We start from the raw sequence: 288,358 nt of genomic DNA, 5'->3' as shown, positions 1-288,358 counted from the left end.
CGAACCCACTATCTCCCGTATGCAAACTCACAGCTGCGCGCCCCTAACCGCACGACCAACACGCCCGGTCTTTTCAATATCTCATTGAATCATCTTTCTGTATTTGTTTTACTTCCCAATAAGTATCTCTACGGTTATTGAAAACGTCAGTGTGCCGGGAATTTTGTTCCGCAGGAGTTCCTTTATTATCCGGTGAATGTATCGACGCGAGGCTGGCGTGTTTAAGCGACTTCAATTATATCAGGCTGAGCCGGGATCGAACCCAGCAACTTGAGCTCAGAAAGCCAGCCCTCTACTGTTTGAGCCACTCGGTTCGGCGAGCACATTGTTAAAAAGACAGGGTAGGGAAATAAACGCTGTACCGCGTGCTTCAGAACGATACATCTTAGTAGGTTAGGTGGCCGTAAGTACTAACTCTCGACGTACAGGCAACCTCTCTGCCTCATCTGTGCAGCGGAACAGTCTACTCTAACTAAAGATGAACGCTGCATGATTAGGAGCAAGGATGTCCTTTTGCGGCAAACTAGTGCATATCTACCCCTCAGTCCCGATTCCTGATACAGGGTCAGGGATGAGGTAAGATGAAATTATATTATGGCATGTTTCTACGGATGAATATCCTTTCTTACACCAATCTTAGTTGGGGAGCCGATAAAGGTGAAATGAATGATGGTGAATGAAAATGGATAAGGAGGTGAAAGGAATCGACTGTGGGGTTCGAACCCACCGTCTCCCGAATGTAAAGCTTGAATCCATAGCAGTAGTGTTAACGCACGCAACAATTCCGATCGGTCTATCTACGGTCCACTGGATGGAGGCTAAAGCATTCTGAATGAGGGAAGGAATATTTGTTGACGTTATGACTTCACTTATAGCAGAGTATACGCGGCACAGGACTCCTGAAGCTGTTAATGCAGTTAAAACAGTACTGGAGCAGTAGCAAGAGCCTTCAATTTGTATCTTCCTGAGATCTGTAGAATTCATCAGTGGGATCTTGAGTGGCATCCATTTAAGAGTTGCACAAAGCAGAAACTACAACCTGGTGAGAACGGCCGTCGTGCGGCAGTTTTAAACGCCCAGATGTTATCGAGGCTTCCCCAGTATCTCGATTCTTTTTATGAGTTACAATTTCTTTCTGAACTTTTTCAACTGTGGATGGTGAATATTTTTCATTTTCATTCATTTATGAAAATTCTAATTTACGGTTTGGCTCTGGGCAGTTTTAAAGTTGATCAAGGTGTTTTGCGAGTATTTCAAAGTTCTCAATATTCTTCAAGGCACTTTTATTTCTAAAGCAGGCACTAGGAGCTTGATAGCCTTTCAATTTACTCTGTATCCTGTATACTATCCTGCATTTCAATAAGCTGTGACTTTTCAAGTCTCTTAACTCCTATTATTCTTGAGGTGTCCTTTATTTGTTGTTTGAATCGTTCGGAGTGGTCGTTTCTTCTATAGAATGTCCACTTTTAACATTGTTTTGTTGATGCTACTAATGAATTCTCACGTATTTTGTTCCACAATGGTTTCTTTTTAGTTTTAAATGAGCCAAATGATTTCTAGGCTACCTTTTTGATTTCTTTAGGAAAATCTTGCCAGTTACGACGTTGAGGTTGTTTATTATTGTACTGGGAGGTACACCCCAAAGCCGCGCATTCAAATTCAGACCTAAAAGAACTCCTCTATTGGTAAAACAGTGAAGCCGAAACTACACCAACTTAGAACTTTATTCAGAAGATGTCACCACAAAAATATTGAGTAATTTTGTTATTGTGCAGTTGCCTAACCTGAGTGAATTTCTACTTGTTTTATTCGACATTCATCAAGAAGTTTGGACATTTTTTCACAGAGGGCACCACTAAAAACAAACTATGATCAAGCACCCTGGTGCGGCTAGTAAGAAGTTATAATTTAAAGAAGTTTTGTTTTTCTAGGTTTTTGTAACTGAATGATGTTCATTTACTTTTGGGTTGGTAATATTTTCTGTTTCCTTCTGCCAGTTTTGAATCTAGCCAATCCCTAATTTCCGTATTTAATTTTTAACCTATCACAGGTTCTTGTTAGATTTTAAGTGTAACTTTTGAATTTATCCAATAAAATTGAGAAGGTGTGGCTAGTTTAATCTTGAATGATCTCGAACCTTCCCTGAGTGTTTATAAACTGCAGCTTTTCTAGTTTCTTGGCCAATTGATCGTCATCTTACTGAGTGTGTGTGTCAAAGCAGGAGGCAGCGGCCTCTTTCATCGGTGAACAGGTCTACCAGGCAATGGCCACATAACTCCTTTCTTTCTTGCTACCTCCGCAGTTTAACCCGAGGGAAAGGTTCGACTCTTTAGTTATGTAACCAGCTTTTCTAAAATGTAACGTCTTCCGGCTAATGTAATAAATTCATAAAATCTTTAACTGTAAATCGGGGATAGAGAGTGATGTACCCTCTCGAGTTCCCCTTCATCTTGGTTTGAGGTGGCTATGTTTTTATAACTGTTTTTCAATCTGTAATATGGTAAAGTAATTTCTATACGAGTCAACTCCGTAGTTTGAGAATAGGCCCTGTTTCATCGGCCTAGAGCCCCTTAGGTTGTTTTAGTGTTCATATCTAGGAGTGCAAGTATACGCCTCCGTTCAGTTTGTGTTTCGGGCCATTTACTTAACGTGTTCTTTTCCGCAAAGGCCCTGTAGTTTGGGTACAAAATTGCCCTGTTTCAAATTTGTAAGTCGGGCCATGGAAGGCCAGAGAGTGTACGATTATTGGTATTGCCTCGAGGAGGCTGAAAGGAAACGGAGAGCTGGTTAGATCTTTCTCAAATTTTGTAATTGTGAAATGTTCCTCTGGGAGGCTAGATATTGCAAATTTAAGAGCAAGTGCTCTTTGAATTAGGGGATTTCTGCCCTTTACTAAAGTTGTCCTTTTTTGAATTGTAAATTTAAGTTGGGAGCTCAAGAATTGTAAAGCGAGGGGATTGAAGCCCAGGACCTGTCGAATTCACTAATATTGTATTTTCCTTGACTTGTTCCAAAATTGCTAATTGTACCTGTTGTATTGTTATTTGTTGATTTTTGAAATTCTAAAGAAATATAACCTTTTTTAAAGTTTTAAATTAATTTTGAGACTGTAGTTAGACCCATTCAAGCCCGCACCTTCTTTAACCTCTTTCTGCTCCACGGGTATCCCCGTAACAATTATTATTATTATTATTATTATTATTATTATTATTATTATTATTATTATTATTATTATTATTATTATTATTATCCTGGTGTTATGATTTCTGGTCACAAGGGGTTACTTTTAATGTGAGAAAAATATGGTTCATTTAATAATATTTATTATACATTGTTTTATGTTTCATAAAAAGAGAGTAATTGAAACATTTAAGTGAAGGATCGCAAAACATATAACTCCTTCTATCCCCTCCACCTTGCATACTCCACTGGGATAAAGACATTTGTAGTATTACTGGCGTTTACTAGCAGAGAACAGCCCAAAACCGTTCCACCTGCGAGAAATTTGGCAGTAATGTCTTGAATATTTACGACTTGAAGGGTCCAAATCATTTTGATTGATCTAGATGATGATGATGATGATATGTAGACAAGGGGAGAAACTTTCTTCTATTTTATCCTGGAAATATAGACCAGGTTTTGCAGTACGTCTAATGCTATTGAATCATATATAAGCTATTTAAATCAACACAAAGCACATTTTCTACACAATCTTCAATCCCGTGTGCTTTCAAAGCGACGTTTTTGTTGAGTGTAGAAAGCTTTTGTAACTTGAGCAGGTGCCCAGTGTGTCAGATTTTATCTAGAACATGTTCCTCGTCCAATGCAGCGGGGAGCTCAATCGTCCTCATAACTGAGAATTCTGGTTTTGTTATTGAGGGGTGTTTGTTTTGATTTCCAGAAATATTATCCCGGAAACATCTCTAGTCCTTTACCTTTATAGAAATACTAGCATGTGCCCGCGGCTTGGCCAACGTTTATTAATTCAACTGTTAGATGTTTCTAAACTATTTATTTAAAAGTTCCGAGAAATACTACTTCGCCCGCGGCATGCCAAGTCATGATGGTGGTTTCAATAATATTCGTCATCAGTTTCAGAGTCGTGTTCATTGCAGAGGGAAGGGTAATCGGTGCCACAATCGTCCACTCCAAGATGTTTGAGGGTATTCCAGGTGAATCCAAATTGTTCAAAATCTCTGTCGTGTAGTTGACAGCCTCATCTGTATGACATGCCGTGTCGATAGACATTTCAATTTATAGAAAACCGGATAATTCTTGTGAATGTTGCTTGTTGATGACATTGACAGCTTCATGTCTTGGTGCAGGAATTGTTCTTAGACACAGCCATGCGTCTTAGGTAAAAACCTGTGCCCACCTATGACAAACATTTCAGATCTTTGTTTGCCGTAGATTTGGCTGGGCATCACAGACAGACAGACAGACAGACAGACAGACAGACAGACAGACAGACAGACAGACAGACAGACAGACAGACAGACAGACAGACAGACAGACAGACAGACAGACAGACAGACAGACAGACAGACAGACAGACAGACAGACAGACAGACAGACAGACAGACAGACAGACAGACAGACAGACAGACAGACAGACAGACAGACAGACAGACAGACAGACAGACATCATGGACTAAAAGAAATTAGCTTCCTATTCCACGGATTTAAAAGGGCACCTTCACTGATATATGTATTAGTCCTTGTTTATTATTATGGTCTATCTTGTGTCCTATATGTTTCCTCTAAATGTATACATGTCCAACCCTTGTCCCCTTTCTCTACGGGTTTTGGGTATGAAGTGAGATGAATCTTCGTAGCGAGTTTTTACGACCGGATGACTTTCATGACGTCAACCTAATCAGATGCGTTAATGAGATGAAATGAATGTATGATCGTAAGAATGAAGAGGATGAAACCCGGCGCCGGCACATAGCCCACTCCTCTGGAATAGCTCAAGACATTACGTCCCCATACGATGGACGAATCACCATCAACAGCGTCACATGCCTTCACACCATATAAGTATAAAAACGGGTTCCTACGCAATGGATGTAAAATGGATCCTTGAATTGTGTTCTCTACCTATCTTACGTACGTTTCCTAGCGACAGTGACCCCATGCATTTAATCTTGGTGACAGCACGTTTGATTGTCATATCCCAATACATGTTTTGTGATTGTTTTTCGTTAATAATAATAATAATAATAATAATAATAATAATAATAATAATAATAATAATAATAATAATAATAATAATAATAATAATAATAATAATAATAATTTCGTGTGGCTATTTCTAACAGAGTGCAGCCCTCGTAAGGCATATCTTCCGATGAGGTTGGGCGGCATCTGCCATGCGTAGGTAAGTGCGTGTTATTGTGGTGGAGGATAGTGTTATGTGTGACTTGCAGGGATATTGGGGACAGCACAAACACCCAGCCCCCGAGCCATTGGAATTAACCAATGAAGGTTAAAATCCCTGACCCGGCCGGGAATCGAACCCGGGGCCCTCTGAACCGAAGGCCAGTACGCTGACCATTCAGCCAACGAGTCGGACATTTTTTTTCGTTCATAACTCACCAACGAAAGCGAAAATGAAACTTCCGGCTTCGAGGTGCATTCGGACCTCCTTCCATCTATCTATTTTCAAAATTTCATATCTCTGCGTGCTGTAGTTTTTGCTGGGAATCGCGCACACGCAAACATACACAAACAGACAAACACTTACTTTTATTATTATAGATATTTATATATTGGTAAACAGCAGTTACTAATGGGTAAACAGAAAAAAAAACAAGCTGAAGGTAATGATTATTGAAGCGTCCAACAAAAATTCAAGCTAAATTGTGAGGTAACAAAACTGTAAAGACAGGGAATAGTTGTGTAATAGGAGAATCATTCAATAATAATAATAATAATAATAATAATAATAATAATAATAATAATAATAATAATAATCATTGTATCATTCCCCGGCTACTTAAACTGCGTGCCTTCTCTACGGCCATCTATGCCAGCGGGCATGAACCTTTAAAATTTCAAAAAAATTCTTCTTCGACTGTTAGATGGCTTTACCATCGGTTCGTCAGAACAATCTCATGGCTAGACACAAACTAATTGCCAGAGAAATGTTCGTTTGGGAGTTGGTGCAACTTTTTTAATGGTTTGTTTCTTTAATGTACCGAAGTCGTCAACACTTCAGCTGCTCCTCCTCTGTTATAACCTACCTATCATATGCTCTAGCCAATTAAACCGGCAGTGTGTGTGGAAATTAAGCCTATCAGCATATTGTAGTTTAATTTAATCTGGAACTTCCCTTACGAAATTATATAAGGAGGGAACTTTAGGGCCGTCTTGTCTGAATTGCTGCAGTACTTTAGAGTGCGACTTGATGGAGGCCAGTGAGGGCTAGGGAGGCAGGGGTGCGGCCTGCTTGAAGAAGATCCAGCGATACAAGATAATGGCAGAATTTACCTAAAGATGTGATCGTGCCAGTGGATAGTTCGAGAGGAAGATTTCAGCCGTTTCTTAATTTTATTTTGTCTTTTGGTATTTGAAATATAGGACCTTATGCGCAGTCTTCGGGCTCTAGTTTTATTCCCTATTGGGAAATATTTAATGTAAGGGAACACGAGTTGTGACCCTCAGTTATCTCCCCTTTTACGTTGAGTTGGGTCGTTAAAGATTTCAACCTCTAAATTTTTAAAATCTTATCTCGGCTTTAAATGTTCCTCCTTTAGTCACAACTTTTAGTATGGGATTAGCCTCTGTGTTATTGGGCCTTAAGTCCACTTAAGTTCTCGTCCTTCCAGACGTTTCTATCAGGAGTACTGTTGTTTCGCCCCCTTGCCTTTTGTTGATGGCCTGTTACGTGTAACTTATTTTTTAATACTAAAGGCATTTGCCTGGTGTGAAAATGGGAAACCACGGAAAACCATTTTCAGGGCGGCCCACTGTCGGCAGCCCTGAAAATGGTTTACCGTGGTTTCCCATTTTCACACCAGGCAAATGCTGGGGCTGTACCTTAATTAAGGCCACGGCCGCTTCCTTCCCACTCCTGGCCCTTCCCTGTCCCATCGTCGCCATAAGACCTATCTGTGTCGGTGCGACGTAAAGCAACTAGCAAAAATACTAAAGGCCTTATAGTATGGGTAATTATGCCCATGTATATTCTGTATTATACTTTTGGTAACAGCGTCTTAATTTTTTCCTTTGGGAGCAGGAATTAAACTTATTGTGGAGCATTGAATTTGATAAGCCCACCATGGAGCAACTGTATATGTGAACACTTTGAAGTGGACTCACACTATGGGTTGCCTAGTGCAATTAAGTGTGTCAAAAGCAAGTGATTGTCTTTTAAAGCTAGACTCTTATAATTTGGAGATGAGACTCATATAGAGTGTACCTCTTTTGGAGCAAACTATGCTCTTCCACAATATTGTACCTGTCAAGAGCTCTTTCGTTTGTAATTTAGCGACTGCGACGTCCTTCCAAATTAATTTGTACCTTATTTAGGACTTCTAAGTCCAAGGCATTGTTAGAGCTGACGAGCTTGTAACATTTTCAATTGTTCTTTGTTATACTAGTAAATTTTCTATCTTTCAATTTTAAGAAAGGAAAGATAAAATTTCCGAAGTTGTTATACTAAAAGTTGCACTAATTAATCACTTGACCAGTTATTCAACCCAGGCGCTTCCTATTCCTCTGTGAGCCACTAAAACGGAATAATAATAATAATAATAATAATAATAATAATAATAATATTAATAATAATAATAATAAGCAGAAGGAGAATGTCCGGTTCTTTGGCTGAATAGTCAGTGTATTGACCTCCGGTTCGGAGAATCCCGTGTTCGATTCCAGGCAGGGTTAGCTTTTAACTGCATCTGGTTGATTTCCCTGACTCGGGGACTGGTTATTTGTGTTGTTCGAAACATGCTTCTTCATATGTGAACAACATACCACGTTACCTGCCACCGCGAAAACAGGCATTAGTGAGCACATGCCTCCACGTAGGACTGGCACCAAGACGGGCATCAGGGCGTAGAACCGGGCCAAATTCACATGAATTGTCGACGTAATAAATAGTATACATTCCGTGAATAATAATGGTAAGTATTAATAAAAAATGTCTTCAATTTTTCTGTCGGTCATCCTATATGTACTGTATATATAAAAAAATGAATTCCCAGTAATTTATTCGTAGACAAGTGGTGGGGGTGGGAAGAAAAGGTGAATGGGCTGCTAGAGAGAAGGGGAGTGAGAGATTGCTGGGGTAGAGGAAATCGGTACGAGGAAAAGTTTCTGGGTAAGAAGGTAATGGCAAGAATTAGAGATATTAAGAAATATGATGTCAGAATGTAAGAATAAAATAAAATCACTAGAATTGTACGAAATATGCTAAAGGATGACAGTAAAAGAAAAGAAAGAATTGCAAACAGAGAAGGTAGCGGTGTAGGTCTCCTATACAGTGTCAACTCGAATGACCTGCATGAAACCACGTGATTATATCCCTTCTCACATGATTGGCATCAGGAAGAGCATTTGGTAGTAAATGTGCTACAAATCCACACACGTGCCGACCCAAAGAAATTGGCTGAAAGGTCAGGAGGAAAAGAAATCTTCAATAAATCTAAATGTGTACTCGTAGAAAACATAAATCATTTAAGCTTACCTTCCTCCACGCAATAAGTGTCATTGATCAAGTTCTCTACCACCATATCACGTAGCTATGTATCACCTAAAATTTTCCAAAGAACCTACTGATGTTGGCAGTTACATGGTCAGCGTAACGACTCTTCTGCTACATTGCATGAGTGTCATTGATCAAGTTCTCTACCACCATATCAGGCAAGTACTTATTCCATCTCGTGAGGTGAATCAACCCCGTCCCAATCCATGATCAGGTTCCTTAGAGAAGTCAAGGAAAGGAAACAAAATGGGGCCTCCGTATGAGTGCCATGGACGCCACTCCAACCCTCCGGGATTTGAACTCTCTTGGAATACAGATGAGACAAATAGAATGAAGAGGAAAAGACGAAGGTTCCGAGGTGAATTATACATTTCTTACACTTTCTTCCGACCCTCCAACCTTTTGCTGTAAAAAGGCACTACTATTTACTTTTCACCTCTCATGATATAACGTCAAGGATTCTGATAGCTCGATGACAACGGTAGGGTTGGTATTCCACGTAAAACCATAGCTGTCATTGGTTATAAATGCACGATTAACAGCCATATAAAAGATCACTCGTAATTCGGTTTGTTTCTTTATGAATAACGGAGATCTAGAGTCCTAAATACGTTTCTTTGTATTCCCTCAGTCTATATTTAGAGGGTTCACGATTTCCATTTATTTTGTTTCTGCACATAAAAGGTGTAGTGTACATTTATGGTAGTCTACCTCAGATCTGTCATAAAGGCCAGAGTTTCGAAAAGTGGACTTTATATGCTTGAACTCTGTAAGTTTATCCTCACGTAGTTTCGAATAACATAATAATTCAGCCCCTTTTCACTCCCCTTATCTCTCTCATAACTTATTTAACTATAATATGTTCATAGTTTCACTTTTGGCATTTTGTTGTTGATGCACTGTAATTTTAATATATTTGCTTCCACCGTGTGATTTTTTATTGCAATTGTTTTATACTGGTGCAAGCGGGAAGGCATGATTAGTGCAGTTGTTTAGCTGCTGACGTCCACTTCAGTAGACAGAGTTCAAATTTTAGCGGATTCTAGGTTGTAATTTTCATCTGAAAAGAATTACGCGACGTAAGTAAGACCATCAGGCCACAAATTTCCGACCAGGAATTAATGTTCCTACTTAAGAAGTCGAAAAACAAGCACATTAACATAACATTTAGATGTCCCTTTCCGGCTTATGGTTGCATTCAGGAGGTAGTGGGTTCGAACCCCACTGTCGGCAGCCCTGAAGTTGCTTTTCCGTGGTTTGGAAATTCTAAGTTCCCATGGAGGGAATTCGATATTTTTCCACCAAAAGAGCACCTGATCTGTTTTTTCCGTGGTTTCCTATTTTCTCACCAGAAAAAGCTGGGGCTGTACCTTATTTAAGGGCACGGACGCTTTCTTTCCACTCCAAACCTTTTCCTATCCCACCGTCACCATAAGACCTATCTGTATCGGTGCAACGTAAACCAAATTGTAAAAAAAAAAAAGAAGTAACGAAAAGGGAAAATTGACTTGTATATGGAAAATGAATTTTTAATGAAGTCTTGTGTCAGGTTAGGTAACGTATACACTTGCGTGAGGAGTACAACCTGAATCTCACGTTTGGTCTCGTTTCGACGCGTGTTGAAAGGAACATTTTGAAATGTTAAAGATAATATAGATTAAAATATTAAATAAATACAATAAGTATTTTCGGATCTTCCACATAACCCACAGTATCGTTCTGTGACAGTTTTAACATACAAGAAGCTCTTAAAGTTACTTTTTTTTTCATTTTCAGGTGAGGTATTACAACCTATTTACCGACGCGATGAAATTGACAGAATAGAAATATCTTGGGAGCATATCAACGCATTACCTATACTGTGCATACAGCATTTCCTGTATATATTAACTTGTACTGTCGAATTTTCCGTTAATATTTACAAAATATTTAGGTAAAGCCAGAAGGAAAGTCCGCAGGTATACTTGACGGTTGATACCGGTGGTCATAGCTAAAATACACATTCTACATGGAAAATTAATTTACATTAAAAACTCCCACATGGATTGATGGGGATTCAATCCGCGGACTTTTTGGTGAGAAATGGATAACAATTCCACTCCTTAGTCAGACACCAGTGATAAGAAGTCGTTAGTTGAAAGGATTTCGCTGTGCTGAGTAACTTAGACGGAAGAGCACTGATCTTCTGAACCGAAGTTTAGGGGTGGCGATCCAAGTAAAATCTGGTATACTTGAAGGTGCTCAAATATACCAGCCACGTATTGTTCCATTTACTGGCACGTTACAAGAACTCCTGCGGGACAAAAATGCAGCACCTTCGTGTATAAAATACAGTACAAGTAATTTTATTTTATTTTATTTTATTCAATGGTTATCGTGTAATTGCAAGTTTTTAAAGTGTTACGTTATGAATCTCGCTATCAGTCGCCATAGATCTGCATTTAGGCTTGTCGCCCAGGAGGCAGATTTCCTATCAATTGTTTGACTAGTTTTTCCTTAAATGACTTGAACGTAGTAGGGACTATTCTGCTTGGTAAATTATTCCTATCCTTAATTTCTCTTCGTATAAAAGAATAAACGAATATATGCTCCAATTTTTCTCCTTTAATTCAAATTTATCTTCAGATTACGGTATTTTATACTTTAAAAACTCCACTTATGAATGATGTCATTGTACACCATCTCACCACTGACAGCTCGGAACATACCGCTTAGTCGAGCGACTCGTCTCCTTTCTTCCAAATCTTTCCAGCTAAATTGTTGAAACATTTTCGGAACTCTATTCTTTTGTCGGAAATCACCCAGTAAAAACTGTACTGTGATCGAATCAAATAACCCTGGTGAATGTCCTATGCACTAGAATCATGCTCTAACTGGGGTCTTACCAGAGGCTTACATGGACTCTCCTTTACATCCTTACTACAACCCCAAATACCCTCGTAGATGGTCGATAGCAAATATTTACATCAAGTGTTAGTTGTTCAACTTGGGAGATCGAGATTCGATTCCTGGTATTAAAAACAATTTTATTTGCTTCCAGTTTCCGAACAGCCCCTGGTCGATTCAAACTGCTGTCATACGAGTACCATAATGAGCGGATTCTCTTTCGGATTGTACTCCAGTAGGGATTCTAGAAGGATATGCACAGGTATTTTAAGGAATAAATATGTTCCAGAAAGAACATTTCAGGGATCACTACTGGACAAGGGGAGTGTATATACGAGGGCATACAGAAGGCGAAAGTATTGTCAGCAGTGTGTAAGGGTAATAGGATATCAAGAACATCCAAGTAGAGGAAGCGACTTGCACTGGCGAATTACTGAAATTTAACCATGTTGATAAAGACATTTACAGAAAGGTAAATATTTGTGGACTAGAAAAGGAGTTGGGATTGATAAGATTTCTGAAAATATACTCAAGGCAATGGGTTAGGGTATAGTTACGTAGGCTATATGAAATATATATATTTGATTACTGTTTGCATGAAGGAGCGATATCAATGAATGGAGAGTTGAAATAATAGCCCCAATGTAAAAGGGAAAGGGTAATATACATTAAGCGAATAATTACAGGGCAGTCAGCTTGACATGTGTTGTTTGCAAGCTCCGGTAAAGCATTAAATGTCATTAAATTAGACACGTTTGCGAAATGAATGACGGGTTTGATAAAGCACAGGTTGGATTAGGAAAGGTATAGCAGATTAATGAACGTAGGTTTTCGTGGCTCATTGAAAACCTACAACCTGTTTTCCAGTCATTGACCGGGTCAGGGATGTAATAAATGAAGCATATATAGGCTGTTATTACAATGGGGTCGCCACTCCCAAGGTGATTTATTAATGAGTGATAAATGCTATGAAATGATAATGGAGAGTGTTGCTGGAGTGAAAGATGACAGGGAAAACCGGAGTACCCGGAGAAAAACCTGTCCCGCCTCCGCTTTGTCCAGCACCAATCTCACTTGGAGTGACCGGGATTTGAACCACGGTATCCAGCGGTGAGAGGCCGACGCGCTGCCGTCTGAGCCACGGGGGGTCTTCGTGGCTCATTATCTATACAGGGTGTTAGGTGTATACGTGCAGATATTAAGCTAGTCGGCAAAGAAAAAGACATCTCACAATATATGCTATGTACTTTTTATCTTGTCCTATTAATTTGCCCATAACTGAGCCAAATATTTCAGGACCTAATGTGTTTTGAACGGCCGTAGCAGGATATACCGGTTACGTCATTCTGTCCACGCGTAGTGGAAGTACAGTAGCAGAGTCTAGGGCTTGTTGAACCTGTTTCTTATCGCAGGCCAACACATGTTGTTGTGCACTTCCCCTAAAGGCTTGGCAAGTAGGCGAGGATGACTCACGTGCCAGGCCACTTGCTGTACTCGAAAACCGGTCTAGGGTACTCTGTGTGAAATGTACACAGGATCCTTACAGTGACCTCGAAGATACGCACCAGCACATACGTACGAATAAAGTATTGTGTAGTTGTGTGTGATTTATAAGACGTCAATGGCATTACTCAGTGATCCAACCTGACAAAATGAAAGGAAATAGTTAATAAGTAAATGAAAAATGAGCGTATTGCGACAGTCTACGATGAATTTCTGACAATAGACAATGCGAGTTGTCTATGCTTATTCATAAACTTTTCAGGTCAATGAAAGGACGGTGGACACTGAAAGAAAAGGCTGTAAGTATTCAGTCATATTGTTATTAATGAGACAGATTTCAAAAACCGTAGTTGCAACCATGCGTGAACATTGCTCGAAGGAACAATAGCTACTGTGGATTTCTTTTGCTAGATGCTTTACGTCGCACCGACACAAATAGGTCTTATGGCGACGATGGGACAGGAAAGGGCTAGGAGTGGGAAGGAAGCGGCCGTGGCCTTAATTAAGGTACAGCCCCAGCATTTGCCTGGTGTGAAAATGGGAAAACACGGAAAATCATCTTCAGGGCCGCCGACAGTGGGGTTCGAACCTGCTATCTCCCGAATACTGGATACTGGCCGCAGTTAAGCAACTGCAGCTATCGAGCTCGGTCTACTATGGAATTGCCGCCGGGCATTTCTAATAGAAGGCTTATTCTTCTTTTTCCTAATCTGTTTACCTTCCAGGGTTGGTTTTCCCTCGGACTCAGCGAGGGATCCCACCTCTACCGCGTGAAGGGCAGTGTCCTGGAGCGTGAGACACTGGGTCGGGGGATACAACTGGGGTGAATGACCAGTACCACGCCCAGGCGGCCTCACCTTCTATGCTGAACAGGGGTCTTGTGTAGGCCTTGCGGGGGAATGGGGAGATTGGAAGGGATAGACAAGGAAGAGGGAAGGAAGCGGCCGTGGCCTTAAGTTAGGTACCATCCCGGCATTTGCCTGGAGAAGTGCGAAACCACGGGAAACCACTTTCAGGATGGCTGAGGTGGGAATCGAACCAACTCTACCCATTTGACCTCCCGAGGCTTAGTGGAACCCGTTCCAGCCCTCGTACCACTTTTCAAATTTCGTGGCGTAGCTGGGAATGGAACACGGGCCTACGGGGGTTGGCAGCTAATCACACTAACCACTATACCACAGAGGTGGACAGAAGGCTAATTACCGGACAGTAAGTGCCGATAGGTAATGTAACGGACCCGTTTAATTAAAACGTCCGTAATAATAATGTTCCTACTACTACTACTACTAATACTACTACTACTACTACTACTACTATCTTTACGTTCCACTAACTAATTTTCACGGTTTTCGAAGACGCTGAAGTGCCAGAATTTTGTAAAGCAGTACTTTTTTAAATGCAAGTAAATCCACAGACACGAGACTGGCGTATTTCAGCACCTTCAAATACCACCGAACTGAGCCGCCTTCGAACCTGCCAAGGTGGGATCAGAAGACCAGCGCTCTATCGTCCGAGCTACGCAGACCGGCAATGGGGCTTAGAGTAAGTTGATCGTGCGGTTAGGGGCGCGCAGCTGTGAGCTTGTATTCTGGTGATAGTGGGTTCGAACTCCACTGTCGGTACCCGGGAAGATGGTTTTCCGTAGTTTCCCATTTTCACATCAGGGAAATGTTGGAACTGTACCTTTATTAGACTTCGAACGCTTCCTTCCCACTTGTATCCCTTTTCTCTCCCACTGTCGCCGTAAGACCTATTTGTGTCGGTGCGACGTAAAACAATTTGTAAGTACATGCTTCGGTAATTTCTGAGACATGTCTGCAATTATATTATTAATAATAATTCGGACCTGTTAAAAGTTCACAATTTTCTTTAGTGTTTTCTGACAGATGACGAGCTACGAAGTTTGAGTGGGGCGATTAACTTTTATTTTCATAATAGTCAGTAATAATAGACTAACACAGTTTGTATAATAATATTGTTAGTTGCTTTTCGACGGATGCAAGCTCATCGCACGGCCAACTCGCCCAATAATAATAATAATAATAATAATAATAATAATAATAATAATAATAATAATAAATCTTCACGTGCCAATGGAGACGCGCGGTGTCGGAATTTTGCCCACTGGTATTCTTTAACGTGCCCGTAAATCTACCGATCAGAAGCGGTCGTATTTGAGCACCTTCAAATACCAGCGGACTGAGCCAGGATCGAGCCTGCTAAGTTCATGAAACCAGTGCTTGAACCGTCTGAGCCACTCAGCCTGGCAACGTTTATTTTGATACGTTGAATAGGCACTGCAAAATCAGCAGTAAGCTAGAAGGTTCTCATTTACATTTAAATATGTTCTCTTCGGTTGGAAGGACGAAAGGAAGGTACGTTTAATTAATTTATGTTTATAACATGTCCCTTACTTTATGAAGTAAAACGTTCGATGTGTTTTGACATTTCAATCCCGATACTACTCACTTTGAAATTCTATCCCATGCATTCTTTCGTTGACGTAATAAACTTTATTTACGTACACGTCAACACGGGTTGTTTCTGCATACGGCGAGTTGGACTCCCAAAAGACCATGATATTGAAATCGCACTGTGGGAGAATATTCCACGTAAGCAGTTCGACAAAAGCACTAGACCTGTCACATGCCGGTTGTCTGCTGTTCTTAGCGACGGAGATGTCGCTGGACGGGTTCCCCACCCCTACATGAAACCGGTCTGTCTGACCTTGACCTGAATAACAGCTGTCAGAGATGCGAACTATTCCTCCGTACTAGTACGCGAGTTACTTCGTAGAAGTAGCATCAGTAGTAGTATTTGAATAATGCCAGTGTATGAATACCACGAATACCATTATATGCTGCTAGTGTATCGTGTGGCAGAACAGAACACGGGTCGCCCTTCATGAATCTATCGGGAAAGGCTTCCAGCAATTTATATTATATTTCTTATTCCCTACGAGTTAAAACAGAGGACACTTTGCGTTTTAAGGGCCGATGACATTAAGGCAGCAATCATCATCATCATCATCGTCGTCGTCGTCACGTATAAATATTCAATAAAATAATCGTTTTATATTCATCATTACTGAAATAGGAACTATAAGTTAACATTTAACTTAAGAAGATTGCCTAGAGTGTTTTGTTAATTTACAAAAGAAAGTTTAACATTTCTTTTAATGCAATCTGTATGTTTTTGTTTTTTAAACTGTTGTACTGTAATGTTTAACATAGGTACATTATGTTGTTCACAGGCGTTTTCGTGTACGTTCGTAAATCCGTACTTTTCTATTCGAGATAGTCTTGTTACCGTCCACCTGGAATTACGGAGCCCGTACTGTATATTAGTTCATTATTTTTCTACAACAGAGTGTTACGAATGCGACTGTAGTTCCCGCGACCACGCCACTCTTATGTCTGTGTCACTAATGTGCACTTTGTTCAGCTGTGTGCTGCTTGACTATGTGGCTCTCGTTACCTTCTTCTTCCTCTTCTTCTACTGCAGCCTTATGTCTTAACAGGTATACTGTATTCTACCGACATCATCTCAACACGCTGTAGCGTAATCTGCTGCGATTTACCGAGCTCGATAGCTGCAGTCGCTTAAGTCCGGCTCCATGGCTAAATGGTTAGCGTGCTGGCCTTTGGTCACAGGGGTACCGTGTTCGATTCCCGGGAGGGTCGGAAATTTAACCTTAATTGGTTAAATTTCCTGGCACGGGAACTGGGTGTATGTACCATCTTCATCATCATTTCATCCTCATCAGGACGCGCAGGTCGCCTACGGGAGTCAAATCAAAAGACCTGCATCTGGCGAGCCGAACTTATCCTCGGACACTCCCGGCACTAAAAGCCATACGACATTTCATTTCAGTGTGGCCAGTATCCATTATTCGGGAGATAGTGGGTTCGAACCCCACTCTCGGCAGCCCAAAAGATGTTTTTCCGTGGTTTCCCATTCTCACATCAGGCAAATGCTGGTGCTGTACCTTAATTAAGGCCACGGCCGCTTCCTTCCCTGTCCTAGCCCGTTCCAGTCCCATCGTCGCCATAAGGCCTATCTGTGTAGGTGCGACGTAAAGCCAATAGCTGCTGCGATTTGTTATTAGCACCATCATAGTAAAATGTAATATAGTTGTGGCGGAATCTTCTTAGATAAGTTCGACATCTGTAGATTGTGTATAATTTGATAACTCATCTGTACTCATGAAAGCGACCGTCGGCCTGGCGTTCGGGTTAATAGCTACATGTCTCTAACGTGTAACCTTGTTTATGTTTCTTATATTTATTGATGTGTATGTTTGATGTTTATACACAATACGAGATTACAGCTGACTCATCCCCACGAGCTTGACCTGGTTCTCGTTTTACGCATAGTAATCTCTAGGTAACTACTGCGAACGATGCTAACTCACGTGACATACATTTCATCTTGTTTCCTCTTAAACCACGCATATTTTACTATTTTCTTCCACGTATTTCAGCTTTTAATGACCTAATAATAATAATAATAATAATAATAATAATAATAATAATAATAATAATAATAATAACGTTAAGTGCTTTACGTCCCACTAACTACTTCTACGGTTTTCTGAGACGCTGAGGTGCCCGAATTTAGTCCCGCACGAGTTCTTTTTATGTACCAGAAAATCTGCCGACACGAGGCTGACCTACAGTATTTGAGCACCTTCAAATACCACCGGACTGGGCCAGGTCCGAACCTGTAAAGTTGGAATCAAAAGGCCTGCACCTCAACCGTCTGAGCAACTCAGCTCGGAAGGAGGCACGAAATGTAGGTACGTTTAATTTATTTAGTTGTATAACATGTCCAATATTCCTTTGAAACTAAACGTTCGATGTGTTTCGATAATTCGATTCCGATCCTACTCATTTGGGCATCCCATAACTGCTTTCCTTGGCGTAAGGACCTGCCATCTTTCTTGTACCTTTACGCAATGCACAACGGGGATCTACTGTATTTCACGTCCCGGCGCGCCTATACCAACCAATAATTATATCACACGCTCGTACAGGTCCCTCACCGATTCAGGTTTTCAGGTCATTTCCATACTCACTAGACCACGGGGCTGATGACCACACGTATCCCAATCCCTTAAAGGACATAACAGCAAATGAACCAGTATTAACACTGAGAATTCGGTACATCCAGGGTCCGAAACCGATGACCAGGGTTGTCTGAAGCCCCTAAGACGGAAACTGAATACTGACAACTACGAAACCAGTCTGGCGAGAATGTAACGTAACAAGGCATACGCTACTGTAGTAGCCACCTTCAGCTGTTATCGTAGCTCAGTTGCTCTTAAACATAAAACCAGTTTGACAAGGATGTTACGTAACATCTCGTGGTAGCGTTCAGCTGTTGTACGTAAACATAAACAGAAACCAGTTTGGCACGCATGGCGCGTGACTCGCCTGTTCTCAAAGGGAAGCTATTCATTCACAAGAACAAGGCATACTACCTATTCTAAAAACATCGTATCTCTTTGCTCTCGAAAATAACTTCCGAGAATTACTAAAAGTTTGATATGTAGTGGTTCGTCACATCGTTCTCTATTGCTAGAAGAAATATCTGCAGGTTTACACCTAACACCCTGTATATATAAAATAACTTGTCCTGACTGACTGACTGATTCATCATCGCCGAGCCAAAACTACTGGACGTAAAGAAATGAAATTTTGGGGATATATTCATATTAAGATATAGGTGCTTGCTAAGAGAGGATTTTTGGATATTCCATCACTAAGGGGGTAAAAAGGGGGGTGAAATTTTAAAATTAGTGTGTCTATATCTCAAAACTTTAAAAGTTTACAGATGTGAAAATTGGTATTTAGAATCTTCTTTAAAAATAAGGAAATACGTATTTTTTGTTTTCAGACAATCCCAATAGGAGGGGTGAAAAAGGGTGCAAAAGGGGTTGAATGCCTTTAATCAGGATACCGGTACTTATATCTCAGAAACTGAAGATATTACAGACCTAAAAATTGGAACTTTTGATCGCTTTCAAAAATAAAGAAACACAATTTTTTTTGTTTTTGGAAAATCCAATTTATGCGGGGTTGAAAAGGGGGTGAATTTTTAAAATGAGTGCATCTATATCTCAAAAGTTTTAAAGTTTAGAGATGTAAAAATTGGTATTTAGAATCTTCATTAAAAATAAAGGAACACGTATTTTTTGTTTTCTGAAAATCCAATTAATGGTGGGGGTAAAAGGGGGGTGATTTTTTAATATGAGTGTATCTATACCTCAAAACTTTTAAGGTTTTAAAGTTTATAGGTGTAAAAATTGGTATTTAGAATGTCCTTTAAAAATAAAGAAATACCCTTTTTTGTTTTCGGAAAATCCTAATACGAAGGGTGGAAAAGGGTGAAAAACAGGTTGAATGCCTCTAATGTGGCTACTTTTATTTCAGAACCTGAAGATATTACAGACCTGAAAATTGGTATTTGGGATCTACTTTAAAAATAAAGAATTTTTTTCGTTTTTGGAAAATCCATATATGGGGGTGAAAAAGGGGGTGAATTTTTAAAATGAGTGTATCTACATCTTAAAACTTGAAAAATTTACAGATGTAAAATTTGGTATTTAAAACCTCCTTTAAAAGTAAAGAAACATGTATTTTTTTGTTTTCGGAAAATCCCAATAGGAGGGGTGTAAAAGAGTGAATAATGGGTTGAATGCCATTATTTTAATTAAGCTACTGCTATCTCAAAAATGAGGATGTTACAGACGTGAAATTTGATATTTGGATTCTGCTTTAAAGTAAAGAAACACGTATTCTCGAAAAATCCAATCAAGGGGGGGGGGGGGTGAAAGAATTGAAAAATTAATTGACTTAATTGTATGAGAATACTTACGTCTAATAAAAACTAAAGTTGTTACAGACGTGAATATTGGTATTTGGATCTCCTTTAGAAACAAAGAAAAACGCGGGTTTTTTTGGGGGGGGGGAATCATCTTGAGAGGCGGGATTGAAAAGGAGTTGAATTCCTTTCATGAGGTCACACAAATCAAAAACTGAGGAAGTTGTGATAATTGGTATTTAGAAGATCCTTTACTATTAAAGAAACAAGGTTTTTGCCGGAATATTCAATTGGGGGGGGGGGCAGGAGTGTGAAAGGAAGTGAAAAAAGTGAATTATTTTTATGGGGATACTTATATCTCAAAACTGAAGGTAATAGACGTAAACATTGGTGTTTGGAATCTCCTTTAAACATAAAGAAACATGCCTTTCTGTTATTTTTTGTGTGTGTGTGTGGGGGGGGGGGGTAAATATACTTAATGGCGGTGGGGTGTAAAAGGAGGTGAGAATAGTTGATTTTACTGTTCATAATGTACTTATAAGGACCCTCCATTGCTCAGGTGGCAGCGCGCCTGTCTCTCACAGCTGGGTTATGTGGTTCAAATCTCAGTCACTCCATGAGACATTCGTGCTGGCCAAATAGAGGCGGGACAGGGTTTTCTCCGGATACTCCGGTTTTCCCTGTCATCATTCATTCCAGCAACACTGTCCAATATCTTTTCATTTCTATTGTCATTCATTATCCATTGCCTCCGAGGAGTGCGACAGGCTTCGACAGCCGGCACAATTCCTATTGCCGCCGCCAGATGGGGGCTTTATTCATTCCATTCCTGACCCTGTTGAATGACTGGAAACAGGCTGTAGATTTTCGATGTACTTATTCTGATCATAAACTGATCATTTTTTATCTTTCCTGGGTTCGTTTTCAAGAACCATCTTTTTATTCGGAGAACGTTCTTAGATTACAGTAGGTTCTCCTGGCACATAAAAAAAAATTTAAACACCTTTGAAATAAACGATAGGAATGAGATTGACCGTCCAATTGTTCACCTCTATAATAAGGTCAACAATGCACGGAATATGTCATTCGTATCACCAGAAATCCCGCACACTTGGCTACGCGCGACAATGGTGCTGGTCACATTGTTAACAATGACAGTGGCAGCAGATGTAATTTACCACCAGGTAGCGGTCTTGCATCTTGCTATGGGGTCCAGAACATCTATAATAATAATAATAATAATAATAATAATAATAATAATAATAATAATAATAATAATAATAATAATAATAATAATAATAATATTCTGGACCATCGTCAAATGTGCAGACTGCGCTGGAAATGGGTCCTGGGCGGGTAATGACTAAGAATGCAGTCCAGCCGTGGCTTCAGTACTGCCAAGGCACCCAAGAGGACACCACGCCGGATCTCCTGAAGGATTTGATCCATAATAAAAATTCTTATAGGAAGAGATGGCAAAGATTTAGGGACCCAACTGACCGGGTGGAATACCTGGACCTAGCCCGGGATGTACGAAATCAATTGATGGAAAGAAAGATTGAAAAATGGGAGGAAACTTGCCGTAATCTATTAGAAAACGAGTCAGATCGCGAATTTTGGCGGAATCTCTCAGATAACCAGTCAGATCGCGAATTTCAGCGGATTATATATAAAACAATAAGCATTCAATTATAAATTTCAGTATAATACCGTAGCGAAGCACGGGTATCTTGCTAGTATTAACATAAAGATATAAATGAACTGGATTAAAGCCGATATATTCACTAGCAAGATACCCATTCTTCGCTACGGTTTTAACACTCCAGTGGTCGCGCGGATCACAATAGTGATCCAGCCGTTTAGTTCATGTCGCTCCAGTTTTTTGGAATGACTGTTGACCTTGAACATCTGTGTACCTTCCTCGCACCCCATTCCTTCTCTGATAATGCAGTAGTCTGCTAATCTTGACTGATTGTTGTTGCGTTATAAAGCAATTTATTCTTGTGGATCACAACTGTGATCCGTGCGACCACTAACGTGACTTTTTTTTACTTTGTTTGTTTTCTTATTATGGTGTCTAATCTCAGTTCATGTGCATATATCTACTCCGTGTTATGAGTTTATATTAATTATTGGTATATAAGTACAAAATGGATGACTATGAGGATATAAATCGATGGCTGAATGAACCAGACAGTGAGATACCTTATGGTGGGAGTAAGTTATACAAATTGCAATGTCCGGTAATTTTCAGGTATTTCTTATAAATGCATACATAATTATTATATTGTGCACAAAATAAAGTTCTGTTCACAATGCATAATCATATTCGTTGAATAAATAGCATAGGTAAAGGTAAGGGTTATTCTGCCCGAAGGCAGGTCCGAACCTCCGCAGACATGTTCCCGAGCCGGAGTTTACGTGCGGTAGGGTGGCCAGTTCCTTTCCGTTCCTCCATTCCCTTACCCCCACCAACAGCGCGTGGCAACCCATCCAACTCCTGACCACGCCCAATGTTGCTTAACTTCGGAGATCTCACGGGATCCGGTGTTTCAACACGGCTACGGCCGCTGGCAGTAGCATAGAATAGCCTTATATTACAAAGAATGTATGGATTACAATTGTGATCCGCGCGACCACTGACGTGAATTTTCTTTGCGCGACCACTGGAGTGTTAAAATGAAAATTATTATTCAAAATTTTACATTTCGGAGATTCCACTGTCAACCGAGCCTGCAAAATACGCCTTCAGTTCGTACGTGAAACGGTTTTGGAAGAATGATTGCTTATTTTCTGATCTAAAACTCATTTGAACTCCATACGGAGGAATTTGAATATTTTAAACTCTATCTTCAGTGGCGGCTCGTGAAAAAATCATCCTACGTGCTACAAAAAACAAGCTAAATACGCTGTTTTAAATCTGCATATTGCCATGATGAACAACGCATACTTCAAACTTCGTAATACTACTATACTACTACTACTACTACTACTACTACTACTACTAATAATAATAATAATAATAATACAACTTTTCTCACAATTTATAACTCAGAACAAACAAAAACAACATTAATTTGGAAGCAGATGAATTCTTCGACAACTGTCTACGAGATAAATAATTCATTGGAGAAATATTGTTTTTACTAACCTAATGGCGCAACTTACATCAGTGCAAATAGAATCGTGGGAATATAGATCCCCACTAAGAACACTAATTTAATTTCACTTTATATACACTGCAGTGGATAAATAATTTGATAAATCTTCGTATAAACTTTAGCACTAACACAATGACAGAAAAAACACGCACCAGTAATATAACCGCGAGATTAAAAACCGCACAAAGCAACTGAAAGAGCTGCCAACTGATTCATTGAGACCTCCCCTATTACCAGAGTAAATGTCCGGCTCCATGGCTAAATGGTTAGCGCGCTGGCCTTTGGTCACAGGGATCCCGGGTTCGATTCCCGGCAGGGTCTGGAATTTTAACCACCATTGGGTGTACGTGTTGTCGTCATCATCATTTCATCCTCATCACGACTCGCAGGTCGCCTATGGGAGTCAAATCAAAAGATCTGCATCTAGCGAGTCGAACATGTCCTCGGATACTTCCGGCACTAAACGTCATACGCTATTTCATTTCACCAGAGTAAATTACATTATAATGCGGGATAACATTTAGGGTCAGTCAAAGATTCTTTGACTCACCTACGAATTCCTTATTTTTGACACAAAAGGAAGATGGATATTTTAATAAGCATGCGTGAGATAGATTACCTCCACTTACTCTTTACTTTCCAACCCAGACGATGCTACTCTCTAGTGGCAGATTCGCTTACCACGTTCAACATAAGCACGGCCAACTGGATCCCTCGCTGCGCTCCGGGTAGCAGGAGACATCGAGTAGTTCTACCCCCTTGCGGGAGAGGAAGTAACTATAAACGGGATCAGTGAAAGTTGATCCCGGTTTACGGTATACTCCGCCGGCTAGGGGGAGTGTTGCAAGCTTGGCTGCGCCTGCGTATTGCTTCCTTCAGGCTACAGGCAAGGGCTCACTTCACATGAGCACGAGCCTTGTTCCCCGGGAGAACGGCGCTAGGTGTTCGACAGATCTCGTCCTGATTTTCACAAAACACAAATTCATATCGTACTCAAAACACGAAAAGGCACCAGGATAATTGTACTGTACATAAATAATATTCCTTACAGTTCCAAGCTACGTGCTGGAGCCCGGTAGCACGTACTGACCGGCCGCCACTGTCTATCTTATTTAAAATTTAGGATATAAAAGCGAGCAACCTGTGAAAAATTGATTTTGTACGTCGAACAGCAATGGAGGAATGAATACTTTTTTAAGGGGTGAATGTTTTAAAATTTTACCGGGTGGTACACCTCCATGCCGCTAATTCAAACTTTGCGCCAGTTGAAATTCCTCTACTGGAGGAAGTCTGAACTTTATCTACTGCGTAAATTTTCAAGTTTCTCAGAAGATGTCACTACTTGTAAATTTTGAAGTTTCTGAACTGGGTCGTTTTCGATATATTTTTGTTTTGCCTGTAGTAAGAATTGTGGACATTCTCTTCCAGATGGCACTACTGAAGAAATACAATTATGCACCCTAGTGCGAAGTGAAAGAACTATGTGTTTGAAGAAATTTTGAGTTTATAAGTTTGTTCTTTGTTAAATTTCTTTCAGTTATTGTTTATGTTGGCAATATTAACCCCTTCCTTCCGCCAGGTTTGAATTTAGCCAATCCCGAATTTCTTTAATTAAGTTATGACCAATCAGGTGTATCTTCTTCAACTTGGATATGTTGCTTAACCCTAACCAATAAAATTCTTGTGGGAGGGTGTTCTCATTCTTGAAACGCCTCGAACTTTCCGCGAGAGTATATAAACTGCTGATTTTCGGGTCTCCGCGCCACTTCAGTAACATCTTTCAGTGTGTAAAGTACGTAGCAGGGGGCGGGAAGCGCCTCTTTCTTCGGGCAGCAGTTCAACCACAAGGTAATGGCCTTTTAATAACTTCTTTTCTTGCTAGCTCAGCAGTTTAACTCTCGGGGCAGGTCCGAAGCCTTTTCCATGTAACTTTCCTTTAAAATGTAAAGACACTCGGTATCAATTCTTTCTGTTTTAACTACAAATTGGGATAGAGAGTGCTTAACCCTCTCGAGCTCCCACTAATTTTGCTTCGAGGTGAACTTATTTTCTCAACCGTTTCTTCCTGTCTAGCGTAATGTAAATTGTCTTCTCATATAAGTCACCTCCTTAGTATGGGATTAGCCCTTGCATTAACGGCCTAGTGCCAAGTAGGTTTTAAACAAAATGTATTAGGAGTGCAGCTTCGCCTCCTCTCAAATTGGTATTGTCGAGGCCATGTAATATTTCTGTTTCTTCACTTAATAGGCCTCAGTAGGTTGGGTATCTTTTACCCCTGTGTCTATGTCCTTGGAGGACAGCTTGAAAGTTGAGTTTGGTGTGGCCTTTGTTAGGCTTAAACTTTGAGAGCGGATCGCTCTTTTGAAATTGATTTTGGGTGCCTCGAGGAGGCTTTACCTTGTAATTGGGAGCAAGTGCTTCTGAACATGATTGGGGTCTTCTGCCCCTTTGTCGAATCTTGTTTTTTGGGTAAAGTTGGGCTAATTGCTCAAGAATGTGTGAGTCCGGGGCTCGAAGCCCAAATCCTGTGAATACTGTAATTGTACATTTGTTACCTTGCTACTCTGTACCTGCCATTCTTGTTATTTCTTGATTTTGCTAAGAAAATATAACCTTGTTAAATTTTATCTTACCGGGCGAGTTGGCCGTGCGCGTAGAGGCGCGCGGCTGTGAGCTTGCATCCGGGAGATAGTAGGTTCGAATCCCACTATCGGCAGCCCTAAAGATGGTTTTCCGTGGTTTCCCATTTTCACACCAGGCAAATGCTGGGGCTGTACCTTAATTAAGGCCACGGCCGCTTCCTTCCAACTCCTAGGCCTTTCCTATCCCATCGTCGCCATAAGAACTATCTGTGTCGGTGCGACGTAAAACCCCTAGCAAAAAAAAATTATCTTAACTTTAATTTCGTATTCTGAGACCTGTTCACCCCCGCACCTTCTTTCACCTCTGCTGTTCCACAGATACCTCGGAACAAAAATATTTATTAACATCTAGAATATAGAAGACCACCCTTCATAAAAAATAAGTTAGTGCCTCAAACGGTTTAGGAAGAATGGATTATTATTATTATTATTATTATTATTATTATTATTATTATTATTATTATTATTATTATTATTACTATTATATACTCTCTTCATGCTCCACTACATGCACTTAACTAATCGTACGTATTTGTGTGAAAAACATTGATTACGTTTAGCATGCATATTTGGTGATGGCTATTATTTTTAACTCTTTCCCAATGCTTGAAAGTTTAAAGAGTTCACAAATTTTGCAAGTGGTTTTGAATACTTTTTGATTAGGACAGACTTTTGCATAGGTCTTTATGACTTTGAACAGTATCCAAGTTGAAACAATAGTTAACAAAATTTGTCCACAAGGCTCATGCTGTGGTCCGGGGTACTGGAATATTCAGTATAATAAGCTACTCAATCTAGATTATGGGAAGAACACCAAAGCCATAGCATTCGCTGACGACCTCATAATTGCAGTTAGAGCTGAAACTGAAACTGAAGTAGAAAACTTCATGAACATGGATTTACCAAAGTTACAAATTGGTCGAGTGGCAACAATAATAATATCAAGGAGACGGAAAGCAAGGAAGGCAATTGACATGTATATGAATCGGAAACGTCTTGAAGAAGTTGAAAAGATGGATTATTAAGGAATAACCATTGACTCCCGCTTAACGTTCAACTGCCACATCAACAAAGTTAGTAAAAATTGTAATAAATTAATAAATGCTTTATCAAAATCAGCCAGAATAGGATGGGGTCTAAAGCACCAGGCTTTGGAAATAATCTATAAAGGAGCAACATTACCACTGTTATATGCTGCACCAGTCTGGATAGAATCCCGGGAAAAGAAATGCAACATAATTAAATACCTGAGAGTGCAAAGTCTTTTCCTCACAAAGCCTACCGAACTATATCTCACGAGGCACTGTGCGTCATTTCAGGAATTACTCCCATAGACATAACGACAAGAGAGGTGGTTGCTCTATATAATATAAAAACAGGCAAGACAACTGCAGATTACGTAATACATTACCCAGAAAAAACAGCAAGATGGCTTCACCCGGCTGTGTTTCTAGGCATAGGAGACCAAAAAAAAATTGAAGGGAATGAAAGTACCTGATGGCAAATCTATACGGATGGAATGAAAAGCGACGATGGAGTGGGAACAGGAGTAGCTATATACACTGACTGACAGAGCAAATGCAACACCAAGAAGGAGTGGTTCGAAAGGGATGAAAGTTTGGAAAAAAACAGAGACGGCACGGACGAATAATTGATGTTTATTTCAAACTGATATGCAGGTTACACAATGCGCACGGCATCGACTCAGTAGGATGTAGGACCACCGCGAGCGGCGATGCACGCAGAAACACGTCGAGGTACAGAGTCAATAAGAGTGCGGATGGTGTCCTGAGGGATGGTTCTCCATTCTCTGTCAACCATTTGCCACAGTTGGTCGTCCGTACGAGGCTGGGGCAGAGTTTGCAAACGGCGTCCAATGAGATCCCACACGTGTTCGATTGGTGAGAGATCCGGAGAGTACGCTGGCCACGGAAGCATCTGTACACCTCGTAGAGCCTGTTGGAAGATGCGATCAGTGTGTGGGCGGGTATTATCCTGCTGAAACAGAGCATTGGGCAGCCCCTGAAGGTACGGGAGTGCCACCGGCCGCAGCACATGCTGCACGTAGCGGTGGGCATTTAACGTGCCTTGAATACGCACTAGAGGTGACGTGGAATCATACGCAGTAGCGCCCCAAACCATGATGCCGCGTTGTCTAGCGGTAGGGCGCTCCACAGTTACTGCCGGATTTGACCTTTCTCCACGCCGACGCCACACTCGTTTGCGGTGACTATCACTGACAGAACAGAAGCGTGACTCATCGGAGAACACGACGTTCCGCCATTCCCTCATCCAAGTCGCTCTAGCCCGGCACCATGCCAGGCGTGCACGTCTATGCTGTAGAGTCAATGGTAGTCTTCTGAGCGGACGCCGGGAGTGCAGGCCTCCTTCAACCAATCGACGGGAAATTGTTCTGGTCGATATTGGAACAGCCAGGGTGTCTTGCACATGCTGAAGAATGGCGGTTGACGTGGCGTGCGGGGCTGCCACCGCTTGGCGACGGATGCGCCGATCCTCGCGTGCTGACGTCACTCGGGCTGCGCCTGGACCCCTCGCACGTGCCACATGTCCCTGCGCCAACCATCTTCGCCACAGGCGCTGCACCGTGGACACATCCCTATGGGTATCGGCTGCGATTTGACGAAGCGACCAACCTGCCCTTCTCAGCCCGATCACCATACCCCTCGTAAAGTCGTCTGTCTGCTGGAAATGCCTCCGTTGACGGCGGCCTGGCATTCTTAGCTATACACGTGTCCTGTGGCACACTACAACACGTTCTACAAGGACTGTCGGCTGAGAAATCACGGTACGAAGTGGGCCATTCGCCAACGCCGTGTCCCATTTATCGTTCGCTACGTGCGCAGCACAGCAGCGCATTTCACATCATGAGCATACCTCAGTGACGTCAGTCTACCCTGCAATTGGCATAAAGTTCTGACCACACCTTCTTGGTGTTGCATTTGCTCTGTCAGTCAGTGTACAAATCAAATCAGTTAATATACCAACTCAAATTTAAACTCCACGATAGATGTTTGAATTATCAGGCGGAGCAATTCGCCATAATAAAAGCTTTGGAATCCTTAGAAATGACACGTGTAGAAGATGATGTAGATAAAAGAAGCAACTATACACACGGACAGTAGAATAACAGTTGACTCCAAAGTGGATTAAGATGACCATAACCACCTAATTGAGAAAATAAGGAAAACTATAGCAACACTTAAAAGAAATAATTGGAGCATACAACTGAAATGGGTTAAGGCACATATGGGTGTACAAGGCAATGAGCTGGCTGATAAACTAGCAAAGGAATCAGTAAAATTAAACGAAACAAGTTATGACAAATTATCCATCAACACAGTTAAGAGTAACCTCAGCAGAGAGTATATTAACGAATGGCAGCGAAAATAGGAAGAAACTTCAAAAGGTACAATTACAAAGGAATTATTTCCAACAGTTTAAGGTAGACTAACAACCAAAATCAACCAAACGCCAAATATGACAATAATAGTAACCGGCCATGGAAACATCGCATCGTATTTGCATAGGCTTAGGATTGTACGCAGTCCCGAGTGTTCCTACCACAGCGGACCCCAAACAGTAGACCACTTAATATTTCGAGTGTAGTGAAGTAAAAAGTGAGAGAGAAATGTTTGTAAACAGTGTTAGTATAGTAGGAAGAATGGATATTGTGTTTTTGAGAGTCAACCACAATCTAAATCTCTTAAGGGGGAAATATTTGCAAGTATACGATATATATACACCTAGGACATAAAAGAATACCCTTCTCGTAAAATTGCATCTTTGTACGTCAAACGGGTTTGGAGGGATGAATCTATATATATATATATATAAAATAACATGTACTGACTGACTGACTTACTGACTGACTGATTCATCATCGCCGAGCCAAAACTGCCTGATATAAAGAAATTATATTTTGGGGAAACGTTTATATTACAATGTAGGTGCTCAGTAAGGGAGGATTTTTGGATATTCCGTTGCTAACGGGGTGAAAAGGGGGGTGAATTTTTAAAATGAGTATCTATATCTCAAAAACTTAACAGTTTAAAGACGTGAAAATTGGTATTTAGAATCTCCTTTAAAAATAAGGATACAAGTATTTTTTGTTTCCCGAAAATCCTCATAAGGGGTGAAAAAAGGTGAAGAAAGGGCTGAATACCTCTTAAGAAGATACTTATATCTCAGACACTGAAGATGTTACAGTCATGAAAATTGATATTTGGAGTCTTAAGAGGGGGAAAACAGTAGTGACAAATGGGGTAGATTTTTAAAATTAGTATATCTACAATACATCTCAAAAACGTAACATGTTACAGACGTGAAAACGTGTATTTGGAATCTCTTGCAAAAGGAAAGGAACACGCATATTTTGTTTTCTGAAAATCCACTTAAGGGGAAGTGTTAAAGGGGGCGAATTTTCAATGGGAGCATATCTATGGTATATCTCAAAAACTTAACATATTACAGAAGTGAAAATTGGTATTTTGAATTTTTAAAAAGTAATACGTAATTTTTGTTTTCGTAAAAAAGCTTGGGTGTGTGTGTGTGTGTAAATTTACTGAAAAAGGGTTTGAATTATTTTGATTAGGATGCTGGTATCTCAGAAACTGAAGATGTTACAGACGTGAAAATTGGTATTTGGAATCTCCTTTAAAAATCAAGAAACACATATTTTTGTTTTAGGAAAATCCACCTAAGAGGGTTGTAAAAAGAACTGAAAAGGGGTTGTATTCTCTTCTTTATATGTGTATCCTCAAAATATTATTTCTTTTTGTCCAACAATTTTGGCTTGGCGATGATCAGTCAGTCAGTCAGTCAGTCAGTCAGGACATGTTATTTTATATTTATAGATTTGTATTATTGTAGTAAATTCAATTTTAAATTTCATTGTAACTAACAGATATCACACCTTGAATATGTTGGATATTTTTATGTCTTGAATATAATGCATATGTCCTATATATACAGCCCCTTAAAGTGAGCTATGTTCGTTGGGGCCTTTCGTGAATAAATGAATAAATAAATAAATAAATAAATAGGATAGAATGGTTTAAGTTGAATGGTGGTTGTGACCTCGACCCTGGGAGATGAAGTTCAGACGAGATATGGAAAGCTATGTGGTGCTGTCGTGGGATACTGGGAATGGGAGCACATCGTCCACCGGCCCGTGGGATGGGAGAGTGTACATGTAACGCTACACCGTCTGAGCAGCAAGAATGTTTATATAGCAGCAACATGAGAAACTTCTTTCATGTGTTGGCCCTTAAAATTGTGAAGGCTTGGTAATACAGTTTTGAGACAATATCCAGAATATACGACATTTATTGCACTCCTTTCCTCTACTTGTTTACTACGAATCTACACTAAATTAAAACCATTACTATATTATAAATCAATATTCCAAAGGCTGATGACTTGTCGATGTAAGCACTCTTTTCTTTCATTGACTGCTGATTTCAGTTCCATGTAATTGTCACAACCTAACCTCTTCTTGATGTCGTCCAAATACTTCATCCTAGATCTTCCTCTTCCTTTCTTTCCCAGCACTTTTCCTTCAAGAATGTTACTGATGAAAGTGTTGTCAGATAACATGACCAATAAATGTTAGTTTACTGTCTTCCATTTCCTTTAATAACCTTCTCACTTCTTTAACTTCCCTTAAGACTTCCAGGCAGCTTCAAATCGATTCTTTTCTAATTTAACCAGGATTTTCTGACATCTATATTGATGTGTGTGTTGGTTAAAATATTTTTATTAGTCATAAATGCCTGTTTTGCCAGTGCTATTCTTCTCTTTACTTCCAGGAAGCATCTATTATCCTCTGTTATCCTACTACCAAGACAACAAAATTGTTTCACCTGATCAATTCTGACGTCATGAATTTTTATATTTGTTTTAATTTCTTCCTTATTTTACTGCCATTACTTTCCTTTTCCGTTCCTTTACTTTTAATTTCCATAGTTTAAGAGTGTCTCAGAGGACTTAAAGCATTCTATCCATTTCTTTTACTGAGTCTCCAATTAATACGATGTCTTATGCAAATCTGATACAATGTATCCTTTCGTCATTGACTTTTATTCCCTTTGGCTTCTCCTCCATGATCTGAACAGCTTCCTCAATGAACATTTTAAATAAATACGGTGATAGGGGACAACATTGTCTAACGCCTGTTCTAATCCTGGCCTTTTCTTCTAAAATATGTTGAAATTAAAATACATGCTTTGTTGAAGAACAGACTATACGAGTATATCGAAGGGCTTTATGTAACTATTGAATTTCCCGTCGGTACCAGAATTGCTAGCGGGTCATCAGCACATGTTCATATATCCAGAAATGTGCAACTGAGCGTACAGAAAAATTTTCACGTGACATGTAATTTACGAGCAAACCAGTAAAATACGTTAAGTATGTAGAAAAATCGAGAAAACCGGAAAATTAAAAGAAATCATGGTTTTCTATGTTTATTTGTTATATAAATACACAGGTCTTTGAAATAGCTTTTCTTTCGAATTTTTATGAGCTCTTTTTTGGAATTTGTAGAACTGGCATATTCAGTCCGACTCAATGGCTGAATGATCAGCGTTGAGGCCTTCGGTTCAGAGGGTTCCGGGTTCGATTCAGGGCCGGGTCGGGGATTTTAATCGTCTCTGATTAATTCTCCTGACTCGGGAACTGGGTGTTTGTCCCAACACTTTCCTCTTCATATTCAGACAAGACACTACACTACCAACCACCACAGAAACACGCAATAGTGATTACATCCCTCCATATAGGGTTAGCGTCAGGAAGGGCATCCGGCCGTGAAACAGGGTCAAATCCCCATGTACGACACAGTTCGCACCCGCGACCCCACAGGTGTAGGAAAAGAGGTAGAAAAAAGGATGAAACTGCCATATTCACACCATAATTTTATGTTATATTTATTCGTCATAAGTCTGTACAGAGTTCTCGTGCACATTCAACAGACACTATGCATGAATTGAAAAAATGAATGTCTGTAGGAATGAATAAACAATTCTCTCCCAGTCACGGATAACCACCAACTGGGGAGAGAACATTCATAATTGAATGAGTCGATGAATGAATGCATGAATAGATGAATTAAATGCACTCGTCCTATAGCTACGAAGCACCTGCAGCTACGGTGAGACTAGCCCATTCAGAATGAATGAATGAATGAATGAATGAATGAATGAATGAATGAATTATTGAACGGAATTCATGCATGCATGAAAAGCAAAGGAAACTCTTCACTCCCAGTATTGGATAACCAGTAACTGCAAAGAGAGCACTCATTATTGAATGAATGTTCTCATCCTACAGCTACGGAATACCAGCAACTGAGGAAGAAACATTCCATCTGTTGGACCCTGATCCATTACATGCAATTTAACAATTAATTAGATTATACAGTACTAACAACGACAATACAATGATACTAACACTCACTGCACTAATTACCGTAATTGACAGATTCTTGACTAAGAGATTCATAGCTCAAATATCTATCTATCCGTAGTCTGCAGTACCCGCACTACAGAATGTTGAAACTTTCTTCTATATGAATTTCTAATTACAATTAATTACTTACTGATATTACTAGGTTTATACCATTCTTTGCATATCATCAAAATAATTCTATAGCCATGAATGCATGAATAGATCAATTAAATGCACTCTGCCTATAGTTACGAAGCACCTGCAGGTACGGTGAGACTATCCTATTCAGAATGAATGAATGAATGAAGGAATGGAATTCATGCATGCATGAAAAGCAAAGGAAAGTCTTCACTCCCGGTCGTTCATTGCTATTAAAAAATGTCGCTCTAAGCACTATGGTTTCTTCACAGGATTTCAGCATGTGAAATTCTTCTTTATGTTCACACCATAATTGGCCTACGTAATTACAGCGATTCGCGGTCATGTACCTATCATGATTTAAAATATTTGAATTGTATAAAAAATTAAAATATAATAATTACTAAGTATTCTCTAATGATGTTTTCAGAGTTGGAAGCAAAATTAGCTTAATGTAACTGTTCTCTTCTGTCTAAACATAATTCTTATAGTATAACATTGCTGGAACGATCTAGTGTTTACAGTGCGCGGTGTCCTCTGGTATGGGCTAGAACAAATTTGCTACTTTAATTTTCCTGTGTCACTCTCAACCTTAGTTTTGACTATATGAAAGTCACTAAGGTATGATCTATCCTGGTAATGCCATTCCTTATGCAGCCGGTCCGTGATAAGAATGGTGGTGAAAATGTCGTTCAATCGGTTGGTGTGTGTACATTTTAGTGGGCTTGGCAGACTGATATGTAGTAACAGAATTGGACTCCTGGCTTCGAGACCCTTGCTTTGCTATATTGTATTCCTAGGTTTAAGACCCTTGTGAAGTTTTCTAAATGGAATCACTGGGTTCAATCCCCACCACTGTAAATATTATCAGAAACTACGGCTTCTTTTTCGAATGTTATTTACACACATTAGCAAAACTGTACAAGTAATTTACTCCTTATATTTCAGCGTATATAAAGTTAAACACTTGATGAGTAGTAAGATATGTGAGGTTCTATGCTTATGTGAGGTTCTGTGCTCATAGAAATAAATCTCTCTAAACTGTTCAGATATTTTTTGTAAGTGATCTCTGAGCCTTTGAGCTTACCTTGTTGGAGATCCGACGAGCTGACTATACGGGTTTAAGTTACTCAGGTTTTGTAAATTTTCTGAGCCATGGGCTCTACTTATTGTTGCCTGAGCTTTTTCTTTTTCACGGTTGTGTATTAAGCTGTAATTTTTTGCTGGGATCATAAAGAAAATACAAATTTTCTCAAATTTTAACACATTTTCCTGAACTTTAAATTGTGCTTTGTTCACCCATTAACTCCTCACCCTTCTACCCCTATATGCTTTATAATAATAATAATAATAATAATAATAATAATAATAATAATAATAATAATAATAATCGTCGCCATAAGACCTATCTGTGTCGGCGCGACGTAAAGCCCCTAGCAAAAAATAATAGTAATAATAATATTAATAATAATAATAATAATAATAATAAGTGCCGTTAGGGTCACGCAGCTGTGAGCTTACATTCGGAAGATGCTGGGTTCGCAACCCACCGTCGGTAGTCCTAAAGATGATTTTCCGTGGTTTCCCATTTTCACACCAGGCAAATGCTGGGACTGTACATTAATTAACGCCATGGCCGCTACCATCCAGATCCTGGCCCTTTTAACCTTAAATACAACGTACATAATTACGTAGGAGTACGTAAATACGTCATAGAACAGCGTTCCTATAGTACGGTACAGTAAATTTCATTTTCGTTTACACATGAGCACAGGAAAACGAACTCAACGAAAATTGTTGTGACGGACTGCACATTAATATGTGGTTGGAAGGCGTGACCCGTCTTAAGGGAAATAATGGATAGGAACAGTATTGTCAAATACGCGGTATTAGAACTTGGGATTGCCGGGCTGAGTGGCTCAGACGCTTAAAGCGCTGACCTTCTGACCCCAACGTGGCAGGTTCGATCCTGGCTCAGGCCGGTGGTATTTGAAGGTGCTCAAATACGTCAGCCTCGTGTCGGTAGATTTACTGGCACGTAAAAGAACTCCCGCGGGACTAAATTCCGGCACTTTGGCGTCTCCGAAGACCGAAAAAGTAGTTAGTGGGACGTAAAGCAAATAACATTAATTATTATTAATTAGAACTAGGCCGTCGATATATAATTCGTTTTTTCCATCACATCCGGTTTATTTGATTTATTTCAGGGCCTAGAATTGTCTGCAATACAGAATATCGCGATCCCAATTTAGTAACAAGAACTTTCTTTTTGCTAGTAGTTTTACATCGCACCGACTCAGATAGGTCTTATGGCGAGGATGGGATAGGAAAGGCCTAGGAGTTGGAAGGACGCGGCCGTGGCCTTAATTAAGGTACAGCACCAGCATTTTCCTGGTGTTAAAATGGGAAACCACGGAAGCCATCTTCAGGGCTGCCGACAGTGGGATTCGAACCCACTATCTCCCGGATGCAAGCTCACGGCCGCGCGCCTCTAACCGCACGGCCAACTCCCCCGGTAGTAACAAGAACTGTGATGACATCTATCATTCTTATCACACTACGCCTAGTCTAACTTTATTTCCTTTACGTCTCACTAACTACATTTTACGGTTTTCGGAGACGCCGAAGTACCGAAATGTAGTCCCGTAGGAGTTCTAACGTGCCAGTAAATCTACCGACACGAGTTTGACGAATTTGAACACCTTCAAATACCACCTGACTGAGCCAGGATCAAACCTGTCAACTTAGTACCAGAAGGTCAGTGCCTCAACCGTCTGAGCCACTCTGCCCGCTACGCCTTGTCTTCTAAGCAAAAAAAAAAAAAAAAAGTGCAGCTCTCGATTGGTAAGACGAGAGCACTTTGTTTTGCTACAGTCTCACCGGTAAACCTTTGTACTCTGTTTGCTTTATATTATGGATGTAAGTGAGCCATAGTAACAATGCAATATCTACGTGCAGCTCACGTTGACCATGTACGGGGTGGGGGGACACGTTATTGGGGTCAGGTCCACGTGACTGAAAGTGTAGGCTGGCCTCACTTTCTTACTGCGGTATAACCGTGACTGTCAAAAGTGTTTACGGTGGGACGTGTCAGTCTCCAGGGTCACGTCTACGAACTGTCGTCGAGTTTTAACGCAGAACTCGCAACTCTACATGGAACTGGACCATATCAGATCAGATCCACACACATATGTGAGGCTAAATGGCTAAATGATGAATGTACTTGGCGAGTCGGCCATGCGGTTAGGGGCGCGCAGCTGTGAACTTGCATCCGGGAGATAGTGGGTTCGAACCCCACTGTCGGCAGCGCAGAAAATGGTTTTCAGTGGTTTCCCATTTTCACACCAGGCAAATGCTGGAAGTCAAAGTCACCTCCGTACAGGCCATGAAGTCCCTTGGAGGAGTGGAAGGTAAAGGCTTCCACCATTGTTAACCTCGGCGCGTGATGGGGTAGAGTGGTTAAGTCTACGCCCGGCCGCCATTGCCCCCAGGAATTAACCTGGTACTCATTTTTGCTGTAGGCTGAGTGAACCTCAGGGCCATATGCACCTCCCGAAGTTTGAAATCTCGTTTCTTAAATTTTACGACTTCCTGACGGGGATTCGAACCCACGTCCTTCCGGGCGAACCAAGCACGCCTTTATCGCCTGCTGGAGCTGTACCTTAATTAAGGCCACGACCGCTTCCTTCCCGTTCCTAGGCCTTTCCTATTCCATTGTCGCCGTAACACCTCTCTGTGTCAGTGCGACGTAAAGCAAAAAAGCAAAAAAGAAAAAATTATGAGTGTGATGGCCTTTGATCGAAGGAGAGCCGGGTTCAATTCTAAGTCAAGTCGGAGATTTTAACCTTCATTGATAATTCCTCTGGCTCAGAGATTAGTTGTGTGTGCCGTCTTCAACATTAGAATGTCCGGCTCAATGGCTAAATGGTTAGCGTGGTGGCCTTTGGTCACAGGGGTCCTGGGTTCGATTCCAGGCGCTAAAAGTCATACGCCATGTCAACATCATCATATGAAGGGCCCTATCCTCACAAATGCGCAGGTCACAAAGCCGCGTCAGTCAGACCTGCACCAGAAGCAGCATTAAAACAAATGACTATAAACTTCCTTTTTTCTTCTTCATCTACCGCTTACCCACACCTGTGGGGTCGCGGGTGCGGAGTGTATACCACATGTGGATTAGGCCCAGTTTTACGGCCGGATGCCCTTCCTGACACCAACCCTATATGCAGGCCTGTAATCACTATTGCGTGTGTCTGCGGTGGTTGGTAGCGTAGTGTCTTGTCTGGATGTGAAGAAGAAAGTTGTGGGACACACCCGAACTCCTAGTCCCCGAGCCAGAAGTATTAATCGGGAATCGAACCCTGTTCACTCTGAACCAAAGGCCTCAACGCTAACCATTCAGCCAATGAGTCGAAGAAAATAAATTACTATAATAATAATAATAATAATAATAATAATAATAATAATATCCGCCTCTGTGGTGTAGTGGTTAGCGTGATTAGCTGCCACCCCCGGAGGTCCGGGTTCGATTCCCACTTCAGCCATCCTGGAAGTGGTTTTCCGTGGTTTCCCACTTCTCCTCCAGGCAAATGCCGGGATGGCACCTAACATAAGGCCACGGCAGTTTCCTTCCCTCTTCCTTGCCTGTCCCATCCAATCTTCCCATCCCTCCACAAGGCCCCTGTTCAGCATAGCAGGTGAGGCCACCTGGTTGAGTTACTGGTCATTCTCCCTAGTTGTATCTCCCGACCCAGAGTCAGAAGCTCCAGGACACTGCCCTTGAGGCGGTAGAGGTGGGATCCCTCGCTGAGTCCGAGGGAAAAACCGACCCTGGAGGGTAAACAGATTAATAATAATAATAATAATAATAATAATAATAATAATAATAATAATAATAATAATAATAAAGTAAGGTTAACCTTTCCCCGCATATATCTTTCGACTGTTATCAACCATGCGCTCGTAATTATCCAGCCAATTCCAGCGTAATAAAATTTCAAATTTCACTGAAAGTACTTCACTATAATTCACTTATTCTTATAATTTTATTGTGATACTTTTCAAAATATTCTCTAGGATGAAGTTCTAGGTTCGGGGAACATGTTTGATAATAGTAAACGGTTTCCCATTTTCCTTGAAGTTACTGTCACTCAAACAAAATACAGCCCTTCATGATTCTCTTCTAATTAGCTCATGAAATTAAGATTCCGATTTGAAACTGATGGTCTTGCTGATTCCAAACATCCACAACATACACAACCAACTGTTTCAGCACGGTGACTGACAGCAGTTTTCTGTATCTTCTTTTAATCTGCTGGTCAATGCCGTATGGAATACAACCGATTTTTGCTTCCATGTTGTAAACAAACACAGTTACTATACATGAATTCTGAATCAATGGCCCGGCCGGGTCGGGGCTTTTAATCGTGTTTGGTTAATTCTTCTGGCTTGGGGACTGGGTTTTCGTGTTTGTTGCAACACTTACCTCTTCATATGAAGACAACACACTACACTACCAACCACCACAAAAACACGCAATAGTGATTACTAGAGCCCGGATTTTTATGCATTAATAGGCTAGAATGCAAAGTTACTGAAGCGAGTAGCAAGTATAGTCTACCTTCACAACGTTTGTGCTATGGGGTTTGCATAAACATTAGGAGTACGGCCCATCAGAACCCCTATAATTTATGTTACTCTTGCTACATTATGGATGAGCGGGTGGCCGACATTTCCTACTAACCAAATTAGTTTGCAGTCTAACCTGCTACTGCATAAAAATCCGGGCTTTAGTGATTACATCCCTCCATATAGAGTTGGCGTCAGGAAGGGCATCCGGGCGTAAAACAGGGCCAAATCCACATGTGCCGCACATTTCGTACCTGCGACCCTACAGGTGTGGGAAAAGCGATGGGAGGAGAAGAAGAAAAAGAAATTGTGAATCTAAGGAAAGCCTAGCAATGTTGTCCATTAGATTCGATCCATCGCTGTTCTCCGTCATTTCACCCTTAGCATCCTCAAATCTCTTGCTACAACTTCCAAGCATTGCGTTTTGAGTTTTCCTTTTCCTTTCTGCCCATCGGTTCACCTTGAAGATTTTCTAATTTCTATTATCTTTACGCTTTTCGGAGAAGCCGGAATGTTGTCCCGCAGGAGTTCTTTATGTGCTGTAAACCCAACGACCCCGGAATGATGTATTTGAGCACCTTCAAATACCAACGGACTGAGCTGGGATCGAACCCTCCATCTTGAGCTCTAAAGGCCAGAGTTCTACCGCGTGAGCAACCCAGATCCGTGGAAATACATCTCTTAGCACGCCAGGTGATCATGATCAAGTCTATATGGTCTGACACCGTAGTTATCCGGTTCGAGTCACATTGGTGATATAAAGAAAAAGTATGCACCAGATTGCTGGTTGGCAAGCCGAGAGGTTTTGGTGTACAATTTCCAGTCAGACTGCGTCCCAAAAGTCTTGATTGAATTCCAAACCCCTCTGCAATATTCGTGTGGAGTGGGGGTGATTGCTGCTCTTGATAGTGATTCGCTCGTCAGCTGGGGACGTAAAGCCTTAAACAGACACTTTGGTGTTATTCGGCTGGAGTAGGCTATGTTCTGATACCAGGTTTCACCCTCTCCTTACCTCATTTTGCGCTTTACCTCACACCCAGGCACGCAGGTCGCCCATGGGTCTCAAACAAAAAGTCCTACACCAGGAGAGCCGAACATGTTCTCGGACACTCCAGGCACTAAAAGCCGTACGTAACGTAAAATAAGTACATCTCTTGATCACTCTCTTGTCAGTTTCGCGTTTTCATACAGTAGATGACGAAGTTTTGCCTCCTTAGGTTTCTTCCACCTACCATCGAACTGATATTTTGACGTTCATATGCAGGTTAAATCTTTAAATTATTCTCCTAAGAGTTGTGTGGAGATACTGCAACTTTCTCGAGCACAGAGCTTCTCGTATGCGCCCTGTAGGTCAAGGTGCAAATCAGTGTGCCTTTCTCCAAACTCGCTCATTGTTTCGAGTGTGGCCTTGAAAGTGGGTTCAAGTGGCACATTCAAGGTTAATGCATTGTGCTGTACAAGTACAGGGTTCTTATCTTGATATCTGCCGATGATGTGAAAAGAAACAAGGTTAGTATGGAATTTCCCAGCGGAATGAACTACCTAGCAGCGCGAATGAGATCGTATGGCAGAGGCTTCAGAACAGTAGTACAGGTAATATGACCCCATTCAGCTAATTTCTACAGTATATGGCTTCACAGAAAAAAAAAAAAAAACTCGGGCATATGCGTACAATTCTAGGGGTAATGAATTGATATACAGTAAAACTTAAGTACACCCATTGCCTTTCGTTCCTGTCGATCCCAACAATGTAGAACCATTATAGAAATGTAATACGGAAAAGCTGCACTATATATATATATATTAGCATTCAGAGTGAATAATAATAATAATAATAATAATACTAATAATAATAATAATAATACAATATTATTAATTTACCTTATGGTACAAATTAAGCTGTGCACAAATTGAGTAATATTATGAAAAACAACACATATTTTACAAAACAGAATAAATACAAGAAGTAAAAGTAGAATGGAGACAGATATGTGGAATACAGAAAAATAGAAAGAAAGAAAATTAACATGATTTGCCAAGAAAAAAAAGGCTAGGAGGCTAAACACTTGTACTCCTTCTAGAATATTTTAAAACTATAATTGGGCCTATGGCCCAAAGATACAGAGGCTAAGCCTATTCTAAGCCGGGGTGACTAAATGAGAAACATTAAATTCCAAAAGTGTGTTAAGAATTTTAGATGATTAGAAACTTTAGTCACCCCATACCACCGCGCGTCGGCCTCTAATCGCTGGGTTCCTTGGTGAAATCCCGGTCAATGCATGTGAGATTTGTGCTGGACAAAACGGAAGCGGAACAGGTTTTTCTCCGGGTACTCCGGTTTTCCCTGTCATCTTTCATTCCAGCAACACTCTCCACTATCATTTCATTTCATCTGTCGATCATTAATCATTGCCCCAGAGAAGTGCGACAGGCTTCGGCAGCCGGTACAATTCCTAAAATTCCACAAGATGGTTAATTAATTAATTCATTCATTTATTTCATCCCTGACCTGGTCACTGACTGGAAAACAGGTTGTAGGTTTTTATTTTCAATCACCCCTTATCAAGTTGAATGGGAATCAACAGAGGGTAATCACTCTTTATTCCTGTACATTACATATTTCCCAATATGGCAGAGGTCCTAAAGCGCCCAGCTTTTATAGTATTTCGAGGGGAAGTTTCCAGAACTCTTTACAGATAGGCTGGATTTCAGTACAAACCCCACCCATTTTAATTGGCTATCGAAAATATTTACACATTCATGTTTGGTTGATAGCTATTGAGGAAGGAAGCGGCACAAGTGTAGACAACTTTGGTACATGAACAAAACAATCTTCAAAAACTAAGGTTAGCCAGTGATGAAAATCAATTTTCCCTTAAGAATTAATTATCGTTGATCCCGCCAGAGGGGGCACTCGGACCGATGGTAGAGACATCTAACAGTTAAAAACCCAAGTATATTGCATAACATCAGTTCATGTTAGATAACCTTGATGACCTTGTAGAACGTGCGCAATTTAAAAGGCCGGAGAAGGTGTACCCGCGGTACATTATTATTATTATTATTATTATTATTATTATTATTATTATTATTATTATTATTATTATTATTATTATTATTATTATTACTTTATTGTCATCTATTTATTTATTCATTCACTCACTTTACATTTTGTTTCATTGGAAGTCGCGAAATAATAATTACTCAATTGTGGTGCGAGAATTATTATTAACTTAATATCATCTTTTTAATTTAAATCTGTTTGGAAATGCTACCTTTTATTTTAAGGTTAAATTAAATAAGCCTCTACAAGAGTCCTTTTAAAGGAATACAAATATATATCTACTGAACCACTCTACCCTTGAGCTTGGTGACACAAACCACTTTTACGGTTTTCGGAGTCATCGGGCACCAGATTACCACCGCAATTACCACCGGACTAAGCCAGGTTCGAACTCGCCCACTTGGCCTTAGAATGCCAGCGCTCTATCGCATAAGCTACTCAGTCCCGTAACAAACATGCAAACAAATAAGCAGGAAGACAAAACAAGATTGTTCTAAAACTGGTGTAGACTTAGTAATCCTAGGCGAAAACGAAGTAGAAGTACTAAAATTTAAAGTGTGCAGACTAAATTGTAATTTTAAATTTATGATATATAACCTAGAACGATAGCCAAATTTGAATTTCATTCATTCATTCATTCATTCATTCATTCATTCATTCATTCATTCATTCATTCATTCATTCATTCATTCATTCATTCATTCATTCATTCATTCATTTCCTTCGTTTCTTTCAACGAATAAGTGCTTTCACTACTTTCTGTGCTGCATACGACGCTCTTATAGGTTAAGTGATATTTGATGCCACTCTCTCTCCGTTGACGAGTTTACAACTCTCTCGTGAGATCACATACCCTAGCAGGAGAGTAATACAGTATCTCACGCCTTGCTCCGATACAGGACGAGTTTTTGTTCCAAGTCCTTCTAAAGATCTTCTCACACCTTGTCTTCACTTTCTTTGCTAAATTCTTCGATTATTCCGTATACGTCATGAAATGAAATGAAATGAAATGAAATGAAATGAAATGGCGTATGGCTTTTAGTGTTGGGAATGTCCGAGGACAAGTTCGGCTCGTCAGATGCAGTTTTTTGATTTGACACTCGTAGGCGACCTGTGCGTCGTGATGAGGATGAAATGATGAAGAAGACGACACATACACCCAGCCTCTCTGCCAGCGAAATTAACCAATTAAGGTTAAAATTCCCGACCTTGCCGGGAATCGAATCCGGGACCCCTGTGACCAAAGGCCAGCACGCTAACCATTTAGCCATGGAGCCGGACTACATCACAAAAGATCTGTTGGAACGAGTTTGCTGGAGCACATAGTAAATAAGAAATATTGAGTACACTCTGTACAATTTCACGTTAATATATGTAAGTCTACGACCCTACTACGCTGGCGTAGCAGGGGGAGAGGTGATACTACCACGTGGCGCGTTCCAGGTGACGGATAGGAGGGTCCTAACCGGCTTGCCGGCGGACTTGAGGGAAATAAAATACACACTAACCCCCGCGGGTGGGGGACGCACATGTAGAATACACCCGCGGTATGCCCTGCCTGTCCTAAGAGGCGACTAAAAGGGGCGACCAAAGGATGATGAAATTAGAACCATGAGACTACTTGTAATTAGTACTATCACGCTGGGAACACCATGGGTCGCATTTACTTGCGCGTAGTACCACTATATTACGTACCAAATAGGTTTGTGGTCAGTAGCAAATGAGAGCGCGATGGCTTTTACAGTACCTGTGATTAGTAGCACTATATGAGCGACACCATGGGATGACGGAACTCATGGTTCTGGCTTGCCAGGAACACCAAGGGATAGTACGAGTCCCTGTGGTTAGTACACTTAGGTGATCAACACCATAGGTTTGCGTTGCCTGTCAATGGCGCCGCAATGTGCGAAACACCGTAGGTCTGTAATAAATGTGCGAATTTCATTATCTGTGAGTAGTACCATAATGTATGGAATACCGCGAGTCTACGCTACTCTTGATTAGTACCCCAACATGACAAATACCATGGTTCTACTTTTCTAGCGATAAGTACTATTATGAGGGGCCGAATACTTGAATTTTGGACTCCTTTCGACATCAATCAATCAATCAATCAATCAATCAATCAATCAATCAATCAATCAATCAATCAATCAATCAATCAATCAATCAATCAATCAATCAATCAATCAATCAATCAATCAATCAATCAATCAATCAATCAATCAATCAATCAATCAATCAATCAATCAATCAATCAATCAATCAATCAATCAATCAATCAATCAATCAATCAATCAATCAATCAATCAATCAATCAATCAATCAATCAATCAATCAATCAATCAATCAATCAATCAATCAATCAATCAATCAATCAATCAATCAATCAATCAATCAATCAATCAATCAATCAATCAATCAATCAATCAATCAATCAATCAATCAATCAATCAATCAATCAATCAATCAATCAATCAATCAATCAATCAATCAATCAATCAATCAATCAATCAATCAATCAATCAATCAATCAATCAATCAATCAATCAATCAATCATGCTATAGAAGCTGTCCCTTGGTCAGTAATAATATTTTGCGCTAGCTTCTGTGCATGTGAGGCACTGTGGGTCGGTTCCACTGATCGTTTTAAATTCATATCCCATCCCATCCCATCCCATCCTATCCCATCCCATCCCATCCCATCCCATCCCATCCCATCCCATCCCATCCCATCCCATCCCATCCCATCCCATCCCATCCCATCCCATCCCATCCCATCCCATCCCATCCCATCCCATCCCATCCCATCCCATCCTCACGTTTTGAATTGTGGTCAGTGGAGGATCTTGGTTTTTAATTTGTCATTTAATTTCGGCTCATTTCGTACCATTAGGGGCCAATGTCCTAGATGTTAGGCCCCTTTAAACAACAAGCATCAATACACGTAGGTTGCTCTTGAGGGAAGACGATGCACCCGTGATTGTAGTATTCTCGACAAGACCATGTTCTTTGAAGAAAAGTAATATTTTATAGTATCTTGTCTTAAATTATGAATTAAAAATTATTATTATGGCTTGTGAGACAACTCTAACTAGACAAGGAGATGTGTTCAAATCCAGGCGGGCAAGTCAGAGCGTTTAAAAACTAAAAGCGTAACCCAATAATGTAGTTGTTATCCCCACTCTATTTCGTTATATTGATGGCTGAAGTAGTCAAAGGTGTGAAACTTCCTTGTATGGAACAATGGTAGAGTGTCAGTCGCCAGATCCGAAAATTGCTGGTACAAACCAGGCGTAAGTAATCGGATTTTTTAAAGTTGGGAAATGACTTACCTAGTCTTTTCTCAGCGATTTCAAAAATTTGGGTAATTTATCGACAATTTCCCTTTGTAAACAATTCCAGTCTCTAATTCAACTTTCTATAAACGAATATTTGCTCCAATTTGTTCTCTTGAATTTCAACTTTATCTTCATGTTATTACCTGTCTTTCTTCTAAACACGTCATTTAAGCTGAGGCCATTCCACGCCATTTCTCCACCGAAAGCTTTGAACACACCGCTTCGTTGAGTAGCTCGTCTCCTTACTCCAACATCTTCCCCAGTCCAATGATTGTAACATATTCATAACACTACTCTCTTGTCGGGAATCGCTTAGAACAAATCGTTTACTCGCCAAATTGAATTAATTTTTACAATGTGAGGTCATAGTTATGGGGCTCAACAATTTCTTTCAAATTCACCGAGCTCGATAGCTGTAGTCGCTTAAGTGCGGCCAGTATCCAGTTTCCCATGGTTTCTCATTTTCTCACCAGGCAAATGCTGGGACTGTACCTAAATTAAGGCCACGGCCGCTTCCTTCACACTCCTAGCCCTTTCTTGTCCAATCGTCGCCATAAAACCTATTTCTGTCGGTGTGATGTAAAACAATTTGTGACTTTCAAATTTAGGAAGGTTGAACTTCATTGCCGGGCCTGCGGTATAGGGGTAAGCGTGCCTGCCTCTTACCTAGAGGCTCCAGGTTCTATTTCCGGCCAGGTCAGGGATATTTACGTTGACCTGTGGGCTGGGTCGAGGTCCACTCAGCCTACGTGATTACGATTAAGGAGCTATCTGATGGTGAGATAGCGTCCCGGGTCTAGAAATCTAATAATAGCGGCCGAAAGGATTCGTCCTGCCATGTCGACCACACGATACCTCGTAATCTGGAAGCCTTCGGGTTGAGCAGCGGTCGCTTGGTAGGTCATGGCCATTCGGAGCTGCTGCGCCATGGGGTTAGGTTTGGTTTGGTTTGACCTTCATTAGGAACAAAGATATAAGTACCCAAGGGTTTCTGCCATTGGCTCTTATTTAACCAGAAAGTAAACCTTAAAATTCAACAGCCCGTGCATATGTTGGCAATGTCGTTGATGTGATTTATACTGCCACTGCTGTAGTGGTCAGTGTTGATGGCTTCTACGCGAGCGTCTCGCGTTCGAAGCACGCCAGCGCCTCATTTTTTTAAACTTTTCTTCGCCCTGTTTCTTTTCGTTTACATTTTACTTTGTTTTTGTCATGTGAACTAGAACATGCTTATGTTAAGTATAAGGTATTGAACCGTATAGTTTCATGGTGATATAGCTTATTATTTAACGTATCACGAACGCAGTACCGGAAGTCGAAACTGGAAAGGCGCGAAAGGAAGCTTGGAGCTCGGAGGGTGGCAAAGCGAGCTGGACCGGGCGTGGCAAAATGTGTGAGAGAGCGAAGAAGCCAGGGAAAAGGACAGAACAACTCGAATACTGTCTGAGGATTCACATATTCCACACTTATATAAAGAAACGCGGGATGGAAACAGGCCTGGCAGTGTATGAAAACATGATGATACTTACTCGTGTGAACGAATTTCTGCAAAGTTAAAATAACAGGAAATTTTGAAATAATTTACTGAGTGTCTCGAGCTGATCCGTTGTACTAAGTGTAATTGCCTTTCTTAGTATGATTTGAGTGGGATGAGCGTGGGAACCTAGCTTTAGTTTTCAAAGAGTACAAGTGTATCTTCGTTCTTTTCCGAGCGTGGCGTCTCTTTCGAGAACATATAAAGAAGCTTTCAGAAACGACGGGGTGCTTTTGAAAGACTGACGGTTAGAAAGAGTGCGTCGCAAGGTTGCAGCAGTTAAGCAAAGCAAGCGGTATAATAGACTGTGTTGGTCAGCTTCATTTTCTGTAGCTTGTGAACTATAGTATTTACACATTGTTAGGAAGAACATTTGAATAAATTTTGATTGAGGAATTAGTGCGCAGATTTGTGTAGCAGTTCGTAATAAATAACTTCTTCATGTGAGGGTAACTTACCAGTAATTGGGAGCTATACGGGATGGACTGCAAGCCTGGATAGAGGAAATACTCAATATATTTCGGAGTCATAACACGCGAGATATTCAACTGGGAGCGACGGGGTGCGCAAACAGTAATATTAATTTGTGAGTGTAAATTGCAATTACCGGCTGTACGCGAATCTAACGACAAGAGCTGATTAGGCACAAGTCCTTCTTACAAGTACCAGTACGGGCAGGCGATCCGCTTTACAAATGAGACCTTCCTACAAGTACCAGTACGGGCAGGCGATCAGCTTTACAAACGAGACCTTCCTGCAAGTACAAGTACGGCAGGCGATCAGCTTTACAAACGAGACCGTCCTACAAGTACCAGTACGGGCAGGCGACCAGCTTTACAAACGAGACCTTCCCACAAGTACCAGTACGGGCAGGCGACCAGCTTTACAAACGAGACCTTCCCACAAGTACCAGTACGGGCAGGCGACCAGCTTTACAAACGAGACCTTCCCACAAGTACCAGTACGGGCAGGCGACCAGCTTTACAAACGAGACCTTCCCACAAGTACCAGTACGAGCAGGCGATCAGCTTTACAAACGAGACCTTCCTACAAGTACCAGTACGGGCAGGCGACCAGCTTTACAAACGAGACCTTCCCACAAGTACCAGTACGGGCAGGCGATCAGCTTTACAAACGAGACCTTCCTACAAGTACCAGTACGGGCAGGCGACCAGCTTTACAAACGAGACCTTCCTGCAAGTACCAGTACGGGCAGGCGATTAGCTTTACAAACGAGACCTTCCTACAAGTACCAGTACGGGCAGGCGACCGGCTTTACAAGCGAGACCTTCCTGCAAGTACCAGTACGGGCAGGCGACCAGCTTTACAAACGAGGCCTTCCCACAAGTACCAGTACGGGCAGGCGACCAGCTTTACAAACGAGACCTTCCTACAAGTACCAGTACGGGCAGGCGATAAGCTTTACAAACGAGACCTTCCCACAAGTACCAGTACGGGCAGGCGATCAGCTTTACAAACGAGACCTTCCCACAAGTACCAGTACGAGCAGGCGACCAGCTTTACAAACGAGACCTTCCTACAAGTACCAGTACGGGCAGGCGACCAGCTTTACAAACGAGACCTTCCCACAAGCACCAGTACGGGCAGGCGATCAGCTTTACAAACGAGACCTTCCTACAAGTACCAGTACGGGCAGGCGACCAGCTTTACAAACGAGACCTTCCTGCAAGTACCAGTACGGGCAGGCGATTAGCTTTACAAACGAGACCTTCCTACAAGTACCAGTACGGGCAGGCGACCAGCTTTACAAACGAGACCTTCCTGCAAGTACCAGTACGGGCAGGCGACCAGCTTTACAAACGAGGCCTTCCCACAAGTACCAGTACGGGCAGGCGACCAGCTTTACAAACGAGACCTTCCTACAAGTACCAGTACGGGCAGGCGATAAGCTTTACAAACGAGACCTTCCCACAAGTACCAGTACGGGCAGGCGATCAGCTTTACAAACGAGACCTTCCTACAAGTACCAGTACGGGCAAGCGACCAGCTTTACAAACGAGACCTTCCCACAAGTACCAGTACGGGCAGGCGACCAGCTTTACAAACGAGACCTTCCTACAAGTACCAGTACGGGCAGGCGACCAGCTTTACAAACGAGACCTTCCCACAAGTACCAGTACGGGCAGGCGACCAGCTTTACAAACGAGACCTTCCTGCAAGTACAAGTACGGGCAGGCGATCAGCCTTACAAACGAGACCTTCCTACAAGTACAAGTACGGGCAGGCGATCAGCCTTACAAACGAGACCTTCCTACAAGTACAAGTACGGGCAGGCGATCAGCCTTACAAACGAGACCTTCCCACAAGTACAAGTACGGGCAGGCGATCAGCCTTACAAACGAGACCTTCCTGCAAGTACAAGTACAGCAGGCGATCAGCTTTACAAACGAGACCGTCCTACAAACCAGGTGACCAAGTAGACGGCATCACAATGGACCATACCAGAGAGCTCAACCGCGAACCCGCCTGACATAGACGCCGTTAGCACAAGAATGTGCTAAGTCCATTTAACCAGTCCACATGGAGGAGCCATGAAGTCTGCATACATGTTTTTCTTAGCGTGAGAGGGGAATAGGCAACTTCGTTTTGTTTCATTGTATATAAATCTTTGACATGCTTAAAGAGTGGTAGTGTAAATACACTGACTGACAGAGCAAATGCAACACCAAGAAGGAGTGGTCAGAACTTTATGCCAATTGCAGGGTAGACTGACGTCACTGAGGTATGCTCATGATGTGAAATGCGCCGCTGTTCTGCGCACGTAGCGAACGATAAATGGGACACGGCGTTGGCGAATGGCCCACTTCGTACCGTGATTTCTCAGCCGACAGTCATTGTAGAACGTGTTGTCGTGTGCCACAGGACACGTGTATAGCTAAGAATGCCAGGCCGCTGTCAACGGAGGCATTTCCAGCAGACAGACGACTTTACGAGGGGTATGGTGATCGGGCTGAGAAGGGCAGGTTGGTCGCTTCGTCAAATCGCAGCCGATACCCATAGGGATGTGTCCACGGTGCAGCGCCTGTGGCGAAAATGGTTGGCACAGGGACATGTGGCACGTGCAACGGGCCCAGGCGCAGCCCGAGTGACGTCAGCACGCGAGGATCGGCACATCCGCCGCCAAGCGGTGGCAGCCCCGCACGCCACGTTAAGCGCCATTCTTTAGCATGTGCAAGACACCCTGGCTGTTCCAATTTCGACCAGAACAATTTCCCGTCGATTGGTTGAAGGAGGCCTGCACTCCCGGCGTCCGCTCAGAAGACTACCATTGACTCCACAGCATAGACGACTTGGATGAGGGAATGGCGGAACGTCGTGTTCTCCGATGAGTCACGCTTCTGTTCTGTCAGTGATAGTCACCGCAGACGAGTGTGGCGTCGGCGTGGAGAAAGGTCAAATCCGGCAGTAACTGTGGAGCGCCCTACCGCTAGACAACGCGGCATCATGGTTTGGGGCGCTATTGCGTATGATTCCACGTCACCTCTAGTGCGTATTCAAGGCACGTTAAATGCCCACCGCTACGTGCAGCATGTGCTGCGGCCGATGGCACTCCCGTACCTTCAGGAGCTGCCCAATGCTCTGTTTCAGCAGGATAATGCCCGCCCACACACTGCTCGCATCTCCCAACAGGCTCTACGAGGTGTACAGATGCTTCTGTGGCCAGCGTACTCTCCGGATCTCTCACCAATCGAACACGTGTGGGATCTCATTGGACGCCGTTTGCAAACTCTGCCCCAGCCTCGTACGGACGACCAACTGTGGCAAATGGTTGACAGAGAATGGAGAACCATCCCTCAGGACACCATCCGCACTCTTATTAACTCTGTACCTCGAGGTGTTTCTGCGTGCATCGCCGCTCGCGGTGGTCCTACATCCTATTGAGTCGATGCCGTGCGCATTGTGTAACCTGCATATCGGTTTGAAATAAACATCAATTATTCGTCCGTGCCGTCTCTGTTTTTTCCCCAACTTTCATCCCTTTCGAACCACTCCTTCTTGGTGTTGCATTTGCTCTGTCAGTCAGTGTAAGTTAGGACCATGCATGTGTTCTACAGTGGTATTACCTCTGTGCGAATTTATGGGATCACGAGGATAAAATATTCGATTAGGGTTTTTAATGTTACATCATGCTGTGATAAGCTTGTCTGAGTGTGATGTGAGGTAATTTTGAGAACATGAAGGACGGCAGTACCTTCTAGGACGTCGAACGGGAAGTTTTTACTATGAGATAGTGGCAACATAAGGAATAAGTTTGCATGGAATGTTAGGATAAGGCATGTAAATTTCAGCTTCGCAGTGAGGCAATGATGATTCTACTCAACGTTGCAATTATAAGGGTTTTCAAAGTAATTTCGGCAAGCTAACACAGACCTGAGCACGAGGCACGAACCTGGACCTATGGCATATTGATATGAGAGGCGAGAATGATAATCATGATACTCGATGTGTGAATGAAAATCGATGATTATTTATGAAAGTACGAGTCTGGGAATCATTAGACCAGGCGCAATGTATATAGTAACGAGTGATTTTTCTCTCTGAAAAAGTGAGCCCGTATGAAAGGTTATCTCCACGAGTAAAAGGGGGAGAGTTTATGTTTGTGTGCCCAGCTGAGCGTGGTCATGAGTTATGTCAACCAGACAGGGTTCTGCGTAACAAGAGAAATGTGCCAGACTTGTGAAGCTTAGCCGTGCAATAGCGAAGAGTGGAATGTTTTGTTTTGTACAAGCAATCAGAAGGCGTCCTAGCCTTTCCTGCCGGCGTAGGGACATCATTGACGTCGGTGGGGCCAGCTGGTCGAGGGCTCGAAACCATCTCTCATTACTCAAGACCAGTGTTTATTATGTCCGACTCGTTGGTTGAATGGTCAGCGTACTGGCCTTCGGTTCAGAGAGTTCCGGGTTCGATTCCTGACCGGGTCGAGGTTTTTAACCTCAATTGCTTAGTTCCAATGGCTGGGGGGCTGGGTGTGTGTGACGTATTCAGCATTAGAAATCATCCCAGGTAGGGCCCTCATCTTCACAGACATGCAGGTCACCTAATAGGCCGTGTACTAGAAAAAGACCTGTATCAGGTCCCTCCGGAGGCCATACGCCAATCATTTTAGTGTTTATTATGTGTTTATCTTCAGGTCCCGTTGGATATTACTGTATGTGAATATGTTATTGATGTTGTTTTCGGTGTTTGTTTTTTGTTGGTCATTGTTGTCATTGTTGTCGATTGCACATGGGACGAAGCCCGAAAGCTTCTAGGGTAAGAGAGGATTTATTCCTCATCTGTGCTTATAGGACGGCTCCCATAGTAGATACAGTGAACTTTTGGGGGGTAAAAGAAAGGTCCTAAGCAATCCCATAGTGTATATTTGTCTCCCTAATGATTTGGTAAATAATTTCGCTGCGAGCGAGTTTAGTGGTGTCTGAGAGTCCAGTGAGTAGGTGGGCTGGAGACGACGAACGGTACGGAATACTGTGTACTACCTGAGAGTACTGTGTGTTCGTGTATTTCTGTGTGCTGAGGATCGCCGTGAGTCAGCGAGAGGAGCCACTATCGTGAGTGTGAGGGCTAAATGGACCTGTGTTAATATTTGCTGTTGTGAGTATCGTCCTGCTGAATACTGTTGAGCTCTTGCTGTTTAGTAGTTCACTGCATGTGACTGTGTGAATTACTGGACTGTCTGTGGAGTCGAACCAAGGAATAGTCATCTGGGTTTGTAGTCCGTAGCCCTAAGTTAAAATCCAGCGGTATACATAGAGCTGCAGTATGAGGCGACTGGCTTGGGGAAGTGAAATCAAGGATTAGCTGTCCACAGGCAATAGCAACAGCGTGGACCGCCAGCTGTGTCATAAGGAAGAGAGATTCTAAATGGACAGCAATCAGTAATTGTGTATATGAGTGTGTACATTTATTGGGCCATCCTGAAATAAATTAGAGTAATAAAGCAGACGCTGTTTCATTCGTAACAATATGTTTTAAGAATTCACAGCCTGAAAGCTGATTGGATCTCCAATATTTCCACCATAAGCGTTCATAGGAAGTCGGTGTTACTAGAAAGTCTTACTGAGAGGGAGATGACCAGGTTGGATTCACAACCTTGAAACTATGATGTGAAATGACCATCATGTAGCGGGCGGAGTTCTATTCGTTGTATGTTTTAATACCAAAAATGCACTCTGTCTCAACTAATCAACTTACATCATGGTATGGTCAAGCTCTTGCACTGGCATTTCGTATTAAGACCTAAAAATGTCCGGCTGTGTATTGTTGGCATTAGAACACAGCAGGAAATACAGACAGGTAGTGCGCCGGCTATATGGCAGTCGCTTCACGTCATAGTTTCAACGCCGTGAATCCAGTCTGGTCATCCCCATACTAGCGAAATCAGGTAGTTACCCGCTGTTTTACCAGGGCTATGCTTTTGGGCTGGGGGCAGTAGCGTAGCCAGGATAGGCCGAAATGGGGGGGGGGGGGGTTATGGTTAAGTTTACAAAATTATGATAAAACACAATGGAGGTGCTTGTGCGTGTGTTCTGCAGGCATGCATGACTTGTCTTTATAAAGACACCGATACAAGAGAATTACGTTGATATTCAGATCGCAGTTCAGTACAAAATATTACATTAAAATACAAAACAGGAACAATACGATCATGGTTAGCAGTTTTACAGCGAATGGTATGTTGAATTTACAATCTAAAATGCAACATTCGAGGCTTCTTAGAAAATACATTCAACACATGTGTTGATCCTACAATGGTGCCTCTGAATAGTAATTTAGCTTATTGCTTGTTGCCAGATCTGTTTATTTTTTTTGTAAAAATTCATTTGGGGAGGGGGTGGTTCTAACCCCCCCAGAACCCCTCTTCCTCCCAGCTACGCCCCTGGGGGGGGGGTGTTTGTACCAGGAATTAGCATCATCAATTTCCCGACACCATTGTAACCATGTCAACCACTGTTCTTCTATATGTATACTAAGTCAGTAACGTCTTCTCACTGTGTACTTCCTTCATTTAACTAAGAGCTTGAGAAAATTTCATATAAAGTGAACATGTTGTGCTCCTCAGTCCAGAAAAAAAATACTTTAACAGGCCGGAAAACAAACCTAGGGCCTATAAGTAAGAAAGAGGTACGCTACCTCTACACCACAGGGCTGGCAAATAATAATAATAATAATAATAATAATAATAATAATAATAATAATAATAATAATAATAATATTAGTATCCGCCTCTGTAGAGTAGTGGTTCGTGTGATTAGGTACCAACCTCGGAGGCCCGGGTTCGTTTCCCGGCTCTGCCACGAAATTTCAAAAGTGATACGAGGGCTGGAGCGGGGTCGACTCAGACTGGGGTGGTTAACTGAGTAGAGCGGGGTTCGATTCTTATTTCACCCATCCTCGAATTGGTTTTCCGTGGTCTCCCACTTCTCCTCCAGGCAAATGCCTGGATTGCACCTAACTTAAGGCCACGGGCGCTTCTTTCCCTCTTCCTTGTCTATCCCTTCCAAACTTCTCACCCCCCTACAAGACCCCTGTTCAGCATAGCAGGCGAGGCCACCTGGACATGGTATCAGTCCTACTCCCCAGTTTTATCTCCGATCCAAAGTCTCACTATCCAGAACCATGCCCTTGAGGCGGTAGAGATGGGATCCTTCGCTGAGTCCTAGGGAAAAGCCAATCCTGATGGTAAAAGGATTGAGAAAGAAAGAAATAATACTTATATTATATTTACGAGATTTAGATTGTCTTTCATTTTCTCACAATTCTTTTGACGATACACTTTCTTCTTTCGATTTATTGGAAATCTTTCTTTCGCGTGTGGGTGGAGTCGAAGGACGCATTATCTGTAACTCCTGCATTTCGTAAGAGTCTACTAAGAGGGAAGCAACCAAACAATCATACTTTCTCGTTTTCTACGCCCCAAAACAGATCCATGATTCCATGCTTTTCCGTGTAACGGAGAAAATGTACTCGTGCGACTTTCTTCCCACACTGAGCTACACATACCACCAACCGACGTTACAAACAAGGCTACCTCACAATGTTGTGTAATACTAACGATATTGGTTTTACGTCCCACTACTTACTTTGCCAGATACAGCGAGGTGGGTGTAATTTCATTCTATTTATGTATTATCGTCTGTTTGTACATAGCGAAGCTCAAGTTATGAAGCTTGCTATTATGCTATACCATATAATTATACACCTGTACTAACTGAATATAATCTGCATTATAGTTACTTAAAATTAGAACAAAATGTAATTTCGTTTGAAATTCACATACAATGTAATTTAATTGAAGTTTGAATTAACATAAGTAATTTTGAAATTATTAAAATGAATATAGTTACTATGGTTAAAAATCTCCAGACAGAAAATTTTAATGTGTAATATTAATGAAACTTTCATTTACATAATATTCCTCTAACAGTCTAGCTTTTCAGTATGTATCGTACTGGGAGATTTAAAAAAATGTTTAAGTACAGGACCAGCATTCGTTATAAATAGCTCAGCTAACTCGTCTTGATATGACTGTCGTAGTGATATTGATTTTCCTGCTCTTTTCGATAGTTTTATGAACATTTCATTCCAGTACATAATAAATGATTCATTCATAATGTAGTTTATAACACTTCTTTCCGTACCGGGCGAGTTGGCCGTGCGCCTAGAGGCGCGCGGCTGTGAGCTTGCATCCGGGAGATAGTAGGTTCGAATCCCACTATCGGCAGCCCTGAAAATGGTTTTCCGTGGTTTCCCATTTTCACACCAGGCAAATGCTGGGGCTGTACCTTAATTAAGGCCACGGCCGCTTCCTTCCAACTCCTAGGCCTTTCCCATCCCATCGTCGCCATAAGACCTATCTGTGTCGGTGCGACGTAAAGCCCCTAGCAAAAAAAAAAAAAAACTTCTTTCCGTACAATATTCACTGTGCTTCAACCATTCGGACGTATCTGGATCTGAACATTTTCAAACCTTCTTGACCGATATGGTGCAACATTCAATTGGTGAGTAGACTCCCACTTTTTCAGAAGTGTACCCTGCGGTTTATTAATAGTCGTGCAGAAGGCTCGTCGACCTGATAAGTTACTTCCCGTCTGTGCGTACGTCGACTGTTTTCACTTAGCTGCAGGTATGTTGTTAGGAACGTTGTGCCATCTGTTGAGTATATTTAGAAGCTGGGGAAGGTCAGTGAATCGGAGTATCTAGCATAGAATAGTATTGTTCTAACAGGTAGTAATTAAACATGGTTGCATGCAATCATATTACTAATGATGAAAAACAGACATATCTTATAAATAAAGTTGTAGGGAGTCTGCTGTCTGTAATTTCGTTTGTTTTGCCAATTTTTCAGATATTTATCCGTTTTAGGTCAACTCAAGACCGAATCGGTGGTTTTTACTTTTCGTGTCTGTTTGTTTGTTTGTTTGTTTGTTTGTTCCACCATTACGGCAAAACGGCTGGATAGATCTCAACCAAACTTCATATTTGGAGTATGCTCACCCCAAAGAAGGTTTCTATATGCATTTCATTTTAAAATCTTTCATTAGACGGGAGGTTTATAAGAAAACCAGAACGGTTTTCCTCCATTTTCTCTTATACTATTGATTTCCTGTAAACTCCATGGACCGTATGTGAAACGTCTCTTCATTATAAACAACTTTCGTTATCTTCATAATTTACCTTACTATTCAAATGACGGAGAAATTTACTATTTTCTGCGGGTATCATCGTCTGCGTGTGTGACCGACAGACCGACAACGAACCTACAGGTTACCATGGCAACGTCTCTGACTGCTTGCCAGCAGAGAAGTAACGTATTGCGATTTTCCTCATCATACCTTTAAATTCATGGTTGTTTCTTGGGTAGAAGGCAAGAGAGGGCGTCAATCGGCTATTCTGCGGGATATTGGCGGAATATCGTTGGAGTTTATAACCGTCCTCGAATAGCTTAAGTAATAACACCATTAATCATCGTATCCGTTGACCTAAGAATGCCTGCGCCTAAATTTCTCCTCTGTTACCTCTTTCTTATATCCACAACTCACACCAGCATAATTTATTGAGGGGCATTTGATTTTCCAATACATTCACTTGGTATTTACATATTTGTCGTCATCCGGATGTCCTAAGTTTTAATCCATTTTCTATTAATTTCAACTTTCTTTACTGAATTATTTTGTTCCTTAATTACACCGTATGTATGCGAATGCTAATCCCGAAAGATTGACACTCTTTCCTTTGAGGAAATATTCTAAGCTATGCAAATGTATAACTTTCGGCCCCGGAAAATATCGAAATATGTTTGCAATTTTAACGACGGTGCACACCTTCGTTTCGGGATAATTGGTGGCTAATCGGTAAGTCTTATCACAAATCAGAAAGCACAATCACCTTTCATTTTGTAGATATATACAACTTTGGTCCTATGACTTTTTATCGTATTTCTATTCCTTATACGTTAAATAGAGCTGTATTTCTCGATTTCAAGTTAATTTTGTACTTTCATACGTACATGTTAACATTAATTTGGCACACTTATAGGAAAGATAGAATCATGACATTCGGCAAGCACATTGGCATGACCAGTGGCAATATGATAGCCAAATTTTATGATTCTATCTGTCACATAAGTATCACAAATAAAAAGTAGTATGCGAAAACTGTACAAAATTTCACACCCAATGATTCTACCTCAATCTAACCCATAATATAGGATATACGAGAAGTTGTCATGGGACCAACCATGTAGAACACTTAAAGAGGCGTCTGATGGTGAGGTCCGTTTGCAGATATGTCGCAGAGTTTCAAAGCAGTAACTCTCGAAATAAAGGTCTGCACTTCTAGAATGTGTCTCTACATTTATTTTGGCGACATTTCTGTACAGTTATCCGTTTCAGGTGTAATAATGACCATCTGCATATTTTTAGCTTTGGTGTCTGTTTTTCTGTTTGTCTGTTTGTCTATAACTTGGAAACTACTGGATATATTTCCACCAAAATTCATATTTAGAATCCACCTGTCCTTGGGTAGGTTTCAGGGCAAAAATTGTTGCTAAATCCGTGAAATGACTGGGGGGTTTATACGAAACCGAAACCGTGATTTTGCACGCCCACAAAATATACACAACCAAACTTAATAGAAATCTCTACCTGCCTTAATGGAAATTAATTTTTAAACATTTTTTCTCATGTGCATAATTTCGGTAAGAGGATTTATAAGGGAGATGTCATTAACCGGACTTAACTTAAGAACGGGCGCGTGTTGAGCGTATTTCTTACAATTTGAAAACTATTGAAATATTTGAACCAAACTTTATATTTAGCATCCACCTTTACAAAGGTAGATTTTAAAGGTCAATGACATTTCCTGTTCCTGGAATGGACTGGCGGTTTGTAGGGAACCGAAATGGTGAATTTACTCTTCCACAATATATACAGTACATGACCAACCTGACTGGAAATCGACCAAATTTGTAGGAAATCCATTTCTAAAACTTTTTTCATGTGTATTTTTTCGACAGAAAGATTAATAAGAGAGATATAATGAATGGTCGGTTTAGCAGGGTAAGTCCAGCAGACATAGACCAAAAGGTGTTGTACGTGGAGCCGATTCCTTATCTATCTATATAAGTAAAATCCTAACGACTGTGTGTGCCTGTACATTGACTATTTTGGTGAAATGTTCGCACAGCTACGCGTTTAAGGGGTAATAATAACAACCATCTGCAATTATAATGAAAACTTCCCAACTCGATTGTGAATGGCAGTAGGCAAGTAAGCCTACCGTTATCATCACAAATCCGTAACAAGCACTTTACATTGGAAACACCGTATTGGGAACCTCCCTATGCTGTTTCTCGGATAACGCTAAGAGACATGCCATTTTAAAATAATCTTATTTACTGTATGTAGGCTACAGTATTTACTTCGATATTCGAATAAAATGTAGAATACCGTAGTGAAGCACGGGTACATTTGCTAAGATCAGAATATTAATGAAAGTGTTAGTTGCTTAGCAACCCACTCAATGTATTGCGGGTACGATAAGCCTTCGCCTGCAATTATTGGAGTGGTCATTTAGTTAGTTGATTTTAGTATTACTCAGTGTGGACTGAACTTACAGTTTTATCAATGTCTGGCGGAGAAAATAAAAACAGAATGAAGCAAATCTGTCCAGTAGAAGGACCGGACGGCTGTATTTAGTAAACTTTCTTAAAATACAGATGTAGATACAACTTCCAGCACTTTCTTTTGAACAGCTTTTTGTCACTTACGTCTGTAATTTCCGCCGGGATAGAATCCCGGGTGCTATAAATGCCTTGTACATATTGCTGTGATGAGTGGGGATGGACAGTGAGGATCTTTCGTGAGAGAGAGTCCTTTTATGTGCCGACAAATCTCCGGACATAAGGCGGAATAATAATAATAATAATAATAATAATAATAATAATAATAATAATAATAATAATAATAACAATGATTTGACGGGGTTCGATTTTCCACCTCAGCCATACTCGAAGTGGTTATCCGTATTTTCCCACTCCTTCCCCAGGCAAATGCCGGGATAGTAGGCCTACATATCTTAATGCCACGGCCGCTTCCTTCCCTCTTCCTTGACTATCTCTTCCAATCTTCCCCGCCGGGCTGAGTGGTTCAGACGGTTGAGGCGCTGTCCTTCTGACCCCAGCCTGACAGGTTCGATCCTGGCTAAGTTCGGTGGTATTTAAAGGTGCTAAAATACGTCAGCCTCGTGTCGGTAGATTTACTGGCACGTAAAAGAACTCCTGCAGGATTACATTCCGGTACCTCGGCGTCTCCGAATACCGTAAAATTTGTCAGAGGGACGTAAAGGCAATATTATTATTATTATTATTATTATTATTATTATTATTATTATTGATATTATTATTATTATTATTATTCCGTCTCATGTCCGCAGATTTATAATTTTTTGCTAGTGGCTTTACGATGCACCTACACAGATAACTCTAATGGCGACGATTGAATAGGAAATGCATAGGATTTGGAAAGAAGCGACCGTGGCTTTAATTAAGGTACTGCCCTAGCATTTACCTGGTGTGAAAATGGGAAACCACGGAAAACCATCTTCAGAGCTGCCGACAGTGGTATTCGAACCCACAATCTCCCGGATGCAAGCTTACGACCACGTGCCCTTAACCGAACGGCCACCTCTCACGGTATTATTATTATTGTTACGGGGTTACCCGTGGACCAGCATAGGTGAAAGAAGGTGCCAGGGTGAATGGGTCTAACTACTATGTCAAGAAAGAATTTAAACTGAAATGGATGGTTATATTTTCTAAAAAACCACAAGTTAACAAATTCTCACTTAGTGAGATAACAATCACATAGCAATTTAGAAACAAGACTTAGAAAAATCCAAGATTTCAAAACTTTAACACACTTGGGCTACAAGCCCCTAGTTTTACAATTTTTGAGTTTCCAGCTCAAACTTTACAGAAGGGCATAAATTTACAAAAGTGCAGAAATCCCCAAAATACCAGGAGCGGTTTCTCCCAACACACAATATGAAGCCTCCCAGAGGCACTTTTACAACACTAGAAAAGAGCAGACGTGCTCTCAGTTTTTTTAAGCCTATGCAAGGCGATATCAGAAAATTACAATTACTTGCCATCAAGGCACAACTTACAAATTTGAAACAGGGGTATCTAGTACCCAACCTCTCGGGCCGTTGCGGAAAAACAGGTTAAATAAATGGCCCGAAACACAAATTGAATGGAGGCGAGTACTTGCACTCCTAAAAATGCATTCTAGAAACCTAAGGGATACTAGGCCGATGAAACAGGAGCCATTCCCAAACTATGGAGATGACTCGTATAAGAAAGAAATTTAAAACATTACAGAGAGGAAGAAACCAGTTACAAAACGTAGTCAGCTTAAACCAATACGAAGGGGAGCTCGAGAAAGTACCTCACTATCCATCCCCGCTTTACAGTTAAAGATATTATGAATTTTTTGCATAAGCCGGCAGAAATTACATTTTCAGAAAGATAGGTTACATAGTTAAAGTTTCGGACCTCCCCCTCGGGTTAAACCGCAGAGCTAGCAAGAAATAAAGATGTTAATAGGCCATTACCTTGCTGAAGAACTGCTGCATGATTAAAGAGGCGCCTCCTGCTTCACACACACACTTAGCTGGATGTTGATCAAATGGCAAAGAGACGTGAAAATCCGCAGTTTATAAACCCTCGGGGAACGTTCGAGACCTTTCATGAATAAACCTGCCACACCCTCTCACTTTTATTGGTTGACATCAAAAATGACACTCAGAATCGAGGAAGAAGGCTGTGATAGGCTGAAAATTAATTACAGAAATTCATGATTGGCTAAATTCAAAACTGGCGGAAGGAAAAGATCAATATTGCCAACCCAAAAATGAATGAACATAATTTAGTAAAAAAATAACTTATGAATACAAAACTTCTTCGAAAAGGGTACTTCTACTTCGCACCAGGGTGCATGATCATAGTTTATAAGCAGTGACATTTGTTGAAAAAGGTCCAAACTTCTTGATGACTGGTAAACAAAACAAGTAGAATTTCATATCGTACACGAAACTTCACAATAAGGAAATTACATCCAATTACTGTAGTGACATCTTCTGAGTAAAAGTTGAAGTAGGACTAGTTTCAAGTTTACGATTTCTCCAGTAGAGGAGTTCTTTAGGCGCAAGATTTAAATGTACGGCGTAGAGGTGTACCTCCCGGTACAATTCTTCTTCTTCTTCTTCTTCTTCTTCTTCTTCTTCTTTTTCTTCTTCTTTCGAATGGGCCACCAGAGGACCACGTGCCAATTTCAATTCCTTCTTCTTTGTTCTTTCCTTTTCTTCCAGTACGCTTTCATCTGTTCACTATGCTTCTTCTTTCTGTTTTCAGACCACTTTGAACCAGTCTTCTTTACTTTCCTACCTTGGAATCCTTCTATTTTCAATACTTTTTCCCGAAAGCCTTCTCTATTATTTATTTCTTCTGTTATATTGTTTTTTTCTAAATCCTTTCTTACTTCATTGACCCAGCTTGTCGTTGATTTCATACCCCACAAATATCTGAAAATCTTACTGGTTAATCTACTATCTTGCATTCGATATAAATGTCCAAAAAACATAGGTCTCCTTTTCCTCATTACATCTGATATATTTTCTATTTTTTGATATATTTCAGCATTACTTCGTAATTTCCAACCTTCTGCTGTGTTTTGTGGGCCTAATATTTTCCTCACGATTCGCCTTTTTAGTATTTCTAGTTTATCTAAATTATAGTTTAATGCCAGACATTCGCTTGCATATAGGCATTCTGGCTTCACTACTGTGTTGTAATGCCTTATTTTTGCATTTTTGGATAGGCATCTTTTATTGTAGATATCTTTGGTGACACCATAAGCTCTCTCCATTTTATGTACCCTCTCTTCTACTGCAGATTTTTCTAAACCATTTTCTTGGATTATTTCCCCTAGATATTTGATTTTTTTTACCCTCTCTATTTGGTCAATATCTGTTTTCAGAAATTTTGGTGCATCCCAAATATTTGTAAATTTTTTTTCTGCAGAAAGTCTTAAGCCAGTTCTGCTGGCGATTCTTTCCAAGACATTTACTTGGGTTATAGCAGATGTCACATTTTCAGAAAGTATTGCAAAGTCATCTGCAAATGCAAGACAATTTATTTCGATCCTTTTGTTTCGTCTTCCTAACCTTATCGGTGAAATGTTGAGTTCAATAAGTTTTTCGTTCCAAATTCTCACTATTTTCTCTAGGACACAATTAAAAAGAATTGGGGATAGTGCGTCGCCTTGTTGTACACCAGTTTTTATTTTATTTTATTATTATTATCATTATTATTATTATTATTATTATTATTATTATTATTATTATTATTATTACTTATCTTCCTATCCACCATAGCATAGCATGTGAGGCAACCTGGGCGACGTACTGATCCTCCTCCGCTGTTTATACCCGTTCCAAAGTCTCATGCACCAGGACACTGCCCTTGAGGCGGTAGAGGTGGGATCACGCGCTGAGTCCCAGGGAAAATAACAAATCCTGCAGTGTAGAAAGTAAACGGATTGAGAAAGAAAGAAATAATAATAATAATAATAATAATAATAATAATAATAATAATAATACATTGATGGTTTTCGGAGGGGCTGACAAGCCGGAATTTCTTCTTGCAATAATTTCACGAGCTGGTAAATATACCGGAACGAGACTGGTGTATTTGATCACTTTCAAATACGATGTTACCTTCTTTCTAGCCCTTTCCTATTCTATCGTCGCCATAGAACCTTTCTGTGGCGGTGTGACGTAAAGTAAGTTATAAAATAAATATATATACTATCACAATACCCGTGCTTCCTTACGGTTTCATCTGCAAGTTTTATTCGAAGTTTTACTTCTTTTTGTGTGCTCGCTGCCGTCTGAGGCTGTGATATACACTCTCAGTTTGTAAGTCAAACAGTTTTGGAAGAATAATTATTTATTTTCTGACCTAACACTTATTTGGAAACAGTACAGTAGAATTGGAATGTTAAAAACCCTATCTTATTTAATATCTAGGACGTTAAAGAGACCAACCTGTGAAATTTTGATTTTGTAAGCCAAACAGTAATGGAGGAATGAATGCTTCTTTTTTGGGGGGGGGGGGTTGAAGGATTTTAAAATTTACTAACATCTAGGGTATAGGAGACCACAATTCATGTAAAATTTTAAGTTATTGCCGGAAACGGTTTCGGAGGAATGAATATTGTGTTTCTGAGAGTCAGCCACTATCTAAACCCCGTAGTGGAGATATATTTTGAACTATGCGATATTTTACGCCTAGGACATAAGAGAAGACATGTGTCGTAAAATTACAACTTTTTACGTCAAAACTGTTTTGGAGGGATGAATAATGTCGTTTCCGGAGCTAACCCCATTTAACACTTTAACTTTTACATTTTTTTTCACACCTAGTATTTGAAATATATAGCTACCGCTGTTTGGAATTTTGTCTTTGCATGTTAAACCGTTTCGGAGGAAGGAATGAATATGTTTGTTTTCGGATCTTAACCCCCATTTAAATCTTCGGGTGTTACATTTCTTTCAAACCTTTTGTTATTTAACACCTAGGATATCATTTGAAATTTTAACGTGTAATTAAAGCAGTTTCGCATAAATGCATATTTTTTGTCATCATTCCTTATCCCGAGTCAAAACCCTTTAGGGTTACAGAGGACAGCAGTGGTCTCTGATAAAAATCGAGATGAAACTTCCATTAGTATTTCGGCTAGTATATGTATGAAAGTGGTGACATTTGCTTAGTAATTTCAGATGTTGAAATATAACTAAAATTAAAATTTAAGTCTTTAAAACTTTAAAATTTACAACTAGTATGCCAAACGGTTTGAGAAAAATTAATATTTACGTCATTTATGCCCCTCCCATCCCACTTGGAGTCCCTTAGGGGTGTATTATTTAAGACCATATTTTATTTAAAATATGTTACATACAGGAGCAGCCATCATGTGGAATTTCAACCTCGTAAGTTTGAACGATTTCATAGATATTAATATCCATGTTTTCAGGCATTTCCCTCTCGGTCAAAACACCCTAGGGGCGTGTTATTTTAAAACCACTTGTTCTTTAAAGTATAAGACATATAGGACAACTATCATGTGAAATTTGAAGCTCGTACGTCAAACGGTTTAAGAAAATAATGTGTCGGCAGCCACCCCACTCTATTCAAACCCCCTGAGGGGTGTATTTTTTTCATATAACTTCTTACTTAAATCTATTCCATATAGGAGCAACCATGATGTGAAATTTCCATCTCACATGTCAGTCGGTTTCAGAGATAAGAATATGTATACTTCAAGGCATCACCCTCCAAGTCAAAAACCCTTAGGGGTGGATAATTTTAGGACTACTTTTTATTTAAAATCCAAGACATACGAATATTTGTCATCAGTCGCCTCACCCCACCCCGTTGAAACCCCTTAGGGGTGTATTATTTTATGACCACGTTTCATTCAAAATTTAAGACATATAGGAGGAATCATCATGTGAAATTTCAACCTCGTATGTCAAACAGTTTCAGAGAAACGTATATTTCTGTTTTCGGATTTTAACCCCACTGAGTTTTGTTTCTAAGCTTGTGTTATTTAACATCTAGTTCATAAAGGAACAATCATTGAATGATATTTCAATTTTGTTTCGAAAAGGGTTTCAGAGTAATGTATACTTTGGCTTCGAGGATTTTAACCCCGTTTCATCCTATTAGAGGTGGAATTCTTTAAAACTCCTGCTTAGTCGTTGCCTACTTTGTAATAGCAATGTATCCCAAAAATTATATTTGTTTATGTTGAGTAGTTTTGCCTGGGCGTTGATACACAGTACAATCCATCAGGAGATAACCTTTTATATATAGACAAGTATCATAATAAAAATACTTCAACACTTATTTCACTTCTCTTCAACCCCCCCCCCCCCGCTCCTTAAGTTGATTTTCCGATAGCAAAAGAAATGCGTATTTCTTTTATTTTTTTGAAGTTGACAAATAAAGGTGTTTTAAAATTTACATGAGGCAAAATGCCGACACTTCCGTGTTTTCTATAATCTAAAGTAATTGAAGAGACCATAAAATGCAGGGATAAAATTACAATATTAATATAAACCAGACCGCCCGTCAACCACGTAGCTTTAACTTATTAGTGTCCCGCATGCACTAATTGTGAACGGGATATTAAATAACTGATTTTCACAGCGGTATTACTGCCTGCAGGTAGGTTACGTCAGAATACGAGTAGCTAACAACCAAACGACCGCTCCCTGCTTGTTCCTTAGCGCTACCCGTCTAATGCGCTCCCATAAGTTAATAAACCTCTTTGCCTATCGTGTAGTGGTAGGCTGGTATTTGGTACAGTAGCACTACCGTTGCTGTCAACATACCGATAATGGCTGTTCTGTTCGTTAACGACGAATACAGATCCATATTTGTAATGTATGGAGAATCTGGTCGGAATGTAACCAATGCTCACAGGCGGCATGCGGGGGAACTTCTAAATAGCCGTCTGCCTTCTATACACAAATTCCACCGTGCAGAATTGCAATTAAGTGCTAAAGGATGGTTCAAGACAAATATCACATGCAAACAAAGTTTTGAGAGAGTAGAATATCTAATAATAAATAATAATCGTATGGCCTCAGCTACCGTGTGCAGACATTTCGATTTGACGCCATCTGGCTGTCTGCTCGTCAATTTCGACGTTCCGTTTTACTCTAGGTCCGCTAGATGGCAGACAGAGTAAACCGGATCTCTCTTGGGCGTCTATGGCTGAGATTTAATTAATTTTGTCGGGTAAATACCAAATGTATCACCAGAGATCTTTTACATGCCGACATCGTACGACATGGAGTGTCGAATGGACTTTTTTCCGCCCTTCAAAAATCCGACTACCTCTGCCGGGTTTGAACCCGCTATCTTGGGATCCGGAAGCCGACACTCTACCACGGATCCACAGTGGCAGCTAGTAGAATATCTGGATGTGTGTAACAGAATGAGTTATTAAACATTATTTTGTACGACTTTGGAATATTTACAAATGCGACATATTACATAACGTTTGTAGTAAAATTACTATTGTTTGTTTCACGCCCAAAATATAGCACGTTGTAGCACTCCTTTATAAACAAGCGATCAGGCATCCCATTCATCAATGGTGCATGCGGGACCCTTATAAGTATAAAATACGGGGTTGGTATATATCTACATGTTGAGTAAACATTCTGTGATCTCGCACCAAATACCAATTTTCACATCTGTAACATCTTTAGGTTTTGGATATAAGTACCCTCATAAAAATAATTCGACTCCTGTTCCAACCCCAACCCCCGTTAAATTGACCCCCCCCCTAAAAATAAGATCGTTTTTATTCATTTCTTCTTTATTTTTCAAGTAGATTACCAATGCCAATTACAATCCAAATTTTTGGGATATAAATATCCTCATAAAAAGAATTGAACTACATTTTCACCCCACCAAGTTGATTCCCTTCCCCGCGCAAAAATAATACCTGTTTCTTTATTTTTAAACGAGATTCCAAATAGCAATTTTCAAGTTTGTCACCTTCAGTTTTTGAGATGCAGGTATCCACATAAAAGGAGTTCAAATTTTCCACCTCCTTCCACCCTCCACTTTAAGTCAATTTTCCGAAAATAAGAAATACCTGTTTATTTATTTATAAAGGAGCTTCCAAATACCAATTACGACGACTGTAACATCTTCAGTTTTGAGATATATCTATCGTCGTAAAAAAATTCAACTGCTTCTCCCCCGCGATGTGACTCGTTTTCTGAGAGAATCCGCCAAAATTCGCGATCTGACTCGTTTTCTAATTAATTACGGCAAGATTCCTCCCATTTTTCAATCTTTCTTTCCAGCAATCGATTTCGTACTTCCCGGGCTAGGTCCAGGTATTCCACCCGGTCAGTTGGGTCCCTAAATTTTTGTCATCCTTTCCTATAAGCATTTTTAATATGGATCAAATCCTTCAAGAGATCCGGCGTGGTGTCGTCTTGGGTGCCTTGGCAATATTGAACCCGCGGCCGGACTGAATTCTTAGTCATTACCCGTTCAGGACCCTTTTCCAGCGCGGTCCGCACATTTGACGACGGTCCAGAACATTATTATTATTATTATTATTATTATTAGTAGTAGTAGTAGTAGTAGTAGTAGTAGTAGTAGTAGTAGTAGTAGTAGTAGTAGTAGTAGTAGTAGTAGTAGTAGTAGTAGTAGTAGTAGTAGTAGTAGTAGTAGTAGTAGTAGTAGTAGTAGTAGTAGTAGTAGTAGTAGTAGTAGTAGTAGTAGTAGTAGTAGTAGTAGTAGTAGTAGTAGTAGTAGTAGTAGTAGTAGTAGTAGTAGTAGTAGTAGTAGTAGTAGTAGTAGTAGTAGTAGTAGTAGTAGTAGTAGTAGTAGTAGTAGTAGTAGTAGTAGTAGTAGTAGTAGTAGTAGTAGTAGACACCACAGCAAGATGCAAGACCGCTACTTGGCGGTAAATTGCATATGCTGCCATTGTCATTGTTTCCAGTCGTTCGACAGGGTCAGGAATGGAATGAATAAAGCCCCATCTAGCGGCGACAATAGGAATTATGCCGGCTACCGAAGTACTCCTCTGGGGCAATGATCGATGAATGACAAATAAAATGAAATATTGGACAGTGTTGCTGGAATGAATGATGATAGGGAAAACCGGAGTATCCGGAGAAAAACCTGTCCCGCATCCGTTTTGTCCAACACGAATGTCACATTTAGTGACCGGGATTTGAACCACAGAACCCAGCTGGGAGAGGCCGGCGCGCTGCCGCCAGAGCAACGGAGGCTCCTTATAAGTACATTATGAAAAGTAAAATCAATTGGTCTCACCTCGTTTTACACCCCACCGCCGTTAAGTTTATTTACCCCCCCCCCAAAAAAAATTAAAAGAAGGCGTGTTTCTTTATGTTTAAAGGAGATTCCAAACACCGATGTTCACGTCTATTACCTATTACCTTCAGTTTTGAGATATAAGTATCCCCATAAAAATAATTCACTTTTTTCACTTCCTTTCACACTCCTCCCCCCCAAAGTGAATTGTCCGGCAAAAATACTTGTTTCTTTAATAGTAAAGGATCTTCTAAATACCAATTATCACGACTATAACTTCTTCAGTTTTTGATTTATGTGTCCTCATGAAACGAATTCAACTCCTTTTCTCTCCCCACCCCCAATATGGTTGCCCCCTAAACGCGTTTTTCTTTGCTTTTATAGGGGATCCAAATACCAATTTTCACGTCTGAAACAACTTTAATTTTTATTACATGTATGTATTCTCATACAATTAAGTCAATTAATTTTTCAATTCTTTCTCCCCCCCCCCCCTTTCATTGGATTTTCCGAGAATACGTGTTTCTTTACTTTTAAAGCAGATTCCAAATATCAAATTTCACGCCTGTAACATCTTCATTTTTGAGATATCAGTAGCCTAATTAAAATAATTCAACACCATTTTCAGTCACTTTTACCCTCCCCCTCCACCGAAGTGGTATTTCCGAAAACTAAAAATACGCATTTCTTCATTTTTAATAGAGATAAAAATACCATTTTTCACTTCTGTAACGTTAAGTTTTTTGAGATATACTGTAGAAATTCTCATTATAAAATTTCACCCCTTTTTAGTTCCCCTTAAGTGGAGTTTCCAAAAACAAATCACCTATGTTTCTTTGCATTTACAGGAGATTCCAAGTACCCACTTTTTATGTCTGTAACATTTTACGTTTCTCAGATATTCTGTAGATATAGTCTTTCAAAAAATTCACCCCAATTTGTCACTCCTGTTTAACCGCCATTAATTGGATTTTCCAAAAACAAAAAATACGTGTTTCTTTATTTTTAAAGGAGTTTCTAAATACCAATTATTACATCTGTAAACTTTTAAAGTTTTAATATGTAGACACACTCATTTCAAAAATTCACCCCCCTTTTCACCCACGCCATTAATTGGATTTTCAAAAAACAAAAAAAGTACGTGGTTCTTTATCTTTAAAGTAGATCCCAAATACCAATTTTCAGGTCTGTAATATCTTCAGATTCTGAAATGTAAGTAGCCTCATTAAAGGCATTCAGCCTATTTTTCACCCTTTTCCACCCTTCCTATTGGGATTTTTCGAAAACAAAAAAGTATGTGTTTCTTTATTTTTAAAGGAGATTCTAAATGCCAATTTTTACATCTATAAACTTTAAAAGTTTTGAGATATAGATACACTAATTTAAAAAATTCACCCCCTTTTCACCCCCCATAATTGGATTTTCAAAAAAATGTGTTTCTTTATTTTTAAAGGAGATCCCAAACACCAATTTTCAGGTCTGTATTATCTTCAGTTTCTGAGATATAAGAACCCTCATTAAAGGCATTCAACCTTTTATTCACCCCTTTTCACCCCTCCTATTGGGATTTTTCGAAAACTAAAAATGCGTGTTTCTTTATTTTTAATGAAGATTCTAAATACCAATTTTTACATCTGAAAACTTGAAAAGTTTTGAGATATGGATGCACTCATTTAAAAAATTCATCCCCTTTTCACCCTCCCATTAATTGGATTTTCCAAAAAAAATGTGTTTCTTTATTTTTAAAAGAGATCAAAAGTACCAATTTTCAGGTCTGTAATATCTCCAGTTTCTGAGATATAAGTACCGGTATCCTGATGAAAGGCATTCAACCCTCTTTTCACCCTTTTTCACCCTTCCTATTGGGATTTTCTGAAAAAAAAATATGTGTTTCCTTATTTTTAAAGAAGATTCTAAATACCAATTTTTACATCTGTAAACCTTTAACGTTTTGAGATACATATACACTCATTTTAAAATTTTACCCCTCTTTTCACCCCCTTAGCGACGGAATATCCAAAAATCCTCTCTTAGCGAGCACCTACATCTTAATATGAATATATCCCCAAAATTTCATTTCTTTATGTCCAGTAGTTTTGGCTCGTCGATGATGAATCAGTCAGTCAGTCAGTCAGTCAGTCAGGACAAGTTATTTTATATATATAGATGAGATTCCAAATACCAGTTTTTACGTCTGTAACATGTTTAGATTTTGAAACGTAAGTATCCTCATATGAAGAATTCAAGTAATTTTTCGATTCCTTCTCCCCCGTTAAGAGGATTTTCCAGAAACAAAGTAGTACGCATTTCTTTAGGTTTAGAGGAGACTCCAAATACCAACTTTTACATCTGTAACATCTTCAGTTTATGAGATATCACTAACCCGATAAAAATAATTCAACCACCTTTGCAGTCCTTTCAGCCGCCCCCGATTTAATTGGTTTTTCCGAAAACAAGAAATCCATGTTACGTTTCTGGGAGATACTGTATGTCCCCTTTGTCACTCTTGTTCCACACGCCCCCCCCCCATTAATTGGATATTCCAAATACCAAGACAAACGATACGTTTGTCTTGATTTTTAAAAGAGATTCCAAATACCAAATCTCATGTCTGTAACATCCTTAGTCTTTGAGATATAAGTATCCTCATGAAAGGTATTCAACCACCTTTTGACCTGGTTTTCACCCCGTTAATGGGAATTTCCCAAAACAAACAATATGCGCTTCTTTATTTTGAAAGAAATTCCAGATATAAATATTTACGTCTGTAAACTTTTATTTTGTGATATAGATATACTCATTTAAATAATTCACCCCCCCCTTTTCACACCAGTTACTGACGGAATATCCAAAACTCCTCCCTTAGTGAACACCTACACTCCAATATGAATGTATCCTCAACATTTAATTTCTTTATGTCCAGTAGTTTTGGCTCGGCGATGATGAATCTGTCAGTCAGTCAGTCAGTCAGAAAATGTTATTTTATAGGCTATATACAGGGTGTTAGGTGTATACGTGCAGATATTTCTTGTAGCAATAGAGAACGATGTGACGAACCACTATATATCAAACTTTTAGTAATCCGCGGAAGTTATTTTCGAGAGCAAAGGGATACGATGTTTTTAGAATAGGTAGTGTGCCTTGTTCTGTGAATGAATAGCTTTCCGTTGATAACAGGCAAGTCACGCGCCATCCGTGCCAAACCGGTTTCTGTTTATGTTTCAGAGCAAATATACTACTGTAACAGCTGACCGATAATGCAATGCCACGAGATGTTACGTAATATACTTGCCAAACTGGTTTTATGTTTATGAGCAACTGAACTACGATAACAGCTGAAGGCTGCTACCGGTGTACGTACCTACATTTCGTGCTTCCTGCCGGGCTGTATGGCTCAGACGGTTGAGGTGCTGGCCTTTTGACTCCAACCTCGCAGGTTCGAACCTGGCCCAGTCCGGTGGTATTTAAATGTGCTCAAATACGTCACACTCATACCGGTAGATTTAGTGACACGTAAATAGAACCCCTGCGGGGCTAAATTTCGGCACCTCATCGTCTCCGAAAACCGTAAACGTAACGCAAATACCATTATTATCATCATTATTATTATCATTGACTACTCGCCAATAATGTCTGCCCAGAAAATACTTCTCATCGTTTATAACTATGGATCTCGTCAGTTGTATAATGTCCTAAATATGATGATTTTCAAAATTGGCTTTACGTCGCACCGTCACAATAGGTCTTATGGTGACGATGGGACAGAAAAGGTGTAGGCGTGAGAAGGAAGCGTTCGTGGCCTTAATAAGGGTTCAGCTCCAGCATTTTCCTGATGTGGAAATGGGAAACCACGGAGAACCATCTTCAGGGCTCTCGACAGTGGAGTTCGAACCCAGTATCTCCCCAATGATAGTTCACAATTTCGCGCCCCTAAACGCACGACCAACGTATTCCAAGCTCTAATGCCGGGCTGAGTACCTCGGACGATAGGGCGCTGGTATTCTGATCCCATCTTGGCAGGTTCGATGGAGGCTCAATTCGGTGGTATTTGAAGGTGCTAAAATACGCCAGTGTCGTGTCTGTAGATTTACGTGCATTAAAAAAGTCCTGCGGTACAACATTCCGGCGCCTCGGCGTCTCCAAAACCAGTCAAAATAGTTACCAGGACGTAAAAAATTACATTATTATTTCGTGCTTACAAAAGAAAAGCATATGTGTAATGGTAAAATAAAGCATAACTTACTGCTTCCTTTGCAGTGCTTAATAAATTTATCAAAATAAAAGTGGCCAGTCTGAGTTGCTCAGACGGTTAGAGCACTGGTTTCTTGGTTCCAACTTAGCAGGCTCGATCTTGGGTCAATCCGGTGGTATTCGAAGGTGCTCAAATACGTCAGCCTCGTGTTGGTAGATTTACAGGCACGTAAAAAGAACTCGTGCGGGACTAAATTACAGCGCCTCCAAAAACAGTACGAGTAGTTAGTGGGACGTAAAGCAAATAACATTACCGGTATTATTATTAATTTTCAGTCTTATTTTTATTGCTACTACTCATATTGAACTTCTTCTTATTACTCTCTTTCCTCGTCTGATTATTATTATTATTATTATTATTATTATTATTATTATTATTATTATTATTATTATTATTATTATTATTCACCTGTTCATATTTTCGTCTTATTCCTCTTTTTACTCTCCTTTTAAGTCGTATACTTGTTATTCATATTTGATATTTTGTTATTAATATTATTGTTATTTGTATATTATTATTGTTATTTTTACTATATAGATTTAGTTTATTTCGTTCATTTATAACTTCTCTTTAGCTTCAAGTGACACAATACTTTTTCCGTCTATAATTCACCTGTTGTGTCGTGTGCAGGTGTACATCTACGTTTCTGTCCTGTGCTTCAAGACAGTGCTGCAAGGTCTGTGTTTGTTTCCCCAGCCCGGGTTGCGTTTCGTTTCTCATCTGTCACAGTTACATCTTACGTTCTATTACATGTTTAAGTTTGACCTTGTGATACATCGCCTTTAATCTGCTCTGTAGCCTTTTAGCATGGTCAATGACCTCAGTGCTTATTTTGTTCACATATCTGGACTAAGAACTCGTCTCACTTGGTCCAGCAAGTTCAAGGCCAACTACTTATCTCTGTTTGTTTGTTTATTTACCCATGTATGTATGTCAACATTGTACTATGTCAACATCGTACCATGAAAATTTACTAAATAAACGGAGTGTTTGGGGGGATCTCTGTCCTGGGTGGGGTGCTCTGCGGGCCTCCTCTGGGGTCCGTGTTGTTGCTGCGGTTATCTCTCTGCGCGGTCAGGTATTTACTAACAGGGCCGATGGCCTCGATGTTAGACCCCTTTAAACAACAAGCATATTTACTAACATATTCAACTCAATTTATTGTATGTACAAGACATACGTCCAACTTGAATTATTTCATACCCACAACTCTACTTCCTTACTACATGGCCCAAGAGCTACACGTATAGCTGACGGCCCACCCACCCCTCTACGAGTGTGGGAATGAAATAACTAATTTGATTGAATTGTTTTCATATTTCAGTAGTGATGAATATAAAACAAGCATCTTTTGGATTTTTATACGTGTTAATGATGATGATTGCTGTTTTAAGGTCATCGGCCCTTAAAAACGCAAAGTGTCTTCTGTTTTAACTCATAGTGAATAAGAAACAAAATATAAATTTCTCGAACACACGTAAAGAACCAAAAAACCGAGCTCGATAGCTGCAGTCACTTAAGTGCGGCCAGTATCCAGTATTCGGGAGATAGTAGGTTCGAACCCCACTGTCGGCAGCCCTGAATATGGTTTTCCGTGGATTCCCATTTTCACACCAGGCAAATGGTGGGGCTGTACCTTAATTAAGGCATGGCCGCTTCCTTCCCACACCTAGCCCTTTCCTGTCCCATCGTCGCCATAAGACGTATCTGTGTCGGTGCGACGTAAAGCAAGTAGCAAAAAAAAAAAAAAAACACACATGCAGTGTAGGATTGAGCAACTGCCGAAATGCGTTCAAGGTCAATGTCTAGCGTTTTAACAAGCACGTCTTCCGCACTCGCGCACTGAAACTCTCGATTTATAATTTTTGTTACCGGTACATCAATATCCCTGCTCGGATTTATGAGAATATCGACCTATCGAGACTCAAAATACTAAGGCGATACTGTACTGTACTCCCAAGCTATTACGTTGCAAAAATGGCGTAACATCTGACATACCAAAGTAAAACTCGTAGCAATTGTTCAAAGTGATCACCCTGGGCTTCCCTGCAGGCTTCACTTCTCCGAATCCAGTTGCGACGGATTCGAGCCAAGACACCAGGGTTGTGTCCGACTCGTTGGCTGAACGGTCAGCGTACTGGCCTTCCGTTCAGAGGGTCCCGGGTTCGATTCGCGGCCGGGTCGGGGATTTTAACCTTAACTGGTTAATTCCAATGGCACGGGGGCTGAGTGTATGTGTTGGCTTCATCGTCATTTCATCCTCATCACGACGCGCAGGTCGCCTACGAGAGTCAAATGGAAAGACCTGCACCTGGCGAGCCGAACTCGTCCTGGAATATCCCAGCACTAATAGCCATACGACATTTCATTTCATTTCATTTCACCAGGGTTGTTCAGAATATCCTCTGCTGCTTAAACAATACGTTCACGGAAGTCGTCCGAAGTGGTTACTTCAGTTCGATATACTTTGTGTTTCATGTTCCCCCAGACATTAAAGTCCATTGGAATAACGTCTGGTGATCTGGCTGGCCAATTGATAGTTCCACATCGTCCTGTCCACCGTTGAGGAAATGTCTGCACCATCGTGTAAAATCCACGTGGTTCTGCGTAGTCGAAGCGACACGTCCTCTGAAAGCTCAAGTAACGTACTGTATCTACAGGAGCAAGGTAACATTAATAAAAAGATGATTAGTCCACGTAACCGACTTCCTACTACACCCATCCAGGTATTAATTCATAACCGGTGCTGGAAATTGCCTTCTCCTACTGAATGGGGACGTTCCACAGCCCATGAGTGGGATATAGTGGGTTCGAACTCCTCTGTCGGCAGCCCTAAAGACGGTTTTCCGTGGTTTGCCATGTTCACACCAGGCAAATGCTGGTGCTGTTCCTTAATTAAGGCCACGGTTGCTTCTTCACGATCCTAGCCCTTTCCTGTCCCGTCGTCGCCGTAATATCTATCTGTGTCGTGGCGACGTACATCAACTCGTAAGAAAATGGTAATCAGCTGTCAAAGACACTGCACCCGTTGAATATGGTCAGGATGCACTCGTTCTTCATGCAGTGCCCTACGTATGGTCCAAGTTGGTACACCAACGGCACGTGTTATACTACGCGTACGGCGCCCGGGATCATCGTTTACTATTGTTAGGATGCCCGGCTCCATGGCAAAACGGTTAGCGTGCTGGCCTTTGGTTACAGGGGTCCCGGGTTCGATTCCCGGCAGGGTCGGTATTTGAACCATCATGGTTATTTTCCCTGGCATGGGGCGGGGTGTATGTGTTGTCTTCATCCTCATTTGATTATCATCAAGATGCGCAGGTCACCTACGGGAGTCAAACCAAAAGACATGCACCTAGCGAGCCGAATCCGTGCTGGGATCTCCCGGCACTAATATCCATACGCCATTTCATTTCCATTGTCAGGATGTCTTCTTCCGCGTCTAGAATTACACGTGGTCGTTTAGGCCATCGCTTCTGAAAGCGTGATGTAACACAACCTGCATCGCGAATACGCTGCAGTACAGCAAGTATCGTTGCTGGATTCGGCACCCGTCTGTTGGAAAGCCTTTTCCGATTTTCCGATAGATTCATTGAGGGCGACCCGTGTTCTGTTCTGCCACACGATACACTAGCAGCATATCATGGTATTCGTGGTATTCATACACTGGCATTATTCAAATACTACTACTACTACTACTACTACTACGAAGTAAATCGCGTACTAGTACGGACGATAATTCGCCTCTCTGACAGCTGTTATTTAGGTCAAGGTCAGACAGACAGCTCATACCTCTAGTCCGGTGGTTTCATGTAGGGGCGGGAACCCGTCCCACCACACCCCCGTCGCTAGAAACAGCAGACGACCGACCGGCCCGTGACAGGTCTAGTGAATTTGTCAAACTGCTTACGTGAAATATTCTACCACAGTGTGATTTCAATACCATGGATTCTTGGGAGACCAACTCGCCGTATGCAGAAACACCCCGTGTTGACGTGTACGTAAATAAAGTTTCTTACGTCAACGAAAGAATGCGTGGGATAGGATTTCCAAGTGAGTAGTATCAGAACTGAATTCTCAAAGCACATCGAACGTTTTGCTTCATATCAATAAGGGACATGTTATAAAAATAAATAAATTAAACGTACTTCCTTTTCGTGCTTCCAAACGAAAAGAACTTGTTTAATGGTAAATTAAAGCATTCTGCTTTTGCAGTACCTATTAAACGTATCAAAATAAACGTTGCCAGGTTGAGTGGCTCAGACGGTTCAAGCTCTGGTTTCATGAACTTAGCAGGCTCGATCCTGGCTCAGTCCGCTGGTATTTGAAGGTGCTCAAATACGTCCGCTTCTGATCGGTAGAATTACAGGCACGTTAAAGAATACCCGTGGGCAAAATTCCGAAACCGCGCGTCTCCATTGGCACGTAAACATTTATTATTATTATTATTATTATTATTATTATTATTATTATTATTATTATTATTACTGAGCGAGTTGGCCGTGTGATTAGGAGCGCGCGGCTGTCAGCTTGCATTCGTCGTAAAGCCACCTACCAATGTTATAATAAAAACAGTGTTAGTCCATTATTACTAACTATTACGAAAATAAAAGTTAAACGCCCCACTCAAACTTCGTAGCTGGTAATCTGTCAGAAAACACTAAAGAAAATAGTGAACTTTTAACAAGTCCGAATTATTATTAATCTTATAATTGCGGACATGTCTCCGGAATTACCGAAACATGTACTTACAAATTGTTTTACGTCGCACCGACACAAGTAGGTCTTACGGCGACGATGGGAGAGAAAAGGGATACAAGTGGGAAGGAAGCGTTCGAGGCCTTAATAAAGGTACAGTCCCAGTATTTCCCTGATGTCAAAATGGGAAATTACGGAAAACCATCTTCCCGGCTGCCGACAGCGGAGTTCGAATCCACTATCACCAAAATGCAAGCTCACAGCTGCGCGCCCCTAACCACACGACCAACTTAATCCAACCTCTAATGCCGGACTGAGTAGCTCGGACAATAGAGCGCTGGTCTTCTGATCCCACCTTGGCAGGTTCGATGGCGGCTCAGTTCGGTGGTATTTGAAGGTGCTCAAATAAGCCAGTCTCGTGTCTGTAGATTTACTTGCATTAAAAAACACTGCGGTAAAAAATTCTGGCATTTCAGCGTCTCCGAAAACCGTGAAAATTAGTTAGTGGAACGTAAAGACATTATTATTATTATTATTATTATTATTATTATTATTATTATTAGTAGTAGTAGTAATATTATTATGATTACGGAAGTTCTAATTAAGCGGGTCCATTACAGTCATCACTTTACCTATCGGCACTTACTGTCCAGTAATAAGCCTTCTGTCCGCCTCTGTGGTATAGTGGTTAGTGTGATTAGCTGCCACCCCCCGAAGACCTGGGTTCGATTTCGAGCTCTGACACGAAATTTGAAAAGGGGTACGAAAGTTGGAACGGGGCCCATTATGCCTCGGGAGGTCAAATGAGTAGAGGTGGTTCGATTCGCACCTCAGCCATCCTGAAAGTGGTTTCCCGTAGTTTTTCACTTCTCCAGGCAAATGCTGCGATGGTACCTAGCTTAAGGCCACGGCCGCTTCCTTCCCTCTTCCTTTTCTATCACTTCCCAACCCCCCGCAAGGCCCCTGTTCATCCTAGCAGGTGGGGCCGCTTGGGCGATGTACTGGTCATTCTCCCCAGTTGTATCCCCGACCCAATGTCTCACGCTCGAGGACACTGCCCTTGAGGCGGTAGAGGTGGGATCCCTTGCTGAGTCCCAGCGAAAACCAATCCTGGAGGGTAAAAATATTAGGAAAAGGAAGAATAAGCCTTATATTACAAATGCCCGGCGGCAATTCCACAGTACCGGTAGCTCTTTTTCCTTCGAGCAATGTTCACGATGGATGAAACTACGGTTTTTGAAATTTGTCTCATTAATAACAATTTCACTGAATATTTATAGCCTTTTCTTTCAGTGTCCACCGTCCTTTCATTGACCTGAAAAGTTTATGAATAAGCATGGACAACTCGCATTGTCTATTGTCAGAAGTTCATCGTAGAGTGTCGCAATAACAGCACAGAAATGTTTCGCCCATTTTTCATTACTTATTAACTATTTCCTTTAATTTTGTCAGCTTGGATCACTGAGTAATGCCAATGACGTCTTATAAATCACACACAACTACACAACACTTGATTCGCATGCATGTGCTGGTACGGATCTTCGACGTCACTGCAAGAATTCCGTGTACTATTCAAACAGACTACCCTAGACCGGTTTTCCAGTACGCCAAGTGGCCAGGCACGTGAGTCAACCTCTCCTACTTGCCAAGCCTTTAGGGGAAGTGCACAACATGTGTTGGCCTGCGATAAGAAACAGGTTCAACAAGCCCTATACTCTGCTACTGTACTTCCACTACGCGTGGACAGAATGACGTAACCGGCGCATCCTGCTACGGCCGTTCAAAACACATTAGGTCCTGAAATATTTGGCTCTGTTATGGGCAAACTAATAGGACAAGGTAAAAAGTACATAGCATATATTGTGAGATGTATTTTTCTTTGCCGACTACCTTAATATCTGCACGTATACCCCTAACACCCTGTATATGTATATAATACAGATTTACTGTCACTTGTGATAAACCAATTTCGTACTGACAATGCCATAGATCAGACGGTGACAGGACAATGAAGGTAACAAACTTGTTCTAGTCTTAGAAGATACAGAGCACCATATACACCCAGGTATTAGAGATGGATATGGTTCTACTGGTAATAAGGGTATATCCATCGTAACATGTCATAAATGGGCAGACATTGATTGAAGACAATTAGGCGTATAAAAGTCGTTATACAAATTTTGACAAGTTTCATTACACGGCACGTTTTAGTATGTCAAGGACGACATACGCGTGCGGACAAACTGATGCCCATCAGCGTAAATCTATATAGGGCAGCTAAACAGCAGATCTGACGAAAATGTTATCGTGCGCCAGTACAGTGTACCTAGATTACCCAACGCGCACAACACCCATCTAGCAGGAGAGGAAGCAACAGTTTGACCACTAACAGCACGTCAAACACAAATGGAAATGAGGTTAACTACCCACCAAGTCACTATTTAGCCGCGATTGCAGAATGTAATGCAACGTTGATATTTTCGGACTTCTTCTTCTACTACTACCGCTTTTTCCGTACTGTGGGAGGCGGTGATTTAGTGTATGAAGATTTTTCTATCACACAGACAATGGCATACGTTTCTGGAGCATAATAATTGTACATTTAGAGACTGAATTTGGTGTAGAAAAGTTTCTCTAGCATGTGATAGAGTTGGCGAAGGAGGTTTCCGGAGTATGATTTTATATTACGGGAATTCAACTTCAATGGAGCTATGATTGGTGGCATATAGAGGTGTTTTAAAATTTATATGAGGCAAAATGCCGACACTTCCGTGTTTTCTAAAATATAAAGTAATTGAAGAGACCTTAGAATGTAGGGTTAAAATTACAATATTAATATATACCAGACCATCCGCCAACGCCGTAAGTTTTACTTATTAGTGTCCCGCATAATATCCAGGATTGTCTCGTATTGCCATTCACTTCTCCTGAAGCTCTCAAAGTACAACATTGTCAAAGTAATATGGGTGCCAGGGCTTGCAGGTAGAGAAGGAAATAAAAAGGCAAGATAAACTTGCCAGAAAAGGGGCAGAAACATATTTCGTAGTCCCAGAACCTGTATGCGGGATTTCCTATGGACAAGCCCGATACTACATGGGAAAATGGGTACAAAAGGAACGAGTGGAAAACTGAAAAACTACTCCAGGATGCAGGCTTGCAAAGGAACTGATAAAAGGACCAAACAATAAGCATACTAAGGAACTGTTGAAAATCAGTAGTAGAGAAAATATAAGATGGGTAGTAGGACTGTTGACAGGACACCGCCATCTGAAAAAAACACCTATATAGAATTGGAGTAATAAAAGACGATATATGTAGGAAATGCAATGAAGCAGAGGAATCAGCTGAACACATACTTTTCGAATGTGAGGCACTGGGTAGAATCAGACTCTCCACTCTAGGACTACCAGGTAAAATGTCATATGGCTTTTAGTGCCCGGATATCCCAGGATAGGTTCGGCTCGCCAGGTGCAGGTCTTTCTATTTGACTCCCGTAGGCGACCTGTGCGTCGTGATGAGGATGAGATTATGATGAAGACAATAGGAATTAACCAATTAAGGTTAAAATCACCGATCCGGCCGGGAATCGAACCCGGGACGCTCTGAACCGAATGCCAGTATGCTGACCGTTCAGCCAATGAGTCGGACGACTACCGGGTGAATAAAGAGAGAGAAAATCCAAGAAGACCCAATAAGAACAACCTGAAGCTTTGTGAAGGGAGCAGGTGTATCTAGGTGGGAATGAACGAAAAACATGGTTCCAAAAGATCTTGGAGATCGACGCTAATTATGAAGTAATATTTAGGGGCTCCATGAAGAAAAGAAGAAGAAGAAGAAGTAGAAGTGCCCCGCATGCACTAATAATGAATGGAATATCAAATGACTGATTTTCACAGCGGTATTACTGCCTGTTTGTAGGTTACGTCAGAATACGAGTAGCTAAGAACCAGAGGGCCGCTCGCTGCTTGTTCCTCAGCGCTACCCGTCTAATGCGCCCCCATAAGTTAATAAACCTCGTTTCCGATCGTGTAGTGGTAGGGTGGTATTTGGTACAGTAGCATTACAGTTGCTGTAAACATATCGACTGTGGCTGGTGTGTTCGGTAACGACGAATACAGGGGCATAATATTAATCTAGGGAGAATGTATTGTTTTTGCTATTTGCTTTACGTCGCACCGACACGGATATGTCTTACGGTGACGATGGGATAGGAAAGGCCTAGGAATTGGAAGGAAGCGGCCGTGTCATTAATTAAGGTACAACTCCGGCATTTACCTGGTGTGAAAATGGGAAACCACGGAAAACCATCTTCAGAGCTACCGACAGTGGGGCTCGAACCCACTATCTCCCGATTACTGGATACTGGCCGCACTTAAGCGACTGCAGCTATCGAGCTCGGTGATCTAGGGAGAATCTGGTCGGAATGTAACCAAATGGATCGTTCAAAACACATACCACATACAAACAAATTTTTGGTAGAGTGGAATATCTGTACGTGTATAAATGAATACCGGTAGGTTATTAAACATTAGTTTGTACGTCTTTGGCAATTTTACAAATGCACCATGTTACAGAACGTGTGTAGTAAAATGACTGTTATTTGTTTCACGTCCGAAATATAGCTCGTTGTAGCGCTCCTATGTAAACAAGCGACTAGGCAACCCATTCATCAGTATTGTATGGGGGACCCTTGTAAGTAGAAAGTACGGGGCTGCAGCTCACCTGGTATATAGTCTACATGTTGAGTAAACATTCTGTGATCTCAGACAAAATGGACAGCCCGCAGTGTTAGATTAAACATTACTGTGTCGACAATTTTTTCTATTGTACCTGATTTTTGGACTTATATTCCGCTCTTGTTATCCGCGCTGACGAGCTCTGTTATTTGTTGTTGCTGATTCAGGTCACCTTAAAGTCAGAAAAAGGAAAGGAAATAAAATTTCAAAATTTAGTGTTTTAAATTAGGATCTCATCTTTTCTCTGTCCACCCATTTTCACTAGCACCTTCTTGTACCTCTGTGAACCACGGAACGTCGGCAAACTGTACGGAGTGTACAAAAAAATAACAACTCCATTCAACCCGGAGAAAGAACTAAATAATTCTACACACCGTGGAAGCTTCTCTTATAAAATATTAATAATGATATATATATTCTGAAGGTCCGCCTCTGTGGTGTAGTGGTTAGTGTGATTAGCTGCCACCCCCGGAGGCCCGGGTTCGATTCCCGGCTCTGCCACGAAATTTGAAAAGTGGTACGAGGGCTGGAACGGGGTCCACTCAGCCTCGGGAGGTCAACTGAGTAGAGGTGGGTTCGATTCCCACCTCAGCCATCCTGGAAGTGGTTTTCCGTGGTTTCCCACTTCTCCTCCAGGCGAATGCCGGGATGGTACCTAACTTAAGGCCACGGCCGCTTCCTTCCCTCTTCCTTGCCTATCCCTTCCAATCTTCCCATCCCTCCACAAGGCCGCTGTTTAGCATAGCAGGTGAGGCCGCCTGGGCGAGGTACTGGTCATACTCCCCAGTTGTATCCCCCGACCAAGAGTCTGAAGCTCCAGGACACTGCCCTTGAGGCGGTAGAGGTGGGATCCCTCGCTAAGTCCGTGGGAAAAACCGAACCTGGAGGGTAAACAGATGATGATGATGATGATGACTCTTTATTCTTTATATTGGAATTACTTCCTACGACTGTGTCTGAGAATATTACGAAGTATGGGAAGCGATCGCCAGCGAATGCCAAACAGATTCTAATTCCCGTAACACTTGCCGTACAATAATTACTGTTCCTTGCTTTGTTTTGTCCTTATCGATTTCCGTTTCGTTCGTATACCGCACGTCATCACAGGATAACTGTTTGTGAAAGTTACTTGTATGTTTTGTATAGCTGTCGTTCTGTTGTGTGTCCTGTGATGTTAATAGACTGCTTTTACTACCCTGTTCCTCCTGCTATTGATCAGAATATCTCGTGCCAACCCCAATGTCGCCGTCGTTTAGTCGTTCGCTCCTGCCGTTTGAGGTTGTTGTGTTGAGACAACTCCGTATCAGTCAGTTCTAGTATTTTAAACAATCTATACATAATGTGAGGATGTTTTATGAAGTGGCTAATGCAGAGTAGCATTAAAAATCCGTTCGAGTTAAATTATGATGAATAAAATGCATTTATTAATGACTATACATATTTTGACCGTTAGCGCTTATTTTATGATAAATGACTATTTAACCGCCTAAAGCATAATTATTTAAATTCTTACATTTTATTTTACTTGCTAGTGGGCAGATAGCATTGCCCGGATCATATTCTGTGAAGTCTCACAATTTAAAATAACCCTGACTGAAATCAGGCAAACATTCATAGTAGAAAATCTTGAAAAGAAATTGGTAGGCAACTGCCTCTGTGGATCAGTGGTAGAGTGTCGGCCTCCGGATCACAAGACAGCGGGTTCAAACCCGCAGAGGCAGTCGGATTTTTGAAGGGCGGCAAAATGTCCACTCGACACTGCATGTCGTACGATGTCGTCATTTAAAGATCTCTTATGACACATTTGGTGTTTACCCGAAAAAATTAATTAAATCTCATCCTTAGACGCCCAAGAGTTTCGGTTTACTCAATCCGCCATTTAGTGGGCCTAGAGTAAAACGGAACGTCGAAATTGACGAGCAGACAGCCAGATGGCATCAAATTAAAATGTCTGCACACGGTAGTTGAGGCCATTCGATTATTATTATTATTATTATTATTATTATTATTATTATTATTATTATTATTATTATTATTATTATTATTATTATTATTATTGTTACCGTGTTTTTGTGGTAGTTATGCGTGAAAGAAGGTGCAGGGTGGTGAACGGGTCTCAAGCTACTAAAGTAAAATTAATTAAAATTTAACCAGGTTATATTTTCTTTTCAAAAACAAAGAAATAACAAGCATGGCAGGTACAAAGTAGCAAGTCAAAGGGTAGTTACAATATTTACAGGATTTGGGCTTCGAGCCCTGAAAACACAATGCCTGGGCAATCAGCTCAGTTTTACCTCCAAACACAAGTTTCAACAGAGGGGCAGAAAGCCCCATTCATGCCTAGGAGCCCTAGCTCCAAATTACACTGAAAAGCCTCCACGAGGCATACAACACTCAATTTTCAAAAGAGCCACTCGCTCTCAAATTTAAGCCTCTCCCAGGCCACACCAAACTCCACCTTCAAGTTGTCCTCAACGGACATAAACACAGGGGTAAAATACCCAATCTACTGAGGTCTATAAAATGAAAAGAAGGTTAATTAAATGACCTCTAAGGGAACAATTTGAGAGGAGGCGAACTTGCACTCCTAATACACTTTGATTAAGACCTACTTGGCACTAGGCCGATAATACCAGGGCTAATCCCATACTAAAGAGGTGACTTAAGAAAAGAACAATTTGTTTAACGTTAACGAGAATAGGTTGAAAAAAATAAGTTCACCTCAAAACAATATGAGTGGGAGCTCGAGAGGGTTAGCACTCTCTATCCCAGTATGTAGCTTTAAAAGAGAATATATGAAAAGAGTAGTTACATTTAGGAAAAGGTTACATGGTGGAACGCTTAGAACCCGCCCCGAGAGTTAAACTGCTGAGCAAGCAAAGAAAGAAGTTATTAATCGGCCATTACCTTGTTGTTGACCGCTGCCGAGGAAAGAGGCGCTACCCGCCTCCTGCTATGTACTTAATACACTGAAAGATGGAACAGAAGTGGCCCGGAGACCCTAAAATCAGCAGTTTATATCCTCTCGCGGAAGGTTCTAGGTGTCAGGGGAATGAAAACACCCTCCCACAAACTTTTTATTGGGTAGGATACAGCAACATATTCAAGTTGGGGGAAGATACCTACGATTGGTCAGAAATTAATAACAGAAATTCGGGATTGGTTAAATGCAAAACAAGGGGAAAGAGAGGGGTATACAGCCAACTTAAACAATAACTGAAATTTTTTTAGCAAAGACAAACATTTGAAATAAAAATTTCTCCAACAAAATAGTTCTTTGACTTCGCACTAGGGTGCACTATTGTTGATCTTCAGTAGTGTCCTCTAGAAGAGAAAGTTCACACTTCTTACTTCAAGCAAAACAAAAACACATCAAAAATGACACAGTTCAAAAACTCAAAATTTTCCATGTGGTGACATCTTTTGAGAAGGTAGCGAATTAATAGCGTATATAAAGTTCAGACTTCCTCCAGCAGAGGAGTTTCAACTGGCGCAAATTTTAAATTAGCGGCGTGGAGGTGTACCGCCCGTTACAATTATTATTATTATTATTATTATTATTATTATTATTATTATTATTATTATTATTATTATTATTATTATTATTATTATTAACTGTAATATAGTTGGAGAGTAAGTTGTTTCTGTAGAGTTTCATTTTGTCACTTGACAAACTTGAGGTCAATAATACACTGAATTATTCAAATACAGTCGATTCTCCAGACTAAACGAGACCGGAGGTGAACTGGACTAACGAAAATCTGAATTATTCGAAAATAATGTGAAAGATGCCTTCTTCTTGCTTCCGAATTTGGCCAACAGTGGACCGCGTGAAACTTAATGCTTTATGGCCAGTCTTCTTCTTTTCTCTTCCCAGAACTTCTTCATTCGTTCACTCCTTATTTTTCTCTGCTCCTCAGATATTACAAATTTGGGCCTGTTCTTCCGCTGCTCTTCATAAAATTTGTGGTCATCTACTCGAGTTATGAACTTCTTTCTGTTGACGACCAATTCTGGTGTTATTTTAATTTCTCCTACGTCCTTCTTAACCTCCTCCACCCATTTCGTTGTTCTCCTCAATCCAATTATATATTTCAATATCTTTTTACTCAGGCGGTTGTCATTCATTCTGACGAGATTCCGTAAAATTTCAGTCTTCGTTTTCGCATTGTGTCCGTGATCTTTTCGGAATACTTGTAGATATCCTCATTTCTCCTTTTCCTCCGCGTACCATCCGTCGTTTCCTGAGGTCCAAGAATTTTCCTCAGAATTTTTCCTTCCTTCTTCTCAATTTTTTTAAGTTCCTCTTTTTTTTAATTGAATATAAGGCATTCTGAACCGTACAGCCCCTCTGCCTTTACAACAGCGTTGTAGTGTTTAATTTTGGCTTTGTAAGATATTGCCCGTTTACTGTACCTGTTCTGTGTCAGTATGTAGGCCAGTTCCAATTTTCTAGCACTTTCCTTGTTTGCCTCCTTGTCTAGTCCATTGGGTTGGATAAGTTCTCCCAAATACTTAAACTTTTCTACTCTTCTAACCTTTCCGCACTTCACTTCCATGCTTTTCTCTCCCTGATGTCGGTACTCCATGAACCATTCTACAATGTATTTTTGAAATATATCATTTATTTTTAGAGGCATAACTGCTGAGCCACTTCATACAATTAAAGGTTACTGCATTACACATAATTAATACACGGATAGTACAGTATTAAAAATACGTCTCGACTCCGCTCAAAACACCATATTACGTACTGAACCAGGCTAATGCGGTATTTACTCTTATGTTATAGTTTCATAAATAGTCCTTGGATGAATGGTCAGCGTCGAGATTTTATATTCAGAGTGTCCCGGATTCGATTCCTGGAAGGGCTGGGAATTTTAACCCCGTCTGATTCCTCTGACTCGGTGTCTGCGTTTGTCCCAAATCATTCTCCTTCATACACACACATCGCACCACGCTAGAAGCACTGAGTACTGTGTATATCTCCACTTAGGGTTGGCGTCAGGAAGGGCATCCGGCCGTAATATTTGTCCAAGTTCACATATGAATCACGATTTGCACCCACGATCCCACCAGGTTGTGGAAGAAGACAAAGAAGAATGTTGAAATTTGGATTGTGCCTATTTTTAACCTTTTTAATGCCTGTTCAAGCTGTCTAAAGTAGGATTTTTAATGCCTAAATATCCTCATGTAGGAGGAAATTCTGTTATCCCGACTTCTGGCATTTTAATATACTGATACAAATGGCATTATATTGACATAACGAACTGTATAACCGTCGTTGATGGCAGAGAGAGAACAGAAAGTAATTAATGGGGTTTACTCATGAACTGCCAACAGCAGTAGCCGTGTTGAAACACTGAATCCCGTAAGATCTCCGAAGTTAAGAAAGATTGGGCGTGGTAAAGAAGTGGATGGGTTGCCACGTGCTGTTGGTGGGGGGTAAAGGAATGGAGGAGCTGAAAGGAACTGACCACCCTACCATACGTAAAATCCGGCTCAGGCGCACCTCTGTGGAGGTTCGGACCTGCCTTCGGGCAGAATACATCCTTACCTTACCTGACTCATGAACTCGATTCGTGCAGTAACACCGTTTTACATCTTCGTTTGTAGACTGGTGTGCACAGAAACTTTGAATATTGTGTGCTTTAACAGCGATTGCTTCTTAAGTTGTAGTGGATCTTAGCTTGTGAGAGAGCAGATAATTCATCAGCGGTTGTCGAAGTCCTTGACATCAGTGGAAGACATTGGACTTCGAAAGTACTCCTGACTTCGTTGTAGCTTACATCAGTGTGTTGGAGCCTGACTCAGAGAGTGACTTGTTAATGAATAAAGAAGTTCTTAATCAGGCTACAGTGAGAACTGTTGATAAAGTTTGTGGTTCAATGTAGGCTACTTACATGAGTTAAGAAAGGCTGTATTATTTCACCCTTATTGTTCATAGTTTACATGGATTATTGTGATATTATAGCAAGCTATTTGCCATATAACAACGTCTTGGTCACAGTAACACGCAATGTAATATCCGTCGTTGTTGTTGTTGTTGTTGCTGCCTTTGTTTGAGTCATCAGTCCATAGACTGTTTGATGTAGCTTTCCATGCCACCCTCTCCGGTGCTAACTTTTCATTTTTACGTATCTTGTGGTGTGTCAAAATGATGTTACCACGCAAATTATATAAATGTGTTATGTTACGAACAGGACATCAAGCATGTATTGATAATCCAGTTTCCAGTTTTTAAACAGGAATTCCGCAGAAAATAGTGTAACGCGTCTTGAAATACAACGTTGGAATTCGACCACACCACATGGCAAGTCCCCCAATCCTTAACTAAGGCGCAAGACGTGCTTTAGTAGAATGGTGTATGATTATATGTGAAATTACGAATACCCAGGAAGAGATTGCCAATGTCATGGCGTTCAGCGATGAAGCCACACTTCATATAAGTGGTTCTGGCATCATACACAACCATTAACCCGGCTCAAGGGACACAGGATCACCGTCCCTATCCTCCACTTGAGTAATTCTTGTCTGTCGCATCCACGTTGCGTGGGTGGGTATCCTCCACATCAGTAGGCCGGTGAGAAGGAGAGCTACAGTAAGTTCAGGCAGGGAGACAGTCCCACAGGGTTTAACGTGGAATCCATCTTAGGCAGAGAAGGAGACCTTCGGAATGGGGAAGATGGTGGATGAGGCAACCCCTCCTCTGTGGGGAAAATTAGAAGAGGAAACCACTGCCGTGCGGAGAAGAGGGACCTTCAAAGGCTAAGGGATTAAACCCCGAAAGGAAATCCTCAGATACTTTAGGCTTAGCAGGTCAGCTTTCAACTGTAATACAAACATCGGATCGAAGTTTAAGCATGTATTACTATTACTATTATTATTATTATTATTATTATTATTATTATTATTATTATTATTATTATTATTATTATTATTATTATTATTGTTGTTGTTGTTGTTGATTAGCTCTTATTTTTTATTGTTCTCCAGGTTATTACTGTTTTTAGTGTTCCTGTTGTTCATCTCTTCAATTAGTCTCACCATTATTGTACTGTTACCTCACATAGTTCCTTCATATGTGGAACGTAGTTGCATCTTTGTATTTGCTACCAGAAAGAAATAGGGTTGTTTTGAAAACCACCCGGTTTGTATACATACACCCTGCAGGTTATAGGTCACACAATGGCTGACCGATTAACATTGGAGCAAATAAGTTGTACCAAGCTTTATTGAAGTTTATGGTTCGCCGACTTCAGTCAGTGCAGCGATTTGCCCGTACCCCGCAAAGCCGTTTTGCACTTGGCCGCATTTACTAAACGTTTGTGAAAACTGTATCGGTAGCGAAAAATTATGGATGTAATGCAGGCCGCCCAAGATCAGAAAGATGTGAAACCAACTTTGTAGTTGTGGAGCAAGACGTATTGGAGAGTCCTTTGAAGTCCTTTGAACTTGGTGGTGCAGTTCTTAAACAGGAATTTCCCAGAAAATTGTGTGATGCGTCTTGAAACATAACCTTGGAATGCGATAACACCACATGGCATGTCCCTAAACTTTAACTATGGCGCAAGGCATGCTTGAGTAGAATGCTGTAAGATTTTATGTGAAATGACGAATACTCAGGAAGACATTACCAATGCCATGGCGTTCAGCGGCGAAGCCACACTTCATATCACACTTGTCAACAAACATGCCACAAATTTCTGGGGCAGTAAAAATCCTCGAATCATTCGGAAGTATGAACGTGACTCTCCTAAGGAGAATGTTTGGTGCGCTGTGGCCGTCGCTGGCGTAATTGGATGATACTTCGTCGATATCCCAACAATGAATACAGAAGTGTACTTAACGATGTTGCAGCAGTGCGCCATTGATATACTGCCACTACAAATCAGACTTGCAGGGTATTTCTACAAGATGGTGTACCACAACATTACACCCTGCGCTCTTCGTTCCTATCTCGACCACACATTCCTTGATTGATGCATTGGTCGCGGTGGACCATAGTACTGGCCTCCAAACTCGCCAGACTTGACACCCGATGATTTCTGGTTATGGGGTATGGTAAAGAAGCGTGTGTATAGCAGGAAACAATTACCTAAAGGACCGAACACGGGATGTAATATCACCCCTCCCCCTTCCAGGGGAAATACGTGTGCGGGTTTGAAATGGTACTTTGAATCGCTGGTTTTAATGTATTGAGTATGGTAATTAACAGTTGAGGTCAACATGTAAATAATGAATTAAAGTCCTACCATTTCAGTGGTAACTATTTTAACTCAACCTAGCAGTAAAATAAAAAGTATCAATGTGTAGCAAAACTATTCGTAATATAATGTGCTGAAATCAGTAGCATTCTGTAAGAAAGAACTGAACTCTCAAGTGAAATTATCTTTACATCGCTCTGTTTTCTGGCCATCTTCTTTATGCGGAAGAGAAAGTTGAGTAGACTTAAGATATTTATAAGCTGGAAGTCTGCCCGTAAGTAATCGGCCCAGCGAATGGTTGGATCCTCAAACGGCATAATCGATAGCTATGTGGTTATAAGGTAACCCCGCAAAACCGTCGACGATGCCACAATGCTACTACTAGGCAAGTTGAGGAGTTAGTTTGCAATAATTACTTTCCTCACTGAGCCAGAAAGTATCCTATGAGTCACATCGCATCCAGACAAACTAGTCGTGCTCGGAATATCATTGCTTATCATTAGAGGCCGGAAGTTAGGCAAAATGCCTTTTTTATCTGACTGGATATATTGAAGAATCAGATAGAGATAAATATGTTTCCGTGCATTTAGGAAGTGTGGAGACAGTTCTTATTTTGCCTTTTTTTGCCTATTTTGGCTCTCGTTGCCTATTTTAAGATTTAAAGCCTTTATTTTGCCTTTTTTATCGTTATGCAATTTTTTCTGCAATTTACACATTTTAAAAAACACATGAGGAATTTCCGTACATCGAAGACAAAAAAGGTTGCACAAATTAAATTACATATTGCCGTCACAAATATCTATTTAGAATATTGTTCCCTGTAAATCGTTTATTTGTTTTCAGGCATTCGAAAGCTTATTTTATCTATCAACCCATTCATTTAACCTCTATAAATAGCATAACCTTCATTAGTGAAAGGAATTCACAAGCATAATGAATGCCAGGAAAGAGAGAGGATGAGGGTAGTACGTCTCTTCTCCTTCTTCACACCCTTTCTGCTGTGACAATGCGTAACTACCTGGTATTCCCGATTTCGAAATGAAAAGATAATGCAGAGGAAGGGGGGAAATCACTTCTGTATAACAGGTCAAACATAAAAGAAGCTGTTAGTCTACTGTTGAACTTGTTAAAGGCAACTCGGGTGTTCAAGCTGACTTATTTATCATGCCGAAATTTTCATCGTTGCATGGTAAATTACATGGCTATATTTGCGAATTCGCTTCGGACACACTTTCAATTAATGAAGCTATACTGTTCTGCAAAATATGTAAACATTTATTAATCACGAAGAAATTACTTTATAACTCAACATTTCGCAACAACGCAACATACAGTAAGTCTAGATTAAATATTGTTGGCCCTAAGATCAATTTAATATCAACAGCAGTTACAACGTCCAGCAGGCAATCTGTTTTCCCTGGATCTATGTAAAGCTTTCTTGGACTCTGGAATTCCGTTCTGGAAACAATAAAATCAATCCCTCAGGACGTTTCTGCAGAAGTACACTAAAGAAGAAGTTCCATCGAAATCCACATTAAGAAAAACGTATTTGAATATCTCCTTTGAAGATACCCTGCAGAGAATTCAAAGCAGAGTTGCAGGAAAGAAGATCTGGATCTCCATTGATGAAACTACGGATGCAACGGGACGTTACATGGCCAACGTCATCATTGGAACTATGGAAGCAAAGCAAACTGACCTATCATCAGTATTTCTTTTGACAACAGAAGTGATGCAGAGAGCAAATGGTTCCACAGTGGCACAGTTGTTCACAAATTCATTAATGTTACTCTGGGCGGATGGAATACGGCATGATAATGTCCTACTTTCTGTCACAGATGCGGCACCTTACATGAAAAAAGCAGGTACAGCCTTGAAAGTTCTCTTTCCTAAAATGCTCCACCTCGCATGTATAGCCCATGGACTGCACATAATTGCTGAAGAGATAAGAAGTTTGTATCCTCACGTGGATAAGTTAGTTTTGAATACCAAGAAAATCTTCCTAAAATCACCCTCCCGAATCCGGGTTTTCTAGGACGTGGTACCAGAGCTCCCTTTACCTCCACAGCCAGTTTCACGAGATGGGGAACCCGGATCTCAGCCGTCATATATTACAGCAAAAATTTGGACGAGATCACGTGAGGTACTTCATGCCATATTAGTAGACGAAGTTGCTTCAGTTCGCGAGGTAAAAAAGTTGTTGGACCATGAAGAGATCGGCAGTTATCTGACATTTATAACAGCACATTATAGTGTGATACCGGAAGCAATCTTGAAGTTGGAGAAAAGAGATGATTCGCTGGTATCATCTATGGCGATCTTCGAAGATGCAGTAAATCAACTGCTGCAAGCACCAGGAGAAGAAGGAAGCAGTGTTAGTGAAAAGTGTAAACGTGTTCTGAGTGCTAATGTGGACATTGAAAAAAAGAAGAACATGCGTGACATTCTGAAAGGTGAAAATTCTGTTTAAACTGGCATGTATCCTTCCGAAATAGCTTGTTTCAAATTTGCGCCAATCACTTCCGTAGAAGTAGAACGTTCCTTTTCCATGATGAAAAACATTCTTTCTGACAAGCGTCTGTCTATGACAGTTGATACTTTGAAAAAGCACCTTGTTGTTGCTTGTAACCAAGGGAAGTAAGAGTAAGTACGTTAATTATGTGATAAATTGATAATAAAGAAATGAATGGGTATTTAAAATACATATTTTCATTAATAATGAGTGAGATTCCTCTTTGCTTTCACTCCTAATAAATGCCTATTTTAATTAGAGTACTGACAATTTGCAGTAATTCAGGTGCCTTTTTTCCTATTTTAACCAAAAATAAATGCCCGACTTCCGGGCTCTACTTATCATCATTCTTACCTCAGCAGCTTCCAATGTACTAATGTACCACTACCGTGAATGAGACTGAGAATGAGACACCAGATGGGGAACCTGGATCTCAGCAGTCATATATTACAGCAACAATTTGGACAACATACGTGAGTTACTTCATGTCGTATCAGTAGACAAAGTTGCTTCAGTTCGCGAGGTAAAAAATTTGTTGGACCATGAAGAGCTCAGCAATGATCTGGCATTTATAACAGCACATTAAAGTGTGATACTGGAAGCGATATTTTATTCTGGTCTGTGTCAAGTGACAGAGGTATAATAACACATCCGTGGAGAAATAGCAACGGACGGAAAGCTAGGAGAAACAGGTACAAAGGTAGCGAGAGTGTACAAATACAATGGTGGCTGTTAACATTGCAAACCCAAGAAGGGCCTACCTGATTGATACCTCATATTAGGGTAAGTATAGAGCAGTGTAGGAAAATGACGTTATTAGTTATTCGGGCAAGATGCGTAACAAGTACGCCAATGACGATATTGATGAGAAGTGTATTGGTGGCGGACGGAGAACCTCTAAAAGGTAGGGCCTTGTATTTCCCGGCCGTACGTGGGCACAGATAGAGTTAATATACCGCATCGAAGAATATGACAATAAACCGGTTAGATTTCCACTTTTGGCCGTGGGAGAATCATGGTCTATTTTGGTTGTGGATTCTCGTAGCGCGAAATTGCTACTCGCGTTGACAGACATGCAACTACAGTGGAGCAGTTATTGGACGAGTGGGTCGAGTTGGGACACGCTGAGTGATGTACAGGAAGGCAACTATTCCGTTGCACCGACGAGAGTGAGGAGAGACATTCGAAAGGGATGGTTATTACTTACCGAACAGTAATATCAAACACCTTCGTTCAGGATTTCAGGCATGTAGCACACCAATCTCTGTATGTATTCACTGTTCCTCACCATCTACAGTAATAATTTCCTCAAGTTCTGTACGTCGTACTGAACTGAAAAGGTAATCGTGTCACCTGTGTGTGATACATATTCTGTCCTATAAATCTGGATATGGAACTTTACGCACTTCTCAGTGTTGCAATTTTAATGGCTAGTAGTATACGTGGAGAATAATATTGTAGGAGAGCGTGCTCAATGAGGAGGTAAAGTTACGAATAAACTCGATGAATGTGTGAATTGCTGTGTTATTTTTATTTTGAGTATCATTTAACATCTACCAACGAAATTATCTGGCACTTCAAAATCTATTATTATTATTTTAATGGTATTGGAAAATGTGATAAGGTGTCTCATGTTTCTTCTCCCGCAGTAGACCTAATAAGGGGTTGGTTTGGCACAATAAGAGTGCATTTCTTAGCAAATTCCTCGGTCAATTCTGAAAGATTTACTGTCTACTTGTACTAGGTATATATTCACACATTGGGAAGAACGGTTGAAGTACTTCAGTCTAAGAATAAATGGAACCACGATATCAATTTCGTACTCACTGAATCTATGAAAAGTATCTCCCAAGCTTTGTTTTTGTCGTAGAAAACTATGTAAAATTTCGGGTCATCATTATTAATATTATTACCTTAGTAATTGTTTGGAAACCGAGCTCGATAACTGCACTCGCTTATGTGCGGCCAGTATCCAGTATTCGGGGAGATAGTGGGTTCGAACCCCGCTGTCGGCAGCCCTGAAGATGGTTTTCCGTGGTTTCCCATTTTACACCAGGCAAATGCTGGGGATGTACCTTAATTAAGGCCACGGCCATTTCCTGTCCCATCGTCGCCATAAGACCTGTTTGCGTCGGTGCGACGTAAAGCAACTTGCAAAAAAAGAAAGAAAAAATGTTCGGAACGAAAGCGAGACACATCCAGAAGGTAAAACTCACACTCAGGATGGCTTTCAAACCACTTGATCAGAGGTATTGTGTGTTAGCTCAGTAAAATGTCCTGAGTTGGAGACTATAACTTGGATATTCTATCCTCTAAAGACTGGCACAGCTGTTGTGTGAAGTCATAGAAATATCAGCATAAAGTAAATAAAGGAAGGAAGGAAGGAAGGAAGGAAGGAAGGAAGGAAGGAGATAATAGGTATTCGTTTACTCTTTACAGAAGTAATCAAATCTCAGACATTTAGTATGTCAGTTGGTTATGAGTTACCTAGTTATTGGTAACACTTGGCGCAAAGGGAAGACGTGCACCAAACCCTTAAAATCTACGAATTATATTTGCTGAAATTGCTAGCTTATTATATTGGGAATCCAGTCCCATAATGATTTAGTTGAATTAATACCTAAGTGCACTAAATTCCTAACACATTCGCGTCAGGTGCCACTCCCCCTTTTTCATTGCTTTTCTCATATTCCCTAAACCCCTTACGTCTGTTTAGTCAGGCAGTTGACGGTATCACACTTAGGAGTATTGAAAACGGCTGTGAAGTGGCATATCCGGTTGGTCAAGTATGACAATTACCGTGGAAAGTTTGTTTTGAATAGAGAAATACAGTTCGAGGTAGCGAATTGGGAAATTAAATTGTCATTTACTGGACTTCATTTTTCCATGAAAAATGTACCTTTATTTTCATGAACTACTAAAGTTATCAATCTAAAACTTGTTGGACAAACAATATTAACACTATTACACATTTGACTGCAAGAGTATGACAAAATATGTATTTTTATTGTGATCTTCTCAAATAGAAATGTTCAATTATTTTAAAATAGGCGTGAAATTAAAATCGCCTGCAGATATTACATCATCAAGTTCTTAGAAATAATTTAAAATGTCAGCAACTCAATGTTGAAAACTTCCTGGGGATATGAGCTACGAATTTTAAGTAAACAAAACATGAGAATAAATTCTTCTTTTTTTCCTAAATATTACAATTATTTTCTTAATCATAGTTATCCGATCGATTAGATTAGCAGTTTGCTTTTTTTCTGCTACTACGAGCGCTAAGTGGGTCAATGCCGAGTTTCACTTAAGCCCTTATAAATAAATTCGGTGTGGACATTTAAAAATATAAAAAAACGCCTGAGAGTATTGAACCAAGGAACGGATTCAGAAAGAATTATGTCAAGAAATTATTTTGGCTAGGATTTTTATCAAAAAGAAAACGAATAAAGAAACAAGCTCTTTTATGTTTTTTTCTGGAACTGGATTTAGGCCGGAAGTTATTTTCGAAATTTTTAATTTTAGTTCGATAGAGCTATCCAAGACTGACTATTTGAAAACTTTCCGTGCCCTTTAGCCCTTCAGCTTTCGATACAATTAAGGACATTGCTTAAGTTTATGTTTTTCGTAGTATGGGGACCCATATTTTGTCTGCTGAGAAATTTTTTCAGCATTAAAACATTACAAGGTCCAGAACCTCAGCGTTGCCGAGAAAAAAATTACATCAATATGATTAAAATAAAAATTTGAAAATATTCAAAAACATTTTATCTAAATGAACTGATTAATGTTTATCTTTAACAATGTATTTTAAATCAGTGTTCGAAGTTTCATGATTCTAACTCAAACAGTGTCCAAGTTACAGATAATTTAGGAAATCAAAGAATTTTCATGCACGTTGCTCCAATTTACCTAGTTATTGATAATTCTTGGCATTAAACATCTCCTTTCTGAATTTATTCCCCTATCGATTTGTGTTCCATTACAACATTGCACGCGATCATGTCGTGACCACATTTGAATCACTGAAGTTAGAAACCCTTCACGTCCCCTGTTTGGTCGGAATGTGATGGACGAAGAGGTTGGAAATCGAATGCATTGTACTGTTCAGGAAACCTCCAAAACTGTCCCCACTCATGGTTATATTATAGTCTCCTACGATATTGAAATGATCGAAGTCTACAGTCCTTATTAAAATAAGAAAGAGATATAACATTTTATAAATATGAACAATTAGTACACGATAACTCTATTGGAGTGAATAATTAACGGCATTTGTGGGAGAGTCAGCATCGCGGCCTTCGGTTGAGAGGGTCTTGAGTTCGATTCCCGTTTGTGTTGAGAATTTTAACCAAGTATGGATATTTGTATTTGTTAATTCACACATCTCACCACACTACTAACGAACATAGGAATACGCAAATAGTGAGATACGTTCCACAAATACGGTTATCATCAAGAGGGGCATCGGACGTAAAACAAGGCCTAGTCCATATATGTACGGCAGAGTTCCCACTCACGATCTTAGAAGGGTGTGGGAATGGAATGGTATAAGGATAGCAATGTAGAAGTGACTTATAATTCCAGATGATGAAGGAATATAATTTTTTTTGCGTGATTGTGATGATGTCCCTGGCACGCACTGTTGCCAGAGAAGGAAATAGATGACTAAAATGGTCAAATAATTGGGCTATCCTTCATCATCATCATCACATTATAAAGGCTAAGCCTTGTCGCTGCAGCCAGAGTTGTCTAACTTAAGCCAGACTCTTCAACACAGCGTAGGTCTTACACTTCATCCTCAGAAGCAGGTTCTTGAAGTAAGACACTCTGAGTCGTCCTCTTCCTCTTTTTCCAGCAATTCTAAAAAAAACTCCTCATGCCGCAGAATGTGACCAATAACTTTTTTTTTTCATTTTTCAATTTCAGTTATCAGATTCCGTTCTTCTCTCTAAGGATTTCGGTATCTCTTCATTTCAGTCCAACTTATCCTCTGCATTCTTCTCCATACAAAGGTTTTTGCAAAGGCCTTCCGAGTTTGAATATCTATATGTTTGTTGGCCAGCAGAAGCTTTTTATCTTGGAATGCTCTCTATGCCATGGCTATCCTCTTCGTGACTTCTGATATGCTCCGATTATCATTCGTGATCAGGGTTCCTAGGTAGCAAAACTGTTTCACTTGTTCTATTTTATCAGGGTCAATTTTTAAGTGTGTTACAGGTGTTTTCTTGTCTTTAGATATTGTCATGGTTTTTGTTTTCCTTGTATTAATTTTGAGGTTCCATTTGCCTAAAGTTTCTGCTAATATGTTGATCATTCTCTGCATACTTTTACCTGTTTCTGCTAGTATGGCAATATAATCAGCAAATCTTATAAAGTGTACTTGTTTGCCATTAATTTTGATCCCAGTTGTTTTCTCCTTCATGACTGCGATGGCTTCTTCGATGAACATATTGAAGAGATAAGGAGACAGTGGACATCCTTGCCTAACTCCTCGTCTTATTTTGGCATTTTTCTTTGTCCCACTGTCCTTAAGCGATGAAAATTCCAGGAACAGTTCTCCGGCCATTACTGCCGCTCCGTTTTGGGTTTCTTCTGTAAACTGTACTCAGAAAGAGTTACGGAATATGATATGATATGACATGACATGATATGACGTATGACATGACATGATACATGACATGATATGATATATGACATGATGTGATGTTATGTTATATGTTATGTAAAATACACTACACTATTGTTATTGGGGATCACGATGTACAGCGGTTTAGATGTTTGTCTGTCATCTCGGTTCGATCGTGGTTCGATTCCTGGTATTTGTGGGGTGGGTGTCGGGAAGGACATGCAACCTTAAATACCCGGCCGTAACTCTTTCATGCCTCCGAGCCTACAGGGACCCTGAGCAAGCGGGATAATTTGCGGAAGATGATGACAGATTTATTATAGTTAATATTATTTGGCATCCAGCAATAGTCATTTGTTATTTCTAGTGTAAACACAATATACTTGTACTTCGAAAGTAAGTAGGTGAAATAATTGGATTTTGGAGGTACGCAAACAAAAAAACGTTTGAATACCACTGCTCTAGAGTATGATGAGATGAGGTCTCTGGGATAAAACAATACTATATACGTCTCTCAGTCAAGTCATGGTTATCCATCATAGCCCGCACGGTTGCTAGGTAACATCACGGCACTCACATTTTGTATCGCTAATTTCGTGACGCAAATTTTCTCATACCCCTCAGCTATAAGACATGCTTATGTCTAGAGTCCGGTCTTTCATGCATTAATAGGTTAGAATGCAAAGTTACTGAAGCGAGCAGCAAATAAAGTCTACCTTCATAACGATAGTGCTCTGGGGATTGCATAAACATAAGGGGTTCGGTCCATCAGAACCCTTATAATCTGTTACTCTTGCTACGTTATGGAAGAGTGGGTCGCCGACACTTTCTACTAGCCAAATTACAGTAGTTTGCCATCCAACCTGTTAATGCATCAAACTCCGGGCTTTACTTATGTCAAAACATTGTGAGCTTAAATACATAACCGCAAGTGTTCTAACGCCACAACCACTCAGTTAGCTCCTTTAGGGACGATGCAATAGGGCAGGGACGGAAATGAACATGGTCTAAATTAAGGTACAATCCCAGCTAGCATTTGCTGAGAGTGGGGTTCGAGACCACCATCTCCGGAATGTAACCTACAGTTACATGACGCAAACCGCGTACCCAATGCGTTAGGTAATGTGTACTGGTATCTGGTTTCTCAAGTACAAGAATGTAATTATATTTGGTTACAGTATTTGGTCACCAGTGGTTGACCTGCTGCTCGTGTTGGCTACTGGACCACAGGTTGTCTTGTGTTTCTAACTTCCATTGGAATTCTTTATGCATTTTATCAGTCGAAGACGTAGCAAGACCTTTTGATCTCTCCTTCTGTTGACCGTTAGGAGTATGGGATTATTTAAGAATACTTCTAGAAATTTCAGGACAATATTCGTTTAATTCTCTAGAAAAAAAATGTACTGCTGGATATGAAGCATTTGGAACTTTGGTGATTCATATGTGAAGTTCATTACGGTCAGTATCGACGATTGGGAATTAGAAAAGGAGGGGGGGGGGGCACAGAAATGTATAGAAAACAGACAAGTACAGGGGGACTGGGGGTAGAAAACTAAATAGAACAAAGTAGCTACAAAATGGTATGTTTTTCGGCGGAGAAGTAAAAGTTGACAGTTTACCAACTTAACTGTGGCAGTAATAGTTTTTTGAGTTTGTATTCAATGCTAAAAGATAAAACTTTCACCAAAGGAACAATTGAGGAGTGTCTGTTCCAAAGTTGCTATTTACACTTCCAAGAAGTAAATCAGTATTTCTTCTGCATTAATTACAGTAGTCGTATACTATAGAATGCCATGAGCAATGCAGACCAGGCAAATGTAAATCCTTAAAAATAGCACCATACCCGATCATGGGAACGTTCCATGTGCCCTTTATTTTACGTCTTTTGGGCTTCTCACACTACTTCCTTAAAGTGGAAATGGCATCTTTTGAACAGATACTCCTGAATCACACATGTGCGCAACTAAGATTTTGTGCCATCAAACACTAATGGCGCTTCTACACGCTGCTGTGCGTGTCTCGACCACTTGCTGTGGTGCTGAAAAATCAGTTAGCTGCGTCGAATGATATTTTGTGAGTATTTCCGTTTTCCCTTAATATTTAAAGAAATTTAAGAGAAGAATTAGGTATTAAATAACAAGATTTGTATAAATTGTTCTTTTTTAGAACTTCCTAGTTTTACGTGTCTTAAATGGATTAAATATTTAATTTTTCTTCACAAAGTAGGGGGGGGGGCACTGCTCCACTCACTCCCCCTTTATCGCCGCTACTGATTGCAATTACGTATGCTCAGTAAATAATGATATGGGTCGTCCATTAAATAGTAGAACAAGCCAAACTCAGAACAGTGTGAGAACAGATAATGGACTTGGTAGCATCGCACCGTACCAACACGTGGTCGCCTTGTCAACAATCCTGAGATAGAAAACGCACACGTAGTGTGTGAAGTGCGAGTCACCTGCTGGTTCCCTTTGATGTACACAACGGACAACCCAGGCTACGGAGCCATTGCTTGAAGAAAACGTGCCAAGCTGCGTCCGTGTCACCTGCCAGCCACTCCTCACTTTCACCACAATTGCAACGGGCTGTATCTTTGAAACTATACCTCACAGAATTAGAAGAGAAACTATGTTACATGTATTTTAAGAAAAGGTTCATTCTCCTTCAGCTTGCTCTACAATTTACAGGATGTCCTCTATACGGTATTCTACCCACGCATTCATAGCATACATCTATCATAGAATATATGTGATTTTATCCACTGAACAATGCTTTAATGAGCTCAGTCTTTGAGGAGATACAATACACAAATGCCATTGTATGTCTGAGTATGTACAATTATGTAATAGTCATTTAATAGTTGGAGTATCGGGGTGGAGCAGGTTGTATAGCCTGTGGTACTTGTTGAGGACTATCTCCTGGACGCCAATAGTTGACCTGCTGTTCGAGTTGGCGACTGGACCACACGTTGCCTCGCGTTTCTAACTTCCGTTGGAATTCTTTCTGCATTTTATCGGTCGAAGATGTAGCAAAACCTTTTGATCTCTCTTTCTGTCGACCGTTGGGAGCGTAAAGCTGGCTTTTTGTTGGGTCTTGAGCGGCAAATAAAGCTGAATGTGTCAACCGTCGTGGTACATCTCTTCTTGGTCCATTCGGAAGACCTGCTGAAAATAAGAAAATTCCACATTAGGACTATTAAATATGATATTATATCATGAACTTCAAGGAATTATAAAAGAATACTGTATTTCTTTTCCTCGTACAGGGTAGATCAGAAGTCATGACTGGATACGATTCTACGTGCATAAACCTTTATTTTCTCCAGATATGTACAGTTAAATAACCTAGTGGATCTAATTGGAGAAAATACAGATAAAAATAACAATGTGACAAAATATCAATATGAGATTCACTAAAATGTATACTCATTCTAGGTGTGTGTCAGCGTGGGTGTTCCCTCCTACCTCCATCGCAGATGACCTACAACCTCGGGCATCTGCTCTTATTCCATCCTTACAGTCATTCTTCTGTACGTGACTATCTTGTGCTGACTCAGGCACCCACTCTTCTTCCACTCCCTCCCACTGATAACCAACTGCTCTCCACCTGACCCATCGCCTATCTCGTTGAGTCAGGCAGCTGACCACTGACCTAGGACACCCACTCTGACACACCCTCTTCCTCTCCCCACTCGGCTAACCCACGGATATGATTCACAGTATAATAGTCGAAATTGGTATGCAGATCACGTAGATGGTACATTTTCAGAAGGTCTGCAACTCGGTGGATGAGACCATTGAAGAATATTAATACCTTCAAAATAGCGTATGACTCCATAGATACACTATTCAACACATTAGCCAAATCAACAGGAAAACAAGGAAATTAATCAAAACTGTAACCAATGCAACATCGCAATTTAAACTTCTGGGACAAATTTCTGAACCATTCGAACTCAGAACCGTTGTCTGACGAGGAAATGGACTATCCCCATTCTATGAGGGTCATTCAAAAATAAATGAGCCGGAAGCTATACAGTTGAAACCGCTGAAATGGATCGTAATGCAGTATTTCCTGCTGAAGAAGGTGCGGTCCCTATAAGAGCGCGGAGATCCCAAACTCACCGCTGGAGGGACATGGGTGCACACCACGTGACGATAGAGCGAACATGCGTACGCGTTGATCGTCCACTGCACCCAGTCGTGAAGACAACAGTGAATTGGAGGCTTCAAAAGGAGAGGAAAGGGGTGTAGAGCAAGAGTGAAGGGAATGAAAATTCATCGAAAAATGACACAAGTGTACGCAGACTACAGCATGTTCGTTTCGAGGATCAAGGCATGGCACAAGGACGCATAACGTTGACCAATGATGCACGGTCTGAAATGCCACACCACATGCCCGATGTCATTGTCCAGCAGGTGGATTCCCTCATTATACAAGACCGGCGAATTACGGTAGCAGCCACTGGCGCAGAGGTCGGAGTGAGCGTCGGAAATGTTCACGCCAACATTAAGGAGAGACTGAAATATCGCTTAATGTGCGCCCAATGGGTGCCTCACAGAATTCAACCAGCACAGGAAGCATGCCGAATGTACCTCTCTCTTGAACATCTGCTGCGCTGTGCCAAGGAAGGGAATGCGTTCCTATCAGGAGTGGTCGCTGGAGATGAGAAATAGTGCCATCACTTCTAACCCAAGTCAAAACGATAAAGTCTCCACAGAGAGCATGCAGGGTCGCCGCGACTCAAAGAGTCCAAGATGAGCTCAAGAAGGTTCTGAGAGGCAAACGATTTACCTCGGACACCGACCTTAAGCAGTACGCTCGGAACTGATTCAAAACGCAGCCTCAGGAATTCACCGCCTTGTGTCGCAGTGAGACAAGTGCCTCAACAGTGCTGGGCAATCATTTTGAAGTAACAGTGCAGGTTTTCATTTTATACGTTCCGGCTCTTTTTAACGGCCCTTATATTTAATCCAGTTTTGAAAAAATGATTCGAGAAAACATTTAGAAAACGATAAATATTGACAAACTTCATGAAAACAAAAAAAATCACCTTGTAATTTTAGCTCCTGCAGATCACCTTGTACCCTTTCCCGGCAACGGACAATATCCAGTCCAGTCTATAGAAATATCCTTATGAAATAGCGGCTAAAAGTAGACTTCCAAAATTCATTTAAAGAACGCATATGGAAGGAATTAATTCCAAATTCCACAATCAATCATTAATAATCAAATTCTGTAAACCTTCCTAGTAGATCACTTCAACTATCAAGGTGGAATTACGAACCATCAGGGAGAAATCAGGAATCAAATAAAGAAGAGAGTTTACAAAATCACCTACAATAAGTAGGACCAAATATCTAAATACGAATATGCAAAATTACGACACTTAAGCACAGTCATCAACCAGACACACTTTATGCATCCGAAACCATGATAACTGGAACCAGGTAAAAATCAAAATAACATATGGATTAACAAGACAGGAAAATTCCCAGAAAAATCTTAGGATCAAAGTACGAAAATAGAATTTCGATGGGAAAGAAACCAGAGGAAATGGATTAACTCATAGGAAGAAAGTCACAGATAGGCTACAAAACGGCGATTAAAATTCTGCCTACACCTGCTGAGAATGGAAAGAACAGGCTGACAATCGAACTTCTAAACCTAGCACTATCCCTGAAAATATGCAACAATTGGTTAGTGGAAATAAACGAAGATGTAGAAGAAATTGGTATCGAGGAAGAAACCACACAAGACAGAAAAAAATAGAAGCTTAATAAGCAAACTTAAATTTGCGAAGAAATCTAGAAGAATATGTAGATGATGGACATATGAACTCGGAAATGATCTCAGGAAATGAATGATATGGAAAGAAAAAACATTGCATTAATAAGTTCAAACCCGCTATTTAGTTGTCCATAACTAATAATAGTAATAATAAACGATACAGCTGTCTACTGGTATTTTAAAATTTATTAGTATTTCTGATTTAAAAGACTAAAATTTAATTTTGTGATCAACTATTGCTCCTAGATTTCTATTTTCTTCAACTCGCTCTAGGTTGCCACTGATTATTTCACGATAACACATTTGCAGTTTCTTCCTAGAAAAGATTTTGATTGCCGTTGATTAACACTGAATTTTAAAAGATAATTGAAGGGAGGCCAAATTTCTATTCAATAAAATGCTGACGAACCAACAAATAATGTAATATGATGCGTAGTCGTCATAAAATGACAAATCTACATATAAAACAGCGCTAATGATTGACAATACAATAGTATACACATATAAGATGTATCAGAACAAATTCAAAAGTATTAAAACAGATTTTCGGAAACTAAATTCAGTTATCAATAGCAATGAATAAAATGACATTAAAGTGAATCTACAAAAAAAATATCCACGTAAAATATGCCGTCGAATAGAAATAACTTTTGATCTAACAGTGGTAAGACTGGTCGGTCATCTGTCAGCGTTAGCCAAATACTGAAGTGAAACTCACTATGCTGATAGTGACTGTATTAGTTTACAATTGTATTAAATAATGTAATGTAAATTAGTATTTGGATGTGTGGTTTAAGTAGTACTTACTTGAAGGATATGCCGCGTGCTGCCCGAACTGGCCAAGAACACTTCCGTTGAGAGGTAACTGAACCGGAAGATCACCCATCTGTGGACAAGGAGACATCCATCGGCGTTAACTGTCCTATCGGTGTATAAACTGCAGGAAGAAATATCATGTGGCTAGCTACAACCAGTCATTGACTGAGCTACGTTTAATACAGTATAGTTATAGGTATTTAGACACATGTTCGATGGGTAATGCAGGCACTAAAGAAGAGCATAACTAAAATTTGGAAAAAGAGGCTTTCCGAAAATGGAATTCTCTCGAAATGTTAATCGTCTAAGAAAAGAAAAACAAGAACAAAACACGTCATGGTTTTTAGAGGGAGAGACAGAAATAAATCCAAAGACGTTCGCGCACAAGAAACTCTTTCGAATATAACTAAGTAGTACTCTGTCTGTCCGTTAGATCATTAGTCTGAAACAAGACTAACTTTGTGGCGAGCTAGGGTTGAGCATCTTGGACGATGGAAAAAACCTTGTGAAGAATTACTAACTAGACATACGGAGTAATGGACGACTTGGAGATCTCTAAATAGGCTGCGGTCGGTATTACTAGGTGCAAGACCAATCTGCACAAGTGGGGACATTCTGTGGATTCTGTTTCGTGACACTGTGGTGAATTACAGACTACGGCCCATCTGCTAAAATGTCATCTTTGTCCTGCCACATGTACTGAGAATGAGCTGCTTGAGGCGACAAGGAATGCACTCAACGTTACTAATTTCTGGTGCACCACAATATGAACCTTTGGTGCACAGTTTATTTGTATTTATTTTCTATAGAAATTTTTGAATTTTATATCCTATATATGTGGAGCCTCCGTGGCTCAGGCGGCAGCGCGCCGACCTATCATCGCTGGGTTCCGTGGTTCAAATCCCGGTCAATCCATGTGAGATTTGTGCTGGACAAAGCGGAGGTGGGACAGGGGACTCCGGGTTTCCCTGTCATCTTTCATTCCAGCAACACTTTGCAATATGATTTCATTTCATCCGTCAGTCATTAATCATTGCCCCAGAAGAGTACGACAGGCTTCGGTAGTCGGCACAATTCCTATTCTCGCCGCTAGATGGGGCTTCATTCATTCCATATCTGACCCTGTCGAATGTCTGGAAACAGGCTGAGGATTTTTATTTTCATCCTAAATATGTAACTCTGCTTCTGACATGTTATAAACAAATTAGTCCGAAGGCTGGTTGCATCCTCAAATAGCACCACCAAAGATTATGTTGTACTGTATTAGGGAAACCAAAAACACCACGGTAGTGGCAAAAATGCAGCATGTTAGGCAGAATGAGGTTCAAGTTAGTTTGCCATTGCTTTCTTTACTGGACAAGAAAGTGCTATTGCAGCACAAACAATCCTATGAGTAGCACCTTCCATAACATTCAGAAGCACTAGTAGTACTCCGAATGTCATTACTCAGCACCAGACATACCTAAGCACCTCCCACACTGTCACACCATGAATGAGATTATACTTTGGCGGAAGCTGTATTTTGCTCTCGCCTATGCCAAGAGACAGATGCAGAATTGCTGACTCCAGCAAACAGAACAGGCCCCTAACAAACTTGATTTAGAGTAGTGTATATTGCAGGCAGTGCATTAAATACGAGACGGTATCGTGTTTATGTATCTGTTGTTAGAAGTTTTGGATTGGCATATAAATAACATGATAGCCAGTGATGTAGGGGTAGCTGCCTGCATCTTTCCCAAAGGCCCCATGTTCGATTCTCTGCCATTCCAGGGAATCCAGTAATAGACTGAGAACTAGAATAAGGTTCACCCAGCCTCTTGAGAACAACTGAAGAGCTGTCTGCTACGAGAGGTAGCGGGTCCGATCAAGAAAGCCTCGCGGCTGAGGATGACGTTACGCTGGCCATATGATACTCCAGTGTCTGAAGACTACCTGGCTGCTTAGCAGTACCCTTGGTAGACCAAGGCCCCAACGGAAAGTTTAAAAGTTACTTTACGTCGCACGGACGCAGATAGGTCTTATGCCGATGATGGGGTAGGAAAGGGCTAGGAATGGGAAGAAAGCGGCCGTGGCCTTAAACAAGGTACGGCCCCAGCATTTGTCTGGTGTGAAAATGGGAAACCACGAAAAACCATCTTCAGGGCTGCTGACAGTTGGGGTTCGGACCCACCATCACCTGAATGCTGGCCGCATTTAAGCGACTGCAGCTATCGAGATCGGTCCAACGGGAAGTTCCGCTGGGTTTGTTTTCATATGAAGGTTATAATGTGATGTCGAAGGGACATAATCCTATGAATTTCAAGGGGTTATGAACGTCAATTATTAGGATATTTTACATTTACGAATCTGCTGCATAATCGCTTGCAGAGAGTTGTAAATTTTGTGCTGAATATGCCAGTAGTCGTTTTAAAGTGAGGTTTTGAGTTCACAGTAATAATTTAAGTTCTTTCAATGCCTGAAGAAAATACTGATGAACCAACAAACATTGTGATATATTTGTATGATTCGTAATGACAATGATATATTTAAAGCAGTGCCGATGATTCAAAATACAATAGTGTCTATCAGCACAAATTCAAAATTATTATCGCTTTTCGGAATCTAAATTCTATCATTAGTGAAAATGATTTGCCGGGCTGAGTGTCAGACCGTTGAGACGCTGGCCTTCTGACCTGGATCAGTCTGATGGTATTTGAAGGTGCTAAAATACGTCAGCCTCGTGTCGGTAGATTTACTGGCATGTAAAAGAACTCCTGCGGGACAAAATTCCGGGACCTCTGCGTCTCCGAAAACCGTAAAAGTAGTTAGTGGGACGTAAAGCAAATTACATGGTGTTGAAAATGATTTAAAAGTTACATTAAAATAAGGCTAGGGTCACTTGAGTTGACGCCATGGGCGACCTGCATGGGATGGGATACTACGTAGGATGAATTCTAATGCTGAAAAGAAATGGCGTATAGCTTTTAATGCCGGGAGTGTGCGAGGACAAGTTTGGCTTGCCAGGTCTTTTGATTTGATGCCCGTAGGCGACCTACGCGTCGTGATGAGTATGAAACGATGATGAATACGACACATCCACCCCGACCCCATGCCAGCGCAATTAACCTATTACAGTATGGTTAAAATTCCCGACCCTGCCAGGAATCGAACCCGGGACACCTGTGACTAAAGCCCAGCACGCTAACCTTTTAGTTATGGAGCCGAAAACACTCAGCCCCCGAACAAGAGGAATTAACTAATGCAAATTCTTTCTTGGTACTGGTTTTAACGTCACACTGACACATCGAAGAATTTCGGCGACGAAGAATGGGAAAGAGCTGGGATTGGGAAGGTAGTGGCCGTGGTCTTATTTAAGTTGCAGACTCAATATTTGCCTGGTGTGAAAATGGGAAACCGTGGAAAACCATCATCTGGGCTGCCGATGGTGGGATTACGACCCACCTTCTCCCGAATGCAAGCTCAATCTGCGCAACCCAAACCCAACGGCCAACTCGCTCGGCCCAATGAAGATTAAAATATCGCCCCGGGCTGGGAATCAAACACGAGATCCGTTGGATGAAAGGCCAACCTGCTAACCAGCTAGCCACGGGGCCGGATAAAAACGCAGTAAAGCAGCAAGAACGTTTATCAGACTGAAGATGAATTCGTGAACCAAATTATTGTCGATGTTTTGAAGCAAGTGACCTAATTTAGGATATATTTGGCTATTTGACATACAACATATTTATTGACTGTTACGCCATTTTCTGTCTGCAGGCCTCTGTAAATTAACTGAATTCCTCCACAATCCTCTATTTACAACTAGCTCCATGGCGTCTTATCATAAAAATCTGGTGTAACCATTGCCAGCTTGGTCTTCTCTAATTATCTTACCTTCTCCCACGGCCAAGTTTCAGGTAACCTATCTTATTCCATTCACCTAGTATGATTCCATCACCGATGCCGGATTATACGCAAAGCTTCTTACATGGAAATTATTCCTATCTTAGCCTCTATCTATTTTTTACGGTACTCAAGTGCAACTGTTCCCACCACTTTGTACAGGCAGTCAATCTCACTACTTTCATGTGTGTTACTGTTAACTTATGAATTATTCGAAGAATGAATTAAATGTTCAGTGGCGTATTTTCATATGCTGTAGATTTTAAAATGCAGTTCACTTCGTATTTTCTCTCCCGTACAACAAAGTCAGTCTGAAAATAAACCTATGTTGAGACAGTTTCGTCCGAGAACTAACTTCATTCTTACAGAATACTGCTGATCGTAATTGCGAGTTCACTGTGTTAGCGTTGCTGCACCATTTTTCAATCTCACTTACTATACTAACATCCTGGGGGAATACACTTTACCGAGCGAATTGGCTGTGCGGTTAGGGTGGCGCAGCTGTGAGCTTCCATTCGGGAGACAGTAGGTTTGAACCCCCTGTCGGCAGCCCTAAAAATGGTTTTCCGTGGTTTCCCACTTTCACACCAGGCAAATGCGGGGTTGTATCTTGAGACAATGGCTACTCCCTTCTCACTCCTATCCCTTTCCTATCCCATCGTCGCCATAAGACCTATCTGTGTCCGTGTGACGTAAAGCCACTTGGAATAAGCCAATTGGAATACATTCTGAGTACATGTAATGATCCACCTGTTACAGGCTATTTGAGATGCGTTTTACAGCCTCGGCCAAGTTAAATATTATTTCCTGTGCCGTGTCTTGGCGAGTGGATGACGCAATAGCCGCCAGTGATGTCATGGCCTCAGTTAGTCGGCGATAAGCTTACTTACAGCGTAATTGCTTCTTATACAAATGTACTGCAACTGATCGTTGTCATGTATTTTATGGCTGATAAGTGTTGAGCAACGTAGTTTCATGTGTTGTAGATTTTCAAATGCAGTTCACTTAGAACATTTGAATAATAATGAGAATGATTTGCAGGGAGTGAACAGGAATATCACCAGACGTTACAACACTTGTCTACACTCTCAGGGAGATAATTTTCAACCCTTGCTATAATAGGGGTAAGTTTGGTTTTCTACTTGTGTTTCAAACTGATTATCCATTAATCAAAGTTGACAGGTTTTCTACGGACGCCGGCTGACTGCAGTGGTATGACAGTGACTGCGTTCTCGTTTACCGGAACGCGGCATGCAGGAAGGGCGGCAACCCTTGTAGGACTCGCCCTGTATTTATACTGTAGTTGCTTTATTCTTCACGCTGAAAAGTGCTGTTATCTCCGAACAGGTCACCGAGTCCCCTGAGAAGTAGGCGTTTAAGGATTGCCCTGTCCGTAACCTCGCTACTAAGTGGGCTGTGTACCGTGCTCGATAGCTGCTGTCGCTTAAGTGCGGCTAGTGTCCAGTATTCTGGAGATAGTGGGTTCGAACCCCACAGTCGGTAGCCCTGAAGAGGGTTTTCCGTGGTTTCCCATTTTCACACCAAGCAAATGCTAGGGCTGTACTTTAATTATAGCCACGGACGCTTCCTTCCCACTCCTAGCTCTTTTCTGTCCCATCGTCGCCATAAGACCTATCTGCGTCAGTGCGACGTAAAGCAACTCGCAAAAAAAGAAAAAAAAAGAAAGAAAGAAAGTGTGCTGTAGACATAACTACTTTGCACCTGGAGGATAAAGGTCGATTCATACATCTCTGGGACATGACGGCGACATCCGTGACTTGACGGCATCTTCCATGAAAACAAAATATCGTCGCCTTGTACGCGAAGTGATGAGTTCCAACACTTCCGTCGACGGCATTCGCCGTGACCTTCAGTGCTTTTCCGTGATCCGTGCCGGCTAAGCGTTTTCGCTCAGCAAAAATATTTCCTAGTTTTCACAGACGTGATTTCTCTCTTCCCACTTTCCCGCTTCTCAGTTTTCTTGGAGTGCTTTGGTTATCTACGTAAGTTTGAATTGATCCTTACCTCCCGAAATGAAGGACGAACTACTGGTTGAATTAATGAAGGCACATTAAAAAAAATAGTTGATCGGAATATATACGGACTGTGGCTTCGAGAAAATAGTAAGGGACGAAATGGGAGGGAACATGGAAGGCGAAAGGAAGTAATTATAACTTTTTATTGCTTATCAGATTAAGAAAAACTGTGTATGAATGTTGATTAAAATTTAACGAATTAACTAACATTATAGACAATAATCATAGAGGACTGCATAATTTTATAATATCATAGTAATAATATTATTGAAATAGACATTCTGAGAACTTGACATTATTTGCATTTCCTTCTGTGTAATTTCAGGTCTCTAAAAAGAGTGTCCTTTTTAATTTTTAAACGTTCGACATTCTTCAACAGCACACCGACTGCATTTCTGCTCTTTCTAAAATATCCGTAAAAGTGTATTTCACCGAGCTCGATAGCTACCTACAGTCGCTTAACTGAGGCCAGTAGCCAGTATTCGGGAGATAGTGGGTTCGAACCCCACTGTCGGCAGTCCTGAAGGTGGTTTTCTGTGGTTTCCCCATTTTAACACCAGGCAAATGCTGGGGTTGTACCTCAATTAAGGCCACGGCCGCTTCCTTCCCACTCCTAGCCCTTTCCTGTCGCATCGTCGCCATAAGACCTATCTGTGTCGGTGCGACGTAAAGCAACTAGCAAAAAAAAAGGACAAATTGGTAGGCCCCTTTAAAAAACAAGCATCATCATCATCATCATTATCATCATCATCAGGACAAATTGGGGAAAATATACCTTCACAAGAAAATGAATTAGGGACTGGAATAACTTACCAAGTTAGAAGCTAGATAAATTTTCAAGTTGTTTGAAATAATTTAAGAGAAGGCCAGGTAAAGAATTGATAGGGTATCTACCATCAGGTTGACAGACTTAAATGAAAATCAAATGAGATTTGATTGATTGATTGATTGATTGATTGATTGATTGATTGATTGATTGATTGATTGATTGATTGATTGATTGATTGATTGATTGATTGATTACCTGTCGTACGAGGTGATAGAAAGGAGAAATCCCAGGGAATGAATTGATGATCACGGGACTCCTAGCTTAGCCGTGGCATTGCTTACACTTACTTGTGCAAGGGAAGCCTACACCCTTCGTTTCCCTTTCTTTAGCCTATTTTCGAAGGGCCGAATCTCTTCTACGTTTTCCTGTGATTTATGTTAAGGTAGGATGAACACTCAATCTTAAAACAATAACTTGCTGATTGTCTAAATAAATGTGGATTTGGAGTGCATGAAGTAGCGTATGTACCAATTGAAGACTATTATTTTTACCATATCCTTTACGTCGCGCCGAAACAGATAGATCTTCTGGTGATAATGGGAGCATTTGCCTGGTGTCAAGAACATCAGGACTGCCGACAGTGGTGTCCCAACCCATGATCTCCCGAATGTAAGCTGACTGCTAGGTAACTCAAACGGCGCAACCACTCTCTAGGTCACCTGAAGACTACTGGATGTGTTTATAAAATAGCTATCGATCGAAAGTAGACAATGGCTTGACACTCGACCCAATAATATTTGAAAGAGCTCGCATGACAAAGTGGTTGATGAAGAAAAGAAGAAAGCACTATGAGCCTTGCTTCAGATATCTGGAAGAGAAATACACTGACTTAGCAAATGTCATGGGATAGTCACCTAATAGCGTGTGGGGCTTCCTCTGGCCCTGCGAACTGCAGCGAGACGCCGTGGAAGTGAGTCGGCAAGTCCCTGGTAGTCCTCTGGACGCAGCTGATACCAAATAGTTTGCAGAGCAGCCGCCAATGCTGGTTTGTTCGTGGGTGCAGGATCCATGGCACGGAGCCTGCGTTCCAGGACGTCCCAGATATGCTCGATAGGGTTCATATCGGGGCTCCTAGGTGGCCATGACAGTCGTTGGAACTCCGCTGCATGTTCCTGGAACCATTCCCGGGCGACGTGGGAGCTATGTGGCGGCGCGTTATCATCTTGAAACACCGCAGAACCGTCTGGGCGCTGGAAGGTCAAAAATGGGTGGAGATAGTCTCCGAGCAGCTCAGCATACCGCGTACCATTCCAAGTCTCTTCCAGAACAACTAGGGGGCCCATTCCATACCAGGAAAACGCACCCCATACCATAACAGAGACACCAGTGCCCTGGACCACACCTTCGAGGCAGACGAGATCCATCGCTTCATGTGGTCTGCGCCATACACGGTGCCTCCCATCGGCATGGTGCAGTTGAAGTCATGATTCGTCCGACCATATCACGTTACGCCATTGTTCCAGTGTCCATCCCTGGTCACTGGCGACAAATGCGCGTCGTTGTGCCTGATGACGTTGGGTTAACAGTGGCATCTGTGTGCGGTGCCGGGTCCCCTACCACATAGAACCCATGTTCTTAAGGATCGTCCACTGGGAGACGTGTCTAGCACGGCCTGTGTTGAACTGAGCCGTGATTTGTTGCACGGTTGTCCGTCTGTCACTATTGACAATCCGTCTCAGATGTCGCCGGTCACGGTCATCGAGGGTGGCTGGACGGCCGGTCGTTCGTCTGTTGTGGGCGGTGACACCCGCATTCAACCATTGACGATACACCCTGGGCACGGTTGAATGTGTGAAGCAGAATTCCCGCACCACTTCCGAAATTGCACTTCCCATACGTCGGGCACCGACCACCATACCCCGTTCGAACGGTGTCAGTTCACGCCGACGTCCCATGTTACACCTGTCACATGAACAGCCACTGCTCACAAGGTCTCCTATACAAACTGCCGCTGGCACATTGGACGTGTGGTGCGCAGACAACACACCTGCGCAAAAGTGCTCCGCTATCCCATGACATTTGCTCAGTCAGTGTACAATGTGAAGAGTTTGGTAAGTTATAGGTCTATTGTTTGGTGCTCGCGGAAGAGTTACAAATTTATTAGTCAATGTTTCAATCATATCTAGAGTACAAGAAATAAAGTGAACGTAGCAAACATAAGAAGGCTATAGAACAAAAAGGCTAGTTAACTAAAACAAAGTAGTCCAGTTTTCAAAATACAGTATGCGGAGAACCAAATGACACCGTCGTTGCGCCTCGAAATGCCGCCATGAGGGAATGTTAAGGGGTGAAATACTGCCCTGGAGCACATGTATCTCTTCGAGCGAAAATCCGCAATATATGCAATACTGAACCTTAGATGACAGAACCTTTCTGGTCAGAGTTCTCAGCTGAAATATTATCACATATCGGTTTTTCTAGGCCCAACGATGATATACTGTGTAATAGCCAAAGAGTCATTCTTCTTGGAGTACATAAAGACCACATTCAATTTTGTACTTCCTGATACTACCACATCGATTTCTTTACTGGGGAAAAACAAACGGCGAAAGGTTCAGTAGATTTCAGAAGAGTTCCTCAACACGGAAGTAGTAAAACTGCAAGTTATGCAACATGTACATCGGCGTCCACGAGTTCCACGGGAACCACACTGTACCTGCTGACTCTGTGGCATGGCATGTTTACGAAACCATCTATTAAACTGTGTTTCAGAACGCTACTTCTCAACATTTACCAATGAGAGATGAAGTTATATCTTTCATGTACCGTACGTTGCATTGTATGGAAGTGAAACATAGACGATAACTAGTTCAGAAAGAAACAGAATAGAAGCTTTTGAAATGTGGTGTTACAGAAGAATGCTGAAGGTGAGATGGATAGATCGAATCACGAATGAAGAGATACTGAATCGAATTGGTGAGAGGAGATCGATTTGGCTGAATTTGACGAGAAGAAGAGATAGAATGATAGGACACATCTTAAGACACCCAGGACTTGTTCAGTTGGTTTTTGAAGGAAGTGTAGGTGGTAAGAACGGTAGGGGTAGACCAAGGTATGAATATGACAAGCAGATTAGAGCAGATGTAGGATGCAATAGTTACGTAGAAATGAAAAGGTTAGCACATGATAGGGTGGCATGGAGAGCTGCATCAAACCAGTCTATGGACTGATGACTCAAACAATAACAACCGTACGTTTTACGCATTTAAGTATGTATGCACATTGTGCTTAGTAATAAATAATACAAGAAATAGCCCTAAATGTATTAAGGGACTCTTTGAACGTTCTACACTACCACCTGTACAGTTTTATTCAGAAATAAAATACAGCACTTCCTCTCCGGGGTGTCTGCCTTTAGATTTATCATTATCAGTAAAAAGAATTCTTTAATAATGGTTGTTTCACTTTCAAACTTATTATTGGGCTGTACCTCGTGGTAGACCTTGGTTTAGGGCAGCTATTGTTAGAAGACATTCTCTCTATATAGTTAATTTCCTAGTATTGTAAAATTAAATTAATATTAGGTAGTAACAGTAAAATAACTTTGAACGGATGAACTCAAATGATCGATGAAGTTCTTCCTGAAATACATATATAACCGCCGGCGCCGCTTTTTTTAAAACCATTTATTCCCGTTCGGTAAGGCACAAAGTTTTCGAAGAAGCTAGTTATGCTGGCAACACTAATACGAAACTTTCTTGGTTCATCATACATTTCTTGACATTTTCACAGTATAGAACAAATAAGACCACACTACTAACATACAATTTAGATTGTCCGTTTCCTTAAATGCCTGGATCTTACCTTACTGCGTATGAGTCCCAGTCTAACTGCTCTTAGAGCTGCAGTCGCCTCTCCAACTTTCTGATCGACATCATTTACATCCTTCTGGAGAGTGTTCTGCATGGTCTGAAACACGTGAAGGAAAATGTTCATTGCGATTATAGAAAATGACGGGAAGATTATGAAAAACAGTGCGATGTTATAGTTACTTCGTCAGAAATGCGTATTGTATTTACAGAGTGTGATCATAACTCAGGTGAAAAGACCCACCCTACTTCTTTGAATTTATGCAATCACAGTTTGTAACCTAACATGAAAACATCTTCCGTGTCCTCCGATAATAATGTTATGTACAGTAGTTATGCGACTGTCAGACCTGATAAAGTCCTTTCGGTGGTTCCTGGAAGAGACGAGTGAGTTAGACTGGGCGCTACTAGCCGGTCTGTGGGCACGGGACGATCTTACTTCTATTGTCTGCTTCGTCTGTTGTTTCCGTACATTTTTGGAAGGCACAACTACATCACTCGTATTCTGGTCGTAAACCGAAAACACTAGAACTTTATCACGGGGTATATAACAGCCGGTTGGCCTCGAAGAGGAGTTGATGTTGAGTTGTACTGAATTGTTATCTTGTCGAATGACATGTATCGAGTAGTTCATAGTGTGGAGCGGTCATGTGAATTGATGGTTGATTGTTTGAATTACCAGTGCCGTCTGGATTCGAGCGAAGTGTACCATCATCGTGCTTTGTGATAGCCAAGGAACGTGCATTCGAACCTAGTTACATGGAGCTGTTGAGTGAAACGACTGGTAGTGACTGTCAGCCAGAGACCTGCTGTAAGGACAAGAGTCCTTTGTAAATAGGCAGTAATTAGTGAAGTGTTGTCGTACATGTGTGTGTTTATTTGTTTGTTAGAGCATCAACCCAGAAGCTGTTTGGATTATCAAAAAGCACCACCATAGGTTATGCGGTTATAAGGAAACCGCCGAAATGAGCTATACTAGGCAAGGTGAGAAGTGAGGTAGTTCGCCGTTGTTTTCCTCACTAGGCCAGAAGTTGCTATTGCAGCACGTCTGACCCTATGAACAACACTTTTTATAACAATCATACACACTCGTTGTGCTCCGAATATCGTTACTCAGCACCACCTCTACCCCAGCAGCTTCCATATTGTCACAGTTATGGATGAGATTGAGACTGGAAGCTAGTTTTGGACTCTGCCAAGAGACGGATGACCGAGCTGGATAGCTGCAGTCGCTTAAGTGCGATCAGTATCCAGTAATCGGGAGATAGTGGGTTCGGACCCCACTATCGGCAGCCCTGAAGATGGTTTTCCGTGGTTTCCCATTTCCACACCAGGCAAATGCTGGGGATGTACCTTAATAAGGCCACGGCCGATTCCTTCCAATTTCTAGACCTTTCCTATCCCATCGTCGCCATAAGACATATCTGTGTCGGAGCGACGTAAAGCAAAAAAAGAAACGGATGCAGATGTACTGCATCCATCAAGAAATGGCAGTAGGAGGCTCATACATATTCAAGTATAATTACGTGTGTGTACTAATCGAATCATTGATTACATTAGTTCAATAAAGCATATAGTGCTTTATTCGCAACAATAACTTCATGTGTAGATACGGGAGGGGCTGCCTGGCCGAGGTGGTAGAGGTGTGCTCTGTTCGCTCGGAAGGACGTAGGTTCGAATCCCCGTCAGGAAGTCGTAAAATTTAAGAAACGAGATTTCCACTTCCGGAGGTGCATATGGCCCTGAGGTTCACTCAGCCTACACCAAAAATGAGTACCAGGTTAATTCCTGGGGGCAAAGGCGGCCGGGCGTATAGCTAACCACTCTACCCCATCAGGTGCCGCGGTTAACAATGGTGGAAGCCTTTACCTTCCACTCCTCCAAGGGCCTTCATGGCCTGTATGGAGGTGTCTTTGTCTTTGCAGATACGGGTCTTGAAATATGTGTATTCGCTGCTAACACACCAGCAACAAAGGAGATTTTAAATGATATTTGTTCGTGGTGTCGACCTCTGAAGATCTTTTGCCACTACATTCACCATATGATAGGAACCTGCGTGTACGTGTAGTTGCGGAAGTATAGAGTGTTGAATGTGAGGAAAGTAACGTTAAGGACGACACAAACACCCAGTCTCCAGGCCAGGGATATTAATAATTACAATTAATAAACCCTCACCCAGACGGGAATGGAACTCGGGGCCGCCGGGTGACAGGCGGACGCGTTGACCCCTACACCGCGGGGCCGGACTAATAAGGGGCATAATAATACATGAAAGCGTAGAGCCATGAAAGCTACGCTCCGCGTTTAATCAGAAACGGCTTTGATATTGAAGTATTATGGTATAATAACAGCTGCACTGGACTCCTCTGTGGCCGACGGCGGTAACGGGCCAGCGTTCAAACCCGGTGATAGCCGAATTTATGTTGTGCATTTATTTCAATCCTACATGTACATGAGTTGTAGCAATAACATTAACAGTAATCATGATCACTAAACACATTCACTGCTCACTATTTATTGAGATGCAATATGCACTGTACAGGTGCCTGCTGATATTCCGATTATTTGTTATGACTCATGAGTTGGAGTGCGGGTTTTTTCTCACTTGCATTTTGCCGGGCTGAGTGTCTCAGACGGTTAAGGCGCTGGCCTTCTAATCCCAACTTGGCAGGTTCGATCCCAGCTCAGTTCGGTGGTATTTCAAGGTGCTCAAATACGACAGCTTCGTGTCGGTAGATTTACTGGCACGTAAAAGAACTCCTGAGGGACTAAATTCCGGCACCTCAGCGTCTCCGAAGACCTTAAAAAGTTGTTAGTGGGACGTAAAACAAATAACATTATTATTATTATTATTATTATTATTATTATTATTATTATTATTATTATTATTATTATTATTATTATCAATTGCATTTTGCACAGTTTGTTCGTTATCATCAGATGTCACTGGCGCATCCAGAACAGACCCCTTCCAAGTGACATCGTCTCAGGCAGACCTTCTAAAACTCTTTCGAAACGTGTCCGAATCTGGTAATATTGTATTCGCCCAGAAAAGCGTTCTTGGTATAAGCATTCTGATTCTCCTGCATTACGTCTTGTTTCTCCTGAAGACATGTGCAAAAATTAACGGTCTCCTTTTTCTTATTGTTTACGTTTCTATGTTATGATGAAATGAAATGAAAATCCATTACCTGTTTCCAGTCATTCGACCGGGTCAGGAATGGAGGATAGGAATTGTGCCGACTGCCGAAGCCTCTGGGGCAATGATTAATGAATGACAAATGAAATGATATTGGAGAGTGTTGCTGGAATGAATTATGACAGGGAAAACCGCAGTAACTGGAGAAAAACCTATCCCACCTCCACTTTGTCCAGCACAAATCTCACATGGAATGACCGGGATTTGAACCACGGAACCCAGCGGTGATAGGCCGGCGCGCTGCCGCCTGAGCCACAGAGACTCTCTATCTTATGATACATTTCCTTCACTATCACTATCAGACATATTCAATCGTTTTTATGATGTGGCCTCTTTAAGTCCGAAGCAAGGTAGGTTTTCATGAGGTCTCTCAATCTGGGACGGTCTTGAGCCATGTTCTGCCAATTGATCCCAGTAATCTTCCGGATGTCTTTAATCCATCTGTCTGGTGTTCTTCCCTTAGGTCTCAGATGATCTTTCGGACTCCCCTCAAGCACAAGCTTTGTCCGAGCAACATGGCCTGCCCACTGCCTTTTTAAGGTAAACACCCTTTCAAAAAATGTCACTGGCCTTATTGTTCCTTAATTCCCAAAATTCTGTACTTTTTTCATTGGGCCCTAGGATTTACCTAATGATTTTTCTTTCTGACATTTCAAGTCTATCTAATGTATATTTCAATACCAAGCTTTCGCCCTCTTATAGTTATGCCGGTGTTTCATTAACAAAAATAACAAACAACAACCATTGTTTAAGTAATTGACAGGAAACTGAAATGAAAGACATAAACGAGAGGGGAAGGATGAAGTGAGGAAATTCTGCCACCCCAAGAGAACCGCTACAGTAAGATCGAAAACTAACGATACTCTGCAGATATCCCCATTCAGCTAAGTAGGAAATTTCAACTATTCTTCACTAGACAAATGTGTGTTCAATAGTGCTGTCGAAAAGTTATTTACGATATAATTTCTGCACACCTTATTTAGTTTACACGGGCAGTTTACTGAGAGGTATACAATGGAGTGGTCGGGCGTTCAGTGGGTCGAAAAAATAATTGTTTAACAATTTTCACGAAGTTGTTTAAATACCAGAATGTGCTGAAATCTTGCAATGTGGTATGTTAAGAAAATGCAGCGAGTGTGATAAGAAAATTAGCATTTATAAGATGATTCATTGACAGATAGGTAATAGGAAACTGAAACAGGAGTATCATTTCAATTACTTAGGATATTCATTTTCCCAGGCGGGTAAGTGAACACGTATCGAAGTGTAGCAAAGTAATATAGTGACCTCGCGGTTGCAATCATTAGTATTCTTTGAGAAAGAACTGAGATATTGGATGAAATTGTCTTTCCTTTCAGGCGTAATTTCATGTACGGGGGTGAAAACTGGGTGGAATTAGGATAAATTAATCATAACTTGAAATAACAGACGTTTAATGTAGTATACCGGTAATAAGAGGTGCCGCAGGATACTTGGAATGGGAAGAGAAAGACTAAGGAAAGAATTAACTACTATAGTTGCTTGAAGCTGTATGTTTGAATGGACTTAACCTGTAGGGTACTGCGAGATGAATAGAGAAGGAGATGGTTACATAGCAGAATAATGGATTCAGTCATGGGGTGGTGAGAGAAGCAGGAGGAAGCGATTGCGACGGTGTTTAGAGCCAGCTTTTAATATTTCAATGAAGGAGGTGTGAAACTACTGTACATGACGCCATGGAGCTGGTTGTTAACAGGGGGTTGGGAAGGCGGTAGTTCATTCACGGAATATCATAAACGGAACGCTGAAAGGCGTAACAGTTTCTAGTGAAGATATATGTACACCGTGTGACAATAAAGTTCGGTGAATATTCCTGTACTATCAACATAGATGAACAATGCATGGCAGTGACCTCACTGTCCTTCGGAATAACTTAGTCCCCTCCCATAACTATGCACTGCTGAGATCGGCGATATATGTTCTGGAAACATCCTTTGGGATGGTGTTCAAAAACCTCGTCACGTTTCGTTGGTTGTCAGGAATATCGTCAAATATCTTTCCTTTCAAAGCGAGTTTGATGGGTGACTTTTCGGCTCTGACCTTTTTCCGACGAGGAGATCCCGGAAATCGCCATTCCATGTTTTGCCGTTTCATTTCAAGGTCGTACCTGAGACACCAGGTTTCATCCTCAGTGACAATACAGTTCAAGAAATTTGGTGTCGCATCCGCCGTTTCGACAAAATCCTGTAAAGCCTGTAAACGTGCCTGCTTCAGATCGTCAGTCAAGTGATGTGGCACAAGACGAGAACACGTTTTACCCTTCCCTAACTTATGGGTAACGATTTGTCGCACGGATTCACGGTTAATCTGCAGTTCATCCGCTATCATCCGTACAGTTAATCGCCGATCGTTTGTGATTAATGTCCTCACCTTCTCAATGTTTTCGTCACTGACGGCGGTCGCCGGTCTTTCGCTACGGGGGTTGTCAGAAACACTTTCCCGGCCTCCTCGAAAACGGGCAAACCACTCGTACACACACTTCAAGGACAGTGCTTGATTTTCATAAACACGTACCAGCATCGCATGCGTTTCTTTCGGTGTCTTGCCAAGCTTAAAACAAAACTGTACATTGATCTTTTGGTCGTTCATGTTCCTGTTACCGTTTGCAGTTCAGAACCAACGAAATAAACACGCACTATGTCAAACAGATCTTACACGGCATACACAGACGATGCACAACTGAACAACTTTGGGAGCAGGTGGTCAAAACATGCTGCTACGCAGGTGCAGCGTTGTGTGTCGCCATTTTTGCCGGATAGACCGTTCTGACTTCATTCACCGAACTTTGTCACATGTTGTATGTTACGTTACTTAGGTGATTTACTCCAAATTTCAAATTATAGCTCGAGTCCTATTGGTCGAAAGCATTTTTGCATCAGAATATTGGTCGTCAGGGTAGCTCAGGTGGTGGTATACAATTTCTAATCACTAGATTGTGTACCAAAAGATTGGATTCAAATCCAAACCTCTCTGTAGGGTTAATGTGGAGTGAGGGCAAATTACGTTGTTTATGGTAAACCATCAGTCGGGTGGAGAGGTTAATCCTTGAGCAGACCCCTTGGTGTATGCTATGTGCAGCTACCGCGTTTCATCCTCTCCCTCCCTACTATCATATATCACTTCATTCATTTCATCTCATTAACTCCTGTGATGAGGCTGACGTCAAGAAGAGCATCCGATCGTAAAAGGTGGCGTGCCAGATGCGACCGTGCTGCATGCGACCCGTGCCACTAGCGACCGCATAATCTGTAACCGTGCAGGATGCGACTGGCGTTGACAAGCAAATTGTCATTTGATAAGTTGTGTCATCACCCAAGATAAGGTAAGCTAAACGAAGTGCAATGCCATTTCAATAAGTCCTATAAGCAGCTACATTACATAACGCTTCTGGGGGAAACTCGTTTTACAACACGAAACATGATGATGCGTTTACGTCTGTTCCCACCGGGCGAGTTGGCCATGCGGTTAGAGGCGCGCGGCCCTGAGCTTGCATCCGCGAGATAGTGGGTTCGAATCCCACTGTCGGCAGCCCTGAAGATGGTTTTACATGGTTTCCCATTTTTACACCAGGCAAATGCTGGGGCTGTACTTTAATTAACACCAGGGCCACTTCCTTCCCATTCCTAGCCCTTTCCTATCCCATCGTCACCTTAAGACCTGTCTGTGTCGGTGCGACGTAATGCCACAAGCAATAAAAGAAGATCCTAATTCTCTGAAATTATTTACGAATTAGGCGTAGGCCTATTTACTTATCATGTCCTATTAGTACCAGGAGTGTCCGAGGACGTGTTCGGCTTGCCTGGTGGAGGTCTTTCTACCTGACTCCCTTGGGCGGCCTGCGCGCCGGGATGTGGGATTATGATAATGAACTAGGGAGAGATGAAACCCGGTGTCGGCTCGTAGCCTACTCCTCTCGAATAATACCAAGGGGTCTGCTCAATGCTTTACGTCGCCATCCGACGCCCGAATCACTATCAACAGCATCATATCCCCTCACTCCATTTGAACACTGCGAAAGGGTTTGGATGTGAATCCAGGTTTTTGGCATGCAATCTAGTGATTTGAAACTGTCTACCACCAACTTTCCTGCCCTGCCGGCCAGCATTCTGATGGTGAATTTTTTTCATCCAGACTAAGTGGCTCAGACATCTCAGACGGTTGAGATGCTAGTCTTCCGACTCCAGCTTGGCAGGTTCGATCCTGGCTCAGTCCGGTGGTATTTGAACGTGATCAAATACGTCAGCTTTGTCTCGGTGGATTTACTGGCACGTAAACTAAGTCCTGCGGGACTAAATTCCGACACCGCGGCGTCTCCTTAAACCATAAAAGTAGTTACTGGGATGTAAAGCCAGCAACATTATTATATTTTTCTTTCGGCCAACGGCACTCGAACCTGCTAACCACGCTGTCAGACCTTTATTTTAGAAAAGACCAACTTAGCCACTTATAAGCAATCTGCCACTTGGTGACAGCCCTTAATGCAGATCCATTATACGTAATTGATGGGTCGCATGCGGCACGATGCTTATCCGCTCGGTCGCTATTGGCACGATAATGGCCGGGTCGCATCCGGCACGGTCGCATCTGGGACGTAACCTCGTAAAGAACTTCCTACTAAAATTGATCTCACTTCACACCCGAAGCGATAGAGAAACTGGAGAAGATTTACATATACACAGTTCTCTAGTGTGGTTCCGGTGCCTTGGCTGAATTGTATACATTGAGTTCTTCGATTCAGACTTTTATAAATCGATGTTTGAGGTATACTATGTGCATAAGGTGGCTGAAGATCATCTCAAACAAAGACCTTTGGGTGGCCACAAGTCTAAGTCCCATGCAGGAACATATAATGGAGAAGAAAATGAAGATGGATTGGGCACACCTAAGAAGACCGAAAGAAAATATCACAAGGCAGGCATTGAGCTGGAATCCACAAGGCAGGCGCAGAAAGGCAGACCGAGGATTACCTGGAAGAGAACCATAGACAATAAGATTACAGGAGTTAACAATACATGGGGGGAGGTGAAAGCATTGGCGGCAGATAGAACTAGCTGGAAAAATTTCGTCGAGACCGTATGTTCCACCTGGAATTAAAGGAAATAAGTCTTCGATTCAGAGGGTCCGCGGTCTATTCTCGGCCAATTCGGAGATTTTAGATTCCTCTGGACATTTCCTTTTTTGCTAGTTTTTACGTCGCACTAACACATTAGTTTTATTTATAGGTAAAGTGCACGAATGGTAAAGCGGACGTTATCGTTACCACTTAGTTGTTTATTACGGTTGTTATCAGATCATGGTTAGCGTTCGTGCAAGCATTGAGCAAAGAGTATAGTGCATGTGCATTATTCTGTGCAATGTAAACAGTGCATAGGCCAATGGAATATTATTGTGGGAGGAAAATGACAGATATGATATTCTTGTATGGTCATTTCACAACTTGATCACATGCAAGGCCAGCTGGAATTGGATCTGTTCTTTGACACTTGTTCAATGAACTAGTTTTGATTATCACAAGTAATAACTGCCGATAAAACATGCCATACATTTGACTTAAACATTCTGTATACAATATGTGACTGTTTCATTGTTTAAAGAAAATAATACCAAAAACCAAAGCAAAACAAGAAAGCCCCAGGCTGAGTGGCTCAGACGGTTGTGGCGCTGGCCTTCTGATCCCAACTTGGCAGGTTCGATCCTCGCTCTGTCCGGTGGTATTTGAAGGTGCTCAAATACGTCAGCCTCGTGCCGGTAGATTTACTGTCTGGACTCCTGCGGGACTAAATTCCGGCACCTCAGTGTCTCCGCAAACCTTTAAAGTAGTAATTTAAATAACATTATTAATAATAATAGTATAGAATTTCGCACAATGTGCATGGAATAATTAATTTTCACAGAACTTTCTTAGAGAGGAGCCGCGTCGGTTACACTACAGTTCGTGATATCTGTCACATGGCCGTCCGCATAGTTCACACAGACACTGTATATCTGGGACGTAGAACTCCTTCATGCTTCACACTCTGTGGTGAAACCCATGAACCGCAAGGCGGGTAACTACATGTCGCAGCTCGTAGTTCGAGTCCATCCAGTCAGTCGACATCATTGCTTCGATCGCATAGAAATCGTCCCATATTTCCTTCCGTTTCTCTTGCAGCTCATTCAATACTTGTTGATAACATTATGAACAAAAAATAAACCCATGGCATAATAGCTACGAAAGAGTTTGGTCTACCAAGCGACCGCTGCTCAGACCGGAGGCCTGCAGATTACGAGGTATCATTTGGTCAGCACGACGAATCCTTACGGCCATTGTTCTTGGCTTTCTAGACCGGGGCCGCCATCTCACCCTTAGATAGCTCCTCACTTTAATCACATAGTCTGAGTGGACCTCGAACCAACCCTCAAATCCAGGTAAGTATCCCTGACCTGGGCAGTAATCGAACCCAGATCCTTCGGGTAAGAAGCAGGCACGTTACCCCTAGACCGCTGGGCCGGCGTAGTACGGTATGATATTTTATTTTGTAATAGAAGTAGGTAACTCTTTGTTTTAACCAAAGGGTCAGTCTTCAGTTCTTCAAAAAGGTCATTTTTCTTATGACTTCGGGGTCATGTTAGAGCAAAGATGGTTTTTCCATGAGATCACCGAGGTTCGTTTACCAGAAGATAACACATGGTGAACTGCGTAAATCTCGCCATCGTACCACCTGATCCCTGATTGATGAAAACTAAAACGCCATGCAACCTATGAGGAAGTGCACGGTCTCTCACCTTACGAGAGCAACAGACGAATAGACATCATCGCCATTAGCCCTCACACATCAGTAGGCTACATAAGCGAACGGACTATCCGGTATGAGGCAAATGAAGACCAACATGAAGAAGTTGTTCTTGAAAAGAAAAAGACAAATCCTCATGGTTGGTGCTCGAGGGGCCATTCCCTCCGGCTACTCGTTGAATTCTTGAAAAGATTTGGACTAACTGCCGATCTTCTCCACTCAATTATGGCGTCGATAGCGATCTTCAGAAGCCACACGTATAGACCATAACAACCACCTTGAAGCTACCCTGTTTTAATTTAGGTATTTAAAAAATGGCGGTAGGCTGTCACTATTGTAACGGACACAGGATGTTGAGGTTTTCTTAGAGTTGTTTAATAACTTCTTTTCACTGTTTCAGTTCCTTATAGTCACACCTATTACGCTCACCTCGTTTCATTTATATTATTTCTTCATCGTTCACTTTTCTCGTCTCAACTCTTAATTTTGCACGTTTTTTTCCGAAATCCAATCAAATCTTTTTTTTTCTATGAAATTTGTTATTCTCTACAACTGACCACGATGTATTCACAACGACAGCTAAGCTCCAACTGAGCGCGCGAGTTAACACAGCGCCATCTTGTAACAGAGTTTACGTGTGACTTCACATATTTAGCATACATGTTGACTAAATTTGAAGCGCCATTTCATGAAAACTACGTTTCAAATTTTCAATTGTTCTTTTGCAACAGGTAACCTCTTCCTTTACCTGTCAATTGAGCCATTAAAATATTCGTAAGTTAAATACTCTCGGGCGATATTCGCGTTCTAACCAAACACTAAAAGCGTCTGAAAATATTCGTTAAATACTCTCGGCGATATCCGCGTTCTAACCAAACACTAAAAGCGTCTGAAAATATTGAGTAAGTTAAATACTCTCGGGCGATATTCGCGTTCTAACCAAACACTAAAAGCGTCAGAAAATATTGAGTAAGTTAAATATTCTCGGCGATATTCGCGTTCTAACCAAACACTAAAAGCGTCAGAAAATATTCGTAGGTTAAATACTTTCGGTGATATTCGCGTTCTAACCAAACACTAAAAGCGTCAGAAAATATTGAGTAAGTTAAATACTCTCGGCGATATTCGCGTTCTAACCAAACAATAAAAGCGTCTGAAAATATTCGTAAGTTAAATACTTTAGGCGATATTCGCGTTCTAACCAAACACTGAAAGCGTCTGAAAATATTCGTAAGTTAAATACTCTCCGCGATAATCGCATTCTAACCAAACAACAATAGCGTCTGAAAATATTCGTACCTTAAATACTCTCGGCGATGTTCGAGTTCTAACCAAACACTAAAAGCGTCTGAAAATATTCGTTAAATACTCTCGGCGATATTCGCGTTCTAACCAAACACTAAAAGCGTCTGAAAATATTCGTAAGTTAAATACTCTCGGCGATATTCGCGTTCTAACCAAACACTAAAAGCGTCCGAAAATTTCGCATGTTAAATACTCTCGGCGATATTCGCGTTCTAACCAAGCACTAAAACGTCTGAAAATATTTGTAAGTTAGATACTTTCGGCGATATTCACGTTCTAACCAAACACTAAAAGCGTCTGAAAATATTTGTAAATACTCTCGGCGATAATCGCATTCTAACCAAACAACAATAGCGTCTGAAAATATTCGTACGTTCAATACTCTCGGCGATGTTCGAGTTCTAACCAAACACTAAAAGCGTCTGAAAATATTTATTTCCGTGCACCCATTGTCGAGGAACGTAAGTCTACGTTAAAATCTTTAGTGAAATATAATCTATTGGCTAAGGTACTCTTTGTCTTTATGGTAGCCTGCAAGTGTTGTATGAAAATATCTAATATAAATATAACTTTTACCTGCAAGACCATATTCTGAGGATGAGTACCAACCTTAAAACTCTGGAGATAGCGATTATTTTGTCTTTATTACAAGTTGCTTTATGTCGCACCGACAAGGATATGTCTTATAGCGATGACGGGATAAGAAAAGGCTAGGAGTGGGGAAGGAAGCGGCCGTGGCCTTAATTAAAGTAGAGCCTGGTGTGAAAATGGGAAAGCTCGGAAAACATCTTCAGGGCTGCCGTCAGTGTGGTTCGAATCCATTATCTTCCGAATGCAAGATGACAACTACGTGACCCAAATGCCGTAGTCTATTATTATTATTATTATTATTATTATTATTATTATTATTATTATTATTATTATTATTATTATTATTATTATTATTATTCGCGAGAACTCAACTGTTTGTATTCCCACAGGCCCACCAGCTTTTCTTCTTTTCGGAGTGTGTTTTCTTCCATGCTTCAGAATGAACATGCTTCAGTCGTGTTGGAACTTCTTCTCCGTGAACCTGTCTAAGTTTGTGTTTGAGTTATGTTCGTGGTTGAATGTCTGTTTCTGAGATACCATACTTCAAAATACCTTGATCAATATCCACCAACCACCAATCGTTTTGAGACTTCTGAAGTAGGATAACAGACGTTTACAGATTCTTTCAGCTGGCAATTTGAGGAGGTGAGCATAAAACGTTATTCTCCTTTTCTGATTACGCTTAACATATTTTCGGAGTGGGTGTATATTTCTAAGTTGCTCCGAAGTCTGTAAACACTATCTTTGAGACTGGGACAAAAAATTTCGGATTATCCCCCTTCCCTTAATTGCCAGTTTTTAAAGCAGACTATGCCTTCTAAGTGTTAAGCATTCTGCTGCATGTAATGTTTCAGGTCTAATTACACTTCGATATTATTATTTTTTTTTTTTTGCTAGCGGCTTTACGTCGCACCGACACAGATAGGTCTTATGGCGACGATGGGATAGGAAAGGCCTAGGAGTTGGAAGGAATCGGCCGTGGCCTTAATTAAGGTACAGCCCCAGCATTTGCCTGGTGTGAAAATGGGAAACCACGGAAAACCATCTTCAGGGCTGCCGATAGTGGGATTCGAACCTACTATCTCCCGGATGCAAGCTCACAGCCGCGCGCCTCTACGCGCACGATATTATTATGATTATTATTATTATTATTATTATTATTATTATTATCATTACGGGGCTACCCGTGGACCAGCAGAGGTGAAAGAAGGTGCCGGGGCGAATGGGTCTAACTACAAAATCAAAGTTAATCTAAAACTGTAACAAAGGTTATACTTTTTTCTAAAAAAAAAAAAAAAAAGTAACAATGTAACAGGTACCAGTAGCAATAAACAAGTCTAGCAAACACAAGATTGGCGGTATAATCAAGTCCTCACTTAACAATTCCTGAGCTACACACTTAACTTTACAAGGATCATAACATTACTTAAGGGCAGAAATCCCCTAATCCCTGGAGCAATGGCTCCCAACTCACAATATTAAGCCTTCAAAAGGCATTCAGTAATCTTACTTTGAAAAAGAGCTAACAGGCTCTCAGTTTTCAAGTCTATTCCAGGCAACACCCAAAATATCTTATATCTTTTGGCTTTCCATGGCCCAGCTTACAAAATTGAAACTGAGGTATCTTGTACCCAACCTATAGGGCCTTCGTGTACAAGAAATAACAGTTAAATAAATGGCCCGAACACAAAGTGAAAAGAGTCGAATACTTGCACTCCTAGATGTGAATTTTAAAACCTAAAGGGCTCTAGGCCAATGAAACAGGGGCTATTTCCGGAGGTGACTCGTATAATAAAGAAATTTAACAAATTACGGAAAGGAAGAAAGTCAGTTACAAAACGTAGTCACCTCAAACCAAAATGAAGGGGAGCTCGAGAGGGTGCATCACTCTCTATCCCCAATTTACAGTTAAAGATTTTATGAACTTTTTTCATAAGCCGGTAGAGAATTACCTTTGTAGAGAAGTAGGTTACATCTTTAAGGTTTCGGACCATTCCCACAGGTTAAACTGCGGAGCTAGCAAGAAATAAGTAAACTGGCCCGTACCTTGCTGAAGACCTGCTGCCTGAAGAAAGAGGCACCTCCCGCCTCCTGCTTGACACACACACTAAGTTATATGTTGATCAAATGGCCAAGAGCCGTGAAAACCCGCAGTTTATAAACCCTCGGGGAAGGTTCGAGATCTTTCGTGAATAATCAAGACACACCCACAGAATTTTATTGGTGAATGAAAAGGTTACACTCAAAATCGAAGAAGAAACAGGGGATTGGTTGAAAATTAGCCAATCAAGAATTTTTCAAATAATTAAATTCAAAACTGGCGGAAATAAAAGATAAATATTGCAAACGTAAAGATTAATGAACAAAATTTAGTAAGAAGAAAACTTTCGAATACAAAATTTCTTCAAAAAAGTTCTTTCACTTCGCACCAGGGTGCATGATCATAGTTTTTTAGCAGTGACATCTATGAGAGAATGTAAACATACTTGGCAAATGCTTTCGCTTCGGTCCGTCTTGCGACGATCCAAGAATTTCACCTCTAACGTCGCAATACGAATGCCCCCGCCTGTCCCTATTAATCATTACCTCGGGTTCCGAAAACCAACAAAATAGAACCGAGGTCCTATTCCATTATTCCATGCACACAGTATTCAGGCGCAGCCGGCCTGCTTTAAGCACTCTAATTTGTTCAAAGTAAACGTGCCGGCCCACCTCGACACTCAATGAAGAGCACCGCGGTAGGATTTCATCGGGGTCCGCCTACGGCGCGCAGGAACCGCACGCGGATAACCACGGCGGCCGCGCGCTTTCGACTCGCCACCACCGGCAGGACGTCCCACGAATCATGCCAGTTAGACACCGACGAGCGATGAACCGACAGCGTGGAACACAAATCCAACTACGAGCTTTTTAACCGCAACAACTTTAATATACGCTATTGGAGCTGGAATTACCGCGGCTGCTGGCACCAGACTTGCCCTCCAATGGATACTCGTTAAAGGATTTAAAGTGTACTCATTCCGATTACGGGGCCTCGGATGAGTCCCGTATCGTTATTTTTCGTCACTACCTCCCCGTGCCGGGAGTGGGTAATATGCGCGCCTGCTGCCTTCCTTGGATGTGGTAGCCGTTTCTCAGGCTCCCTCTCCGGAATCGAACCCTGATTCCCCGTTACCCGTTACAACCATGGTAGGCGCAGAACCTACCATCGACAGTTGATAAGGCAGACATTTGAAAGATGCGTCGCCGGTACGAGGACCGTGCGATCAGCCCAAAGTTATTCAGAATCACCAAGGCAAACGTCAAACTTCTTGATGAATGGAAAACAAAAACAAGTAGAAATTCACACAGTTCACAATAACAAATTTTAGTGGTGCCATCTTCAGAGAAAATTTATAAGTCCAGTTTCAAGTTCACGGTTTCTCCTGTAGAGGAGTTCTTTAATGCGCCAGATTTAAATGTGCGGCGTAGAGGTGTACCTCCCGGTAAAATTATTATTATTATTATTATTATTATTATTATTATTATTATTATTATTATTATTATTATTATTATTACTATTATTAATGAAATTTCATACAATTTTTGGATTCCTTGCTTCTCGTTATTTTCAGCCTCTTCTAAATATATCTTTGTCTTTTCTTGAGTAGCAAGCAATTAACTGTTGTATTCTCGGATGCATACAGTGAATTACGGTTTACCAACACGTTGTAGGCCTTATATAACGCAACTGTGTGAATGAAACTCGAATTACCTTCTTAGGATATCAAAGTAATTTGGGGGTTGTGTGTCCATCCAGTTTCTACTCCTGTGTGTGCTCTCGTGAGCGGGAAGTTTGCCAGGTTGCTCTTCGATCTGCTCGATTTGGTTGAGGCCCCTCTGCTAATTAACTTACGGGTTCACGGATGCCGTACGCAAGAGTCGCCTGAAATTCTATGGCCATGTCTATACAATGGACAGCGATAGACTCACCAAAAAAGATTGTTTAAAGTAATCAACTCAAAGAAGGTAAAAATAAACTGGCTAGAGGAAACTAAGGCGGACCTTCAAGAAATGAATATTACGTATGACATCGTAGAAGATCGTGGTGCCTTTAGTACAGTAATGGCTAAACACAAATTTGTGAAGAAACCTAAAAAGAAAACTGGTTGGAAGTGGTCCACAGAACGCAAGATGCAACACAGTGCATTCATGTAGAGATTGTGGGAGGATAAGAAGGCGAAATACATCAGGCCAACGAAGAAGTTGAAACACGCTCTTTGAATAAGCATAATGAACAAATACTACTACTACTGCTGATACTGCTACTGCTGCTACTACTACTACTACTACTGATTGAGTTGGTCGTGCGGTTAGGGCTGCGTGGCTGTGAGCTTGCGTTCGGAAGATGGTGGGTTCGAATCTCACCGTCGACAGTCCTGATGATGGTTTTGGATGGTTTTGCATGGTTTCTCATTTTCACATCCGTCGAATGCTTAACTAAAGGCACAGTCGGTACCTTCAAAATTCTAGCCCTTTTGCATCCTTGCATCGTCGAAAACATTCAACATCCAGTGGGCTAGTGCGACGTTAAACCACAAGCAAAATAATAACAATAATAATCTGTGCTGTGCGGATGATGTCACAGTGTAATTCTCCCCTTCGCACTCCTTTTGTTATTCTCATTACTGCTTTAAGGATGTCCTGTTGTACTGTCCTTTCATTGCTTCCCTAACTTCCTCTGATGGAGCTTCTTCGTTTATCGCCCCCCACCCTTCCTGTTTATTTCTCCATTTCCTTCCAACTTCTCTTTCTTCCTGTCTCCATCATTCTTTCCCTCGGAGACTCTATCTCCTGGCTGACGTTCCTACTTATTATTCTAGAAGCATTCCTCAAATCACCGACGTTCTGACGACCCTGGGTGAAGCGTTCCTCACCCATTCCAAGTGGACTGCTAAGTCCAATGGCGTCTGTTCCTAACAAAGTAAATCTTAAAAATGTTGGCTGTTCCCTGGAGTATCAGCTCCGCCTGTAGAACTTGCGTCGTCAGCCAATCTAGTAGACTGGTCGAGTTGTACATTTGGTCATGTCCTCGCCTTCTATATTTAACTCCATAATATTATCAAGCATGGGTAGTAAGTGCCCATATATTTTTCCATAAGCAAAATAATATATAGGACATTCAGATATTTTTGTCTCTTCTTCCATTTTTCTGTTACCTTCAATTCTTCTTAATTCGCTGTATATCACTGAAAAATTATAAAATGAATTAAAATAATCTGCGTATGGGCGCTTTTATTTCATTGCTGATAAAATTTAAGGCTTTGAATTTCTTTTTTTTCTTTTTTTTCTTTTTTTCTTTACGTCGCACCGACATAGATAGGTCTTACGACGACGATGGGACAGGGAAGGGCTAGGAATGGGAAGGAAGCGGCCGTGGCCTTAATTAAGGTACAGCCCCAGCATTTGCCTGGTGTGAAAATAAAACCATCTTCAGGGCTGCTGACAGTGGTGTTCGAACCTACTATCTCCCGAATACCGGATACTGGCCGCACTTAAGCGACTGCAGCTATCGAGCAGGGTGATTTAAATTTCATGTGTCAGACCTGTCATTTAAAATGTTCACTGTTGTATCAGTGAAAGTTATTGTAGTTGCATTATTATTTTGTACCAGCTGGAGTTTCATACATTGAAAACATTCAATATTTTCAGTTGTGTGTGTACCATGTCAATGTGAAAAGTTTCCTACCAACTTTGAACCTCCCTCAGACGGTTAAGGCGCTGGCCTCCTGACCCCAACATGGCAGGTTCGAACCTGGCTCAGTCCGGTGGTATTTGAAGGTGCTCAAATACGTCAGCCTCGTGTCGGTAGATTTACTGGCACGTAAATGAACTCCTGCGGGACTAAATTCTGGCACCTCGGCGTCTCTCAAAACCGTAAAAGAGTCGTTAGTGGGACGTAAAACAAATAACATTGTTACTATTAACTTTGAACCTCCAGAATGGATAAAGTTCAACTGAGTCTATGAACCTTGTGGGCAATAATATAATTGTTATGCATTACTTTGAATTCATTCTTATCACATTAATAATGTGAGAATTAATTTATTTATTATTATTTCTTTTTTTGATAGTTGTTTTACGTCGCACCGACACAGATAGGTCTTACGGCGACGATGGGACAGGAAAGGGCTAGGAGTGGGAAGGAAGCGGCCGTGGCCTTAATTAAGGTACAACCCAAGCATTTTCCTGGTGTGAAAATGGGAAACCACGGAAATCCTTTTTCAGGGCTGCCGACAGTGGGGTTCGAACCTACTATCTCCCGAATACTGGATACTGGCCGCACTTAAGCGACTGCAGCTATCGAGCTCGGTAGAATTAATTTAGTCTCAAATGATAGAATAACCTGACTTTAAAAATATAGCCATAATTACGAAATTACAGTATGGGCATTTTTTACCCATGCTTGGTAAAAAGATGTTATCAAAAAAGTCTTGGTAATTTTAGGGTTAACAATGTGGAATGTGCTTAGTTGGTTAGTGTCGTAAGATTTTTGAATATGACAGACCTGTGTCTGTTTACTTACTATCACGAAAAAGCAACATTTTCAGAGAAGAACTAAGGCGCCTAATAAAACCGACTGCAGCCTAATGGAAATTATACAGCTGGGGAGGTGATTATTTATTTATTTATTTATTTATTTATTTATTTATTTATTTATTTATTTATTTATTTATTTATTTATTTATTTATTTATTTATTTATTTATATAATGGCACCAGCCGTGTGATATAGGGGTAGAGTGCCTGTTTATTACTCAAAAGACCTAAGTTCGAATCCCGGCAAGTCCAAGGACTGATGGTTGGAAAGGAGGTTCACGTATCCTCGTGAGACTAATTGAGGAGCTCTTCCATATGAGAGGTAGTGGGCCCGACCAGGAACGCCAAGCAATACGATTGAGAATATCGTGACGCCACCTGGATAGACAGCAGTCATCTTGAGAGGCCACAACACTAAATGGGCTGTTACGCTACGGGTTTAGCATGTTAATAGTTTGTGTATGTATATTCGTCCTGGTTACTGGTTAAATGATCAGCGTAACGGCCTTCGGTTCGGAGGGTCTCGTGCTTTAATTCTCAGTCGTGTCTGGGATTTCAGCTACATCTGGTAATTTCCTGTGACTCGCATCTCTTCATTTACGCACAAAGCATCACCCTACCCACCACTACAGAGATACGCAATAGTGAAATCATTCCTCCACAATGAATGGATTTACCAAGTGTACCTGGCCGTAAAAACAGACAAAATCCAGATGACTTACTACTGACCACAGATAACCGGGGAAAAGGGCAAGAAAAAGGAAGACATATTGCAAGAAAACCTTCGCGGATACATAAGTTGATTGTTTTATTGACTGATTAATTGGCTGATTTTTATTTATTTATTTATTTATTTATTTATTTATTTATTTATTTATTTATTAAAAGAAAAGAAAAATCTATGGCATGTGGTTATTTACTAAAAAAATGGATTTATACACAGACTAAATACATGAACTCTGAGGCATTTCTTCTGTAGCTCATAACTCCGAGTATAGAAAGAGATTAGTTTTCGTTTTCTTTATTCACAGATACCTACAACACCATCTTGTGATAGTATCGTCACTGCTCCGTTGCGTCTTGTACGCATCTAGAAAGTTGACCGGATTATTCGACGTGACAAGTGAATATGGACGCTCCAAGGGTTTTGTGTTAGAAATTCGTATGCTGATGCTGACTACGGATATTCTAAGTTTATTTCAAATTGCAAGATATATATCTTATAGGGGAAGTGTTACACGCCTAATGCCGAAACCTACCTTATCTACCTGTTTCCACAAGAAAGGTCCGGGGTCGAAGTGGAATCGTACGTGGCCAGACGGTAACGCGGCGCAACTGCACATCCCTGCTTCACTGGAGAGCTGAGTGGACCTTGACTCATTGTTTATTTATTTATTTATTTATTAAAAGAAAAGAAAAATCTGTGGCATGTGGTTATTTACTAAAAAAATTGATTTATACACAGACTAAAACTAAATACATGAACTCTGAGGCATTTCTCCAATGCTGGCTTATCCACTGTAAGGCTGTACAACCCTACCTGAATCGTTTTTATATTGCTTATATGTGTAATTCAGGAGTTTATTCTGGAGCCTTCCAGCTGATCTCTTTTGCACGTAGTCTTCCTGTAGAACTTTAGTTATGTCACCAGTGTTTCAAAGGAGGTTTTGGCATGATGGATGAGGCACTTCCCTTTTTAGAGCGAAAAATTGTCAAAAACATTACCACACATATTCTGAGCATAAACATTGATTATAAACAACAAGAAAAACAACAAGAACAACATAAAGACCCTGACGTACATCTAAAGTTTTCATCTTAATTCAGTCCACGGCCGCTTTTTTTTCACTGTGAGGCCTTTTGAATCCCATTGTCGCTATAAGGCCTACCTGTGCTGGTGCCACGTAAAGTAAATAGGACTCTTTGAGATCCTTTTCAAACACACTACGTATATGGGCCAAATACAATACCTCACATCCCTTTCTTCTGACTGCTGCAATTATATCAATAAATTCCTTTCCTTCCATGCAATTATCCTAAGTAATAACAATCCGTTGATTATGTAAAAAAGTGTCACTACATAGCAATTGCTAGACCTCTTATTTGTATGCATTAATGACCATCGCTATTAGGAGGACATAATGACACTGCCCTGCAACCTACGATCGATGCCTATCTTCTTCAACGAAGACCCCTGCATAGACATGCACAAGTATCGTGTGCATGCTACTATATGTTCTGTACAAACTACGAGTACAGATAGAGATTGATTTCCGTTATCTTTATTCACACATATGTACAAGGCCAGCATGTGATAGAATCGTTACTGTTCCCTTTTATGATGTTGATTATTATTATTATTATTATTATTATTATTATTATTATTATTATTATTATTATTATTATTATTATTATTATTATTATTATTTCATTACCATTTGTGTCCAGTATGTGGACCTGATTAAAGCCTCCGTGGCTCAGGCGGCAGCTCGTCGGTCTCTCACAGCTGGGTTCCGTGGTTCAAATCCCGGTCGCTCAATGTGATATTTGAGCTGGACAAAGTGGAGGTGGGACAGGTTATCCTCCAGGTACTCCGGTTGTCCCTGCCATATTTAATTCCAGCAACACTCTCAAATATCATTTCCTTTCATCTGTCAGTTATAAATCATTGCCCCATAGAAGTGCGACAGGCTTCGGCAGCGGGCAGAGTTCCTATCCTCAGCGCTAGATGAGGACTCCATTCATTTCATTCCTGACCTCGTCAAATGACTGGAAAAAGGCTTCAGATTTTCTTTTTCTTTCTTTCTTTCTTTCTTTCTTATATGGACCTTCTTGATGCAATACTCCACACACTCTACCTTTTACTGTTATTATCTGTACTAATTTGTTTACTTATTTACTAGCAAATGTACCCGTGCTTCACAACGGTATTCTACATTGTATATGGATATCGAAGTAAATTACTGTACACGCAATGAGTAAGAATTTTTTAATTGCATGTCTCTTAGCATTATCCAAGAAACAGCATGGGGAGGTTCCCATACGTTGTTTCCAATGTAAAGTGCGAGTTGCAGAGTTGTGATAATAAAGGCAGGATCACTTGCCTACTGCAGTTCAGTCTAGTTGGGAAGTTTTCATTATAATAGAAGGCCCCCTTGTCTACTGTGGTATCACAATCCATTTGGGGAGTTTTCGTTACAATGGCAAGGCCCCTTTTCTACTTCAGACACAATCAGTTAGGGAAGTTCTGAAGAACATTGCATGCTCCTATGGCTTCTGGCAGTCAAATCGAGAAGGGAATTATTCATTGCAATGATAGTCCGGTGGGACTTGCACCGAGGAACGGTCCGTTAATGATATTTCGCCCATTAATCTTCGTATTGAAATGATGAATATGAGAAAAAAAACGGTTTAGAAATTGATTTCTATTAAGGCAGGTAAATTTCCATTACGTTCGGTTGTGTATATTTTGAGGGAGTGCAAAATCACGGTTTCAGTTTCGTATAAACCCCCTGTAAATTCAGGAAATTAGAAGCAATATTACCCCTAAAACCTACCCAAGAACAGGTTGATTCTAAATATGAAGTTTGCTAGAAATATATGCAGCAGTTTTCAAGTTATAGACAAACAGACAAACAAACAAACAGACAATCAGACACTAACGCTAAAAAATATGCAGATGGTCATTTTTAAACCTAAAACGGATAATTGTTCGTAAATTTCGCCTAAATAGTTAATGCATAGACACACGGTCGTTACGATTTTATTTATTTAGACACAAGATCTAACGCAATACAGTAGTAGAACCTATAAAATACAGAATAACTGGTGCAGTATTAGCACACGGCAATCAAGGCACGCCTTCATTGACCACACTTGACACGCTTACTGGTTTGAAGAAATTGTTGATCTCTTGTTGTCTTCCTTTCACATTAATTTGGTCACTAATTAACTCATGCAGATGCCTCAAATGTTCGTAATATGCAGATATGTTTTCATCGTTGTTATCTTCAACGTATTTAATTACAAGGTTCAGACGGTCTTTAACTAAGTTTTGGCTTAGGTTTAGTAATCGTGTTCATATTAATCTGTTTCAGAGCTTTCTGCGCTCCTAAGTCAGCTTTATACTGTTAGTGCATTTATGTATTGTTATTCAACGGCTGTCGGATTAAACGAAGTCCGGACTAATGGGGTTCGAATTAGTGAGGTGTTGCTGTGTTGCTCTGAGACGTGAATGATTACATCTACCAGAATTAAACTGTGTGAAAGAAACCAGAGCATGGAGAAAAACCTGTCCCGCTTCCACTTTGGTCTCTCATCTCTGTACAGGGCATGAAGAACCTTAAGTGATTGGAGGATAAATCGGTGGCTTTCTTTTAAAACCTCCTATGTCTCAATGCTCCTCTTACCCATTATATTCCTTAAGACTGACCACTGTCCCAAGTCACATATTCATATGCATTACATCAGAATAATTTTATGTTGTTGATTTTCCTATGCTAATGTGTAAAGGAAGTCGGAACTTAAATTCATTGTAGACCTACTGTAGGAGTTCGTAAATTTGCCATGCAAACAACATCCCTACAATACGGTATTGTAAGGTCTATTTTACTTTACACATTAGCACAGGAAAATGAATAATGAAAATTATTCGAATGGACTGCATATAAATGTGTGTCTGGGAGGCGTGGCCAGTCTTTAGGAATATCATGGGTATGCAGAACACTGGGACATCCGAGATTTAAAAGAAAGCCATTACCGAACTCGATAGCTGCAGTCGCTTAAGTTCGGCCAGTATACAGTATTCGGGAGATAGTGGGTTTGAACCCCACTGTCGGCAGCTCTGAAGATGATTTTCCGTGGTTTCCCCATTTTCAAACGAGGCAAATGCTCACGGCCACGGCCGCTTCCTTACCACTTCTTGCCCGTTCCTGTTCCATCGTCGCCATAAGACCTATCTGTGTCGGTGCGACGTAAAAAAAAGCCATCGGGTGTTTCTGCTATTCGTAAAGTCTGTACTGATTGAGATAGCGACATTTCCCCCAGGAATTAACCTAATACCTACTCATTTCAACTTCCTAGCGGGGAATGAGACCTACGTCCTTTAGTGTGAGCCAATACACGCCGTTACCACAAATTTAACGTGTTGTGGCAGAAATCTGAACCAAAGATGCAACAGTGAAGAACCTACGTTTAACCATCTTATCCATAAGAAGATGTACAATATTATAGGGAAGGATCCACCTTTCAATACTCCGTAGTAAGTTGAACTAAAAAGTAGTTACAACCTGTTTATTGGGACCGGTTTCAACACATTTCAAGTGTCATCATCAGCCAATTAGCGAAGATCTTAAAACAACTAATATATTGAACACAGGCAAAAAATTAACATTGTATCATATCGTAGCAATTCAGTTAATGTTCAAAAACACAATAATCACAGTCAAGAGAGTAAACAGAACATCACTATCTTGCGCCGAAAACAAATATAGTTGAAGTTCATAAGCAGATCAAGTATGCACTTATGTAAAGTCGTTGCTAGGCAGGTCTTGTAGGCATTTGTTTCTCCGGCCGAAGAGTAAAAGGTGACGTGAATGAAGTCTTAGGAAAACAGTGTAGGATTTAATTTCGTCAAAATCAAAGTGGATATATAGGTTTTAAAATAATTTAAAACGTTAAAAAAGAATAAAGCCAAATAAAAATATATTAAAAAATAGGAAGAAATAATGAAAGAAATACGAGGTTCAACTCGAAAGAACTTGCCGTAGTAATTGATAAAGAAATGATAAATAGAGAAAGGGGGTGGGGAACGTTTATTAGAGGGTGGTGATGGTGGTGGTTATTGTTATTAGAGGAAATACAATTGGGCAACAATCCTTTATATAACACTAATTCGAGGAAAAAAGAGGAAGAGAACCGACACTTCGAAAAATGAAGATATCGGTTAAAGGAAGACAAGGGCCATGAAGGGCGTGAAAATGAAAGACTCCCTAGCCCTCGCAAACCTAATAGCATCGGGGTCGGAAAAGAACAAGAGTTGACCAAGGGAGGTCGGACTTTCATCTTATCCATGACATAGCCTACACGACTTGTGGCTAAGATATTATTATGGATTATTCTATACCAGTACGTAAGCCTGTCTTTGACAGTAAAAATCAGTATGCAAAATGTCATTTGAAATTTGAAATAAATATGTTAATATATCTTACGACCAAACGTTACACTTCCCAATATACACGCCAATTTTATAGAATCTTAACAGGAACTACGAAATTTCCTCATGAGCCATACTGAGTGTAGTTTAAGATGCGAGTTCTTTTTTGACGTTTATGGATCTGGGAACTGCGGAAAAATCTACAATACATAGGCCTAGATTTATCCATGGCTAAACACTGCAGTGGAGAGATTCATAGCAAATCTAAGTTATGTTTGGTAAAGTTTCTCCCTGTGCCTTATTGCCTGTGATAGAGAAGGCTAAATTTAGAGGAAATTGCTTTCACTTAAGAATCAATGGTATGTCAAAATTTCCTAATCTATTCTTGGCATAAAACACGTTCTTCCTGAAGCTGAGCCCATCAGAATTCCTGCACGAACAATACTTTTTGTCCAGCTCTGTCACATTCAAACTCGTCCCACCATTTGTATGTAGGTTTCTGATTTCTTTCCATGTCCGTACCTTCATTTTTGTTGCAACTCCTATCAGCATGTCAATAAATACAAATAATAATACTGAATCTTTCCATTTACTTTAATTATAATAACTTGATCAGTAATAGATAGCAACCGTTCTATAATATTGTAGGCCAAAAAGTATGGCGATCACGCGTGTACGTTGGCTTCAATTGGGCTGCACTTTGGTGAGGTGCTCTATCGTATCTTATTTTATGATGTTGCTACACATAATTTTCTTTAGAAAGTACGAAATCCTGCTTGTGAGAGTTTTGTTGTATTTTTCTCGTAAAGGAGAGACAACAATATACCGAATGTCTGGTGCGAATTTCATCTGTTGAAAGCGTCTCGTTTTGTCATAACCGCTGTGAATGACAGACGGAATACGGTATTTACATATTCGAATTTTATTTACAAACTATGGATATTCGGACAATAGGGAACATGCATGATCCGGGGTTTTAATTAAAAATATGCTAATCTGATTCAAAATTTCATGCAGAGTTCAAAAATGTGATCAGAATGTACAAATAATAACTCCAAACGTGATAAAAATCTACGAAAATGTCACGTCACGCAAGTACGCGATCTCATTGGTCTGACGTCATCGTACAGGTTGACTGAATTAGCAGACGAAATAACACATAGTGTGCTGTGAGAAGCAGGATACACTTCGCGTATTTCTACTTTACGTTAGTGTCTAGTACGGTTAAATTCGAGGTCTATACATTGGATAATAATCTGAGTGGTATATTTTAGACTTAAAATGAATCCTGCGCAGACAGTGAGGCAGAAAACTTATAAATTGTGTAGAGTTCCGATGTGCAATAGCACATCGCATACCATACCATACCAAACAAATTGTTTATAAATGTTCCAAAGACGCTAAAACTAGGGAGAAATGGATTTTGGCGAGCCAGAGAAATGCTGGTGATATATCGGAAAAGTCTACAGTGTATTTTTTTGAAGATTTTAACGCAAGATGAATTTGTTTGAATTTTCAAATCACTTTTCCATGTCAGCTGTTCTAGTGGTAAAACTTTAAATTTTAATGTATGATGCTTTATTTAAATGCTTAAATTACATCTTGGAATATGAAAGTAATAAACAGTGCATTAAATAATGCTGATTATTAAAGTATTCTCCAAACCTAACCTATGTTTTGGGTGATCCACGTCAAGATAATAAATCAAAGGGGTTATGAACCATTTTGACAGCTCTAATTCTACCAATATGTCTTGGCATGGGACAGTTATGTATGTCTTTATTGAAGAGCTTAATTGGGAAAGAAATTTAGGCTATATCTAAATACTCTATAATGTAACAAAGAATAGGCGTGTACATCATGAAAGGAAACAACGTGAATTTAACAAATGTATAACTCTACACAAAACCAATGCTTGTCTGTTGGAGTCTTATAAGTTAACAATGCTCAATTATAATAATTATCATAATATTAATGAAATAAATAACATAATTGCACACAGGTGAAAATAGTGATGTAGGTGTTTAAAATATTATCCAACTTAGCCTAAGTTTTAGGTTATACAAGCCAAGTCAATAAACCGAAGGGTAAAAATACCGCGCGAGTTGGCCGTGCGGTTAGGAGCGCGCAGCTGTGAGCTCGCCTCTGGGAGATAGTGGGTTTTGAACCCCACTGCCGGCAGCCCTGAAGATGGTTTTCCGCGGTTTCCCATTTTCACACCAGGCAAATGCTGAGGCTGTACCTAAGGCCATGGCCGCTTTGTTCCCATTCCTAGCCCTTTCCTGTCCCATCGTCGCCATAAGAGCTATATGTGACGGTGTGACGTAAAGCAAACAGCAAAAAAAAAAAAAAAAAAAAAAAGTAAAAGTCACAGCACCCAAAGACATTCCTGTATTGAGCGACTAAAATGTCACCAGGACACTTTTCTTTCCTGGTATGCTCAGCTTGTTAAAAGCCAAATGTAATTAATGTTATTGGCTTCACCCCCGCTAACTACTTCTACGATTTTCGGAGACGCCGATGTGCAGGAGTTTAGTCCTGCAGGAGTTCTTTTACGTGCCAGTAAATCTACCGACACGAGGCTGACGTATTTGATCACCTTCAACTACCACCGGACTGAACCAGGATCGAACCTGCCAAGTTGGGGTCAGAAGGCCAGCACCTCAACAGTCTGAACCACTCAGCCCGACTTGTGAAAACTAGATGAAGTCATATTTATCTTTATCATGTTTAACATTTTTCCCTCCACAAAGATATTTAATTCTCTTTCATGGGCACTGGAAGTGGGTAGGCCAGTTGTCCCAACCATAAATATATATTTTTTGGGGAATGATAGATTATAGCCCTATAGTACTATGATCTTTCTTTCTTTCCTTCCTTCTTTCTTTCTTTCTTAATCAGTTTATCCTTCAGGGTTGGTTTTCTCTCGGACTCAGCGAGGGATTTCACCTCTACCACTTCAAGGGCAGTGTCCTGGAACGTGAGACTTTGAGTATGGTGATGAAACTGGTGAGGAGGGCCATTACCTCGCCCAGGCGGCCTCACCTGTTATGCTCAACAGGGGCCTTGTTGGAGGATGGGAGGATCGGAAGGGATAGACAAGGAAGAGGGAAGGAAACGGCCGTGGCCTTAGGTGCCTGGAGGAGAAGTAGGAAAATACGAAAAACCACTTCGAGGATGGCTGAGGTGGGATTCGAAACCCTTCTACTCAGTTGACCTCCCGAGGCTGAGTAGACCCCGTTCCAGTCCTCGTAGTATTTGTTTTCAACTTTCATGGCAGAGCCAGGAATCGAAACCGGGCCTCCGGGAGTGGCACACATTAACCACTACACCACAGAAGCGGACTAGTACTATAATGCTACCTATATGTTTATGTTAGTGCTGAAATCCGATTTCTTACTTTACTAATGCTGAAAGCCCGAAAATGTAATGTTATTCTTTAATAGGGGAATCAGTCTAGAAGGAAATGTTGAAAAGTTGAAAGTGATGTGATATGTATCCAGGTTCGTTGTTATCCTAATACTATTGCACGTATATAAAAGACGCCACTTACAAACTTGCTTGTTATCCGCGAATTTCTGCGGCCACAAAAGTCACTACTTTTCAAGAATGATGACATCTACACATGATAGATTTTCTGACTGTGCTGTTTTGAACCTTTCTTCTCTCATTTCGAAGTTATTCGCGATCATGAATAATAAACAATCGGCCTTTAGCAACGGCTGATGCACAACGGCTGGTAGAGCTCCATGCGGTACTGGATCGTGACGTCACAGCGCGCCGCTTACGTCAGAGGCCGTTTCACTCGCCTTGCGGAAAGGCACTATTAAATATTTTTTTAATGGTAGAAAACAAGGCAACATACCACAATGTAATACGTTTACGTACTATTTCATTGGTGTACTTTTCAAAAAAAATATTTTTGAAATTGATGCATGTTCCCAATTTAGTTAGACATGACTTGAAAATTGAACTGGACACCAAGACTAGTTCGGTAACATTATTAGTTCAGATTGAATTAGTTCATTCCGGTGAACTACGTGCAGAAATACGGACGATGGTAGAGAAAATAGGGGAAATGACGAGGACACGATTAAGGAACATTTGGGGGAAAATGTGCAGATAATTCGAAACATTCATGTATGATGAATAAGAAAAGAAAGAAATAATCTTTTAGCATACACATCTGATGTCACATCCACGGTTAAAGTTCCGTGACTAGAATGGTTGCGGAATCCTATTCGAATGAAAATCCACAGCCTGTTTCCAGTCATTCGACCGGGTCAAGAATGGAATGAATGACGCCCCCATCTAGCGGCGAGGATAGGAATTGTGCCGGCTGCCGAAGCCTGTCGCACTCCTCTGGGGCAATGATTAATGAATGGCAGATGAAATGAAATGACATTGGAGAGTGTTGATGGAATGAAATATGACAGGGTAAACCAGAGTACCCGGAGAAAAACCTGCCCCGCTTCCGCTTTGTCCAGAACAAATCTCAAATAGAGTGACCGGGATTTGAACTACGGAACCTAGCCCTATCCGAACGCCTGGCAAAAAATGATCAAAACCCGAAAACATTCAAGGTGAAGCTGATGTACAAGAAAGGAAGGCACGATACAAAATGCAATGGTTGGAAGAGTAACAAATGATCTGAGGAAGCAAGGAGTGAATCGATGGATAGCAGCGATCAATCTAGTGTAATGGACATCTATTGTGATTGAAGGCAAACCTGTGCGCTAAAGAAGTAGACTATGCCAGTGCCGCTCTCACCTCGTCCATCCAGCGAACCAGCGCGCGCGCTCTCTCGGCGAAATTGTTGTAGCACTTAAAGGAGTGCTGTGCTTTGTCTTGTTCCTGGATATCCGTGAAGATGTACACTACGGCTTGAAGGACGGCAGTGAGCTCTCTTGTTGAACAGAACGGGAACTGCACTCCTGGTAAGAGAGCCTGGGCCGCTTGAACGTTTAGCACAGCTTCTTGCACACAGTTTCGGATCTCCGTCGCCAGATGGAACCGGCTATTGGAATCCCTAGACAGAGGAAAAAACAAACATTGAGGATAGACGTCGGAGGAGGATATCTGTAATGTTCAGAGGTAACCAGAATGTTGAATATCATACCGTTTATAGTATAGAAGGGTGGCATTCAGTAAACAGAGATGATGTGAAAAGTTAATAATAATAATACTAATAATACTAATAATAATAATAATAATAATAATAATAATACAATTCAAGATTAAATCGTGAAGCAAATAGAGAGAGAATTGTTAAATTTCGGACAGCCTGTAAGCAGGGATGGCAAACCTTTACCGACTAGCGTGTCAAAATTAAGGTCTTTTCTATTACCTTTTACTGCCTAGTGTGCAATCGGTTATTTTCCTTTAAAAATCGTCGTGAATCCTCTTATTCGACTTCAGTTAGGTATTAGATTGCATAATATAAATCCATTCCAATGAATGTTTCATGATTTTATTTTGCAAACTTTACTAAAAATTATATTTTAAAATCAGGTAAATTTTACGAATAGGTATGTTTTCGCTTTAACCTAATAAAATAGATGACCATAGGATTAACTGAGGTATACTTCTTTATTAAAGTGTAATGTTAAAATATGCTATACTAGCTTACGTACTCTTGCTTCCCTACGGAATTCTCAGAAAGACTGTCTTTGTGGTTTTCCTAACTGAAGTTCACGTAGGATATTACAATGACGTCAGTAGAAATGTAGCGATTAAATCAATGTTATCATACAAAATACTCGATCAAATGAAAAACCGCACATTTTATCTCTTTTAACGAACAGTACTACGCTGCTAGTCTAACAGTCTGAAGTACAGTGCTGGAATGACTAGGCCGCAGACAGCCGCGAACACTCCTCTGCCATTAATACATTAAATGAACACACTGCTCATTCTAATCAGTGCCTTTAGAGTAGGGACTGAATAGCTGGAATGCTACGATGAACCAGTGAGTTACGTACCAGTAGTACCAGAAAATTAGTGAACCAGAGGAATGTCATGCTAAAGAAGAGGGAGATCTAACTCCCCAGCTACTTCCCGCCAATATTCAGACAGGCTCTTATACTTGGTACGCAGCAGTAATCCCATCTATCGGAGATGACTGGCAGCGGAAGACACAAACAACATCACAACAAACAATAGTCAATGTAATGTTACTGTTGATCAATTTTTATGAGCTTTCTGTGTTGTAGGCCTTCACATTTAGTTTTCTACCGACTCCGTGATATTAGGGCATCTTATAAAATTATTTATAGGGTAGAGTGTAGTTCCTTATTCCCCGACTTTACATACCGATTTTCATTAAAACCTTTTTACCCATTTTCTCGTGACTCGGCGCTGTGCGGTAAAAATGTATAAGAACCGGGCTGAGTGGCTCAGACGGTTGAGGCGCTGGCTTTCTGACCCCTACTTGGTAAGTTCGATCCTGGCTCAGTCCGGTGGTAGGCCTATTTGAAGGTGCTCAAGTACATCAGCTTCGTGTCGGTAGATATTAACTGGCTCGTAAAGGAACTCCTGCGGAACTAAATTCCGGCACCTCGGCGTCTCCGAAAACAGTAAAAGTAGTTAGAGGGACGTAAAGCACATAACATTATTATTATTATTATTATTATTATTATTATTATTATTATTATTATTAAAATGTATAAGACAAATGTTCGGAAATTTAATACTATATAACTTTAGTTATGTAGTAGTACCGAGCTCGATAGCTGTAGTCGCTTAAGTGCGGCCAGTATCCAGTATTCGGGAGATAGTGGGTTCGAACCCCACTGTCGGCAGCCCTGAAGATGGTTTTCCGTGGTTTCCCATTTTCACACCAGGCAAATGCTGGGGCTGTACCTGAATTAAGGCCACGGCCGCTCATTCCCAGTCCTAGCCCTTTCCTCCCCCATCGCCGCCATAAGACATATCTGTGTCGATGCGACGTAAAACCAGTAGCAAAGAAAAAAAGCGTTATGTAGTATTTATAGATAGAACCACTAATAACATACATATTTGAGAATTAAATTTTAGGCCTTCTCCTAAACTACTATTTCACTCAGCGTGAATAAAATTATTTATAGGCTAGATTGAAGCTACTTATTCCCCGACTTAACATACCTATTTTCATTCAATTCTCTTCAGCCCTTTTCTCGTGATGCACGTACAGACAGACAGACATACAGACAGACAGACATGATGCAAAATTAAAAAGTGTATTTCCTTGTTACTATGGACACGACCGATACAGAAATACAATTCTGTTTAAATTCTGAGCAATGTACAGACTAAAGTCTTATTTGTTATATACTGAAGATTGTTAATTTTTCGAACTATTCATTACGTGTTAAAAACCTTATAATATGTGGTATGTTGTTTATCGTGGCACGGAAGTCGTCATCGCGTGTCAGCTAGTGTGGCACGCGTGTCATAGGTTCGCCATCACTGGCCTATAGAATCACAGGTACACTGTAATTGAGACTAAAGCATTATACGCAACCGAACCCTTGATCATTGGAGGCAGATCACTAAACAAAATTTTAGAAAAACAAGAAAAATATTCCTCAGGAAAATCTTGGGGCCAGTATGCGTAAAAGGATTGTGGTTGAAAAGGGAGTCTCCTGAATTATACCAGCATTTTGAGAAAATATCAGACACTATTAGAAAAGTAAGATTGAAATTTTATGGCCATATTCAAAGAATGGGCAACGAAAGATTTACTAAAATGATATGTAATTATGGTTCCTAACAAAAAGTCAAGAATAATTGGATAATGGAAATTGAGAAACATCTTCCAGAAATTAGCATAAGAGGTGAAATTATACTGGACAGGCCTAGCTTTAGAACGTTGGTAAACGAACATTATTTTGCTGAAAAACCTAAAGATGAGAACCGCCACTGCACGGAGGTAAGTACGGACGGAGAAAGACAAGGAGATGATGAAGATATTCTGGGAAGAGAGAAAACAAATTCATCTGCTAAGTAAGTTCAATCGCGTTCCTTAGTTGGGCTCAACGTTGTGAAAAGTATTATTTATGATAGAAAAATAAATATAAAAACAGGCGTGGTAGGTGCAGTTCGTTTGATTTGACTCCCGTAGGCGACCTGCGCGTCTTGATGAGGATGAAAGATGAAGACAACACATATACCCATCCTCCGTGCCAGCGGAATTAACCAATGATGGTTAAAATTCCCGACCCTGCTGAGAATCGAACCCGGGACCCCTGTGACTAAAGGCCATCACGATAGCCATGTATCCATGAAGAGTGCCGCTAGAACATCTATCGCGTATTGTAATTAAAAATGATATGCAGGTTGAAATACTCACATCGTTTTGTTTATTCGTTTAAATTTCCTTTTACTTAACTTTTAGCACTTGTTAAAATTTTACGGAACAATGATCGAGTGTGCGAGGTAAGAGATGTATAATTTAGAATGTCATTTGATTTTACAAGGGACCAGCACCGCAAGCTCAAGTTTCTGACACTCCCATGACGGTCTCGTGCGTTCTGTGTAGTCGCAAAGGCACAACATTTATTGAACACATAGAATTCCGTACACAACTCAATTAAATTCAAAATGGAACTAGAAATTAACAAGAAAATAAACATTTTAGACAACACAATCAGTAGGTATAATGACAATCTGTCATTCGAAATATACAGACAGCCCACTCAGACATCACACATTATTGACAACGATTCGAACCACTCATACACATACGAAGTAGCAGGGCTGAATACAATGATACACAGAGCAATATCCAAACCAATGAGGACAACTAATTCCGATGAAGAAATACAAACAAGAAAATAAATCGCGAAAGAAAACAACGCCCTGCACACATAGTAGATAATCTATTAAATAAACAAAGGAAAATCACCAGAAAAACAACACATTAAAGAGAAAAATACAATCTCCTCAACTACGTGAACAAGAAGACATATAGCCTAAAATAGCTAATATTAAAAAAAAAACAAGGTCTAAAAGTAGCCTTCGGAACGAACAGCACACTACAAAGGTACCTAAGCAAATACAACTTAACCTCCTGAGGCCTGGTGTCCTTTTAAAAGGACCAAACCAAACCCCATGGCACTACAGCCCTTGAAGGGCCATGGCCAACCAAGCGACCGCTACTCAGCCCGAAGGCCTGCAGATTACGAGGTGTCGTGTGGTCAACACGACGAACCCTCTCGGCCGTTATTCTTGGCTTCCTAGACCGGGGCCGCTATCTCACCGTCAGATAGCTCCTCAATTCTAATCACGTAGGGTGAGTGGACCTCGAACCAGCCCTCAGGTGCTGGTGAAAATCGCTGACATGACCGGGTAAAAGGCAATCACGCTACCCCTACACCACGGGGTCGGCCTTTTAAATGGACACTGTTTAAAAATGGAATATCCCGTAAAATAAATATTTTAAAAATAAAATAAATAAAAATTCACCTTTTGTTGGTGTTCCATTTTTTTTGGTGGGGAGGGGGGGAATTCATTGACCTTGGTGTGATATGCTTCTCACTTCACTGTCTCCCACCAAGACACCGTTAAAGAAGTATACACTTTTGTGACATTTGACCAAAAGAGAAATGTTCTGGGCCTCAGGAGGTTAAACAAAAAAACAGTCTGCTCCAAATCGGGAGTTTATGAACTCAAGTGCCAAGAACCTAACTGCCAAACAAACAAACAAACAAACAAACAAACAAACAAACAAACAAACAAACAAACAAACAAACAAACAAACAAACAAACAAACAAACAAACAAACAAACAAACAAACAAACAAACAAACAAACAAACAAACAAACAAACAAACAAACAAACAAACAAACAAACAAACAAACAAACAAACAAACAAACAAACAAACAAACAAACAAACAAACAAACAAACAAACAAACAAACAAACAAACAAACAAACAAACAAACAAACAAACAAACAAACAAACAAACAAACAAACAAACAAACAAACAAACAAACAAACAAACAAACAAACAAACAAACAAACAAACAAACAAACAAACAAACAAACAAACAAACAAACAAACAAACAAACAAACAAACAAACAAACAAACAAACAAACAAACAAACAAACAAACAAACAAACAAACAAACAAACAAACAAACAAACAAACAAACAAACAAACAAACAAACAAACAAACAAACAAACAAACAAACAAACAAACAAACAAACAAACAAACAAACAAACAAACAAACAAACAAACAAACAAACAAACAAACAAACAAACAAACAAACAAACAAACAAACAAACAAACAAACAAACAAACAAACAAACAAACAAACAAACAAACAAACAAACAAACAAACAAACAAACAAACAAACAAACAAACAAACAAACAAACAAACAAACAAACAAACAAACAAACAAACAAACAAACAAACAAACAAACAAACAAACAAACAAACAAACAAACAAACAAACAAACAAACAAACAAACAAACAAACAAACAAACAAACAAACAAACAAACAAACAAACAAACAAACAAACAAACAAACAAACAAACAAACAAACAAACAAACAAACAAACAAACAAACAAACAAACAAACAAACAAACAAACAAACAAACAAACAAACAAACAAACAAACAAACAAACAAACAAACAAACAAACAAACAAACAAACAAACAAACAAACAAACAAACAAACAAACAAACAAACAAACAAACAAACAAACAAACAAACAAACAAACAAACAAACAAACAAACAAACAAACAAACAAACAAACAAACAAACAAACAAACAAACAAACAAACAAACAAACAAACAAACAAACAAACAAACAAACAAACAAACAAACAAACAAACAAACAAACAAACAAACAAACAAACAAAATATATGCAAAACAATACGTAATTTCCATACAAGAAACAAAGAACACAAAAATTCGATCGGACAGAATCGCCATTCAGTCGTCGGAGAACACATAATATGACAGTTCACGCCATTTCACATAAATCAACACAGATCTAAACATACTTTAAGCATTAGTGCTTAATGAATCGCGCAGGAGGATTCTCTGATTTAAATGTCTGGAATGTGGGTTAGGTTATTCTTATCTGTAGTAATTTCTCTGAATTTACGCAGCGCCCTTCGCCACTCGAAACGTTTTTTGTGTTATTATTTAATCACTAAAAGTAATGTCTTACAAGAAGCACTTGAATTCAATTCCATACTTCTATTTAATCAAAATCATTAACTTATATTTACTCTCTAATACAGAAAACTCCATCATAACGTGAAATAACATACCCCTTCCCTCTTCAATGAACTTGAATCATGGCCCACAACACTCCCATACTTACCCTCTCCTCTCCAAAGAACAGAGATGGAAATGAGAACGAATCTTTGAATATTAAAGAAGCAACCGAAATTTAGATTGCGAAAATGCTCACCAAACCAACCTGAATTATCATATACAGCCATAAAAATTGCCTGTACACCTTCGCCCTACTTAACATCTGAACAACATTTACACTTTTTTTTGCATTAGCGCTTATTGAATTTCACAGAAGGATACTCAGGTTTAAATGTCTGGAATGTGGGTTAGAATATTCTTACCTGTAGTACGTTCTCTGAATTAACGCAGCGTCTTTCGCCATTCGAGACGGTCTTTTAGGTTTTTATTTATCACTGGAACTGATGTCTTACACGGTACTCTTTAATTCAATTTCATCCTTTTCGTTTAATCAAAAATTATTTACTCACTAATACAAAAAATGCATTTTAATTTGAAAAACCAACATCCTCCTCCCCTTTCCATTGGATATAATTATGGCCTAAAACACTCCCCTCACTCCCTACTTCCTCTCCCTCTCCACAGAACAGAGTACATTGCCCACAGAATTTTCCACTCACCCCTTCTTCTTAACTACTCGGCAAGGCTACGAGCAAGGTCCGGAAGCAGTTGTAGAAGGTGAAGCTTAGATACGTTCAGAAACATTTCTGTAAGTCGATAAGATGAGTGTTGAATAACAGTACGATCAGTATTTGTTAATAGCAAAGCAAAGCTATCTGTATACAGTCCATGAAAGCCCTTGAAGGGGTGGAAGGTAAAGGCTTCCACTAACCGTAACTTCGGCGCTTGGGGAGTGGTTAGTTCTACGCTCGTCCGCCTTTGCCCCCAGGAATTAATTTGGAACTCATTTTCGGTGTAGGCTGTGTGAACCTCAGGGCCATGTGCACCTCCGGAAGTGGACATCTCGTTTCTTAAATGTTTCAACTTCCTGACGGGGAATCGAACCCTTGTCCTACCGGGTGAACCGGGCACACCTTTACCGACTGGGCAAGACAGCCGCTCAGTATTTATTAATACTTGTTCATAATAACACCGACTCCCAATCACTGACAAGTTTACGCAACGTAAACAATATTGTACATATACACGCTTGGTGTAAAGTGATAGAATCTGAGGATGTTCTTGTAGAACGAAACATTGTTTAATGGTGTGTATCTTTTTTTTTTTTTTTTTTTACAGATTAGTGCTTTAGACAAACTGAAAAGCTTTAAACTTACAATAGACGTACTTTTGAACTTATTCGATCCCTTATTGTGTCTATATTCCTCAAGCGTGTGTTCTATACAGCTTTTATCTCCCATTAGGCTTATATTTGGACATTTTTTATGAAGCATGGCAAAATTCATCAGTCACAATATTTTCTTAATTTACAGTCACATTTTAATTTTTCATAGATCTCGTCAGATCATATCAAGTGAAACATCACTCTCCTCCGCACAAGATCTACACGTCAAGATACACGATAAGTGACTTTGGACTGCCAAAAATATACCTTAATTCAGCGGTCATCTAGTGATGGTGTCATGCGCATTCCATGATCATTCATTCGTGCTTATATTTTAAAATAATATGCAAACCAATCCTTTATATTTACTTCGCGCACTCGGGCGTCGCAGCGAGTCTCCTCACATGCCAGCAATAAAAAAATGTCTCTCACAGAAGTTCGTCCTGCGAGAAAAAGGTCGTTGAGAAGTGGCAATCTGGCAACACTGTAACCACATGTACGGTAACTATCTCTGTCTGCAGTTATTAGTCGTGCTGTACAGTTGGAGAAGTGGATAGAGTTTTGAGTAAATATGCAGGAGGTCGAGGGGTCGATCCTGGGTTGAGGCGTATGTTTTATATTTCGTAAATGTAGTCCAGTTGGCATGGTATCTGGCATCTTAATCGTCAACAGCGATTGCAGCGGGTCCTCTAGAAACCATTTGCACTTACATACTACGATCCTAGAAATGGACGAACATTCGTTTTCATTGGTCAAATTTGAAAGACGCCATTCCACGTCGTGGGCGTGAATTTCTTCGCACCACTTCATCTACTAGATGCGTTACAACGTGTTCAGCGTTACTAAATTTTGTAAATGTAGGGTACATGTGACCTAAGAAACGGTATCTTACTGTGTTACAGTATGTAATGTCCGATGGAAATTAGCAAATAAAAAACGCGCCTCAACCCAGGATCGAACCCCTGACCACCTGCATGTTAACCCAAAACTCTATCCACTGCACCAACTGTACAGCACGACTAATTTGTGCTGACAGAGGTAGTTACCCTACATGTGGTTACAGTGTTGCCAGATTGCCACTCTTCAACGACCTTTTTCTCCCGGATATACTCGTAGGACGAACTTTTGTGAGAGACATTTTTTTTTTATTGCTGGCATGTGAGAAGTCGCGCTGCGACGCCCGAGTGCGCGTATTTCGCTTCACCCTGTATATTGAAGTGTTGAATGAAAGTCACTTCATCGATTTTTCGCTTGAGAACTTTCAGGCCAAATTTTAAAGATGTTTTACGCCAAAACACACATTCCCCGAATCTGAGGCGTAGCTAAAATACCTTGTCCAGCTGACGACCGAACCTTACATCATGATATCACTGAGCCAAGGAGCCAGAATTTCTTCTTTTCTTGTGACCTGACATTAAGTCCATGCCATATACCTTTTCTTCTCCCTCCCTTTAATTTTCAGTTCAAGTAATGAAGCTTTATCACGACACAATAAACACATACGTAGAAGTGTAGGTATGCCCAAAGGACCGCAGATTAGTATGCAATTAGTGCGCATCCTCTATTAATGGGACATTTTATGTGATTATCAATGAACCTATGATTTTCCTGTGAACGGTGTTAATAACCAGGTAACGTGTTACTAATATCACCACTCTAAACCTTAATTGATACACATAGTAACTAACTGTGGATATAGTGCTCCAAGACACAAATTAACAAGCTAATTGCGCTCCGTTCGATGTAAACCCAGCATAATTCATAATCACAAGACTTGCCATTTAGTGAGAAATTTAAATTTTATATGCCGGCAGAGAAGATATCTGAGACGACTGAATATCTGGTAGAAAATGCGCTTTGGAATACTGCTGATAAAATGTTTTTATTCTGTCCTTGAAGGGGACGGTGGGCCACCTAGGTGGTAACGCCGCGCCGTCTCTCAGGACAGGAAGATGTGATCCGGTGAAGGAGATGTTCAGAGAAGATGAGTGTGTTGGCGACCGTGGCCTATACACAAGAACCTCGTTTATCCGGATTAAGTGGGACCGGAACTGATCCACATTATCGATAATCCGGATAATCCGGAAAACTAAAAAAAACCACAGTATGTGTTATATAATATTACTGTACTAAATATAATATATTCTGTCCTATACTTTAACAGTCTAGGACAAACTATATCTGTAGTTTCTTATTTTCACACTTGGGCCGATGTCCTTAGATGTTAGGCTCCTTTAAACAACAATAATCAAGCAGCATTTTCATACAAGGCAAATGCTGGGGCTGTACCTTAATTAAGGCCACAGCTGGTTTCTTCCCACTCCTAGCCCTTTCCCACCCCATCGTCGCCATACGACCTGTGTGTCTGGGTGCGACATAAAGCAACTTGTTTAATAATAATAATAATAATAATAATAATAATAATAATAATAATAATAACACTCACTGTAGCTTAGAAACCCTCGAACTGAAGAAATTTGACCTAGGCCACCGGAACTCAACTGCTAAGAGCATCCGACGCGAAATCAGAAAATTGTGGGTTCGAATCCCACTGGTGTCTCGTTGACCATTTTTGTTCTGTCTTCTTCTTCTTTCTCCTTCTTTATTTGTTTACCCTCCAGGGTCGGTTTTTCCCTCGGACTCAGCGAGGGATCCCACCTCTACCGCCTCAAGGGCAGTATCCTGGAGCTTCAGACTGTGGGTCGGGGATAGAACTGGGGAGGATGACCGGTACCTCGCTCAGGCGGATTCACCTGCTATGTTGAACAGGGGCCTTGCGTGGAGAAGGGAAGCTTGGAAGGGATAGACAAGGAAGAGGGAAGGAAGCGGCCGTGACCTTAATTTAGGTACCGTACCATCTCGCCATTTGCCTGGAGGAGAAGTGGGAAGCCACGGAAAACCATTTCGAGGGTGGCTGAAGTGGGAATAGAAACCCTCTCTTCTGAGTTGACCTCCCGAGGCTGAGTGGACCCCCGCTCCAGTCCTCATACCACTTTTAAAATTTCTTGGCAGAGGCTGGAATCGAACCCTGGCCTCCGGGGGTGGCAGCTGATCACACTAACCGCTACACCACATAGGCGCTTTTTTTCTGTACTTTATATAACTTCTATATGTACTGAACAGGACCTTTCTTACTCGAGCGCTATTGCACTGCACTAGGCGGCATCGTTCCCCTCCTTCCCCACCTTCCCCACGAAGCGGCCGGTGTGACTGAATGTGTATGTCAGAGAGAGTAATGTAGCATATACATTGTTGCAAGCGAGAGAGAAGTTGATTAGCATCATGTGTGATAATTAAGGCTTTTAAAATGCAGAGTTTGTTATTTAATAATCAGCTTAAAAGGGGGAATAGCAATTTTCTTTCATTAAAATCATTAAATGCCCGCATCTGTGGTGTAGTGGTTAGTGTGAATAGTTGCCACCCCCGGAGGACAGGGTTCGATTCCCGGCTCTGTCACGAAATTTGAAAAAAGGTACGAGGACTGGAGCGGGGTCCACTCAGCCTCGGGAGGTCAACTCAGTAGAGGGGGTTTCGATTCCCATTTCAACCGTATTCGAAAATGGTTTTCCGTGGTTTCCCACTTCTTCTCCAGGCAAATGCCGGGATAGTATCTAACTTAAGGCCACGGCCACTTCTTTTTTCTTCCTTGTCTATCCCTTCAAATCTTCCCATTTTTCTACAAGGCGCCTGCTCATCATTGCAGGATAGGCTGTCTGGGCGAGGTACCGGACCTCCTTCCAAGTTGTATCCCCGAACCAAAGTCTCACGCTCCAGGACACTGGTCTTCAGGTGGTAGAGGTGGGATACCTCGCTGAGTCCGCGGGAGAAACCAACATTTGGTGGTAAATGGATTAAGAAAGAAAGAAAGAAAGAAAGAAAGAAAGAAAGAAAGAAAAAGAAGTTAAACTCAGTAAATTTGTCCACTAACAAACACCTTGGAGAGTACCAGACGCCGTAACAGAATTTACACGAAGAATTCAATGCCCAGTTCAAAGAAATTAACGATATGATACCTGAACATTTAAAAATTTATGATACCATTTTCATCGTGCCCTGAAAATAGAGCTGATAAAACTACATTCCAACGCAATTTTAAAGAACAGGTACTACCACAAGAGCAGTAATTTATTTTCATTTTACAAAGATGTTCGTCCGCCGGAATTTTCCAAACATTAATCAATTACCTTAACATTTATGTCAATGTTCTGTACAACTTATGCATGCGATCAGATGTCTTCAATTACGAATTTAAAGAACGTAAAACTCAGACTTCTCTGTCTGATGCTGCCCTAGAGGCCGTACTTAGATTTTCTACTGCCACATCGATTGTGCTCAATATTGGTAAATTAGTTGCAGGAAAATGATATCAACAATAAACATAAATGCTGAATGTACACGAAGGCAAACAAATTAAAAAAAGGTCGAGAATAAATGGTGTGTTTATTTTTACAAAATTGTCATTAATGATTGTTTATGCAAGCTGCATGCATACTTGACGACCTGTGGCACTGGCTCTGCCACTTCTCACCTTCCCACCCCCCTCTCCGGGGCGCCTTAATTGGAAGGCCGAGGAATTCAACCTCTACCGCTTCAAGGGCAGTGTTCGGGATCGTGAAACTTGGGTCTGGGATACATGTGGGGAGGGGGACTAGTAACTCACTCAGGCGCCCTCACCTGCTATGCTAAACAAGGGCCTTGTGAGGGGAAGGGAAGATTGGAAGGGATAGACAAGGATGAGGGAAGGAAGCGGCCGTGGCTTTAAGTTAGGTACCACCCCATTATTTGGCTGGAGGAGAAGTGGGGAAACCGCGAGAAACCACTTCGAGGATGACTGTGGTGCGAATCGAACTCCCCTCTACTCCGTTGTCCTCCCGAGGCTGAGTGGACCCCGTTGCAGCCCTCGTACAACTTTTCAAATTTGAAAGCAGAGCCGGTAATCGAACCCGGGCCTCCGGAGGTGGCAGCTAATTATGCTAACCACTACACAACAGAGGCGAAGATAAATATTATTTCGAATAAAATGCAGTCGTGAAAACGAAATGTTCACGAATTAACACTTAGTTTCGCATACAAGGCAGACTTTGCCAACCCTCAGCGGAGGACCTGCCTTAGAAAGACTGCACCATGTTATAACAGTCATGATTAAAGCCCGGATTTTTATGCAGTAACAGGTTAGATTGCAAACTAATTTGGTTAGTAGGAAGTGTTCGGCCACCCGCTCTTCCATAATGTAGCAAGAGTAACATAAATTATAGGGGTTCTGATGGGCCGTACCCCTCACGTTTATGCAAACCCCATGGCATAATCGTTGTGAAGATAGACTATACTTGCTACTCTCTTCAGTAAGTTTGCATTCTAACCTATTAATGCATAAAAATCCGGACTCTAGTCATGATAAATTACCTTTCCGGATTTGCCTTGTATAAACGTTTCAGATGACTTAGGTCATCAATATTATTATTTACTCAGCGTACGGAGAGGAAAACTTGCTTATGAGTTAAAGGCAAAAATTCACTATATATTTATTTTCAAAGTAACTTCACAATTACAATCTTCTCTGGATAAGACCCATGACAATTCACAGCCCAATATCCGAAGCACCTATCCATGCAAGTGAAGCTGGCAAAGCACTGAGCACGTCTGTCCAGTTCCCACGATAGGCTCGTATGTTGCACTTGCGCACAATACAGTATGTTGGATTGTCTGAGCAGGGGCACCATAATTACACTGGGAGGATGGAAACTATCCCCACTTGAACAGGGAATAGACACAGACTCCATGCCCAGAACGGATCCTATTCAGTGTAGCCTACTCCACGTTTTTCTTGACAGTTCAGCCCCCGAGGAACAAAAATCTTTCATGGTGCTGAATAGTGGCCAGTGCTGAGGGTCAGTTTTTGATGTCCAATCTTCCTTCCACTGTGCAGTGGGGCAGAAACGGCTTGCAGATAGCATCTGGGTGCAACGGATCGGTGGAGGTCTTGATTTAAGCCGATTCATGTCATCATGAACAGGCAGCATGGAGTGCCTTAGAATTTTATTGTATTCCCTTGTAAGCGCTTGTGTCCTTCGAAGGGGAGGTGGCATGATATTACTGAGCCCAGGGAGCCAGTAGGAAGGTATGGATCTTATTTTCTATTTGCTTTACGTCGCACCGACACAGATAGGTCTTATGGCGACGATGGGATAGGAAAGGCCTCGGAATGGGAAGGAAGAGGCCGTGGCCTTAATTAAGGTACAGCCCCAGCATATGCCTGGTGTGAAAATGGGAAACCACTGAAAACCATCTTCAGGGTTGCCGACAGGGGGGTTCGAACCTACTATCACCCGATTACTGGATACTGGCCGCACTTAAGCGACTGCAGCTATCGAGCTCGGTCTGGATCTTATTAAACCTGAGATCATTGTCATTGAGTTGTTCAGCTGGGTGTCGACAAGCTTCACATGACTACTGTTGAGCCATACTGGACAACAGTATTCAGCTGCATAGAAGACTAGGCTCCGTGCGGAACACCTCAAGGTTGTGGTAGAGGCACCCCAAGGGTTTTCACAAACCTCTGTAAGATATCGTTACGGCTTTTCATTTTCGATGCAGTGTTTGAAAGGTGCTGCTTAACAGGGAGTGTCCGGTCAAGCACTACATCCAGTTCTTCAATAATAGTATTTCATCGAAAGATCCCTTTAATATTACAGTGCCTTGTTCTGTTCACAACTTATCAGTCTTCCTCCGTATCTAACTGACTAGCATGCTGACCTTTGATCCACGGGAACCTAGGTTTGATTCCCGTCCGGATCGGTGATTTTAATTTTCTTGCTTAATCTGTTTACCCTCCAGGGTCGGTTTTTCCCTCGGGCACAGCGAGAGATCCCACCTCTACCGCCTCGAGGGCAGTATCCTGGAGCTTCAGACTTTGGTTCGGGGAATACAACTTGGGAAAATGACCAGTATCTCGCTCAGGCGGCCTCACCTGCTATGCTGAACAGGGCCCTTGTGAGGGGATGGAAAGACTGGAAGGGATAGACAAGGAAGAGGGAAGGAAGCGGCCGTAGCCTTATGTTAGGTACCATCCTGGCATTTGCCTGGAGGAGAAATGGGAAACCACGAAATACCACTTCCAGGATGGCTGAGGTGGGAATCGAACCCACCTCTACTCAGTTGACCTCCCGAGGCTTAGTGGACCCCGTTCCGGCCCTCGTACCACTTTTCAAATTTCGTGGCAGAGCCGGGAATCGAACCCGGGTCTCTGTGGCTGGCAGCTAATCACGCTAACCACTACACCACAGAGGCGGACGATTTTAATTTTAATTTCGCCGGCTCAGAGACTAGGTGTTAGTGTGATGTTCAGCATTAGATCTCTTCCCAGACAGGGCTCAATTCTCACAGACGCGTAGGTAACTCATGGGCGTCAAATCGATAGTCCTGCAGCAGGCCTCTCCGGAGGCCGTACGCGATTATTACCATTTATCTTATATAGGGTTATTAGTGGCATTAAGAGCTTCAGAATCCTTTCTATCAAGATTCAGAACGTGTAGGTTGTAAGCCTTCTACTGTATCTTCAGCACCCGCTGGTAAACCCACACCTCATATGTTTGCAGTCACTTGCACAAAGGATCAGCTGGTGTCTATACCTTCACACCACACAACAGGATGTTGAGGACCTAATTTTTGAGAAAAGTGGTATTGAGGGTGATCTTCAAATAACTGCTTTTAGTTTATTATTACCGAGTTCCATAGCCGCAGTCGCTTAAGTGCGTCCAGTATCCAGTGTTCAGGAGATAGTGAGTTCGAACCCCACTGTCGGCAGACCTGAATATGGTTTTCCGTGGTTTCCCCATTTTCACACCATGCAAATGCTGAGGCTGTACCTTAATTAAGGCCACGGACGCTTCCTTCCCACTCCTAGCCCTTTCCTCTCCCATCGTCGCCATAAGAACTATCTATGTCATGCGACGTAAAGCAAATTGCAAAAAAAAAAGAAAAAGAAAAAGTTCATTATTACTATACCTCGGATTTGTAGGTGATAATAGGTTAGAATGCAAAGTAATTTGGTTTGTAGTAAGTGTTATGCAACCCGTTGTACCGTGATGTAGGAAGAGTAGCATAAATTCTAGAAGTTCTATAGGCTGTACCCCTAATATCTATGCAAATCTCATAGCATACCGCTGTACAGTGTAGGATATACTGTACTTGTTACTGGCTTAAGTAAGTTTGCATTCTAACCTGTCAGTACCTAATAATCCGGACTCTAATTATTACGAAGTTCTATTTTAAATCCTACTATCTATAATGTTCATTGACAAAATTTAACAATACACGCCATTAGAGAATACAAAATTACTTTAATCTGTTGTCAAAACACATTTATATATTATTTTGTACAGTTTTAATTGTGGATATACAATAAATTAAAAACAAGTATAACCATTTCACAGCACTCTATTTTGAATATTTTATGTTTGTCAAAACAAATTGACATGCTACTCAGTAGCGCCTTTTTTTGTTAGAGTTCATTTCTACGTTTTTGTTTCCACTCAATGACTATTATTTTCATTGTGTAGTAGGTATTATGCCAGCCCAGTGTGTACATATGTCAGTTAATATTGTACATTAAATGCTATTGTGTTGTCTGTTCACATTAACATCGATCGAGGATACTATGTTTGCATCTGGTATAACTTCTTTCTTCCTCCAAATGATGCCCCACTAGTGCAAGGTTCGTTTTTCGAATGGCAGGAAGCCATTTTGATCTACAGTATGAGTCACACCAGCTGGGTGGTGTTGACGCATTTTAGGTCGGAATCGATCGCCTCCAGCCATCATGACTCAGGTCTTTCTCGATGGCGTCGATCGTCGACTTCTAAATTTAATATTGCACGGCACCGGAAACAGTTTCATGTACAGTACGTCTGACATGGCCGCACCAGATGTGACGTCCTTGAGGCTTCTGCTCCATACATCGATGTGACGCTCGATCGCCACCTGATTGTGTTGTTCCAGACGTAGTCCAGTCGTGTACTAGTCGCGGTCTATCTATGTATCCATATCTCTGTCTGTCTGGAATATCTCTGATAAAAAAATTGTCTCTGATAATGCGTACTCACAACCAGAGCTAGAATTTTGGTCAGTGGTTAATAATTCGTATTTTTTATTTTTATCGCGCACTACGATTATGCAGAAATAGTTGCATAGATAGCAGAGATTCAGAAAGGTAGTATCCCTTTATCGTACAGTAGTGTGGGCTGAAAGACACGTCTTCCTAGTTTTTTATTTTTTGAATTGGGTTTACGTCGCTCCGACACTGATAGGTCTTTCGGGGACGATGGGATAAGAAAGGCCTAGGAATGGGAAGGAAGTGGCTGTAGCCTTAATTAAGGGACAGCATTTGTCTGGTGTGAAAATGGGAAACCACGGAAGACTATCTTCAGGGCTGCCGACAGTGGGGTTCGAACCCACTATCTCCCGGATGCAAGCTCACAGCTGCGGGCCCCTAACCGCACAGCCAACTCGCCCGGTAAATAATACTTTTCACCAATGGTCTAATGTCCCACATCGTCTAGTTCTGGGAAGGTAGTAGCCGCAGCATTTGCCTTGTGTGAAAATGAAAACTACAGAAATCTATTTTCATGACTGCCACCGGTGCTATTCGAGCCCACTCCTTCCCAATGCAATTTCACAGTTTCGTGACCCGAATCGCGTAGCCAAGTAACTCAGTTTAAATAAGATTGCTATCGATTACTTCATAAACATTCGCTTATCATTTATAATAAGCATAATAATGGAGGATACGGTTAAGTTGATGAAAAAATTGAAAGTGCATTGAAGAAATAATTGTTTTGGTCATCAGTGCCAGATTGTAATGATGAAGCATTCCATGCATCGCCTCCCCCCTTCCTATGCTAACCTTTTTCATATCAATGTAGCTACTGCATCCTACGTTTGCAATTGTATCTGATCAAAAGTATCCAGCCACTAGTAAAAGACAACCGGGCGAGTTGGCCGTGCGCGTTGAGGCGCGCGGCTGTGAGCTTGCATCCGGGAGATAGTCGGTTCGAATCCCACTATCGGCAGCCCTGAAAATGGTTTTCCGTGGTTTCCCATTTTCACACCAGGCAAATGCTGGGGCTGTACCTTAATTAAGGCCACGGCCGCTTCCTTCCAACTCCTAGGCCTTTCCTATCGCATCGTCGCCATAAGACCTATCTGTGTCGGAGCGACGTAAAGACCCTAGCAAAAAAAAAGTAAAAGACAAAAGAAATAACAACAACAACAACAACAACAACAAATGATGCATCGTAGAGGTATAAAAGAAAGCAGGGAGGTTTGCGTTGCACAGTGGGGCTACGAAACAGCAACATGAGTAGCTCAAGTGAGCTTAGTGACTTTCAACATGGGTAATCATTGGATTCCATTTAAGCAAAAACATCTGTAAGGGACTTTTCTGACGTTACGAATGTACCCAGATCAACTGTCAGTGATGTATTTAAAAAATGTGGAAACGCGAGTGTAAATTCACAGCACAACCACGACCTGGTTGGCCAGATAAAAAAAGAAGAGGGAAGTCAAACCGTTGACAGCCGCATGTTCACCTACGTGCCCCTGAATCTCAGAAATGCCAGGATGAGTGGCTCAGATCGTTGAGGCGCTGGCCTTCTGACCCTAACTTGGCAGTTTCGATCCGGTGGTATTTAAAGGTGCTCAGATACTTCAGCCTCGTGTCGGTAGATTTGCTGGCAAGTAAAAGGACTCCTGTTGGACTAAAAGCCGGCATCTCGGTGTCTCCGAAAACCGTAAAAGTAGTTACTGGGGCGTAAAGCAAATAACATTAGATTATTATTAGATTAGAATCTCAGAAACAACTTGAGGGCCCCATGCACATGTCACGTGACTGTAGCGTCAAAGACATGCGGGTATGCTGTTAGATGAAAATTTACTGAGTGGCTGAGAGAGTAGAGACCTGGCCTCCTGACTCCAAGTCCGCAGGTTCAATTCCGGCTCACTCATTTCCATACGTCAGCCTCTTACAGACACATGAAATAATTCCTGCCGCGACAAATCTCTAACACCTCGGCGTTTTCAAAAATCGTAGACATTTATTAGCTGAATGTTATTACAAATAATAGCATCACTCTCAATCAACATATCATTATCTCAGCTACCGAAATGTAGATCTTCTGCAGTGTTGTCATCAAGGTGACATTCGGATTGTACAGCTGTCGAGTAACGAAATTGGTATTATTCTGGACGTTTCATGTATTTGCGTTAGCCTTTTCGAGCGACACTGAGTGCATCACAAGAGACTTTTACCACGTCAACAACAGTGAAATGGAGTGTCAAAATATGACTGCCCTTCAAAAATCGGTTTCCTCAGATGGCACAGAATCCGCGAACTTGTAATCATACGTGAACACTCTATCAATGGTGCAACTTTTGGATTAGTCCCAGAATAACTATTCAATTGTGCTCTCAAACAATTGCCGTTGGACTCACTGAATGGACCGCTACATAATAAGTAAACCAGATATGTAAATGAGCATAATTGATAACCATATCTCTTTTCCGAAGGAAGGGGCAACCATCACTACCCCTCAAAGATATTTGGCGTGGAGTCCAGGAAAAAAAATTTGCTAGGATTTCCGAAGGGTCTCACTATTTGTTCTTCTTGCCACCCTTTTTCACAGTGAACAAGCGCTCTAATGACACATTATTCTTTCTGCAACATTGCAGCATGTGTATTTAGTTATGCGGATCTGCGGGATTTGGAGTGGAATCACAGTTCTATTTCATTCCAGTGGTGTTCAGTAGGACTGACGCTTTTCGATTTTCGGAACTTTATTGCCTTCTAACCGCACACAAAAAGACCTCACTCTATGGTAGGGATTATTATCATGCTAAAACACACAGTGATAATAGACAACACACAGCTGATCAAAATATCCTGATATTCTTCCACCTTCATAAGAAGGAAAGAAAGAACGAATCACCTTCCATGAAAATCACCCTGCCACCCCTCTCCTTCCTTCGATAAATTTCGCTGTGCGTTTTGCACTGGCTGTCATGTATCGTTCACTTGATATTAGCCACATTATTCAGATCCAGTTAATTTCCATTAATGGGTGGACAGCATTTAGGCCATCACGGCCGAAACGGGGGATTTTAATCGTAAACAGTTAATTCCCCTGATTTGAGGACTGGGTATTTATGCTACCTAAACATTCCTGAAGCACACACACTACATACGACACTGCAATCCACCACGTGACCGAGCAAGTGGCCGCGTCGTTTGAATCACGTGGCTATCAGCTTGATTTCGGGAGATAGTGGGTTTGAACCCCACTATCGGCAGACCTGAAGATAGTTTTCCATGGTTTTCCATTTTTACACCAGGAAAATGTTAGGGCTGTACCTGATTTAAGGCCACGGTCACTTCCTTCCCACTCCTAGACTTTTCCTATCTCATCGTCGCCATAAGGCTTCATGGCTAAATGGTTAACGTGCTGCCCTTTGGTCACAGGGGTCCCGGGTTCGACTCCCGGCAGGGTCGGGAATTTTAACCATCGTTGGTTAATTTTGCTGGCTTGGAGGCTAGGTGTATGTATCGCCTTCATCATCATTTCGTCCTCATCAAGACGCGAGAGTCACCTACGGGCGTCAAATCAAAAGACTTGCACCTGGTGAGTCGAACATGTTCTCGGACACTTCCGGCACTAAAAGCCATACCCATTTAATATTTTCGCCATAAGATCTATCTGTGTCGGTGTGACGTGAAGCAGATTGTAAAAACAATCCACCACATTAACATGTAAATTCTCACACACACCAGATATCAGCTTCCTTGTCGGAGGGTCTGCTTACAAGGGATGCACCAGGCTAGCAATAGCCACATGAAATTACATCTAATCTAAATACAAGTTCTGTGTGTAATTATCGCCACTTACTCTTTTTCCAGGTTACTCCAGCATTGAAGAGCTCGTTCCAGCATTTCCGTGGCAGATGTAACGAAGGCGACTGCTTCCTTCCACTCAAGTTCCCCTCCAGCGAGGGTATCTCTGTAGCTCCTCAGTTTGTCCAGCTCCAGTTCAAGACGCTTTTCCTCCTCGCTACCGTACGCTTCTCCGAAGAGATCTCCTGGACAAAGAAAGGATGTGGTCATGTGCCGAATATTTATCCCACTGCTCACGGTAAGATTCACAGCCGCAATAACTTATTTCGACAGACAGGTGAAGGTTTCGAATGCAATTAAATAATTTATTTACAAAGTGAATTATCCACTTTACAAACCTTTAAAAGGAACTTGTATTTGCTAACTGAATTAGTAACTAAGATAAACCTTTAATTTTAAAATTGACACACCTCAATCATAAATTTTGCTGCTATGCTAGAGAAAGTTATTTAATCAAGGTATGAACACAAATCAATCTTGGAAACGTCCATTCATCAATTCATAATTCATGAAACTCTGTTCACAGTTGGTGGCTATCAGCGACTTGGTGAGAGGACTTGATGTCCAGTCCATTCTTTCACGCACTCAGTCATTCATCCTTTCATTCATTCATTTACTCAGTATTTAATTCTTAATGGAATGTTTAATTCAGTCCATCGAGTCAATCACTCACTCATCAATGAATAGTCTCGCCCTACTTAGTGGCTATCGGTGTTCGGGTGAGAAGAGTGTCATTCATTCACGACCACAATTCAAGTATGAAATCAGCAATTTATGCAGTCATTCACTCACTGAATTCAGTCATAATGTATGTTGTAATGGTAGGATAAATCCATAATATTTGTTACACAAAAGTAAGCAATAAATAAGCTAAGGAAGGGGGGGGGGTGTCCTAGACTATATAACATTGTTAACATCTAGGACAAAATAAATTAAATTTAGTGTAGTAATAGTAAATAATTGTTAGAGGAGAATGTAATATAATGTGATGGGAGTATTCTATTCTACTTAACCAAAGAATTGAGACATATAGATGGTGAAAATATTGAATTTAAGTGTTTTCCATACGAAACAATGCTCAAAATAATCGTTGTTGCGCCACAAAAAGCACTACTTGATATTGTCGGTGAAATACTCACCTGGAGCGCAAATATAATTAGAAACGGGAATTCTTCCATTTCACTCAGACAATGCAGCAACATTCGACAACCTGCACGCAATGTACGTATAAGAGGACACAGATTAACCTGAACTAAGAAAGCAATTTTAGTTTATTATGTAATTTAGCGAAGCCCATATTTTGGCTCAAAATAGATTTTAGCTTCACCTCAGTCCCCTTTTATAGCAACATTGATGTTCATAGTCACATCTAGGCTCCAATTTACACGTACATGCACGTCAATTTCTTTTTATGTACAATTTGATTCACGTCGTACCGACGCAGATGGATCTTACGGCGACGATCGCATAGGAAAGTGTTAAAAGTGGGAAGGAAGCGACCGTGGATTTAATTGAAGTATTTCAGTGAAATGCTGGAGATGAAACTTAATTAAGGCCACGGTCGCGTCAATTTCTAAATTTTGTTTTATTCTACTAAATGGCAGAGTAAACAGGATTTCTGTTAGGCGATATATGGCTGACATTTTATTAATCTTGTCGAGAAAACACCAAATGTGTTACTATAGAACTTTTACGTGCCGACATCTTACGACGTGGACTACTGAAAGGAATTTCTTCTGCCCTTCAAGAATCAGACTCCTTCACCCGTGTTTGAACTCGTGATATTTTGATGCGGAAAGTGACACCCTGTCAATGATCCACAGGGAGATGAAATGGATAGGGCATTTTATGCTGGCAAAGAAAGAAGGAAAGAAAGAAAGAAAGAAAGAAAGGAAGGAAGGAAGGAAGGAAGGAAGGAAGGAAGGAAGGAAGGAAGGAAGGAAGGAAGGAAGGAAGGAAGGAAGGAAGGAAGGAAGGAAAAGTAGCATACAATTATATTTCTTTGTCAACATTCATTAATATTACAATGGAATAACTGCCGTGATAAAATGTAAGTGTATTTTTCCATGTAAGATTCTTACTCATTTATTTTCAGATAGTAATTTTTATGACCTATCATATTGTCACTTCTCATAAATGAAACTCTTAATTTTCGTTCCGTTCTTGGTGTGCTATTATGATAATGGCAGACAGAGAGAATAACTCGAGTCGTTAATCAACCTTGTATTTATTCACTCGTAACAGATAACTGCTTCTTTTATGATGCCGTACTGTCCTTAGAGAACCATTAACAAGTCGATACGTATATCGATATGAAAACTAACATGAACACATTTTACAAGTGATAAATGCATACCTTTTACCGCGTCGATTATAATTAGGCAGATGTTTACAATGACGTGCCAAATTTTATACTATGTTTATGACTAGGGAAAGGAACTCAAGGCATACAGTAAATAGCTTACAATGAAAAGGTATTTGAACAAGGCGCAGGGAAAACTAGCCGCTCTTCAGTTATGTCGGCGAGTTGCATACATTTTAGGGGTTATGATAGTTCAAATATCTTGGTGAGATAGAAAAAATGGAGCATGGCTTTTATTGCCGGGAAATCTCGGGACGGGTTCGGCTCGCCAGGTGCAGGTCTTTTGATTTGACGCCGTAGGCGACCTGCACGTCGTGATGAGGATGAAATGATGACGAAGACAACACATACACCCAGCCCCCGTGCCAGGGAAATTAACCAATGATGGTTAAAATTTCCGACCCTGCCGGGAATCAAACTCGGGACCCCTGTACCAAAGGCCAGCACACTAACCATTTAGCCATGGATCCGGACATATTGGTGAGATGATCCAGGGGGCGAACAAGGCAAGAATCAGAAAGATGAAATTAGCATACCAGTTGACGAATGATGTTTACAACAAGAAATCCTTAACTTTGAGAACAAAACTAAGGCACTCTAACACTGTGATCAAACCCGAAGGACTGTAAGATGCTGAGACCTTGAATTTAACAAGCGGAGGATTGCTAGAACAATAGGAGAAGAAAGAAAGGAATATTCTAAGGAAGATTCTGGGACCTATATTTATGTTGGTGGACAACGAAGATTAGGACCTAACAAAGAATTATACAAAGATACTGAGGGAATTATAGAGTCGATGAACAAGAGGCGAATACAATTTTATGGACATCTACGTATGAATCAAGAAAAGCTGACTCGAAAACTCGTTACATATTTCGGATGGAAAAAGAAATGTTCCCAGGTGATTTGTGGAGTTACATGCTGGTATAGAGAGAATGGGTATTAGTCATGAAGACATCCAAAACAGGGACCACTTCTGACAATTAGTTTCAGACTTCAGAGGCTTCCGAGGGGGAGGAGAAATCTTCAGAAGTGATTTATTCAGAAGAAAGAAGGAAGCGGATAAGCCAACGAATGAAGTTATTTTGGCAGAAGGTCGAAGCCAGGGGAAGGAAAAGAAGATCCAGTATACTGTAGTTGTTACTCCGTGGTCCGAAGTGAGCGAAATCGAACAGAAGAAGTAGAGGAAGAACTTCTGATCGCTGAAAATGAAATGTCGTATGGCTTTTAGTGCCGGGATATCCCAGGACGGGTTCGGCTCGCCAGGTGCAGGTCTTTCTATTTGACACCCGTAGGTGACCTGCGCGTCGTGATGAGGATGAAATGATGATGAAGACAACACATACACCCAGCCCCTGTGCCATTGGAATTAACCAATTAAGGTTAAAATCCCCGACCCGGCCGGGAATCGAACCCGGGACCCTCTGAACCGAAGGCCAGTACGCTGACCGTTCAGCCAACGAGTCGGACTTCTGATCGCTAATATTTATACAAATCTCACGCCATGACCGTTGTGCGGGTAGAAGATACTTCGCCTTGGTTGCCCTTCATCCACACACGCAGCCTGCCGTCACGTTCACGCTCACGCGGCCTGGCGTGACGCTCATGCTCGCGCGGACAACCTGGCGTGTCGCTCATGCTCGCGCGGACAACCTGGCCGCCCATCGTGTTTGATCATTTCCATTACATTTTCTCCACTTCACCCGCACCCCTTCAAAATAATCAGGACTGCAATTCTCACAAAACTTCACAAGCACAGATTTGACTAAAAACATGTATTAAATAATTCACAGAAATATTTATTACGTACAACACAAACATATTCAAAACTAATTCATTTCTTCTTATCTTTTGGTTAGTAGACTGAAATCATATTTTCAGTCCTTAATTTTATTTTTTTCTTTGCTATTTCACCCAAAAACTGGATTTGGTATATATGTATTAACATAATTTATAATTTTCTTTTAAGATAATAACACCAATCTAAAACTGCTACTTCCTCTTCTTTCTTCCCCAGTTCCCCAAGAATTAGAAAAATATCTTCAGAATCGCCGTGTCGTTGAATCCTGAACAAAAGAGTAGGTAACTATGTCGGTAAACTCATCGTTAGCGTTTTCTGTCAAAAAAGAAGGTAAATTTCAACGAAGAAATTAACAGGAAAACTTAATGACAAACTAATTTACCGAAAGATGAATATAATTTCGAAATGATAGAAAAAAATATTTTCTTGCATCTTATGTTGAGAGATGGAAAAATAATTGTCGCTTACGCTCGCAAGACGGCAGGTTTGCGGTCACCGTCAAAGTTCGGACTGTACTGAGGTAGTAGGAAGTGGTGGACGAGCTGAAATAGAACTCCATCTAGCGACGAGATGACTAACTAAGGAACACCTTCCCGTCCCAGGCCTTTCTCAACTCTCTGGCGAGAAATGTGTGACATAATACAAAAATGCGGCCAATCTTCGTCTGCGCGAGCGTATGAAGGTTAAATAAGTTCGCATTCTAACCTATTTGTGCTTGAAATTTCTTTCCCTACTTTTGACATCCTTTGTATTTTCAAATAATTTCAATTACATGAAGGTTACTCGTCTCCACAGTTTGATTGCTTCGTAAAAAGAACTCCTGATGTATTCGGTTTCCCTGTATAAAAATTTCGCGTGGATATTTCTAACCTGGGGCAGCTTTTGTAAAGTAGGCTCTATGCCGAGGGTAGGTGGCGTCTACCATGTAAGCTAAACTACTTGTTGGTGTCGTGTATGAGTTCCTGGGATACTGGTAATATCACAAACACCCAGTGCTCGAGCCTCGAGAATTAGCCATTTAATATTAAAATGCCTCCGTCCACTCGAGAATTGAAATCGACACCCCGAGAATTTAGGACGGAGGTGCTGAAAACTCAGCAATTCTTTATGCTTATAATGAACATTCCAAATCTCAGAGAACAAAAATGAATGGGAATTTAAGTTAGTCTGCAATTTGAGCTTTACATGGACATGCTTATTCTTTACTTTTAGGGGAATATGTGTGGAAGTAACCTGTTTCTTTATTCTAAATTTTAACTTGTTAAGAAGGAAGCCATACTACCCAGTGTCCACCTAGTTAAATGTAATTTAAAATCTTTTCATTCTGTCAAACACACAAGTTCAATAACATATACTGTATAACACTGTTTAATGGACACGTCTACAGGATGCATCATGCAGGAGCTGGGAGGAGCAGAAAGAGGCTTAAGGGACTGGACATATTTCCAGGACAAACTACCAAGAAAGAAGACAGGTGCCCTCAGGACAAAGGAGTGAAAGGAACAACACAGACAGAGGATGCACAATTACTGGGCAAACACCACAACCCACCCCAAACTCAACAATTGAATATCGTGATACTTAGTCCGCCTGTACATATCTGTCGAGGCACCTGTTTGTGGTGATAATATTTGCCTAATTTCGTAATTTAAAAAATGTCATTTCAGCACATTTTTCGCCATCTATATATTACATTTTTTAATGAAAACTAAAGTCAGTCAGTCCGACCATTATATCCGGTCGATTTCCTTCATTTTTGTTTTAACTTAAAGGTATTCATGCACAAATTTCTCATCAGGTACTATAAATCACTTAACTTCCACCTTCCTCAAATTATTTCATTTTTTCAATTTTTTGTATCTTTCAAACAATCATATCTTTGGTTCTAATTGAGGTATAGAGTTCGTTTTGGCCTAAGAACACTCAGTGGATCAGGTTCTTTCATTTCAGCTCTTAACTATTCAAATTGGTTCATTGTGAGCAAAGTTATGAGTGCACATTAATTTGACGTCTCATTTCTTCAACATTTTTTCTCATTGAACCAATCATATCTTTCGTTCTAATTGAGGTACGCAGTTCGTTTTGGTCTAAAAACGCTCAGTGGATCAAACGCTTTGTTTTGGTAGATTATGGGAATAGTTATGAGTACATTTCTCTCCATGACGAAGATCTTTGAAGGACTTTTTTTAATAGTTCGGCGCGTAGTGTTGTTCCAAGGAACGTTTAATTCAATTTCTTTGTGTAATGTATTTTCAAGTGTTTTCTTGACACAATATTACATTCTATAACCGCAGCAGAGCATGTGCTTTATTTCATTAAGTCGGAACTTTGCAAATACATCCGTGAGGATAGTAACGAACAACACCATGCATTGAACATTGCGGGCGGAGCCAGCAGGAAACTGCTAGTATTTATTTTATTTCGTCACTATTTTCGCAAAATGTTATTTTCATTTTCCATTTTCAGCAATAAAGATAGACCAAACATAGTTGACAGCATATTTGCAGCAAAATATCATATATTTTGATTTTACATGTGTACATGTGTACGAGAAACATAGGAGTTACGATTTTGTGGAAAACATAGCCTATATTGCATATGTCAAAACAAGAATGTTTGGAAAAAAATCCTGCTACATGAACAAGTAGGACCTAGCTTATGTACTTAATATACACATCGGTCTTAAAAGTGCAGAGATACCGTGAGTTCCATACTGCAGGCAGTCAGAGCTTGTTAAATTTTATATTACAATACGATCAAAACGTCTCTCTCACTATCAGCATCACTGATTGGGATCCATAAAACTTTCACTGCAGCTTCCGCAAGAAGCCCGTATGCTTAATTCAAAGAAAGAAGAATGGCGGATACGTCAAATATTTTACCTGCTCTACATAAAATACCAATTAGATCACTAAACACTGATATTCTGACGTTGGAATTTCTCGTAGGATGGATGAGAGACTTCATGATTTTTAAATCACATTTTATTATGCTTCTTGAATTCAAAGGCGCTTTCACATAATTTCGTCAGTTATTTCGTAATAATAATAATAATAATAATAATAATAATAATAATAATAATAATAATAATAATAATAATAATAATAATAATCGTATGGCTTCAGCTACCGTGTGCATACATTTCAATTTGACGCCATCTGGCTATCTGCTCGTCAATTTCGACGTTCCGTTTTATTCTAGACCTACTAGATGGCAGACCGAATACACCGAAACTCTCTTGGGCGTCTATGGCTGAGATTTAATGAATTTTGTCGAGTTAACGCCAAATGTGTCACCAGAGATCTTTTACATGCCTACATCGTACGGCATTGATTGTCAAATGGACTTTTTTCCACCCTTCAAAAATCCGACTACCTCTGCCGGGTTTGTACGCGCTATCCTGGGATCCGGAGGCCGACACTCTACCACTGATCCACAGAGGCAGCTAGTTATTTGACGATTTTACTTAAAGGTAAACAGTTTAGCATTCTGAGCCAAATTTGTAAAATTTCGCAAAACATTTCGCGATTTCTCGCTTCACGAAAGACAGGTTCCTCTACTTATCTCTAAAATATAAACACTGTTAAACAAGGAATGACATGTTTCGTCCTACAAGAACATCCTCCGAAGTCCGGAAACAGTGACTGAAGGCACCGGAATACACTAAAATAATAATAATAATAATAATGCTATTTGCTTTACGTCCCACTAACTACTTTTACGGTCTTCGGGGACGCCGAGGTGCCGGAATTTAGTCCCGCAGGAGTTCTTTTACGTGCCAGTAAATCTACCGACACGAGGCTGTCGTATTTGAGCACCTTCAAATACCACCGGACTGAGCCAGGATCGAACCTGCCAAGTTGGGGTTAGAAGGCCAGCGCCTTAACCGTCTGAGCGACTCAGCCCGGCCCGGAATACACTTCACCAGCGTAGATAAGCACAGAAACATTTCAAAAAGTTAACATGTTAACGTTGAATACTTTTTTCTTTGCTAATGGCTTTACGTCACACCGACACAGATAGGTCTTATGGCGACGTTGGGATAGGAACGTACTGGGAGTTGGAAGGAAGCAGCCGTGGCCTTAATTAAAGTACATCCCCAGCATTTGCCTGGTGTGACAATGGGAAACCACGGAAAACCATCTTCAGGGCAGCCGACAGTGGAATTCGAACCCACTATCTCCCGGATGCAAGCTCACAGCTGTGCGCTCCTAACCGCACGGCCAACTCGCCTGGTACGTTCAATACTAATACAATCAGTATTTGGTAATACTTGTTCGTATTATCACCAAACCTTCAATCATTGACAAGTTTTCGCAACGTAAACCACATTGTACATACACAGGCTGGTCGGAAAAAAGGTGAACCGCGTATATGAGCGTTAGAGTTGTGGTTATACTGATTCATTTCATTCATATCCTAAAGGCAAGGCCTTGTCGCTGCAATCTCATTTGTCTCTCCTCTGCTGAGCGTTTCAGGTCAACATATTTTTTCAATTTCAGCCTGTCCAACACGGAATCCAGATACTTCTTCCTTAGCCTTCCTCTTCCCTTCTTAGCCAGAACTTTTCCTTTCAGCATAGTCGTTAGGAATGTGTTATGTCGAAGTGTGTGGCCAAGGAATTTGGTTTTCCTATTTTCTACAGTGTTGATCAATTTCCACGTTTCTTTTATTTCCTTAAGGACCCTATTATTTGACTTTTTGTCTGTCCAACTAATTTTCAGCATCCTCCTCCATATCCACATTTCTATTGCTTCCAGGCGTTTTATATCCTGTTTTGCTAAGGCCCATGTTTCGCAACCATACAACAAAACACTCCACACAAACATTTTGACAAATTCTTTTCTAATTTTAATGTTAATGTTCCTGCTTTTCAAAAGCTATTTCTTGTTACTGAAGACTTGTGTAGCTAGAGCAATCCTCCTCCTGATTTCTGTGGTGCACCTGTTGTCCTGAGTGATAATGCTTCCCAAGTAGTAAAATTGACTTACTTGTTGTACAGTTATATCGCCTACCTTAATGTTTATTGGTATTTCCTCACTTGATTTCTTGACGACTAATACTTTTGTTTTCGAGGTGTTCAGTTTCAATTTTGATTCTTGTAGTGTTGATGTTAAAACTCGTAGCATTATACTTATTTCCCTCTCTGAATCTACAATTAATGCAGTGTCATCGGCAAACCTTATACAGTGGATTTGTTCTCCGTTAATTTTGATTCCTTTGGTTTTTTGTTTAAGTTTTGATATGGCCTCCTCAATGAACATGTTGAACAAAAATGGAGATTGTGCACAACCTTGTCTCACTCCCCTTCTAATAGATGCTGTAATGATGTATCAGTCAGTCAGTCAGTCAGTCAGTCAGTCAGTCAGTCAGTCCATGTTCTTTTATATATATAGATAATTCTCAAATATTTTCGTTAATACTAGGTCTATAAAAAGATTGTATATAACAAAAGTTTAAGAATATGTTATCTCCGTTCCTTTATGCCATGTGCGTATTGATCTTAAGACGGATATTAATGCATATAATTACGAAAAATTTGATTTTTAGTCCAAGGCCCATTGGACTGTCATGCTTGTCACTTCAAGATGTGTAACGGAAAAACTAAACAGTCATTTTCTTCTTTTCGATAAGGCAGATGTTAAGGGAGGTATCATTAATGTCAGTGTCACGCCAGTGCTCAGAGATGAAACATGCAACCTGAGAACCATAGAGAAATTCGCACAGCTTCGGACCAGGAACTGTACCTTAAAATACATTCGGAAATCGACCTTATTCTTTCTTTCGTCTTTGTTAAGTTTCACCATATTTCAAGTTACTGCCACACACAGTAACATGTCGCATTAAACGTGTGAATAGAGCCGTGTTACTTCACATAAATTTCTGAAGGAAACACGTAATCCTCTGTAAATTTCCATGCGAAGAACGGGTACAATTGCTAGCATACAATAAAAACAATTTCCGGGATTGTATGTCGTTGTCCAATTGGTTTTCTAACTTCCAGCCTTTCAAGCTATTCGTTTTAGATCGCACCGACTCAGGTCTTACGGCGACGATGGGATAGGACAGGGAGAGGAATGGAAAAAAGAACAAAGTGGCCTTCATTAAGGCACAGTCCCAGAACTTGTTTGGTGTGAAAGTGGAGGATCATGGACAATTATAACCAGGCCAGCCGACAGTGGGGTTCAAATTCCCGAACGGAAACTGACAGCAACGCGTTCCAAAACGTGCAATCAAATAATTTGGCTATTCGGTGGTTTTCTTGCAAATGTTTTCCGCATTGTTAATCGTTGTTTAATTTTTTTTGTACCTTTTCGGCATTTTCACGTACAATACATCTGCCCTGGCGGTCCCATGCATTTCACGATTTCATGAAATAATTTAATGTTAATAATTTCATTTCTTTATATCACTTCTTTCGTCACGACATGCTCTTCCATTTGAGACCACTCCCACTCTCCTGTGACGTCATCTGGTCTTGATAGCGCGTAATGGATGAACATATCAAAATGGGCGTGCGCCGAGTGCGGTAAATTACTTCAGCTTCGGCTCTCATTGCGCTAGGCTACTGTTCTTGGTGTTACACAACTCAGGTAGATCAGCCACATCGATTAAAGTAAACAAAAATGTCGAATACAAAAATTCGCGAAATATCACAACATCTTGATCAATGTATGCGAAAGCAATTGCAAATATTTTGTTGATGAGTCGAATGAAGAAACTCCAAAGTGCTATATTTACTGCTGGCATTAACGCTTGCTGAGCCTCTGTGGCTCAAGTGGCAGCGCGCCGGTCTCTGACCGCTGGGTTCCGTGGTTCAAATCCCGGTCACTCTATGTGAGATTTGTGCTGGACAAAGGGGAGACGAGACAGGTTTTTCTCCGGGTATTCCGGTTTTCCCTGCCATATTTTACTCCAGAAACGGTCTCCAATATCATTTCATTTCATCTGTCAGTTATTAATCATTGGTCAAGTGGAGTGCGACAGGCTTCGGTAGCCGGAACAATTCCTATCCTCGCCGCTAGATGGGGCTTGATTAATTCGATTCCTGACCCAATCTCATGACTGGAAGCAGGCTGTTGGTCAGCTTCTGTATTTCATTATTTGGATTAACTTAATACCATACATGACCATTGTACCTTTGATCTCTCTTCTCTCTCTTTTTTTGCTACTAGTTTAACGTCGCACTGACACATCGAAGGTTTTCGGCGAAGGAAGGACGGGAAAGAGCTGGGAGTGGGAAGTTAGATGCCGTGTTCTTAATTAAGAAACAGCTCCAGTATTTTCCTGGTGTGAAAATGGGAAACCACGAATCACCATCTTCAGGGCTGCCGACGGTGTGATTCAAACCCACTATCACCCGAATGCAAGCTCACAGCTGCACGATCATAAACACACGGCCAACTCGCTTTTCTTCTCCTCCATGACTGTGTCCATTAGACGCCTAGGTTATCCACACCACTAGATTCTTTCCACATGACTCTATTACCTACCGAGGCTTCATGAACTATTTTTAACTTTGACTTCCTTTACTGTATGTTTAACGTCGCCTTGACTTCGCGTCGAAGAGACAGGAACAGTTTAGCACTGCCCTTAAATACAACATCGGCGTTAGCCTGGTTGTGAAAATGGGTAACCACGGAAATATGCTCTCAGAGCACATGGTGGTGATGTTTAATCTAGCGATTTCCTAAATGCAAGCTTCCAGTGACACAACCCTCACAAAGTAGCCAAGTTGTATAAAAGTATATCTACAATATTTATCTATCAATATACTCTAATACATGGAATTGCGTCTGTGGCGAACTTGTTTTAGTTTCAGTCTTTAAGTACTTTTTATATTTTACTCAAGAAAAGGCACCTGAGCCAAGGCTCTTGACGGTGAAATACAAGGATAAAATATTGACGGAGTTTACAAAATATTCACAATACAGTAACAGGCCTACCTTATTTCAAAATACGGTACAGCCCTAGAAGAGGAAACCCTATACCACTGTACATTGCTTGATACATCAATTTACTGCTCATTTTCTTCGACCCATTGATTATTTATTTTTTGTTTAAATTTTGAAATTAAATAAACTTGAAATTTCCTCGTTAACGACAGGCACGCTTTTGAAGCCTAGCAGGCCGGCTGTGTTTACATTCCTTGTTCGCAGGGTGCCAGGATTTCCCAAACCTAAGACACGGCGTTGTCAATTAACCTTTTTAACTATTGAGAGTGAGCAATGAGACTAGACAGAACTGCGTGCAAGAGAGCCAGTTCAAGGGCCGGCAGGCTTGTGAAGTCCTCCACCTCGATTGTCACTGACAGGGCAAGTGTGGTATTGGTCACGAGCCATCTGCTATTGGTCACAACAAAGGCGACTGCAGGCAGTCATAAATCTGGTTATTATGGTAGGGGGTTATTGCTTAACATTTAAGTCGTCGCTCGAGGAAATTGAGAGAACTACTGTAGTTATCATGAATAATATTTTTATATTGTTGCAATCTTTCTAGTGTTACAACTACCGACCTGAACCATCCATCATTCCTGATATTCTTCGATTTATCCGTAAGTTTTTCAAAGTCAACTTTGTATATTATCCCCTGAATACCGAAAGAAAATAATCCTGAAATTAAGTATTTAGGAGATATTTGAAGAAATAATTTCGAAGTTCTATAGAATAAACAGAGAGAGATATAGACATTTTGAACTACCTTCGTTGTAGTTCTTGTCTAAGTCCAATGTTTTAATTATTCCTTGTATCTCCAAATATTCTAATACTGCGTTGGTAGGTTGTTAATTTATCTGTAGATACAGCTTTGGGTACATCAATTCATGAAAGCGAAGAAGAAGATTAGAATGGGACAGATGTATAGATTGCAGGAGAAACGTTTTAGAAGATGGGCCTGTTATAAAGAATATTCGAAAACAAGTTACGGAAATTGTAAGAAGACAGTGTTCTACCGAGCGAGATGACAGTGCGGTTAGGGGCGCGCAGCTGTGAGCTTGCATTCGGCAGACAGTGGGTTCGAACCCCACTGTCGGCACTCATGAAGAAGGTTTTTCCGTGTTTCCCCATTTTCACACCAGGTACCTTAATTAAAGCCGAGTCCTTCCTACTCCTAGTCCTTTTCTATCCCATCGTCACCATAAGACCTATCTGTGTCGGTACGACGTAGAGCCAATTGTAAAAGAAGAAGCATAGTGTTCTGAAACAAAAGTCAATCTTTAGCGTATTTTATTTCCTTCTAGTGTAGTGAAAGCTCACCGGAAAATCGACAAAGAAATATAAGTTCAAACGTCAACAAATTATATGTCAGCCTATGTAGCATGTAGTCGTTCAAGTTCTCTTGGTTGATAACCTTGGGTGGTGCTCTATCGTAGTATACTGACGTGTCGCTCGCTCACATGCATCCTTGCTAGTAATGACGGCGTATCACAGAGCAGCGTCTGATCATCATGCCCGGCTAATGTCGCGTCTTGATTGTGATTATCTTACGCTAAGCTACCTTTAAACCGACTGGCGTACAAAACTGAAATCCTAGTATGAAAACTTCTGCCATTTTCGGGTGAGCACAGTGAATTTGTTTTATGAAGCATGTCGGTAAACACAGTACATTTTGTGCATGTAAAAGTGCGCCATATTACACAGCAATTATTGAAATGACATATTCACGTAACATTAGGTATGTAATAAAATTAAACATTGCAGGCACGTCCTATGGTATTAAAGGCTGCGTTTATAGGGCAATATCCTAGGATATAGGCCAGGGCCTCCCAGGGTGCATGCGCTTGGTGCAGACCCCCCCACTCCTCAATTTGGACCAATAGCGCTTACTCTCTCTTTCCTCACGCTTGTCTCGCTCGCTCCCCATGTCTCCCTCTTCCACACTTGCTCCGTAGCGCTCCAAATCCGAGCTGAGTTGAGCCGAACTTAGCCGAGTAACCCAGAGACGAGGCGTTGGTCCGAGCCGAGCCGAGCCGAGCCGAGCGGGACCGATGCACAGTGCACGGAGCTCTTGCGCCTCGAGTTGCACGCGTGAGATTTTGGGCGTTTGAGAGGCCCTGATATAGGCTAATGAACTAACTTCAAAGTAGTTCCGTACGTTATTATTGAGTATTGATATGTAATGAAATGAAATGGCGTATGGCTTTTAGTGCCGGGAGTGCCAGAGAACAAGTTCGGCTCACCACATGCAGGTCTTTTGATTTGACTCCCGTAGGCGACCTGCGCGTCATGATAAGGATGAAATGATGATGGAGACAACACACACCCAGCCCCGTTCCAGTGAAATTAACCAATTATGGTTAATATTCCTGACCCTGCCGGGAATCGAACCCGGGACTCCTGTGACCAAAGGCCAGCACGCTAACCATTTTGCCATGGAGCCGGACTTTGATAGGTGTTAAAGGGAAATGCACACCGCTATTAATGCCAAACATCTTCTTTACATTATTTAGATTTCCTTACGTAGCTCGACTTTACAGTCCTTAGGCCATTTTTTAGCTAGGGACTTTACGTCGCACCGACACAGGTAGGTCTTATGGCGACGATGGGATGGGAAAGGCCTAGGAGTTGGAAGGAAGTGGTCGTGGCCTTAATTAAGGTACATCCCCAGCATTTGCCTGGTGTGAAAATGGGAAACCACGGAAAACCATTTTCAGGGCTGCCGATAGTGGGATTCGAATCTACTATCTCCCGGATGCAAGCTCACAGCCGCACGCCTCTACGCGCACGGCCAACTCGCTCGGTCCTTAGGCCATTGAGGAGATATGTTTACATATAATTGATTTCTGTTAATTGTTTATGTTTCGAATATACTGTGAATATTAAAATTTTTATTTCATTTTTGTAGCGTGTTTCACGCGGCGCTGGGCACAAACGCGAGAACTTACAGGAAATAGTGCTTTCATTTTCTCTTTCCCGTTATCCCGCTTGTCAACTATCCTCCCCTACATGTGTTGAGTCACGCAATACACACTACTGTATTGCTTGCCAACTGCACAGCACATGTAAACAGCCGGTACCGTACGATCCTCAGTCACGCGTTCATGTCTGTACTCCGTTCGCTAGTAGAGATTCTGATCATTTCTGTGTTCCTAGACGATTCACTCCCGGGATCCCGACCGCTTTTCAATCCCGTAATTTTCGGTATTAAGTTTTCCGCATTCCGGGATTTCCGGGATTGACATCATTTTTAAAAATTTGCAAAATAGACTCCGTGAAGCGAAACTCTCAGTGCGTTATTTGTGCGTCTTTCGGTGTGTAAATGCCTGTTCTCGTTTAGCGCATGACTGTATTGTTCATCACCTTTGTGCGTGAAGGTCTGACCACAATGCGTCTATTAGTAAATTTCCTCTCCTGTGTGAGTGAGATGATTGAATGCCTTACCGCACTTGATGCATAAGGGATGGGTCTCTCCTCTATGTGCAACTTCCTGCTGGTTGCGCTGGTAGCACAGTCTAATATACACTGACTGACAGAGCAAATGCAACACCAAGAAGGAGTGGTCAGAACTTCATGCCAATTGCAGGGTAGACTGACGTCACTGAGGTATGCTCATGATGTGAAATGCGCCGCTGTGCTGCGCACGTAGCGAACGATAAATGGGACACGGCGTTGGCGAATGGCCCACTTAGTACCGTGATTTCTCAGCCGACAGTCATTATAGAACGTGTTGTCGTGTGCCACAGGACACGTGTATAGCTAAGAATGCCAGGCCGCCGTCCCGTCAACGGAGGCATTTCCAGCAGACAGACGACTTTACGAGGGGTATGGTGATCGGGCTGAGAAGGGCAGGTTGGTCGCTTCGTCAAATCGCAGCCGGTACCCATAGGGATGTGTCCACGGTGCAGCGCCTGTGGCGAAGATGGTTGGCGCAGGGACATGTGGCACGTGCGAGGGGTCCACGCGCAGCCCGAGTGACGTCAGCACGCGAGGATCGGCGCATCCGCCGCCAAGCGGTGGCAGCCCCGCACGCCACGTCAACCGCCATTCTTCAGCATGTGCAAGACACCCTGGCTGTTCCAATATCGACCAGAACAATTTCCCGTCGATTGGTTGAAGGAGGCCTGCACTCCCGGCGTCCGCTCAGAAGACTACCATTGACTCCACAGCATAGACGTGCACGCCTGGCATGGTGCCGGGCTAGAGCGACTTGGATGAGGGAATGGCGGAGCGTCGTGTTCTCCGATGAGTCACGCTTCTGTTCTGTCAGTGATAGTCACCGCAGACGAGTGTGGCGTCGGCGTGGAGAAAGGTCAAATCCGGCAGTAACTGTGGAGCGCCCTACCGCTAGACAACGCGGCATCATGGTTTGGGGCGCTATTGCGTATGATTCCACGTCACCTCTAGTGCGTATTCAAGGCACGTTAAATGCCCACCGCTACGTGCAGCATGTGATGCGGCCGGTGGCACTCCCGTACCTTCAGGGGCTGCCCAATGCTCTGTTTCGGCAGGATAATGGCCGCCCACACACTGCTCGCATCTCCCAACAGGCTCTACGAGGTGTACAGATGCTTCCGTGGCCAGCGTACTCTCCGGATCTCTCACCAATCGAACACGTGTGGGATCTCATTGGACGCCGTTTGCAAACTCTGCCCCAGCCTCGTACGGACGACCAACTGTGGCAAATGGTTGACAGAGAATGGAGAACCATCCCTCAGGACACCATCCGCACTCTTATTGACTCTGTACCTCGACGTGTTTCTGCGTGCATCGCCGCTCGCGGTGGTCCTACATCCTACTGAGTTGATGCCGTGCGCATTGTGTAACCTGCATATCGGTTTGAAATAAACTTCAATTATTCGTCCGTGCCGTCTCTGTTTTTTCCCCAACTTTCATCCCTTTCGAACCACTCCTTCTTGGTGTTGCATTTGCTCTGTCAGTCAGTGTATATACTGTACCACTACCAGCACAGTCTAATAACGAACGAATATAAATCATGCAGTTCTGAGAAGTTATGTTTGTATTTCACTAACTAGCAAATGCACCCGTGGTTCGCTACGGTATTCTATATTGTATACGGATATCGAAGTAAATACTGTGCGTGCAGTAAATAAGATTGTTTTAAAATTGCATGTATCTTAGCGCTATCCGAGAAATAGCATGGTAGGTCCCCATACGTTGTTTCCAATGTAAAGTGTGGGTTGCGGAGTTGTGATGATAACGGCAGGCTCACTTGCCTACTACCATTCACAATCGAGTTGGGAAGTTTACATTATACTTGCAGGCCCCATCACCTACTGCGCGGTCACAATCGATTTGAGGAGTTTTCGTTAAGCGGCAGGCCTCCTTTCCTACTTACAGACAGATAACAGTTGAGGAGTTTTTATTATAATGGCAGGCAACTTCCATACTACCAGTCGAAATAGAGTTCTGCAGTTATCAGTATAATGACAGGCCCTTTTTTCCTTCTGCTAGCCAGCTTACTGCCAGTAACGCAGAGTTGGTGAGTTTCCATTAAAATAGCAGGCCAGTATGCCTAATGCTTTTCACATTTTAGATGGGTACATTTGTTAATAATGGCGGGCACCCTTACCTACAGACAAACACAATCGGTTAATGAAGTTTTGAACAAAATTGCATGCTCCCTTGCCTTCTGCAAGTCAAATCAAGAAGTGAATTATTCATTACGATGGTAAGCCCTCCTTACTAATGCCAGTTATACAGCAGTTGGAGAAGGACCCCATTCCTACTGCCAGTCAAAGTCGGTGTGGGGAGTACTGATTACAATAGCAGACACACCCTTTCTTGATCGCTACAAATCGACGTCAGTGAACATATATAGATCAACATACGAAAGTATATGCATGTTTCCAATATTGCAGACCTTCATTTACAGATTAACTGCTGCTAAACGGTACGTCATATCGACAAAGGATTGTATCATAAGACGCAGTATTTAGCGGCCTGTATGGCTGGTCCTATGATACTTATTCCCATCTCTTCTATTCATGGGTCAGATTGAGTTAAACACTTTGAACAGTTTGAAATTTATGTAAGATTATCTTACATTGCATTACTTTTCGGATAATTATGTGACATAACATTTAGCTCACATATGGTTAATGGGTAGGATAATATTCGTGTAGAGTTTGTTGATTCTATCTTTCCTGAAAGTGATTTTATGTATGAGTTATGCAGGTAAAAAGTCCAAATTTACTTAAAATCGTGAAATAGGGACGAATCTGACGTATAAGGGATGCAGATACCACAAAAAGTCGTAAGAACAAGGTTGAAGATCACCCCAAATTCAACGGAGATTGTGCCATCCGTTATGTGATAGGACTTCCCGCTTATCCCACGAAATACTTCGAAATGTACTTCTGCGCCATCATTAAAATGGATTCCATATTTCGATGTTTTTCGGGGATAAAAAATGAAAAAATTAACGATCTTGGAAGTTTTACGTCCGTTACAGGCTAAAACGTATAATTTTGCAAAATTTCAATTTTCTTGATCGTCTGGCAGATTATGCCGCAGTCTTGATTTTGGTAAGGGGAGTAAAAATTAGGACTTTCAGGAAAGTACACCAAAATATGCAGATGGTCATTATTACCCCTTAAACGGGTAGCTGTACGAAAATATCACCAAAATAGACAATGTACAGGCACACACAGTCGTTACGATTTTATTTATATAGGAATCTGCTCCACGCACAACACCTTTTGGGCTAGGTACCCTGCACTTAACCTGCAAAACCGACCGTTCATGATATCTCACTTATTAATCCTCCTGTCTAAAAATTCACATGAGAAAAAAGTTTTAGGAATGGATTTCCATTAAGGATTGTAGATTTCCATTAATTTCGGATGTGCATATTTTGAGGGAGTGCAAAATCATGGTTCCGCCTACGGATAAGCCCCCAGTAAATTTAGGTATTCAGAAATAATGTTGGTCCTAAGACCTACTCAAGGACAGATGGATTCTGAATATCAAGTTTGGTTGACATACATTCAGTAGTTTTCAAGTTATAAGAACTCATACAATCAAACAAACAGACACCAAAGTTAAGTAATATGCGCAGATGGTCATTATTACACCTGAAACGGATAACTGTACGGAAATTCCGCCAAAATAGTCAATGTACAGACACACGGTCGTTACGATTAGTCTATATTTATCTAGATGGCAGATAAGCAGGGGCACGTTTGTAAGTGCAAACCTTCTTTCGAGATTTACTGCTCCTAAACGATAGATCATATTAACAAACGGGTTGCACTCTCGGACGTTTCTTTTATCGCTCTACATGCTTGGTCTTAAAACATTTTCTCGTAGCTTCCATATTTATGGGTTCGATTGAGTTACGATATTTGAATGGGGTGAAATTTGGGTACAATTTTTACATTTTATATTATATTTCACATACTTATGTGACAAACAGACAAACAGACACCAAAGATAAAATTTATGCAGATGGTCATTATTACAACTGAAACGCATAACTATACGGAAATTTCGCCAAAATGTTCAATGTACAGACAAACGGTTGTTACGATTTTATTTATATAGAAGAAGATGCATTTTTCTCTTTTAATGTATTTATGGACCGACTATAGTGATTATGTTTCTATCTGAAGAAATAATTTACGTCAAACATAAAAAAGACGGAGATGCAACGTCGGTGTGGAGCCATTTTTTTGATCGCTAAAGATAGCAAAACAGCGCAGTGTAAATACCGCCCGGCCATATTAAATCGTAACCGACGGTACAAATGTCATGCTCAAAGTCGGAAAACTTGTCAATGCAGAGTACCAAGTTTATTTTGCTTATGACATTCACTTAACCGTTTGCGACTTACTTTATAACGAAAGTATACCCTGTATATCGGCTTCAGAAAATGAGTCCACTGAGTTACACGATGTAGACTCAGATGATGATGAAGATGATGATGTTGATGATAATGATGACAGCGAAGATTTTGAAACAGGATTAGACCTTGAAGAAACAGAAAATAGCCCGGATTTGACGAATGACCAGAACATCAAGGGTGGAATAGAAAAGTTCGCAAATTGGTTCTTATTTTCAAAAGTGCGTCCTTGAATAATGATACCATTCCTCAAAAATAATGTGAAGATAGATCATGGAAAGGAGGAAAGTTTACTACTTGACTGCAAAACCAGATGGAACAGCCTCTACACTATGCTCTAGCGTTTTGTATTCTTGAAATGTAGAGTCAAAAGTTGCTTATAGATTTTAATAATCCAGTGCAGTTGGAAGAGTCCGATTTCGAGCTCATCGATGCAATCATTAAAGTCTTGGCTCCAGTCAAATTAACTGTAGAAGCACTCTGTCGCACTGACGTGAATTTATGCACGTCTGATGCTGCCCTATGTTTTTTTAAAGCAGTTAAATGACAATAGCTCCGAGTTGGCTTCTAAATTCAAGATACATTTACACAAGCGCATGAAATATCGCCGAAGAAATGAGGTGAGTGGCGTATTATGCTACCTACAAAATCCTCATAGTGACAATGTGGCGTTGGCGTTCGATGATAAAATAAAGCGTACATTTTCAAGCCGAGCAAAGTCCCGATATGAAACCAGATTGTCTCTTTATTTGAGAGGTTAATTGTTAAAAAAGGTGACAAAGAAGAAGAACAAAATATGCCTTCCGAGTCTACAAATACAGAAAAAGTGATTTGACGCTCAAAGAAAAGCTTCAGCTGGAAATAGAAAACAGCATGAAAATTTTGTCTCCTGAAGCGTAAAATGACAATTAATTTTCAAAAATTGTTAAGAAGGAAATGAACTTATACTTCATATTCTACTCGGAGTTATAACTTAGAACAGGCTTATAAGTATTTACTAACGATTCCTCCAACTTCCATCGAACCTGACCGCGCTTTCTCAGCAGCTGAATATACGTTATGTGCAACAAATTGAGAAGCAGGCTTGGTGATGAGACATTGGAGGCGTTGTTATTTCTCAGATCATATTTTCGCAATTCAAATTAGAATATCCTATTAAATTAGTTTTCTTTATATTTACCAGAAATATGAAATGTGTCTGATTAATGTTATTTTTAAATAATTTTTGCTAACAAACTTCCTACCTTTCCATTATGTTGTTACATGAAAGTCGTCTATTTAGTCTATGTTCAGAGAGATTTTTGTTAATTTCCAATGTTTATTTGCATAGTTTGTTAAATAAGATTTTTGAAATTTATATGAGTTTAAAGAGATCTCATTGATTCTTGGAAAATAATAATTTTGACACAGAGACTGAATGATTTTAAATCTGGTTAGTCTGACTCTAAGTCTGGTTAGTTAGAATGATTAGATTAGCTAGGTGTATACCGTAACCTATGTTGAATTTTTTTCTAAATTTTGATTTGCTGATTGAACAGCTGATTTCTGTAAGATTTTCTTATTTTTTATTTGTAACCTTCAATCCCGGGACTGACCAAGTGTAATTCTGAAATCCCGGGATTAGAAATAAGGGCCCGGATGGAATTCCCTATGTGTACCCCATGGATTTCGCTTGGGAGTTTTAAATGCTAGTATTAACACTCTTCACTCCTAACGATCTGTTCAGTGTACTACGTGGCAGGGCATAAGAGATATGAACCTGGAGATTAACCAAAACGTTAAGGAAACATGGATGACGTATCCCCTCTTATATTGTTGGGTTCATCATGCCCATACATTTTCCGTAACTTATTTCAGAGACCTTGTTGCCGTTATTTATAGTTGACTGCGCAGTCTCAAAATTGCGTACTAAATATCCAGAGTAATTACTAGGGCTGATGACCATAGATGTTAGCCCCTTTAAACAACAAGCATCATCATTAGGAATTACTAAAAATCAAACATTCCTCTTCTAATTTCAGCTTGAAGGCCGACTATTTCTAAACTACGTTATTATAATATGTCAGATCAGATATTTCATTCTTATTGTTTTTTGTTTTACGTCGCATCGACACAGATAGGTCTTATGGCGACGATGGGACAGGAACAACCTAGGAATGGGCAGGAAGCGGCCGTGGCCTTAATTAAGGTACAGCATGGTGTGAAAAAGGGAAACCACGGAAAATCATCTTCAGGGATGCCGACAGTGGGGTTCGAACTCACAATCTCTCGGATGCGAGCTCACAGCTGCCCGCTCCTAACCGCACGGCCAACTCGCCCGATGAAATTTCATTCTAATAAATGTCGGTGTGATTTTCAAAACTGCGAAATTCGTAGTCTGTTACATCTTTCCAGTGCCGGTAAAGTAATATAGAAGAAATCGGTAAGTGCCCATTTGGTTATCTCCTTTCACTCTATATTGTAATCTATCCTCAGAGGATACTCACGAGAGGAACCCGCCCAAATGTAACAAGCCGATTTCCCAGAAATTTCTCTCAATGAAAGGTCGAAATAAGCGCACACATGTTTCAGGTTATCCGTAGACACTCGACCGTTTCCGAGAAAATGACAGTCGAAATGTCCGATGTGCTTTACGTGCCTTTTCGCGCCGAGTTGCTTTCGTGTGGAACAAGGGCAGCGAGCGTCAACTGTCTAAAAGCTTTTAACGTTTACTCTTCCTACTCTGGGAATTATGTAAGAAGGTGCCTTATATTTTACATGATCGAGATCTTGAAGTTTGGGAGTTCGTTTCCCCCGGTAGTGCATTAATTGAACTCTGTGTCTATCAAGTTGGGAGCTCAATCTTTCCGGTTGTAAAATTATACCAAATAATTGTATTTACTTGCAAAGGCTACTGAGCATTGATCATTGGGGTATATTCTGCCCTGAATATCTTCAAAGCTGAGTGAGCTCTTGTTTAGGTTATTTATTCATCTATTATCATTTATTATTGTTGATTATTGGAAAGAGTAACAAAAGAGAAAGAAAACGATTCAAAAATTTAAGTTTTCTTTTCTTTTGTGGTTATTATTTGCTCAGTATTCTAGGCCCTGCCGTTTCTGTCCATCTCCTACCCTTAGTAATAATAATAATAACAATAATAATAATAATAAACCGAGATCGATAGCTGCAGTCGCTTAAGTACTGCCAGTATCCAGTAATCGGGAGATAGCGGGTTCGAGCCCCACTGTCGGCAGCCCTGAAGATGGTTTTCCGTGGTTTCCCATTTTCACACCAGGCAAATGCCGGGGCTGTACCTTAATTAAGGCCATGGCCGCTTTCTTCCACTTCCTAAGCCCTTCCTGTACCATCGTCGCCATAAGACCTATCTGTGTCGGTGCGACGTAAAGCAAATAGCAATAATAATAATAATAATAATAATAGCGTGTGGCCTCCGGAGAATCCTTGTGCAGGTCTTTCGATTTGACGCCGTATAGGCGACCTGCGTGTATGTGAGAATACGGTATCTGAGATAAAATCTAATGCTCAAAACGTCACACACACTCATGCCCCGAGCAAGCATGCTAACTAGCCATGGATCCGGACAATAATAATACAGTAATAATAATAATAATAATAATAATAATAATAATAATAATAATAATAATAATGCAGTTTATTGCGTATGCCCGTCATTTCTATTGCCATTCGTTTAACTGGATACTGTCCTTAGCTACGGTAAATTAATCCAGTATGATTGACTCACCAAGTAAAGCATCTTGTTGCTGATAAAGTCCTTGCAAGTAATTTACTTTCGCTGTAGTTATTTTGACCTCCTCTTCAATCTCCTCTCTTCGTCTATTGAGAAGCGCAACTTCGTTTCGCGCAAGTGCCTGTAACAAAGGAAAATACTAGAATGATTGAATGAATAAGAATTATAAGATAACAAGTCTTCTCATTGCATAAAAATATACGTTAAACGCTTGCATGGCTGTGATACATATGATTTTATTCCGCACAATGGCGATTTTACTTCTTTCCACTCTCAAAAGTGTACTAATTATGAGTTTTTACGCTTCAGTAGCTTCTTTTGGAAAATTTTTATTTAAAAAGTATTCATTGAAATTTCATCTCTAGCATTAATTTCCTGAACTTCCTTCCATGTTTATCATTTGGCCACTCCTTGTTTGTCATTTGTTCACGAACTATTGTATGGATTGGGTTGGCCACGGCCACCTCGATCATGCAGGACTTTATTTATTTATTTATTTATTTATTTATATATTTGTTTGTTTGTTTGTTTGTTTGTTTGTTTGTTTGGGAACTACAACAGCGAAAAGCCGAATTACAGAGTTCTGCAAAACAAAAACCAATGGAGTAGTACAGTGCAAACATAAAAGTGAGTGAGAGAACAATGAGGAAAAATCATCTAAGGATAGAAGTGGCGGAATAAAATTAAAAACAAAAAAAAACTGTAGATACACAACAATTAACAATAAAACATGAAGGAAAAAGGAAAGAACGAGAAAAATTAAGGATTGAAAGTAAAACGAAGAGAAGAACTTATAGCTAGGCACAGTGTGATAAATACAGATATAACACATACGTAATGGTATATTAGAGTAAAAAAATAAATAAGTAAACATTATGTACATTACATTGTACAGCCATAAGAAGAGAAAAAAGGAATATGATGAAAATTAGCTAGGTAAAATTAAGGAAGTTTCAATTAAAGGAGGCATACGAAGAAATTTTTTTAAATTCTTTTTTTGCTAGTTGCTTTACGTCGCACCGACACAGATAGGTCTTATGACGACGATGGGATGGGGAAGGTCTAGGAGTTGGAAGGAAGCGACCGTGGCCTTAATTAGGGTACAGCCCCAGCATTTGCGTGGTGTAAAAATGAGAAACCACGGAAAACCATCTTCAGGGCTGCCGACAGTGGGATTCAAACCCACTATCTCCCATGCAAGCTCATAGCTGCGCGCCCTTAAGCGCACGACCAACTCGCCCGGTCATACGAAGAAAAAAATCCACGTTCCTGTCAGAAGATAAAGTGTTAAGGAGGGTTGGAGTGCTGATAAATGAAGTTCTTTGAACAAGAGATTGGCGGGATACGGATTATGAAGTGATGGATTTATCCTGGTTTTGCGAGTTGGGACAAGTAGGTCAAAGAAAGATGGAGGTTCAGGAGATCGAAATAAATCGTTAACAGCGTTATACAGGATTCTATGGTCGGCTACTTTCTGCGAGTAGACATGCTATAATTTTTGATAAACAAATATTTAATTTTAAAACATTAAATTTCCCATATTATGGAACAAAGTATTGTACGCGACAGCCACTAAAGTGGAAAATTTACCTTACTCATTTCGGAACATCCCACTCGTAAGGTAAAGAATAAAACATTAATATTTGGATTTCTGGATGCAGTGTCCAATTTTAATAAAAATAGCATTGCAAAATGTCAAGTATTACAGAAGTTAGGGCTAAAAGTAGGAAGGAACTGTCTCAATGCCATCCAGGAGTTGGTCCGAGAGAGACTACGACAAGCTGAAATAATGGCTCAGGAAGAACAAAATTATCCTAGGGAATCCAGAGACAAGACTAAACGAAACCTAAAAGACTTGCATGAATCACAGGAAGATCCAGATTTTCCTTTGTGTGGGACAGAGATGCACCGAGATATGAACACACGTGAGAAAAGTTTTGATTGCATATTTCTCAGTTTCTTATTTTTTAAATATATGTTCTTTTTCTACCTGACTATGTATCACAGAGCTGCGTAATTTTCACCATCAAACTGTCTTTTATTGATTTACATTTTAACGGAGGGATTTCGTTACTTAAGCAATACTCTCTGAGATTTGGCTGTTTATTTTAAGAAAAAGTAAATCAAATTTGTCACATTAAAAAATTTATTTTCTGACTCATCTGAAGCCCAATCCAATAATGGCTATGTTAATATGTTAAATTAGCTATGAAGAATATGTGGAACAAATTTCATTATCATAACTTTATTAGATCCTGAGGAAAAGGAACGTGAACCTAACAAATTTAACATTTAAAAATCGCTAAGTACGACATAGCTCATAACGGCATAATGTATAATATGGAGTGTCTTAATACGGAGTATTTTTATTAAAGTTTTTGGATAAAAATATCGACTACCGGGTGAGTTGGCCGTGCGTATAGAGGCGCGCGGCTCTGAGCTTGCACCCAGGAGATAGTGGGTTCGAACCCCACTGTCGGCAGCACTGAAGATGGTTTTCGGTGGCTCCCCATTTTCACATCAGGCAAATGCTGGGGCTGTACCTTAATTAAGGCCACGGCCGCTTCCTTCCAACTCATAGGCTTTTCCTATCCCATCGTCGCCATAAGACCTATCTGTGTCGGTGCGACGTAAAGCCTCTAGCAAACAAATAAAAAATTTAAAAAAAATATCGACTATAACGTCCAGTGTCGATTTTTGTTTGTTACGTGTGTGGGGATTGCTGACAACAATCTACAGTAAAAATCAGTCTGCATGTTTAATAGTCAAGGCAGGCAACACCGTGAATGTGTCGGAAAAGAAACGGAAAGCATTACATATTGAAGAAAGGTCACATATAATACGGCGATTACAAAATAGGGATAAAAACGTCAGCATCGCGAAGGAATTGGGTATATCACACTCAGCGATTTCTACAATGTCAGGACAGAGAGAACACCTCATTTATAGTATTATCCAAGATCATGTACAACATTATTGATCAATTTACATTGTTACTACTTCTTTCTTCACGTATTATGTTGTTTTATGCTGACTTCTTTTAAAATTTGCTTTATGACGCACCGACTCAGGTAGGTCTTACGGCTCCGATTGGACAAGAAAGGGCTAGGAGTGGAAAGGAACTGGCCGTGGTCCTAATTTAATACAGTCGCAGTATTTGTCTGGTGTGAAAATGGGAAACCTCGGAAGACAATCTTCAGAGCTGCCAACAGTGATGTTCGAACTATCTCTCGAATGCAGGCCTAGAGCTGCGTGTCTCTAACCGCACGGCCAACTCGCTCGCTGACATATTATTGGTGCACTACTGTGTAAACATTAGAGGACAAATTCTTCTCAGTTCCACTCCACAAATACCGTATTGCAAATTCTGTTAATTAACCATGTAAGTGTGCAGCCTAAATCAAACAGATATGAGTTTTTTGTTTTATGTCGCACCGAAACAGATAGGTCTTATGCCGACGATGGGATAGGAAAGAGCTAGGACTGGGAAGGAAGCGGCCCTGGCCTTAATTGAGGTAGACCCCCAGCATTTGCCTGGTGTGAAAATGGGAAACCACGGAAAACCATCTTCAGCGCTGCCGACAGTGGGATTGGAACCCACTATCTTCCGGATGCAAGCTTACAGCTGCGCGTCCCTAATCGCACGACCAACTCGCCCGGTGATATCACCTTTTTAGCAACAAAAAGTAAAAGACCGGTTAGAGCGACTATCGCCTATAACGACCGTTAATTTGCGGTCCCTTGGGAGTCGTTATAGCCGCTATAATAATTAGATAATTTCGTGTGGCTATTTCTAGCCGAGTGCAGCCCTTGTAAGGCAGACCCTCCGATGCGGGTGGGCGACATCTGCCATGTGTAGGTAAATGCGTGTTATTGTGGTGGAGGATATTGTTACGTGTGGTGTGTGAGTCGCAGATATCTTGGGGACAGCACAAGCACCCAGCCCCCTAGACATTGGAATTCACCAATGAAGATTAAAATCCCCGACCCGGTCGGGAATAGAACACGAGACCCTCTGAACCGTAGGCCAGTACGCTGACTATTCAGCGAAAGAGTCGGATGTTACAGCCGGTTTCGAATATATATTTACATATAGACCCAGTATATATTTACAAATTATACTTAAGTACCGAGAAAGGAGTGATATCTGAGTGACTTCTTCGCTGATTTCACACCAAGATGACCAGAGTTTGATTCCTGGCATGTGGAATTTTTGCAGTGTAAATTCACGCCCATACGTTTCGGAATTTCTTTAAAACGTAAGGTACGGTTAGTTGACCACGAAATCCTGTACAACTAAAAGCTTCCACGCTTTCCAATGAAAAGAAGTTTCTGTAGTCTGGACAGGGCCGATAACTGAACTTCACCGATTCTCTCTCACCTGCAGAAAATGTTTCTTCAGCTGTCCTGACAGATGTGCGTCATTGAGGCAATGCGATGAGAGGACGGTGCAGTGCTCCCCAATGATATTGTATGAGGATGGCTGAGTTTAGCCTGGAATTATCGTGCAACAATACGACACTTGCTTACAGAAATCCAGGCTGCTTTGTAGGATATTTTCAAGTGTTGTTGATGAAGAAGTCAAATTACACTACCGAGCTGAATTGCTCAGATGGAAGAGCGCTAGACTTCTCACACAAAGTTAGTGGGATGGATTGCTGGTCAATTCAGTGGTATTTGAAGTTGCTTAAATACACCAGCCTCGTGTCGATAGATTTACTGCTACGTAAAAGAGCTCATCGGAACAAACATCCGTCACCTCGACGACTCCGAAAACCATATAAGTTGGTGAGGGAACGTAAGGCAACAAAGCAATTATTATTATTATTAATAATATTATTATTATTATTATTATTATTATTATTATTATTGTATTAGTCATCAGTCCATAGGCTGGTTTAATACAGCCCTCTATGCCACCCTATACTGTGTTAACATTTTCATTTCTAGGTAACTATTACATCCTAAATCTGCTCTACTCTGCTTGGCATATTCATACCTTGGTATGCCCCTACTGCTCTTACTGCATACACTTCCCTTAAAACCCAACTGTACAAATCCTGGGTGTCTTAAGATGTGTCCTATCATTCTGTCTCTTCCTCTGGTCAAATTTCGCCAAATCATTCTCCTCTCAACAATTCGATTCAGTATCTCTTCATTCGTGATTCAATCTATGCAACTCACCTTCAGCATTCTTCCGTAACACCACATTTCAAAAGCTTCTATTATCTTTCTTTCTGAGCTAATTATCATCCTTGTTTCACTTCCATACAGTGCCACGGTTCAGACGAAAGTCTTCAAAGACATCTTTTTCTAATTCCTATATCAATGTTCGAGAGGAGCAACATTATTTTCTTTATATTATTATTATTATTATTATTATTATTATTATTATTATTATTATTATTATTATTATTATTATTACGGAAATATCGTGGTTTCCAGATGTGTAAGAAGGTGCCATGGTGAATGGGTGGACAGAGAAAAGATCGGAGTATAGTTTAAAACACTGAATATTGAAATTTTATTTCTTTCCTTTTTATCTTCTGATTTTAAAATTTGATTGATAATCTGAGTAAGCAACAATAGTAACAGTTTAGGAGCTTGTCAGCCCGTGTAACAAGGTTGGACTGTAAGTCCAAATCAGGTACAACAATTTACAGAGAATGAACGTTCTTGCTCTAAAGGTACATTCTATCAACGAGCATAATTGCTCCACTCAATTACACTTTAGGGGACCGGGCTCCAAAATTTACAACATTTCAGCCTCTCAAAAGACAAGTTCCTTATCAGAATTTTGCATTAGGTCACTTGGAAAACAGTGTTTATTGCCATCTCTGCTCGACAGTCTGACCGAAAATATTGTCTATACATAACTAGAATTTAAACAGGAGCAATATGCCCATTCTAAATGGCTTAAATGTACAGAAAGAATCGGTTTAAGAAATTCGGCCATGAACAAAATGCTTGGAGGCGAAGCACTTGCTCTCCTCTTGAAAAACACTTAAAATCCTATATGGGTTTATGGCCCGAAGTCACAGAGGCTAAGCTTATACTACAGTGGGTGACTAGATGGCAAAAATATTAGGTTCCAAAAAAAAGGCTTTGAAGAATTTAGAGTTTTAGAAAATCATAGTGGACCCCATACCAAGTTGAATGAGAATGAATAGGAGGTGAACACTCCTTATTCCCTAAGTTACATATTTCCCTGCAGGGATTTAAAGAGTGTCCTTAGACTTCCCTGAAAATTTACTTTTAAATGCTGATGTTAAACTTTAGAATTTTACACTAAGAAAGAACTTTGAAACCTTCCCCTCAAATTCACTGTCTGGAGCTATCACATTTTTAAAAAACGTATGCCATTACCTTGAGCTGGTGAGCCTTCCGACGACGCGCAAGACTGCCCCTGCCTCCACTTACACCGTATGTCTTCCAGACTGGAGCGGTGAAGAAGACATAATGACCCAATGACGCCCAGTCTATATAGCAGAGGGGGAAGTCCCAGAACTCTCTGGACAGAATGCCTGTACGCACCCCCAATTTTAATTGGCCACAAATATATATACAAGAACTTCTGATTGGCTAATAATTTAAGGAAGAAGGAAGCCAAGTAGTGCTGACAACTTCGGCACAAAAAAATCTACAAACACTTCAAGTTAACAAAAGTAAGATTTTCCCTTGAAAATTAATTGTCCGTCCTCTCGCCAGAGGGGGCACATAAGTCGATGCTAGAGACATCTGAAGATTAAAGGTCCAAACTTCCTCCAATACATAGTTTTAGATTGATAACACAGATCGCCTGTTATAAGGCGCGTCGTTCAAATTGACGATTATGATGACGATTATTATTATTATTATTATTATTATTATTATTATTATTATTATTATTATTATTATTATTATATTACACAAGGCATGTATCGTTTACTTGTGACATTGCGACAGTTAGACTGTTATGAAATGCGTTTTAATTGCCTCTAGGGGAAACAGTGCAGTCCCAGTGGACAAATTTTGAGTTGATTTCTTTAGCTTGTGGTTTAACATCACACTAACAGGCACAGATTTTAGGTTTCATTGACATGGAAAAGGACTCGGACCGGAAATGAGGCAGCCATGAACCTTAAATACAGTAGGAGTGAGTAACTCCGTCGCGCAAACAGTCATTCCTATAGTAGGGTACGGTAAGGCTCATTTTCCTTTACGCATAAGCATAGGAAAATGGACACAACGAAAATATAGTTCTGATGGACTGCATATCCATAGAATATGTGTCTGGGAGCCGTGACCAATCTTAAGCAAAATAATGGGTAGGATGATGATGCTTGTTGTTCAAAGGGGCCTAACATCTAAGGTCATCGGCCCCATGGGTAGGATGAGCACTGTGACACACGAGGTTAGGTTTCCTCAACGACGATAAAGTATTTGTGTTCTTCATTTATAAAGGACTTTTCCTAATGTTTCCGTGAACGATATTTGTGCTTTGGAAGGTGTCCAGACATTTGCGGTCACCACAAAATCATGGACATTTTCGGTCACTGAGATTGTGTTTGTACCTGGGTTGTGTCGGCCGAGTTGCGAGAGGTATCTGCCTCCGGAGAAGTGTGGTCATCACTCTAGTCGGCCAAAATATTGTGTGTACTCGAGTTTGAAAGTTCTTAATGAAATAACCAATAGGGTTACAGAAAATGCAATAACACCATGATTTTACTCGGTTCATTTCACGTTAGGTTATGTACGTTTGGTTTGTATAATTTATATTTTACCATTTTTATTACAGGTGGAATACAAAAACTGCCCGTTTTTACACGTGTTTTAAGGACGCGTCAACTTTAAGATATTGTTTCTCTAAATGCGCCCGAGAGAAGAATGTTGTTCTCGAAGCGAGCGATCAGGAGCCTAGGCAGGTTAGTGGGGATACTCCGGGATTAAGCTAATGAGGCCCACCCCCTGCTGGCGTGACCACACATTTCCTGTGACTGCTGAGAAATTTCTGTGAGATGGCACAAGTACATCTCAGTATGTCCGGTGACCGCAAATCTCCTTGACCGCTAATATCCGGCAACCCTTAGGAAATATGTGTACACTTTTCATATCAACCCACTGAGGAAATAATGTTATGAATTTAATAAAGCGAACATAGTTAATTCACCAGCCTGAATGTGAGTTAAAAATCTGCATTCATAGACTAAACAGTAGATTGAACATACTCTTTAGTGCATTACAGCACGGAGAGTTATGGTTGCCAACTCTTTACTCGTACTGACGGCGACTGCTGTGGTGATCCTCCCTGGGGAGTGTCACGTTTCCGGAGTATCCGATGGACCTCATGGCATGCTCTAAGAGTCTCGTGTTGATGTTTCTCTTTGTTCCTTTTTCCTGCTTTTGTAAGTTTTTTTATTGTGAACATGTATTTGGGGCTGAACGCCATTTATGTTCAAGAATAAATAGAATACAATACAATACAATACAATACAATACAATACAATACAATACAATACAATACAATACAATTCTCTACTCGGTTTCGTATCTACCGTCGGCCATCCTCGAAATGGCTTTTCGTGGATTCCCGTTTCAATTCCAGGTAATATTCGGGGACAACGCCGTTACATAGCGGTACGTGTAACTCACTCCCATGAGGAGTGATGAGAAAAGCATCTTCAGAAATGGTGAGCCAAACATGTCCTCGGACAATCCGGCATTAAAAGCAATACGCTAAAGAAGAAGAAAAATCTCTGCCAGGTTGACATACACCCATTACTCGAAAACAACCCCCCATAGACCATTAATTTCCTTGGAGAAATTGATTCCAATAACCATAAACTCCGACCTAAGTGGGAAAATGTGGCTTGCTCTATGCTCAGCCACCAATGCTCGCAGTAAATAACATGGTGCTCATTTCTGGTGTAGGTTGTATGAACCACAGGCAATTGGCCACGCAATGAGCGGCGTGTAATAGCTTACACTCGAACTGTCGGCAGCCCTGAAGATGGTTTCCCGTAGTTTTCCGGTCTCACACAAGGCAAATACTGCGGCTGTACCTAAATTAACGCCACGGTTGCTGCATTCCCAGTCCTAGCCCTTTCCTATCACATCGTCGTCCAGAAAAGCCCTCTGAGTTGACACCACAAGAAAATAGCGTCAAAGGAAAACAACTTACAGATTCACATGTCACCACAGAATTGAAAACCTCATTTTTGTATGGTTTTATATTTTAAAGGTGAATTGAACTCATGGCATTTTAGGTGAACCTATCATGCCTTTACTGCCTTGGTTAGATAGTCCAGTAATGCTCCAAAACATACTATAAATTCCAGAGCGGTCGAAAAAGATAGGAATGATCATTACCACACTATTTAGCGACGAACCCCCCCCCCCATATTGTGTGCGCTTTCACCAAAATTCAGCGGGCAGCTCAGAGGCCTTTCATCCATTTATTTCTTCATCCCCTGTTGTGTATAGGTAAGCCCTAACGTGCTAGGGTCACATGACGCCATTAACTGATATTCATGGTTTGATCTCCCGCAGCGTCGTACTGCGCTGTGTCACTATAAAGTAGTGGGACAGCTTCATCATTTCTAATCACCAGTATGGCCAGAGTTAGAATTCTAGGCAGTGGGATTCTCGAAGTGGAAAGTCATACCATAGTAGTTTAAATTAACGTAAAGTTGTATCTCACAATGTGATATAGTGAAAAGGTTTGAAACTATGTTTTTCAATTCCTTTCTTGAAACCCAGGTTTAATAAACATCCATTTCCGTAAATACTTGAATCATGTATTTCAAAACTCTTGTAGAAACAGGATTTTGAAGGAAATTTAACATTTTTTCATTGGTAATATTTCCGATTTAATGAAACGCAAAACTAAAGTTAGTTTTTGGATTCTTTTTTACAATCTGCCTTACGTCGTGGCAACACAGATAGGTATTGTGGTGAAGACGAGGTATTAAAGGCCTAGGAGTGGGAAGGAAACGGGCATGGCCTTAATAGAGGTACAGACGTAGCATATGCCTGGTGTGAAAATGGGAAACCACGGAAAGCATCTTCAGGGGTACCGACAGTGTGTTTCGAACCCACTATCTGCCGGATGCAAGCTCACAGCTTCGTGCCCCTAATCCCACGGCCAACTCACCCGTTTTTTTGGATATTCATACTTGCATACATTTATACAAACACCTTCATTACTGACCAGCGGTTCTTAAACTCTGAGAGACTGCAGCCCGATAAATTCCTTTTCTATTAGATGATGACCCGGTCCCAACAAATCTACCCGTAAATGCATTTTATTCTTTCTAATTTCATGAAATAAATTCACTAACGTAAGTTTTATGAATTAAGTATGTCATAGTATTCTGTGTGCTGCGTTGTTTCACATATTATGCTTATCCTAGAGATCGCTCTTCGGACTTGAGGTACAGATACTATTGGTATGACATTTCTTATTACCAAAATGTCCGGTTCTATATCTAAATGGTTAGCATGCCGGCCTTTGGTTCAAGGGGTTCCGAGTTCTATCCCCGACCACGTAGGAGATTTTAACTTTCATTAATTAATTCTTCCTGGTCGGGGTTTGGGTATTTGTGCCGTCTTTTTCATTATAATTATCTCAGGTAGCGCCCCATTCTCACATGCATGGAGATAGTCTATAAGGCGTCTACTCGAAAGACCTGCATCAGGCCTCTACGGAGGTCACACGCCGTTGTTGTTGTTGTTATTATGATTATTATTATTATTATTGTTTACAAAATTAAACCTAGTTCCCTGTTTTTCCTCCGCGCTTATTACTTAAAAAACTACGACTTTCGTGTTTTGAAACAAGTACTTACGCAATGCAATGTGAACTTGCAAAGAGACAGTATTCATTATGAGTATTGTACATAGAGAACAGGATACAGACGAACTTAATCTTCGATATAAATGAAAAAAAAAAGTTTTATACTTTCGAACTGATTCGTCACTGACATTTGCAACACAGATGCTATTTCGTTCAGTTTTGAGAAATTAGTCACTCATGTTTGTAACCGAATTGCAGGCAAACTTCTATGACTGGTCATCAACACTGTAATTTCTTTCCGGAGTGCTGAAGGATTTCTACGTTTAAAAATTCCCCAACCATTAAAACATAAGTAGCTTCATAAATGACATTTGCAACACAGATGCTATTTAGTTTGATCTTAGAATTTAGAGACGACTTGGTTTTCGCTTTCCAACATGATCAGGATAATTATTCTCTATTATAAAATATTTATCAGTGAAACATTATTAGAAAATTGACAAATTTCAGAGATTATTTCGGGGCCCTGTGTAACTGATGGCAGCGCCTAGAACCGGGCCTCATCCCGGAGGTTGAGAAAGACTCTAATAGACTGCTATGTCCCATCACATTCCCTCGAGTCTTAGGTTTCCTGGCAAGATAAAGCAAATGTAAAGTATATTTACCCGAATTTTGAAAGGAATTATTAAATGATAGCATGTAATTTCTTTAACATTAGTTTCCAGAATAATGATTCAGGCATCCAAATGCAGACCGAATCTTTCTAAGAATTAAAGATGACTTACACCGTTTCTTTACAATTTAATGTATCCAAAGCTGATTATGATTGACTTGCTCCTGTAAGTTTCAGAATTGACTGAGGTGCGATAGCCGAGTCGTACTGTCACTGACTTCAAGGCAAGGAATCCACGGCTCAAGTAAGGCCAATGCAGTGGGTGTTTGAAGAGGAAAGAGACTTTTCTGTAGTTCACAATCTACGTAAAACTAGAGTTCCCGCGTTTATTAACACTATTAGGATATCTACAGCCAAGTAAAACTGCAAGCTTGTTTTAGAAACGATTGTTCTTTCGTTCGAAATATGGTGGTGCTCTTTTAGTACTTGTACCGAGCGAATTGGTTGTGCGGGTAGGGCCACGTAGTTGTTGAAATGAATTCTGGAGATAGTGGGTTCAAACCACACTGTCGGCAGCCCTGAAGAATGTTATCCCTGGTTTCTTTTTTTTCCACACCAGAAAAATATGGGGTCTGTACCTTAATTCAGACCACGGCCACCTCCACTCTGTTCGAGTTCTGACTTATCCCATATTCAACATAATTTCTACTCGCGTCGGTGCGACGTAAAACTGAAGTAAATACGAATAAAGACGGTGAAAATTTTAAAATAGGAATTACATATTTCTCCAGCTATTGTGATTAAAGATTCTTCGCCGCTTGCTTTAGAATTTGACAATTTTATTAAAATATCAAGGAATGTCGGCACAATTGCTGTATTGTAATTGTTATTACATTTATCATTATGCAATAATATATTACTAACCACTGTACTTCACTGAATTAAGGGCTAAGTTATGCTTTAATATTATTTATTTCATAATTTATAATTCCGATTAAATATAAATTCCATTGTATTTATTACATTATCTTTCATGTTCTCTAGTTATAACAACCATCCCAACCCGTGGGACAGTCGTAGAATTCCAGAATTCTAAGCCCTGGATAACGGGCCCAAACCAGGCAGATATAATTTCATTTTTGAACGGCGGAAAATGACCATTTGGCACTCCATGTCGTAAGATGTTAGTATGTGAAAGTATCTGGCAGCTTGTCGGCAACATGGTGACCGAGGCTATACGATGTTTGTATTAAATATATGTTCTCCTCACACATAGTGTGTCAGCCTCATTAATTCATTAGAAAGAATGCCTTTAGAACCTTACAGATGTGTTGAATAAGGGCGATTCGTGTGTCAGCCTCATTAATTCATTAGAAAGAATGCCTTTAGAACCTTACAGATGTGTTGAATAAGGGCGATTCTTCCTTTCCCACCTGCGCCATATAGGGCCTGTTATACCACCGTCAGCGAGAAAACCAGCCATGCTGAAAACATGAGCATTTGTTCATGTAAACGTTTATTGGTTGATGCTACCGCAGAACGCCTGCGTGCTCACATCAAACTAGTTCGTTACCCAGATCATAGCATAATGCGAACCTACGTGTGTAATATCCAAAATATAATTACTCAAATAATTTCAGTCAGTCAGAATAGTAAGCAAGAACCGATTCATTGTCATTAATATACGCAAATAATTCCATGCCCTCATGATTGACACCTACTCTCTCCTGTTTAGTTCGTAGGCCTACGCACCGTATTTCATCTTTAACCATATTGCCATCGCTCGTTCGCGAAGGCTCGATGGAAACTTTACCTTCCTTCACCTCCATCGAGGTGGTGTGGAGCGTGGTAAATTGATACGTTGCACGAAGTAGTAAAACACGTAGAAGTCAGAATATTAACGAGGCTCTGGTGAGCTGTAATGTGGCGTGGGGACAAGCTGAGATTCTGGGAATTGGACAGTCTGTGCGATATACCTGTCATTAATCCGAATGATACGAGGAACAGTGGGAAAGAGGAGAGAGGGAGAGAGAGAGAGAGAGAGAGAGAGAGGAATCCGACTTGGCAGTTGATCGTCCTTTATCAGATTCTAATTAGGTAGAGATAATTTTTTAAATTTTCTTTGATATTTTCTCTTCAAAACTATATTTCGCTTCTAGAATTTAATTTAATTGAAATATTAAATATGGGAAGTGTGAATTATACCCTACATGTGCTGCAGTGAATGATTTAACTCATGTTCATGAAATGCAGAACACCTTGAAAGACTAGAGATAGGAAGTTCATATTCACAGGTAATGTTCATTAGTATGTTCTGCAGAATCGATTAGCATTTCAGTCACCTGGGTTATGCATGTGTCCTGTTGCCTAGTAGGCACTAGGGCCTCCATGGGCAATGATAAATTGTTCCATGCGTGATGGCATCGACGCGTATAAGGCGCAATGGCGCCCTGGGGTATAGCCATTCATGCTGCATTCACCTGGTTCCACGATTCATCTTTGGTGGTTGGCACTGGATCACAGCCACACATTTTCGATTGGCGACAAGTCCGGTGATCGGGTGGGCCAGGACAACAGTCTGACATTGTGTGACAAGAAGGCACGTGTTCGTGCAGCAACATGTGGTCGCGCATTGTCCGCTGAAATGACGTCTGGGTTGTCGCGCAGAAAGGTTATGGCTACGGGTCGCAAGATGTCATTCACGAAGGTCAAACTGGTCACAGTGCCCTTGACACACTCACCGACTGTGATTTGTGGTTATACCCAATAGCACCCCACACAATAAGGCCTTGAGTTGGCGCTGTATGTCTTCTGCGAATGCAGTCAATGTGATGCCTCACCCCTGTCTGTGGCGAAGCAAAATGCGACCATCATTTTCAAACAGATACAACCTGGATCCATCCGACAACACTATCTGCTGTCAATCCTGTCTCCAGTGACGTCGTTCCATTCACCACTGCAGTCGAGTATGTTTGTGCACATTAGTCAGAGGTAGGCGGAGAAGTGGACGACGCGCCGGTAACCCAGACCGTAATAAACGGCGATGGACTGTCACTCCTGATAGTGTACGATGTGTTACACTGTTCCACTGTTGCGCCAGAGCCGACGAGGACGAAGATCTGTCCTGCAATGCCATTCGGATGAGGTGCCGATCTTCTCCGGGGAAGGGGGGGTCTGAGTGGTGCGAGCAGACCTATCACCTTGTGTTCTTCTGTAAACTATTCTGTACAACACACTCGTTGCACCGCTGACACACATCGTCCCACACGAGCAGCAATTTCCCATATGGATGCATTATGTTCTCTCATGCCAATAATGCGCCCTCTTTCAAAGTCACTCATTTCACAGCACGGTCTCGCATACGTCTGCGAGGCAGCCTGAACGTCCGCTCAACTCACACTGATCCATTCTCTTCGGTTTATAGCGACAGCGAGAGCCGCAGGCACATGTTAACAGTCTGTGGTGGTACGCCGAGATATCGATGTGGACCTTGAACCTGAGGGGCGACATGCTTCAAATCCTAATCATTTCTTAGGAACAGACAAATGCATATGTTTTGTGACTATTAACTCCCTGTCTCTAGTATTTCAAGGTGTTCTGTTTTTTTTATGAAGATGAGTGTATTACGTATTTATATTTTGGGCATGATCTCAAATCCACCAACCTTTCGTAATTTCTTTTCTGAGGTGTCAAATATGTGATGTCATCCGGTTGTAGTTTATTCCTCGCGGACACTGAATATAATGTGCTTCCTATCCATAATATCATCATTGCAATTCATCTACATGTTGCCTGACATCGATAGCATCCAGTAATTGTCAAATGTAATCTCGGTGATCAGGCAAGGTAATAACAGGTCCTAGACAACCACACGTGGCTATTGCCATTTGCTCGGAAGTATCGCGGTCATTCTCAAATCAACGTGAAGACTGCGGATGGATACATGATGTTCTTTGTTTATATCTGTTTCGGTTCTCTCCATGACGGTAGAATAGATACCTGCAGCCTCGCGTGCTGGCTACCAGTCTTGCAATTGCATGTGGCGGGCTGCTTACCATCACACTGACAGGCGTTACCCAGTCTGATGGTAACGACGTCCCGTTTTCTACGTCTTGCTTTTCAGTCTCAGATCCACAACCTGGATACTTCCTCTTCCCTCAAAATAAAAAATATTGTCCGCCTCCATAGTGTAATGGTTAGTGCTATTAACTGCTATCCTCGCAGGCCTGGGTTCGACACTCGGTACTGCCAGATATATAAGAATGGCATGAAGGGCTTGTATGTCATTAACATCGTACATGCAGCTCACCTCCATTGGGGGTTTGTATGAAAAGAGCTGCACCACATCGATACGGGGACACGAGTTTATTTTTATAATAAAAATGTTGACATTCATATATCCGGTGGGATGACAGCTACTTTTTGCTCCCGCATTTACTGCAGCCTTAGATAGATTCTATTGAAGTTGTAAAATCAGAAGAACATGGTAACATGGGAATTCAAAATATTTAGAAACGAGATTTCTTGTTCTTGATAGGCATATGGCTCTGAATTTCACTCAGACCCCATGTTAATTCCTGTGAGCAAAGGTGGTGGAGCAGGGCGCTAGCCAATCTATTGCTCTTGTATGGGAAGATTTCGAGTTGTTTCAGTCTGATTCCATTCGAAGTTCAGATGCGGGTTGCTGAGGTGGCGCAAATTCAAAACTTGAGACCTGAATGAGCCCGGATTACTATTTAATGCTATTAATTAATCGTTGAAAGCTGTGAGAATACTTCCTGTAGTAGCGATCGGCCAAGGTAAGATGAAGAGATATGAGCCACATATATATACGGTACGAATTTAGGCGGTTTTCAGTCGGGAAAAAAAGCATTCGTTAATTCACCGATTGATCAACGCATTATAGTAGTTAATATTGCTCGCCTATGAGAGAATATGCACTAGTGTAAAACTAGAACTTAAGTATTCATAATAGCGCGTTTGCCTCCCGTATAGATAGTGCACTCCAAGAGATTATGGTGTTAAATCAAATAGAACGACACCTTCCGACACTTACTCTCACAACTTTCGACGTTAAATAAACGAAATAATATTAACCTGTAAATATACATTTTTCACATTTGTAATGCACACTAGCTCAGATAATTGCATTCAAAATTTAAACGGAACCGAAATGTAACACCTCGAAGACTTCCGTTGTTAGTACTGAAACCACGAATACAAGAAACCTTTACATTCTGCTCCTCCAAAGTTCTAATAGCACGAATGGAGAAGAATTTGCATTATTATTATTATTATTATTATTATTATTATTATTATTATTATTATTATTATTATTATTATTATTATTATTATTGTCCCTGGATTTCCGTGGCTCACAGAGGTGTAGGAATTGTGAGTGTCGAATGGGTGGACAAGGAATTAACTAGAGCATAACTTAACACAACATATTTTAAAATTTTATTTATTTGCTTTCTTTCTCTAATTTAAAATTGATACATAAGAAATCTGAATGAATAATAACACTATTAATGAACTCGTCAGCTCCAGCAATAACAAGGACTTAAAGTCCGAAAATCAGGTACAAGATTTACAATACTTAACGGTTTGGTTGATTTACATGATCTTGGAAGGTACACTTGTAGGAGCCTGCGCTCCAACTATATCATAGTCCAGTCTGGCAGAGACATCAGTATCTAAATGCGCAATTACACCTTATCGGTTGTCATTAATTAAAGTATTTACAAAAAGTAGCCCCGAGATGAGCTTATCTATTGCTCAACAGTTTATAACTTTCTGTTCCTCAAGGGAAATTCACACCAGAGCCAATTCTACACACCACTGTAAATTTACAGGGGTAAAATTTCCAATACTAAATGGCCTAAATGACAAAAGAAATAGTTGGTTGTAAGTGTCCATAACCAAAATGCAAGGAGGAGAAACACACGCACTCCTCCTAGAAATACTTAAAACTCTAAGTGGACTTATGGCCCAAAGATACAGAGGCTAAGCTTACTCTATAGCCGGATGACTACGTAAGAAATATTAAATACCAAATAAGTGTTAAGAATTTTAGAGGTTTTGAAAACAATAGTCACCCCATGCCAAGTTGAATGGGAACCAACCGAGAGTAATCACTCTTTATTCCTTTGCATTACAGATTTCTCAGTAGGGAATAAAGTATAGTGCACAGACTTGCCGAAAATTATATATTGAAACCACCAAATTTTGAACTTTACATAAAAGAAAAGAGGTTGAAACCTTCCCCTCAAGGTTTTCGCTGGAGCTATCAAATGTTTATGAAAATTCTACCATTACCTTGAGTTGCTGGGCCTTGCAAACACCACCCACGACCCCTGCCTCCCTTAGGACACACCGAACTCAAATGACTGGAGCAATCAAGACAATACGGCCCTAAAGCGCCCAGCTTTTGTAGTAATTTTGAGCAGAAGCTTCCAGAAGTCTTTACTGATAGGCTGGATTCCTGTACACACCCCAATTTTAATTAGCTGGAGAAAATATTTACAAAATTCTGATAGGTTGATTGCCATTGAAGAAGGAACCAGCAGAAGTGTTGACAACTTTGATACGTAAAGTAAACAATCTTCCGAAGCTAAGGTTTGCCAACTGTAAAAGTAAAGTTTCTTTTAAGAATTAATTATCGTTGATTCAGCGAGAGGGGGCACTTAAACCAATGGTAGAGACATCTAACAGTTGAAAACCAAAGTATTTTGTAATACATTAGTTCCAGTTAGATTACATAGATGGCCTTAGAGAAGGCGTGCAGTTTAACTGACCAGGGATGGCGTACCCTCGGTACAATTATTATTATTATTATTAGTATTATTATTATTATTATTATTATTATTATTATTATTATTATTATTATTATTATTATTATTATTATTTCTGCCTCAGTAGTGTAACTACTATTAGCTGCCGTCGTCGGAGACCCGGCTTCGACTCCTGGTACCGGCAGAAATTGAAGAATGGTAGGATGGCTGTTGTTAAAATGGTATATGCAATTCACCTCCACTGGGGATGTGCCTGAAAAGAGCTTTACCACCTCTAGTTGGGGACACGAGTTTATTTTATAATAATTATTATAATTATAATAATTATTAATATTATTATTATTAACACACTTAAGAACTATTTCTCGTAAATGAGACACATCATTTGACACAAGACTCTCACACTACGCTTAAATGTCAACCTACTGTACCGTTCTATGTTTGAGTATCCATCGAAGTGTGCTATTCAGTGGGCGTCATGTAAAACTACAGGCTTGCTCTTCTACCTAGAACTTTGGGAAATCAATAATGTTTCATGTTGCCATGGACATGGACTGTTAACCGCAATACTGTCCGCCTTGCTTTAAGCCGAACAGTTTACTTGGACAGTGATATCAAATGTTCGTTTCATCTACGCACAAGGGTTGCAATAATGTCAATATGATATAAAAAGAAAGTTGCGTGTTAACGTGTCCGTGACAAACGACTTTATCTATAAGCTTCCATAAACGATGAAGATTTACTGTAGTAGAGAATACAAACATATTTATTGAGTGGAAACTACCATAGGAGCAAACCATCTCTGTACGGGCCCTGTGGATTGGAATTTAAGGGCTTCCATTACCCGAAATCTTGGCCCTGAGTGGGTTAGAATGGTTTGCTATCCCAAGCTCCCTTTGTTTCCAGTAATTATCCTAGTACTAATCTTTGATGTAGGCTGTGTTAATCTCAGGGCTACATTTACCTCCAGAACTCGACATGTCGTTTCTAAATATTTCGACTTCCTAAAGGGGATTCAATCCCACGTCGATTCGGGTGAACCGAGCACGCCTCTACCCACCTCATTAGGTAGACAATATGCACTCTTTTCACTGCTATTTGATTTACGTCCCACCGACACAGATATGTTTTATGGCGACGATGGGATAGGAAAGGCCTACGAGTTGGAAGGAATCTGCCGTGGCCTTAGTTAACGTACAGCCCCAGCATTTGCCTGGTAGGAAAATGGGAAACCACGAAAAACCATCTACATGGCTGCTGACAGTGGGGTTCGAATCCACTATATCCCGGATGCAAGCTCACAGCTGCACGATCCTAACCACACGGCCAACTCGCCCGATATAGTAGACAATGCTAACAATACTAAGTGAATACTTATCACATAAATTGTGACCATTGTATTCATAGTCGGTGTTAAGGAGATAATTATTTTTGAAGCCAAGTCGAGTGTGAAGTCGTGTCTGTGGAGTTGGGCATTGCGTGTAGTGAAACATTCATGACAAAATTACAGAATAAAAAGTGTAGGCTGCTAAAGAGAATGTGTTCCCAGATGAATGTGGTAATGTATCTACCGCTCGTGAGGCCAGTATTGGAGTTGTCTTATGGAGCCCATACCAAACAGGATTCGTTAACGAACTAGAATGTTACCAGGCGAAATTTTTTACTTGGCTTGGTTTACTTGGCTTTTTCATGCTGTGAGGCCTTCTCTTACCGCAAACCAAAGTTATGAAGCTAAAACTATTTGCTGTTACTAAACAAAACCAAACAAAACCTCATGACATAACAGTCCCGAAGCGCCATGGCCTACCTAGCATTCGCTGCTCAGCCCAAACATCTGCATATTACGAGGTTTCGTGTTGCTTTCTACACCGGGGTCGCTATCTCACCGTCAGATAGCTTCTCAATTGTAATCGCGTATTCTTAGTGGACAACGAACCAGCCTTCAGGTAAAAAGCCTGCCCTTGCCAGGAATCGAACTCGAGTCCTCCGGGAAAAAGGCAGGCACTTTTATCAAGGAAGATTGTTAAAATCCAACGTATAAAGTAATGATAATTATTTTAGGATTGTGTAAATAACAATAATGGAACTATAACAACATTTGTAATATTAATTTTGACAGTAATAATTGTTGCAAATAAATAGAAAGTAAATATTTCTCGTGCCACTTTTTGAATGAGAAGACCGACATCGGGTTCCGTAATTTGGTACGGATGTTCAAACCCGAGCAGCAACTACTGTGAAGACGTGTTGTACCCTTTGGTGACATTTGCTGAGTTGGTCAGGATTTTCCTGTATTGAGAGCGGGTTTTTAGTTGATGACTCTCTGAGAGTTTGGTAAGTCTGGATGCTATGTACTTTTGTGTCACGTAATACGTCAGGTAGGTTCAGAGTTATCATATGAGTTAAGGATTTTTGATATCCTATAGGCCTAATGGTGATCAGGGTCTTGGTCCATTTTTAGTCCAAGTTGTACAACCCATTTACAAAATCATGAAAATTTAGTATTTAGTTCTAGTACGGTTTCCGACATACTGCATGGATCTCTGTGCCTGTAAATCTGCAGATGGTACAGAGACGGTACAGCAAAAGACTGCGAAGTTTAAATTTAAATTTCACCGGGCGAGTTGGCCGTGTGGTTAGGAGCGCGCAGCCGTGAGCTTGCAACCCGGAGGTAGTGAGTTCGAACCCAACTGTCGGCAGCCCTGAAGATGGTTTTCCGTGGTTTCCTATTTTCACACCAGGCAAATGCTGGGGCTATACATTAATTAAGTCCACGGCCGCTTCCTTCCAACTCCTAGCCCTTTCCTATCCCATCGTCGCCATAAGACCTACCTGTATCGGTGCGACTTAAAGCCATTAGAAAAAAAAAATTCAAGCCCAGAAGTAGTGTGACGAGAATGATAGAAAAACTAGGGTAGTAGACGGTGGAGACTAGAAGGAAAAGAACGCTGCTATGGTCGTTTCCAGGGAGAGGTAGCAAGATATTGCCCCACTATGCAGGGGAAGTCGGGGGAAAAAGTTGCCTGCAATACATTGCTAGACTCACTGCGCTGGCGAACGTTCAGTTTCATTACGGTATGCCTAAATTATTACTTAACAGTTAATCACGAATGAAGTTCTAAAATGTAGATTTTACTTTTCATCAGTGCAACTGTTGAAAATTATATGACCCAGCAAGCTGGCCATGCGGTTAGGGGCGCATAGTTCTGAGCTTGCTTTTGGGAGAATGTAGGTTTGAACCCCTAATTCGGCAGCCCTGAATATGGTGTTCCGTGGTTTCCCATTTTCATACCAGGTAATTAAGGCCGCGGACACACACGGATGGACAACTCTTGCTAGACAATACACATCCTTCACTCTAAACCATAAACCACATTTCCCTGGTACATTAACTTCAAGGAAGACGTTGGAAAATGTGCGAACACCCAAAAGGATGAGCACTAACGAGACCTTTCCAGAACAAGCATCGTGAATTTAGGGATTTTTTGAGAATATAAATGGATAATTGGTACAAAGTGGTCAGATGAACGCCGTGCTCGACACAGCACTCCGAAGAAAACCTACTGGATCAGACGAAAATTGAATAAGGACCAGAATGTATATTGGAACTGATCGTGTACCGTAGTTGGCCGATTAGCGATAAATAAATAAATAAATAAATAAATAAATAGATAAATAGTAGAGAATAACTATCGGAAAGATGGCTCATTAGGGAATCAAACTGATCGGCCTCCTTACCATTTCAATGACATTTACACTTTTTCTGTTTTTTTATTGCTATTTTTCTAGTGAGCATGTTAGTGAGTGGTATAGAGGGTTGCGGTTTATTTGTTTTCTGTCCTCTATTTTATTGAAATTTTTACACAAACGGTCATGTCGTGAAATAAAGTAAGACAATCCTTAATGTGTGTTTTATAACCAAGACTGCTTTGGCAGGGTGGTGGATTCAGGTGTCTTTAATCTTCCTCAAGAAGTCCAGAGTTTCTTAATGTGTATTCCCAATGGCGGATTTAAACCGTACCAGTCACTTCCCATTTTTTTTTTTGTTCTCTATTTTGTCGTTGCCGGGACAGAACCTCGTATGTGATAATATTTTTGGAGGTATACTGCCCCGCAGCACATACGTTATGAATGGCGAGAATGCCTTGACGACATGCACACAATATTGCACATTATAATCATAAAATATTAAAGCCGTTTCTTATTAACAGTGCTGATGTAGTTGCTGATAATAATAATAATAATAATAATAATAATAATAATAATAATAATAATAATAATAATAATATACAGTCGTATCAGCATATTATTTTTTAAAACATAACCGGTTTTCGGACACTAAGGTCCATCATCAGTGTTAGAATTTAAATTTAATTCCACATAAGTGTGTCGTAAAAATTAGTTAAAATGAGTTTAAAATGTAGCCCTTCCTATGTTAAGTTAAATGGCGTATGGCTTTTAGTGCTTGGAGTATCCGAGGACATAATCGAATCGCCAGGTAGAGGTCTTTTGATTTGACACCCGTAGGCGACCTGCGCTTCGTGATGAGGTTGAATTGATGATGATGACACGTGCACCCAGCCGGGGTCCCCTGTGATCAAGGCCAGCACGCTAACCATTTATCCATGGAGCCGGACATATTAATAATAATAATAATAATAATAATAATAATAATAATAATAATAATAATAATAATAATATATGTAATTCTGATCTCATAATTAGTAATGAGTTTCCAGGTGAAGTTATCATTGGCTGAGCTAAGAATCAAGCACATCACTTCTGTTTCAGGATGTAATTAAAAATTCGACTGATTTTCTTGTTAAAACATTTCAGCTACCATACTTCTAATTAATTGACTGTATTTTAAGTGCACAACATTTCGATTTTGCCGATGAAACAGTCTACCACCATAAGAATATGAAATATGTGTTCCTAATTTTATTTCTAATTTAGGACTGAAGCAAAATTTCAGGGGGTTGCTAAAATTTGTAATCAGAGCTTTATTTTACACTACAGAGTTCAAAAGCACCGTGAAGCGCTATTTAGAATGATTTATTGCCTTACTTGAACTAATATATACTCAATTGTTTATTCTGTAACACGTATTACTGCGCTACTGTACATCAAAAATCGTTTGTCTGAGACCAATACATTAAATAATCTTAATGTTGAGGTGCATGGGGCAACTCGACGAACCGCTTCATTTACTTAGTACGCCTTCAGTTTCTTCTAATGGCTTCTGATTCCAGGTTGAGTGTATGATGAGCGTATTTGTAATGGTACAGTGGAAAAGCTGTAGCCTAAACTTTTGGAACCTACTCGGCATTCCACCTAGAGTTACACAGTGAAGCTTGAGAAAATGACATTTTAGATGCCTAGGACTGGAATTTAGTCCGAACTTCCTTCTAAATTCTGTTATTTAAAACTGAGCGAAGTATTCTCCAAACTCTCAAACTAGTTCGAAAGTCCTGACATAACAGAGAATCGAACTTGGTACAAACATATAGGAAGTTATCACCATATACCCAGAGAGTCGATGTTTAGTAATTAACTTAGGTATCGAATGCGAATACTAGGAACCACTGTGGGCGGGGGACGCAGATGAATAATACACCCACGGTATGCCCTGCCTGCCGTTAGAGGCAACTGTGAAAGAGGCGACCGAAGAATTATGGACTTAAACCATGAGACTACTTGTGATTAGTACCATTACGAGAGGAACACCACGGGTCTGGGCGTTGCCTATGATTAGTACCATCGTGTGCATCCCGCCAAGGCGGAGGAGGGGATGCTTCGCTTAACAGGCTAGGGTCTAGCCTGAGAAGGTGCCGAGGTGCGATTGAATGTGTTGTTTCCACTGTGTTCGGAATGAGTCTGCGATGCCTATGAGTAGTACCACTATGTGAGGAACACTACGGATCTAGACGGTGCCCGTGATCAGTTCCAGTATATGAGGAACATCATGGAAGCGCGTTGCTTGTGAGTAGTACCCTTACGAGAGGAACACCAAGGGTCTTCGTTACCTTTGAGCGGTGCCATTATGTGTGACAAATCATAGGTCTATATTACCTGTGATTAATACCACCATACGAGAAATACCATGAGTCTACGTTACCTGTGATTAGTGCCACTATAGGAGGAACACCATAATTCTGCTTTAACAGTGATTGGTACTAGATTTAGGACCTCTTTGGACAACAAGCATCATCTCAGAAAATAACGCGTTGTGAATAGGATCCACCGATTGTTTTGGATTCATGGTAATTTAAGGGATAAAAAGGGGACTCTGGGCCAGGGGCTAATGCGCAAGATGGCAGCTATACATGGGCTCTTATGGGACTAACTTCTGGGAGCTGAACCAGGGACTACTGCGCAAGATGGCCTCCACGCGCAATCCACCTGTAGCTACGCGCTACGACCTCTGACACCTTCAGACAATAGGATGTTGTTATCTTATGGAATATTTTTGTAACAGGCGACTAAAAGGGGTACGTGACTCGAGAGAGCATGGGTTAGCGAACTAGCGGTCTTAAGCTGAGTTTAGGCATGATGTATTCTAAGCTGTCGTCTATCTAACCTGCTTGGCTAACTCTTTTAGGACACTTTATTCTGATGTGGTGAGGTTATAGCAGAGTAAAACTCCTCCAGGGGCACCCTTGAGTTAGGTAAGAACTGAGCAACCTATGCTGTTGTTGTGTCTGCATTGGTGAACTCGAGGACTCTTTAACTGAGTCTAGGCATACCGTCTACCTAGCCTCGTTCGCTAACTCTTGTAGGACGCTTTATTCCGAGGTGGTGGGGTCGAGCAGAGTAAAGCCCCTCCAGAGGCACCCTTGCCTTAGGTAGGAGCCAAGCAACCCGTGCTGTTGTTGTCTGCATTAGCGAAATCGCGGGGTCTTTAGCTGAGTGTAGACATGTTGTGCGCTAAGCTGTCGTCTATTTAACTTCTTTAGTTAACTCTTGTAGGGGACACTTCAGCCCTAGGTGAGCAGAGTAAATGTCACTCTTAAGGATTTGAACGTGGAGTTGACATAAACTCAACACTAAAGAGTGTATGTGCAAGGCTCCTCGGCTGTATGATTAGCATACTGATCGTAAGTTTACAAGGCGTTCGGTTCGATCCCCGGCGGGTCGCCATTTTAACTGTGTGTAAATAAGTTTTCTGCTTTGAGAACTAAGTGTTTTCGTCGTAATAAACTTCTCGTCATCTACATAAACAAGGGCTTAGGGTTCAATTGTCGGCTAGGTCATGAATTTAACTGTGTATGATTACGTTTTCTCGCTTGGGAACTACGTGTTTCCGTCGCGTTGTGTAAATATATTTAAAAAAAAAGGTTAAGAAGGAGGAGAAGAAGAAAGAGAAGAAGAAAAATTAAATAACATGTCCTGTATTCTACATTCCGTGTTTAAAACTATTGTAATGCTTTAGGTCATAAGTTACAAGTTGTGAGCCCATGAGGCAGCCATCTAGTTAAGTCTAAACGAATAAAGTATAGCATCTATCTTGCACAGTAGCCATGTTTCGAATGTTAAGCTGATAAAAAACTAATAAGTTATAAGTTGCAAATTATAAACCCCTTTAGTAGCTCTGCTGAGTTAGGCTTATGCCAGACTCAGCTATAGACCCTTTGTGCCAAGAGATGCAGAGTTGTGTTCAAAGTCTAAGAGTCGAAGTGTGCTCGTGTCAGATATTTCATTCATGTCAATTGTAACGGCATGCATCTCTGAGACAGTTGTGTTGCTTACAAAGTGTAATCGGCTACACTGTCAGCAGATAACTAAAGCCTCATGGCTATGAGTAGAAGATTGTTCTCAAGTCAGTAAAACTTCAATTCCCTATTCAGAAATGTTAAACAACTATAATTAATGCCAGACTGAGCTTGAGGTCCTCTAGCCGCTAAAACCACGCTCGGAACTTAAAAGCCCTCCAGCACCCGTTTTTTAGTCGATTCTTACAGCAATATTCCATCACCCTCCTTGCTACCTATGTTACATCACTCCACTGAGAGTCGCGAGTTAGGAAGGGCATCCGGTTAGGAGGATAGAACCTCGAATGAGGGTAATACGTAAAAAAAAAAGAAATGCCCTAGCACAGCCTCCGCCGGTTTAGTGCCATAAGACTCCATGTATACGCATGCTTACTTGTGTTAGACCACTCATTTTTATCTATCCTATCCGATCTTCCTCGGTTAACTCTTGTTGCTTTCCGACCCCCACGCTATTAGGTTTACGAGGGCTAAGGAGTCTTTAATTTTCACGCCTTTCGTAGCCCTTGTCTTTCTTTGGCTGATACCTTGCGCGGTCGCTCATCTCCCCTAGACCTAAGGTTGCATTTCAGCGTTACGTCTCAATGAATAAAGCATATTATGTATTAAGTCTCACACCATCTCCCTGGTACCATGTCAAGTCCTAGGAGGTTAACGCGTGGTCTATGCAACGTTAGGCCTGCAGGGGCATTGAACGTCAAGTGTAGGTAAGGATTTTATTCTGTATTCGAGAATTCTGATAATACGCGAAATCCTGCAGAGCTAAATTCCGGCACCACCTAATTTTTTACGTATTATATTAGGTATTCAGTACGAAGATACTAAGTTACCTAAGTTGCAAACTTGTAAGAAAAAAGCTTTGCATTCTATGTGTCAGCGAATAATCCAAAGCCAGTCAACTTGCACGTGAAGTTATTTTTTGCTGACATGTTCATGCTACGCTCTCCGTTTTTTTAGAACTTCGAAGATGCTTCTCAATATTACGACGTCTGTAAATAAAGCATTTGTATTACACTTCACACCATATTCTAGTCCTATGTGTAGCCGTAAGCTTCCACTAATCTCAGCATCAAAGTCTCTGGATCATGTCTCATCTCGTCTGGTAAGGTTGAGCGTGAGATCGAATCTCAAACTTGATACTATAACGTCCTTGTAAAGTTAAGCCCGGCGTCATATGCATGGGTTAACCTAGCACTCTTAACCATAATCAGATCAGAAGTTAAGTCTTAAGAGGTTAACGATAAGCCATGTAAGGCGAGGTACTGGTCATCCTCCTCAGTAGTATCTCCAGACCCAGAGTCTGTACCTCCAGGACACTGTTCTTAAGGCGTGAGAGGTAGGGTCCCTTGCTGAGTCCGATAGAAAAAGACTGACCCTAGATAGTAAGCAGATAAAGAAGAAAAAGAAGAAGTAAAAATTAGAGAATGCCTCTATAAGGCTCCGTGTATGTCTGTTTACCCCTGTGTCCTAGCACAGCTCTCCCTTGAGTTAGCCCGTCCCTTTTAGTCACCCTTACAACTAGCAGTATACCATTAATAAATTTCCACCCCTCCACCCTACCTCATGAAAGAATTCGGATTTAAGTAGAGTAACGTCATCATAGTAGCAAGAGTTGTAGTAACGTCACTGCGAACAAGCCTTAATCTGCAGATAAAACCTCTAAGTTCTCTCAAGTTAGGTGTCTTACGTCATAACACACTGTCGCATTCCTTTACAACACCAGATCGGAAAAACACAGCTTAGCTAGCGAAGTAATTTTTTTCTTTCTGCTGAAATATGTGTGTCTCCACATTTACTGTAGTCAGTACACCATCGTGCACACATTTCAATCAGGGTGAGGATATTTTAATTGCATATAAGCTCTTTAGTTTTGAGTTTATGTCAACTCTGCTCCCCTATGGGCTGAAGTGTCCCCTACAAGAGTTAGCCAAGGAAGTTAAATAGACGACAGCTTAGCGCACAACATCTCTGGACTCAGCTAGAGACACCGCGATTTCGCTAATGCAGACACAACAACAGCACAGGTTGCTCGGCTCCTACCTATCGTCTGAAGGTGTCAGAGGTCGTAGCGCGTAGCCAGAGGTGGATTGCGCGTGGAGGCCATCTTGCGCAGTAGCCCCTGGCTCAGCTCCCACGAGTTAGTCCCATAAGAGCCCATGTACAGCCGCCATCTTGCGCATTAGCCCCTGGCCCAGAGTCCCCTTTTTATCCCTTTTAGATTCTAGTCAGTGGATGCAATTTGAAGTTTTAATTATCGTTTCATTTCGTGTCACTTCGGACCATTGGGGGCTGATGACCTAGCTGTTAGTCTCCTTTAAACAACAAACACCATCATCATCGAGATACTAGGGTTTTCTGAACAATACACATTTTATCAAATTCAACTGAAACATAAAATTTACTTTTCCGCAAGTGGGACCTGTCTAGCGTGAGAAGGTGCCGAGCTGCACGTGAATGTGTTGTTTCCACTGCGTTCAGAATGTATCTGCGTTAACTATGAGTAGTACGTACTACTGCATGAGCAACACCAATGGTCTACGTAGCCTGTGATTAGTACCACTATGTGGGAACACTATGTGTTTGAGCGTTATCCGTGATAGTACCACTATGTGAGGAACACCAGGGATCTCCACTCCACACAACATATATTCAATAGTAAGTATTCCCGTGATGGTTCGTTGTTTACTGTGTTACTGAAGAGGAGTGTATCAAGACAGACAAGAATCCAATCTCCGAGCCAGAGGTATCAACTAAACGTGGCTAGAAATCGCTCCCATGAAATTCTGGACCGAAAGCCCCGATGCTCAACATTCATACGATTAGTCGGACGGAAAATTTATTTTAACATGCTGACAAATTACCTGTCGGTTGATGTTGGCGATGAATTCTTCATGTTCTTGAGCCTTGGATGGGTTTCTATCGATTCCCAGCTCAAGGATGACATCCTTAAGGCTGTCGTCGGTGGACCCAGACCGTGTAAATCGTGAAAGGCGTTGTTCTGCGATGGCTAGTTCGGCTCCCACAGTCTCCAGCCTCACCATAGAATGATTGAGTGCAGGAGCAGGAACAGACTTCTCCTCTCGCCAAATGTCACGCTCCAGACGGAGGTACAGATCTAGCGTCTCCGGACTCGCTCCGCTTCCCTGAGGAAAAGGAGATGAGTAATTTAAATAAAACGCATTGTGTACTTTGATGAAAACTTTTGTGGACATACACACTACAATAGCATTTTATACGGAACACGAACTCATCGATGTATTTCTCATAATGTTAAGTCGGTTATGTGAACGAATCTGATCCACAAATCGTCACTCTAATATTTATCCCAAATGGAAGCTAATAATTTATTTTACTCAAACAAAGTGTAAAATCAGAGGTAAATGAAGAAGTACCGTCGTTACTAGAGAAATATATATATATATACGTACTTAGTGCTGTAGACAGGACTCCTTTATATTGCATTCCACTGCACGTGCCGTCTTTTGTTTCTTTCTTGAGGTCCAGGGCTAGCACCGACGAATGGGAGTGCTATGTCTGTGAATCTCATTATCTTTGTCCATATGACTAGAGCGGGCAGTTCAAACAGCAACATAGCATGATCCCCGGACGAATAAATATATTACTTTCTTGTTGAGAGGAAAATAACGTGATCCCTGGACCAATAAATATAATTATAGCTTAATGAACGAGTAACGGCACAAAACGAATGAGCAACATGAAAAAGACACCTAATTAATTCAAACAACTTCAGTGAGTAAAGACATCACACACGAAAGTGTTAGACAAACAAAACTCGTAGGGAAGCGCTGCGACGTAGCAGAAAAAGTAGTTGTAAGGTAATAAAGTATGTATGCATATTATTATCTACAAGTAAAATATTTCGTACCATTTCTTAATTTACCGCAGATTCTACACTTTAATTGAGTAAAAGCAATTATTATCTTCCATTTGGGATAAATATTACAGTGACATTCCGTGGATCAAATTCGTTCCCGTAACTTGTTAAATCTATGAAATGATTCTTTATTTATTTTATACAGGAAATATTAGATTAGAAAATGTAGTCTTAAAGGAAGCAGATGAATATCGTTATTTGAATGCTAAAATAACTAACAATAGCAGAAGTAAGGAGGACATAAAATGCAAACTAGCGTAGGCATGGAAGGCCTTTCGTAAGATAAGAAATTTGCTCACTTAGAACATTGATATAGAAATTAGAAAAATGATATCGAAGAATTTCGTCTGGAGGGTGGCGTTGTATGAAGCTGAAACGTGGACGATAGCTAGCACAGCAAGAGAAGCGTTTGGAAATGTGATGTTATAGAAGAATGATGAAGGGGAGGGGGTAGATCGAACGACGAATGAAGTGATACTGAATCGAATTGGTGAGAAAAGATCGATTTGGCTGAATCAGACGAGAAGAGGAGAAAGAATAAGACACGTCTTACGACACCTAGGACTTATTCAGTTTGTTTTAGAAGGAAGTGTTGGCGGTAAGAACGGTAGGGGTAGACTAAGATGAATATGTCAAGCTGATTAGAGCAGGTGTAAGATATAGTACTTACGTAGGAATGAAAAGGTTAGCACACGATATGGTGGCAGAGAGAACTCCATCACACCGGCCTATGGTCCGATGATTCAAACAACATTTATTTATTTATTTATTTATTTATTTATTTATTTATTTTTTTTTAATTCGTTAGGGCCATCTATGGACCACGGTGCTTGTGTTTTAGCTGTTTCTTGAAGTCATCGTCGTTGTTTGCCACAATTGGTGTTCTTAGCGGCTGGTTTGGCAGCTGTTTTCTTGTTGGTACCTCGAGCTTTCCTGATGGCCCAGTAGTCCTTCATTTTCCGGCTAAATTCAATCTTACGTTCCTCAGACCATTTCCTGGTCTCGTCTTTTGGTCTGTGGGTAACTTCTGTGAGGGATGTTACAAAGGATTTAGTTTTAAGAGTTGTATGATAGTTACTCCGATCAGCTATGTCGTTTTGATTTATGTGGAGTTCCGAAAGGTCCTTCTCCACTTGCTTCATCCACACGAACCCAGTAGCTTTGCCCTTGTTAGCAGCCTTGAAGATCCTATGAGATAATCTATTTGAGTCCATTCTGGATAGGTGTCCGTAAAAAGCCAGTCGCCTTCTTCTGATGGCATCTATGAGATTTTCTTGGTGTTTATATAGCTCACGATTTGGCTGATACCATCGGCTTCCATCTGGTAAAATTCTTGGTCCCACTATCCGTCTCAGGAACTTTCTTTCTTGTACCTCGAGGGCTCTTAGTGGGGTCTTCTTAGTTAAATATAGACACTCTGCTGCATAGAGGACTGACGGTCTGATTACTGCATTGTAGTGTCTTAGTTTGACATTCATCGACAGATTTTTTGAAGCATACAGCTTTCTACAGGCATGGTAAGCCTTATCTAGTTTGAGTCTCCTGTGTTCAAGAGCCATTGTTTCGCTGAGGTCCTCTGAGAACCATTCCCCAAGGTACTTTACACTTTTGACTCTCTTGATGTAGATATTATCACTGACTCTCATCTTTCCAGGGGCATCTTTGATGTTAGTAACAAACTCGGTCTTTCCTATGTTGATCAAAAGACCCGTTTTAGCCGCTATTGAGTGCAGTGTTTGGAGCTGAGTAGTAGCCTCCTGTATGTCATTTGCCAATAAAGTCAGATCGTCTGCAAAGGCTAGGCATGGTATCCTCAGGTTGTCTGCTTTAATCCCCATCCGTAATCCAGTGTTCTCTGGAAGGAATCTCATCCACTCTCTAATTATCTTTTCCAGAACGCAGTTAAATAATATACATGAGATGCCATCTCCTTGTCTCACCCCTGTTTTAATGGCGAAACTCTCCGAGAGTTGTCCTCTAAACTTTACTCTGGCTGTGGTATTGTGCAAGGTTGCTTGCACCAGCCTGTTGATCTTGTCGTTAAGTCCTAGTTCTCTTAATGTATTGTAAAGAGTAATTCTATCTACTGAGTCGTATGCTTTCTGGAAGTCGACAAATATAGCTACCCATTGTCGAGCTCTTGATTTGCTGTATTGAAGGATGGTCTTCAGATTTTGTATCTGCTCGGTACAGGACCTCGATGCTCTGAACCCTGCTTGATATTCTCCTAACTCTTTATCCAACTGTCTTGTGACATGGCGTTCCAGAATCTTGGAAAATATCTTATAGGTAACAGCAAGGAGTGATATTCCTCTGTAGTTACTGGGATCTGTTTTGCTTCCCTTCTTGTGGATTGGATGGATAATGGCTGACGTCCAATCATCTGGGAGCCTCTCACTAGTCCATATGTCCAGAATTACTTTATGTATGCTCCTGAAGGTGTGTTCTCCGGCATGTTTTAGCATTTCTGCTACTATCCCGTCTTCTCCAGAAGCTTTATTGTTCTTGAGTAATTTAATTACATCTCTGACTTCTTCATACGTTGGAGGAGGGATAAACTCAGTATTGGGGTTAGTTGGTTCTGTAACTTGGAGACGTTCAATAGGTTCTTCTGCATTTAAGAGTCCTTTGAAGTAGTTAGCTAGGGTCTTGGTACAATCGCTGTCATTAAGACACAGCGATCCATCTGGTCTCTGGAGATGTAAAGCAGGGGAAGCGAATTGGGTTGTTTGTTGCTTGAGGCCCTTGTATAGATCTCTAGAGTTGTTCCTTACAAAATCCTCCTCTGCTTGCTTAATCAGTTCCTGGTTGTGCTTCCTCTTGGCCCCTCTTATGATGCTCGACGTAGTTTTCCTCTGTGCAATGAAGGCTTGTAAATTAGCTTCGTTCTTATGTACATTCCATTTGATCCACGCTAGCCGCCTAGCTTCTATAGCTTTATCACATTCGCTGGACCACCACGGATGCTTGTTCCCTTTAGGTCTATTGGGGATTGTTTCCTGAGCCGCTACTGTTATGGCATCCCTAAGTTGATCCCATTTTGTAGATGTGTTAATCCTGTTGGTATTATGAATCAGCCTCTCTTGGTAACTAGTGCTGTCTTCTTTGAGTTTGGTGATATCAAACCTAGGGATCTTCGTGTTTTTTGCTAACATACCCGTGGTCTTTATTAGTGGTTTCAGGTTCGTTTTAACCAGAGACAGGTAGTGATCAGAGTCAATGTTGGCTCCTCGTATCACTTTGACATTCATAATATCCCTGTGGTGCAGCTTGTCTATTGCTACGTGGTCAATTTGGAATTCACCCATCATGCTATTTGGGCATCGCCATGTCATTGCCTTTCTGGGAAGGTGTTTGAAAGCTGTAGACATCAAAAGTAATCCATACTTGGTGCAGACACTGATTAAGCGTTCCCCATTTTTGTTGGTTCTCTTATGGGCAGGATATCTTCCGACAATCTTCCGGTATTTCTGTTCTCTACCGATCTGGGCATTGAAATCTCCTAACAATATAGTCGTATGATGATTTGGTACTTTATCAAGGGTTTCTTCAAGGGCATCCCAGTACTGGTTTGTCATTTCTGGGTTTTTCCTGTTAGAGTCATTGGTAGGAGCGTGGAAGTTAATCATTGAGTATCCCCTATTCTTGCATCTGAAGGAAAGCACCGATGTTCTATCGTTTGGTGATGAAAAGTCAAGTATGCTTTTAACCAGTAGATGGTGTACTGCGAAACCAGTCCCAAGGAATGGTACATTTTCCATTACTCTATTACCAGGTTTCCCTTTATATATTCTATATCCTTGAGACTCTATGGCTTCTTCGTCCGGAAACCTAGTCTCTTGGAGAGCTGCTATACTGATGTTCTTGTCGTTCAGTACATCAAGTGTATGCTTAAGCTTTCCGGTCTTGATCAAGGAGTTTATATTGATTGTGGCTAGATACGTAATATTTCGTTTCAAGTTTCGTTTAGATCCGACTGGGTCACATGAAGGTGTAGGTCCCCCAGAATCCGATGACCTACTTGTGGATCGTCTACCACCTGAGGTATTATGTTCATTAAGTTTGTACTTCATGTTTGATACAGTCTATCACACAAGTGATTAGGTTAGGTCACCCGAAGGTAACAAGTTTTTAACTATCAGGGTTGTAAGCCCTGAAGCCCCCAGCACTGATCGGTTCACTGACCCAGTTTCCGCTGGGATTGGTTACCCAACCTCCACTGGGTTGCTCAGTTTAGCAGGGACACCTCGTGCAGGTTTTTTATTTATTTATTTATTTATTTATTTACCAGTGGCAAAGTTGCGTCTCGTGGCCCTTTCTTATATTTAACCAAAATTTTATTACAGATTAGAATGTAACATAAAAACTTTCCAGTCTGTCAAACACACAAATTTCAAAATAAATTCCATGGATAAATGGTTAGTGTGCTGGCCTTTGGTCACATGGGATCCGGGTTCGATTCCCGGCAGGGTAGGGAATTTTAATCACAATTGGTTAATTTCGCTGGCACGGGGTCTGGGTGTATGTGTAGTCTTCACCAACATTTTATCCACATCACGACGCGCAGGTCGCCTACGGGAGTCAGATCAAAAACCTACATCTGGCGAGCCGAACTTGTCCTCAGACACTCCCGGCACTAAAAGCCATATGTCATTACATTATTTAACACCATAAACATGCCTGTAAAAAGTAACACTATCACAAGTGAGGAAGGTCTTTCGTCTTTCTTGGCAAGTTTACGCAACGTAAGCAATACTGTACTTATTACGCTTGATATATATGATTTGTTAGAACCTGAGAATGTTCTTGCAGAACGAAATATGTCAATTTTGTATAATAGTGTTACTTTTCACGGGTATGTCTATATTGTTATAATTTACATTGAAATTTGTGTGTTAAGAGAGACTGGAAAGTTCTTATGTTAAATTTTACTAAATTGGCACTGAAAGTATGGCTTCCATCTTAACAATAAGTGAAAAAAATTTAATGTATTATTCTTACAAATTAATGAGGTTATGATTCTGATGGTAATGAAAATAATGATTGACTTTGTAGAATATATTTTAACATTCAATCTGCAGTGAAAGCTGTAAATCTGATAACTTATTGACTAACTAGATTCTGTACATAACTTGATGACTTGATGACAAACGCTAATGAAAACAACCATCTTATAACGTGCTCCAGTGGTTCTTGAGTTGCGTAGAAGAATGATGTTCTAAGTATCTGAGAGCATCATAGTGTATACAAGTATGAATTAATATAAATAATTAAGCACTACATAATTCATTTTCACATTCACTCTACTATGTCTACGCACTTAGGAGAAAACCTAGTAGGCTAAAAGAGACTGTATTGAAGTTTCTATCAACCAGTAGCGGGGAATGACATAGCCTTACACTAGACACGTGGCGGGGCTGAGTGGCTCAGATGTTTGAGGCGTTGGCCTTCTGACGCCAACTTGGCAGGTTCGATCCTGACTCAGTCCAGTGTTATTTGAAGGTGCTCAAATACATCAACCACGTGTCGGTAGATTTACTGGCACATAAGAGAATTCCTGCGGGACCAAATTCCGGCACATCGGCGTCTCCTAAAACCTTCAAAAATGTAGTTGGGACGCAAGAAGAATAACATCATTATAATTAGACACGTGGAACAAGCGGTTGTACATTGATGTACGACTCACGGGTGTCTTAAGCCAGGATAAATGAAATGAAATGGCGTATGGCTTTTAGTGCCGGGATATCCCAGGACGGGTTCGGCTCGCCAGGTGCAGGTCTTTTGATTTGACTCCCGTAGGCGACCTGCGCGTCGTGATGAGGATGAAATGATGATGAAGACAACACATACACCCAGCCCCCGTGCCAATAGAATTAACCAATTAAGGATAAAATCCCCGAGCCGGCCGGAAATCGAATCCGGGACCCTCTGAACCGAAGGCCAGTACGCTGACCGTTCAGCCAACGAGTCGGACTTAAGCGAGGAGTGTAATGCTGATGAAACTTTGCATACGACACGTCCATTACTATCATGGTCACATGATAGTATGCCCTCGACAATTTTGTCTTCGGATTGTAGCCCACAAAACATTAGTTTACTCATTTTATATCCACATTCTTGTCGTCAGAACAGTCTTCTTCCTACCATTATTGTACCACTTTTCATACATCTGCGGGCCCGCGGGTGCGAACTGTATTGCACATGCGGATTTGGCCCTATTTTACGACTGAACACCCTTCCTGATGCAACCCTATGTGGAGGGATGTAATCACTATTGCGTGTTTCTATGTTGATTGTCGTGTAGTGTATTGTCTGAATATGGAGAAGAATGTATTGGAACAAACACAAACACCAGTCCCCGAGCCAGAAGAAATAATAAACCTGATTAAATTCCCCGAACCGGCCTGAAATCGAACCCGGGACCCTCTGAGTCGAAGGCCTCAACGCTGGCTATTCAGCCAGTTAGTCGGACTTCTCGTCCAAACGGTATAGTCCACAAAACATTAGTCCAAAACATTTATGCCCAGTTACTTTGTCCACTTTATTGCAATCCATGTTGATGCTGGTTCTATTATGAAATAATGTTAATACTAATAATAACAACAACAATAATAATCGAAATAATAATTGTAGCAGGGGCAAACCTTCCCCAGATATTCAAACTTTGCGCCTTCTCTACTTTGGGCATCCCTGACAGTGATTAAAAACTCTTAAGACTATGTGAAACTTGTTTCTCCGATGGTTAAATAAAATGAGTGGACTAATGTTTTGTGGGCTACAATCCGAGGGTAAAATTGTCGAGTAGAATACATCAATTTTATAGCTAAATATTGTGTACTAATCCCCAGAGCATCTACTGAGAAATTTAATTTGTTATAGCTGGTAACCTTTTTTCTTGTTATTTTTTCTATGTGCTGAAGTTGTCAACTCTACACCTGGTTCATCCTCTAATGTAACCTGCCTATCACATGCCGGTAATGAAGTTTTATAACCAACCAGAACTGAGGTTAGTGAACAGAAATTTATCCTATCAGCGGTCTGGATTCTAATATAGTCTAGAACATTTCTCTAGGGATCTATTTAAGCCGAGCGCATTAGTGCCGTCTTGTCTCACTGATCCGGTGATTGTGTGCGCGACTTGACGGAGGTGTGGGTGGGCAGGGGGCATGGGGTGGCCGGATTGAGGAAGATCCATAGCCAACAAGTAATGGCATAATATAACTAAATATCTGATTGTGTCGGAGTGTGTTCTGAGGGGAAGATTTCAGCGCTATTCTTTAAAATATAATATGTAAGCTTTCATTTTTCAATGTAATGTAGGTCCTTCTGCGCAGTCTTCGGACTCAATTTATATTCCCTACTGGGAACATTATTTAATGTAAGGGGGTACGAGTGGTTACCCTCGGAACTTTCTCCTTAAATTTTTGAGCTGGGTAAATACAGTTTTTCAACGTGTAAATTTGGACATTTGTCTCGCCCTTTAATGTTCCCCTTTTTAGTCACAATTATAGCATGGGATTAACCTCTGTGTCATTGGGCCGTATGCCCACTTAGGTTCTTGTCGTTTCCAGAATATTCTTTCAAGGAGTGCTGGCCTTTCGCCTCTTTGCTGTTTATATACGGCCTGTATTTGTTGTGATCTTTTTCTTTCCTTCCTTTGGCCTAGTGGAATGGGAAAATATGCTCCTGTATATGTATTACGGTTTTGGTGCGGGTAACCGTGTCTATATTTAGGTCCCTTTGAGGAACAGTACTCCAAATGTTTGTGAAATTTTGGAAGTGATAAGCCCAACATGGGAGAAACTGTTTATGAACACTATGAAATGGTGCCACCAAATTTGTTATCAGTGTAACTGAAAATGTAACAAGCGACATATCGCTTTATTTACACTAGCACTTATGTAACAGGAGCTCAGACTCGATAACGTTGTACCTGTTAGGAGCAATTATGGTCTTCCATATGTAGGTCAATAACGGGGAGTTTCTTCCCATTAAACTTCTACCTCATTAAGGACTTCTAAGTCCACTGTATTGTTGGAGCTGACGAGATCTTTGTTATATGTTACTATTCTCAAGTAATTTTTCAACTGCTATGATTTTATCTGGTTCTTGTTAAATCATCAAACTACTTTATTTGGATTTTAAGAGAGGAAAGAAATAACATTTCGAAAATAATAATAATAATAATGCACGCTGCTCCATTAGGCACAGATCAAATCATTCTCCTAGCACCTGATATTATGTCACAATCTTGTGATGTTACTTTCCAAATAACGTTATGGCCTTCGTTATGTTCGTTTCAAGCCATTACCGATTCAAAATAATTTAAAGAAAAATAGTGTGTGGTAAAGTTTAAATTTTGAAAATTGGGTCAGAGAAATGAATAAGAAGTTAGAGGTTATTTCCATTTTCCAGTAGATATTTTTGAGGGAACCACAACCTAAGAAAATATTTCGGAATACACTCGCCAAGGGCCTACTTATGCGATTAAAATAGTTAAAATTGGCCTGGTGCAAATAATCTTTAACATATGAAGCCTTAGTCATATATATATATATATATAATCCCTATTCAAAATGTCATTCACAGCGATTATGAAGAAACGAGCCGGTTTCAGGAGCCGAAATTCGCATCAGATATATGTTGTTGACACTCCTCTACCAGAAAAATGCAACGAAACTTTCACCACCAGGAATTTGGTACTTATAACAGAAAATTACCTGTCTGGAGCTTGGTTGTAGATGATCGCCAACGAGCACGGAATAACATACAGATGGCGACTCATACTATAATGAATTCGCTGGCTGAGGTCTAGATTTATTCCAGTTTCATATTACCAACGTCGTCTTTGCCAGCCAACGAGTATAAAATATGTTACGATGGAGCACCTCACCAATGTGCAGCCAGAATTGAAGCCAACGGACACGCGTTGCCGCCATGTTGTTTGCTGTGTATTATTGATGAAGTTACTATACTTAAAGTAATTACAAGGATTCAGTATTAATACTTGAGTTTGAGATATTGAAAGCAGTTTCAAGGGAAGAAATCAGCAATCTACATACAAATCGCGGGACGAGTTTGACTGTGGTACAGCTGGACAAGAATATTTTTCATGCGGAAATTATGATGGGATCATCTAAAAGAAGAATGTGTTTTTTGCCAAGGATAGATTTGAAAATTTTGACGTACCACTGATTGTTAAGCAGAGGCAGTTTCCTGTAAGTTTAGCCTTCTTTGTCACAGGCAAATAGGCAGGACAAACCTTACAAAACACTACATCGATTTGGGATGAATCTCTGCACTCCAATGTTACCCATGGATAACTATAGGCAATGGAGTACTGTAACTGAAGAATTCGCAGATCCATAAACGTCAAAGTACAACTCCCATCTAAAACTGCTCAATATGGTTCATGAGGAAATGTCATAATTCCTGTTTCTATTCTATACAAAATGATACGTTCGTAACTTGGAAAATGTGCATTTTGTTCCCAAGATATATTAGCGTATTCATTTCAAATTTCAAACTACATGTTACATATTCACTTTTACTGTACAAGACAGGCTTACATACAGGTGTATATATAGTCATGATTAAGTTTAAAATTTAAAGATTGGCGCTACAACGATTTCAGATGTTTAGAGACATAAACGTAATTGTTCTAACCTAGACGATACACCTTAATAGCAGGTATTTACGCGATATACTGATAGTTTAATAATTCAGGGGTATAAATATGAACGAAATTGTCTGAACATTAAGGAAATTAATTCCTTTGCGACATGGCTAGATAAGGCAACAACATAAACCAGCGTGTCTGTACTTGCTAACTCTGAGACTAATTACCAAGGGAAACAACAACAAGATAGAGTGACAATGCCATCAGTACAAGTACAAATTATTATTGACATAATCTAATAATTGACATCACTGAAACACGGTGAGACTGGGCATCACAACAATTGAAAATCTTAGTCTGTAAAATATAACACTTTTCCAAAATGTCACTATTAAAATTCTTGATGGGTGGATAGGAATCATCTCAGTCTGTGGAGAAATTATTGCTGATTGGCAATTTTCTGACGAAACCACTCACCTTCTCGGAATCAAAAGGCGAATTTAGGCGAATTTGCTAATTTACTAAGAAGAGTGAAATGTTACAGCACAGTGTATGGACTAAACATCAATTTTAGTAAGTCACTTCCAATAACAATGGATTGAGGAGCACAGTTCCAAGCAGAGGAAGAGGGCTGGAGGTAGTGTACGACTTTCTCTTTCTTGAGTCAACTGTATGCCACATTGGAAATTAAGTCGCAGGTGAAAGGAGTACGAATCGACTTACGATGAATTTCCATGAAGCATCTCATCAACAAAGTTCAGTGAAATCTCCGGTCTCAAAATTTCTTCCGAAATGTACCTCCACTATCTTATACTCTAATTAATTATTTCGATGAAAAGAATCCACAGCCAGTTTTCAGTTCCAACCAGGTCAGGAATGTAATTAATGAAGCCGCATCTAGTGGCGAGGATAGAAACTGTGATGGCTACCGAAGGCTGTCGCACTCTTGTGCATTAATTATTAATGACTGGCACATGAAATGAAATGAATTGGAGAGGGTTGCAGGAATGAAAGATGGCCGGGAAAAGAGGAGTACGCGGAGAAAAATCTGTCTGGCCTCCGCTTTGTCCAGTACAAATCTCACATGGAATGACCTGGAATGAACCACGATACTCAGTGGTGACAGGCGGACACGCTGTCACCTGAGCCACGGAGGATACTTATTTCTTTCGATAACTTTTAGAACAAAATAGCCGGTTCACGTTTTCTTCACAGATATTAATCAACATAAATGAGACGAAGAAAATGAGGAACATCCAAACTCACCTGTGTATTAGTTCTCATGCTGCCGCTAGGGATGCAGCCCATGATCTGAACGCTACATGGCCTTATATAGGAGTTAACGACGGGGCTTTCTTAAATTCTTGAGGGGCATCCTGGAAAGAAAGAAGAAAACAACAAACGTTATGTCTTTTCTGAAATTGGTCATAATAAATCACTTTGAAGTAGGAAGAAATGATAACCTTTGAGTTAAGAGTAATTGCCTAATATTTCACTATTAATGATTTTTTTCCATTTATCCTATCAATTCATAGCCCCAATTCATTTTACATATTCAATATTGTATTGAGCTGTCATGAAGGAACATTATTAAATAACATTATTAAAAACGTTATCTGGATGACTTCAACTTTCATTGTGAATATATTTAATTCATTGCTTCCACACTGGTCCGTACTCTTCTAGAAACTGCATGACTGCCATAACATTCCCCCTCCCACTTCAATGAGCATATCGTCGCTTCACCGGTAAAAGGTTGTATTCCACAAAGCTCTTCCTATCGATTATTCTCCTTAAGACTGGTCACGCCTCCCAGCCGCATATGGATATGCAGTCCATCAGAACAATGTCCGTTGTGTTCGTTTTCCTATGCCGACGAGTAACCGAAAATGAACCTTACATGCATTATACAATAGGAGTGCGTAAATACGTAATGCAAGCATACATGCGTATAGTACGGTACAATAAGGTTAATTTTCCTTTACACATGGGCATAGGAAAATGAACACAACGAAATTTCTTCTGATGGACTGCATAACCATATGTGGTTGGGAGGCGTGACCAGTCTTAAGGAGAATAATCGATAGGAAGAGCTTTGTGGAATACAACCTTTTACCGGTGAAGCGACGATATGTTGTGTAGTGGGATGTTTACCTCAGTCCTACATGAAAAGTTCTATTTAAAAAACTACTGTTCGTAGTTTGCTTTTCTCCTTTCCACAAAGTTATGTCCCATCTCCGTAAGACACTCTTCTTGTGTATATTGTTATCCATTTTATGTTAGCATCAATAATAATAGTTGCTACATAATGCGGGCCTCCTCCTAGAGTTAGGCAGCACTTTAAACATCTACCTATTGTGACATCTCGTGGAGATACGCTGGACTCTATCTTAATGTGGAGTTCTGAAGCCTTCATACAGATAGCACTTTACTGTTTGAGGTGGCCACCTAGGAACCTATATTGGAACTTTCATTTACTTTCAGTTAGAGAAATGTAATGGTTAGCCGTTGGCACTTCCTCATTTTTGGTCACATGTGAGGGTTACTCCTACTGTAGATTCTACTAATCATAGCCCAGTGTGTCACTAAGAAAGAGACGGCCAGTTGCCTGCTAATTATCTTGAATCAGGGATCATTGGCTGAGGTTCACACCTCACTTAAGGCAGCTGGAATGTTGAGCAACAAGCAAGATGGGCTCCTTTATCCTAAACCATGTGACTCTAGAACATTCTAGTAGCACCGGGAAGATATAATCATTCCCTTAGAATTTAGGGTTGTGCAGTACAATTTTGATTATAGTGTAAGGATTTTAGTAACAATTTATTCTTGCACTAGCAAATGTACCCGTGCTTCGCTACGGTATTCTACATTTTATATGGGTACGGAAGTAAATTACTGTACATGCAATGAATGAGATTTCTTTTAAATTGCATGTCTCCTAGCGTTATCCAGAAATAGCAGGACGAGGTTCCCATTCGTTTATTCCAATGTAAAGTGCGAGTTGCGGAGTTTGATGATAACGGCAGGCTCACTTGCCTACTGCCATTCAAAATCGAGTAGGTAAGTTTTGATTATAATGGGAGTACCCATTACCTACTGCGCAGTCATAATCGATTTGGGGATTTTTCGTTAAAATGACAGGCGCCCTTTCCTACTTCCAGACAGATTACAGTTGATAAGTTTTTATTTTAATAGCAGGCACCTTCCCCACTGTCAGTCGAAATTGAGTTGTGCTGTTAACAACATAATGATAGCCCCTTTTCTTAACGACATTCACACCGAGTTGGTAAGTTTCTTATAATAGCAAGGCAACTATGCCTAATGCCAGTCACATTTTAGATGGGTAAACTTGTTTATAACGGCGGGCACAATTACCTACTCCCAAATATCATCGGTTAGTGTAGTTTAGAACAAAATTGCATGCTCCCTTGACTTCTTCCAGGCAAATCGGGAAGGGAATTATTATTTACAATGTTAGTCCCTACTTGCTAATACTAGTTACAAAGGAGTTTGAGAAGGATCCCATTCCTACTGCCAGTCAAAGTCGATGTGGAGAGTAATGATTACAACAGCAGATGCTTTCCTGCTGAGAGTCACTATCGATGTAAAATATTAAGTATAATGGCAAACACACCCTTTCTACATCGCTGCAAATCGACATCAGTGAATATATAGATCGACTTACGAAGTTTTTGCATGTTTACAATATTGCAATCCTTCATTTACAGATTAACTGCTGCTAAACTATACATCGTATCGACAAACGGATTGTACCATAAGATGCCTAATTTACCTCTCTAAATGCCTTGTCTTATTTTTTATCTTGTCTTATATATTTATGTGTAAAATTGAGTTGGAAGCGTTGAATAAGTTGAAATTTTGGTAAGGTTTTCTCACAGTGCATTATTTTCGCGTACTAATGACAGCTACAAACATAGAAATTGGCTAACGTATGGATACTGGGTGGGCGTTTGTTCATGTAGAATTAGATGATTCTAACTTTCATATAAGTGATTCGAACTACGGATTATACGTGTACAAAGAGGAAAATGTAGGTATAATCGAGAGAGACACATCAACTTATATGGAATAGAGATACGACGAAACGTCATAGGACCAAAGTTGCTATTATTTTTGCTCGTGGCTTTACATCGCACCAACACAGATAGGTCTTAAGGCGACGATGGGATAGGAAAGGGCTACGAGTTGGAAGGAAGCGGCCGTGGTCTTAATTAAGGTACATCCCCAGTATTTGCCTGGTGTGAAAATGGGAAACTACAGAAAACCATCTTTAGGGATGCCGACAGTGGGATTCGAACCCACTATCTCCCGGATGCAAGCTCACAGCTGAGGGGCTCTACGGCCAAATCACCCGGTGACCAAAGTTGTAGGTCACTCCAAATTGAACTGGGATTGTGCCATCCGTTTTGTGACACGACTTACCGTTTAGCCGAGAAACACCTCGAAACGAAGGTCTGCACCGACATTAAAATTGCCTAGACGTTCCTGTATTTTGGGGGTAAAAATGAAATATTAAAGATTATGGATGCTTTCCGTCGGTTACAGGCTAAAACATATTACTTTTGCCTAACTTCAATTTTCTGGGCCGTCTGGTGGATTGTGCCGTAATCTTGATTTTGGGACTTTCAGGAAAGTATAGCTAAAAAGTATGGAGATTTTATTTATATCGATAGAAAATAAACCTGCTACACGTACAACACCATTTGGGCTATGTCCGCTGGACTTAGCTTGCAAAACCGACCGTTCGTGAAATCTCGCTTATTTATCCTCCTGTCGAAAAAATGCACATGAGGAAAAATATGTTTTAGAAATGGATTTCCGCCAAAGTTGGTCGATTTCCAGACAGGTTGGTCTTGTATGTATTGTGGGAGAGTAAATTCACTTTATCGGTTCCCTATAAACCCCCGATCCATTCCGGGATTTTGAAAGTGTATGGCCCCTAAAACATACCTTTGGACATGTGTATGCTAAATATAAAATTTGGTTGAAATACCTTCAGTAGTTTTCAAGTTATGAGAAATACGCTTTACACGCACCTACTCTTGAGTTAAGTTCCGGTGAGACTTAACGGCCCTTTAATGATATCTCCCTTATTAATCCTCGTATCGAAATGGTTCACATGAGAAAAAAGGTTTAGAAATTGATTTCCATTCATGCAGGTAGATTTCCACTAAGTTTTGTTGTGTATATTTTGTGGGTGTTCAAAATCACGGTATCGGTTTCGTATAAACCCCAAGCAGTTCAGGGATTTAGAAGCAATATTGGCCCTAAAACCTACCCAAGGACTGGTGGATTCTAAATATGAAGTTCGGTAGAAATATATCCAGAAGTTTTCAAGTTACAGACAAACGGACAAACGGACAGACACCAAAGCTAAACAATTATGCAGATGGTAATTATTACACCTGAAACGGATAACTGTACGGACATTTCGAAAAAACAGTTAATGTACAGACACACGGTTTTTACGATTTTATATATATATAGATAATCTAGATTTTTCAAGCAGAGAATATAAACGCCCTAAGGTGTGTAATGTCTTAAAAGGAAGCGCGAGCGTGGACCCTCGTTTCACTTTTCTCAGTTTTGTTTTTTGTAACTAGGATTTTCAAAACTTAATTGTATCTTTTACTTTTCGGCTGTTAATTTTCCTTCCTTCTAATCACAAGGTAGTATGGGATTATCATCTATGTCACTGGGCCTAGAGCGCCACTAGATTTTACGTTGTCTGATGTTACGGGATTGTTCGGTTGTTTCCTATATCCCCTTTCTCTTTTGTTTGTTGCCCTATTTTCGAAATATTCACTTTCTGATCATTTAAAAAACTTGTCCTTGCCTATATTTGTAGCGTGAACTTAGCTCCTGATTAGTTGCGAATTCTTACCGTTCATGTGTGCAGTGTCGTTGGGTTCTCCTGCTAAGTAAAGGCCAGTGAGCGTTCAAGGGAGTTTCGTTACATCATTGTAATCAGCGTGAAACAGTTGTCCAGACACCGCAGGTTTCGGCCGCCGACGGGAGCATTCCAGAACGTCTGTGTATAGTGAGTACATGGACACATGTGAATCTTTATTTTTCCTTTCGTGGTAATTACTGCATACCATTTGAGACTAGAAGCCACATGAAAATGGAGGCTCAGTTAACTGCGCTCTTCGAGATGATAAAGAGAAAACCGGAGGGAAATGAAATAAGACCGGAAGATAATGAAAAAAGACGAGGAGACAGTGAAAGAAGAAAATAAGACGATGGGGAAGAAGATTGGAGAAATCCAGAAGAAGGCAGAAGTCGGACGGAGGAAGATAGGGGAGAGTCATCACGAAATAAAGTACATTCTGCATGCAGATATAACTAAAGTGAAAGAAGAAGAAAAATAACACGGTTCGATGGGATATTGACGACAAATTTGATAAGATAGAGACTGTTGACGAGAAAAATCAACGCAATTTGTCAGGACCTGCAGAGAGAATTCGCCCAGATACGCGATAACGTAGGATACAGTACCTATGTGGAGGGGCCATCGTCTGCAGTGCCGAGTTCGACCAGGGAGACCTTATCAGTGTTCGGCGAGAAGGTGACATGTGTACGTGCCTGCGACAGTTGGCGCCGACCTTGTATTTATATCTCGACGATGGACTACTAGAATACTTGGGACTCCGATTCGTGTTCCAGAAGGTGTAGGTGGGTTCGATTCCCGGCCGGATCGGGGATTTTAATCGCTTCTGATTAATTCTTCTGGCTCGGGGACTGGGTGTTTGTGTCCGTCCCAACACTCTCCTCTTCATATTCAGACAACACACTACACTACCAACCACCACAGAAACACGCAATAGTGATCACATCCCTTCATATAGGGTTGGCGTCAGGAAGGGCATCCGGCCGTAAAACAGGGCCAAATTCACATGTGCGACGCAGTTTGCACCCTCAACCCCACATGTGTGGGAAAAGCGGTAGGAAAAGAAGAAAGAAGATGAAAGTAAAATGGATCTTTTTCCAAGAAACTATAATACTGCTTGTACGTTTTGGGTGAACATCAGTTTACGTTTCTGTGGCGTAGATATGTCAAACAAATAAACATGTGACCCTGCTGCCCACTAAGAGCCTTACCCACTTGGAATATTACTGCCTCGCCAAACTGCCTTCAGGTTTTGCAGTGGTATGACATCCTCAGTTGCATTGCTTGACTTTCTCGACCGGTACAGCTGCATGTCACATCAGACAGCTTTCTCCGTTGCTTCCGCGAAGGTAACTGAGCCTCATTATAGTCCTCAGTCCACAGTCCCTGGATTGGCCATGGGAATACCAGTTGATACAGTATGTCAGAATATAGACATGAATTGTATTCAATAAATACTAGTCCTACGGAGTACGGATCTATGGCTCAATGGTCAGCGTAATGGTCTTTCATTCAGAGGGTTGAATTTTCGGTCGGTCCGGGGATTTTTTGCTATGTATGATTAATTCACCTGTTTCTGGGACAGGGTATTTGTGTTCGTCCTCGTAAACCTGTCTTTATCTAAATAATACACACTACCGCAATACACCAGAGAAACACGCAGTAATGAACACAGCCCTCAACATAGGGTTGACTTCAGGAAGTGCATCGGTCTGTAACACTGCGCCAAATCTATGGCAGGTGCCAACTGCAATGACATTTCGAAAGAAGGATTGGGAAGAAGATGGAGAAGAAGTAGGTCTTCAGACATTCTGATGAAACACTGATGCATTTTTTAAGGCACTGGAAGAAGAGAAGCTATAAATTACACAGGAAGGGTATCATTTCAATGTGTAGGTTTCTAATCTAGAGTAATTTTTATGTCATATATTCTGGAAAGAGGATGACCATTGTTGGTGATGATTATTTTTTAAGGGGAGCTATGACTGAAATTTGAAGGATGGTGGCAAAAAATCTCTTCTCTTTTCATAATAAAATAGCCCAGTCCTTTCTGTATGAGAAAATATAATACATTAGTATCCAATCTGATATCGATAATGCTAATAACAGCCATAACAGGACATTTCTGAGGTGAAGACATGGATGTCTTTTTTAAGGTGTTGTTTTCTCAGTTCCACATTTTAGTAGTTGTTGCTGCGCACAAAATGCTCCTCGTGACAGAGTTTTCCTATAACCCGTACAAAATTTATGTACAAGTAGTGTTATATGTCAGGATTAACACTTGATAATTATTTGTTTAAATCCAGTATGTATAACAGCCTTATGTTCCACATTCAATTAATGATAAAATTCAAATTTTAAGGAAAAAAAATACAGACTGCAATAATATCTACAGAATTATGAAATGTATAGCAAACTTTATTTGTCAGTCCGTAATGTACATTTTTACAAAATTTGGTTTCATTTATCACAAAATTGTGTTAGGAGGAGCGTTTTGTATTGCCCGTCAAAATATTATATACTGTGACCGTATAGTCACAGGAATAATTATTTCGAATTATATATTGAATAAATTAGTAGGCTTGTATCTTCCTTTGTGTGGATGCTGGCAGTAGCGTCATATTGCATAACACTTCGCGACATAGGGGCGCCAAGAGCTCCCAGTGGGTGGCTCAGAAAAACTCCCGAACTGCGCGCGTATCATGGAAAAAGGGGAAGAAGAATACAATTTTGCTAACTCCATCTTGAAAACAAACGCCAACGCACAGCGATGCCAAAGCGATGGGGCGATTTCAGGGGTATTTTCAGCTCAATTAAGGCTAAACTAACCAGAAAACATACGTCAGAGTAATAAGAAGAATATTGGATGAATGGCAAAATTTAAAATCAAGGTAGAATAATCTCACCTACGAAAATGCACCTTCATAAGATTACGTAACCACCACGGCGTACCCACGCCTACAGTGTCGCCAAATACTATTAGCGAATACTACCCCCACCCCGATTGTATTGGAATTAATTACTACAAATCCACCGATCATCCTGAGTTCCGCATCACAGCTGGTATTTCGGAGTAGCTGGCCACACAAATTGCCGCATCGCTGGGATTCGTAAGCCTTGTGGATATGGAAAACTGAAATGTGTAGGAGGGAGATGTCTCCCAAGCATTCCCCACCCTAGGGAGCCTTTATATTTGCCTGCACATATGAGGGTGGACACCAGTCTTCGAGGAGTCTACGAGGTGACCACACGGCCGATTTTTGGTCGGATTTCCCTTTTTTTGTGTGAAAATTTTCAGTGAGCGGGAGTGTGAAGAGTCGGATTTCAGTGCGAATCTGCAGTAAAAATCTGAACTGTGTAAACATGATGTGCGCATCTATAATTTGATCACGGTGCGACACGAAGGATCGTGAGTGACATAAATTCGCACCGAGAACGGTGAAACAATGAATTGCCGTCTGTCGAACGTGGAACGTTAATTTTCAATCGGTACCCCGTAGTGGAGGCAGAGAGCTTCTTAATTATAATCTATGTTAGAAACTGTGTAAACGGCAGGCGAGTGAGTAGTGATAGTACGAAGAATTAGTGGTTATCACATAAACAAAATTGTATCAATGTTTATCGTGCTTCAGAACAGCGTAATCTGAGGAGCGCGCTGAACAAAGCATACCAGACAGGGTTTAGAATAAACATAAGTAGCCCACCTTGGGGTAATGCGGGAGGTTAAACTGTTCCGGTAATGAAACTGTGAGCTCGGAATTGCATATGTCAGATTAGGATAGGTTTGGTGCGTCCTGTACCAGGGTATCGTATACATTCATAACTTTCATTCTGGTTAGAAGAAAGGAAAATTTGCCTGTAACGTGAGTGGAGGAAGTTTTGTGAAAACAGTGTAAACAGTGTCATTTCAGTGTTCAAACCCCAACGCTATGGATTATTCCAGGAGCATCATGGAACGTCTTGAACCAGCGATCTCCCACTTCGCCATGATGGGCTAAGACCTTCGAGGCAGCCCTCCTTCGGGGCTCGAACAGCATACGATGGACAACGGACCAGCATTGTTGAGTAAAAAATTATAATCTTATGATATTGATATTCCCTGTAGATAAATCATATCAGAATATAGGAATAGAATGGGATGATTTTATATTGAATAATTAAAGTAGTAAGATTAGAGTGGTCGGTATTTTTTAATTTTTTTATTTTAACCTTTTAAAGTTGTTTGGGAAGGAAACAAATTAGGAATAGAGTATGAATTTCACATCTAGTTTTCTTTATTGCACGAGCATGGTTATATCCTTGTTTTATGAGTACTGTCAGAGGAGACGGGGGGAAAAGGCTAATTAATTTCGTTGAGGTAATAAAGGAGCCTCCGTTCTTGGAGAGATATATGAAATAAGTCAGGTTAAGATGACGCAAGAATCTTTGCCATATATCCTGTGAACCAGATAAAGTTGGATAGATGAAGTACTCTATTTAATGTAAAGTAGTTGTATTTATGCATGATAACTTAAGGCGTTGCTGTAGAACATGTGTGTGAAGAGTCATGGCACCGAGGTACAAATGTCCACCCCACCAACTCTAGCTAGTGCCCCTGTTAAAGAAAATTTTTTTTGTGATTGCTTAAATACCTTTTTGTTAGTTCATTTTATTTCATTTAAATTAATCAGTTTGGTCGGATAATTTTATGCCGATCTATTAAAGAATTATAACTTCATGTCAGTTACATAGTCCGTATTATTATTATTATTATTATTATTATTATTATTATTACTATTATTATTATTATCATTATTGTGATTATTATGACTATTGTTATTAGTAAATTCTGTGAGATTATTAAACTCTAGTTTGCTAGCCCGTGGATTGTGGTAGTTTTACTATGAGAGGCACGAGGATGGAACTCCGGACTCCTATAAGAGAGAGAGAGAGAGAGAGAGAGAGAGAGAGAGAGAGAGAGAGAGAGAGAGAGAGAGAGAGGAGAGTAAAATAATGTAACGGCCCTAAAGTTGAGAGATTGGTCAGATGAAGAATACCTGAGCGGGTTAGAGCATAATTCTATGCACCTGTTTGTATTTGTTATTTTTGTTCGCGTGAATAAATTGGCCCACTGAATAGGCTTTTGTAAACGCGCTAATGTTGGGTTTAAAAAGAATATGCGGGCGGTTGACAAGGAAATTTATGGCATCCTTCCCCGGGAGGGTCGGAGCTCGCTTGACGGGTCAAACCAGCCCTGCTGAAAGGAAAATGTATGGCCGTCTTTCTCAAGGAAGTGTGGTTCCATCGAACCCTCTTGTGCTCTGCTAGTAATGTTTTTTTTTGTTAATCGATTACCACATTCTAATCAGGCTAAGTTGGGTGAATGCAGTAACACTTAGTTCATACACAGGGAGAAGCGATAGATAGGGTCTTGATTTTTCAGGTTCCCTGACTCGAGAGACCTGTTGGTCTCCCGTTCGTACCTCGGACATGACAAAAGGGAGTCATTTAAAGTTAATACAATCACTGAATCTGAATTGGCTATCAAAAAATGCCTTTAGAACTACAGGACGAAATTAGACTTGATGTAAAAAGAAAACTTAATAAGATTTACACATCCAATGATAATAGCAACACTGTTCCCTTCGTTGAACGTAAACACATTCTTAACCTCAAAAAGAAAATTAAAGACCAGGACCTCATCATCACAAAAGCTGACAAAGGTAACACTACAGTAATAATGGATAAAGTTGATTATATCGAGAAAACCAAAAATTTCTTCAGCAATAATTCCTTTTCTATAACAAAGAAAGATCCTACCCAACAAATTCAACGTCTTCTAAAACAAACCCTTAAGAACTCTTCTTTCTTATTTACTGAACATGAAAAAACAAAATTATTAAGCATGAATCCAGGCCTACCAACCGCTAAATCTCTCCCTAAAATTCATAAAACTGACGTCCCTATTCGACCAATTATTAATTACAGACCCAGCCCACTTTACAAATTAGCACAATTCATTCATAAATTTCTTAAGAATAATTACAAATTTTTATCGAATAAGTCTGTAAAAAACACCATAGAACTAGTTGAGAAATTAAATAACTTCAAAATCCAACCACACCACTCTCTACACTCTTTCGATATTGTCAATATGTATCCCAGTATTAATATCAGAAAATTATTTCCTATTATTGAAAATAACTTAAATACATATAGTTGCTTAAGCAAACTTGAAATTAATGATTTTATGACCCTCTTAAAATTAGTAGTTACTAACAACTTCTTCATCTTCGACAATACAATTTATCAACAAGATGGTTTAGCTATGGGCTCTCCAGCCTCGGGGATCCTTGCAGAAATATACCTAGACTTTTTAGAACACAATTTCATTGATAACAATGACGACTTTAAACATGTATTATTTTGGGCTAGATATGTGGATGACACATTTGTTATACTGGATGATAGAGTTTTCAATGCAGCTTCTACTCTTAATAGCCTCAATAAAATTGATCCACATATTAAATTCACTCTTGAAACAGAATCAAACAAATCTATTAATTTTCTAGACATAACAATAAACAGATTACCTTCCTCATTATCATATATGATTTACAGAAAACCCACACATACAGCTAATACCATAAAACAAGACTCTTTTCACCCACAGTCACATAAACGTGCTTCATACAACAGTATGGTTAACCGCGCCTTCAAAATTCCGCTATCAAAGGATAACTTAAATAAAGAACTAAACATCATCCGCTCTATTGCCAAATTTAACGGTTATAATTCTTATTTTATTGAACAAATCATTAACAAATTTAGACACCGCCCTAACACAACACTCTTAAAAGATATTCCCAAACCAGCTGCTTACACCACATTCACATTCAATGCAAATACCTATAGTATAGCTAATGTCTTCAAAAAACATAATACTATGATTTCTTTTCGAACTAATAATAGAAACCTTGAATTATTACATAATTCCCACTCCTTAAATAGAACAAGTGTCTTTTCTAAATCAGGCGTATACCGTTTTAAGTGCCACAACTGTAATTCTTCTTACATAGGTCAAACTGGTCGCAACTTCAAAATTAGGTACTTTGAACACGTTAATGCAATAAAGCACAACAGATTTTCGGCAGTGGGACAACACATACATGACACAAAACATGCTTTCACTACAATAAACCAGGATATTGAAATTCTCAGCACTCTAAATAAAGGCCCTCTCCTAGACATCACCGAAAACTGTTTTATACACCTTGACCAGTTTTTCAATCCAAATCTTAATCTGAATGATATTTCTGAGAAACCCAATCCCCTTTTCGATTTTCTCATCTCCTTTTTAAATAACCTGAAGTCAACAAATAAGGAATCAATCTTTCACAATTTACACAATACCCTCTCATGCTACTTCCCCCTTCCGCAACACCCCCCTTGATCCTCCTCAGTTCTCCCCCTTCTCACCCAAGGGGCTCTGAACTTCGGAGCGTGGGTTGGCGACCACGGGGCCCTTAGCCGAGTCCTGGCATTGCTTCCACTTACTTATGCCAGGCTCCTCACTTTCATCTATCCTGTCCGACCTCCCTTGGTCAACTCTTGTTCCTTTCCGACCCCGACGCTTTTAGGTTTCCGAGGGCTAGGGAGTTTTTCATTTTCACGCCCTTCGTGGCCCTTGTCTTCTTTTGGCTGATATCTTCATTTTTTCGAAGTATCGGATCCCTTCCATTTTTCTTTCCTTCCCACCCTCCATCCCCCAGAGGTTCTGAACTTCGGAACGTGGGTTGGCGACCACGGGGGTCCTTAGCTGAGTCCTGGCATTGCTTCCACTTACTTGTGCCAGGCTCCTCACTTTCATCTATCCTGTCCGACCTCCCTTGGTCAACTCTTGTTCCTTTCCGACCCCGACGCTTTTAGGTTTCCGAAGGGCTAGGGAGTCTTTCATTTTCACGCCCTTCGTTGGCCCTTGTCTTCTTTTGGCTGATATCTTCATTTTTCGAAGTATCGGATCCCTTCCATTTTTTCTTTCCTTCCCACCCTCCATCCCCCAGGGGCTCTGAACTTCGGAACGTAGGTTGACGACCACGGGGGCCCTTAGCTGAGTCCTGGCATTGCTTCCACTTACTTGTGCCAGGCTCCTCACTTTCATCTATCCTGTCCGACCTCCCTTGGTCAACTCTTGTTCCTTTCCGACCCCGACGCTATTAGTTTTCCGAGGGCTAGGGAGTCTTTCATTTTCACGCCCTTCGTGGCCCTTGTCTTCCTTTGGCTGATATCTTCATTTTTCGAAGTATCGGATCCCTTCCATTTTTTCTTTCCTTCCCATCCTCCATCCCCCAGGGGCTCTGAACTTCAGAGCGTGGGTTGGCGACCACGGGGCCCTTAGCTGAGTCCTGGCATTGCTTCCACTTACTTGTGCCAGGCTCCTCACTTTCATCTATCCTGTCCGACCTCCCTTGGTCAATTCTTATTCTTTTCCGACCCCGATGCTATTAGGTTTGCGAGGGCTAGGGAGTCTTTCATTTTCACGCCCTTCGTGGCCCTTGTCTTCCTTTAACCGATATCTTCATTTTTCGAAGTGTCGGTTCTTTTTCTTTTTTCTTCGAATTAGTATTATATTAAGGATTGTTGCCCAATTATATTTCCTCTAATAACAATAACCACCACCACCACCACCACCACCACCACCATCACCACCCTCTAATTAACGTCCCCCCCTTTCTCTATTTATCATTTCTTTATCAATTACTACGGCAAGTTGTTTCGAGTTGAACCTCGTATTTCTTTCATTATTTCTTCCTATTTTTTAAATATATTTTTTATTTGGCTTTATTCTTTTTTAACGTTTTAAATTATTTTATAAAACCTATATATCCACTTTGAAATTTGACGAAATTAAATCCTACACTGTTTTCCTAGGACTTCATTCACGTCACCTTTTGCTCTTCGGCCGGAGAAACAAATGCCTACAAGACCTGCCTAGCAACGACTTTACATAAGCGAATATTTGACCTGCTTATGAACTTCAGCTATATTTGTTTTCGGCGCAAGATAGTGATGTTCTGTTTACTCTCTTGACTGTGATTATTGTGTTTTGAACATTTACTGAATTGCTACGTTATGATACAATGTTAATTTTTTGCCTGTATTCAATGTGCTAGTTGTTTTAAGATCTTCGCAAATTGGCTGATGATGACACTTAAAATGTGTTGAAACCGGTCCCATTAAACAGGTTGTAACTACTTTTTACCATCTTATTACGGAGTATTGAAAGGTGGATCCTAACCTATAATATTGTACATCTTATTAAAAGGGAGTCAGTCACACAAACGACGCCTAATGGTAAACCAGATGCAGTTACCATGTATGGGAAATGTTATAATATGTGTTTTCTCTTCCAGGTGTGATAATAGTGTAAATAGGATGTTGTTTTGATGCTAATTGATTTGTTTAATTGAGACTTCGTGAAAAATCCTTTGGTAGTTCGTTTGAGTGGAGGGTTCAGGCCCTATGATGTGTATAGTTAGTCCTCAAATGAGGTGATTAGCAGTAACTAGAATTGTGTGCATTTCATGTTTTTGCGAGAGGTTGTAACGCCGTGAAGTTGTTTATCATTTTATGATTTTTTTATTTTCTTTAAATATTATATTTCTCGTGTTATGTTCGATGTAGGTGGCCACTCTAATCTTAGAGTAAATTAGTGTAACTTGCTGTGTTTTAAAATATGGAATTTGGGAATTAATCCCGGGAATATTTATATCCGTAGGGTCATAGTTTCCTTATAAATTTTTGTAAAAAGTTTGGTTCATTATAATAGTGTTTACCGTACTCAGCAGGTAAAATAATCGTGTCCGTAAATTCGAAACCAAGTTTATCAACCAAGAGTGTAGTAAACGCAACTCAAATTTCTCCGAGTTGTTTGAAGTTATAGGTGAACACCCAGGTGCATAATCCGAATAGGTGATTGTTTTGTGTTATAATATTCAACAGTGTAATGTCAATAGACCACATAATGAATCTTATAATGATGTGGATCAAAATTTCACTTGGGTGGGAGCCCGGACAGGGTTGTCCGTTGCTGGTATTAAAATTCAATGGATGTAATTTAACTATGATGTTCAAGGTTGTAGATTGTAAATATGTTCAACGGGAGTGAATTAAATATTCAGAAAATTTATACGTGCCTAATTTTTGCCGATAATTAGCATCCAGAATCTCTTCCGTTCATGTTATGCCTTTAAGTTAGTTGTAAGATATTTTATTTATATCGCCGCGGACGGTCTGCGACTCTGAGTAGCCGGGGTTCAGATCTTAGGAACGGGAGAGTTAGCAGCGACCTTGCTAGGCCGCAGGGCGTTGACCTCTCATGTGAGTGGATTACTTATTCGATCCCAATGAGAGGGAATCGTCACAGGCCGAAAAGGTCCCTTGACCATCGCCTTCCGTGGAGCATGGTGCCATGTGTTCATGACCCGACAGGGTCACCTCTTTGTTGGCACATGGTACCATGAGCTATGGGGGATGGTGGGAAAGGTCCCAATAAAAAGAAGTATAAAATTCAAAACAAAATAACTTAAATGAATGAAATGTAGTATACAGCTTACTAGTAATGGTCTATGTAATTGTCAAATTTAATTACAATAGATAGAAAACAGTAGAAGTTCGAAATTTCACTTATACTTCCCCTTAAGAAGAAGGCCAACTAGTCAACCATCCTCTCTTAAAACTAATCACACGGAGAAAGAGAAGACGTACGAAAGAAAGAGAAATATTCTTCCCTGAGGTTTTCAACCGGCTGCAAAGTAACGTGTTGGTGCCAAGCTTTGAAATAACTCAATTTTTGATGGTCATGGGAAGTTTGGTTATTATTTTCATCGATTTGGAATCAATCGTCCTGATGGCTACGTGTGTGTTTGCAGATCCTCACAAACAGTGGACCACCTACTGTTTGAATATGCTGCACTTTAAAGAAGGAGGCATGACTTGAACTCTCATTTCAATTATTGCAACATTGCATTAACGAAACTCCTGTATCATTTGTTTAAGAAGCCGTGCTGTTACAAATATTTTATTAACTTCACCCACTTCATTTTCCGCCGATTAGATTCATGAATTCATTTTCATTGTAAAACTGAGTATGTATTTTAACTATAACCCTAGTATACTATATAAAATATAGTTCCAAACTGCTTTGGATATTCAATAATAATAAGAAGAAGAAGAAGAAGAAGACGAAGAAGAAGAAAAAGAAGAAGAAGAAGAAGAAAGGAAGTTCCACGAGAGATGTGTACACGAAAGAATTATCAGGGCTCAAAAACTATTACCGTCGGAGAGAACAAGATTTTACCAAGGAAAACCGGACAGGAAAGATGAAAGTTAGGAGTCTAGCATACTTGCATTCATCTGTTCAATTTAATTTTTAATTTCGTGTGGCTATTTCTAGCCGAGTGCAGCCCTTGTAAGGCAGACCCTCCGTTGAGGGTGGGCGGCATCTGCCGTGTGTAGGTAACTGCGAGTTATTGTGATGGAGGATAGTGTTATGTGTGGTTTGAGAGTTGCAGGGATGTTGGGGACAGCACAAACACCCAGCCCACGGGCCATTGGAATTAGCCAATGAAGGTTAAAATACCCGACCCGGCCGGAAATTGAACCCGGGACCCTCTGAACCGAAGGCCAGTACGCTGACCATTCAGCCAACGAGTCGGACTATCTGTTCAATACTATAGTAAGACCAATCACAGAATATGCCAGCATCGTTTGGAGCCCTAGGTATCAATCATACGCCTATCAAATTGAAAAATTACGAAAGAGATTTTATCCACGCATGGTACCCTATAGTGATATCCTTTTAAAATTTCGAGTAGAGAGTTTAGAAATTCGCAGACGGAATGATGCAGTAAAATTTCTTTTTAAAATTGTAAACTACGCTATTACTGTCTCTCTTAAATTTCCAAGTAGCATGCTTCAATTCCAGAAATATGATAACATTTAAATTTAAAACCAGGACGTGTGTGCATGGTAACTCACCGGTGAACAGACTCTGTAGTATCTTCTACAGTGCCATTCAGAAAAATAATGGCCTTTACTACAGTCGGCCAATGCGCGAGAGTCAAATTGAACTTCATCGCGCAATTGTATAAAGCCATACAAATAGGGGAAATCTAAGAACTACGTATTGTAAGGTGAAGTGCTATAATATTGAGCTTATACGTGAATTGCTTCATTTATTTTGTTATTTTACTTTGTCGTGTGTTTTTCACCATATGAGTATAAGGCTCTTTAGTTTTCAGAACATTTTGATTGTCTATATTAATACTAGATGAAGAAAACCCGCTTCAGTGGTTTTTAAATACATGCGGTTTTCTCTATGTAATACAGAAGACATACATTAAAAGACCATTCTTTTTCTGTTTCTTATGTTTTTTTTATTTTGGGGTACATAAATATCTTACTTTCCAAGTCAATTAATAAAAATACATCCTTATATACTACATTTGATGTATTGTTGTCAGGCGCATGCACAAACAGGTTATCTGTTTGCCCCATACGGAAGAAAGCAGCGTAGAACTGTCCATATGTGAAACAGAAATCCTTCAAATGAACTCCACAATTTTGTGGAACATTTTACCCTGAGCCTTATTGATAGTCATACTTCATTGCTCTAAGACAGGGCCTCTCAAACGCCCAAAATCTCACGCGTGCAGATAGAGGCGCAAGAGCTCCGTGCACTGTGCATCGCTGCGCTCGGTATGGCTCGGCTCAACGCTTCGTCTCTGAGCTACTCGCCTAAGCTCGGCTCAACTCGCCTATGCTCGGCTCAAGTCAGCTTGGATTTGGAGCGCTACGGCGCAAGTGGGGCAGAGGGAGACAGGCGGAGCGAGCGAGACAGGCGTGAGGAAAGAGAGAGTAAGCGCTATTGCTCCAAATCGAGGAGTGGGGGGTCTGCACTCTGGTCAACCAAGCCAAGTCGTCTCTTGCACCGTGCACAGTGCATGCAGCACGCGCATGCACCCTGAGAGGCCCTGCTCTAAGATAATCTCACTAGAAACTGTAATAGTTTGAAACAAAATGAGAAAACACTTGAGATGAATGGAATTCTTGCTATGAAAACCGATTTTCCTTTTTCTTTACCGGTTAGGTTTATTTTCTCAATGATATTGTTAAGGGGCTGTTTCAGTAAGTATCAGTTGTATATTGAAGAATTACAGAAAATACTTACACATGTACCCAAGCATCAAACTTATTTGGTATTGAGATCACAATACTCCCGCGAAATGAATCAAAGATGGTATATAAATGCAAGGAGTACACATCACAGCCTTCTAGAGTATTTTATTCTCTCCCCGATACTTCCAGGACATTACCACTTATTTAAATATATTCAATGACGAAGTCAGCCACTTTCAGGACCTACATCTCCCACACAGACACGCGGCAATTAGAATGGGTAGTTGTGGCTGCAAGGTGAAATATTATTATGTATAGTTGGCCATTTTCAACCCCCACATTTCTCACACCGTCACAGCTACAGAGTCCGCTTCCGTTGTGTAACGGTTAGTGTTGTTAGCTGCTGTTCTCGGGGGCCCAAGTTCGATTCCTGGCACTGCCAGAAATTTAAGAATGGCAGGAGAGGTGGTATGTGGTTGAAATGATACATGAAATGATACATGATACATGGGGGTGAGCCTGAAAAAAGCTGCACCACCTCGGGATGAGGTCACAAGTTTAATTTTCCAGCTACATACACGCAACAGTTATAGTGCGCGATGGGAGGATTGAGGCTAATACAACACACAAACACCAGTGGTCTGCGATGGGTAGTTGTGGCTGTATGGTGAAATACATGGATATAGACGTCTATTTTATTACATATTCGGGAGCTTTCAACTCCCCACATCTCTCACACCACATCTACATGCAAACAACCTCTGTAACGCACGATGTGAGACTCAACGCTACTACCACACACAAACACCAATGGTCTGCGGTGGGTATTTGTGGCTCCAAGGTGAAATATACGGACACACGCATCTATTTTTATTTTATAGTCGGCCTCTTTCAACCCCTACATCTACTACACCACCGCGTCTACCGACACTTAACAACTACAGTGCACGATGGATACTCGAGGCTAATACCCCACACGATTACCAGTGGTCTGCGGTGGATAGTTGTGGCTGCAAGGTGAAGTCTCCCATCGTGCACTGTAATTGTTGCGTGTTGTTAGCTGTAGCGGTATAGTAGACATGGGGGTTTAAAGTGGCCGACTACGTATAGAAATACACATGTATGTCCGTATATTTCACCTTGGAGCGACAAATACCAACCACAAACCCCTCCTGTTTGTGTGTGGCAATAGCCTCGAGTCTCCAATCGTGCACTACAGTGTTCTGTGGTGTGCTAGATATGTGGTTTCAAAGTGACCGACTATATATAAAAATAAAGGTGCGTGTTTGTTTATTTCTCCTTGCAGCTATCTCAGACCACTTTCGATTGCGTGTGGTAGTAGCTTCGAGTCTTCCATCGTGCACTATAGTGGTTGAGTGTCAGTAGCTGTGGTGGTGTGGGAGATGTGGGGGTTGGAACTGAGCGACTTCGTCATTGAATGTATTGAAATGAGAGTGAATGTAACAGAAGGATCGGAGTGAGAATATACTTTAGAAGGCTTTGATGTCCACTCCCTGGTTTTATATACCATCTATAATTCATCTGGCAGGAGTGTGATAATCTGAATCTCGTAACATTTTGCTACTTGTGTACAAATGTAAGTATTTTCTGTAATCGTCGAATATACTATAAAGCAGATATTTACTGAAACAGCTCATTGGCAATATCATTGAGACAGTAATCCTAACCACCGGGCGAGTTGGCCGTGCGCATGGAGGCGCGCAGCTGTGAGCTTGCATCCGGGAGATAGTAGGTTCGAATCCCACTATCGGCAGCCCTGAAAATGGTTTTCCGTGGTTTCCCATTTTCACACCAGGCAAATGCTGGGGCTGTACCTTAATTAAGGCCACGGCCGATTCCTTCCAACTCCTAGGCCTTTCCTATCCCATCGTCGCCATAAGACCTATCTGTGTCGGTGCGACGTAAAGCCCCTAGCAAAAAAAGAAAAGTAATCCTAACCGGCAAAGAAAAAGAAAAATCTGTCTTCATACCTTCCATTGATGTCAAATGATTTGCCATTTTGTTGCAAACGTTTACGATTTCCAGTGAGATTAGTGTTATATGGCTGTTAGCAAGGCTCAGGTCAAACTCTCCACTATTACGGTAACAATTTGAAAGATTCCTGTTTCTCACATGGCTTTCTCACGTGATGGATGGGCAGAAAATCTGTTTGTGTATGCACCAGAAAACAAGACATCGAATTTAGTGTATAGTGTATTTTTATGAAATTAATTAGTGTGTAGGGTGTTTATGTACGCCGCAAAAATAATGAAAATTGAAGAAGAAACAGAAAAATCGTGGTCTTTCTATACACGTTTTCTGTGTTATAAAGAGTGGTCAGAAACAACAGTCTAACCTATGTGCAGATTTAACACCACCACCTAACAAAGCCCATTTGATTGGCTAATTTTATCAGCTGATAATATGACAATGGCGCAAGATATCAAATTATTTGTTCCAAATTTTTATCAGTATAACCAACCCTCTAATGCTCATATATTGAGTTCACGTTTTTTCCGACCACCCTGTATGGAAAAAACCGCCGGATGTACAAATAACCCAGCGAAGCGGGTTTCTTTCAGCTAGTAAATATATAAATACATAAATAAATAAGTGAAAGTTGTACTTGACTCGGATGCGAAGCCCTGTGGCTGACAACCCATGCTTCTATGTTGAGAGCACGTGAGGCTAGAAGAATGTCCGTATGGACGATATTATGATTGATACTTGAAGGCTTTGACGGGTTTAATGTCACTGCAGACAGCAATACGTAAATGAGCCTTTTAGAAATGACTGTATGGCGTGCATGACGGCCGTTGGAACTCATCCATATTAAGACAGGATAATAGTTGATCAATTCATGGAAGAACTTGATATATAGATGCTATCAACGTAATTCCAGAAATACTTCCATACAGTTTTCTCCTGGTCGACTTTTTCATTCTATTATATACTTTGTCATTTCTCCTGATCACTTCGGTTGTAAAGCAAACGGATTCTTCAGTGACATCTAGCAATTTTAGTTCCTCCTGTCACTAAATGTATTGCTATAAATTTCCTACTGAAACCCGTATTTCCTTAATGCGACTATCGTACATCTGCTTCCTTTTAATTGAAAATGTCTGGCACGAAATTCATTCCCCTATTTAACTGTAATTTATTGTTTAATTTTGTAGTCTTCCTTGAAGCCGCAACATTGTAAATTTGAAACAAATTCTATACGTTCTTTAAATCTCCAAATTCATGGTGTGAGTGAGTTTGTTAAAATTTAACATACGGTAGCGAGTTTACATTAACCACCAATAACATTCTGTTAAAGTAATAATAATAATAATAATAGTAATAATAATAATAATAATGTTATTTGTTTTACGTCCCACTAACTACTTTTTTTAAGGTCTTCGGAGACGCCAAGGTGCCGGAATTTAGTCCCGCAGGAGTTCTTTTACGTGCCAGTAAATCTACCGACACGGGGCTGTCGTATTTGAGCACCTTCAAATACCACCGGACTGAGCTAGGATCGAATCTGCCAAGTTGGGGTTAGAAGGCCAGCGCCTTAACCGTCTGAGCCACTCAGCCCGGCTTAAAGTAATGAGTAGGTACTCCTAACATAATAAAATCTATTAAAATGCGTATTTTGAGGGCTACATCTGGTATATGCGTTGTGTGTTCATAACCTATTTTGTCCGATTTCAGCATACAACATCAGGAAGCAGGTTCTAAATTGTTCGCAAATCTATTTCTAAGGCACTTATCATATTTTACCCTCAAATCCTTCAGTTATATTTCTGCTTCTTTCTCCAATATCAGTGTGTACAGTACCTCACCACCTACTAGAAATCCATACCAGGTATTACCTCGGAGATAACGAGGATATGCGTAACTTGATCAGCTTTCGTTCACCCTCATTTGCAGTGGCTTGCCATATTAACTTGATATGCCTATTGAATTACAAGAATTGAGCCTTCCAGTCATACACCGAGCTTTCCCAGTACCATCGTCATTAAGGAGTCAATCTGTATGGTGTGACACCGTGGTAAACTGGTCCGAGTCCTGTTGGTGGAAAAAGAAAATTACCATCAGAGGAGAGGTGGTGGTTATCAAATTTCGGGTAATTAGACTGCGTGCCAAAAGGTCGGATACATTTCCAAACCTCTTCACAGTATCCAGATGTAGTCAGGGCTCATAAATTAATTAATGCATTTCCTTAACGGTGGCTAAGTTAGAACTCATAGCCCTGTCTTACACATAACCACGTACATAACGGGAAAATGAAAGAAGTATAAACATTATATTATAAAACCAAAGATAACTAGTCAAAATAAAATATTTGGAGATCACATAATGAAGAAATAAAGCAATACTGCACTTAATGTTGGAGGTAGAAAGGTAATAATTGACACACATGATTGGCATGACATGGGATTTTATTGACACCAAAATATAGTACACGAGAAGTTCAAGGCTACCGCGATCGTCGGACCTCACTATGGATGCTAAAAGACAACATCCGAAGTCAGTTTCTCACCATACCTGCGGATATGCTGTACAGTGCTGTTCACAACATTGTCCCCCGACTTGAGGTATTGTTGATGAATGACGGCCGACATGTTGTGCATGTATTATAAAGAACATCCTCCTCCCTAAACCTGGATTGTTATGCTTATCATTGCCTGTGTTTTGTATGAAGTGCCATCTGTTGGTCAGTTTGTGTACTTTACTTTGGTGTCTTTAAAGCTCTTATGTCATACCAATCATGTGTGTCAATTACTTCTCTACCTCCAATATCCCGTGAAGTATTGCCTCGTCAAATGTTAACGGACTTTTGGGTGAACCTGTATAGAAAGGAAGAAAAAGAGAAAGAAAACAAGTATGACGCTGTTGATGGTGATTCGTCCATAGGATGGAGACGTCAAGCCGTGAGCAGTCGCATTGGTGCAATTGGACAGCAGTAGTCTATATAATGACACCGGATTCCCCCTCTGCCTAACTCATTATCATTATAATTTCACACCCAGTTAGAAGTTCACCGGGCAAGTTGGCCGTGCGGTTAGCGGCGCGCAGCTTGGAGCATGCATACCCGAGATAGTGGGTTCGAACCCCACAGTCGGCAGCCCTGAAGATGTTTTTCCGTGGTTTCCCATTTTAACACCGGGCAAATGCTGGGACTGTACCTTAACTAAGGCCACGGCCGCTTCCTTTCCATTCCTAGGCTTTTCCTATCCCATTGTCGCCGTAAGACTTGTCTGTGTCGGTGCGACATAAAGCAAATAGCAAAAAAAAAAAAAAATAATCAGCAGCTCGTCTATGGGCGTCAAATACAAAGAACTGCACCAGGAGAGTCGAACTTGTCCTCGCGCACTCCCGACACTAAAATCCATACGCTAAATAATCACCATACATTCAACAGATGAAAAAGTACCCTATCTCAAGGAATAAATACAAGGGGTGATCAACAAATTTCCGTTCGACGGAACGGGGATGCCAATCAGGCAAAATCGCCATGATCATTGAGACACTCGTCCCACCGACGCACCTGATTGAAAATCCCCGTGTGGTAAAATACCGCGTCGTCCTGCGTGAAGAAGTCCGTAACTGCCTGCTGCACATCATCGCCCGACAGGATGCGTCGACCCTTCAAGGTTTTTTCGAGGACCAAAGGTGTGGTAATCGCATTGGGGGAGATCAGAACTATAGATCTGTAATGGATGAGGCTGGCCTCCCAGATCGACCCGCGTCTTGTGTCGAAACGCAACCAGCACGGAACTTGGTGCACCATTCCACAACGGTGGTTTTCGACAGACATTCTGGCCCATAAACAGTCTTCATTCTCCGATGGATGGCCACCGGCAGCCAATAACAGATTAACAGCACGTTGGTCCTGTTTGGACGCATTTGGTAATAACGTCGCCATAGTTCCCGTGGCCGCATTTAACACACGCACCTCAGCATGACGCGACTGCTACACTAATTCCTTTGTCTATATGACCGTGCTTATAATCAGAGTCGTGCTATGTTTCATGCCCACTGCAGCAAGGCCCTCAAACGGAAACGTTTTGATCACGCCTTATAAAATATGTTCTGTACCTCACTATCCAATAAACCCGCAACATCAAGTGATTTGGCCGTGCCGTTGCGGTCAGCTTAGGAGCTGTACCTTATTTGAGTGTACGGCCGCTCCCTTCCCAAACTTCCATACTTGCGGCACTGAAAACCTTCCATGTTTTATTGCGACGTTAAACCAGTAGAAAACATCATTGGCAGGTTCGATCCTGGCTCATCCGGTGGTATTCGAAGGTGCTCAAATACGTCAGCCTCGTGTTAGTAGAATTACTGGAATGTAAAAGAACTCCTGCGGGATTAAATTCCGGCACCTCGATGTCTCGAAAAACCGTAAAAAAATAATTAGTTTGAAGTAAAAACAATAACATTATTAAACAAACTTGTAGTGCAACAACCCTTTAAGTGCTTCCGCAACCCAGTGGGATGGAGTGTAACGTAGTCTATGTGACAATATTTTTAGTCATGTTACTTTGATTTCATGACGTTTTTCACTGCCTCTCTTATCAACAGGACTCAGTTTGCCTCATGATGTTGATTGAACCCCATTCCAGCCCTCAGAACAAAGTCAGAAAATACCTCGACTGGCCAGAAATCGTATCCGGGACAGGCACGCTACACCTACAACAGGCCATTTGAAGTGAACAGCCACCGCTGTTGGCGTACGGCAGCCCCGAGCATTTAGGGCTCGGAACGAGCTGAGAATGTGGGACAGCGAGTGAGTGAATAAGAGACGTAGGGGAGTGAGATGTATGGAAGCTTCAAGTTATGAGAAATGGAAAGAATTTGAAGAAATCAGTGTTTGAAGAAGTATAACAAAATAGATCTGTCCTTTTCTTCTACATTTAGAACAACATTTCTTAATATCATGTAATTAGTGATGCCAGGGATTTTTTTGAGCATAATGAATGTGTAATTGTGTTTCCAACGCAAAAACGGGAAAACATGACCTATTTTTACTCTTCACTTTCATAACTGAGAATATTTGTTTGCAAAGGTTTGTGGAGCTGAACGTAGTAACTAATTTTCATGCCAATGCGTGTATACACGGACACTATTTTGGTTCCAAGTTCTTATAAAATATATGGAGTTGCCTGGAATACTTTAATCCCCAGTCCTATGTTTCCAAATTGTGTTGCACCGAAGCCTTATGAGTTGTCTTTGAAATGTGACTGGAGCCTGCTCAAAATTTACAGAAAAGAGCGTCGCAAAAATGTTTAATTATGGCGAAATTTCTTCCATTTTAAAAATAAATTTCTTCACGTCGCACCGACACCTGTAGGTCTTACGGTGACGATGGGATAGAAAATATCTGGAAGTAGGAAGGAAGGCACCGTGGCCTCAATTAAGGATAAGCCCGCATTTGCCTGGTGTAAAATGGGAAACCACGGAAAACCATTTTCAGGGCTGCCGACAGTGGGATTCGAACCCACAATATCCCGAATGCAAGCTGATAGTTACGTAACCCAAACCACACAGCCACTTCCTCGGTCAAAATTTTTAAACCATTATCGAATTCTTTAAGGGCTTCACAATAACTATCAGTGTTGCAATCGAACAAGTCACATGGTTTTAAAGGTAGGAATTCTTCAAAATCTTTATCTTGTAATGCTTTTCCGAACAATAAAATTTCCGTCTTACAAGGCACGAATTCTTTCCCGCACAGCAACAAGCATAGCATTTTCGACTTGCAAAGAAATCACTCTAATGATTTACAATATCAGACTAAGAAGGCAAGGTCTGCAACCCAGCGTGTGCGTTCTCACATCTGCACAGTGATAGGGAGTGGGTGGACGGTGGGGGTGTTAAACATGGACAGACAGGGGGCACTGTCGGGTTTAGCTAGCCTTCGCTAACCCCCTACAACATGAGGCTGGCCAACTCATTATCCGATACGACACTTAAGATTTTCAGTTTTGTATATTTTATTCTTCTGCACATGCTTCAGTTTGTTCCTGTTGATGGTCAGCATAAAGAGGGGAGGGAGACATGGATGACATCGAAGAAGTCATCACATTCAACGGACTGCTGATCAACAACAATCGATATGCAGATGATACCATGCCGATTGCTGATATCGAATAAGGACTACAGAGGCTACTGGCTTGCGTTATGATAGCGTTTGAGGAAGTCAGGTTGGGGCTGGATGCCAAAAAGACCAAGTACATGATCCTGGCCAAGCAGCCGGTGGCAGTTTATTTATTTATTTATTTATTTATTTATTTATTTATTTATTTAATACATGTGCCACCAACAGAGACACGCTCCAATTATAGGTGACTTTTACAAATTATTTGAACAAATAACATAGAAATACCAAAAAGAAGAAAATGTGAAAACGCTATGTAAATGAGATGATAATGCTCTGTATGAAATGGATGAAACAATATATCGTATACAGAAGCCTGTTAATAAATCAAACAAAAAATTGTAACAAAATCATGTAAATATTATACATATAAACAAATCACCACACTGTGCTGAGCATAAAGGGATAAAATCAAATAAAACAGCTTCTCACTGTGCTGGGGTAAAGGGATAAAATAAAATAAAGCAGCTCCTCACTGTGCTGAGATAAAGGGATAAAATAAAAAAAATTATTTTAATATATTTACATATGTGTCATATTCATAAGCAAAGTCAAGATCTATATGATACTTATTAACTATGTTATTGTATGTTTCACACATATTGATAAACGGAGAGTTCTTAAAAAATACAGTTTTGGAGACTGGAGTAATAAACAATTGCCGAAATCTTAAATTTCCTTTTCTAACATTAAAACATAACTCGTGAAGCGAACTATTATCGTCAATTAATGCATTAACCATCTTATAGAGACAAATTTGTTGGGCTATTACACGCCTACTGGCTAGCGATACATATTTAAATTCATTCAACAAAAATTCATATGAAACATAATTTCTAAAGGGGAATATCTTATATTTTTTATAATAAATATATCTTAAAAAGCGTTTCTGCTCCCTTTCAATTTGATTTTGGTAAGATTTATAACATGGAGACCAAATTATATATGAATACTCAAGTTTTGATCGGACAATACTATTGAATAATAAGGTGAGTGCATACGTGTTAGAAAAATCTCTTGAATTTCTAATTATAAAACCCAATTTCTTATAGGAATAATTAACCATTGTATTAATATGCTCCTTGAAAGATAAATTTCTTGTAACAATTACCCCTAAGTCATTAACAGAGTGGACAACTTTGAGTTCTTCATTATTAATTTTATATTTATAATTCAATGTATTTTTCTTATTTGAAATCTGAAGGAAACAACATTTATTTATATTAAGTTGCAAACAGTTTTCAATACTCCATGCGTATAAGTAATCCAAATCATATTGTAATTTCAACATATCATCAACATTTTTTATCTCTTTATAAAGTTTGACATCATCAGCATATAATAAACAGTGAGAAAACCTAATTCTAGTGGGCAAATCATTAATATATAAAATAAAGAATAAAGGGCCAAGGTTAGACCCTTGTGGTACACCAGAAGTAACATTGTATGTGAAAGACTCATGTTGATGATAGTAAACATATTGTTTCCGTGCACTAAGATAAGATGCAAGCAGTTTTAACCAAGGAGGGGTCAGACCAAAGCATGACATTTTTTTCATTAAAATGCCGTGATCTAATTTGTCGAAGGCTTTGGAAAAATCTGTGTATATTACGTCGACCTGTCCTTGATTATTCAAAACGGTATAAGCATATTGTATAAATTTTAATAAATTAGTCGTAGTTGATCTACCTGGCATAAAACCATGCTGATTGATATGTATACCGACCCTCACATGATTAAATATACGCGTGTACGCGTGTATGTCAGGGGAAGGAAGTCCTCTACCATAGAGCTGTAAAGATGGTATACCTTGGGTTTTCAGTCAGTGAGAAATGGCACTGTACCGCGAGGTACACCCGCCCCGTTCATTCAAATGAAGCGCCTTGCAGTATGCCATCTGATATATGAAGATCGCAACAACTAGCACAAGAAGTTTGGACTTTTCTCTACAGATGTCTCTACCAGAAAACAACTTATGTTATGCCCTCTACTGTGAAGAGGAACTATTAAAATCCTAAAGTAGTCTTATATTTTGAGGTTTCCTAAACTGGGTATGTTTTTTTTTAAATTTTTGGTGTATTACAGTTTGCAACACTTCTATCTCTGTCCGCCAACTTGAAATATTGACCAATAGAAACTTTTGTATTTTTATTTTTAGCCAATAGGATCCGTCCTGTATCTTTTTGATTATCTGATAAATTTGGAGGTATGTCGGGCCTTAGCCCAGAGCTCTCTAGAACCTTCCTCTCGGGTATAAAAGCTGGTACCTTTTCGAGCCACCTTGTCTTATTGATCGTCCAGGTTTCTGAGTGTGTGTTCGGGGGCGTTTCGCCCATCATCGAGTATTCCAGCAGATTAGGGTAATGGCAGGCATGTTTTAACTATGTGATAGCCTCAGAAAGCTAGCTTGCGGGGAAGGTTTCCAATCTTTAATAATGTAACCTCAAATTTCCAATCTTTGATGTAAATTTCATTTTCTAATGCGACTTCCAAAAAAGCCTAAGAAATTTAGCCGAAATTCGGGAATAAACAGTGTGACACCCTCTCGAGTTCCTTATCAACTTGTCTTTGAGGTAACTATGCTTTTCTAAACGGTTTCTGTCTGCAGCTTTCGTAACTTAAATTTTCTCCATCTAGTCACCTCAGTAGTATAAGCTTAGAATCTGCAACTTCGGGCCCGAAGCCCAAATAGGGTTTTAATCCTTTTAGGGCAAATTTCAGGGAGTGCAAGTGTCCACCTCCACATCATTTTGATTTTTGGGCCAGTAATTTTAACCTGTGTTTTTTTCCCCCACAAAGGCGCGGTAGAATGGATATTCGACACTCCTGTAAAATTCAATCATTTATGTTAAGAGGTTGGACTGTTGAGTGTTTAAGACAGTGAATACTGTTTGAATTGTAAAATGAAGGTTGTGCCTCGAGAGGCTTGGAAAGTATAAATTTTAGTGAGCAAAGATGCTCTGGTTGTAAATGTCAAAGTTGAAGGTTGCCTTGAGAAGGCAGTAAGGGTATAAGGTTCCGAGCGCAGTCTGGTGGCAATCGAAATGTAGATTTGGAGGAGAAGGCAGAGGATACGTTGGACTGAAATGAAAAGCAATACCGAAGTTCTTAGAGACATAGGAGAAAAACGGAGTCTGGTAACTAAAACTGAAAGACGGAAAATAGAAGTTATACCGAGCTAGATAGCTGCAGTCGCTTAAATGCGGCCAGTATCCAGTAATCGGGAGATAGTGGGTTTGAGCCCAACTGTCGGCAGCCCTGAAGATGGTTTTACGTGGTTTCCCATTTTCACACCAGGCAAATGCCGGGGCTGTACCTTAATTAAGGCCACGGCCGCTTCCTTCCACTTCCTAGGCCTTTCCTCTCCCATCATCGCCATAAGACATATCTGTGTCGGTGCGACGTAAAACAAAATAGCAAAAAAAAGAAAAATAGAAGTTATTGGTCACATTCTGCTGCATGAAGAGTTCCTTTGTAACATCAATGAGGGAATTATTGCAGGGAAAAGACGAAGAGGACGACACAGAGTGTTTTATTTCACGAATCTGCCTTTTAAGAATGAACTGCAAGACGTACGCAGAGTTGAAAAGACCGGCTCAAGATAGACATATATGGTTGCAGCGCGAAGGCTTAGCCTTTAGAATATAATGATGACACGGTCATAACCCCTTTAAAGCCCATACGATGGAGATCAGGCTGCAGATAACCGGAAACCTAAATGGAACATAATGGACTAAAAGCAGCAGTTGCTGTGAAGAGCGCTAACCGTTCCTCAATCACCTTTAATATGCAACGCTCACTCTGCGTGGAGTAGACATATAAAAGTCGGTATGCTGCTGCATCATTAATATTGGAGAATGAGACAAATGAACGCAACTTGTTGGTGCGATGTGGAGAAGCACTCTCGGCTAACATTGTTACTTGCTGTTACCAAGGCCTCCTGGTCGTTAACGAGTAGTGATGGTGGTGATTATTGTTTTAAGAGGAAGTACAACTGGACAACCATCCTCTGTTAACACTAATTAGAGGGAAAATACGAAACGTGTCCGACACTTCGGAAAATGAAGATATCGACCAAAGAACGGCAAGGGCCACGAAGGGCGTGAAAATGAGAGACTCCCTAGGCCTCGAATGGTCAATACTGTCGGGGTCGGAAAAGAACAAGAGTTGACCAAGGGAGGTCGGATAGGATAGATGAAAGTGATGAGCTTGGCACAAGTAAGGGGAATCAATGCCAGGACTCAGCAAGGAGCCCGCAGGTCGTCAACGCACGCTCCCAAGTTAAGAGACACTGGGGCCCATTTTAGTCCGCTCTTGTGACAGGAAGAGGATACCGGAGGTGTTATTCCACCCACAGGGGATTCGTTAACGAGGATAGTGGGCCTTTAATTCTAAGAGACATTAATGAGGTTAGTTATTTCATTCAAGAAGAACTGTTTGTAGGCGACGGAACAACGGGTTTCTTGGGAATTCTGAACATCAGTCAGACGGATAAGAAGAAGGGTATGAGAATATAGGACGAGAAAACGAGAGAGCCTCAAAAAGTGGAAGAATGGAAGGTTCTGTATATCTTGGATTGTTAATACTTTCATGGTCGTCTAGATCAACTGCTGACCAATTTAGGTAGGACAGTGTGCCTTTGCTGGCAGGACCTAGTGTTTACAGTGCACTGTGTCTGCTGGTATGGGCTAGAGCAATTTTGTTACTTGCATTGATTTGTCTCAGCTTTATCCTTGGCTTTGACGAAATGAAAGTGACTGAGGTATGAGTGATGCTAGTAATGCCATTCCTTCTGCAGCCAGTCCCTGCTATGAATGGTGTGAAAATATTGCTCATAGGGTCGGTTGGTGCATGCATTTCAGTGGGCTTGGTAGACTGATGTGTAATAGCAACTTCTGGCTCGGTGAGGAAAGCAACGGGAAACTACCTCACTCCTCATTTCCCTAGTACGCCTCTTCAGTGATGCCTAGGCCATCTATGACAGCTGATGGCGGAGCTGTTGAGGATCCAACCAGCCTTCGGGCTGAGGACTAAACATACAGGAATAATAGTGGGTCATGCTCAGGTGAGTTGTACCCAGAGGGCCTTGACATTTAGATAACACATAGTGTGCTCAAGTTGTACTCCACATTGCCCGCTTATTAACAATCTCTCAGAAAGATAAATGAACAACATGCGTGAGTCAGACAACATAACACAGATAGCGTGCTGCAGTTAACTCCCTGTATTGACACTGCTTTTGCTGCAATCGAATTGTTTTTCATGAACACTTCGTTGTACTCATCACCTTCGGCTTTGTAGCCTTGAATATGTTATAACTCATAATACGGTATAGGCCTATCACCACATATACAATGTAATATTAATTATAATGTATGGACTAATTTAACAACAATATTAAGTATAACACTGATAAATTATGAAATTTCATTTCGTTCTTCCTGAAAAAAGATTTCCATTACCAAACTTTTGCATTATCGCTCAAAATATCTTGAACATATCCTGATTACGAATTTCATCTTGCTACCATTTACAAAATGTTTTTGTATTGAATTCTGGGAGAATCTGGTTACGAACACAACTGGTGATACACTATCTGAGTAATACCATGAAAAAATGTGAAATGAACAAAAAAATATGCAATGTGAAGTAACTGCCCTATCTCCCATCTGAAGGTGCACACAGAGATCGGGTAAGGAAATCCCTTGCCTGGACCAGATATTCAGACATTGTAATGAATTATCGCGTGGTTTTCGGGCGGATCGAGCCTGGAAACAACTATCTTCCCGATTTAAATAGGAAACCTGGATATCAATCAGTCTAGTTAATGTGGTGTAACGTAAATCCGACTCACCTCCACCCAACTACAAGTCACATCATCACTTGTGCAACACTCAAAATGTTTTTCGATAGAAAAATATAATGAAATCTCCTTCTCCACAATAAATGTAAGTGTTGTAGGCAGAGTAGCACAGTGATCAGTTGGAAAGCAGTCATTATTTGAACAGTGAAGTGAGGGACAGCCCACGATGAAGTACGTAGTGTCTAAGAAAATTATTTCTTGCTTCCTTCCTCCATTTCATTCTACAGCATGCATCTTAAGTTCACGGTACGAGATTACGTATGAGTATGATAGCCTACAAGCATTTATTTTTCCCTGCCTATGAACACGGTTTACTCATTTCACGTATTTCCCTGTGTAAGATAGAACATTTAAGACAATAGATATTATCAGTCCATGACATGTTATCAGGTATATTGAGAGCAGACGTACGTTAAAAGTTTCAAAATGGTCTTCTATCAAATGAAGAAAATTAATTTTTCGACTATCTACCAAACGTAATTGACTAAGATCGTTTTGTGTGTCTTGGCAACAGTTTTATATCTTCCAAACATGTGGCAGCACATTATGTCCAATACACGTAGTTGCTTCCAAAAAGGAATGAGTGCATGGTATTGTAAAAGATTCCCGCAGGTACACTTTTATTAGAAACAATGGAACCAACAGTTACCGTATAATGTTGGCTGTGGGTATCCACATGGATTCTATCCACATGGGAGGTGAATTAAAATGTGTATTCATTAGGGTTATGACTTTTCTGTGACCCCATCTCCTGTGCCATAGATCGATTAACTTTTGCTCAAAAGTAAAGAAAAAGATATTATTTCTAATTGACTTTTGATAAAACGTCACCCCCAAACCAAAAACTGGTTTTACCATGTACAGATAAATCTATAAGGTAACAAAATCGAAATATTTTTTATAAATGATATGTTTAAATTATTATTATACTAGCTGATGTACTCGTGCTTTGCTACGGAATTCTACATTGTATACAGGAAGGACGTGGGTTCGAATCCCCGTCAGGAAGTCGTAAAATTTAAGAAATGAGATTTCCACTTCCGGAGGTGCATATGGCCCTGAGATTCACTCAGCCTACACCAAAAATGAGTACCAGGTTAATTCCTGGTGGCAAAGGCAGCCGGGCGTAGAGCTAACCACTCTACCCCATCAAGTGCCGAGGTTACGGATAGTAGAACCCTTTACCTTCCACCCCTCCCAGGGCCTTCATGGCCTGCACGGAGAAGACTTTGCTTTATACAGAATTCTAGGTTAGGTAGTGTACACCCTGTGAGCAAGAATGTATTAAATTGCAAAGCTCTTAACGTTACCCTAGAAACGCGAAGGCGATATTTCCAAACATTTTTTCTCATATGAAGACTGAGTTAGGGAATTTTCACTGTAATGGTAGGCCCGCTTGCATACCATCAGTCACAATAAGGTTGGGAAGCTTTCATTTTAATCGTAGACACTCACTATCCACCTGCTTTTTATATCCTCAGAAAGACTTGTTTTCCCAACTGAAATGAACAAACATTACAATGACGTCAGTAGGAATGGCGCAGTTAAAAGCAATGCATTTTTCATATGAAATACTCGATCAAATCACAAACCACACATTTTCTCACTTTTAACGAAGCTGCCGATATTACAGTCCAAAGTTCCAGAGATGGAATGACCAAGCCGCAGACAGCCGTGATCCGTGAACACTCTTCGTGTTTTTTTCGGTGGGGAAGAGGTCGAATAGTGGAGACTCCCAGGGCAAAAACCATGTCCTTCTACTAATCTGTTTTCTAGGACTACACGATGAGTCAGTAAATATCAATTCACTACACTGGCGGCGGAAAAGTATATCTGACTTGGAGGCAAATTTCTCCTCCAAGCCAGAGGAGAAACCCCGTCTTCACTGCTAATTTGGAATAAAATGAATGTAGAATATAATAAAAGTCAACAAGAAGAAGCTTAAGAAACGGCTCTTTTCAGGGTTGAATTTTGAGTCATTTAGTGAATTGTGGTGTTATAATTCGAAATAGGCCTAAAATGTTATTCTAGACCAGGCCGATACTACTAAGTGAGCCTCTGCCGTAAGTATGCACACTGCTCATTCAAAACAGCGCGTCAGAGTGGAGATCGAACAGCTGGAATACTATGATGAACCGGTGTGTTACGTACCAGCTGTATCAGAAAATGTACGAACCAGAGGAATGGCATGCTAAAGAAGAAAGTTTTCTAACTCCCCGGTTATTTTCCGCCAGTAATCAGTCAGGCTATTATAGCCTACTCGATATGCAGTAATCCCATCTATCGGAGTTGAGAGGCAGCATAAGACACAAAGAACACCGCCACAAACAATGGTCAATGAAATGTTATTGTTCAGCAATGTTATGCGCTTTCGATATTGTAAGTCTTCACATTTAGTTTTCTTCCGAATCTGAAATACCACTCCTATCATAGTCGGTACGGTAAAACTGAATAAAATATACATGATCGGAAATTGTATTCTCTGTAACGTTTGTTATGTAGTACTTTTCGATAGGACCAATAACATAGGCATTTAAAAATTAAATTTTAAGCGCCTTCCCCTAAACTACATTTTAATACAATTCGAATAAAATTGTTTATAGCTTAGACCGTAGTTTCTTATTCCCCGTCTCAATATACCGATTTTTATTAAATTCTGTTAACCTCTTTTCTCGTGGCTCGGCGTTTATATGGACTTAGCAACAAAAATACAAATTCATGAATATCTGTGTTATCATAGCCGGTACGGTAAAAATGTATGACATAATTAGTCGGAAATTTAATTCTATTTATGTTACATTATGTAGTATTTATCTATACGACCACTAATAATATAAATATTTGAGAATTAAATGTTTGGCCTTCCCCCAAACTACCATTTCACTGAGCGTGAATAAAATTATGTATATCCTAGATTTTAGTGGCTCATTCTTCGACTTTTCATACAAATTTTCAATGAGATAGGACCACTAATAACGTGAATATTTAAGAATTATATTGTTGGCCTTTCCCTAAACTACCATTTCACTCAGCGTGAACAAAATTATTTATAGCCTAGATTGTAGCGAATTATTCCCTAACTTTGCATACTAATTTTCATTCAGATAGAACCACTAATAAAATAAATATTTGAAAATTAAATTTTAGGCCTTCCCCATAACTACCATTTCAATCAGCGTGAATAAAATTATTTATCACCTAGATTGTAGCGTCTTATTCTCCGACTTTGCATTCCGATTTTTATTAAATTCTCTTCAGCCGTTTTCTAGTGATGACTGGCTGGCTGGCTGGCTGGCTGGCTGGCTGGCTGACTGACTGACTGACTGACTGACTGACTGACTGACTGACTGACTGACTGACTGACTGACTGACTGACTGACTGACTGACTGACTGACTGACTGACTGACTGACTGACTGACTGACTGACTGACTGACTGACTGACTGACTGACTGACTGACTGACTGACTGACTGACTGACTGACTGACTGACTGACTGACTGACTGACTGACTGACTGACTGACTGACTGACTGACTGACTGACTGACTGACTGACTGACTGACTGACTGACTGACTGACTGACTGACTGACTGACTGACTGACTGACTGACTGACTGACTGACTGACTGACTGACTGACTGACTGACTGACTGACTGACTGACTGACTGACTGACTGACTGACTGACTGACTGACTGACTGACTGACTGACTGACTGACTGACTGACTGACTGACTGACTGACTGACTGACTGACTGACTGACTGACTGACTGACTGACTGACTGACTGACTGACTGACTGACTGACTGACTGACTGACTGACTGACTGACTGACTGACTGACTGACTGACTGACTGACTGACTGACTGACTGACTGACTGACTGACTGACTGACTGACTGACTGACTGACTGACTGACTGACTGACTGACTGACTGACTGACTGACTGACTGACTGACTGACTGACTGACTGACTGACTGACTGACTGACTGACTGACTGACTGACTGACTGACTGACTGACTGACTGACTGACTGACTGACTGACTGACTGACTGACTGACTGACTGACTGACTGACTGACTGACTGACTGACTGACTGACTGACTGACTGACTGACTGACTGACTGACTGACTGACTGACTGACTGACTGACTGACTGACTGACTGACTGACTGACTGACTGACTGACTGACTGACTGACTGACTGACTGACTGACTGACTGACTGACTGACTGACTGACTGACTGACTGACTGACTGACTGACTGACTGACTGACTGACTGACTGACTGACTGACTGACTGACTGACTGACTGACTGACTGACTGACTGACTGACTGACTGACTGACTGACTGACTGACTGACTGACTGACTGACTGACTGACTGACTGACTGACTGACTGACTGACTGACTGACTGACTGACTGACTGACTGACTGACTGACTGACTGACTGACTGACTGACTGACTGACTGACTGACTGACTGACTGACTGACTGACTGACTGACTGACTGACTGACTGACTGACTGACTGACTGACTGACTGACTGACTGACTGACTGACTGACTGACTGACTGACTGACTGACTGACTGACTGACTGACTGACTGACTGACTGACTGACTGACTGACTGACTGACTGACTGACTGACTGACTGACTGACTGACTGACTGACTGACTGACTGACTGACTGACTGACTGACTGACTGACTGACTGACTGACTGACTGACTGACTGACTGACTGACTGACTGACTGACTGACTGACTGACTGACTGACTGACTGACTGACTGACTGACATTACGGTGAAGTAAAAAGTGCATTTCCTTGTTACTGTGGACATGACCGATACAGAAGTACCATTCTTTTCAAATTCTGAGCAATGTACAAACAAAACTTTTATTTTGTATATATAGATAATTGTATAACACGTAGTTTTGAAGCATTTAACAGTGTATTTCTATAGAACAACACCCAAAATTACCAAGAATCACACATATTAGGCTACAGTAAACATATCTGCATGGCATGGGTCTGAGGTCATGGCGAAGTAGAAGGAAATGAGAGAGCACATGAACTTGCCAAAGCAGCTACTTCTTCTTCTGACGCTCTGTCGATATATGAAAAGTACATTTGATCTCTTGTAAAAAAGGAACTCAGAGAGTATACACAAGATAGTCCGGCCCCGCTGTGTAGGGGACAATGCGTCCGCCTGTCACCCGATGGCCCCGCGTTCGATTCCCGGCCAGGTCAGGGGGTTTTTAATTGTAAATGATTAATATCCCTGTCCTGGAGACTGGGTGTTTGTGTCGTCCTTAATTTTCCTTTCCTCACATTCGACACTTTACACTTCCGCCATTTCCAAATACACGCAGGTCCACAATGTATGGTGCAAAGTGGGGGCAAAAGATCTTCTAAGGTTGACGCCCCGAATAAATAGCATTTATTTTAAAAAATACACAAGATATGTGGAACGACCAATGGATGACCAGCACAAACGGCCGGCTAACAGGGGACTTGTTCTTTCCATATATTCAAGACAGACTACAAAGTTTGTTATTGCAACATAAGCATATTGTAACTCAATTTCTAACAGGACATGCGAAGTTTGGATAGTACTTCGGGAGGTTTAAAATCAATATTCAGAAACCCTACAGCTGTACCTGTGAAATGCCACAAACTGTTCCTCTTCTTTTCTTTGAGTGCCAATTTTTGACAGGAGTAGATAAGAACTATGTATGCACTTAAACACGTGTAATATTGAATGCCAAGCACCTCTCACTCTGGTATTTCAGAGATGATGTTGTTATAAAGTGTTTGTTAAAATTCTGCACCTCATTATTATAAGTCATCTCCATTTTAAATGAAATTGCCATGTATTAACTGAGTCTCACTATCTATAGCCCTAATATACTACTTCTAAAATAGGGTATGTAACTGGATACGCAATAATACTAGTAATAATAATAATAATAATAATAATAATAATAATAATAATAATAATAATAATAAAGAAGCATAAACCAACAAACTTACACACTGATTCTACAAGTACCGGTAGTTATATGAGCTGTAATAGCTGAAAATGAGTATTTAGCATAATAATGGCATAATGTAAAGTCATTTTCTTTGTTAGAAAAAGTGAATCTAAACTGTAGCTTATCCTTTTTGTTTTTACAGATGTCATAAATATATTGAAGGCACTTGACTGCCCGTTCTGCACACTGATTTGATCTGGGAATTTTCAGTCTTGAAGTTTCTTAATTTCAAAAGCCTTTCACACTATTTAATGCTTTTTCATGACCATGCTTCTGATTATCATATGAATTGTGTATTTGATCAGCAAATCAATGGTGTGCCCAACTGTAAGAGATAAATCTACAAATTTTGAGTAGTGAGGTTCCTCTTTCTGGAAAAATAGTAAATGACAAAAGAGCTAGTATTGCTCGCGAATTCCATCTTGAATTACGTTAGATAGTAAAATGCCTTCTTCAGTTATTGAAATTATTTACTATACTATATAATTATTCCGAAAAGCACACGCTTATATTGTTGTATACTTTAAAATTTGTGATAGTTCTAGAAATTTCTGGAAACTTCTATTAAAATATGGACAGTTTAACACTGTCCCACAAGGCTACAGAGAGTTTTACAAACATCCAGATTACTCTATAAAGTTCCAAGAACTTTGAGGTGTTTGAAGAATGTTTGGAAAGACTCAAGAAAGTAACAGGGATATAATTTGTATGTACTTAAATACTATTTTAGAAATTTTACGTTGGGGTGACTTTTTCAAAAACTAAATAAAATTAAGGCCCTCTTTAAAATATTTTTGTTTTCCTGACACAGTAAACCAATTTTCTTACAGAAAGTAAAAATTGTCACAAACGTAGCGTTCTTTCCTTCTTTGATTGACTATAAAAACATGTGTCACACACTACTGAATACCATTGGGAGCTGGCATATGTCTGCATAGGAGGCTAGTTCATAGCACACTAAAAAGCAACTGGTCATGCTCCGAGATGAATGTGATTAAAGTTGAACAGTGGTCATCCGTGACAATAGTATTCTTTCCTGTGGCAGTAATACACATTAATGCCATTAGGTGAAAAGAGAAACGATGGGTGATAATGCTTAACCGTATTGAATTCATGCACGTGGTTAGAGGCCCTCAAAAGTGGACGCGTAGCAACAGTAGGTGTCACGCAGTGCAAGTCCTGTTTGAAGTATGGGTGATCATTATCGAATATTGGAGAACCTGGGTATCACTGTTTAGTTAGTTTGACCAACTGCAGGACTTGAATATACGCAAGATTTTTACGTGGTAGTTGTAAGACAAGTCAACGGAGATACAGAAGTGGACTTATTACCAAATATGTCATATACATCACCAGGAGTTTGATGGGAAATTGTTGGAGTTAACAAAACCTACATGTAAAGTACATTTGAGTTAATTTAGTCCATAATATAACAATGATTTCTCTTTACGTATCTTTTGATTTTCCCACCGTCGTCATCTACTGTACCTGGATTCTGTTTGGTGCCAACATTGCAGTATCGTACACAAGGTGGATTTCAATTGCTGCAGCTTGACTGGAAAATATAACACAGTTACCACGACTAATGAAACGACCCACATATGTTATAGGTATTTGGAAGTAAATTCTTGTGTTCGTTTATTCAGAGTACAAGGCATAATCGAAAATAATGTTGTTGTGCGAAAATAACGCTTTCTTCAAGTTACGGGCAGGCGAATCAGTAGAAAATGAGTCAAATTAGAATCTTCAAAGAGTACTGCAACATGTTTACAGCGAAGGATGCATAGGAGTAGAATGACTGACCACTGAAATGTTTGTCGGCTGAGAAACGAGGTTCACTCTTGTGTGAATTCCTCAAGGGTTCTCGATGGACTGGACACAGTCGAGATCCGTCCCACTGACATAATTACTACTATTGTACCAGGGGTAGACTTTCCCCTGCTATTTAAACATCGCGCCTTCTCTACGGTCATCTACTGTATGCCAACGGACCTGAACTTTTAGATTTCCAAAACCTTTCTTCTTCGAGGGTGGGATGCTCTGTCATCCATTTACTAATCAAATCTGATGGACTAAAAACAAACGAATTGCCAGAGAAACTTTGTTTTGGGAGGTGGTAAAATTGTTTTAGGATTGTTTTTAATGTACCAAAGTGGTCAACACTTAAGCTGGTTCCTCCTCTATTGTAATCTACCGATCATATGCTTGTAAATACATTCGCTAGCCAATCAAACTCGGGGGTGTGTGTCGAAATTCAGCCTATTAGCATAGTGTAGTTTAATTTTATCCGCAACTTTCTTCTACGGAACTATATAAGGAGGGTACTTTAAGGCCGTCTTGTTTGAATTGCTCTAGTTCTTGACAGTGCGACTTCACGGACCCCAGTGAGGGCTGTGTAGGCAACGGTGCGGCCTGCTTGAAGAAGATCCAGCGATACATGTAAGGCAGAATTGCCAATCTATTGCTAAACCTTTGATGTGTTCAAATCCTATTGTACTTCAAGATTTCAAAACTGTTCACTTCACTATAAAATCTTAGCAGGGGGACATTTGTACCAGAAGTACACCTTACCCGGCTATTTAAACTGCGCGCCTTTTCTACTGTCATCTATGCCAACGGAAATGAACTTCCAAAAACTTTCTTCTTTGATGGTGCGATGGCTCTCTCATCTATTTATTAATTTGGCGGACTAAAAACAAACTAATTGCCAGATATATTTTTGTTTTGGAAGTTGATAAAAGTATTTTAGGATTGTTTTTAATATACCGAAGTTGTCAACACTTCAGCCGGTTCCTCCTCTATTGTAATCTACCTTGTAAATACGATTTCTAGCAATCAAACCCGAGGGTGTTTATGGAAATTCACCCAATCAGCATATTTTTGTTTAATCTAATATGGAACTTTACGGAATTACAAAAGGAGGGCACTTTAAGGCCGTCTGGCCTGAATTGCTCCCATTCTTCAGCGTGCGACTTCACGGACGCCAGTGAGGGTTAGGGAGGCTGGGGTGCGGCCTGCTTGAAGAAGATCCAGCGATGCAAGGCAATGGAAGAATTTACCTGAACTTGTGATCGTGCCTGCGGGTTGTTCGAAGGGAAGGTTTCAGCCGTTTCTTAACGTATTTTCTTTATTTTGGTGGTTGAAATAGAGCACCTTCCGCGCAGTCCTCGGACTCTAGTTCCACTCTCTATTGGAAATATGTGACGTAAGGGAACACGAGTGGTGATCCTCAGTTGCCTCCCCTTCAACGTTTGTGTTGGGAGACTAAAGTTTTCATATTCCAAATTTTGAACATCTTTTCTTAACTTTCAAGTTCCTCTTTTAGTCACTTTTTTCAAGTTGTTGCACGTCGCACCGATACTGCTAGGTTTTATGGCGTCGATGGGATAGGAAAGGCCTAGGAGTGGGAAGGAAGTGACCGTGGCCTTATTTATATTAAGGTACAGCCCCAGTATTTTCCTGGTGTGAACATGGGAAACCACAGAAAACCATCTTTAGGGCTGGCAACAGTGGAGATCGAACCCATTATATCCCGGATGCAATCTCACAGCTGCGCGCCCCTAACCGCACGGAAAACTCGCCCGGTGGTCACCCTTTTTACTATGCGATTAGCCTCTGTGTCATTGGGCCTTAAGCCCACTTAGATTTTCGTCCTTCCAGAATTTTCTATAAGGATTGCTCAGTGCCTTTTGTAAATGGCCTGCTATGTGTAACCTTTTCTTTTCATCCATAATGTCTTGCAGTACAGGAAATTATGTCTTCGTTTTGGTTCCCTTTGGGAAGCGTGATTAAACTTGTTGTGGAACTTGGTCATTGATAAGCCCACTGTGCAACCACGTATGAACATTTTGAAGTGGGGTCATCGTATGGTTAGCCTACTGTAATTAAGTGTGTCAAAAGCAACTGATTGTCTGTTCGAGGCTAGACTCTTGTATTTTGGAGCTGAGACTCCTTTGAAGTGTACCTGCTCGGAGCAAACTATGCTCTTCCACAATATTGTAGCTGTCAGGAGCAATTTCGTATGCAATTTAACGACAGGGGCTTTCTCCCAAGTTATTTTGTACCAGATTCAGGACTTCATATTCCAAGGCATTGCTAGAGCTAACGAGTTCGTTGTTAATACTTTCAGTTCTTCTTTGTTATAATACTAAATTTTCTATCTCTTAATTTTAAGAAAGGAAAGAAATACAATTTCCAAATTTGTTAGTATGTAAGATAAAACTTTCCAGTATGTCAAGCACACAATTTCAGTTTAAATGTTAACATTATAAACACACCTTTAAAAAGTTCACACTATTATACAAAGAATGACATGTTTCTTTCTACAAGAACATCCTCAGGTTCTATCAAATCGCTGAAAACATGCATGTAGATGTACAGTATCGTTCACTTTGCGTAAATTTGTCAGTGATAGAGAGTTTAGTGATAATTTGGACAAGTATTAACAATTAATTTACCAGTATTAACATAATGAAAATCATCTGCACTTTCATAGACTGCCGATGCTAATTCCTTTGTCTCCAAACACTATTTCAGGACTGTGGACATAGAGGCAAATTGAATGTTTTGCGAATAGCACACTGTCCGCGCAAAAGGGAGGGGAAGCATGGGAAGAGCGAGTGCAACGTTGTGGATCCTTCCTATTTGATGTTATAATGTAGTGCACTGTAGCTTGGAGAGGCGAGGGGGGAATGCGGCGGAGCGATTGGAGCTCTGTGGAACCTTCTTTCAGCACTGGACAGGAGTGAAAGTTATTAACCTTTTTCATGTTATAATGTACTTTTATGTAATATGGATGAATGCAAGTTAATGATTTTAGGTAAATAAAGCATGGAATTGAAATAGAAAATATCTATTAGATGAAATTATGATGATAAATGCTAATTTAACAAGTAAGTGTTGTCGAGATATTATGTGAGAAGAGAAAGGGGGGGGTTAAGTGTTTTTGGTCATTTAGGTTGGTTACTTTAGCTTTTTTTTGCAATGTAAATTTCTATTGATTCCTTTATATTCATATATTTTCTTTTATTTTCGGTGTGTCTGTGTTGATGTCTGTAAAATGGTGTGAAGTGTCGTATATGTGCTCCGCGAAGGCTGAATGCCGATTACATCTGATCGAGTTTTTTGTACTTTGTATCTTTTGTGGAAATTACGTTTTGTTTAACCTATATATGTGGCGTTGCAGATAGGTTCTTGGCACTTAAGTTCATAGACTCCTGACTTTGAGAAAGGGTTTTTGTTTCTTAAAGTTGCACTTGCTGATGTGTCTCTGCAGTGTGTTGTTCATTCTAAAGGTTACTTTTAAACCTTGTTTCTGGAAAATATTAGCTACTTTATATATGCTCTTATTAACGTAGTTGAGAACCACGTAGTTTTCATTATCATGTGTGGTGGTTTCCCGGGGATTTTCCTTATGTTTATTTAATAGTTTATCTACTGTGTCGGGAGGAAGGTTGTTCTCTTTCGTGACTTGTTTAATGATTTGTATCTCTTCATTGAAATCTGTTGTGCTCACTGGTATGGAAATAGATCTGTGTATAATTGTATCATCATCATTGAATACAATCACTATTAAATGTGAACAAATATACAGTTATTGACTTCAATAATAAGCAGCGGCATTACATATTAACATACAATAAAAAAGCAAAACTTTCAGCTGGAAGTCATGAATGGAGTAGAAGTCCAGAATGGTTTCATTACCTCCATTTCTACGCATGAGACATTCGACTAGCTGTTGACAATTGGTAATTGTATTAGTCGCGAAGAGCCTCCATATTACAGGATCCAGTAACAACTGCAGAAGGGCTGTGGAATGTGACTAAAACTGGATAGAGCCCTCTTTGAATGAATCTCGAGTACCAAATACTAGAAGGCAACAGTGGATCTCTGACTTGACCCTTCAGCTTGTAGAAGAAAGAAGGTGCCTAAAAAATCTGGCATTAACACTAAAGAAAAAAGAGAGCAAATGTTTGATCTTGATAGAAGGATTCAATCCTCTTGTAGAAGAGATAAGAATAATTTACTTAGTAACATTTGTTTTGAGATTGAAGACCATGCAAATCAAAATCACAGCAAGGATCTTTTTAACAAAATTAGAATCATCACTCGAAAATTCAAGCCATATTCCTGGTATATACAGAACTCGCAGGCTGATGATGTTGTGGATATAGAGAATGTTCCGGAAACATGGAGATTGTACTGCCACGATCTGTACAGTGAACAATGTAATGCACAAGACCAAGTGAAGATGGACAAACAGTCAGATCCTGAACCTGACATCCTCCGAGATGAAGTAGAAATGGCTTTTAAAATGCTGAGAACTGGAAAAGCGTGTGGACCTGATGGAATAAGTACAGAAAGTCTTGAGAGCTACAGGCGATGCTGGAAATGAAATGCTATTGAAAATCTGTCAAGCAATATGGAATTATAGAAGATGGCCCGAGGAAAGGGTACAGTCAATCTTTGTCCCAATCCACAAGAAAGGATCGAGGAAAATATGTGGAAATTATCGCTTAATTGCTTTGATTTCACATGTCAGTAAAGTTATGCTTCATATCCTGCACAAGAGACTCCGGGCATTCCTAGAGTATCAAATTCATGAAGTCCAGACTGCATTCCTGAAAGGAAAAGGCACTCGAGAACAGATCTTAAGCCTAAGACAAATCATAGAAAAGGCTAGAGAATTCAATGTTCCGGTATACCTGTGCTTTATTGATTACCAAAAGGCCTTCGACACTGTCAAATGGAACCATCTTTGTAAAATTTTGGATGACATGGGTTTGCCACTCCATTTGATTGATCTCCTCAAGTCCTTGTATAAGGAAAATACAGCCACTGTGAAGATTCAAAACAAACAGTCTCAGCAGTTTCGTACAAGGGCTGGAGTTCGCCAGGGATGTATCCTGTCACCGTTGCTTTCCAATCTCTATGGTGAATATGCAGTGAGGACTGCATTAGATGGCTGGGACAAAGGGTTTTCCATTGGGGGATTCAAGATCAACAACTTGAGATTTGCTGATGACACCACCTTGATAGCATTATCTGAAGAAGAGTTGACAGAGCTGATCAAGAGAGTAGAAGAAGCAAGCCTAGAAATTGGATTACGCCTAAACTGACAGAAAAGCGAAGTCATGATTGTTGATCGTAAGAACAACAGTCCACATATCAAACAGATTGCAGGATGTGAAGTTGTACATCAGCATGTATATCTAGGCTCCTTACTATCCAATTCTTGGGGTTCCAAAGATGAAATAAAGTGAAGAATTGAAATAGAAAGGTAGCAATGATCCGTCTGCGGAAGATCTGGAAAGATAATAACATCACCATCAATACACAAAAGAAGCTCGTTGAATCTCTAGTCTTCTCAGTCTTCTTGTATGACGCAGAGACGTGGACCGTCCTCAAACGTGATCGTGAACGGATAGAAAACTTTGAAATGTGGTGCTGGAGGAAAATGTTAAAGGATTCCTTGGACAGCTCATCGCACGAACACATCAATCCTGAACCAACTTCAGATAAATGTTCGTCTATCGTGTAAGGTCTCTCAGCGGATTGTACGCTACTTTGGATATATAATGTGCCGAGATGGTGGTCTTCAAAAGCTGATTGTTGAGGACAAAGTACAGGGAACCAGACAGCGAGGACGAGTACCCACGCGATGGATTGACATGGTGAACGGCTCCCTACAGTGTTCTCTCAGAGCAACCACATTGAAAGCATTAGATAGGGAAGAATGGCGGAGTATGGTTCTTCGGCTAGACGGCTGAATATTGTGATAGTCACGACACCTCAGTCATGAGGCAAAACGAAGAAGAAGAGAAAATGCTACTCTTTGTGGATAAACAACGAAGGGAACTCTGAAATATTAAAAAAAAGTAGTGGGACGTACAACCAATAACATAATTACTGTTTCTATTGTAAGCAGCAGAGGCACGTGGCACCAGGAGACCTTTAACAATCTTCTGAGTCATCCGGCCATAGCAGGCCACTTTTTAACGCATAGAACTACCAAGGTCAGTAGTGATTTCCGATGGTGTAGATTAACCAGAGGCATGCGAGACATGAATTAGCAGTGACTGGCTGCGTAACAGAGCTGGATGGGAGGTTATTTCTTGTGTTAAAAATAGGTACATCAAATCCTTGTATATTCAAATGAAATCTAAGAGTGCATAAATAGAGGAGCCTTGTATGCCTCAGAAACCACATCTCTAGGAGGCCACTCTAAAATTGATGAAATTGAAAAACAAGAAAGAAGCTCAAACTAAGCTGGTTAGAGGGAATAAAGCAGGACTTAGTACTCGTTCAATATTTACAAATCCTATTTTCCAATATAGCTATTCATCTGGCTGCAGTTGTGTATTCTTCATAATCATTGTACCCTGTATTTTAGGTCACTAACAGTGTCATCACCAACCATTTTTATCCTTACATTACCGTTTCAAGGCTTTTGGGACTCTGGTTGCAAAGCACACGTTCACGAAAAAGGCTGAAAGAACCATAGAGAAGCAATGGACGGAAGAACGCAAGAAATAGTTCATGAAGAAATTTTTGGAGGAGAAGAACAAAGGAAAACCATCATCAAGCTAACAAGTTCCAACGCGCTCTGTAAACGGTGGCTCGATAGAGAGTAATTTCGTTTGATTTGTTGCCCCAATTAGCTTTGCATCTGTATTACACTAATAATAATAATAATAATAATAATAATAATAATAATAACTAGAGGACCCACACTGCTCCGCAGCATTTGTTATAAATAGGTCAGATAACTCATCTTAATATGTATGTCGTAGTCATATTGTTATGCCTTTCACGCATGGTTTTATGAACATTTAGTAAGAAGCGCGTTATGGTATGCCACACTTCATAGTCTGAGTTCATTCTGACGTCATCATGCTGCCTCTTTGGTAAAAATCTATCCATATATGAGCTTGTTTTCCCTTGCAGTTCTTGATATAAAGCTTGATATTATGCTGTGGAAGGCAATCGTATTTTTAATCGCAGTTTTCCTATCCACAACGGTTGTTTTGTGAGCTCATACGTCGTCTCAAAGGAGCGTTTTTTCACAGGCAGAGAACTTTATGATACGTGGCCTTCACTATTTCTAGTGCAGCGAGGTTATGCTTCCATATGTGTTCCCAGATAATGTCTAAAGCGTATTTTATGATGGGGTCTGTTGGTAAGATTTTTTTTCTCTTATCTGCATGTATGTTACTAGGAACTCTCTACCATCTCTTGAATATATTTGGAAGGTAGGTATAATATTATTACATTAACAGAGGAAATGTTTACTGTTTTGGTTGACAGGTAGCAATCAAACATAGCTGCATGCAGCAACATTCTTAAAGATGAAAAATACACGTATCAGAATATTAATGAAAGTGTTAATCGCTTAGCAACTCACTAACTACAGAATGTATTGCGGGTTAGGGTTAGCGTCCGCCTGCAATTATTGGAGTGATCATTTAATTATTTTATTTTATGATTACTCAAATTTGGCATGACTTAGAGACCTATGATTCCCCGGCAGGTAATTCCGAAGAGAATAAACCAAAAATTAAAGAAATCGGTTCTGTAGAATTGACGGAGGGATTTGCCAAATGTGTTTTAGTAAACTCTTTTACTATATAGTGAACCCAAGTTTATGGGTTCAATAGATAATCATAATCATAATTATTATGTCTTTGGGGAGTGGACACACAATAACTTGTCAGAAAGAGAGGCACTCTTATCGAGAATCAACAAGATGAAGTTGGCCTATAAACTATGAACATTTACATGGAAAATGTCTTGATCAATACAAAATTCAGACACTATCAAACAGTGATCCATCCGAAGGTTTTATATGCAGCTGAAAGTTTGAACCTCATAAAAACATGATTGATCAAGAAGTTGGAGCTAGTGGAAAGAAAGATTCTGAGGAAAATACAAGAACCGCAAAGAGCAGAGGATGGATCATACAGAAAGAAAGAAAGAAAGAAAGAAAGAAAGCCAAGAATTATATTTCCAGGTGGAAAAGATCTCAAATACATTCCGGAAGAAGGGAGCCATGTTTTTTCGGCATGTCTACAGAATGAACCCGGAAAGACTGACCAACCAGATAATAAGATTTTTGTTTGAGATCAGGAAAGCTATGGTTCTCTGGTGTCAGGAGGTGAAGAAAGACCTAGAAGAAATGGGAATACAAGGAACGGAAGTCACCAACAGGGATGCTTACAAGTCAAGGATCAAGGCTATGAAGACGTTTCAAGAAAACGTTGGATCCCATATCCAAGAGCAATGGACAGAAGGAAGGAGGAGATTGCAGAGTTAAAGGATGATGTACTTGGACGAGGATTAAAGCCCAGAAACAGGTGAAACAAAATTTGAATTAACGTGGTCCATAATAGGCCAAAACGAAAGAAGAAGACATACGAAGGACGTACTACATTGTTTTACACTTCATTTTCTTCTAACCAAATGAAGTACATTACACATCAGTTGCTACGTCCACCTTCTCAACGTAATCTCCTTGTAACTGCATGCACTTTTGCCATCGATGTGTCAGTCTCTACAGACCTTTCTGAAACCATTCCTTCGGAGTGCTACGTACCCATGCCTTGACAGCAGTGTCCAGTTCTGCAAAATCCTCAAAACGGCGACCACGCAGAGGTTTCTTCATGTTCCCGAACAGGTGATGGCACTGTTCGACATGTCTTTGGCGGTGGACTGCCCGATCCTTCCATTGCATCGATTGTTGTTTCGTTTGTGGCTCATGGTAATAGAGTCATGTCGCATCACCAGTCACAAGCCTAGCCATGAAGTCGGCTGGATCTTGATCATGGCGTTGCAAAAGTTCTCTGCTCACGTCCACACGCCTCTGCTTTTCGTCTGCAGACAAGAGGCTAGGCACCCACGTGGATGACACTGTAAGTGGCCGTGCACGATCCGCTGCAGGGTGTTTCGACTAATTCCTGTGGCTGCTTCCATTTCCGTAAATGTGATGCATTTGTTTCCTTGGATGGGCTGTTCGGCTCGGGCAATGTTGGCTGGTGTTGACACTCTCACATTCTTTCCAGATTTAGTTCCCTTGTCCACCGATATTGAACATTCTATCCACTTTTAAACTGTTTTCCGTGACGGCGCATGTCCTCCACGGACTGCCATTAGAATTTCTGCAGTGATAATGCCTTCTTTTCATAGGAACAGCGCTGTCTCTGACGATTGATTTCCATGTTGTCTGCTCCTATGCTGGCAGTGTTGTTTAGAAATGGCTATGACGAGTGCATTTGTTGGCACCTGTGTATGTGCTGGTACCAAACGGTGCAACAAGACACTAGTTACACGTTACCACCTTCAAAAATTAAATGTGAACCATACCCGGACGTACAAAAAATAAAGTTTAAATCAATATAGTACGTCCCTCGTAATGTTATTTGTTTTTCGTGCATACTAAATGTTAGTTTATGACAGACGCCGGAATATCGTAATTTTGACTTGTAAGGGAACAGTTCTGCATTTGTTACTCACTGTACAGTACACTGACAGAATAGATTGAACACACCGTGATAAAAGTGTACGTGTTTCATCTGAGGGTTGTATTACTTTGTGTTTTGTGATGTACTATTAGGTTATTGCATATTACGGGCTTTTTCACTGTTATGAAGGTATTTTCACAGAAATAATGGTGACTGGGATAACAAAGAGAGTAACTATAATTACATTAGTACTCTGGAACGAATCTCCGGAGATCACGGGTCCCTTATACCAATATTCCCGGGAGGAATCCCTGAACAACCTCCGAAAGTGTGTCGGTGGAGATCGGGCTCACCCTGTGTATCACATATACACTCTTTATATCCGACAATCCCGGCACTAAAAGCCATACGCCATTTCATTTTATTAGGTTTACGTCCTACTAACTACTTGGTTAAGCCCGATTTTTTTCCTACAGGAGTTATTTCACATGCGAGTGAATCTACCGACACTAGGCTGATGTATTTGGGCAAATACGACAAAGTGCCGGGATCGAACCTGCGAATTGTTTCTCTCAGAAGGCGAAATTCTCCCGCCAGTGTTATTCAGCCCATCGCAATATCAAGTGGGCAGTTTCATTCCCAAATTAATTCTGTAGCATTTCTATGTGCTCAAATATGTTAGCCTCGTGTAGGAAGATCTCACGGCACATAAGATAACGAACTCCTGCGGGACCAAATTACGGCATACCGGCGTCTCCGAATACACTTAAATATGCTTTTAGTGGTACATTAAAAAGTAATATAATTTAATTATTTACTTTTTCGAGAGGGAGTCTCCGTGGCTCAGGTGGCAGCACACCGGCCTCTCACCGCTGGGTTCCATGGTTCAAATCCCGGTCACTCCATGTGATATTTGTGCTGGACAAGGTGGGACAAGTTTTTCTTTGGGTACTCCGGTTTTCCCTGTCATATTTCATTCCAGCAACACTCTCCAATATCACTTCATTTCATCTGTCATTCATTAATCATTGCTCCAGAGGAGTGCGACAGGCTTCGGCAGCCGGCACAATTCCTATCCTCGCCGCTAGATAGGGGCTTCATTCGTTCCATTCCTGACACGGTCCAATGACTGGAAAGAGGCTGTGGAATTTTTTTGTTTCTTTACTTTTTCGAGAACGCAGAAACGGAAATATACTGTCTTCTTCTTCCTCGCCTTCTTAGTCTTTTACCGCCTTTCCAACATACCGCTGGGTTTGCGAGTGCGATCTGTGTCACACAGACACACATACACACACGTGGACTTGGTCATGTTGTGTGGCCGGATACCCTTCCTGTCGCTAACACTATGCGGAGGGATGTAATGACTGTTGTGTATTTCTGTGATAGTAGTGTGCTGTGTTGTGTGTGTAGGCAGACGAGAGTGCTGGGTCACCGACCCGGCCTGGGTTCGAACCTGGGAGCCTCTGACCTGAAGTCCTCGAAGCTGTCCAAGGAATCGGACAACTCAAATACAGAGTGGTCCGAAACAACGTAAAGCGGATATATCAGCGTAACAGGGTTGGTCATGCTGATAAATAATTTGAAAAAAAAAATACGAGATATCGCACCGTTGCCATTTTATCACCTGCTAGCCAATCAAATTACTTCGCGGGCGAATTCAAATGGGGTATACGCGGCAGTGTTGTCAAACCTGTACGTGGCTTAAGACCGGTGTGACAGCACCAGTCGAAGAATACAACTTCGCCAGGGGTGGGTTTTGAATATAGACCTCCGAACCGATAGGATCGCGCCAAAGCAAGTACTGTACGGTGACACTTACTGAAACCCGGGTGTTTGTTGTTGATTTCTCGGCATGCCTCTCGGGCCGTTCTTAAGTCACGTACATATTCAAGCCTCCCAAAGCATATTCGAATTCAGCAGCTGAAAAAAAACAACAACGGCGCGACATATCGATTTTTTTCAAATTATTAATTATTAATCACCGAGCTCGATAGCTGCAGTCGCTTAATTGCGGCCAGTATCCAGTATTCGGGAGATAGTGGGTTCGAGCCCCACTGTCGGCAGCCGTGAAGATGATTTTCCGTGGTTTCCCATTTTCACACCAGGCAAATGCTGGTGCTGTACCTAATTAAGGCCACGGCCGCTTCCTTCCCACTCTTAGTCCTTCCCTGTTCCTTTCCTGTCCCATCGTCGCCATAAGACCTATCTGTGTCGGTGCGACGTAAAGCAATTTGCAAAAAAAAAAAAAATATATATTAATCAGCATGAACAACGTCCGACTCGTTGGCTGAATGGTCAGCGACTGACCTTCGGTTCAGAGGGTCCCGGGTTCGATTCCCGGCCGGATCGGGGATTTTAACCTTAATTGGTTAATTATAATGGCTCGGGGGCTGGGTATTTGTGCTGTCCCCAACACCCCTGCAACTCACACACCACACATAACACTATTCTCCACCACAATAACACGCAGTTACCTACCCATGGCAGATGCCGCCCACCCTCATCGGAGGGTCTGCCTTACAAGGGCTGCACACGGCTAGAAATAGCCACACGAAATTATTATTATAGCATGAACAACCCTCTAACGCTCGTATACCCAGTTCACGTTGTTTCCGACTACCTGTATTTCTGCGATCACTATAAGTACACTGGACCATTGTAAGTTTTGATTGGATGATATTTCTTGTTATTCCTTTGATGTCACACCGACACAGACATGTGTTATGGCGATGATGGGATAGGAAAGAGAAGTGGAAATGAAGTGGGCGCAGCTTTCATTAAGGTACTGCCACAGCATTTGCCTGAAGTGCACATGAGAAACTACGGAAAAATAGCATCTTCAGGGCTGGCGGCAGTGGGTTTAAAACCCACTAAATCTCAACTGAAATGCAAGCTGACAACTGCGTGACAAACCGCGTAGCCAAATCGCACAGTTCGTTGGATGATCTTCCTGAAACCGCATGATTTTCAATTGAAAGTTGCACCACATAGTACATTAGAACTCCTCCCCGTGCTTCGGGGTGTTGGAATATATTCGCCTGTCATAAGGCGATATTAATAATGGCGGAGAGGAGTGGTGCAGGTCTTCCGAGATGACGCCGTATAAGCGACCTGAGAGGCTGTGAGGATGAGCCCCTACCTAAGATGAACTCCAGTACTGAAGACTTCATAAAAACTCAGCCCCAAGCCATAGGAATTAATTACGAAATTTTAAATCCCCGACCCGATCGGAAATTGAACTCGGGATCTCTTGAGGAAGGCTGGCAGGGTTGTATATGTAAATGCCAAGGTCATAGACGCTGAGGTATGATTCAACCACTTGTCTAGCCCAATCGTCAGTCTGGCAGTCTCTTTAGTGTCTGTTAGTGTTTTAGTGTGTAGTCAAATACTAAATGATTTGTAATCTTTAATGGGACCGAGCTCGATAGCTGCAGTCGCTTAAGTGCGGCCAGTATTCAGTAATCGGGAGATAGTGGGTTCGAACCCCACTGTCGGCAGCCCTGAAGATGATTTTCCGTGGTTTCACATTTTCACACCCGGCAAATGCTGGGGCTGTACCTTAATTAAGGCCACGCCGCTTCCTTCCCATTCCTAGGCCTTTCCTATCCCATCGTCGCCATAAGACATATCTGTGTCGGTGCGACATAAAGCAAATAGCAAAAAAAATCGTTAATCTGTGAAAGTTTTATTATATCGTATTGAATCAGAATCTAGTAAATAAAACATTATTACTGCACTTAGGTTGTTTAACTGTGAATCTTTACCTCTCTGTCAAAATTCGTTCAGAGAGTATCGGAAAACTTACTATTTTGTAGCCTTTTTTTCATTTTTTTTCAGTTCTGGTGTATATACACTCCACCCGACCCGCTGTATCCAACACACCAGGGTACTTTTTATTTTCTGTATATTTTTTACCCCCTCCTTCTCTTCTAATTTCCAATCGCCGCTACTACTTCAAACTATCACAGAAACACGTTTTAGTGAATGCAGTCCTCCATACAGGGTTGGCATAAGTCAAGGCTTCCCTTGTAGAACTAGGCTACATCCATGCAAAGTGCCAAACTCAAGCAATTTGTAACTGACCAGAAACAATATGACGTGTGAAAACCGTGTGGTTTCCTAGTTTTACCTCGTCGCAAAAGCATAATCACCGCCATAGCCACTACGCGGCGTTAAAATCTCAGTCCTCTGGCTGGAAATTCAATATTTAAACCGCTGCGATAACCACCTTTATGTACTTCGTAATACATCAAGAACCCCTTTAAAGCCCATACAATGTCTTGGAGGTATGTTAAGTGACTGTGTGGCAGTAAATGTGAATTGAAGGCAAATGAGCAGTGTAATTGCAAGCGTGCTCTAATGAAGGTCTACTTGTCACTCCCATTGATCGACCTCTACCGCACCCAACACTACTTTCATTACACTCTGCTCTTAACGATATGTGAAGTCGTCAGGCAAAGTGGATTTTCCAGCCTTGATTACGTGGGTGACGTGTCGTAACCAGATGTGCAGTGAAATTGCCTCTTTTACATTGGAAGAGGCATTTTATATTACGTCAAATCTAGGAAAATCGTTTCGTTCATTATTTTGCGTTTCTAGGAGTCTGTGTGATGTTTGACATTTTTGAATTAATAGGAGATCAAAATATTTATTATTTATTGCTTGGAGACTGCTTAAGGTGTTAATGTTGAGAACATTTCTTAGGAGACAAAGCAGCCGTACCCATTCTATGAAAAACGTTAAATTAAGCATTTTCCTCAATTGTGTCCAAAGTTGAAGGGATAAAGGATCCAGAAAGACTTCAAATTGTGAGTCTTGAATAGCTCTGTCAAACTAAAATTAATCATCATCATCATCATCTGTTTACCCTCCAAGTTCGGCTTTTCCCTCGGACTCAGCGATGGATCCCACCTGTACCGCCTCAAGGGCAGTGTCCTGGAGCTTCAGACTCTTGGTCGGGGGATACAACTAGGGAGAATGACCAGTACCTCGCCCAGGCGGCCTCACCTGCTATGCTGAACAGGGGCCTTGTGGAGGGAGGGGAAGATTGGAAGGGATATACAAGGAAGAGGGAAGGAAGCGGCCGTGGCCTTAAGTTAGGTACCATCCCGGCATTCGCCTGGAGGAGAAGTGGGAAACCACGGAAAACCACTTCGGGGATGGCTGAGGTGGGAATCAAACCCACCTCTACTCAGTTGACCTCCCGAGGCTGAGTGGACCCCGTTCCAGCCCTCGTACCACTTTTCAAATTTTCGTGGCAGAGCCGGGAATCGAACCCGGACCTCCGGGGGTGGCAGCTAATCACGCTAACCACTACACCACAGAGGCGGACCAAACTAAACTTAATACATTTCGAAAATCTCTTCCGGCCTAAATGTAGTTCCGGAAAACTGCCTAAAATCGCTTGTCTCTTTATTAATTTTATTCTGATAAAAATCCTAGCCAAATTAACTTGTTTACATGATTCCTTCTGTTATGTGTTCCTTGGTTCAATGCCCTCAAAAACTTCTTGATTTTAAAAAAAAATGTCCACACCGAATGAAGTTATAAAGGCATAAATGAAACTCTGTATTGACTCACTTTAGCGCTCGTAGTGGTACAAAAAGACAAACTGCTAATATAATCGACCGGATAACGATGATTAAGAAAAGGATTGAAATTTTTAGGAATAAATAAAGAATACATTGTCATACTTAATTATATTTTATTTACTAGCTTAGTGAGTCCACCTCCTGCCCGAAGGTCCCAGGTTTCCTTCTCGACCACGTCACTGATTTTAACATGGATATGATAGCTGGTTCGTGGTGCGGCCGGCGTACGTCAGATCAATTGACGAGCTACCTAATGATGCGATAGTCACCCCGACCTAGAAAGCCAAGTATAATGGCCGAGATGATTTGCTGCGCTGACCACGCATCACCTGGTAGCAGTGGACACCTTGCTTTTTGTCTTAAAATACTGTCGGTTAAGGCATAATAATTCAAGTTCGTTGGTTAAACCCAGACAGTTCAGACACATTACGAACTCTGTACGATGTGCAGTGCTACACCTAGCATATTTCAAGGAAGCGATTGAATCTGCAGATTATCACATCTTATTTGCACAACCTTGTCACAATTCAAATTCCTTAAAGTGTCCTTTCCTATAAACATAAGCGCGCGAGTAAATTAAGCTTTACCGGGCGAGTTGGCCGTGCTGTTAGGGATGCGCGGCTGTGAGCTTGCATTCTGGAGATAGTGGGTTCGAATCCCACTGTCGGCAGCCCTGAAGATGGTTTTCCGCAGTTTCCCATTTTCACACCAGGCACACCAGGCTGTACCTAAAATAAGGCCACAGCAGCTTCCTTCCAACTCCTAGGCTTTTCCTATCCCATCGTCACCACAAGACCTATCTGTGTCGGTGCGACGTAAAGCTACTAGCAGTAAAAACAGCTTTTCCTAGTGCAAAGTCCTCCAAATTTAATTTTTAATAAATGTTAATTCGGGAAAATGGAAATTATTGATCCTTCAAAACCTCAAATACTTAACCTACAATGCCATATATTTTGACAAGTATTATCCAAATTACAAGTAAGCTATATTTGCATACAAAATACTTCATTATTAATTTAATGTTCTTTATGAAGAATTGCAAATTAATCATACAAATATTACATAATAATTCTTAGGATCACCACTGTATGTATCAAAATTACACGATTTATCACTGGAATACGGGCTCTTTGTCCGTGGCTAATCAGCCCATGCTTAAAAATGGCACTGCGTCTTTAAAAACTTTATGTGTATTAACTGAGGCAGCTTTCTTAGACGAACAGACTGGATGATCATTTAGTACTCCCACTTTTATACTGGAAATATTAATAATAAAGTTATTTGCTTTACGTCCTACTAACTACTTTTACAGTTTTCGGAGATTCCGAGGTGCCGGAATGTAGTCCCGCAGGAGATTTTTTACGTGGCATTAAATCTACCGACACGAGGCTGACGTATTTGAGCACCTTCAAATACCACCGGACTGAGCCAGGATCGAACTTGCCAAGTTGAGGTCAGAAGACCAGCGCTTCAACCGTCTGAGCCACTCAGCCCGGCGCTGGAAATATTTGAATTGATATTGAGTGCTGGGAAGTATCTAACTACGTAAATAAAAATAGGCGACTCTAGGTAATAAAAACACTGTCTATATCAGCACAATTTTTTGTTAGAACCTATTTTCGGAAATTGCATTCAATTATTAGTAAGAACTTACTTATTTCAATTAGGTTGCAACATACCTGAAAAATTGTTGTAATGGTAGGGCATGCGGCTTGTTATTGTGCGTTGTTTATCTTGTGTGTTGTCCGGCTCCATGGCTAAACGGTTAGCGTGCTGGCCTTTGGTCACAGTGGTCCCGGGTTCGATTCCCGGCCGGGTCGGAGATTGTAACCTTAACCTTAAATGGTTAATTCGCTTGGCTCGTGGACTGGGTGTTTGTGTTGTCCCCAACATCCCTACAACTCACACATCACCCATAACACCATCGTTCACCACAATAACACGCAGATACCTACACTTGGCAGATACCGCCCACCCTCATCGGAGGGTCTTACAAGGGCTGCACTTGGCTAGAAATAGCCACACGAAATTAAATAAAATCTTGTGTGTTGCGGTCAGCTAAGTGTCCGATGTCTGTAAACGCCGCGTAATTCAAATGTCGTGTTAAGAGTTTTACATGACACTAACCCTTCACTTTTACAACTTAATATACCAATTATGTACCATTTATAGTTGCAAAATTATGAAGTTAGTCAGCAGAAGCCTGATTATATAAGGACTCGATTAATCGGGGTTCCGTTATATCCGAGGGATGTAAATATAAAACACTGCCTCTTATATTTCGTTAACACTTTGCCGCCAGTACTTAGTGACAGTAACCATAAAACTGCTATTATGCAACAGCACCATGTGAGGAAAACAGCGGACCTCTACTCATTAAGTGGCAGGTTCGCTGATTCCGTACGCAAGTGACGCCTGAAATTCTATAGCCATATCTATAGTATGGACAGCGACAGACTCATCAAAAGATTATTTAAAGTAATCAGCTCAAAATATATTAGCTAAAAGAAACTAAGTTGGACCTCGTGGGGGGGACTAGTAGGAATTGGTCCACAAAACGCAAGATGCAACACACTGCATTCATGAAGAGATTTTGGGATGAAAATAAGGCAAAAACCATCGGGCCAACGAACAAGTTCGTACGCGCTCTTTAAATGGGGATAACAAACAAACAAACAAACAAATAATAATAATAATAATAATAATAATAATAATAATAATAATAATAATAATTGTACCGGTAGGTACACCTCTACTCCGCGCATTCAAAATCAGCGCCCTAAGAAACTCCTCTATCGGTCAAAAGGTGAACGTGATGCCACATGAAGTTGGAACTTTAATCAGAAATTGTCACCACTAAAATATTGAGGAATTGTGTTGTTGTGAAGTTTCCTAAACTGACAGAATTTCTCCTTGTTTTGTTAGCTATACATCAAGAAGTTTGAACATTTGTCTACAGATGACACTGCTAAAAACTATGATCATGCACTCTGGTTCAAGGTGAAAGAACTTATAACTTAGAGAAGTTTCATATTCCTAGGTTTTCCATAACTGATCTATGTTCATTTATTTTTGGGTTGTCAATACTTCTTTTCTTTCCGCCAGTTTTGAATCTAGCCAATCACAAATTTTTGTAATTAATTTTCAACCAATCCCACATTTATTGTTCACTTTGAATCGGTCAATAAAAATTAAGAGGGAGTGTCCTGAGAGTATTCTTGAATGATCTTGAACCTTCCGTGAGGGTATATAAACTGCGGCTTTTCACGTTTTCTTGTCAATTGATCGCCGTATTTATAAGTATGTGTGTTAAGGCAGGAGGCGGGGCCGCCTCTTTCTTCG

The 288,358-nt window shown here is 40.7% G+C and overlaps 1 protein-coding gene across 1 annotated transcript; it reads right to left on the bottom strand.

Annotated features, from left to right (window-relative positions):
* Nucleotides 1–101,234: 101,234 nt before the first annotated feature.
* On the bottom strand, nucleotides 101,235–230,153 carry synr (sayonara). The gene is made up of 8 exons (XM_068227768.1): nucleotides 230,112–230,153; nucleotides 218,193–218,474; nucleotides 189,376–189,502; nucleotides 165,665–165,854; nucleotides 144,953–145,211; nucleotides 115,539–115,643; nucleotides 104,979–105,057; nucleotides 101,235–101,545 (listed from the first exon to the last, which is right to left on the bottom strand). The coding sequence occupies exons 1-8, from the start codon at nucleotides 230,151–230,153 to the stop codon at nucleotides 101,235–101,237; spliced, it is 1,395 nt and encodes a 464-aa protein (XP_068083869.1).
* Between the last annotated feature and the right edge of the window lie 58,205 nt (nucleotides 230,154–288,358).

This window comes from Anabrus simplex, chromosome 5 (genome assembly GCF_040414725.1).
Source record: "Anabrus simplex isolate iqAnaSimp1 chromosome 5, ASM4041472v1, whole genome shotgun sequence".
Lineage (NCBI taxonomy): Eukaryota > Metazoa > Arthropoda > Insecta > Orthoptera > Tettigoniidae > Anabrus > Anabrus simplex.
Note: the sequence above shows the minus strand (reverse complement) of the source record. Positions and strands in the feature narration are given on the sequence as shown.

Coding starts and splice junctions, on each gene's coding strand:
- synr (XM_068227768.1), bottom strand. CDS start 230,153: ATGGGCTGCATCCCTAGCGGCAGCATGAGAACTAATACACAG. Junction 115,644..144,952: donor TGGTTCGCTGGATGGACGAG/GTGAGAGCGGCA, acceptor CACGTGTTTCAG/ACCATGCAGAACACTCTCCA. Junction 101,546..104,978: donor GCACGCGGCATATCCTTCAA/GTAAGTACTACT, acceptor TCTTATTTTCAG/CAGGTCTTCCGAATGGACCA.